The 288,358-nt window shown below is 39.3% G+C and overlaps 1 protein-coding gene across 1 annotated transcript; it reads right to left on the reverse strand.

Moving 5' to 3' along the window:
* Positions 1-14,244: 14,244 nt before the first annotated feature.
* TRHDE (thyrotropin releasing hormone degrading enzyme) lies at positions 14,245-239,300 on the reverse strand. The gene is made up of 19 exons (XM_074827229.1): positions 238,052-239,300; positions 232,305-232,578; positions 200,478-200,604; positions 152,769-152,923; positions 146,793-146,906; positions 133,299-133,436; positions 116,341-116,406; positions 97,798-97,863; positions 95,214-95,401; positions 74,981-75,069; positions 65,960-66,093; positions 65,806-65,861; positions 46,547-46,694; positions 44,221-44,318; positions 43,636-43,743; positions 29,620-29,787; positions 28,940-29,080; positions 23,883-23,964; positions 14,245-22,011 (listed from the first exon to the last, which is right to left on the reverse strand). The coding sequence occupies exons 1-19, from the start codon at positions 238,876-238,878 to the stop codon at positions 21,868-21,870; spliced, it is 3,123 nt and encodes a 1,040-aa protein (XP_074683330.1). The 5' UTR covers positions 238,879-239,300; the 3' UTR covers positions 14,245-21,867.
* Positions 239,301-288,358: the final 49,058 nt, after the last annotated feature.

Consider the following 288,358-nt stretch of genomic DNA (forward strand, 5'->3'; position numbering starts at 1 on the left):
CTCAAGAGTTTGGATATACAAGCTGTGGCATAGACATAAAAAGCATGAAGTCCATTATCATTGCATCAAGTAATGACTATATAAAACCTATTTATGATACATCAAGGTAAGATTCAATCATATCCTGTACACTTTAGATATTATGATTTATATCAACTCCCCTCACCTACCTGTATGCATCTGTTCTGCACCCTTCTGATTATCTAGATATTTTGCATAGACAAGGTATGCAATATATGACCACCTGACCTACTTTAGATATCCACGTTACAATGAGATAAGCAACACTGTGTTTATCTCCATTAATTATGAAAAAAACAGATGTCTAATCCAAATATACTTTTCTTATTGTCCTCGTTTACATAGTATTAAATTCTAAGTGTCCTAAGCAACTTCATAATGTCCAGTCATAACAAAAAATCAAAGACCTCAAAGTTTGATATTTAAGTTCCTCTTTAGATAACATTAAAATCAGTTTTAAGGTTTTTATGTCATTATCACTTTTAGAGTTTTTTTATGTGCTTACTTACCGTGTAGAGATTTAGGTCCTCATATTTAAAAAACACTTTGTTACTCTTGTTTTAGTAAGTATGAATAAGATCAGTGAAAGAATGGGTTTGTACTCCAATATAGCAGTTAATATTGTTGTACCTTTTATGGCTTTACTTCTTCAAAGTAGTTATATATACAAACAGTCTATGAGAATCTTGAAATTATTCTCATGCATAAGACAAAGATCAGGAGCATACCTTTAAAGAGAATTTCTCATCATTCCCTCAAACCTTATTGCACTTTGATTCACATCAGGGATCCATACTGGAAAGCTTGCACTGGATTCCTTCTGGGGGAAACTGAGCCAGAAGATGCACTCCAGCAGCTAAAAGGCACTTAGTCCATCGGAGCAGACCTGAGCTACTGTGAAATAAAACTTGTGGTGTTAGGTCCATTTTCTCTGTACAGAGCTGCTGCTCCTAACACACACACACACACACACACACACTACTTGCTAATGCAGTCTTAGCCAGTGACTCACTGTGTCACATTTTAATACTGTACACTAGATGTGATGTAATTCTGAACTATATGATTCTTCTCCTTTGTATATGTGCATGAGTTGAACATCTCTTTGGCAATTCCTGAAGAGATGGCACTGCAGTTTTGCTTTACCATAGGTAATTTTCTACAATGTAGAAAGGACAAAAGATGCAGACAACAGTCCTTTCATGAGCCAAGATGTCAGAATTCAAACTGCACTTTCCTTTGGTTCAAGTGCTGTTTACCACTGTATGCCAAAGTAACTCATTTCATTAGGAAAATAAGATGATAAATAATTACAATGCATTCACACTTCTATCTGAACTTCTGAAACACTCTGCATTCTCTCCTTCCATTACTCTATCAATAGTGGGATATACTGCCACTGTTGCTGTCTGCGGTTGTGCTCTCTCCATTAGGGCTCAGATCACTCAAAACATGACACACTGCAGCACGTATTCTGTCACTCTTGAAAGTATTTGATCCCTAAAATCTAATTCTGCCAGCTTAGACCTTTCTCTGTCCCGTGGTACATACGGTTGATGTGGATGGAAAAAACATGTAGTGCTGTATTTTGACAATATGTAGGTACATTTATCCTCAAAGTGTCTTCCTTTGGCACTTCAGGCTGTAATTTATCTCATTTCCTTTCTTCTGCATCATGTGATGGAGAATGTGAAATTTGATTCTTGAGTTTCAGCATGGTAGCATTTTGCTGCAGACAAGCTTGACAAAGGCTGTGTTATTACCTTTAGCTTAATTAGGCTATTAAAATGATTCATGTGCAGTATTTCAATCACTCGTTATTTTGCCTCACTGTTTTCTTCAATTGATTAAATCTCTAGTAATCAAAAATGTTGCGTTTTAGGCCTACCACTTACGTTGACTACACTTCGTTGTTAGGACTGATCATTTAATAAATATTGATTGAGCAAGCTGCTCAAAATTCACCAAATTTAATGCATAAAAATGTACTTAGATGGTAGTAGCTTTGTATAACTCTGCTCTCAGAGAATAAATAGAAATTTACAATTAACCTCATAGGAAAAGAATTAGGACAATGTCTACTGAGTTCTTTTGAAAATCATTATTGTTTTGCCCAACAAAATGCAAGCAGAGAGCAATCCCTTTGAAAATTATTCTCTTAGAGTCCCAGAGTTATATGGTCAAAGAAAGAAGAGAGAACACAGGATCCTGTGGAAAAAAACTCCACAGGCTGCACTCTTAGAGAGCCTGCAATGTATAATAAAAATGTATCCATACACTTTGTGAAATCAACTTGTTTAATTATACTAATAATAGGAAGTAAGAGTATAATGCTGAAGTGCTGCAAGGCTCAAGATCTGTTTTCATAAAAGTCCTTCTCTAGGGAAGAAAAATATAATTAAAACCTTGGTTTTTACAGAAAGTATGGCGATCTGAGGAAAAAAAGGAATTTGAAGGAAAGTCATTAGTCTTGATCAAAGTTTTTCATAGAAAATGACAAGCTTCCTTTTTTAAATATGCCTGCTTACAATGTAAGAAAAATTACTATATTAACTTTTACTTTGCCATTTTTGCTTAAAAGACAATTGTTGTGTGTGTTTCTCATGATTAAATATTCTAAAATATTATTCTTGCAGGCAGATAATATTCTTTTGGTGAATTGATTCTGTCTGGTAATGCCAATCACTAGGAACATTTTAATGACTGCAGTCACAGTATCACCATTATTTGAAGAGGCAATAAGTCATCAGCCACAATGGCATCTACTGTCCTTTGGAAAGTTTGGACTTGATCTCATGGCTTTCATCAGGTGTTAGTTGGCTTAGGCTATAAATACCCAGTGGGTTCAGTTCATCTTCCAAAAGGAAAATGTGGACTGGGGCTTTTCTGCATTTCACAAAAGGTGAGTGAATGCCCCAAGAAAAACATACCTTTGAATTTGCCCTGCAGCAGAAGCTGCATTCATTGAAATGATGACATTTGCACATGAGGCCTCAAGAAGAGTAATTTCTAGCCATGAGTCTTCCCTGGAGGCACTGGAACAAGAAAGATTCGATTAAGAACTTGAAAATGACCATAGTATGAAGGTAGACTATATTAGACTAGAAATACGAGCTAAAGACTGTAAACGTCACTTGACACCTGCTTGTGAGCAGTGTCTCAAGTTTCTCTGTTCAGAGGCAGCATGCAGAAAAGTATCTGCTTATTTGTCTTGTTATGAAAGATACATAGTTAGCTTAATGATATCTATAATAACACTTGTGTGGCTACAGTGTAAGCATATACTTTGATAGGAAGCCAGAAAGAGTTCTTAAATGAAGGAATTATAATCATTTTGATAGTGCTTTGAAGTGTTTCTATGATCAGGCAACACTGCTCTTCCCATGAGATCACTAACCACTGAAATTATTGCCGCTTTGTCAAGACACTCTGACTTGAAGCAGAGCACCAGAAGTCTGGAAGAGGTGCCGTGCTGTTGGATTCTTTGTCTCCATCTTTCTCAAGGGAAAACGTATAAAGGTTTGGTAGGGATCTTCCCAAATTACACTGGTCTCTCTCTCAGGCTGCCGTAGGGACCGAATAACTCCTGGGAATCAGCAGTACCAAAAATTGGGTGAGTAACAGATGAAAGTGTCAAAAAAATACTATTAGCTAAGTTGGACTGGAGAAAAAGTTAACTGATATTTCCACAGCAGAAATAGACCTCGGCCACCTTTTTCATAGAGGTATTTGGCAAAGTCTAGGGGTGTCTAGCCGCGAGGTTGGAAAGCCAGGGAATGGACAGAGCCGGCAGTCAGCTTACCTCACTACAGCACTCTGTGTCAATGAAAGACGTCAGCTTGGTTGTCTGCGCACCCAGCCAAGGGCTCACCAGTCACCTGCATGGCTCAACAGCAGGAGCTGCTGCGAAGAGAGAGGCATCAGAGGCCTCAGGGAGGGCAGCCCTAAAGCAGAAGCTTTTTGATTTCATCTGCAGTCACAGCCTGGTAGTTGCCCTGTGCCTCTCTGAGGACGCTGGACACGAGCTCCCCCTCCAACGCAGTCTGACTGCAAGCCGAGGCCTCTTTTTCCAGCTGTCTGCCAGCAGTCATGAATTGCAGAAGCAGCGCATTTCCCTGCCTTGACTGCTTTGACTCTTCCAGAGACATTGTTCAGGGTCCTTTCCATCTTCTTTGTAAAGTACGACGAAAATCCCTCACATTAGAAGGCACAGAGGAAGGTTGGCCATCCGAGTTAATTAAACAGTGCTGCAGTCAGCACAACCACACATAGATCTTGTATGTTCCTTTTTTTGCTAGAGTTACACTCTCCAAGGTCAGTGCTTCTGCCAGTGATCAGGCATTTGAATTCGTTTTATTTTCTCCAGTGATTTCTATTGCCCATTTTCAGAAAATATATTACTCTTGGTTCAAGCTCCGGTTAGAGTGTTATAGATCACAGCTCTTCTACAACAATATTTTGGAACATTGATGTTAAATACTGAATTATTATAAAAATAAGGATGGAGAATGTAATTGCAAACAGTTAGGATGTTGTCGAATTCACTCACCACATACCTGTCAGCCCAAACTCCATCAAGAAGAAGAAATCTCCAAGGTAGCAGCTATTCATATATCCATCAATTTTCACGTCTTCTTTTAGCTTTCAAGTTAGAAACAGCAGTATTAGCATCAACTGATAAAGACATCATGACGGTGATGGATGGAGTTCCAGAAACATATGCTGGGGATATGACTGATTTCAGAGATTTACATAAATTAAGTGAAAAGGTTGTATTCAGTCTGATGGAGCCAGTGTCTTGATCTCCCTCACCAAAGGAATCTCACTAAGCTATGCAGTCATTTATCAGATGATATGGTAATTAAAGTAGTGTCAGCAAAGCATCTTGGCAGTTTCCACTGAATATACAGTTCGTAAATTTTTGCAAAGTTACTGTTATTATAACAGAGTGGCTTGTACCTGAAGAAGAGGCAGGAGTACCAGCAGATCAGCTGCTTTTGAACAGAGCAGCCCTTCAGCTGACAAGCCAATTACAGAGGGGAGGTAGAAAGGCAGCTGCTTTGGGTCTGACTGCGAGCTGGGCTGGAGGGACCACAGTACTGCTCTGTGTCGGCAGATGTGCCTTGAAAGTCCAGGGATCCCATGCAATGCTCCGAAGACAAGTTGCGTCCCTGTTGCATTGAAAGTGTTCCTTTTGTACAACACTCTACATGAACATAAAGAGGTTGGGGAGGTGTTAACCTTCTGTTCCAGGGTCAATATAAGTGGTAGCTGGATAACAACTGCATCAGTGACAACAGTCTTGCTAACACACAAGGAAATCTGGTAGCACATATAAGCAAAAACAAGCTTTAAGAGTGGTAAGCAGCAAGTCACCATCTTTCTGCCCATTATAGCATGTAAAAACAAGACGACTTTGTATTCACAAAACAACTTCTACCAAAGGCTCTCTGAACATTTCTCCACCTTTCAACACACACACCTTCCAATATCCCTTGAGAGGAAAGTATTATTATGCAAAGGCTAGATGATTTGCATTCTGCTAAGGATAAATGATTTGCCTAAAGACAAAGAGCAAATCAGTGCCTTTGATTTATAGCTCTGATCAGGCCTGACTGCAAGGGAGGAGTTTTCTGGATTTGCATAGAGCCCCACTGAAGTCTCCAGCCCCCACTGGAGAAAGAGCCAGTTCAGGGTCAGAACCCAGCAGTCTGAGTCTCAGTACTTGATCTAGGAGAAGGCAGTCACCTTTTTTCTTGCCCAAGGTGCTGTTAGCAGAGTAATGCCTGCAATGCCTTTGCATTATGTATTTGACAGAAAAAAAAAATAGAATAAGAATACTATAATGTGATAATCTATGTTTATATGCATTGCCACTCTTCTTAAAATTGTGTTTGAACAATCCAGCTCTAATATTTCTTGTTTCTATAGAACTCTTTGCTAGCTAATTTTGTAAGTGTGTCTGATCAGGCTCATTTAATTCATCATTTTCATTTGACTCATTAATCTCTGCCTCTCCTTTGAAAGATAATCTGCATTTAATAGCTATGTTATGTAATATGCAGCAAGCCAGGAATATCGCACACACTTTCAGAGGGCAATATTGTAATGTGTCACTAGATTTATCTATGCATCAAAATCTCATTTTTAAGATGCCCAAAGTGCTTTCAATTACCAATGGGGTGAGTTTCTGAGCACTGCTATAATTTGTTTCTAGGAGAGTCTGAGGATTAAAAATCAGAGTCATATAAGAGTTTTTCAAGGTACAGCTGCAATCACACAAAAAAAGCTAAAGACAGGAATAAATTAAAATTAAATTACACACTTTATATTTTCTTATCAATAATTACTCACCCCAAAGCCATCCCTTCTGACAATCACTATGTTAAGATTGGTTATGGACTGATTCTAGGACCTGGTAGGGGGACAGTAAGCCCAAGCCCTCCTGTTTCCCTGATTCTTGCAGCTCCCAGTAAGGATAGCAAGGTCTTTGCAACATGCTATCAGCACGTAGGTACAATCCATCCACTGTGGCAGATGTCAATCTACAAACCTTTTAGCTAGGGAGTGAAGGTGTTTGTTGTTCTTCAAGCATCTTTTAAAGATACAAACTGAGAGCAACTGGAGAAATTTAAAGATGCGACACAGCAGCAAATCTGGCCCACTGTTGATTTCAATTCAGTCTTTGCAGTGTTTTCCAGACCAGAGAATTAGTGGAAGCACTGAGAGGGTACTTGCAGACCACTCACCTGGATCTGGCATTCCTTTTCTTAACTTCATGCCATTATTCTTACTGAAGGATTCACTCTGTCCATTCTAGGAAATTTGGGATAGCTAAGCTGTGGCATCTCTTCCTTCCTCTTCCTATTGACTCTAAAGCACATATTACCACAGCTGACATAAGGATCCAAAGAGTAAACACATAAATGATCCAAATAATTCAAGATGACATTGCAAATACTTCTCTTAGGACTCTTCTTGTCTTCAGATATAATCATAGAAACTTCCTCTCCTTTACTTTGCATTTACGTTACTCATAGACTTAGACACTGGTCTTTCATTTAATATTTTCTTAATTATATCTATTCAGTGTACATATAAATACATAGAAAATTTTTATTTTCATAATCTCTTTGCCAAGGACTTCATTTTATTAACAAGTTGAACCATCTAATTAGAGCAATCAAATACTATCTCCCTAAATCCTGTTATGTTTCTCATCTTGAATTCTTTCTTATTTCTTAAATTCTTTCTGAGAATGAAAACCCATAGCCAATTGCAGTCCAACCAAAATTGGTAGACAAAGATTATAACTTCTTGCTTGGTGACCTTATGCATTACAGTGTGATCTCGTAATAGTACTAGTTCATTTTGCTACTATAAGTCATGTGCCTGCTTTGCTCTGCTAACTCCTCTAGACTATTTGGTACTATTGAGGTTTCTCCATTCTACTGAGTAACTGGGTTTGTGAATGATTTTCCCCAGGAGGATTAGCCTGCATTTAGCGGTGAATCTTATTTCCTGCCCATTATTCAATTCTTTAAGTAAGGTCTCATAAATTTTCCCCATTCTTACTGTTAACAAGTCCCTCACACTGTATATTTCATTAAGAGGCTGCTTTTTCCTTCCTTTCAGAGAAGTTGTTAATGAAGATATTAAAACTTGAGCAAACCCAGGCATTCACTAGATATCTCACCTAAGTCTTACAGATTGCCACTTCTCATTATCTTTGTTAACAGTTCTTCAGCCAGCTTCCGTCCATGTGAATATGTTTGTTCCCTGGCCAATTTGAATTCATTTTGAAAGCACTGTCAAATGCTTTATTAAAATCCAAATAAATGATAGCTACTGCTCTGAATTCACCCAATAATTTTGCAATTCTATCAAAAAAGCTATCATCAAGTTTGTCTTGAAACATCTGTACTTGGTAAATTCACACTACTTAATGATGTTGCATTCATTATCTTCAAGTCCAGAAATGCCTTCTTTTCCCCAACACTTCTTCTTTAGCATCCTAATGATCAAAGCTAGTTTTACTAAAGGCGATGCGCTGGCTAAGTATACATAATCATTATGTGTTGCCACCTTCAATTTTCTGAAGCCCAGTAGTAGGTAACAATTGTTTTAATCTATTCCTCCATTTCTGTTCTGCCATTTACCTACTATGTGTCTAACAATGTTTTGAAATGTGTGTAGGGGCTGTGAAGCCTAAAGCTGCTTCTTGCTTGGTCAAAGGAAATAGTTCATCTTTATACATAATTTCCAGATTATTGATGCTGTACTATACTGTTCCACTTCCATACTTCTCTCTCAATAACTTTCTTCACTAAGTACTCAGTTGTCTGGTGCTCTTTACTTGTCCGAGATTAAAATGGTATGTTAATCCATTTGAGTCCAATGCCTTTATTCAAGGCCATAAGCACTTTTGTTATTTTTTTATATTCCTACAGCCTACTCTTTTTTTCTCTACAGCCACCTTGTTCATAACTTACTGCCAATTGCCTTCACTGTAAAGAAAATTATTGCACCACCTTACATTTGCCACTACATATGGCTTAGATACTACCTCTGTTTTTATGATGTAAGACATTACAAACTGAAAAGACACGGACAATATAAAGGATTTTTAATATCAGACAACATCTTCCTTACCATGGCATCAAAGAGTCAGGAAGAAATTATATTATTCATGAATAAAACAAACTAGAGCCTTGCTCAGAGCATGTATCTGCTCTCTGCCCTTGGAGTACTTTAGGAGCTAGCTTTAGCCAAAAGCAGTACTCCATGTCTATTCTTGAGTAATGTCATCAGGAAACAGTCAAACCCTAAATACTAATTAAGTGAACAAAAGCCAATATCCCACATGTGGTGTGGAACAAAAAATTCTGGGTTTAAATCAGGATAGAAGAAAGAATCGATTTATCAACTTTGCAGCAATTACCTGCTATCAGAGGACTGTCATCTACCAGAACAGACTGTCTATCCTCGAACATATTTTGACTAGGATATATTGCTTCCCATCTAATACAAGTGACAGAGGTCTATGGGGAAAAAAAAAAAAAAAAAAAAAGCCCTACTGAGACTCCCATGGTTACATTTTTACTTTCAGGTTCTGACCAACTCCCTGAGTTTTACTTCAGTTACTATTTTCATTTACAATAAACAGAGTCAGTTTTACCAAGTTCATCCGTTACTTCAGGTTATGCATTAAAATTTCCTATGTACATTATCCTACTACTGAAATTTTCTATCCACCTTACTGGATTAGTTGCATATTTTATGATGTGATTTATTGGGGTTTTCTCCATGTTGACTCAGGGATCCTAGATAACTAGCTCAGATGCAGACATCTAGTAGACAACTAAACTTAGCAAGTCTGACACACATTGTAGGAACCAGGCTCTTTGGAAGTAGTGCTTTGTCTCAGCAGTTCAGATCTCTCTAGCTCTGCTAAAATAGGACTGGATAGTACATTAATTGAATCATTACTACTGCACGGAAATCCCAGTTCTGCTGTGCCTTCAGATCAGTGGATACAATTCTTCTGTCACCAACTCTGATACAAATTAGAAGTTGCTAGCACAACGTAGAGAAAGTGAGTATACTTACTTATTCGGAAAACAAACTTGATCTTGCCCAGCTGAGTCAACTCTGTTTATTTGCGTTTATCCACTTGTCTATACTTGCCTGCTCTTAACTTGCTGAAGCTTGCAGAGTCAATTCTCATTACATATTTCCCTTAATCCCTTGGTTTTAGCAAATCTCATTATTCAGTTTTTTACATGTAGCACAGTAAGACTTGTACCTTTATGCACTGTCAGGTTTGTATGTGGTTAGCAGAAGGGGCAAGTTTAACATGCAGGAAGGAAGTAGTTAGACTTCTATCCTTTTATAGCCTAAACAAATCACTTAAGACCCTTAAAATGTGTAGCACCATTTTATGCCCTATTACAAAGCACACCTAATTTTAAACCTATGACCTTCATTTTTCCATTTATTATATGCATAATTTTGAGTACCTAGCCTCTATAGAAATTCCATGCAGCTATATCAATTAAATATTTGCCCATTTTAATTTAGTGTGCACACAAAAATAGTAAAATGCAAACCCCATATATGCCTTTGAAATTCTGGTATTGGGCAAGGTCACAGAAGAATGAATTATGTAAAGACAAATACAGAGACAGTTTTTATGAACCATGATCCTGATATTTTGTCCTTAGTTTTTTATTAATCTGACTACTTTTCCCAGGTTGAACTATGAGTTACTGAAAAATACCCTCAGTGATAAGGAGATTTAAACAGAACAAAAAAAATCCTGAGTCAACCATTTATCTGCTACTGAATTCTGTGAACTAATCTTAGTTCAAGCAACAGATCCCCTAAGCAGTTCATATATTTTAATACAGTACAAGCACTCTGTATACACGGTATAGCTTATGGCTTGCACTGTTTTAAAATTAAAGGGAAAAATCTGCAGTTTCATAGCACACCGAGTGAAATCCTAACCCATCAGCCTAGACCAGCCACAATATGGCACTAAGGAAGTCTACATCTTTTACTGCTTCTCAGATCCACCACATTTAGTGGTACCCACCACACAATGTTTATCTTAAGCAGAAATAATTTGTCTTACAGTTGTTGTAACTACAGAAGGAATGTTTTAACATGCATGTGTTTCATTAATGTTACAATATTGACCAGTGAAGGCTTTTTAACCTAAAAACTTGAGCTCTCTCCTATCACACTGGTTCCACTGGAGATTATTGAAACTGCTTGGCATTAAACTGGACGTGCTGATGTGAAATAACCCTCTGTATGTATTTTTTTCAGCCTTCTAATTCAGCATTTAGCCCAAAGCTCCTTCTCTGTAAGCTTTTCTCAGAGCCATAGCCTCAATTCTTGCTTGTGTCTTGGGTTTTTGTTCATTTGCTCCAGCTTCTTTGGTTGGGGTTTTCCTCTGCTTGTCCTTTATAGCTGCACAAATCTTCAGAAAACAATAAAGACCTCCTTCCCCCTTCCCAAAGTGCCTCTGCTTTCCAAGCTGATGTGTTCTCCTTTGGAGTAATTTATCTGCCTTGGGGTTACTTACCTGCTTGGGTTAACCTGCTTTTGATATTAACCACCCAAAATCTCACAGGCATTTTGAAAGGGGCAGAACTGCTCTGATTTTCACTTGTACATATGGAAATACATGCTGATCTTGTGCTAAGACTTCTACTATGACATCATTACTATAACCTCCATAGAAAAGTATTTGAAATGTGTCAATCAGCTAAGCAACTGAGTGGAATGGGAAAAAATGGGTTACATCCATGATCATAGAGCAGAAACAATATACACTTTTGGTATTAACTATAAATAGTCAATGGATCTAAAAGTGCATCTCTGAAAATAATACCATTTATTAAAATCATATTTGTGAGCTATTTCATCTTTTTAAGGGACGGATTCACATTTGTACTTATGCTTATTGCAACCTTTTGACAGTTTTATTGTTGAAAAGTTCAAGGTACATCTCATAATTGTACCAGGAACATGCATTTATCACTGGCAACAGTTCTGTGCCACATGAAATGAATTACTGTAATAGACATGTCATGTAATGGCATCTTATTATCCGCCCCCTCTTCCTCCTCTTTTTCTTAACTTTCTGCAATGAGCAGGTCAAAAATGATGGTAAGTATAACAGACAAAAGTGATTCCTAAGTTCAAGAAGCAAAAAGATGTTTGCTAAAAGTAATGCTGTAGCAGTAAAATGAGTAATTAACACCATGTTCAATAAACTGCAGAATGAAAGTGCTATACTAGGGCTTGAGCCCTAATGCTGCTGCTCAGCCCCTAGTAGCTTAGCAGATAGCAAGGCCCTTTGGTGGGGCAGGGGCAGGACGGGTAGAACCATGGAAAATCAAAGCCACTTAGGTCCTTCTGTCCTGCTTTCTTCATTTACAGCCTTCTAATTACTGATGAGAAGCAAGGTTATATGAAGGCAAAACCATACAAAACATACCTAGGCTCTACCTGCTGTTCCTACCGTTGCTGTGGCCTGAGAAGAGCAGTAGGATTGTGACAGAAAGGGGAAGAGGTGATGCATGGGAAATGTACCTGAGAATAAAGTCTCACCATGGTCCTGCTGATGCAGTTCTCATTCAGCCTTCCACCATTAGTCCAAATTCTAATGGGTTCACTTAGGACAAACTGGCACATACAGGACAGTATGGGCTAGATTGAGCACAGAGGAGTTTCTATAGCTTGACATTAGCCAATAGATGCAAACAGCAACACTCGTAGGGTGCCTCCTTAACCACTCAGCAATTTCTGTTTAATTAGATTTTGGCCACAGTAGATGTGGCTGCTAATTCAAAGACTAAGTTTCAACATAATGAGGCTTTAATTTCCCAAGCACATCCTCATTATTTCACATCATTACAGCCTTACCTTCATTACACTTTTCTGACAACTATCTTTGTGCTCATTTTCCCATCTCATCCATAATACAGCCTCAGCCATCAAAATACATCATTCTCAATACTGTTTCTCTAATATGGGGTTTATGTTCTTGATTCTCAGAAGAGCCAGAATTATCACCAGCTCACTGAATTGTTTCTCTCCACTCCTGAGGCCTTAGTCCTTGCAGTATGCAGGAGTCAGAATGCCTCTGATAGCAGTGCAACTCTGCACAGTGGCTTCTATGCTGAAGCTGTAGCTTAAAGGGAGCTAGATAATTTTTGCTAGGAATAGGAGGAAGCAGGGAATTAGTCAGCAAAAGCTGATTTTCTGTTATTACGACAGCAAATATTCCTAAGTCAATTTACAAACCAAAGGCTCTAACTTTTCTCCCTCCTACTCCCTCCAGCTCAGCTGCGGAGCTTTCAAAGCAAATGGGTGCCTTTAAAGTTCTGCTTTTACTGAAGACACTGAACCAAGAGCAAATAAACAGCTCTTCATTTGGTCTTGTATGAAAATGTTCAACTTGAAAGCAGCTCAGCCACTGACTGAAGTGCTGCTGATTGCAGTGGCCACACTGGGGTAGAAACAAGCATGTTCTTTTTGATGTTTCATTAGGAGATGTGCTGGCACTGGGATTTCATTTCTCCCTCCTCACGCTCTATCTCATCTCCCAGGGATGCTTCCAGGGTGGCTGTGCAATTCATCTCAGCTATTTCAACACTCCTGGAGAGGTATATGTCGTAAAAAGGGGAGGGACAAGGCCCCTTTTGGAAGCAGTACATCCTAGCCTTTATAGCTCATCCTACATACCAGTATCCCTTCTTAACGTGAAAGCTCTCCACCAGCCCCCAAGCCACCTCCTCAGGCCTCCTGAAATCCTGATCCAGACCTGAACTCAGGAAAAAGATATGAGGGGTATGTCTCCATACTCTGCTGATGCATATAGAATGGTCAAAACTCTAGCCCTAGCATAATACAGTGAAGTGTTTAATGGTAGGATACTATAAACATACTCATTTAGGCCCCAGCTTTGCTTACCTATGCTCAAAGCATCAATGCTGCCTGTTGTGCTTTGCAAAATCAGGACTTTAAAAATTCCCTTCAGCTTTTCAGCAGACTAAGATGTGCAGTACAGAACAAAACATCTTCATTGTTAAAGAAAAAAGACATTCTGGTATTGAAAGGTATATTTTGAAAAATACAGGGTTGGCTTTTACTCTCAGTGATGTCAATGTCAAAGCTCCAATTGACTTCAGTGGGAACATGATTGTATCCAATGGGTAAATAATTGCACATATTTCACATTTCATTGTTACTGAAAACTGTTCTTCAAAAAAGGAAAATAATAGCCTGAATTCAAGGACTCTTATTGAAAAGTCATTTGAACTGCATTCCAGTTGAAATCACGTTTACCAATGAAAATATCTTTTTGCTTATTCAAAATTTACATAATTAGAAAAGCACAAAAGACAGACTCTGCTCTCTATTCCAGCCTCAGTCCTGTTAGTCTTAGAGTGCTTAAGAGTACTTCCAAGCCCAAATTTTATATTTTCTGTGGATCTCTGCTTTCTACTAGTCCCAGCATTTTAATATTTTGAAAAATTCCTCACGTCAAAAAATACTTTTTCTTGCATGTTTTTCATTGCAAAACCTCAATGTATCTATTCAGCATTATTAAACTGTTATCTCAACTGAAATGGGAACATAATCAAAAGGCTGGGTATTATTTATCTTAGCCATGTCTCCAGGTCAGAAAATTAAGACAGTGATGAATTACACATTACTATACAAAATTTTATTATCAGAGACAAAATTCAAATTTGTTCTGCTTAAAATACAGAAGATAAAGTTTCTCATTTAAAAAAAAAAAATCCATTTAGTTAGAGTAGAATCCTTAGTTAGAGTAGAATAAAAATTTTATGTTATGTTGAACACACCGTGGTCTCATATTTATGGAGTCATTTTTAAAGGCATATCATAGAAAAACACTTTTCTGGTAAACTGTAACAGAAATTACTGTATTTTATTTGGCTAATGATTTAAACTGCTGATTAGATCTATATCCATTAACATTCTAAGAATAATTCTGCTTATAATCTCAAATCCTAGGATGTTTCAAACAATAAATGAAAAAAGTTGTTAAATTTGGCATTTTTAGATATACTGAGAATCAGTATCTCCCCTCTATATGTAAAATATATACTTTTCTATAAAAAAGAGAGAACAGTTGGCTCTATATAAAGTTGTGATTTTAAATTCAGCAAAAACACATCACCATATCCTGCACCTGAAACCTGTGCAGAAACAGGTTTCAACCTAAACCACTTTCCAGAAAGACTGTTTCAGCCTGATGCGTGATTTGATACATAATTTGAGGCACTTGATTAATGCCACAGAAGTCAGTGGGGCTGCCTCCACGCCTATGTATGTGGCTGAGTCGTGGTCAACACAGCCTCACATCCTGCCTATGTCCAACTGCTTCGCTGAGTTGAAACTTTTGAGTAAGATCTGTAAATACAAATAACCAATGAAATCTTTTTCAAAGCAAAATGGTCCAGAATTAGAAGCTATACATGCATGTATATATGGTACATAAAGAACTGTGACATTATGCAATGATCTAGACTTCCTTTAAATGCAAATAGCATTCTGATCTTGCAAATGCTTGTGTGAAACCATTGGGGAACTGTATCTAAACTGACCCAGCTCCACCTCTTATTTGACAAAGAACTGAATTCCAAAGAGTACAGATTTGAGAAGTGATGAAAAAATATGTTCCTCTAATTACAGTATTCAGAATTAATCTAAGGCTGAGACAGACTTAATAGAGGGACTCATCCATTATAATCAGCATTAATAGCTGCAGGACTTCTTTCTTCCTAAGGTGTCAAAAGATCTTACATGTGGAGTCTCTTGGGAAAATAATGTAATTTCTTACCAAGCCTTTATTTTCAATACTATGATCCATTTATGTCATTGACCTGTGTGTAGAGGAATAGATCATTAGTTTTCAGGGAACTGGTTTATGTTTATCTTCTGCAAAAATAGAGCAACTAAACACCTTTCAGTAAAACATCAGACAGGGAGCTACAATCTGTTTTTATAAGGCTATACGTCTCACCCACATCAAAACCTATTGTCCCTCAAACATAAAACCAACATAGCAAAATTACATTTAAACATATAACAAAACTGCCTTTGTACAGGGTAGTTATACAGTAATTACAATGATGTTTTCATTAGAAACTGTCAGAACATTTCTTTTCACAGCGTCTCTAAGTCCAGGGAAGTCCATCTCTGCTGAAATCTACTGTTTGCAGGAAAAAGAGAGGGTAGTAGCCACACTCTTCACAGTACAGTTTTCTGCAGTTCTCCAAACATATTATAAAGCTTTATCACATTGTAACCGATTGCAAAGTATTATTCTAACAAAAAGCAAAAGGAAAACAAAAACCATTTGTCATCAATATGTGCTACTGAAACATAGATACAAATGTGCGAAACATCCTGTACAGCAGCCCAGCCATCACCTCAGAGGGCTCTTTTGAAAGCAATGGGTTAGATCCTCAGCTGCAATTCACATCAGTCACTTCAACGGATCTACCTCACCGTGCACCAACAGAGGATTTGCAGCCACACGTGTCCTCAGTTTGGCTACAGGTTATTTTGAAATTACAGAAATGAACATATTAAGTCGACTGAAATGTATCTCAGAGAACTGAGATCTTGGCTCTTGGCCTCATCCGTTGTACCAAGGCTATCCGTATCAGGCAAATCCAAGCGATGCTGTCCAAGAAGTGCCAGGGCACTCTGGCTAAAGCCTCCCGGCTCGTTACTGCCTGCTGCAGCACAGTCCCCTCTGCTCTCACAATGCTGCTCACCTCTATGTTCTCTACCAACGCTGCTTTGATATCGTTAGGAAATGGTGCACATAAAATAAGCAAAGCATTCAGAAATACTATTTGGCCATGCTGCACTTGCTTCACTAGTTACAGATCAGCCAAATATAAATGTATTTTTTCCTGAGAAAAGACATTGGGACTGACCCACAGCACTTGCTCATGTCGGTGATTCTCCTTAAACACATCTCAATGAAACCAGTTCCACATGTCTTTTATAAAATTTGACCTCAACTGTGTTACCATGTAGGGGTATTCTGAAGTAAAGCTACCCTCCACTGTCACCATAGACACAAGATGGAGCTAAGCTTAACCAGCTTCTTCAAAATACACTTGATTTTAAAATTCTGCTCCAACTAGGGCATGTGGCCTTACTTTGATAAAAAATCCTTACACACAGCAGTCCCTTTGTCCCCTTCCCTCTCACTGAAAACTAAATTACTCATGCCAGCATGGACTCCTTGCTCAAGTCAGAGTGATTTCACTGGGTTTCCATATTTGTTTTAAGATAGACAGAAGCATCCACAGTCATATGAGAAACAAAGCGGCCAGTTCTTTACAATTTTGTATGCAAAACTGGAACCGCACAGTCACTAGTGCCATACAGGTTTGCACAGGCATCTGAATTTTTTGATGGCATTAGTACAGCAACTACTATTACTACTATTATTACCACAAATAATGTGCTGTGACACCGTTCCAAACCATTTGCTAGAAAAAGGCCCAAGAAACTCTTGGCACATTTTCAAATATTAAGAAAAATATGATAAAGGAAAAAACTGTGTTCTTATGCATACTTGAAAATTCAAAATATTTGACTGTTTGAAATGACTTCTGAAGAATGGACATTATAATATTCTAGACCTTTACAAGCATTTTGGTGAACACTTTCCAATTGGGTTGACCAGAGCTCAGGGATTTAGGTTTCTCTGGGCAATGCAGGCTGACTAGTTGGACCTTTGTTTCCTGCTAGCACAAGTCAATGACACTAATCTCTGAAGATCACCCACAACCCATAACCAGCAGAGGGGCATTCTGACCCTCCTGCCTAGCTGAGAGAAACTTGGGTGAAGCCCCTCTGCACTTCAGTGGTTCCCAACCGCCTTCCTGACCTGGGTGGGCTGATGGCAGTGGCAGGCAATACAGCCATCCAAAGCTGGGAAAACAGCCTCTATTCAGGCTGCTCAGAAGCAGGATGGTCCTTTTATTCCTCCATGCTCATACTGACACTGTGGCTATAAACCCTGCTTAGGACAGGCAGCCTGATATGGTGAGTACTCATAACAGGAGTGGTGGTAAGATGATTATATACATAAACAGGTTTCAAAGTCAGATCCCTTTTCCTCAAAGAGGAAGTTGCACATTTGACTCAAAGTCTATTTTCATTTACTTCAGTATTGGCTATAATCATGTGGAAAATCAAAACCTTATTATGCAGGTATCTAAACAGTGTCACACTCATTTGCAAATACTGGCTTCATTTAATCCAAATAATCAGACTTACTGACATTGTATGGAAAAATTATCTCTACAGAGGATTTTTCACATGAATATATAGATATATATATAATTTTATTTTTTTTTTTTTTTTTTACTACTAAGGATTTAATTGTATGGTTCAGGACCCTTGCTGTGAAAGCACCCTTCTGCATCAATGGAGATATTTCCTCTGACACTCAAAGCTCAGTGAAATATCCAGAACAACCCAAAAGCTACACAATACTCATCTTCAGTTTCCAACACAGTATTGGAATTCTTGCTATATTCACTGAAAAGATCATCAAAGGTCTCAAATTTAGATGTACTTAAGGACACACGAAGTTTTTTTCATCAAAATCAATGTCCAAGTACTCCCAGTAATAGCAGAAGTGACATTTTATTTCAGAAGAATTTTTCACATTGTTCTGCCCTAGTCACGATTAGTAGCTACTGTAATTTTAACAGCTATTAGCAGTGGATACATGAATAATTCTATCAGCTACAAAGTAATAGGCTGAGATTTTTGTAGTGGACAATGTTATAAAAATACAACAGGTATTTTTACAATGGGTATATTGTTATGCTGGCATAAAATCATGTCTATTCATATGTCTTCCTATGTGATTTAGTAAGCCATATCAATTAATAACTGCAAAGGATCCTGAGTCATACAAAGGCTGATTAGAGATAGAGGCCTCATTAAATCTCTATAAAATTACGCCCAGGGCCTGGGTGAGGTCCACATCCACGCTGGATCCACATTTTGCAGCATCTCCTCTCACTAGAAAGAACAAAATTAAATCCCAGACTTGAAAATGCTGAAAAGTTGGGGCTATTTGGCTTCCTAATCACAATCCAAATTATAAAAATGGGGCCCATCTTTAGATAAGGACAAAGGAAGAAAAGGACTGGTAAAGGAGAAAGAAAATCAATAAGATAAATAGATTTTTCTAAGCAGACTGTATTAGAGTTTTCCATGAGGTATCAACTATTCCTTAACAGACAGCTGTGTGGAACTTCTTATTAAAAGAAGTTTCTAAAGACATATAATTAAATGCAGGGGCATTGAATATTGTAGAAAACAGCTATAGTTTTGTTGGATTTAATCCATTTAAATTTAAACCTTATTCAGTGTGAAACAGCAAAATACAAAATATAAAAAATAAAATAATAGGGAATTATAATGGAAAGGCCAGCTCAACCTTAGCTATAGCAGTAATATCAACATTGCCAGAATACAACAATTATAAGCAATACATCAACAAGTATGTGTAACAGATACATTTAGTGCTTGATATCTGTAGCAGACTAGTTGCTCAAGGCCACTAAATTATCAACTTACATCCAACACCAGTTAAATGTGCAAGAACTTCAATTCAAATGAGCAACAGTGGAAATTTCTGTGCACTGTGCAGAATACATAGGCTGAAATAAACTTTTGACTTTGGAACACATTGTTAGCCTGCCCTTTATCAATGGAAAGACCAGAAACTTCTGTGCGCATCCTGGAGGTATGTGGTTTAATCTGTGGTGTTGAAAAAGAAAAGTCATCAAAGACAATCTTGAACAAAATTGCAAAGGGGCAGACCATCACACATGCTTCTTTTCTATTAAATCCTCAAAGCAATTCACATTTGAAGGCTTAGTTTTCTGCACACTCTTTGGATATCATAATTTTGGCCTTCATTACAGGGTAGAGGTTATATTAAATAATATTTGGCTTGCTTTTTTATTATAACAAATCTGCATGCGATTTTGTTCAGTAGAAATTAAAAATGTGACGCTACATACTGGTATTGAGGTTGAGTTTGGTCAACCACGTCAATAAGACTTTACACTTTTAAATGCATTTCATCAGAGGATATTCAAGTGCTTTGCTAACTTTAGTCAAGCCTCACAACACCCCTGTGAGGTAGGTAAAATACATAAGAGGAGGAGGATTTCCCTCAGCTGGGACATGATAATATCTCTGGGCATTAGGCTCACTAGCTTTGCAACACAGCACAAAGGTTTAGAGCTTTCTATAAGGCAAATAGTTAACAGTACAAGAGCACATGGTTCCCTCTTCTTATGGTTACATGTGGTCAAGCTAACATATGTTGCTACACAGCACCAAACAGTGAAGCAAGGATTTCATGCACCCAATCCACAAACAGCACCCTCTGCACAGAAAAAGACACAAATGACAAGCTCAGGATGGGTACAACAGCTTAGTTATGGGATGTGTCTACCAGTTCTTGAGGAGCAGATTACCATGGGAATGACAGTCCAAAAAACAATACTGTCTCTACACAACTCTGATAATATCTGAAGATGCTTGGGTTTGGTTCTTTTTGCACTAACATTTCAATTCACAACTTACTGAGGATAAGCAACTGCAACCATAAAGCATGTTGGTAACTTCCATGCCTTGTGAAGGAAACAACCGGATAAAATGGCTTTGGCTGGCCACATGTTCCCAATGTACATGGCCATAATGTGGTAAGATGGTTGTGATAGGCTGGGATTGGATAAAAAACCCCACTGTCGTACATCTACATTCCCTCTCTGAAGCTGCTGCAATCTGTCTCCTGAAAACTCTCTATAGTTTTCTGGTTTTTTTCTCCACGGTTTAGACATGGGAGAGTATTTGGCCCACATCAGTTTTATCCTCAACACTTAGCACCAATGGTGCAGATAGCCATTGTACAAGTAGCAGTTCCACTGTGTCACTGATCTTTCAGATTAAGGATTGAGAAAAAAGAAACAAACCTATGATCAAGAAAAGCATCTCTTATCTACAACAGTCTACGTGAAGTACAAAGAAACAGAAAGAAAAAAGTGCTCTTGGTATTAATCAGTACAGATAAACACTCCCTCCCCTTTCTCCATATTTCACTTTTCTAAGTTGGCATAAATGGTACATCCCGTATTTGCAGAAGTATTGCCCACATAGAGAATTTGACCTGTCTATCGCAATAAATATCTACAGAGGCTGGTCTACCACGTGCAAGGCAGCCCTCTTGGGTAATTTCATGTCTTGGCATGCAAGATATTCTCCCTTTTTGCTAATTTCCATTTGAATCTTATGTTTATTTATAATACTTGTGCACTATCAGCTGTATAACTTACTACTGCACAGGTTGGGTGACCTGTGGTGAGTATCACTGCCTTGTGAAATAGCTGAGAAGAGGTGATTCATGGATTCTGTGAAATCAATGTAAAGTTCCCCTTCAACACTGCATACGTTCACAGCTAAAACTACACTGTTCCACTGATCAGCAGTGAATAAATGTATATGATTATAATGCATGGGTGATGTCCTTCTCATTTTCTCTCCCCCCCCCCCCCCCCCCCCCCCGCCTCACCCCTTTCTCTTTCTCCTCTCTATATATTCCATTTATTTAAATATGGGAATATGGAGACTGAAGATATAACTGGCAACTCAAAAAATGAGCTGGCATCTTTGTAATCATTAAGAGACAATCTGAGTGGTAGACTAATTGGCAGCTAGGGAGAAAGTTGATTTTGCATCTCATACTGCCCCAAGTTGGAAGCCTTCTGCATTTCCTTTTCCTTGTTCTCCTTTTGTTCATTGCAACACTGATTGTCATAGATAGTCTTTGTGCTTTGTATAATGCCCATCTTTGATGTAACTGGAACTCACATACAAAATGTGGCTGTTATACATAAGCATGCTAGAATACAGGCAGGGACGGTACAAGCATGCACAAAACAGTCTTTGAAGGTTTTTTGTTTGTTTTTCTTCAACATTTACATGCACCACTTAATATCACGTTTGGTTGTGTACACTGAGGACCGGGATGAGAACAAGCATTCATGATCTTCTCTTCTGAAAAGCTTCTTGACAATTTCGCAAGAGCTCAGTGTAAAAAACATCCCACAATTTAAAAAAAAAGAAAAAAACCTTATCCCTGCAATCTGATCTTGTCTTCATGATTTTAATGTTGAACATTTCTAAAATGTCTCCTCTTCCTCTTGCAGAGCTTCATGTTAAATGGTTGGCTGGAAAGACAGATTAGTGTGTCAAGGATTTTCTTAGCCACTGGAATAGTTCTTCCTTATAAAGCCTTTGCCACCGCACATTGGCTTCCACTGTTTCCACGGCACGAGAGAAAGAGGCAGCAGCTCCCCCTTCGTAACTCTTTATAAAGTTCTTTAGCTGGAAATACAAGTTAACAGGTTAAATTTGCAGGAACTAAAGAAAGTAAATACTTTCAGTGCACACTAACAAGTCAGGCATTTAGGGCAAACCTCCACGATCACTGTTGAAGTAAATGTAGTATCGTGCAGAAAGATTTAATACGAAATGTAGTAAGACAGCAGACTGTCAATTAGATGTGATGCAATTGCTTCAAATTGCACTGGAAGATATTGACATGTCAGTGCCAGATCACATTAATATCATTACCTCCTTCTCTCCTGCAGCCCAGCTGCTGCACTGCAGAGACAGCTGGCTTGCTCTAAACTTTTATTTCTACCTAATATACCAAACTGGGAGCACTGGAAATGCTTCTAATTCAGGTTTATATGCAAATATTGCAGAAAGCAGCCCTGATGCCCTTTGGTTTTATCAAGCTTCAGAACAAATTTATTTCATTTTGATTTGCAGAACCCTTTTGATGATATAATACAGATCGGTTGTTTAGAAATGGAAGGGATGTTATGGTGTGAAGAGAATGGCAAAATAGCACATGGACACTCATTTGATGATCTCTGAATGCCTGAAACAGATTCCTTCCTTTATGAGAAAACTTTGATCTTTTTTCAGCAGACTGAAAAGGCCCCTGGTCCGTTCTTGTGTATACTCAAATTATAGCACAATACCTGGATTATTATAGCTGATGCCACTGGTGTACTTTGAATTACTGTTCTTTTTAAGTGAGAATTGCAAGGCTGGTCTGCACAGTAGGTTGCTGGTTATGTTGACTTGTATAAAATTAGGTGGTTTTAGCAACACTTATTCATAACTAGTTAATTTTTGTTTCCTGGTGACACCAAATTCACCTTATTTATTTAAATCTAACTTCCAACAACATCTCTTTGTGCATGGGCTCAAAACTGAAAAGTCTGACCCTGCAACTGTCTCGTTCCCATCACAGTTAAAAAGCATGGGAGGGACCTGAAAACATTCAAAATAAGACTTTACCTGATCTCTGTACTTTTTATACCAAAATGTTTACAAGACCAGTTTCTTTTAGGGGAAGCAGAAACAAGCAGCCTGCCAATACTATCATGGAGGTGGAAACTAAGAGTACTTGTGCAGGACAGATACTCAAATCTGGCCAGCACTGTCGTCCCACCTGGGTAGCTTTGAGGAAACCAGCTGCGGCTCTTCCCTAAGTTCCTGAGGCCACTAGACTTGAGTGCAGACAAATGGTTGGACACAAAATATCATAGGGCAATCAGAGTTCAATTAATGGTGATTATGATGCGTAAGAATAATTTGATCCATTTCGGGTAATGTCGAGCAGCTGCTAAGCAGAGCATAACACAACCATACAACTACCTCAGTCAGGGCAGATGTTAAGTTAAAATGAGAAATCTTTGCAATCTAAATAAGAAGTACTTAGCATTTAGAACAAATTATTGTGGTGTCATTTGGCCAGAATATCAGGTTAACAGCTTTTCTCACATGAAAATACTGTAGGCAAAAGAAAAACAGAGAAGGCACTGTCAGCTTCTACTTTCAACAACAGGGTTTTCTAGGGCTGCCCTCTGCAGCATAAACTAATGTGGATAGAAAGATCTCATCTTTTGTTTCTCAAACAATAGTCAAGAGAAAAAAAGCAAACCTACACATCCAGCCAACCACAGAGAAGTGCCTGCACTACCCACCTCATGACACCACCTCTACACACTCAGTTGCCTTTGCAATCTGCTCCTCATCCTTGCTCTGCCCAGATGCAGCATGGGCCTGCAACTCCAGCTGATCAACCAGAGTTCCTGAACAACCAACACCTTATTGCTTCTGTCCTGCTCCCTGCTTACAATGAATACAGACTCATGTGCCAAAAGTAATTTAAAAATTACCTCTCTTAGTTCTTCTTCGGTATTGAGGAATTCTGTGACACCACTGATAAGCTTTGAATTCATAAATAATGCTTCTCCATACCTGTAAGAGCAAAAAGAAAATGTACACAGTGTAAGTACAAGTGCCAGGCCAGCTGAAAACTAGAAAGTAGTCTTCTCTAAGCATGGGAGAAGACATGGGACCAATTTTGGGGATCCAAGGGAATAGCACTGGAATTGGACACTGGTATTCTAGTGTTTCATGCTAAAAACCTGGACTGAGACGTTCTTCTAGGCTGAGCTATTTGTAGTTAACTTTTCGGTCAGATGCTACTAAGCAGAATGGGCTTAACCACTGGCACAGATGAGAGCTCCAAAGGAGGAGGGGACCAAACCACAACACCTCATGCTCAGCGAAACAGCTTTCCACATAATGACACCAAGCAGCTCAAAATACAGGTGCCAAAGAAGGAGCGGAGCAGCAACTATGGAGAAGTGTTCTGAGGAACCCTTCTAGCTGTACCATTAAAACAGACTTTTTGAAGTGCTGCAGCCTTCTCTGCATTTTGTATTCATTCGTCTCATCTACATTACAAATAGCCTCTTGATAAGTGAACTGAATCAAATTTTCTTGTTCCAGTATCTGATAATTAAAATAAATAATACTGATAGAGCATAATACTGCTAAAATAATCCCCTGGGCCATGATATAGCATCTTCAAAGAACCAACCTCGAATGAAAATTTGAAAGCTTGGGCAAGGAATATTTAAAGGGTAAGATATTCAGCAGCAATCAGCAATGACCTTCTGTAGGTAGTTGCTTTGAAACTGGCCATTCAAATCCTGCTGTTCCACTTGCTTTTCCACAAGTTTTTTTCAATCCCACAAATGAAGCATCTGAATCATTTTTAACCATACTACTCATGAAGTTTTGCATTTCATGTTGGAATAGTTTATGGGTTGGTTTTTTTTCAAAGTATCTAGCATGAAGAATATAATTCTATTGGAAACCATAATCAAGTCTTTTGTTCAAGTTAGATGTCATTCAGCTAGCACAAGGCACTTGACAAATAGTTATCCTTATCTTTATCTGCACATACATCCAAAGAAATATCTAGCTAATCTGAACATGACTGTTTTTAAGATAGGGAATCCAGCTCTCCTATCACACATGTGTAAGTAATACCAATAGACTTCACTACAATTAAGTTTATCTGGGGGAACAATTCAGTTCATACCCCACTTTTACACACTGATTTAGAGAAGGAATTCTAAATTCAAAGTGAAATGAACTAGCACAATCACAATCACAGCTTTCTGTTCTGCTTGTATTAATCCTAAATGAATTACCCTCAAAACCTTAGGTACTGTAAGCCACAGTCCCTTCAAAACGGAAGAAAGAAAAAGAAAGGGAGAGGGAGAGGGATAGCCCCAGGCAGAGGGATAGAAAGAGGGAGAGGGAAGAGAACTGAGTTTTCTTTGAGAAGATTCTGCTTTAGGGAAGGTGTACACTGTGTTGTTTGCTACCTTGAGCTTGTATGAGGGGAAATACAGTTATAGGTATCAAAAATCCTACTCCCTGACCACTAATAACTGAATTATTCATGGATATTTCATCAAGTACATCTCTTTTTCCAAAACTTCAGTCACACTGACATATACAGATGTCCAGAGGCAAACACCTCCTATGGGAAGTATAGATTTCATGGTCCTTTAAGCACATTTAGGCTTTCTAACAAAGCCCTTTATTATTACAGTCTCTGCTTAGCCTCATAATTGACTGCTTGGAAAATTGGAAGTTCTTCTTGATGGGGTCTTTTGACAAGGTTACCAATCCACTTTACAGAAGTGACCTCATAAAAACAGCTGCAGGGATTTTATTTTTCTTGCAGTCTGTACTATAGTCACCGTGCAAACAAGAAGTAGCAGAATTCCTTCCACTGAAAATGATACTTTCATGAATACCTGTGCTGATTATTGCCTGTTACGCATACTTGGTGAAAAGTCAGACACTAAGAGTAATTTCTAAATTTTGCTCTGCTGGCAAAAATTCTAGGAAAGCCACCTCTCAAAATAGTATTTTCCAGGTGTGACACAAGAATAAATAGAAAAAGTGTTTGGTATTACAAGTATCAGTCTTCCCACCCTTCACAGGGAAGACAGCACCAGGGCAGAACCAGGACCTTCCATGCCTGACCTCCCTGGAAACATCCTGGAGTCATGGGCTCTCCACCTGCTCCTTTATTTCTGGGGATGTGATCCTCCAGTGCCACACATTTATACAGGCTTTGCACCCATGCAAACTCAGCTTGAAAGGCAGCATAGTCCACTTACTTTGGACAGATTTAAATGGCTTCCCACATATTGTCAAATTCCCAAATGGTGACAAATGATTCAGCACTTGAGAATGAAAGAATTCCTATAGGCAGCTGTTGGATTAAATTTTCACGCACAGACACACACGTGCACACATGATGAAAATGATTTAGGAGCCAAGGTAGTGCATGCTCAGGTAACAGGAATTCAAGCACAGTATTTTCAATTCTCTTTTTCAGAATTTTAGCAGTCTTAGTCCCACAGATTTCTTACAAAAGACTTGTTAGGCACTTCAATTTCTATGTCACCTTTGTAAATGGGATATGAGTGATTTTGAAGACTTTACATATTATCAGTATCTTCTTGACAATGCAAACACAGGTATACTGTAAAAATATAAAGGGATTACAATATTTTGTTGTCATTCTAACTCTTTGTCATGCTGTGTTTTAAAGTTAGAATATTGTTATAGCATAATTTAATCACTCTCAGTTATTTCATATTACTATCTCAAACATCAACACCTTTTATAATAAATTCAATGGAAAATACCACTGAGATATCACCTTATTAAATTAATGTTTTGTATAAGGTATTTTAATTTTTAGTAAAATTAAATAATAAATTATAATTGTAGAAAAAAGATGCCTTGGGACAGAGTGTACTTAAACTATAATTCTACAATAAAGCTTGTATTTTAAAAATGTACTAGTGTGCAAGCTTAAATCAGAAGCCCAGTTTTGCATTTTATCATGTCACTGTTTCACCGATCATTAAGAGGCAAGGTGTTAGACTAATTCCACTCTCTCAAAGTCTCTCTTAAAAGATTTTAATCTATAATTACAAAACAGAGTTCTTTTCAACATACATCATATATGTACAGCTTTCATGAACTATTTTATTCCACTGCATTGAATCTTTTGGCAATTGACAGAAACTCAACTGGACATCCCTTTTAGAAAAATGCAACTGCTACAATCCTTTTGATGGCTCTGACTTGTGTTTGGCGAATGTAGGTAACAAAGTCAGTGTTGGACAGAGAGACAGACTCTCTGTTATTTTCTCATTAAAAAAGGACAAAACCCAGGTTTTTGATGAGGCCTTGCTGATTGTTAGGAACTCAGATTACAGTGATACATTCCAAGCAAGTGAGATAAATAAAATTCAAATTTTAGGTGAAGTAAAGCTATTTAAAATTAAAACACACAAAAAATTTGGCATGTGGCATAGTTTTCTAAATCTTGCCCATTTGTCTACACTGCTTAGTCTTGTCCATGTCTAAAATCACAGGTGTTAGCTAGATTGTCAGATAAACGTACTTGCTACATATTTGTAACTTCTGCATATGTGTTTGTAACAATACAGATTTTGACAGATTTATGCCTAGATTCTGTATAAATCCCTGGAGGAACCTGAAAAATTATTTGCTATGCAGAGCATAACTAACCGCACTGGGTTGCATAAAAGTAATGGGTCTGCCATCCACTTTCTGTGTAAAAGTCCAGTCCCTGAAATAATCATACCAGAAGCAGGGGATTCTTAACTTTTAAATTCTTCAGCACTCTTAAATCTTTTTGGATATTGCTTTTGAAAAGTATGCTCCTGCAATATAAACTTCCAAACCGAATTCCAGCTCAAACCTATTTTCCCAGCTGAACTTCTAAAATATCACTATACTATAAAGTATTATCCAAAACAGCATGAACAACTTTTTGAATCTTTAGGAAAGTTGCAGTATCTGAATTTCCTTGACTCTTCTTCTGATGCTGTGAAACATATAGTAAGTTTGTACCTGTATTCATCAGGCACTAGGATCTAGTTGCTTAAATATAGCATCTTAAAAAAAACATTTCAAATATTCCTTGGTACACTAGATGGCTCCTCACAAGTCCAGAATGAAACAGATCTCCAATACTTTTCTGCCAACACCATGAGAGTGGCCTCGTGTGCAGTGTCCGAAGTTCTTGGACACCTGCCTTTAAGAACTTGAACTTCTCCAAGTTGTGGCCCCTTCTAATCTGTCAGTACCAGATGAGCTGCTGTGAAATCTTTCAGACCCTCAGGCTGTCCCTAAAGAACTAAAGAAATTTCTCAGTCATTGAATTAATATCAAAATCTTTATCAAAAAGGATTTTAAAATGTTGACTGTGCTTCTGAGTAGGAGCATGTAGCACTTGTTCAAAGAGAAAGAGAAGCAGATATAAGGAGCAACCTTGTCTCTTCCTGTTCATCTATTTTTAACTCAAAATGTTGCTCCTCTATTACTTGAAACTCACCTGAAACACAGAGTGGAAGGAAAGGGGATGACACTATATTAACATCCTTTTGAAAATGGAAATGTTTCAAAAAGGGTTTGGTGTTTTTTCCCACAGTTGAAATAATGTTCTTCAAAAGATTTTTTTTCTGTCAGACTTAAAATCAGCAAAATTCCTTTGGGAACCGCTGTTTTTTTATCTAGGTAAAAGTAGAACTGCAGCACTTGACATATAGATAGAATTCATTATCATAAGTGCAGACACAATACAGTAATATATATACAGATGATTGCTAAGAGATAAATGTTTCTATGCATGTGTGTGATAATCCACGAATAAATGCATTTATGACTCATATGTATGTATTTCATATTTAGAGACATCTCTATGGATTAAAAGAGAATGGACTAGATTCAGGAACTTACATGAATGCACACATAGACAATACTTAAAACAAATTACATCAAAATAAGAAAATTAAAATAAATTTAGGCTTTTTATCTTTACCTAGCATTTAGTATTTTCCATTTTTCTCTGAAAAACTTCCAAGCAAGATCCCTTCCATGTGGATTTCGAGCTACATGGATTATCACATCAATTGCATCTTGATCCAGGACAACTTCTGAGTTGAGAGACAAATTCAAAAGCCTAGTGGGAGAAGCAAGGAAAAAAAATCCTATTTAGTTTCACCAACACATAGTCTAACAATAGCACATCAGAAAACTCTCAGAAAAAAAATAATCACTGCCAAATGGTTTGTTTAAGTCACCAAGTGAATTCAGTGGTTTACTTCTATGATTCCAAAGACCAGGCACATTTATGAATCAGAAAAATTTTGATGTTAAAGGATTTCAGGAAAGGCTGAGTGGAACCTTACATGTGTATTTTTATGAAATCAGTAAGATCAGACTGGTCAATATATTTGAATAAAGGATATGCTAACAAAAAAATAGCATTATTTATTATAGGATTTCAAACATTTCCAATGAACACAGGAAAACTTGGAAGTGAAAAGACATAATATGTGTCAATTTTCATATGCATTAATGCAAAAACATAAAACAGTTTAACAGACAGTAAGCTTGGGCTTGAAAAGCAAAGTTCTTTCATTTAGACCAAAGCTCAAGTGATACTCCATAAATGTTGAAGTGATTATTGGTAATATTCAGATATAGATATTTTGGTACCTGTTCAGCAAGTTTCTGTCATCACTGCAAGTTAAGGCTTCTAATAATATTTTCTTCTCAGACACTGCTGTGGTAGAATGAAATTTCATCCAAATGAACTCCCATACATCTTCATCCATCAGTGAAACTCCTGTACAGTAGACAATGTCTCTCACATTGAGTGGGATTCTACAAAAGAAATCAGTAATAGCACTGTGGTAAATAAGTAGCCTCTTGATATTGGAAACAAAGAAAGAACATCACTACCTTTAAGAGACTCCAAAATTAAAGTGGAGCAGTAACTTTTTTTTTTTAAACTACATATGCATCTCTTTACTGCCACCAAAATCTTCCAATTTTCCAGGCCATCCTAATGGATTTTCTAACGGGTAACACATGTTTGCCGTTCTTTTCATAAAGCTATCACACTGTCAGGAGACTATAAATTATGGTCATACAGTTCATCAACACATAATGTGCCACATAACCTGCAGGACAGGTAACATAAGCTCTCCAAATTAGCATGGGATCTTATCACTCTGTTGCTGGGCACTAAGCCAAATCTCCTCTTCTTGTCCTTAGTACTGAGGTTTTAGAATAGGAGCTGATCAGCCAGAAACTCATCCTTGCTTGTGCTGTAATGTGCTCCATCTTCATATAGCAACATACAAGTAAGGAAGGATGTGCTGAGACAATGGTACTTAAAAATGGTGTTTTCAGGAGAGAAGAAAATAGACAGATCTGTTAATTTTTACAGCATTTTAATACCAGTGCAAAACCAGCTATGCCATAGGATGGTTGTGAACTCTGATTACTGCTCAAGTAGTACAAACTCAGACTACGGTTAAATGAAAGCTTCTTGAGGCCAAATTCAGACGTAGTATAGGATGTGCATATGTACCATTTTGTTCTAAAAAGATCTCAGCCAGGCTTTTAATTTCCTATCCTGTTTATGCTTCCTATACAAGCACAGAAGCTGAAACATTTGTGAGCTAAAGGGTATTCCTGCAGATAAAGCTAGACACTTCTCAGAGGAATAAGTTTCTGATTTGCAGAAAAGAATGCCCTCTTTTTGTTGCTAAAAATTATACCAAAACACAGTTCTCCAGGCTGAAACACATCTGGAACGTCATATGTAAGACCTCTGTAGAGAATCTAGAAGTACATACAGCTGCTGTCAGTGACTGGGCAGTAATATAGTGGGACAAAGAATGAAATTACCTCTGTAAAATCTGATATCAAATCTTACACAACACAGAAAAAAAGGTTACATCAACACTTATTATAAGACTTTCACCAAAGATTTACACCATAGACTGGGCTATCCCAGTCAAGAACAAAGAGGTTCTTTTACGCCCATCTGTTCATTCTCCAGAAAAAAACTTTCTTCCACTGAAATTTTCTATTATTGGGCTCTGTAATGAGTGCTTTTGTTAAAAAACTTCAGCTGATCTCTTTGGTCATGTCTGAGTCCCTGGAACATGAAACCAGTATGGCTTTTCAGCATTTCAAAATTTTGATTCCTCTTCAGTACTTCATAAGGAAGTAGGCAAAGTAAGAAACCATATGTTGATGACTGTGAAGGGTTACAAACTGTTGTTGCCCCTACGGGGTTAGCTGGTTCCAACAACTATTCTCAAGATGGTTTCTTGAGAAAAAGAACAAAGGAGTATGTAGCTAAATTAAGGCAAAACTGGGGAAAAAAAGTGCACTCTTGCTACTGGTGGAAGAACTTTGGGGAATTTATGCTTACTGCTTTTTTGTTACGCTTTTTCTGAGTAGTAAAAAAGTCCTGAGGTTGAGGCTTTGTTCATGTTCTCTGGCTAGTGTAGTCATGTGCTCAGAGGGTGTATCTGCAGGTTTAGATGCAGACTGTCACATGAATTTTGCTTCTGCTGAGCCGCCATGGCTCAGAACAGTGCTGCTTCATGGAGATTTTTTAGCAGAGTCCCATGCTAACAGAACCACAAAGGGTTGACTATTGCTGAGGTATTTTGTAGACAAACCCAGACATTTATTCAGGAGTGAACTCTCCAAAGCAAAACTGAAAGGGTAGGCAAGAAAAATGTAGTCCTTTTTAAAGCTGCTAGGAATATGAAACTTTTAACTGTGCATAGCACGCACCAGCAATATTGCCTTCTAAAGCAAAATCAGAGGTGTAATGTCTCATCTTTGCCATGAACTGCTTTGATCTAGCCTGAGTAGATTGGTACTAGAGTGCAGATCCTGGCATGGTTCAAGATCTTACTGTTTCTTGTCCTCCCACCACCAAATTGCTGTGTGAGAACATGCCCATCCAGAGCCAAGCCAGGCAGTCAGCATTGCTATGGTTATGACCACATAGCTCAAGCAGTTTCTACAGGTCCCCAACACACAGATGGGGCCTCCAAAAAATGCAGGTTCCACAGTTCCTCCCCCTTAATGCTTCCTATTACCTTCTTAGATTTTTCTCTAAATGTTCAGATGACCTAAAATTCTTGACACTGAAAAAAGTTAGTAATTCTCCCTAGATTTATCCAGGATCAGGATGTTTTGGCTTATGCATTGTCGATGCAACTGCTTCTGTGATCCCTACAGAACTGCTACACCAAGACCAAGGAAACCAGAAAATCCTTAAAGCTAACCAGATCCATTAAACGAAATTGTATTTAAACATACATAGCAATAAAGAAAAAAAGTTATCACTCTCTCCAGGCTTTCCATACTACTGAGTTTTGATTCTCAAAAACTGAGTTAACATTAGTAAAATGTGAGTTTGGTTGACATTTACAGAAATATCCATGTGTGCTAGGTGCTGAATTTCCATTTCACTGTAATGTAATTTGTACTTCTTAGTTGGAAGTGTATCATTAAGCCCTTGTTGCGATATTTCAAACATTAATGGATATCAACATTTTATTTTTCCCCCATTTAACCTTTCTTTCAAAAAGTGCATGCAAAGGAAACTGCATATAATTGAGTCTATTACAGAAAATTAAGATTACTTATTTAAACACAAGAAATCAAGACATACTAAAATTAATGGAGCAGATATTTAGGTGCCTCCTTTATGTTGGCTTATATTAACTCAGAATGAGGCTTAAAATTTTCTAAATAACTGCAAGGCTCTCAAAACTTCAGGTCAGCAATTACAGTAACATAAATATGCAGCCAAATGCACATACACTGCACAGAACATGAAAGTAGTATTATTGTCTTGATTTTCTGATGTACTAGGTTATTTGTCCTTAAAGCACAACTTCCTTACCAGCTTATGTCTTTTTTTGCTATTAATTTTAGAATTAATAAACTGACAGCAGCCATAAGAACATATACTAAACCAAAAGGACTAAGGGATGCTAACCTGGTCATGGGACCAAACAACCCGTTGTCCCAAATCTGTTTTATCACATGATATCTGAATACGAAGAACAGCTGAACCCAGTCAAGCCTTATTTCAATGAAGAAAGGACTTTATGTATTGACACACAAATACTAAATCATTTTTTTAGAAGCACACATAGTTCTTTCTGAGCTTTGTCAGCAGAAATATTATCTTTGGTTTACTGCAAGAGATGTGACTCAGCCAACAGATACTCTAAGGAACTGTAAGGCACCTGGGAAAGGTAATTCTTTTTGGGCTGACTGCTCCATTAATTCAGGTAGAAACTGTGTGCTGGAAGGACTGTCATTCTATGTTTGGCTAGTACAGTCAGCAGCAGAGGTACCTAGAAGTGGATGTCTAACCCCAAAAAGGTCAGCATTCCTCACTTGTGAAGTTTACATTTTGGAATTTTACAGTAAAACATGTCAGTTCAATGGGCTTTCCCAGCTACTCCATCTTCTATGTTCTAAATGCCAACATTAGCAATTTTAGCAGCAGTGCAGTCAGTAACCACAGGATCATTTGCATGCTCTGGGAAGGAAGGAAGACTTAAGACAAGTGATGGCACTGATCCCATGCCCATATCTAGATATCACCATGCTTCTTGCAAAGAAAACTCTATTGCCACCAAATCGGTAATAGCATATTTGCAGTGTAGCGGATCTACTCAATATTATCCAACCAATTACTCCAGGGAAGGTTTTAGGTCTCTATCTATAAGCTAAGTCATTAGGACAACGTGAAAAAAATCAGCCCCTACAAACCAAAACATCAGAACAAATACTGATTTTAAAAGGCTCAGCTTCAGAAACTACAAAACTCATGGCTATGAAAAGCTACAAATTACTCCTGTGAGAGGCTTGTAATCAAGACTGTAGACAGGGGGGTTCTTCTTGTGAAAATGAAAATTGTTTATGAAAATGTGAATATCCCCAAAGTTATTTCTATATTGCCTCAACAGAGACTCCTCTAATTGAATTTTCTCCATTTGTGGAGATTTTTGCTTTCTCTCTCCTCTAGTCATTATGGGCCTGTATTTCATCATTATCTAAACATGTGAAATCTCCCCAGTCTACAGATTTTTTAATTTTATAGCTTCATGGAAAATGTTGTTCTAAAATTGCAGTTCCAAGGCACCAGATCAGCATGTTGAATGTTTGCCCCCTGTATTAACTGAATCAAGTGGATAAAATTACCATTGTTTCAGTTCAGCTTAGGTAGTAACACTGCAGAACATATCCCCATGTTACATTAAACCTCATCTGGGCCTTCAAGGCTGCTCTCATTTTTAAAGAGCTAATATGATTGATGGATACTTCAGAAGAATAAAGATAAAGATTAACTTTTGAAAGCATCACTTTAAACGGCTTTTATTTGAATACTGATCCAATTTATTTAACTTTATTTTTCTTGCTTAAGAGATATGATGGTGAGAATGAAATATGTAGCTAGCACAGCTCATGCTTAAAAATTAAACACTTTGGGAGAAAAGTTAAAAATTAAACAGTTAGAAAAAAATTAATTAAAATCGTGCTATGCCTTTACAGGGATTTTTTTTCAAGAGTGAATAATAAAGCTCTACAATGAGCTAAGAATAATCTTCTAAGTTATAATTAATTGGTACATACTTGCTCCTATTTAAAGTATGTTCTAACAATTGGAGATACACTTATAAAATTGGATCATAATTATTTATCTTCTGGGCAAATTGTGTTCTAATTTTTTAAAATGTAATTGCACACAGTTTAGACCATTCTTTGATTAAGTGACAAATTTCAATACCATTTAGGGTACTATTTGGCAAAGAAAATTAATCAGAAACATTATTCTTTATTTTTGCAGCTATTTAACATTTAACTTAAGCCTATTTTTCTTGATGACTATATTTATAGACTTGTTTAATAGGTTACAAGGCTCAGATAAGAAATAACAACGAAGTATTGGTACTTTGTTGGGAGATCTGTAATACAGATTCTATTGTAAGGAACAGCACCACAAGTAGTTTATTTTTTAAGACGGCAGTTCCAAAGCTTATACTCCCATTCTCTATTACAAAGTCCAGGAGCCATGCTGCTGGCACCACTGTGCACACAGTGGAGGGAAGGATCCTCCGCCATAGCACATGCCCAGTCTGAAGAGAAAGGACAGAACTTCCCCTTGAAAATTGAGGCACAGAGCTGTGATGGGCTTGACATTCAGGTGCCTGTCACGCACTAAATTCAGGGCATATTAAGCAAGGATACGGCTACTCAGGGTGTCTGTGGCAAAGCTATGCACAGATGCTAGGTCTCCTCAGTCCCAGTCCTGTGCTTCTGAGCTTCAGGTATCGTGTGGGTCTGACTGAGGCAGGCAGAGAATACATCATCCCTCAAGTGATGGTTACTGCTATTGCTCCTTTCCCTTCCTATGCCAGATATCCCATAACTGAACACACAACTAGCACACTCAAGCTCCGCAACACTGATTTTAATGACTGAGTGGTGAGTTAAGCACTTCTTTGTGAGACTAATCTCTGAGTAGATATGCCTTGTTTTGTCCTTTCTGGACAATTTTTGCAATTAAAATATGGTCCTTTCTGTTCAATTGCTTTGCAAAGCTGTGGAGAGATCATTCCTGAATGAGAAAATTGGAGACAAATCTAACTTTTAAAGATTTAAAATTAACTACTGCTAATCCATAATCGCTACATATAGGGTCATTTTATTGTGATCACGTACAGAAGTAAGAAGGTAAAACTGCTACCTGAACCAGCTGCCCCATAAAGCCCAGTTTTGTCTTTCACAAGACGAAATCCTCTCTCTTTTCAGACATACTCCCCAGATGATCTTTCAGAGCACTAACTCCTTGATTAACTCGTGCGCTCAACAGTGTTTTCGTCCTCCTTAAACAGTTTTATTGACTTGAGTGCAAGATTCTACTCAAATGTTGTAAAAACCTATTAATTAGTTAAATCACTTCAGCAACATTGGCTGACACTAGCTGGCAAAGCTCCAGTAACAGTTCAAAATGCATGAATAGCTATGCCTGAATTTTTTCAGTAATTAAAACTTCTAGGGGTTGAGAACACAGAAAGGATCTATTTTATTGTTTTACATGTATCAGACATTCATGTGTGAAAAAAAATAAAATAACTCTCATTTTTTTATGTTTGTCGCTAATGATTCCCAAAAATAGCTGGTGGGCATCAAACCTGAGAAAAAAGCTAGTGTCTCTTCCAAGCAACTAACAAAAATAATTAACCTTTTGGCCACGTTCCCACAAATAGTGATGCAGATGGTTAAACTTAAGTATATTTATAAGTTGATGCAAGACCGTAGCACTAGTGTGTCCATGTGAAACAAAGCAACAGAATTACGTATCTCAAGTCATTAGAGAGAAATAAGGGAGGAGGAAAAAGAAAGAAAAAATACTTTGTTACGAAATTTGATTTTCTATTACCTAAGCCAGACTTCATTGAAATTATCTCAATTATTGACTGTTAAATTGTTATTTACCACTCCCTCTGATCTATGGATAGTTTCATTTATAGTCATTCATTCATTATAGACATGTTACAGTCTCCTGATAGTCTCCTGTACACTCTTGCAGTACAATTTGTTTCTCTGGTGACATTTCCATTCAGTAGTTAAAGGTCCATCCAAGTAAGTACACTGCCAATTTAGACAGGTAGATGGGCATGAATCCATTGTTCTTTGCTGAGGAAATACAAATTCTGCACCAACCAGTATGGAGATCTAATACTCTCAAATTAGGCTTGTTAGTTATTACTGTCTTTGTTCAAATTACGTGATGGAAGTCATCTTACTTCATTACTTCCACCTTTCTTAACACTGACAAAGAATTAATTAGTGTTCCTAAAAGTCACAGCAATATGACAAGTCTTTGAAATGGTAAACAGAAGTCACTGGAAAAGCCCATATCTACACTATTACATTTTAAAAGATTAACTGGGTACTAGGATGCAATCATCCAAGATCCTGATTTAATTTTTTAGTAACCAGAAGTGGTTCACCTGTAGTGCAAAATGACACACAGATGTGTTCTGTCTTGAAATCCAGAGACTCAACTGGAAAATTCATAGCATATTCTCTTTTCCGAGATCTCTGCTCTACCTCAGTGCCCCAAGACTTCTCAGAACAACCTGGACGATCAGAGACCAGAACAGATACAAAATATCTGGATTTGCATTCAGGATTGTCCACCAGTCTCTACTTCTTCTCATTCATGAAGACAGACAAATGCAAACTTCATTAACCCATGGGCCACAGAATGGATACTGACTTCAGTCTAATTCAGCGCAGCAGACTGCACTCCACTGCAAATACCATCTATTCATCTAAGCATTGCTTTCCTTAAAAACAAAAAATCAACAAAAAGAAAACTCACGCCTTCCTATCTCTTGTGCTAGAAAGTGTAGACTGAATGTACACTCAGAATTGCAAAAAAAGAAGAAAAACATATTAGAAAGAAGGTAAGTATTGAACATTAACTCTGCTTATCAAGTAGCATAGTGAGTTTAGCTCTGTTGATCAAAGATTAGCAGATTATTATCAACCATAAAGTCAGCATAACACATGCAAGGACAAGAGACACCAAATTTGCAGACATCAGAATGCAACCCTCACTTTATACAACTTTGATGTGGTAGAGTATTGGATTTTCTCATTTGGGGGGGGGGTGGGGGTGGGGATTGATGATATCTGCAAGGCAGTTTTCCAAGTAAACAAAACTGATCAGAGTGCTTGTGACAGAAGAATAATAGTAAAATTAGTAAAAACTGCATTAAACCTAAAATCACCCCAAAGTGATATGAAGCCCAGATCAATCAAATGCATTTACTGTAAGTTTTCTAGGGGTATCAAGACAATTAATTAAGGTGCTTTGTTTCCATTGAAAAGACAGCAACCAATAAATAGCAATGGTTACATTTCTAAAGAAGAAAAAACATAAGAGCAAACTGAAGTGGCTATGACTAGCTAGGGGCACTCCAACAGGTCCAGTAAAATCTTAAAGAAACATAGCAACATAATTGTGTCTGATGCTATCCTATCATCTCCCACTGCTCACTGCTACATATTAGCAAAAGAATAACATCACCACAGCTCTACTAACAGAACCAGAACACAAGCACTCCTTTTTCTGCTGAAGGCAAAATCAGCTGTCTCAGTTCAAAGCAGCTCTCTCATATACTCATGTTCACACTATCCTGTCTAACTTTGCCTCAAGCAAGCGTGCATCCACAGTCCACTCTGCCAGCAGAAATATGTATGTGGAAACCTGTAGCTGATGGATGGTAACAGTAGCTGGAAGAAAATCACGTCTGCACCCACAGAGAGGTTTGCAAAAACATGCTTGTGTCTATGTATAAGTCGGGCTTTGAGCCATCATAGTGTATATTCACATGTTACCCATTGTTATGATATATCCTGTCAGGAGTTTAGATTGCAGCTCTCCACACATTCTTTCCTGAACCTCAGAAATACACGTTCACTCAGTCTATCCAATGCAGAAAGTCTGAAAATGCTAATCCTCTTAGAAACATGTTTTTCTTTCAGAAGAGATATGCAGTGAAGGTTAAAGGGGTTAACAAGGCTGATTCTCAAGCTCAGGCAGGCATTGTATGGTAATTTTGTTAATTTTTTAGGCTGAACCACAATGCTGTTATATCTAAGGAGTGTGAATAATGTATTTCTTCACACATGAAAGAGCTTCACAGGGATGAGCTCAGTTAAATGAAGGTAGAAGCAAACATCTTAATTTTCAGCTAACAGTAGCTTCTCTTGTACAGCATTCTGCTGTTGACTGAATCCCAGTAACCTTAGCTTCTCAAACTACAGAGGGAAATTTCAATGTGCTTATATGTTTTCTACTAGGTTTATATTCCATGTATTCAACATGGAAGTTTCAAGGGTTTCCATTGCTCCAATACAGGAATAGCATATATCCCAATTTAACAGAGTGAAAATGTTTGCCTTCATATCAACTGTCAAGTCAGTAGTCAATGCAGACTTTCAAGCAAAATGTGCTGGAGCCATCAGCTGTTTACAAAGAGCAAAATTACTTAAATTCATTGATTAAAAAAACTGTAAGACATACCTTGAAGTCTAATCCTAGATTTTCAGTTGAAAAAAATAATCACTTCTTTTTAACAACTGCAAGGATTAAAATATGATATTGATTCCTAGACCAGTGCAACCAGATGTCTCCTTATAGCCTCTTCTACATGTGATGTTATGTGTTTGGCTTGCCTCTTGTAGAGCCAAACTTCTTTTTTAGAGTTATGTTCCTTGTTTTAGCATCATGTTTTGCCCTGCAAAAGTAGTAGTGAGCAATACCACCTAAAGCCCTTTGCATACTATGTAATCCTGGTATTTCAGGTACTCAAGCCTCCCTTCCTCAGATGAATGCTCTCATCTTTAGGCTGGAGAGCTGTATTATTTCTCTTGCTAATGAAGTAAATCCCAGTGGCTGAGCTTCAACGAGAGGCGTAAAGTGTGTTGCGGTGTCTTAATACTGTCCCAAACACCTCGCAGATAGGTCATCAGGGTGGTCTTCTGCATGTGGCAGATGCAGGGCTGAGGTACTAAACTGAAGCTCTACCACAATCTCAGAACTACTGTTTAAAAGGGTGTTGAGAAGCAGCTTCTCTGCCAGCTCTATTTGAAAAGAAAAGGAGCAGACCTTTTCCTGCTTTAGCGACACTTCTGAAAGGCACCTTTTGCAAGGACCCCTAACTCTATGATCGCCATTTACATATATTCATTTGATACAGGTATCTTTCTACCTGTAGTGCTGGACCCTAAGAGGGCCTACTCTCCCTTCACAGTCTGATGTTCTTCACTCAGCACAGTGGCTGCCAACAACTTCATTTAGAGGTTGCCAGATCTCCTTGTAGGAAGTGTAAGAGTCTGATTCTGCCCTGTGAGCCAGGCATCTAAAAATGAAGCACTGCAACACCTTAGAAATTCAAGCCTTCAGCTTCTTCAAGCTTCTCAGCTGACTTCCACTTTCATGCATACTTAATGTTGCAGATCACATGTATGAGGTTTTTTTACTAATTCCGTAAGAAAATCTGCAGTGCTACAGCTGGAAATCTAATGTTTTTTTTCAAATAGTGCAGAAACACAAAGAGGACCTCTGGCTTTGTGCTATGAATGACCATTATTTTCCTTAGTGAACAGTGGCAAATTATGTGCACAGTAAAGAACATGTAATTACAAAGTACAAACAGTAACTGATTATTATGATTATTTCAATCCCCTACAGTGAAGAGTAGATGGTAATTAATTTCTGGACCTACCAGACTAAATATAATTACTAAAAACTACAGCAACTGTAGGCATATGCTGGTAAAACAGTTAGATATTACTGTATTTGTTTATTACCCAACACCTTATCCATAATTAAATGCCATAAGTGAAACAGAAAAAACATTTCAAAAGAACTTCTAAAAAGCCATAGATTAAAAACGTGGTTAAAAATTATGAATTTTAGCATTTCTACAGTGTTATTAATTGCACGTTCTCTGTTACGCGTATTTGAATTTTAACTGCAGTCACTGCCAGGGAATCAAAAACCTCCTTTACATGATTTACTGCGTGTGCATTTATGTGGTATTTTAATACCACATATTAATTTAATACTACCCTAATTTTGTATTGATTAGAATCTTGGGACACAAGCCTAATTCCATAGTCTCATTTTGGGGTCTACTGCTCTAAGAATTTGTTCCTTCCAACATGTGCTGCTTGTGAATTAGCCTATTGTATGAAACATCTCATCTTCCAGAATAAGGTTTTTGGGAGGGGATGGGTGGAAAGGTTGCAAATTAGCCTTTATTTTTCCTCTCATAGTCAAACTCAAATTATACCTGTACATAAAATATCTCTGAGCTCTCTGGAACTCTATCTTCATGCTCTGACTATGCAAACCCACCAAGACCAGACTTTCTGCAATGCATCAGTCAATGTCTTTGTTCTGTTTCAGAAGAGGGAAGGGCATCTACAAGAACTTTTAGAGTAGTTTTCAGCAGATAGAACTTTCCTCATTGCTGGTAAGTGGAATAGGCAAGGATACATATGGTTTCTATACCTGTCACCAGCTTTCCTCACCAGAAGCTGTCAGAGAAGGTTGGAGAAAGATGACCAGCATGAGTTTTCCCTTCTTTGTGAGGAAACAAGCTCTGAGGGGTTCCTACAGATACTGAGGTGGCTGTTTGCAGCAAATTCACAAACAGTTGTTAAGGGCATCAAACCGAGCAAAACAAGCAATTGATGAGAAAGTATAAAATGGCACCTGTTGGATGTGCTCTCTGCATGTATCTTGTACTTATCTGCTTGCCCTTTGCACTTGAGCTAACTATTGTCTCTGAAGTGCTAAAGAGGCAGAATCATGACTCAAACACCATTTAATTAAATTCTGATTGTAGAATCACCATCATTTTCTTGGTGGAAAAGCAGGGAAAACAGCCCCTGCTTTATTATCAGGTTTCAGTCTGAGTTGATTTAAACTGAGCAAAGGCGATATGGGGTACCCCTGATGCAGTAGGGATCTGAACATTCCTGAGAGAACACTGACAGACCCCTACAAATGTTGTTACTGTGAAACACAAGCTGATTTTATGTCCACAGAGCCGCTTTTACTAGTAGCCTTTGCAATGTCATTTCAGCATAAATAGATAGGAAATGAGTCTGCTCATATGTTAGTTACATTCAGTATGTAAGTGCTCTGAGATAGCAACTGGTAAATTCTAGGGTGGGGAATTGAACAAATCCTATAATCATAAGAAATAAAAACACATCTCTGTGTCTTTGCAAGTTGTACCCCTATTTATCAGCTGACTGTCAATGTGTATTCTGTAATTACATTATTTTTTGCAGCTGTTCTTCAAAACTGCAGTTTCTTTGGAGAAATGCACTACTTTAACTTAGTAACTATTCTCTACCTCTGCCCTGCTGTGATGCTTTTATCATAATACTTGTCATCTGCTGGCAACCACAATCTTGTGCTCCCAAGAATGGCCCCATAGAAAGGCTAAGATGAATCTTCAGATGGCTCCTTAAATTTATTCCTTTCCTCTCTTGCTATTGTTAGCAAAGCATTAAGCTTCTTTTTTTTTCCTGATGCCTCCTTCTTCAATCCTGCTGGAAAGGATGAAGACACAGGGTAGGAGAAAGCTTTGCATGGTGACAGCTTTTTAACACTGAATCATCTACTGCTGTGCATGCTAATAGATGGTGCTAGGTTTGATTAACTAATTTTGCAAATTATTATCTAAGTAAATTACTTTTGAAGATTTTTTCCAATGATTCTTTCTCTTTAATCTCCTCTTTGAATAGTTTCATAGTGATTGTTGCTGCTGACGATAAGAATTCATATAAAACCCTGGGGTATATATTTCTTAGTAAATATATCTGGTATCATCTTACACAAGAAAACCCTCCCCCTCACACACATCTTATTCAAAGGTAGATAGTCATAGTTTCAAAATATTTTTTTTTCAGAAGTTTCAAAGTCATAGAGGAATGCAATTTCCATTAATGCTCAGTTATGACTGGTTTTAAAAGACACTCAGGTACATATGTAACCGGGTATGCCTGTAAAGGATTTTGAAAGATTACAGACACATCTTAATTGAAAACAAATACCTGATTGGCCCAAGACGTCTTTGAAAAATCCTACATGCCTATATGTCTATAGAGATCTGATCTTTTTGCAGAGCTAATACAAGACTAGGACTAAAAATGTAAGACTTTTTCTCTTCTCTTTTTCTTTGTTACTTGAAAGTAAAATATTTTCCTTTAAACCAAAATATCATGTGATGTACTTATGCAAATACTTCTACACCCACATTCCACATAATCAGAAAATCCATCATTAAGCCACGGTCTTAACCTATACTCTGTACTTATCTCATTGTCCACAGATCACTACATACTTAAATATTTGTATTTTCAGTAATTTAACATTTCTTAGATGCTTGCCTTTAAAAGATAAACTTCATACACCATCCATGGCCTGTGTTGCCTTGCCTCAGCTGAATAAACCTGTGCCTGGACAGCCTAACTTACATATCTGCTGTCAAACCACTACAGTGCTGTTAATGCTCAACACATCAGCTATCATATTATCCTCTCTCTGAAACCTTACATGAGCTTTTCCATGTATTCCTGAATCACATTAATTTCCAAGTCCTCACCCTTACTTCATAACGTTTCCCTCAAATACATTGTTTCATCTCCTTTCTTACTTCTCAGTCCTTCTGCCTCTAACCTCTCTCACTTCTTTAATCACCTAACATCTTCTGCTCTCTTGCCCTGACACGGGCATCGTATTTGTCTGCCAATGCAGTGTTCACTCATCTTTCTTCCTTTAAACCCCTCCTTAAAACCCATCTTCTCTTGTTCTAGCATATAATTATCTAACAGCAATTTATCAGGAGTGGGCAGCGGCTATATGGGTGTCCCCTCCACCCACTCATACATGCAAAGTCATATAATTCATTCTGAAGCCCCACAGACATTTTTAAATAACAGCCAGAGACCTCTGCTTCCTTACATACCACTCTGCAGAATGGGACACTGTGGATGGGGGCAGGCAGGAGAGGAAGAGCATGCCAGCTGCATTGCCTCTGAGTAGGAGAAATGGGAAATACACATTTCAGTTTCACTTACCGGTTTCTATTGCTAGAAATCCAATCCGAGATTAACGTTGCAGCCTGCTGGTGACAGTGTTTGTTACCAAAGCTGCAGGCCAACATGATGACTTCCCGACGCAATTCTCTGTCCAAATTAAAGAAAGCAGTAAGGCTGCATTATTGAATATGTTTGAATGTTTACAAAAACCTATTTCTTATAACAGTGGCAGCAACTGGTAGTTGGGCAACATATAATCCAGCTATTCAAATCTCAGTGTCAATTTAATGCCTACAGCTGCTGCAACAACTAAAGAAAGGTCATGGACCAAAACCAGCTCCCATTTACACTTATGTGCTCTTCCTGACCTCTGCAGTCACATGAGTCCAAGTTCTTAAATATCCAGTGCAGTCAAATATTAAATTAAGGTTTAGGAAATCATGTTCTCCAAACTCAGGAAAGGGGAATTAATCTCTTGCTGCTTTCCCTCTAACTCAGGAAGGAAAAACAGGACCACAGAGCTAGGAAAGTATGACATGCTGAAGATGACACCAAATTTTAGATAGTACATTATTACAACTATATCCCACAAACAAATAATAAAAAAAAGAAGCATAACAGTACTCATGTTGGTATGATGCTTGAACAAATGATTTGTTTAAATTATTCGTTGGCCATCCAAGCTTGAGATACATTGATGCAACTTGTCTTAAAATATACTCCTGAGGAGGAAAAAAAAATATATTTAATGTTAACACTTATTCTTTATTTGCAATTGAAGTACCACTGACTATTGAGGTTTGGTCTCTCTTTTTACCCTCAAATAATGTCCAACTTTTCAAAGATTTTGATTTTCATTCAGCAAAGTGACATGTCCACTTATAATACTTCACTGCTATAGTGAGAAGCTGTAGAACAGCTATTTGATTAGATGCCTAGTATAAGACAATTTATTGTTATAAACCCCATCAATTTAAAAAGTTTCTTACATGCTATTTTGAACTCAGAATACACAGATAAAAGGTTGCAAGAGCGTCTACAGCTTAATTTCTGCTCTATGGCCCATCTTGACTACAATGTGCATGTTCAGTTTTAAAAGAATATTGGTTTAATATCCATAGCCATAGAAAAATTGTTATGCAAGTACAGTCAAATAATTGACCTCAGAATAAAGAACAATGTGGCTGCAAGTAAGTGTAAATTTGTACATTTAATGACACTGTGCTTTAAGTTTAGTTTCCTGGTGTGCTTAAAGAACAAAACAAGTCCAAGATCTACTTTAGTTACTTTTTACACAGGAGATGTATTTACATATTCTGACCAATTCTGAAGAAAACCATCGCATTCTGAAGAATGTCATCGCATTCAGCGTAATCTTTTGCCAGTGGAACTCACCAATTTGAAAGAGAACTGAGATATAAAGAATTGCATAGGAGAGCATCTATTTTATTACTGTGGATGCACAGGCATGTATATATGATGTCAACCTAAAAGGAGATTCACAGTGCAGCTTTCTCTAGCAGATACGTTATTCTGTGACTAAAAAGACTTTTTATTTCCTCTGCTATCACCTCTGCTTTCAAAACTCTCAACAGTAATCATAAAACACAACCCCAGCCATGAATTTTACTGGTTTTATTTATTAAAACTATGTCTTCTTTACACAGCCATGTTTAGAAGTGCAATGGCAGACTTATAAGAATTTTTCTGTGCAGTTAACAGACTAAACATGTAAATTATTTCAATATCATTTTAAATTATGGCTCTGGTTTGCATGTAGGCCTACACTGTAGGTTCATAAAGAATTTCAATCTGTCTTTATTAATCTGTAGTATATGTTCTAAAAAAATAATTTTCCATGTCAGCAGGCATTTCTGTGTATGTGTGGGTGTGTATATATATGTATGTACTTCTACATATATATATACATACAGCCACCTCTAGCTTCCTACTCTCTGAGCATGTGTGTCTGTGGACACACACAAGCAACTATACGTTTAAGAAGAAAAAAACACCTTTTATCATTTCAGGCTTTAGAGAGTTCCTTCATTTGAAGGCTTTACAAAATTACATAAAATTACAGTATGTTGGCCACTGAAAATATGTAGACTACATAAAATTCATAGTGAATAAAAAAACCCAAGAGTTTCTAATTGTCACTGGCTGCAATCAAATCCTGTGTACTTCATAAAACATGCTTCAGCATAGCTATGATTTTTTTTTATTCCAGGTAAAATGTTAAAATCTTTGTCATGTCTATCTTAATTATCTACTTCTAGCTGTTACTGCTGTCCCTTCGGACCCAATTATGAATGGGTTTTTGATTCAATGGTGATCTAATCCTTGTTAATTAAGGTAACTGCATTGAATTCACCATGGCTTTTTGGATGAAATAATGACTACAAATCTTTACTTCAGCTGCGTGTGTCCTGTTCAGTTGTGCCTGTATTTGGTGTCCTTGCTGAGCTTAGGCATCAATCTAAATATCGCTGTGGGGCTCCTCAAAAGAGAAAATCTGGAATAGATTACTTCAGCTCTTTAAGTGAAATACTTTATTTGTCATAATATTTTATAGGAGCGATAATTACCTTTCCTTCTACTAATCATATATGCCTCAAACAACAGTTATCACTGTTCAAATGCAAATGAACCAAAGCTTGACAACTGCTATGCTTAAATAAAGAAGAATTAGGAAAAAAGCTAATATCCCTAGGTCATTTACAGTAGCTAACTGGGGAAAAGTTCAACTCTTGGCAGTGAAAGGAGAGAGAGTGAGAGGAAGGAAGGAGGAAGGGAGGGAAGGGAGGGAAGGGAGGGAAGGCAGGAAAGGCAGGAAAGGCAGGAAAGGCAGGAAAGGGAGGAAAGGGAGGAAAGGGAGGAAAGGGAGGAAAGGGAGGAAAGGGAGGAAAGGAAGAGGGCCGGGGAAGGGGGAGAAGACTGTCTATCTTACATTGAAGATGTTGTAGTTTTCTGTGCGGTCCAGCAATTTATCTAGAGGATAAAGAGCTCGGCTGGCAGCGTGCCAAGGCAGAAAATCCTTCTCCTCTGAAAGGTATCTGATAATCTCCAAAGGAATATTCTGAGGTAAATAACCAGCTCTGCACAATAAAAGAAGTTAATATTAAATTGGTTTTGCAGAAGATACATGATGAGGCAAAAATTACTTCTTCTTTTCCAAACGAAATTAAAAGGCAGAAAAACATAATAAACTCATTTCACTATAATGACATTAAAGTCAACCTTACAAAAAACAGCAACTCACAGTCTCTCCCCACACATGTGCAAGCATACTTACTGGATGAAGGAAGGCACGAGCACACATGAAAGAAAACTAGACAAGCTATCCCGACTTTATACAGATTCCTATAAAAGACATGAAGAATGAAGTAACTGACTTTAAGTAAAGATAAAAGGAAGGTGCTGCTTTGCTGATTTTTAAGATAGAAAGCTATCTGCATAAAATCAACAACCCAAGGCATTTTGCTTCAGAGAACATTTCTACTGGCCAGGGGCAATTGGGAAGAACTAGTGGTGAAGAAGGATCTTTAGTTTCAGTTATCCTCGCCACTCTTTTCTCTCTCCTTTAGAGCTGTCTTGTCTTCTATCCACCCTAAGCCACTTTGGAGTGACTTAGTTTATTAAACTGAAGTGGCACCCAGTGACATCACTTTGGATAAGAATGTTCCAGCACTTTCCACATAAACAATGTTTTCTTCAGGTGTTTATAAATCAATCAGCTAGAATTTTGTCCCATTCTTTTACAGTCCTAAAAGACCTGTCCCTGCAAGGGAAAGAGTTTAGGGGAATTTCAGGAAGACTTTTTAAATTAATAGCTTTACAAGTAAAGTGCAATACAGACATAAGCATTTGAAAGTTGCTTTTTAAAACTGCATACAGGAAACATGAAGCTTTAGGATTTGCTCTCATTTTCTTTTTCAGAATAGCATTTTTTCTTAACTATTCAGACTGCAAAAACAAAGTGTAACCCTGTGGGTGTGAACTTTCCAGAAACGTACAAGTCTCTTCTTCTGATGTATGTGTTTAAATCCCAAAAGAGTTCGCTACCTGCCTAGAGAGGAGATAATGATTCTGTTTTCATTAAACACTTAAAGTCAGCAAGTTGGATTCCACAAGCTTCAATTTAACATAGGCTACAGTATGATATATCTTCATAGACTATTTTTAATCCCTATTGGTTGCAAATGTTCCCCTTGATTTCCATCACTGTCTGCGGAAGAGATGCAAGCATATAGCAAACAAAGAAAATTACACAGATTATTATGGAAATGAACCAATGCATAGATGTTGATAGACATTTTTATCTCAGTTGTAACAGCATATAAAAACTATTTTGCTGAAATATTTGAAATAGATAGGTTTCTTTGGGACAGTCCAAACCCATAGTTTCCTTGCAAGGTGCATCATATTTTTGTTTTTCATTGTTTTTCACACTCTCTACCGGAAGAATTACATGCTGTTCCCTTCATGTTCTCAGGAAAGAAGTGAGTTCATGTAACAGCTTTCAAAAGTATCTATCCCATGTCCTTATGATGACTCACTCTCCAGTCTGCTTCATGTCATCTTTGCCTTTATTTTGTCAGCAAGGCTCTGTTCTCAACTCCAGTTATAGCATATACTCAAGCAAGGAAAACAAGATCACATGGGAACTCACTGTGTCACTCAGGAACTGAGCAGATATAAAATGAGAATGGTGGAGCTCTTAAGAGTGGGTGGTGGACAGAGTTCAATGCATCTGAAGACAGAGGAAGTTACTCCATTTTATAGGTCTTTCTTATTTCTGAAGCAGCAAAATATCATTAAGACGAGTTCTAGGTGTTAATACTTTGTAAAGATGTGTAACCACAATTAATGGAGCCAGAAGCAAGCTGGATTGACTGCAGTTAAAAATCTCAGAGATAATGTTAGCAAAGAGGTAAACTAGCTTGAAGTTGCATATATGTAATTAGTTCCTAATGGGATTTGTGATTATTGTTACTGATAATTTGACTGACATATGAAAGTGTGGAGTAAAGAACAAGAGGAATAGCTCTAGGAAACATGCTGCTTAAGGAATAAACAGATGAATGTTTATTATAGCTGCACTAATGGACATTTAGGATCACACTTCCAAAATTAAATCTTTCTATGCTAAGCACAAAAGGGAAATCATCACTGCAAAACAAACTGATTATTTCTTTTTAAGCTTAACTTCTCCATAAAGACACATACGAAGTGAACTCAGAGAGATCTATCTCTTATTCCTGAGCTCTTGGCCTTCCTAATCAGTTTCAAAATCGTGATTCTTATCTGATGATACTCATCCTGTTCACAACAGAAACTGTTACTCTTATCACTCACTGCTTCTAACTTGCAAATTTATCAGCCCATTCAATTCTGCCTGTCTCTCCCCCTGTCCCCCACTTTTCCTATTGTTTTCCTAAGGGTATATTTCTTCTCACAAAACCAGATTGTGGCAAAGTCTGAGTTTTTCCTGTTTACTCCTGAACTTCCTTCTCTTTCTGAGTATGACCCTTGAAGAGCTTATGCACAGTATCATCAAAACCAACCGCCACATCAACAGAATCACTCCCAGGGACAGGGACAGGGATGAGGGGAGGTCCTTGTGGATGACATTATTATATAAATGACAACAAATTCATCACTTCAGATCATGATTTTGAGGGAAAGCGGTTATGTCTGCTACAATCAATGTTAAACTCTCTGTCAGTGCATGTTGGGCAGATGTGCTTCGAGTACAGCTGTTAGGCTGGACCTCTGAGGGAACTTGAGCAGAGACATATCTAAAAATCCTCTACAGTGTCAGTTAAGACAGGAGCACTTCCCTGGAGAAAACAGAAGTGCATCAGGAACTTTGCCTTGGCAAAATGTTCTTTATATTCTACACTATTTTATTGTATGGATGCCTACAGAAAATCAAGACAGCCCTATTTTTTCACCTTTAGCCACTAAGCCATGTTTATGAATCTCTTATTCCAAATACACTGCACTCCTAGACTACTTGCCATTAAACAGTTTCTGTCAAGAGGTAGTGATAAATACATTCATTGTTTTACCTTTTTTATAAAATGTGGTATATAACATATATGTTATAAAATATTAAATGCATATTACAGCTTTAAAAGCCTGAGGAGTATTTCCAGTCACAAAAAAGGAGAGTTTGGAAGGCCAAATACTAAGGTCATTAATTTTTGGCATTCATAGTTGAGAAAATAGGATATAAGGAGAAGCTCTCACTCTAAATCATAAAAGAGATAAACCATGAACCACAAAATGGATAAAAAGTCCTAAAATCCATATCACAGATCTAGGACCTGTGTGAATTGTCCTGGGAGGTAGCATGACTATCATGACAAACAGGTCAGCAGAAGACAGAAACTAGCCAAAGTAGTGTGACTGTGTGGTGAGCTATGCTCTATTATTCTGCATCTCTGCAAAGCACAGCAGCTGGTTTCTTAAGCTTTGTATTTTAGTACAATTGTATTCTTTAACTTTACACTAAAAGCTTGCCCAGCACTAAAAGTGATTTCAAGACTCCTCTTTCCCAGAGGATACTGCATCCAGGAAGATCTACTGGCTCATCTGAACAGTGGCAAACTCAATCACCAGCCAAGGGGTGCTGGCATGCTTCTAGGATTCTCCTTCAATAGCCTGGAAGAGCTAGATTCAGAGATGGTTACACAGGATCTGGACAGCAGAAGTTTCATTTCTGCATCCAGAAAAGTAGGAAGGAATGGTCAAAGACTCACGAGTGTCACAGGACTTGTGACAAACATAGCTGACAACTGCTAATTGAAATCACTTGTGGCGGTTGGAGGCCAACTAGGGCACAGCGATCATGAAATAATAAAGTTCTCTATTCTTAGAGAGACCAGTAGAGGGGGAAGCAGAACTGACATCCTGGACTTCCAAAGGGCTGACTTTGTCTTGTTTGGGCACCTGCTTGACAGGATCCCTTGGGAGACGATCCTGAAGGGTACAGGGGTCCAGGAAGGCTGGGCGCTCTTCAAGAAGGAAGTCCTAATGGCTCGGGAGCAGGCGGTCCCCAGGTGCTGTAAGAGAAGCCGGTGACAGAGAAGACCACCCTGGCTAAACAGGGAGCTTTGGCTGCAACTCAGGGAGAAAAGGAGAGTTTACCGCTTTTGGAAGAAGGGGCTAGCCACTCACAGTGATTACAAAGATGCTGTGAGGCTATGCAAGGCGGAAATCAGGAGGCCTAAAGCCCAGCTGGAAATCAATCTGGCTTCAGCAATCAAGGATAACAAGAAATGTTTCTATAAGTATGTTAACAGCAAAAGAAAGACAGGGGAGAGCCTCCATCCCCTGCTAGACGCAGGAAGAAACATGGTAACAAGTGATGAGGAAAAGGCTGAGGTGCTTAATGCCTTCTTTGCCTCAGTCTTTAATAACAAGACTAGTTGTATTGAGGGAATCCAGCCTCCTCAGCCAGAAGACAGAGACTGGGAGAATGACCCCCCCGCATTCCAGGAGGAGACAGTCAGTGACCTACTGCATCACACAGACACACACAAGTCTATGGGACTGGGTGGGATACACCCGAGGGTGCTGAAGGAGCTGGCTGGGGTGCTCGCCAAGCCGCTTTCCATCATTTCCAGCAGTCCTGGCTGACCGGGGAGGTCCCGACAGATTGGAAACTGGCCAATGTGACGCCCATCTATAAGAAGGGTCAGAAGGATGATCCGGGAAATTACGGGCCTGTCAGCTTGACTTCAGTGCCCGGGAAGCTGATGGAGCCGCTCATCCTGAGTACCATCTTACGACACATGCGGGACAGCCAGATGATGAGGCCCAGTCAGCATGGGTTTATGAAAGGCAGGTCCTGCTTGACAAACCTGATCTCCTTCTATGACATGGCGACCTGCTTATTGGATGAGGGAAAGGCTGTGGATGTTGTCTACCTTGACTTTAGAAAGGCCTTTGACACCATTTCCCACAGCATTCTCCTGGCAAAAGTGGCTGCTCGCGGCTTGGATGGGCACACGCTTTGCTGGGTAAAACACTGGCTGGATGGCCGGGCCCAAAGAGTTGTGGTGAACAGACTTAAATCTAGTTGGTGGCCAGTCATGAGTGGTGTCCCCCAGGGCTTGGTTTTGGGGCCACTCCTGTTTAACATCTTTATTGATGATCTAGACGAGGGGATCGAGTGCACCCTCAGTAAATTTGCAGATGAAACCAGGTTGGGTGGGAGTGTTGATCTGCTCGAGGGTAGGGAGGCTCTGCAGAGAGATCTGGACAGGCTGGAGCGATGGGCTCAGGCCAACTGTAAGAGTTTCAATAAGGCCAAATGCCGGGTGCTGCACTTGGGCCACAACAACCCCCAGCAGCGCTACAGGGAGCTTGGGGAGGAGTGGCTGGAGACCTGCCAGTCAGAGAGGGACCTGGGGGTGTTGATTGACAGCCGGCTGAACATGAGCCAGCAGTGTGCCCAGGTGGCCAAGAAGGCCAATGGTATCCTGGCTTGTATCAGAAATAGCGTGGCCAGAAGGGACAGGGGAGTGATCTTATCCCTGTACTCGGCACTGGTGAGCCCACACCTCAATTACTATGTTTAGTTTTGGGCCCCTCATTACAAAAAGGACATTGAATTACTCAAGCGTGTCCAAAGAAGGGCAACGAAGCTGGTGAAGGGTCTGGAGCACAGGTCTTATGAGGAGCAGCTGAGGGAACTGGGGTTGTTTAGTCTGGAGAAGAGGAGGCTGAGGGGAGACCTCATCGCCCTCTACAACTACCTGAAAGGAGGTTGCAGAGAACTGGGGATGAGTCTCTTTAACCAAGTAATGAGCGATAGAACAAGAGGGGATGGCCTCAAGTTGCGCCAGGGAAGGTTTAGACTGGATATTAGGAAGCATTTCTTTACATAATGGGTTGTTAGGCGTTGGAATGGGCTGCCCAGGGAGGTGGTGGAGTCCCCATCCCTGGAGGTGTTTAAGAGTAGGGTCGACATAGCACTGAGGGATCTGGTGTAGTTGGGAACTGTCAGTGTTAGGGTAATGGTTGGACTGGATGATCTTCAGGGTCTTTTCCAACCTAGACAATTCTGTGATTCTGTGTCATTTATGGAGCAGGATAATAACCAAGATGAGGAAAGAAGGCAGAACCCGGAATGAGTCTCTTTGTGAACTCTGATGGAAAAACACAGACCCATAGAAATGTTAAAGAGAAATGTTTAATAATTATCATTACAATAAAAAGAAAAGAAACAGTAGCAACCTTCCCATCAAAGGGAAAAATATAAAATAATTTCCCTGTCATATAATTGTCTGGAAATATTTACTCAAAGGCACTACAGAATATAACATTAGTTAAGTACATACTCTACACATGCAGCCTGATTTATCACTCTCTCTTCCAACAATGTCACTGGAAGGTCAGTGACAGAAATCCTTATTTTTATTGTGTCTTTTTAGTCATCAATCATATTGCTATCCCTAAAGTCCAGCAAAAGTACTATCAAATATTGCCTGCCAAAGTCCAAATGCATGAGAGCCAGGGCTAAGAGACAAGGTTCTTTTCCAGCTTAGCCACCTGGGAGGAAAATTGAAATATTGTCTGTCACTCAGGGATTATATGCTACACTGAAACCAGGTAACAAACATAAACACCACAGAAATACTGTGATGTCCAATCTTATGTCTGGACTGAACCAGTCACACTGTTTCTCCAGATATGTCTCCAGTAGCCACCTGAGAATCTTAGCAAGCACATATCTAAAACCAAAAAAATTCTGCAGAGGAATCTGGAATAGTCTTGGCAAGTATCTTAACAAATAAAATAGTCAAATCAAACAGTGTTGATTCATAAACAGTGGCTGAATGCATACCAATGTTCAGGTTAAGCATTTCTCAAGTGTAGGTTAAAAAGTTTACAAAACTTCACCTATAGCATCTGGCATGAAAAGGCTGGACATCACCTTAAGAACTCATCTAGTCTCTCCCCTACCTAAAGCAGATTCATACCAATGCCATTCCCGAAAGAAATTTATCTAGTTTTGTTTATATAGGCATCTAGCAATGGATATCCTAAAAGCACTAGAATTTCAGTACTCCTCTTCTCAGAGGCATGATAATAACTCTGGTCTTTTGCCCTGTAAATATTCACAGAAGAGTACCAACAGACCTATTTCATGTCCTAAAATGAACTGCTGTCTACATAGTTTCAGTATAAACTACAAAAAGGAGGGGTCTCTCTCTATTGTATTCTAGATTTGAGGGTTTTGATTGACACCACTGGTCACATAGAAAGAAGTCCAGACTTAAAAAAGAGCCTCTACAAGCCATCTCTAAGCCAGCCTTCTCCATACTGAGTAATTTAAAAAACATGACTACAAAAGCAAAATTTAACCAGAAAGATCACATTTGAGGCGTTTTGTTATTTTATCACTTTTTATATAATTGTCCTTACCCATCAGTTTATCAGCATGTCAATCATTCTATAGTCACTGTTACACATGAGAAATTTAGCATGTGTTAGAAACACAGCAACACCTGAGGTTTGTCTTATCATCTGTGTTCCTAATTTCACAATCACCTACTGAACCAAAGTGAAGAACACGATAACAGAAACACAAACTAGCAAAGAGATCTGTTCTAGTTATTAGATAAATTACCTCTAGACAAACATCTTGGCCCAGCAGGTTTTTCATGCCTAAAGAGGCTACTGACAAACTGTGGTGAAAAGTTGATATCCCATTTTTACAACAAGGGCAGAGGTGGAAAAAGACCTTTCAAAAGTTATATATATATATTAAGTGGTTTATGACATATAATATCATAAGCACCAACCCTTAGCAAGGTATTATCCTGCTTACACTGAAGAAATTGCTAGGGTGGCCACTGCTACAGAGAAAAGAGGCAATGAACAGAAAAAGAAAGTACTGAACGTGGTAATGAAATATCCCTCACAAAGAATTCCCACTAAAAATCTCATCGCAATCAAAAATAATCTTTAAATTGCACGAGCTTTTAATGAGTCAGATAAAAGCAGGAAATCTAGATTATATTATGAAACATCAGTGTGCATTCAGCTGCATTCTGACCTTCATTTGTTCTTTACACCGAGCCGCTGAACTTACGGACAGATCCCAGCACATTCATTTTCCCCTTAGGGACAAAGTACCAAATGGTAGTGTAATTGCCAAGGGAAAATTATTACTCTGTTCTGAATTATTTCTATCATAAATCCAGCACCAGTCAAACAGACTTTGTCAGAAAAACGACAGGGTCGCTGTACAGTGATGAGAGTCCCACATACAAGTGCACCATAAATCCCTTAGTCCCACCACCCAACAAAGTCATTATAAGTCATGTGTTTAAATCAAAATTAGAAAATCCAAGCTGGCAGCAAACTGGTCTGCATTGTTGAAACAATGGAAATGAGGTGATTTACTTGCTGCTGGTTTAAAACTCACCCTGCATCGTCTGTTTCTTATGAAATATGTAAAACATGACTAGCTTTTTGTCTGGATAATTGTGAAGGGGGAAAACACGGCTCTTCAGAACATAAATGTGCAACTCAGATTAACTTCAGTTCTGTTTCTGTGCATATGCAATATATGAATAATTAGACTATACTCATTAACCCATAAAGGAACAGTTTAAAATAAGTTAGGATTCTTACTCATTGATTCCTTCTTTTACCTTTAAAGTCAAGTGTGTGGACCAGTGTAATTCACAGAGAAATTTGGTGTCAATGAACATTCACATTTAACTGTATTTGGCTTTTTCTAACCCTATTCATTTCTTCTGGATCTACCAAGGACTGATGCCCCTGCTGATGCATTCAGGGTGTTTCCTACAGTGTTTTCACAGCAGTTCTTTGGCAGCTGAGTAAAACCAGGTATGTTGAACCCTGACATGTAAAAATGCTTTGAGCAAGGCAACCCATGCAACAGGGAAACTAACTCTTGTAGCCATAGATTCCACCTTCAAATTCTGCAAAACTGGAACGTCAAAGATTAAAAACTTATGATGACTGGCATCCGTGTTCAACAAGGGAAGCTAGACAAAGAATGTTTTCTCATATAAAACTAATGGGCAACCTGTCAAAAAGGCCCTGCGATCTCCAGTATCAAAGAACGATCTATCTCATCTTCTACTCCCTGGGTTGGGCTGACTTAAGACCAGATAAGGACTCTGCTTTTCTAAGACATCCAAAGTGACTTAATGGAGGCATTATGATTTGTACCAGCTAGAGACTTCCATGTAAACAGGACAGGAATGCACATATGCTCTTTGATAAATACATCAGGAACATTTGGCTTACAAGCTCATTTTAAGTACTAAATTTAATCAGCATTCAACCTCTCCAACATCAAAGGATTCAGAGAGTATGACAATTTTAAGTGAAGCCTGCTTATTGTTTTCTTACATGCAAAATATCTGAGGACTCTTTAAGTGACTTTCAACTCCATACAAGAGCATCTGAAGCATCCTACAAAGAATAGTTCAAATTCAATGTAATTATCAGAGTATCATGTGGCTTAAATTATCTTGCACAGTTTTAGAGTTGCCACATAAGCAAAGGCTATTATTAATTTGAATTAATCACCTTTGTTGAAAACAGAAAAAAACCCCGAAGTTAAAACCCCCGTGTTTGTAAAAATGCAACAAAAATTCCTTCAAACTAGAGTTTAGTATCTCTCCTTTCCTCTTCTTCCCCATATGAAAAAAATAATAATAATAAAAAAAGAGTAGTGCAAGATGAAAAAGAATAATCATACTGCTGAAAATCAAGACTATACAATAAGTTAGGAATGCCATGTTTTTCATCATCATGAAACCCTGATTTTTGAGAAGTATGTCATTCACACACTTAAATTAACTAAAGAAATTTGAATGTATTTCAGGGGCTAATAGATGTCAATTTCAGATGACTCAATTATTAAAGCTGTTATTTATTTTCTTTCTTGATGATTTTGTTGGGAATGGAAGAATGAAACAGCCCTTCTATTCCTTAAATTGTCAACAGGCAATGGTATCTATAAAAGCATGTTTGGGCAAATTCAAAATTGAGTTTGTTTATTATTATGCACAATACTTTTTCATATCTCTCTTTTTTCTTGTTCTGTTTATAATTTGCATATCAGTCAGCCAAGTGAAATATGTGTTTAAAAGCTAGAAACTTCATATGGAAAGCACAGAAGCCTCATCTTGAAAACACACATACATTCTGAGTTTTGTTTGCCAGAATATCTACAGGATTGGATATTATTTCTGTAAAAGCAATTCCCTATAAACATATTTATAATAAAAGACTCTGAAATCCTCATAAACCCTCACCTATTCTCTTATCTCCATTTTACAGAGAGAAAACAGACACAAACGGTTTAAGTGATTTTACCAAGATCACATAGGAAGTCTATAGCAGAAACAGCACCCCAGGTTTCTCTAATTCCTGTGCACTGCCTTAGTCATAACATGGTCCTTCCTGTCATTTATTGCCTGATTTCTGGGTAGAGGAAAACACGCTTCTAGCCAAATAGGATGGAGCTAAACTAACACAACACTCATTCCCAAGACTTCTCTTAAATTTTATCAAGTGAAGAGACCTTAGTCTACAGTTTAAAAAACTGCTTTATAAAATCACCAAATGAAGACCAAAAAACTTGAAAGTATAACCTGCACTTTGAATTCAAAAATTCACCCTGGCAGTATGTTCTGCCAAGCAGATAGAGCATACACTGACAAAGACCACACCTCATCTAGACAACAATCCTGGCCAAGAGCAATCAGATGAGCCCCAAAAGTAGGATAATTTCTGAGAAGCAATGGTGCAGTCAGGTCAAGACAGCAGGAAAAACAGTCAGTAGCCTAAGGTGGCAGACTATTTTGTTTATGCTGATGAGGCATCAGCCTTGTCCTTTCTAGCTTGAAAAGTTCATTCTTGCCTTTCATTCATATATCCTTTGTTGATGTTGGGAAGGACAGGGTGTTTAGAGCAGCACCTTCTGGCTCTCAGGGTGGCTCACTGCTACCTTGACTAAGGTAGCAGCAGGGTCTTTTGCTCTCCATACGGGTCCTGCCAGACCCTCAGAAAGAAAAGTAAGGGGATTATGGGTTAAGGGTATGGAGGAAAAAAAGATGCTTATTGTGAGCGGACAGGTGAGGGAGGTGGGGAAAAGGGCTGACCAGGCAGCTGCAGGGAAGAAAAATGGGTCTGTAGATGAGAGGAAGGCACAGGGAACAGGTATGTATGCTAGGTAGGAGGATAGGGTCCCCACAGAATGGCATAGGTTGTGAGGCTGGATGAAGACTTCCTGCTGCCCCATCAACACACAGATTCCTGAAGCCATATTTGCATGTCTCAGCCCCCTTTCTAATACTCAAAGTTGCTAAGAGCCTTCACAAGCTCCATTCATGCCACTCTCCCCTTCTTACTTAACTTCAAATTCCAAGTTAAGCATTCTCCTGAAGCGTAACTCAGACCTGGTTTAATTAATGTTCCTGAAACAAATTTCACAGACCGTTCCCCTCCACTGTCATTACACAGCAGTCCCTGGGATCTGCACTGCAACATGGATACATCCATACCAAGCTGACCTCAGAGACCAGCCTGAACTATAAAAGAGGTGAAAAGACAATGGGCTAACAACAATTATCTAAAAATAATTCTTTTGAAATTTCCTTGAAACCAGAGTCATGTTGTTCTGACAGTTTATTCTGGGTTTGGCTAAGAATAGAGTTAATGTAGTTTACAGGATAAAGCAATTACTGCTATAATAACTCGGAAGTACCAGAAATAATTGAAGCACAGGCAAATTTTGTGGGGATGTGGATTAACAACATCACCCACTTCTACAGGATAGATGTAGACTAGACCCCTGCACTAAACACTCTGCAGAGGACTCAGATCTACAGTTTCTCTTTTCTACATGCTGAAGAGTCTTCCACAACTTCTTCCCCAGCTCTTAGCTGGTTCTTCTATTGTCCAAGATGCTCTCATAGCACCAATACTTCCCTGGAATGTGCTGTATAATTTGCTTTACTGCTCTTAGCTACGCAACAGGATCAGATGCACATGTGATACATACTATAAAAGCAGAATTAACTTTTAGTGTGCTTACTCTCAAAAATCACTTTGATTCTTCTTTACAAACATATGCAAATGTTAGCTGAAATGTGTATCTCCACGTAAAGCAGATATCAAGGCTGTGATATGTCATAAAACATATGGACTGACACACAGCATATGGAATGAATGACGGCTACTTTAAAATATTTGTAGCTTTCTATTTTCTCTAAAAAAGGCACAGCTTCTCTGGCCCATTGAGAGAGTTTTTATGTTAAAGGAAATCCAACAACTTTTGTAAGAAGCCATATCTAAAGCAATTACTGGTGAACCATCACCAAAATTTGCCTGACAGTGAAAGAGAGTTACTATGACATCTGTTGAAATAATTTAGATGAGTCCTCATTTATTAAAATTGTAAATCTATACCACTATTAGTCAAGCATGATGCAAACTATCAATCTAATACTTGCTCCCTTAGCTGGTACTCAGAGGCACTAATTAAGGGAGTTGCTTAACGTATCTGTTGTTTGCCTCTGTGTTGAACTATCAGCAGATGTGATCAGGAGTAACAATGAAGGCTGGAGTTACGCTGCAGTTTATTCATTTAAATGGACTCTATACGATTGTTTATGAATACCCAAGCAAAACAAGGTCAACAACCCTGGATGTGGCTGTTGAAATTCTGAAACAATCTGAAGTACATTAATTGGGCTAGATGAGAACTTCTACCTTTGTCACCTACTTATTATCCAGCCCCAAAGTTTTAAAAGGGTCCTCAAATGCTTTGACTTTTCCTGACATTACACTGAATGGGACTTCAAGTAACACAAGCAAGTGTAACATGGAACCAATTAGCCCAGATATGTTGGAAGCCTTCAAATGCTACAACAAATGAAATCCTAATCTCTGGAGAAAGAGAACAACAATGAAAATCACTTCAACTCCATAGTTTAGTTTTGTTATGTACGTATTTCCACCAGAAACTTCAAGAAAACATTATTCCAATTTAGCAGTAATAATTCTGGATTTTATATGGAAGTGTATAAACTAGAGGCTTAGTTAGAAGACAACTCTCAGTTTCCAGAAATATGATCAGCTAATCATTATGAGGGGTGGTGCTGCCTCAGATAGCTGAACGGGTAAGATAATTTTGCCTGAGTGGCAATACTCCACATCCAGGAATTAACTTAAGGAATAAGGAGAGGGCTGGGTTTGTTTTGTTGTCTTTTTTTTTTTTTAAAGAAAAAAATAAAACAAGGGGTCCTAAAAACATGATTTTCCAGATCCCAAAGGCTATACTTGGTTAACTGAGACTTACTTTTTAAATTAATTTCTCTTTTCAAGTTGGTGAGAAGGTGATCTAGAGTAAGCATTAGCTTACTTCGATATTTTATTTCTGGAATCAGTCTTGGGAGTCAAATGCACGAACTGTTAAAGATGAATTTGTGTCATGGGAGAGAATCTGGATTTATGTATTGAAAGCTGGATTGGCACTGCCTTTTCCCTCACTGTGGCAGGTGCACCCGCCCAACGAAAACAGGGCTTCTTTGCTGCTGAAGTGTAGCAGCTCCTGATTGCCTTTGTTCTTGGGACTTCACGGTAGTTGGGGCCTTCGGCCAATGGGAGCCGCTATTGACCACAGATCAGATTCGGCCTGGGTATAAATGTAGTCCCCTGGGGCAGCCCTAAGGAGTCGTTCTTTGTTCTGCGTTTTGGGTTATCCTTAAACCCTAGGAAGTTGTTCTGTTCCCCTTTTACAGACATTTGAACCTGTAATTTACAGAGGGCTAGTTAATTGTGTCGACATTAAATTTTTAATTTTTGGTGGTTCATTGTTTATTTGAGAGACTCCGTAACACTCACCCTCAGACTTTGGTTTTCTAGAGTCAGCAGAACTCACAGCTTGGAAAGAAGCAAGCCAAGAAGAACTGATTAACAGCAGGAAAACAATCATCATAACTCATCATTTATCTGCACCAGGTTCCTGGTTTTGGCCTGGTGAATGAAATTCTGAGAGGAACTCTCGTGAAGGTCATCTGCAGCAGGGAAGTCACTTAGTTCACAGAATATTCTGAACGTATATTTTTTGTCGCTGCTCATTTCTGACACAGCTGCCTGTATTTGTGAAGTCTACAGGGGTAGGCTCTTCTGGCATAAAAAAACCTTAATCTGAAGAGAGAACAGCTCACTCTCCCCCTAATCTATGAAAGGAAATGTACACCACTCCAAAAAGGCTATCCATCCCTGGAGCAGAAGAACAATTATTTAACAATGCCACTTCATGCTTTCTCATGAATCCAGTTATCTGATAAACACCAAAGAAATGCTGCTAAGAAATATGCAAAATTTACTTCCAAGTTTTATCTTTGGCCTTTTTAAATGTGTAACCAATGAGTGCAATCTTGACATGCACTGCGGTGTCACTAGGCCTATGACCCACCTTGAAGAGAACTGTCAGGAAAATCTGAGTATCCGAGGAACTCCACCACTATCACTTCGAACGCAGAACAGAAGACAAGATAGTAATCGACAGCAAGACAGACTGTCAGCATCAAAAAAGTGGTTTCCTGAGCAACTGGCATGCAAACCAAGCACCTGCCACCTTAACACCGTGAGCTGACCATAGTGCAGACAGGATCAAATGGGTTTGAGACGGACATTAGGTTTCAAGAAACAAAACAGATGGATTCTTCCAGAACTGGAAAGAACAAAAACTATTTTAGATGACAGTAAAATAGGTATCCACAGTCACATCTGATCCAACACTGATTAACACTGAACACAAACCAGACCTAATATTGGATTAAGTCAACCAGTTTAATGAGAGGAAGTGAATATGAAGACTTAGATCCCAGCACGTAAGAACTAGAGGTGACACAACACTCCTGACATTAGGAGGGCGATTTATCTTATCCTATATGGTTAAGTGGCTTTGAGAGGTCAGGTGCACATTTCCCTCCATTAACTGTCAGTGTACTGCAAGGTGACAAGCTCAGATTTACAGGTGTACCTTTGGGATGTCTGAAGTAAAATGGGAGGCATCCCACCTCACATACTAACTGACTCCTTATCCTAAGGCAAGAAAGACAGGAGAAGCTGACAACATTACCTACACTCTCAAGAAACAGTAGGATCTTTGTTATTTCCTGTGACACACACTTATGGGAGTTATCTGAACCTCCCTCTGCTCAGTTTAAGCTTAGAAGAGAGCCACAGTTCTATCTATCTTCTCTTGGCTTTCTCAGCCAACACATCCCATTTACTACAAACAATATATTTTCAAATTGTACTGAAATTTCATACAAAACATGCCCAAAGATAAAGGAACTTCAAGAAGAAGGAAAGAGAGAGTGCCAAGGTGCTATTCTTGCTCAAGAATTTGGGACATGTATTTCCATAAGCTATGTTACTGCCAAGGCTACAGCTCTCCAGATCCTCAGGGTGTGTATTACAGCTGAGCACAATTACGCTTAAAAATCTGAAAAACAAACAAGATTGCGAGAATTCAAACACACAGTGGGCAAGCTGTAGCTTTCTTTTATTGTTATTATTCAATTCAGCTCTGCTTGATTAATGTTATGGAACCAAAATACACCAAGAAGGAAGAAGAAGGAATATATTTCATACAAAATGGGCAAAACTTTATGAAATTATAGTTATGGAGCTTAAAATATTCCTTGGAGGTATCAATTCATTTATGTTATTTATTTTTGAGATATCATTATGCTGGATAGTAAAAGAATAAACATTTTGGAGGAATTAAATCAAACATACCCTCTTCTTAAAAAAAAGTGGTGCTCCAAAATAATTTATATGAGCAATTTTTTCATCTTCCTCCAGATCTAAATGTTATTAAATTTCACTAAAGATAAGACCTATACTTGTTCCACAAACAAAATCAATTAGCAGTAAAACTACATAGAAATATCGTATTAGGACACACCACATTAGAAGACAGTGGAAAAATTGAGTCAAACCCTTCTTGTGTGGAATGGATATTATTGTATCAAGTTCAACACACTAGGGAGTACTTCAGAAGTTTCTAAGAAGGATGGGGTATTTTGAAGAAATACAGCATCTTCAGTACAGTAAAAAGAACAGTTTTTGTTAGAAATTCTTTCAAAAAGGACCAGCATGAATTTAAGAAGTTATGTTTTCATTTTTGCATTATTTTATCACTGAAAATAATAGCTAGGGATTAAAATAAAAGTATGTATTCCACAGTTCTGTTCTCTCTCTCAAAATGTGTACATTTATAGTTGTAAACAAGAAGATAACACATCAGTGCAACTAGGGACCACAACTGAGGACTGAATTAAAAACAGCCAGTCGTCTCAGAAGTCAGGTCTAAACTACCAATTACTGCCTCTATGCCTGGTCAATAAGGTTACTCACCTTTTCTCATGTCACAGTCAATCATATGCATTTAATCTCCCCATCACGTAACATTATACGGGCAGAGATAAACACACACTGTGCATTGGAGATGAGACTGAATCAGCACTGCATCCACAAGGCAGGTAATATTGAAACCATGGTACTGCTCCAAAAGAAAGCTAAGCTTCTTTTAGGCTGATGGTGGCTTTCTGAACACTTGAGTTTTTGAGGAAATTGAAAGGGTCTGTGTGATTTTGACAGCCCTCATTACTTGTTTTAGGAACACTGCTGTGTCACGTCAGTGCACCCGACACAGCAGGGGCAGGGGCAGCTGCACCACACTGCAGCATCAGCGTGTGACTTCACACTGCTTGTCTCAGCAAGAGCTCTCCCATCTGCTTCTGTACTGCCAGAAGTTCAGGCAGTCTGCCATCAAGGCCTGTCCCCAATACACTCCTCTTCCAACAGTCTCTTAAGGCCTCTCTAGTCCTACTCATGGTAAAGGAAGAGAGCAAGAGTTAGACTTATTCCTGGTCTTTCTTTGGGAGAGGGGAAATGAAAACAAAAAATACCAAACTCTTCTTAAAACAGTACCTCGTAGTCAGCTAGCCAATTTTACTAACTTCAGCATCACATTTTAACAGGAAAAATGATAGATGAATAAAGTAAAAAAAGATCAACAAAAAGTATACCCTCATGGCAAGTTTAGCCAGGTCCACATATCTTGACATACAAAGCATAAACCTACTGCTTGCAAACATGCAGATCCTTCCTCCACCCAGATCAGCTTGTAAGGCACGTAGTCAGAGTAATACTAGTGACAGGAGTCTGTGCAAAGATTTTAAAGAAACAGGAATCTAGCTACGTATCCCTGTTGGAAGACTATTTCCTCATAAGTAATATCTATGTATGCGTATGTGTATACACTGTAAATATTTAACTCAACTACGTTTTTCCACAGTGCATGAGTAGCAAATGCAGCAGCATCCACTGTAGCTCATCGTTAACGAAAGTCAAGTTTTTAGAATGGGAAATCTTGTGAAAGGCTTCACAGCGCTCTAGCGTAGTTACCTCCAAAAAAGCAGCAAGATCCAGTATGACCATAAAAGTGCTTTGGAAACCAAGCGGGAAATGCATTAGTCATCTAATCTCTTTTTTTAGATGGTTTTTAGGTAGACAAAACTTGGCCAGACAATGGAGGTTGGGCTGTTAATCAAGACCTTGCCTTCATGCTTCATAAACAAGACATCCTAGTGCACTGGCTCAGTGCTGACTCAAAACAAAAACACTCACCTACAAGAATCAGCTTAAGTGACAGCTTTTTTTGGTGTCTAGATTTTCAGGGAAGTCTAGCCACATCTGACTGTGTTCAGTGCATGGAAAAAGAAGAAAGCGACACACTGATTCTGTGTAAATGCACACTACTTCTCTGAGGTGCCAAAACCACATAAAATGGGAACAGATTGTTACATTACTGAACATATAGTAGTTCTTCTAATAGTCTAGATATTTCAGAATACTCTGCAATATTCTACTAGCCAGAGAGTATGCAAATCACGGTCCACTGAAGCCTGAAGTGATGACCTATTACGAGTCCTTTACTGTTGCAAATAGAAAGATGCCACAAGGCAAGAATGAAGGGCTGTGAAAAAAGCAGATGGCTACTTATTCTCTCCCTATGATGCCTCCTTCCCTACTACATCTCTGCACTGCTAAGTAAGGGCTAATCACTGGCTTAAGTCATATATTCAGTCTAGTACTGGCAGCAGGAACAGAGTGGTAGGGCACACAACTGTGTTTTACTGCAGTGATGCTGGAACATCACAGAGCCATAATTTCTGTGTGACACTGTGCCTGAATCTCAAACATCTCCAGTGACCGTTTGTAGTGAAATGTACCTCAGTACTGCTGATTCTTGCAAGCCCCTGCTCAAATATGGCTATAAATACTCTAGCAAGCAGAAAAGCCGGTACTATCAGGAATTCTTTTCACGCTGCCTTTGACATCACAGTGTTTTACTGATGCAATGTTCCCAGGCATCTCAAGAATCAAAAAGTTTGAAACGTTCCACTACTTTCCTCTGATTTTACACTTTCACTACCAACACATTAGATGTCCTGATTTCAAAATAGGGACAATTCCATTGCCTCAATTCATAAAGAAGGCATTACCTAACCAGCTCTGTATGTGTTAATTATGAACTCTGATCATAGTAAAACACAAAATGTTGTATAAATTCCAGAAATGCTCAATGGAACTCTGATTTTTCATTCTGCATGAAAAACATCATGCAGAAAAAGTCTTTTCTATCAGATTAAAAGAAAAGAAAGATATTGGAAAAAAGATATAACAGTACGAGTCAGGGCAAAAAAAGTTACTGAAGACGGAAGGTGCCTTCCATCACAAATTAAATACAGCACAAGGGTCAGTTATAAAAAAAGGAGAGGTGGGGCATTAGGGAGAAACAGAAGGAAAAAACCTCATTCATTAGAGAAAGAGGAAATACATTATTTATCTCCAAAGCATTAAATTGAACTTGCTGCAAAATTGATCAGATCTCTCCAGACTCGGATATCCTACAGCAATTATTGATCAAAAGCAGTGAATGTGCTACAGACCATGTTTATGTGCCATACAAAAAAAAAAAAAAGGGGGGGAGGGGAAAAGAACTAAAGTGTGTTTAAAACATATTTAACCTCAAAACACACTCAACTGCCGAGGTAATGATTGCATGAGTTATTGCAGCAATGTGTATGAGGATAGATTATCTTCAGGAAAACATACCTGGCTAGATTGAATGCATCATCGATCAAGCCTGCTCGATTACTGACAGAGATAACCTGTGAGGGGCAAGCACAAAAATTGAACCATTTAGGGTGATGAAACAGTGAAGGTTCACCTATCAAAGCAGATTTTAGGGATGCAAAGAGGAGCTTACCTCATGGTTCCTTGTCAGCTGATTAATTAGCAGCCTCCAATTCTTAATATCATAATTAACTCTAAAGTAGCCAGTCTGATTGATGTTCCCCAGCAACCAACTTGCCTCTTCCAAAGCAGGAATTCTGTGGTGTTCTAGAAACAAAGAACAAGATGGGAAGGGGACTTGGTATTAAATTTAAAAATTCTAAAGACATATCTGTTAAATTCTCTCAAATTCTCTCCTTCTTTACATAGCCATGAAGGCAATAAAATTAATTCAAAGACTAACAAAAACATCGTGCTTGATTAATAATTTCCTTTACATCTTCTGATGTAGACACACACCAGCTGACATTCCTGTGAGGACCTTTTTCCCACACAGAACTCCAAGAGTGTTTTTATTCTGGCAAATAGTATATATATGAGAGATGCCTATTTTAAGCCTGGTACCCTGATTCTGGTCATGCTAAAATAGCTTTCTACAACCTTAACTTCAACATTTCAATGGATGTGTTATAGAGACAAGACTAAACCTGTGGTTTAAAAAAAAAAAAAATCGTTAAGTGTTTCTGCATCTAGTCAATGAAGCTTTTATATTGGATTTTAAATTAAAGTATTTGTACAGCTTCTAGCTACTAACCACTGAAAGTCTCCCCTTTACAGCTAGACCAATTAACATTATATCAACTAACCCGTTCTTCCTCTTTCCCCTCTTCTTAGGTAATCACTTTGGGGCTGGAAGTCTAAATTTATTCTAGTATTTGTACAGCCAGGCAGTCCACAACTATTTGCAGGACTAGGGATTTCAACAACAAAAATGCCCTGAACTCACAACACACAGTTCTTTCACTATGAAAAGAATCATCATGGAATGAAGCCTCAGGCTTCAATGTCTCTTGAAGAAGCTTTCAATCTAGCAAATTATTCTGACAAAACTGATCATGAACCAGAACTCACTAAAAATTCAGCAACTTTCTTTTCTACTATAACAAAATTAGTTTGTACACTGTTGACAAAAGGAACAGTATTCTCATGCATTTTTAAAAATAAAAAAGAAATACATAAAATTTGTTTTAAATGTAATTCCATCAGGGAATTGTTTGGTGTGCCTGAATTCCCTGAAAGTAACGAATGGGAAAAAAAGTTAACAATACCATCTTAACAATTCACACATATATCTAGCACCTAGACTCACTACAGAAATTGGTTTGTTTCAGCCTTTCTCATAAAAAAGTAATTTCTGAGGAAATAATAGATGACTAGGACTACAAATAAAAGTTATGCTTCTCCCTTGACTAAATATCTCTAGCAAACACACAACTAACTACCATTTTAAGGTGCAAAAATACAAAGAGAAGCAAGACCCCAATCCTAAGGACACCCAATTATATGTTTAACTTTAAAGTCATGGAGTTATGTTACGCACAGAAAATCAGATTAAAAGCTGCAAGATTAATAAAGTTCTCACCTAGGTAGTTCTGACATCATTAAAATCTCTTAAAAATACACTTCCTAGAAATAATAAACCCAGAATAACTCAGTTGTTGCCTATTCAATTCAATTGTTATTGATCTTTCAGGGTTCGTCTAACTTGCACCAGTTCAATTTAACTATTCTACACAAACAATTGAGAGAAAAAAATACAGACCACCAGTTTTGGTTAAAATATTGATTACATCCATTTACTTATCTGTGCTAAAGTGCCAAGCAGACACATTCTTTAGGAGCCAAAGTATCCTGCAGAATAGGACTAAGTAAGAAAACCAGAATTAAGTCCTACAACTCTGTCAGCTTCCCAGGCATTCATACTGTCAAAGCACCTAAGCTGCTTTTGCCAAGCAATCTGATTTGAAACAAGGTTTTAACACCGGGTGTCCTTCCTTCCACAGGGGTCTATAAAACACTGGGCTATAGCTCAGTCTAAGCAAACTCTATACTGACAGTGCTCCTCTGTTTAGATCCTTTTTTCACTGGACCAGAAGTCAGAATTGCCTAGTTGCTCCAGCCTACTTATGGAAGACTTGAATCCTGGTTCCTGTGTAAATGACTGAATCTTATACAAAGAAAAACATTACTGTAGAAAATACTGTAAAAGATCGTAACAATTTACAGCATAGTGATAAAGATACTTTCTTAGAACAGATTTGGATCAAGTATCTGCTGTAAAACAGGGAGAGAAGGAATTTCAATCTGGATCTACCCTGTCCTACTTAGTTTACCCAGCGTGCTGCTGTGCATACAGCCTGTCACCCCTAAATCTCAGCTATGTTCCTTATCAACCTAGTAGCTTTCTTAAAAGCAACAGCAAAAATACCCACTTCTATATCTAGGGCAAACTGCTGAGGGAAATGACAACTTTTAGAGTTCTCTGGGTCTTCAGGGGCATACTGCCATGTGGGGTCAGGAGCAGGCTGCTCAGGCCTGGCAGAAAATCCAATCACCCTAACACAGTACTGCTTTCCACCCATGCTTTTCTGTTTCAAACTAACCTTTAAATGCCACAAGCTGCAAGTAGCTACTTGTAACTGGTTAATCCCTGCACCTCTATGATACCTAAAAGCATATCAAATCGGCTATGAGCACTCATGAATCAATATCTGGGTAAATAAATACATTGAATAGAAATTTTCAAAATCAGATGTAATAAAAAAACTACATACATTTTTTCTTGTTTGAGTATTTGTAATAAATTTTGGTCTCTGAAGTGAGGAAATTACTTATCCTTTAATAAGAGTACCGAATGATACTTGCCAGTCAAATATGACAAATTCAAAATAACCTATTTCACAAGTAACAGCTGTGCAACACCTCCAACACATATTGCTTTAATGGAGAGCAGTATCTTTTCAAAGCTCAATGGCACTATTGCTGTTTGAGTCAGTTTAAATCCAACCATAACCCCTTGCTATTATTCTTCAATAAGACCACTCATGTGTTGACCTTCTCCTGAAATACAGGACAAGAATCTTTCACACCTTTCCAGCTCATACAAGCAGGTGGTTATTTTATGGGACTGACTGATGCATGTGCTTCCTATAGTTCTATATAATTTTCTGGAATTCGATGTTTGAGTCTGTTGATTCTCATGCCTTCCTATAAAAGAAATTCTTTCTTTTGGTGATTACAGCAATGAAAATTTCTATACACTTGGGCAATTTCTCCACTTACAACAAACACATTTATTAGTTTCCTGTTAGAAGTATTATAGTTAGGCAAAAGGTAGTCAACTTCAGTGTTAAACTCTCTATTAAACCATTCATGACTTTCTAAACAACAACAAAGATTTAATCTGGGAAGAAATCCATCTTTGATGGTTTTAGTTCACCTCTTAAAATTCAATCTAAAATATATATACAGTTGTAATTTGAGATTAAAGGGAAATTTTTGTAATCTTCTTCCATCAGAAAGTGTTTTTCCATGGTGATGTTTTGTCTGGATGCCTCAGAAAATAACACCATTCTGAAACTTCCAGTTTTGTCACATACATATAGGAGACATTTAGGAGGAAATGGTTAAATTTTATGACATTTGTTTTGAAGTAAAAAAATCAGTTAGGGTCTGATTCTCATTTTCTCTGCTCTGGAAGTGTGAGACAGTCCTCCAGCTGGTGCTAACTGCATGTGGCTTAAAGTTCTGAGCTCTCCCAGCTCTTGAGCAACCTCAACTCCATCAAAACCAGCAGGAATGATGGAAGCCTGCTCCTCCGCACAGCAACATGAGCTCCTTGTGAGGCAGGTCTGGGCAAAGGGCACCCCTCTGCAAGACACTACTCCAATGCTGACAAGAGCGTGGGCTAAACACAGTTCTACTACCGTTTCAAGTGTTCAGTCTCACAGTTGTTATTTTAACTCTTCATTTTATACCACCACTAGAGTACTAGGAAATTGCTTTATGCTGGTAGAATCCTACTGGGAGAACTGACTCCATTTTTCTGCAAAAATAACTTCACAAGAGTAGCACAATTTCATGCCAACAACAGCAAGTGAAATTCCTCTGACAAAAAAGCATTTAATGAGGAATTTCATCACAATTACAGTATTTTGTGGAAAGATACTGACTTTAACTAAATTCTGCAAATTTTTTTGCAAGAAATTTTCATACAGGTGGAAGGAAAATCAGAAGTTCTCTTCATCTCACTTGCAATGTTGCCGTAGCTCCATGTTGGAAAAAAATGTTTTGGTATAGTGAAGAGCACAATAAATGGAGCACATCAGTAAATATGATCATGTTCTGTCTCACATACTCTTTCCTCAGACTACCTTTCCATCCATTAACATTCCTATATAATGAAACTGCTAATGTCTAAGGTGATACACAATGCAAGCAGCAGTCTTCTGTTAGGATCTTTGCTCAGCTCTTGGGATAAGAGGAGTGATTCTGCTCAGACTGTCAAAATCATCCCAGGATTGCAGGTCTTGTATTCCTGGTCCTCAGTATGGCTGACTAAAGTTGTAAAGCAGGACCTATATATTTAGTTTACTTCACACTGCTTCCCTTCCTCTTGCTTTTTAAAGATAAAAGAGTGGAGTCTGGAAGCAACACAAGTCAAGCTCAGCAACTGAGTTTCAGAAAGGAAAAGAAAGGGTATTTTTCTAATGCTGCACTAATGCTCTATTCCCCAGTGGGCAGCCAGCAAACCCCAGCTCAGAAGCAGCTGTCTTCTACAAAACACTTTGTGGAGGAGAACCAGGCTGTCAAGAGGCTTACAGTTAAAGTAGAGATTATCTAGCAGGAGGTGGCATAATATAGTAAGTTGGAACTTGCTGTTTGGAAGGCAATTGCCCTGTTGAACTTTCTTTCCCCCATGTCATGGCAATCCTGTGGAGATGCTAAGAGGGATCTGAATGAGAGTCACTCACCAGAGACAGGGAAGTCCATCAGAGGAATATTTCCCTGGGACATAACAAATCAGTCTAGGTATAGGAGGTGGGGATGGAAAGGGCAGGAAGGCAGACTCTAAAGCTGTATCAGTCAGTTCAGAAGCACTTGCCAAGTCACATGGAGATGTTTTCTACTTGGAGCCTGAGCACCAGAACAATCATGCCCAGGGAACAAGAAGTATGTCTTTGTCCAAAACCTGGCTCACCTTTTTGGAATGCATGCTAGCTAAACATCCACACTTGAGGTTAAGGTGACTTCTCCAGGATTTGCAGAAACATGACAGGTGAGCCTGTGCTTCCACACTTAGTATGCCTTCAGCGGCAATCACCAACACCTTCCCACAAGCCCTGCTAGGCAGTCATCTTGTGGGGACAGGTTGAGTTCAAAGCTGTCCTTGACTTTTTACCCACTACTGATTTTGGGCTGATCCCAAAACACTGTGGACATTATGTTCATACATCATTACAGCAACCACAAATGGGGCAGCTTATCTAGGAAAAACAGAAACAAGCCTTGGATCTGTGACAGAGCAGAAGTTTGTAACACCAATGACTTCCACAGTGCCAGTGAAATCTATCATTCAGCAGACCTGCAAGACTGCAGCACAAAGAGCACTGCAGTCATCTTAGTGTGATGTCTCTGACCTCAGCATGGATAGGAAGGTTAAGCATGAGATGCCTCCTTTGTGACTGGTTTAGTTTTCAGATGTTTAATAGCTGTCAGTCACCTGAAGCACAACAGCCTCATCCACGGCTATGGGGAATGAACAGGGGAAAAAGGTGGTAGTGACATATCTGTGTGCAGCATCCTGAGAGCAAAAGAGAGTGCTCCATTTCAGATGCCCAGACAAACTGACCCAGTAAAAGGATCATCTGATGGCTAGTATATGAAGTGATGAGTAGAAAAATGGTTACATAAATGCTATGGCTCACTGGGTAAGGAGAAGACTGGCAGAAGCACTTGCAAAATGAAAACCTTCCAAAACTATGACTACATACTTTCCACAAACAGGTGAATATGAAACATCTTATAGATTATGTACTTTGTCAGACAAGTTGCCAAGGCCTGGCACTGTTCTCTCTACAGGATTTGTTTAAAGGACAATGAATTACATCTCCAAAAGACACTGCATAGTTCTAATTTCCAGTGTGTCTTTTCACCTTGGTGTTGTGAGGAGTGGACAGAATGAGCTCTGTTGCCAGCAGTTGGGATGATGTGCAATTATCTGAACTAATCCTGTTCAGCATATTGAACAATCACCAACTGGCATGCCTCACTATCTCTAGTATGTAACCAGACATGGCCAGGATGAGTAGAGAGCAGCAACGCAGGCATCTTAGTGGCTCTTACAAGACTGAACAGCAGCCACTTATCCCTTGCTCATGAAAATGCCAACTGGCATCCTACAATACCTTGATGAGGTCACAAACACAGCAGCAAAGAGGATGCAAAACTCAGTAATTCTCTCTTGTCCTTATGGATATACATGAAGAGACTCTTCCATCAGCAAATAAACATCCCTGGTGAACTCTAGTGTAAGGTAGGGGATGTACTCCCCTGGGAAATTGTTATTTAAACTACCACAGAAAAGGAATATTTCTTGATGGCAATATATGTAGCTATTTCAAAACTGCCATGGTTTCATTTCTTTCAGATAACACAAAGACAAGGTTAATTTTATTGAAAAATTTAAGTCATATGCCAAGAAAGCATAATGGTAGCCATTAACTTGGACCCTCTTCACTATTGTCAGCTGAAATGAGGTATGTGATCAGTATTACATGACAGACAGCTGTTCAACAGCTCCTATCCACTCTTCAGGTTACACTGGAAGCTTCTTTAGCAGAGTTTAGTCAACAAGAAGGAAACACCCGCTCCTTCCTAAAGAGGGTATGGAAACCATCCCCGTGAACAGCATTTCCTCCAAATTTGATTTGAGTATCCACATTCCATTACACTCACTTGAAGAACAATGTGACTATTCTCAATCTTCCAAATATACTCTGGAGTAGTTTGTTTCACCTCCAGACTACTCACTGGGACAACACTTGAAACCGTGTCCTCCGCACAACAGAAAGTCTTCAGGACTCTTCCTGTCCACAAGAATCAATCCCAGAAACTGTCCTTTCCAGTCTCAGAATCCCTCCCACATCTCCATGAAACAAACACACCAGCTTCAGAAAATCTCCAGGAGTATCACAAAATCATCTATACCAACCCCAATACATAACCGCACGTACAACGAATCATACTTTGAGTACATCCAGGGATGTTCTTACTGACTTTTTTATGTTGAGGAATTCTCCAGCTGATCTAGACAACAATAAACAGAAGCAAGAGGACATCCTTGTTGTAGTCATAAGTTTGCAGTCTCATTTTCAATGAGGCACAGCAAGTGAGTGAGTGAGAAAGTAATGAGGAAGGACAAGGATAATGACAATAGATCACAGTGGCATTGATTCACTACACAGGAAACTGATGACTCAGAAAGGTTCCTCTTTAATTTCTATATAGCAGCCACCCCAAAATCATTGCTCACACTGGCCATCATTAATTTGTTGATTTCTTGAAGACATTCCAATAGGAGCAGTAGATCTTAAAGGAGTGGGTAGTGGTTTTATGGACTTGTTCCTCCACAGCACTCTGCAAGTAAAAGGCAATGAGGAAGCAACTGTGCACGTAATAGTGATATACTGAACTTTCAAGGCAGGAGTGAAGGGGACGAGGCATGAATGTACAATCTAATGAGATGAGATGAGATGAGATGATCAACTCTCTCTGAAGTCAGTGGGAATCTTTCTATTAACTTCAATGAGAGTTCAGTCAAACTCTAAAGGACAAAAGTAGAGCAGGTCAATAAGGCAGACTGTGGAAGTGCAAACAGGTTTTGAAGTATTCCAGAGTTGTTAATATTAAAAAGTATGACCAATGAAATATATTTCTGCAAAGTGAGGCAGCATCTGTATGCTCTGACTAGAGTACGTTTCCCAGGTATGAAAAGTGCCCTGGTCCCAGGTACATTTCTAGATCATTATATCACTGGAACAGCATAAAACATGTTACATTCTGATAGGTTGCAAACGATCAGGGCAAAGAAACACATACTTTATACCACTAGAATGTTGGGATACTCAGATTTCCACTGATCGTGCACCATTCATTTCTATTCCTGCTGGTTACTAAGCTCTATGTGACTATTATATTTTAGTGTCTTATAAAAGAGAAAAAAAAGGAAAGAAACACAGGCTCACACTGGCTTGACTCTTTCCTCTCTTCAGTTAAATTTCTATCAGAGGGAAATCTCTATACCTTTCTAATTTTACAAGAAGGGATCAGTTCTCCCTCTACAGCCCATGTGTCGAGGGGATGCATGGATCCTTCTTTTCCCTTCCATATAATCATTCTACTCAAGTCTCCACATCTCTTCCCCCACTCTCTTCAATTTCAGTCCAAAACTGTCAGCTGATGTAGCATGAACTGCTAAGGAAATAGAAAAATATTTCAAATTTCTATGGTGGGATTCTTTTTTGGGTGATAAAAACTCTCTGGTATCTAGCCCTAGCTGTCCTCAGGACAACAACTATTATGACCATGTAGGAACTGAGGAGGAAGAAAATACGTAGTAAGCAGAATAAAGCACTTTTGAGGTCCAGCATCTGGTTATCTAATAGAGAGAAGAAATACTTTCACATAGATCAATAAGGAAACTTTTTGATGACAGTAAACATTTCTTTGCCCTGGTTCAGACTATGAATCGGAGTTAAAAATGCCAGAATTCTAAATACTTTGCATTTACTAAGTCATACTCATCAGACGCTTTGCTATAAAAATATTACATTTAACTTTCACCAATCAATACAGTGAATTGCATTCATCAATGATTTGATATGTGTTGCTAAATATAAAATACTTAGCACTTAGGTACACAGCTTTTCATTATACTGTCTAACTTCTGCGATAATTATAAATCTGGCTTGTTGCTCATCTTTCATTCCTCCTCCCTCCCTTCCCAACTCTCCTTTTTTTGTAATTCATTTCAAATAGCTAAAACTGGGTGCAGAGCAACTAAACAATTATCTAGGATCAATTCCAAAGAAACAGTCGAGGAAAACACAAGTATGCTTTATGAGATTCCACTGGGAGGAAAGTTTATTTTTACCTGATTTGTTAGACACCCATATAATTGCCTCTGATGAGATGTGGCTCGTATTTCCTACTGCAATTGTTAATGGAATCTGCCACAAGTAGCTGCAAGACAAAGGAGGGGGAATCTAAGAACAAAAATACTGAACTGATTCTTCTCACAGCAATCAGGGATCATGTCAAAGAAATCAAAACACAATTTCAGTAGCAATGTAAAGATGTGGATTCTAACAAGTTACTTTGATTTTGAAATGCATTTGCTATTAGCAATAAAACAATGAAAAAGTCATTCACCTTAAAAAAAACCCTAAATTATATTTTACATCATTCACAGACTATCATCATATGAGGACTTTTTTAGCAAGGTTTTCCTAATTTAACAAAATGATTCATAAAAAAGGAAATAGTGATTTCCCATAGAAAGAACACTTTTTTACATTTACTTATAGAACTTCCAGGTAAAACATGCTTTGATTTATAGGGACTCAAAAGTTTAAAAATAACATACTCTTCTAGCAACTACTTAAAAAGCTATGATGGGCTTTCACAGCTGCTGGCTTATAAAAACAAAATGAATGGGATGGATCTCCACTTCTTTGCACCATTTATTATCACTTATGTGTATGCAAACTGGACAAAACGTGGATTTGGAGATATGCTGGTGTAATCAGACCCCAACTTCCTTACGGGGTATCACAAATTCTTTCTCATTTGGAATAAATGTTATAATTTATCTAAAACTTTTATATAACATCTTTATCTCAATAACAGAAATTGACTGTATGACGTCAATCTTTTGGGGAAGAAGGATGAATTGCTGCGTGTCTTCCATCATCACCTCTATTCCTGAACTCTCAAAAGTATCATTTCACCAGCCAGTGAAGGAACAGGCATTCCCTGACAGGCCTGCCATGTCATTTTGTACACCAGTCAAGGGGAAGCACTCAATAATGCTACAGGTGGTACCTTTGTCTAGGGAGTGTGTGTGCATTTAATCAAGGCAGCATGGCAAGAGAATGGTCCTAACTCAGGTACACTGTACACTATCACTTTGATACTAAATAAGTATATCATTTCAGACTGACTGAATTAAAATGGTGCAAGGGTGAGTGTGGGCAAGTCTTGATGTCTGCATCAGCCTCTCTCCTGCTAGTACACAGCACTGCAAAACTAGCCTATGGTACTAAAAAAAATTAGGTCTCCTCCTTTCCACTTACCCAGAAGCCTGCTCCACTGAACTACAACCACCACCCAAAATGTCCCACAACCACAGTCAACACGTGCTGGTTTGCAAGGGTTGCCTTGCAAGGCTTGCTTTGGTGGCCTCACCTGGGGGCTGGGGGAGGGAGAGACCCTTGCACTGCTAGCCCTGCTGCCACACTCGGCTCCTGGCTCCCCACCCATTTGCAGAGAGCCCCACTCACACACGGGGGTTTGCAGCACTCAGAACTTCTAGAACCGCATGTCCTGGGAAACAGTTGTCCACAAAGCAGTGATTCAGCAGAGAGCAGGAGATATCTGGAAAACTGTAGAGCTGAAAGAGCTATGAGTGACACTAGAAAGAAAACATGGCATTATTGCCATATGTGAGAAGAAAAAATTGTCCCATGTGATTTTGTGTTCCCTGAATGTTGGTATCATGACACACTAGGAAAATTATTAGATTTATTCACGCACCGAAGACACACTCCACATGAGCACATGCTCTGGCAGACACTTTATGGATAATTAAGCTGTGGCATTTGAAGATGGTACTGCCTTTATCAGTCTGCCCACTCCCTGTGCTGGACATTATCACCTTCCATAGCACAGTCAGCAGAAAAGCATGTCCCCTGGTGCACTAGCTTCTCAGTTCTCAGTCTGAGGTCTTCACATAAAGTCACCTTCATTGTTGGCTTAACTAATATTCTGGACTGTGAACTGGAGTAATGAGGTGAAAACATGTATTGTGTCCTGCTGGTTCTGCTACAATGCCAGTAACTTCTGGGTTCGACAGGTGAGGGCAGGCAGGACATGCTGTGAAGTGAGGCACTGGAGAATATTCACTACTCTCTTAAATACATTATACCTTACTAGACACCCACCAGTGTTTCAGAGTCTGTCCAAAAAACCTTCTAGGAAATATATCATCTTTAAAAACACACCCAGTTCTAAATACTCGGCTCTCCAGAATGAAAAAGATGCTGGCAAACTGTGATCAAGAAAAATGAGCCAAAATTAAGCATAAAGCTTGTACATTATTTGAAAGAACAGGAACTTTGGTATATGAAAAAAAGAACGAACTGCATTTGCATGGTATTTTTATGACTATTGAGATCAACTCCTACTGAAGAAGTTAAACTGCAAAATAAAAGATACTGAGAGCTGCCTATGTAACTGATTTAAACACATATATACACATACACAAATATTCATGTATGAACATATACATGGGCACCTGTTATTCTGAGAAGGAACTTCATAGGAAGATACTTGGTACATTGCAGTATCTATACAGAGAAGAATTTTATATTACCTTATATTATTTTATGTTACCTCCAATAGGTAAATCCTATTGAAATAAGGACACATCCTTCTCTGAAAGGTGATCTACCTGTGGAACAGGAGTCATGCAAGCTACCCATCCTCAGAAAACACATTTCTTCAGTTAGAAAGATTAGTACTGGTAGATTTAACTTTTATCTCCCCAAGATGAGAGACCTCCTGATGTTCTCAGCACTCTTCAGAACCTCTCAATCTCATCCTCTTTGTTATTGGTTTACCAGGTGAGCCACAGATTTCCTTTTAATAGACATCTCCAGAAACACATTTTTCCTAATTTACTGCTGCTGTTCTCTGGATGTTTATCTGCTTTCTCCTTCCAGTCCTCTTCATTCTCAGTGAAACTTCTGCTGCTGTTGCAGAAGCAGCTGTGGCTAACTTTTTCATATGTATGTGAGGGAGACGTATTTGGCTCACCTTTCAAGAATTTTCGTTAGGATGACTTCTCCTACACACCATCTCTGAGTGATCTGTATGGACTGTGTTCTCCAAGCGTGACTACAAAGAAGCTAACTTTTTTTGCACTTTTCTATTGCACTCTTCTACTTTACAGAGAAAAGAGGAAAAAAAGGGGCCCATTGGCCTGTTTTCCTCCTGCTTTGTCTGGGAGTAGGGCAGATCTTTCATTTATTCTTTATATGCTGTAAGCACCACCAATGTGCTCTCTGTATGTATTTGACCAGGGAAAAAAGCATCCTGTTCCAACTGGCCATCTGCTGCCTGCTGTGATAAACCAGTTTCAGTGAAAACAAGAATCTAGCCTTGAGGACCCAGTGACTAGGGCAGCAGGACTTGAAACAAACCATTTGGTTCTCCTACCCTCAAGAATATGTCTGCAGGAATCGAATGCCTGTTCAGGTAGCACACTCAGCCCCTCGGTGAAATGGAGTTAACAAACTGTGTGTCCAATCTGCTCCAGATGTTGCTGAGCTTCAGAGGTATCCACACACAATGTCCCTCTGGATACAAACCTGATCACCTTAACAGATAGCTAAAGGCAGACCACTTAATTGTGGGGAAACTAAGGGCTATTTCAGGAATTTAAGAAACCAACTCTGAGAATGAGGAGGAGAGACATCCAGAAATGGAACAGATACGGTATATATGAACTGTGTTGAACATAACATTGTTCATCCATAAATGTCTTAAAGAGATGTAGGAAGGTGGGATCTTGCTGAAAGGTAGTATAAATAAGCCTTGTACTGTTGATTTACAAGTGAGAACCTGTTAAAGTGAAACAGTTAAATTTAGGTTGACAGGATAACATGCACAATTAAAGGGAATGCCTTGGTGTATTGGTGCTTTCTGGCGGTTTTTTTGGTAGCACCACATCAATGCATAATACTGAAGTGTGTTAGCATCTCCATTCAGCTTGAAGAATGATCAGAGGGACTTGTTTGATAAAGTAATACAATCTTGCATCTGCCAAGGTACATGCAATACTAGAAGCCACCTAATTATGCTATGCTTGGATTATATAGAATTTTTTGTCTTGACCATTATATAATGACTACATAGCCAGTATTAGTGTACTTTATCTCACTCAAAAAATGATCATATTTCATAGAATCACAGAATCATCTAAGTTGGAAAAGACCTTGAAGATCATCTAGTCCAACCATTAACCTCACACTGACCATTCTCAACTACACCATATCCCTAAGTGCTATGTCAGTCCTACTCTTAAACGCCTCCAGGGATGGGGACTCCACCACTGCCCTGGGCAGACCATTCCAACACCCAACAACCCCTTCTGGAAAGAAATACTTCCTAATATCTAATCCAAACCTTCCCTGGTGCAGCTTGAGGCCATTACTGTTTGTCTCATCACTTGTTACTTGGTTGAAGAGACTCATCCCCAGCTCTCTGCAACCTCCTTTCAGGTAGTTGTAGAGGGCGATGAGGTCTCCCCTCAGCCTCCTCTTCTCTAGACTAAACAACCCCAGTTCCCTCAGCCACTCCTCATAAGACCTGTGCTCCAGACCCTTCACCAGCTTTGTTGCCCTCCTCTGGACACGCTCAAGTAATTCAATGTCCTTTTTGTAGTGAGGGGCCCAAAACTGAACACAGTCAGTTTTGTGATGAGTACTTGCTTATGTCTTGACTTCCAACAAATAAGAACTGAGATCCCTTTGTGGGCAAATTCTGAGATCATAAATTATTAAGCAAACATGATGCCTCACATTTCTGCCTCTGATAAACAGTAATGTTGTAGTAACACTGGATTTTCAGTGGAACAATTATTTGGCTTCTTTGCAAAGAGCTATGCAAAGCCAAAAAAGGGCAGTAGTTTACTTCCTCTGCTGACAAAACAAAGATCTCAGGTCATTAAAAAAGAAAAGGCAAGGTTCCTGGAGTTTCATATTTTGCACACCGTTTCAACTACTTTTTCACATTAATGAATGTTTTTGCCAAGATGTAAATCCATATGTTTTCAAGATTCATCTTCCTCGTAACCATAACGGGCCATGCTTCCACCCACTGCCAGTAGTGAATACCACGTTCTACCAGCGGCATTTCTCTTTTCTCCCCTGGATTCAAAACTAAACAAAGAAGTTCAGCTATTCCTAGTCATTATTCACAGAACAATGAAGATATCTGCTCAATATTCAGAAGCTTATTATCCTTGGCTGCATTATAGAGAGTATACAAGTACTGTGTTGGCTTCATGTAAAGTGACAGAACCAAAAATACCACAGCAGAACTTGGCTTACTTACTTTTTGAATGGGAGAGGAAGTGAACAACCACATCCCTCTCTATATACTTCTGCTTTTACAGACCTCTGGATTAAAGACTCCTAATCTATCCTGCTGTTCTTTATACAGAAACTATACTTAATCCTTCTTATTGTCCACCTCTATATTTTTTCTATCTATTCCAGGTTAGAAAGCCAGGCCTGCCCTCAGTACTTTGAAGGTATGTCTACCATGGATTAAGAGTGGCACAATTATTTTCTCTTCTACACTCTTTATGCTATTTTTAATGCTCCTTTCCTACTAATCCCTACTGTTCTATTTACTTGTTTGACTGTGTCTGCACACTGAGTTGATGGTTACAGAAAATTACCTACTACAATTCCAAGATCTCTCTTCTGAGAGAGAACAGTTTCTTCAGAACCCACCATTGAGCATCTGAGTCAGGACCGGTTTCCCCACATGTATCACCTCACTATCAACATTAAGCTTCTCTGGTCATTTTATCACCGTATCAATCAGCACTGATGATACTTCTGTAATCTTAGTAATTAACATTTTTTTTTACTACCCTCACAAATCTCCTATTACCAGAAAACTCTGTCACCTTACTCTTCCATGCCCTTTCTCACATGACTGAATAGGAAAAACGTCAATACAGGTTTCATAAGAATTTCATGGACCTCCACTGAAAAATTCAACTATTTAATTTCTCACTTTTTGCTTGTATTTCTTCACTGAGATCTTCCCTCTTATTCAAGTACAGATTACTTTCTTTAGGAATCTTTAATGAGGAAGCTGAACCTCTAAAAATACATAAAGAACAGTTAAAATGACAAGAGGCTAGATACATCTAGATATAGAAGATGTCTATTAATAGTCTTTGATTATATACTCAGCTAGGAAACCAAAAGAGGAGAACCATGACAAGGTAGAAGAACAGAACAATGTACAGACCTTAGAAAAAAAATTACTGTTTTTTAGTACATCTAGCAACAGAAGAAGGGACAAAATTAAAATGCTATGCACGAAAGCAAATTAAGTGATCTCCCTCTTAGCAGACATAATAAGCATAATTTTTTTTAAGTGTAGTGGCAATCACGAACTTAAATCATAGAATGATTTAGGTGGGAAGAGACCTTAGGAGATACAGACCTCTGCTCAAATGTGCTAACAGCACAGGAAAAGAGTTTCATTGTAGGTAGAACATGAGATCAGAGGAGGATACACAGGCTGTACATTCAGTGGCATAACACAAATTCAATCAAGTCAAATGGGGCAAATGATTTGCCATCTGCTTTTTTTCCTAATCCCTCCCATTGCAAAGCAGCTACAGAACTATTTTCAGAAAAGCTGAACACCGGAAGCTCTATGTACCTTCAAACAGCTTACTAGGCTAAGAAATGAAATTGTGAGTTGTCTAAATTATCACAGGCTGGAAAAACAGAAATCATGTACCCATCAGCTCACACTGGTGAAATCTCAACCATCAATCTTCTGTGACTCAGTTTCTCTGGGCTAAATTCAGTTGTGCAAGGTGGTGTCAAATGAGCTGCCGTGGGGTATTTGAGACATCTGCCATGGACTGTAAGGTATGGCAGAGCACCTATGCATGCTCCCGCCCATGCAGTGGCAGCACAAGGTCAAGTGAGATACCTGAGGACACCTTCAATGGCACCAGTCACCTGTGCAAGCAACTAAATGGGCGTCTCCATCCACTCAATGTTGACAATGATACCTTTCATAATTAAATGTGAGTTTCCCAAGGAAACTTTTAATTTCTAACTGAAAAAGGCAAATTTTCAAAACAAAGTTGCCTGTAAGAAAGAAAAGGCTTCAGCACAGATTTTCAAATATTTTAGAACAGGCACCACTGAAACATTTTATAACTGCTGTTTTAAATAAAAACTTCCAGTTTGCTGATTCAAAATGAATTTCAGTTGGAAATACAAGTTAATTGAAGGGAGAAGTTAAAATGAGTGAAACTGAAATGTAAGGTACTGAAATTACAGAATTTAAATGAAAGTTCTAAACCAATTTTTCCCCAATTTTTGCTTTGATTTTTGTCCTGATTCAGTACAGGCAAATGTTTTGATATGTTGAAAATTTCTGTGGGATGGGAATCCATTTCTTGCTCATCTGTAACACTTACTAATCTTTGTAAAGTATTTTGAGAACATAAAAATCGAAGACTTCATATCACTGAATGATATGATTAAAGCTATTTAACACAGAGATAAAGTGAGGCATAAAAATAATTTAAGAGTAAAAAAGAAAAAGAAAATCCAAGAGTAAAACTGACTGGTTAAGACACCTGCCACCTTGTTTTAACCACCAGAACTTAATATCCAAAATGCCAACTCTGTCTCTTCAGTTAAAGATAAAAGTCTGGTACATCCAGAGTGGTTGAAGCTGAGAAACAGGGAGCAAGGATTCCTTGGCATTAGTTTCCCATTCTCAGCTCTCCAGAGAGAGAATGGTGAAATTTCATGTACACAGGGAGGTATGCTTGGGTGAGCAGCGCTCAGCCTGAGGAGAAGACACCTTCCGAGTGTGACCCTTGCCAACAGCGATGATTCTCTGATTAGGTTAGGATGCTAACAGGGGCATTTCCTACCAAGGGAATACCTTGTTATGAGCCATCTGCATGAACTCATGTTGTTGGGATTTTAGAGACAAAAGAACATGAAAGCAAAGTAATGAGAAATGTGACCTTTTGGAAAGCAAGTAAGTCTTACAGAATGAAATAACTAAGAATTAAAGACTTTTATTTTTACTTCAGTTGCATACTTGTCTGATCTGCAGAAACATATACAAATAGTGGTCAGTAAAAGAAGCCTTTAGCTGCACGGCTGCAAACATTTCTGGCTAATAACCTTAAAGCCTATTATAAAATAAAGGGCACAGAAAGTTGATAACATGAACTAACTAAAGGATAGTGTGAAGTTTTGACATTAAATCAGTATAGCAGGAAGAGAAATCTCTTGTTTCTTCTCCTTGCCAAGACAACTGCAATTTCTGTTAGCAAGGCAAAAGAAGGCCTTTGTTTTCACTGAATTTTGAATATTAAGATAGTGGAATGTTCAAAGATAAATTGCTAATGGAAAACCTGAAAGCGTATTCAACTTGTCTACAAAATTACTAGCCTTGCTGCTATGATACCTGGAAGCATTTACTCTGAGTCTGGGAGCACAAGTAGACATAAGGTGGTCAGTGGGAAACAAGGGGAAGTTGTTGAACAGCACAACAGTTTTAGAGCTTCCTACTACAGAAAGAGATTCTACATGAAGCAGAACTCAGCAGTACCAGGGTAAAATTTTGTAAGCCACACTTTCCAGAGAGATTGTGTTGGGAAAGGTAATTTAAAAGCATCATAGAGATTTTCCCAGGTTATTAGATAGTACAGTATCTCATTCAGTAAAGAATATTTCAGGTTCCAGGGGAAGCTCACATGAGTATCACAGGAAATCTCATACTTTTATTAAGTGTGATTCTACAAAGTGTTAGTTCTGTTTAATGGATAAGAAGATGACAATATATTCATGTTATGAATATCATTCTCGCAAGACTGAAGAACACAGAGATTTCATTAGTTTTAATATGTGCCAGTAAAGTGATTGTAGGCTGTGCCCAGAGGCACAACACAACAGAAGAAGACATTATTCCCACTCTCACAAGTATTACACCTTCTACGCTGAGCCAGGATGTCAAGGGATTCCTTGTACTCTATCAGCATAGAAGATGGCAGATAGGAAAGGAAGATTTCACTACCTTCGTAGCAAAGACAAATACAAGATGAAAAATGGATAAAGGAGAACAATTTGAAATAACTGAGATAAACTGAGCACAGCTTGCAGGTATTAATTGGTCATCTGCATATGCCCAATGTGATCTTAACTCCTATGTTCAGAGTGAGAACAAGAAGTTTAGTGCAAGCAACAATGAGAAACAGGTGAAAAACCTGGTAAAGGTAACTGATTAAGTTGGATTCCCCTACAAGTGAGATGAAAAAGCAGACAATAGCAAACTTTTTAATCAAGTAAGAAGTTGCAGATAGCAAACTTGAATTCAGAAAGGACAGCACTTAGGTTTTATTAACTAGAGAAGGCCTGCTGGTGTCTGAATTGGACAGGACTTCCACAAGTTCTGCAGACAGACAATTTCTGACTGCAGCACTGTCTGCAGTGAGGAAATGAAGAGAGCAGGACACAGTAAGTGTGCCACACCACATTAATTGTGGGATGCATAACAAGGGTTTGTTGGACTTGAGCAAAATGAGGAAAGGAAATGGTGCTAAGGTTGGGATCCTAGGGTTCCAGGTGTTCTGCCCTCACCCAAAACTAACAGACTGTCCAACAAGAAAAAAGTAAGCTAAGGCAAAAAAAGGGACAGAGAAGTTAGTAACAGTAACTACATGACCAAGTAGAAAAACATTGAAAGAAAAAGACTGTGAAAGTGTTTACTCCAAGATCATTCCGGGCTGTGCTGGGCAGAGGCATTTCCAGCCCCTTTACAAAAGCAAGGTAAGAATTTAGACTTTGGTGGACTCTGTGAATTAAACAGTGCTCCACCACAGTCCTTACGGAGCTCTATCTGACTGCAATAAAGACTGTATTTTTTTCATCCATGAGTCCAGACATAATGGAGTTAGGGTGCCATGTAATACACATGCAGTATTGTCTAAGCAGACAAAACTGCAACTGAGGCTCACGTTACTCAGAAATTAATGGTCTTCATGTTACCATCTATACCAAACAGTGTCAAAACCTAACTGAGCTTTTCGTATCAGTTTCTTCTTTCTCACTAATGACTCGCCTATAGAAGAATTCCACTTTTTAGTTAGAGCAACCTACCAACCAAAACAACCCAATGGGGTCAGCTCTTGATAGGTGCTGCTAGGAAGAGAATGGCTTGACCACCTGGCGGATCTGAATGGGCTACACACCTGAGGTGTCAGTCTTTGAAGAGTGCTGCAAGTTTTTAATCAAAGTGAACTTAATAGATGCCTCACAGATTAACAGAAATCAATTTGTAGAGCAGTCTTGCCTTTTAACCACTAAAATTTATCCACTCTGAGGTTTTCAAAGGCTCTGACTGGATGTATAGCTAACATACATTTCAGAGGGAAGCAAAACTTGGAGATTTGGAAGGTATTTGGAATTGTGGGCCTATTATAATTCTGAATACAAATTATGCTTGGCTGCACACATGGAGGGAACTACAGATAATCTTATAGTTTGGAGAAATATTTAGGATTGCATAACAGGGTGACTAGGAAGCTTATATTCTAGTCTTGAAAGATGCTAGCACTTCTGAGATGACTTGCTTCTGATGGTAAGCCTCTTTATTTGCAGTTCTGCCTCAATACAGCTGCTAATTTTATATATTTGTCTATCATGTATGTTTTCATTTAGAAACTCATCTTAAAAAAGACAATCATATTGGTATATTCTAAAATAAGGGTTGATAGTTGCTTCTAAGAACAACTATTTCTAGGATAGATCATGGGCCATTTGGGCTTTTTCTAAGTATCTAAAATACAAAGCTATGGAGGGAAAAATATTTTCAGTGCCAATACAGTATTGCTGGAATGTATTTGAGAGGCATGTATTTTAATACAATCACTGACACTATACATCATCTGTAGTCAGAACAGTGATTAACATGTTTAACAGCAATGTATTACAGATGGGGATTTTGTGGTTTTCCTTCACTCAGCCGTAGTCCTAATTCTTCCTGGATTTTACAACAATCTTTGCAATAATTTTCAGCAATAAGTAATGTAAATTTTTTTGGAATAAATTTTCAGCAATAAGCAATGTAAATTTTCAACAATTTACATTCTTCAGGAGTCTTATGCCAAATATAATGCCCTTACCAATGCAACGAAACCACAAAGTCTAGCCATAGGAAAAGGCTTCGGTACTGTAACAGCAGCAATAGCATGAAAGAGCCCATGTGTGGCTCTGCACTTTGGGACTGCCTTAAAATGACAGCACACATATTCTGTTAGAAAACAGCTGGATGTCTTCAGCCATCCCATATAAACCTCACTCTTCTTTGGTCTGATTGCTTTCTTAAGGGTGAACACAAGATAATTTAAATGCTAATTTGAATTAAATAACCCAATTTGAAAAGAAAAAAACCTGCATTATCTGATAATAATATAATATTATATGATTATAATTATCTGATTACTAAATCTTCTACAAAGTTCTGTGTAATTTTAGCTTAAAATTTCATACCAAAATAAATTATAAATCAGGTGGTTATAAATATTATGGGGCTCTCCAGAATTGATTCATTTCAGTGTCAGTGCTAGCAGAGCACCTTACTAAATTTAGAAAAATATTGTGGGCAAAGAACAAATACTACAAATTCTTTGTCAGTACATGCTTTCTTCTCCCTGCCTAACATTACTTTTTTACACTAAAACACAGAAGGCTTCATTTTCCAAAGTGACAAGCAATTTTGGGTGCTGAGTCAGAGATGGATAGAAAGACGCTGCATTTAAGCAGTGTTAAGCGCCTATTCTAACAGCTGCCTCTTTACTGTCCAACAAAGGCTCTTAATCTCTCCGGCACTCTCTGTTCTGTCTTGCACCAGTGCAAAACATTCTTGCAGAATTGCACACAGAGTGCTGGTCATGCAAACCCCATCGCTGTGTTGTTCTTTACCCATGAGCATAGTCCCTTGACTACAGAGTGCAGATCTGAGATTTCTCTGAACAGAGTGGAAGGATGTGTTATGGGCTGAGAAGGGACCCCCCCTACTAGTAGGAATAAGAGTAGCATTTTAGGTTTGCTTACAATCCTCCAATATGTTCTCAGAGACCTAGTGCCAAGCATTTTTCAGTGTATTCTAATGTTCAGTTTTGATTTTTCCTCAGAATATTGTGAATTTAAGATAGATTAAAATATAGTTCCTATGATAGTTTCTCTTTCCTCAGTAAACTTCCCTAAGAAGTCCCCCACCAAAGTATTTGTCCATAAAAGCTGAGATGCTACTATTGAGCGTGAAGGCTCACATACAGAGAGAGAAGGAAAAGAAAGTAAAAGAAAGAAAAGTCAAAAAAGGAAGCTCATCAGTAGTTTCATCCTCTGATCTAGAGTGGGGAATCAACATCTCTGATTTTTACAAAGCCGACAAAATATTACATTTATCCACCTTCATCCCTCCCATTACTCTTGTCTCTGCGAAACGCTGTTTGGGCTTTCCCCAATCTGCTCTTTACTTCACTAAAGCTCCCATCTTAACCACCACCTCCATTTCCCTGGTTCTCTGTATTTGCCTATGCCAGCTACACAACTTCAATGCTCCCCACTCCCACTCGTGTCTGCGCCCTGCCACACAGTGTTCTCTTTCCCTCCCCCTGTGTCTCAGGCAGCTCCCCACCAGCACTGCTGCCCTGATTCTCCTCTTCACCTCCCCAGCTCACTCTGAATTAAAACATAGTGCTGTTCTCAAGTACATGCTCCTTCCCTCACCATGAAACTGATTTAATTAGAGTTAATTAACTAGTTTGGGTATCTAGCAATTCCTGAGAGCTAGTATTAGCAAATAAGATGAGGAAAGTGACACAGTCTGCAGTGATAATAAAATACAGCAGCAGCTTTTTCCTGTTACCCTAACTTCTGTCAGGATACAAGTGCTGCCACCACACAGAAAGCAATGACACAATACACCGATTTTGTCTTCTTTAGCATTCTGCAAATTCTGACACTGAAAGTTGCCGATATCCTGCACGCCACAACATCCTGGAATTTTGCATAGTGAGAAGCGTTTCTCGCAAACAGAAGCTGTGGAGTGGTTTTGGAAATAAAGTATTAAATTACAATTGGCATTTCTGAAATCTTTGCTAGCAGCAGTGTCTTGCAGAAGGGACATCAGCACAGATACATGCAGCAGCAAATTTAAGAGCACTTCCTATTCTGATTTAATATTAATGCAACAATCAGAAGAGCCTTGAAAAAATAGAAAGGCAAGACAAAAGACTGGGGACTTTCTAGTGGCTTCTACAGCAAAAAAAAATCTTATTGCAGCAGGTAGTGCACGGCACAAGTATTGGGCTGGCAAACACCAGCATCCAACGGCAAAGGCACTCCTCCCGCCCGCGCCCCTCCAGGGCAGGCTGGCTTCCTCTAGGTCACTCGCAGAAGCAGCTCTTCTGCCTGCTCACTCGGAGGAGCTGCACTCTGCACAGCACCATCCTCTCTCAGGCTGCTGGGGTTAAGGACTGTCCCTATCCACAGTGAAGGACAAAATCTATTGGTGTCATAGAGCTGTCCTCTAGTAAACACCAGTGTACATGTAAAGAGAAGGAGCTCCCCACACTTTTTCAGTCTTCTGCAAGAACAAGTATTTTCAAGTACCTGCTTGGCCAGCAAAAAATCTGGTTAAATCAATATCTGGCTGTGTTCACGCACAATTCTGTGCTCCACTAAGGATTCTTGATTTTTTAATCTCATTCCTGATAATTCCATTTCCTCTGTGCCTAATACCAGTACCTTCCCCTTCCTGAGCCCATTCCCTTCATCATTACTATAGCTGATCTAGAGGCACTCAGGTCAGTCAAGATGAACCAGGGCATCATATCTACTCCTTAGGTAGCAACACAAAATTGTTTCTAGTAGAAATGCTGATATAAGCATAATCTTTCAGGTACAGTAAAGATGAAAGACATAACAAGAAAACACTCAAAGGACATAAGAAACTGGAAGATTAGTGGATATTTCCCAGAGACAGGGAAGTAAGTACTTCTTTTTCTATTTATATTTTGTTAGCCTTTTTTCCTCAGCTTATGGAACAATGTTTGTCCATATTATGGTCCTTTTTATTACATAATTAATACTACATATGCTGCATGATTCCACAATTGCCCTAAGATGATCTCAAAGATACTTAGTGTTCCCCTTGTGCTCCTAACATTTTGTTTTGGTGTTTAACCAGCTCCTCAGCTGATAAGTGGACAGAGTAAGTTCCCCATCACTGCTCAAGTGATAAAGTCTTGCAAATATGTAAGAATACACACAGCAATATCCAAACACAGCTACACTTTTACTATTCAAATAATTATCAGTAAAGGGACAGGCACAGCCCTTTTTCTGCAAAGCCTGAATAAATGAGCTTTGTGTAGGAAATTCAGAAGAGACTTGAAGAGAAATAAAATTCTGCAGTTAATCATTCATCTTGGAGCAGAGTGACTGCTGAGCAGTTCTGCTGCCCGTCGTAAAGCCCTTCAGTTGTAATTACTACATGGCGTTAGACCCATGAGTCTGTACAGCTCTAGTTTAGCTGGTCATGTCTCTGGCTTGAACCATTTGACCATTTTCCCTAGTCCAGCCCTGCGAAGAAAGGCACAGAGGATTACCACACTACAGCACGTATGAATACCCTCTCCATATCCCAATTTGTTACCTCTTCCTTTTTTTTCTTTCCTTACAGCTAGCTGTGTTCAATGCCTAGCAAGACATTTCCCTTTAGGGTATTATCATGAACAAGCAAAGATTAGCTACAGAAACTGCATGCATGATAAGAACAGTATACAAGTGAATATTACCTCAGCAACATGAACTTAATTATTTTGATAACATTGGAAAGGTTATTTCTCCACTTTTGAAGAGACAAGCTCTGTGTATTTTTAAAAGGCAAAACTTATACCCATAACCAGAAAGCTTTGGTCTGCTCTTCAATACAGTATATAAAAGGTTTATGGATTTCATCAAAACTGATCAGTTTATTGTCTAGACCACAGATTCTTTTTCATAAGATTTCTTGTCATATCTGTGAGCCATTCTTGTAATGATGGATGAGACTGGTGCCTTAAAATCATCATTTTCTCTGTCAGCAGGGAAACCCACTGAACCCTGACAGATGGAATATCACCTCCTCCCCTGTAGCCTTATAATATAAGGGCATAATCCGTTTTCACAGGGGTATACAGGAGTCCAGGATTGAACCTACACATCAGTAAAGGATTGTTATTTGGGGAAGAATATGAATTACACAGTTATTACAGGAGTTCTAAACTTTTGCTTGGATAAGCTGAAATTGCTACTGAAACATTGTACCAATCACAGGCTTCGACATTCAAATCACAGCCGGTGATTTTGGCCCTTCTGAGGAATGGCGTTCCTAGAAACGGTGTCTGTCACTGTTAGTTCTATTCTCTCATAAAATGAGAACTATGGATCATGTGAAGGCATAAGTGTCAAGTATAATCTATGTTCAGTTTGCAAAGATGTGGAAATGTATACTTCTATAATTTCAGGCCAAATGTTAGAGCTTGCATGCCATACAGTTGATTCTTTGCACACAAACAAATCACTTTATGTATGTATGGCCCTTGAAACACATTTTTCTGCAGTTAGAGGAGTCCAACTGTACATGAGATGTGAAAATCAACTCTATGTAATCATTCTCTTCTGCAGCAGAATTAAAGACACTTATAGTCATGGACTAGGGAGAACTAGGAGTAAAGCACTGCCAAAGGTATCACCAATTTTCACTTGGTAACATTTATCACTTAGAAAAATCTGCTTGCTGCTTCTATATTCCTCTATATGATTTCAGAGAGAAAAATTAAATATGCTGCTTCACAGTTCATTTTTAACAGTTAATTGCTGCATAAATACATAGCATAAAGAAAAGCACAGACATTTTATAAAACTAGAATGGTTCTGAAATATTCAGTTGCCTCTTTATTTGCATTTATTATGCAGCAGATACATCTGAAAGACCTACTCTGAAGTGCCTCTTCCTAAAGGAAGGCAAAGTTAAATTTGCCTAGAGAGGGTCTGAACCAGAAGTTTAAACTCCTCATCACTCTGAAGGCAATAGAACTGACGTTTATTGCTGTGCCATGCCAAACTACAGCCCCACCTCTGGATAACTAAAGACTATATGGCAGATGGATGCTTTAAGAGCATTCCCCGGAGCCTTCCAGTGCATATCGTGTTGTCTGTTTAGATGATAAACTCCTGGAAAGGCCTGGACCTGTACATTTTTCTGTGTTTTGTGCAGCTCTACTCTTTATGGTGTTTAAAATGATCATCACGATTAATCCATAGATAAACCACCCTAAGGAAGCCAATGTTGCCTGCCCTGCAAGAGCATGGCCTCAAATGTGGCATAAATACCATTTGCTTCCTGTTATTTACAGTGTCTATTATGGTTCCCCAGGGAGCCATGCGTCCAACGCCTAATTCATGGGTCATGCAGGGGAGATGAGCACTGACTTTATTGGATTGTGAATTAGGCCACTGATACATAACACCCCCAAAGCCTGCAGGCTGACATTATATATGTGTATATATATACCTCTGTGCCTCCCACAACATCTACCTGTGCTATCAGGCTCCACTGAACATCAGTAAACCCTTGCCTACTTCCTGACCAAAGCCAGGTCAGAATCAGCCAGAACACTGCATTTTGCAATAGTTCTGAACATCTGTCAACGTGTTGTTTCCATTCCAGTTACCACCCCGCTTTGTGTACTTGTACAAAAACTGGCCCCTTTGTATCACGTCATACAAACTTCAGCTCTTGCAATGTTAAAAACCAAGCTAATGTATCACGAATTACCAAATGATATCATATTAATGTGATTTTCCCTGTCTATGGCTTTCATAATAATTGAAGCAATAGTGACTTTTCCAATTAAAAAAACACCACAAAAAAACCTGAAAAAGATCTAGGCCATTGCTGACAGAGACATTAAATTTATTTTCAGTATGTCAGTCTTGTTTTTCTACTTAATTTAATGGTAGGAAAAGGACATTTAATGACACAGAGCCATTGTGCATACCAAGTCACGTGTGCCTGTGGGCAGTGCACCAATGAATTACATAGTCATTGTTATAACACTAAACACTATAACTAAGCCATAGAACTTTAATATAAATTGGTGGATGATTTTTGAAAGGTGAATGGCATAGGTAAGTTTCACCTTTTGCTAAATGTATACGGTTCCTGTTCTTTGGTATTTATACTTACATAACATGACTTTCAAATAACTTCAAGTGGGAAGTAGCAGTTTAGCTCCATCATCTAACTGGCTGCAGTAAACATCCTATCTGTAAAGCCTTCCTCAGGGAAGGAGCTTCCTTCTCATTTGTGGTTAAAAGGACAGGGACACACACAGAAAACCAAATCCAAAGAGGGAAGGGAACAGGTAAGAGACTTGCCAAAGGACATATATATAATAAGTATTTTATTGCCTGTTACAACAGTAAATTCCTGGCAGGGCTCATGCTGATCTCTTTCTCTGTGCTCACTATAGATGTAAATCTTATTTCCAATGTTTAAAATTATAATTTTGATAAAATCTGTAGACAGAATCTCCTAAGAAACCCAGCATAACTTGCCCTGCTGGTATAGAACACTACCCTTCCACATATCACAAGATACAGTTTGAATTCTGAATTACTGTCACATATGAAAATAAAACTAAGTCTAATTCTCACCTGTATTGGGCTTGCATGGCAAGGTTTTGGTAGTGGGAGGGCTACAGAAGTGACTTCTGTGAAAAGCTGCTAGAAGCTTCCCCTATGTCCAACAGAGCCAATACCAGCCAGCTCCAAGACGGACCCACTCACTACTGGCCAAGGCTGAGCCCATGAGCAACAGCAGTAGCGCCTCTGTGATAATGTATTTAAGAAGTGGGGAAAAAACTGCATAACAGCTATTGCAACCAGAAGAGAGGACTGAGAATATGTGAGAGCAACAACTCTGCAGAAACCAAGGTTTGGAGGAGGAAGGGGGAGAAGGAGGGGGAGGAGGTACTCCAGGCATCGGAGCAGAGATTCCCCTGCAGTCCATGGTGAAGACCCTGGTGAGGCAGGCTGTGCCCCTGCAGCCCATGGAGGTCCACAGTGGAGCAGGTGGATGCCCACAGGAGGCTGTGACCCCATGGGAAGCCCACGCTGGAGCAGGGTCCTGGCAGGACCTGTGGCTCTGTGGAGAGAAGAGCCTGCGCTGGAGCAGGTTTGCTGGCAGGACTTGTGATCCCGTGGGGGACCCATGCTGGAGAAGTCTGTGCCTGAGGGACTGTACCACGTGGAAGGGACCCACACTGGAGCAGTTCGTGAAGAACTGCAGCCCGTGGGAAGGATTCATGTTGGAGAAGTCTGTGGAGGATTGTCTCCCATGGGAGGAACCCCACACTGGAGCAGGGAAGAGTGTGAGGAGTCCTCCCCCTGAGGAGGAGGGAGTGGCAGAGACAACAGGTGATGAACTGACCGCAACCCCCATTCCCCATCCCCCTGTACCGCTTGGGGAAAGGAGGTAGAGAAAATGGGACTAAAGTTAAGCCTGGGAAGAAGGGAGCGGTGGGGGGGAAGGTGTTTTAAGATTTAGGTTTTATTTCTCATTATCCTACTCTGATTTTGATTGATAATAAAATTAAACTAATTTCCCTAAGTCGAGTCTGTTTTGCCCATGACAGTAATTGATGAGTGATCTCCCTGTCCTTATCTCCACCCACAAGCCTTTTGTTATATTTTCTCTCCCCTATTCAGCTGAGGAGGGGAAGTGATAGAGCAGCTTTGGTGGGCACCTAGTGTCCAGTTGGGGTCAACCCACCACATCAACCCTTATATTCCATCTTACAAACACTTACACACCCAGCAGCCTTTACTCAAGAATTACAGCAGCAGTTACTACAATCAATACTGAGTACCTAGCAAATCTATTTAAGAAAGTCTCTACAATACTTAAAAGCTTAACATCTCTGTTTTAATCTCTGTTCTTCTGAGTAGTAAAATCTACTCACATTACATTACATCTATATATACTTACACAAAAGAAATTTTCAAATGAATAGGGGACAATCTCTCTCATGCTGCACTGAACTGTGAGTCATGAACACTTGCAACAGTCCACATTCACTTGTTTTATCTATTTTTCACAAAGGAACTAATTTCAGCCCAGAACTTAAACAGATGCTTAATACTCTGCTACACTGTTCCAATACAGCCAGAAAAAACAACTATTTACTCTGTGTCATGATTGAGTTCTATAATATTCATGTTCTAAAAAAGGATAACAAACTTCTAAAGATTTCCCAATAAATGTAACTATAGTTTTAGGGCTTCCTCAACAGGAATATTCTATAAGCTCTAGATGTGTCTATTGAAATTTGCTATTAAATTTTACCTTGTAATGATTTAAATCTACTGGAGAAACATAGAGTACTCAAGGCTGACAGCATGCACTCTTTCCTGCTGATCATGAATAGATGAACACAGAAGCTTCTAAGGCTATCTTGTAATTCTCTAGCATCAGCCCTGTATTATTGGCCTTAAAATATGATGTCAAAACGGCTTTAAACAATGAGATGAGGATTCCCCAGCATTAGACAGGAATGTCAGCTTATTTCTGGGATGAAGGAAATGTGTGGAGTCAGCTGGGAGCAGGAACAAAACAATCTAAGAAGTGGAAAAAGAGCAGGGGCAGAGATGTGTAAGTGCCTGCTGATTTCAGCCAGTGTAACAGTCCCCACAGGACCAGTTCAGCTGGCTTCAAAAAATGGAACAGCTGGAACCCCCTGCCTTGTACAGAGGCCCAGTTCAGCTCTTGACTGCTTCCCAAGTCAAGAGAGGTATCTATCTGACACACGGTTACATCTGCCTACTCAATGTATGAGCATGGAGAAGTCCATTCCAAAGAATTACTTAAAAAGAAGTACCAGACCTTCCAGCCACATCCCAAATTACTTCATGGAGTGTGACAAAATCAAAAGAAGAGGAAAGGAAACAGATGTATGATGTAAGACATAAGATATAGTCACAGAGAGAACTGTCAGGATGCAATGGTTGTTTTATACCCTAATGACTTTCTCCAGTTCTTTTAACTAGTCTCATCTTTACTACAGTTCATATGGAAGGGTCACCACATATGACTGATACCAAGCAAAGCTCAGAGATTTCTAAAGAGTCATCTTCATAAAAATACATACTTGAAGCACTTAAACAACTACAGCATCTTAAAAGATATTCATTGAGAAATGTAAGTACCTGTTGTCTCCACGGGCAGGATCCTTGGGTTTAGCATCACTATCATAAACAAACCGCTCTTGGGAGATCACTATGACATTGTCCGTAGTTTCATTTCCCAAGATAGTGATAACAGGATAACCCATCTGCAGTGTCCACTGATCCATTACTTCTTGGATATTTACAGATTTTCCAAACCTTTTTAAAGCCTTCAAGAAATAAGAAAAGTTTCAATATGTTGAAGCAATATCATCATCCAACATATAAAACTCTTTTTTTTTTTGTCCCAGAGACCGTTAATTAGAGGTTTAAATAACCATCACACATTCTCACACACACATTTATACCCAGTACACACACATTACATAATTTAACCCACAGTCTCTGTATATCTTAGAAGTAATCATTGAGCAATCTTGCCAGAGAGGAGAGTGACAGTCAGAAAGTCTTGTTTCCCTCATCATTCATGCACTTTTGCTGTAACAGAAGAAACAACCTGGTTTACAGGGTTTTAACAAGAGCCACAGAAATACTGGGTGCTTGTCTCCAAATGATATTCTTGATCAGCTAAGGTTAAAAAAGACTCAATGTTAGTTGATCTAGGGTACCTACAATAAGGCATATTCTTAGAGCTTGTTTTCTAAAAGTAGAGAGCTTCTCTGTTCTGAAAATCAAATGACTAGTTATTTGAAAATACTGTCCCTCATGTCCAAAGTGAGGCCATGTATACAAAGATATCCCCAGCTGCTTCATAAACTGCACCTGTCATAACACATGAAGGATTAATGTGTTCATATTTCATACCATCAATAAAAATGCTGTTTTACAAGTGGATTTTCATCTGAAACAAAAAGAGATACTAAGGCATCATGGGAGATGAGAGTGGGTATGAGAGGAATGACAGGCATCATTAGTTCTTCAGCAACGGAAATATCCCTAGTTGCCAACCAGTCCTAGATCACACACTGAGCAACCTCTGATGAATACAAGCAGAACCCAGCAAGAAGTCTTCAGAACTGAAGATGCAATTGCAATGCATTAGGAACAAAGTGGCTGGCAACAAACATGCTTACAGGTGAGGCAAACAGAATTATTAGCCTTAACAATAGACTTGAACATCCAGAATAACCGTAGAGGTTATGGACCAGAATACAGTCTCGTTTTTGTTTTATTTTCTTAGCTGTGGGTTCTGCTGTTCTTTCAAGGTTATGTTCATCCCTCTGACCTCCCATCACCTAGAACTGTCCTAAAAGCTTCAACAGAGGAAGACACCAGGTGAGAAGCAAGAATGACTTTTACAGTGGCATTCAATTTCAGATTAAGACATAGATTTAAGAGCGTGACTGTATGTTACACGTCTCAACTCTCCTTAACAGTCAGTACAGACATAAGACTCAGTTCAGTTGCCCACACATAGGTGACTAACGTCATGTGACCTTGACCTGCCACTCTTAAACCCACCTGAATGTCTTGAACATCCTATTGCACCTAATCTGGCACTATCTCAAATCCCTAGTCAACAGTCAGTGATAAACTAGCCAACTGAATTGCTCTTGATGCTCGGCTATCTGTATTGACTAGACTTCTGGGACTCCAGTTGTTCCTGTTCAAAAGTGTCAAATGAGATGTCCTAAAATATTCAAGACATCCTTGTGGAACTGGTGGACCTACAGCAGACATACTTATGTGGCAGATGGAAGCCAGGTAGGCTAAAATAAATTAAGGTAAATGTTGGATGTCTATGAACAGGCAACTGAATACAGTTCACACTGACAACATTTGGAGCTTGGACACCTAGTTTATATGTATATAGCAGCTTGTCTAGATAAATGTAGATGTCATGACCTGCAGCTGAATCCCAGCTCTGGTGTCAGTAGTTAAAACTAGATTACCATGTTTACACATGGCTTGAGTTGGTACTTGTGCCCAAACTCCTTGACTGTACTCTACATTGGCTTGCACTCTGTTTTTATCCTAGAGTGCCCAGACTAGCTCTGTAGGCGAGAAATTCAGGCATGCTTGGCTCACTTTATGAAAATTATACTCTGCCCTTATAGATCCCTGGACTGGGCTCTAGAAACTCAAACTGAGCTTGGGCACAGCAACCAAAGGGAGCATGGACATAGCAACTATAAACCTCTACAGCATGCCAAATGTTACAGTAAATAGTTCTCTGTTTACACCAAACTTTAAAGGTTTAATAGTTTCGTCCTTCAAACAAATCACAACTCCAAACAAAATCACAAACACACCTGATGTAAATGCCAAAGCTCAGCACTTTCATGTGCTTTCCAGCTTATGGGCCTCAGCGTGCTGCCACTAAAGTCAATGATAACAGATTCCATTAAGCATCTTTTACTACACATCAGTGACATAGCACAAGCAAGGAAATATATTCTGACATAACAAAGAATAGAAATGCTGCAAAAAACATATTTTAAAATTGCCACTAGGTTAACTCAAATGGAATTTCTTTACATCAATTTTTATATTTGCTCTGGGGTCTGAAGATCTCAATATGCATTATTCACTCCTAACCTCACCAAGAAAAATACCACAGTAAATTCCTGCTTCTCCCTTAGTGCAATAGATTAAAGCATTTTACCTTTGACAATGTGTTCCAGAGATCATTTCTGGCTGCATTGCCATACTTGTGAATGGTTAAATAGTCCTACAGAAATAAAATAAAAATACAAATCAGTATTACTATACACAAGCCAAATAACTAGAGCTGTGAATCACCGCTATTAGAAGTTAAATCACAGCAATGTTTGCATTTGTCAGAAATCTAGAAATATACAATATGTTCATCCTAAGGGAGTAAATAAACAGTTTCTTAAGCTAGTTTACAATGCAAAAATTGTTGCTAAAAATTTCATTTACAGCATTCAGTGCTCTTCCTTTTCTGTGTAAGTCACTCTATAAGCTAAATATTTTGAATATACATTTAAAATGCTTGTCTAATCCCAGAAGGGGTTCCTAGGTAATTCTCAGCAATAAAAAAAGAAGCTGCTGAAACACAGTTCCAGTTGCTATTTTAGCAGGTCATTCTGCGTCTAGCGTCAAAAATTTGCTCGCTCGAATGACAGCTACATTTGCTACAAAAGATTTAACTAAGCAATAGGTTACCTGAACTACAAACTCTTATCTAGGGAGATCCTGACACATGTCAAAATACATCATACTGGCAACTAGAGCTGTAACAGGTTATCACAAAGGCTCTCCACGACAGGCAGCGGTGGAAGAAGGGTGACAGGAGCCCAACTCTGTGCTTGTGCACAGGTACCTACATGTGTGTTTTCACAACATACATGACTCAGAGTCTGAGGAGGTCATAAACTGAATGCTTTCACTTATTCAGCTGCAGTTTCAATGACTGAGGGTCCATTCTTCTCCCATAGCAACCAGAAAGATAATTCCTGATAAGATACCATCCTATTAAATTAACTTCCCAAATTAATAGTTTAAGCATATAACCAGGTTAGGTCTGTGCTTTTCAGGAACAAAACGCTTCCAATTTTTAATATCTGGAGAGACAACACTGTTAGTTTTCCACTCTCCTATGTCCCTAGACAACAGCTCATTCAATTACAGAAGTCAAATTCAGCAATGATTATTTGAATAACATACATTTCAAGCATTTTGATTGGAAGAATTACATGAAAAAACACATCAGAGGTTGTAAATCAATGGGTTTCCTGCATTTGAATTTCTACCACCTTCACTTTACACAATGGTAGGAGACAAACTCTAATTTACAGCACAATGCTAAAACTGGGACAAATTTGCTGACTCTGTTATCTGTGCTTTGTGTGAAGTAAGATACTTTGGGAATAATTAGTATTTGGAAAGCAAATTTTCTGATACACAAATTGTAGCACCTGTGACAGATTTAGCTTTTGTCAGCCAACTCATACTACAACAAGCAGCAACTCCCATTTAATCACAAGCTAGGAAGGCTAAATGAGAACACTGACTCTGTAAATGCAGTGCTGAGTCTTAACAATGTCATGAGACTAACTTGGAAAAAAGACAATATTATATATGCTGCACCTATAGCACACTGTGCTTCCATTTTGTCTAAAAATACAGAATCATTTAAGGCACAGTGAAATATTCAATAGCTTTCAAAGCTAAAGAAGTTAAACTGCAAATTAAAAAGCTAAAATAGGAATATACAAAAGTGGGACAAGGTAAATAAATAACAACAAATATATATGTGCATTCTAAGCTGTACTAGAAAATGCTGCATATATTGGTCCTTCTGAGAGTTGCTTTCAGAATCATTACACACCAAAATAAAACGGGTGGAACGCCTGAGGCTTTACTCCATCCAGGCAATAATCCTGTTTAACAATCTACCATTAGCCATTAAACGTGACTTTCACATTTTGTATTCAGAAAGACTGCAAAGAGACGAAATGCTTCTGCCCTTTTCTTTTGGTTTTTCTCCCAACACACAGATTAGGAGGTTTAGGTGCAGCTCGTCACTTGGTTAAAAATTTATTATCCTCCAATCTAACATGTTTATCACACAAAGGAAAACAAAAGGAATCCTAACATTCACAATGAAATAAGAAAATATAATGATAAATACAACATACAAGTACAGTCCTGATACCATACAACTTGATCATCCATTTTTTCATTACTTCATGAAGTTGCATTGAGACCATATACATAACACCAAACTAGGAGTGTTATCGAATTCATACTACACAAAAAGCAGTCCTAAGTGACAGTGTGCATCAAAATATGCTTCCAGTAAATCTACATTGCTGTCCAAAATCTGAGTGCGCTTTCTACAGGCACAAGAGCAAAAAGTTACTGAACCAGGTCCCATCAAACAGCCTCATATACTGATATCCTCTTTTCAACAATAACCAGTAACAGACACCTAGAAAGGGTATAAAACAGGACAAGCATACAGTGCTTCCCCAGTATGCTCTCCCATCATCCAGCACTCCATGGCACAAGGAATCCTGAGTAGATTAGTATCTTAGTGTTTAATAGTTACCTTCTGTGAATTTGGCCAGCTGCTTTCTGAACCCATATAAATGTTTAATATTTGCAACACCTTATGAAAACACATTACCCACTTCAGTGATCTGTTGTGTGAAGATACCTGTTTCAAACATCTGCCTGTCTGCTGGTTTTGTCTGCTGCTCCCTAGTTCTGGCACTAGAAGATCAGTGCATTACTGTTCCCTACTTCACTCTCCGCAAGCCATTCATGCTTTTACCGATCTGTATCATATGTGTCCTCATACCAGAGCTTGGTTTTATACTGCGAACACCACCAGACCCAACCACTTCCAGCTATGCTGCGAAGTTACATTTTGGTAGCACTATCCAAGCTGCTGACTTCAAAGTTAGCTAAGGGTTATCATGACCCAGCCTGAACTTTCATTACCAAATTATCAGACTCTCTGCATGGACAGGCACTCAGCTTAAAATGGAAGAGAAAATGCTTATACATATCAACATCAAATGCATCCCAGGAAGGATTAAGATAGGAGCCAAAGATCTATACATACCCTGCTTGTCTGTTCTAAGCATGGAACAAGCAGGTATATAACCCATTCTTCCTGCCGGGGACCCATATCTAAGTCTTAAGTAGCTTGCAAAGGGGCAGAAGACATGTTTTCATTCACTGTAATTCTCCAGGGCAGGAGGAGTATTAGCCACCCCTTCACCTTTACACTGAATAGAAAAGAAGCAAAGCAAACAGAAGAGAGATGCAAGCCACAGAACAGAAAAGGATAACACTGAAAACACAGCTGCTTGCATCTAAGCTGCGCTCAGCACAGCTCCAAAGGAGGTGAAGTGACTTAAAGCCACTTTCTCATAAACACATATGCCCAGAACCATCTGGCTGCAAGACTGCTTCCCATCATAAACTCGCCAGTCTGTATCACCTACAAAAGCTGTTCCATCAAACCTGGAGTATGCTGGAGCATGAAGATATGCTTCAGCCATCTTCCTAACTTTCAGCTATAACCCTACAATATGTGTGAGGAGAGAAGATGGCATGAAAACCTCTTTAACAACCCAAGACTTAAGAGTGCTCTTCTACAACTCCCCTTTCTCCTTCACTGTAATGCCGCCTCTAAAGATTTTCTTTGCCATGAGGAAAGCAGAAAGAGAGTTCATAGGCCCTAGTGCAGTGTCACTCAACATGAAAATTAATCAAACACACACATGCAAAAATGATCATTTGATTTTACATTTTCAGCAAGCATTCTCTTGTAATATTATTCTTAACATCTTGGCATTAATACATGAAACCATTCTTTGTCAAAAAGAATAACAGAATATGATTCCTTCACTTCTATCAATAAAAAAAAATTAATCAGTGTGGTTTAGTGTGTTTTAGTAATTTTTAACATGAAAAAAAAAATCCAGAATCTGTCACACCATGAAAACAAAGTCCAATTACTGCACAACCAAGACCTAAGATCTTGCAAAAAATACCAACAGATTTAGATCATAATATAATGTTTTGTTAAATAGTAATCTTAATTCCCCCCCCAAATTAAAAGGCTTAATGCTTTTGAAATTATTTTATTACTTGAAGCACATAGCTTGTAGTAGAAACAGGAGTACAGTGAAAAGTGCTAAAGGATTTTGAAAGATGTTTTTAGTAATGCTGTGTTGATCAAGCTTGCAGGCCTTTTATTGTATTAGACTTTTTTAAGAAATGAGATTATTTAAAAGGAAAAAGTCTTTTATCATTTTGCAGACTTAGTCTTCTCAGTACTGCTAGGGATTAAGTCTCTTGGTTTTGAAAAAATGAACTACCCCACCATTCAAACATGACAATGCTCACAACTAATAAAAGGTAGCAACTGATAAATGCAAAGAGGTTAAACAAGTCTAAATGGGGAGTAAGTCTCCAAACACATATCTTACTTTCAGGGGAGATTTCAGATCTATAACCAGGAACTGAAACATCAATTCTAGGACCAAACTCCTTTCACAGTTTGCCTGTATGAGGTTGGACTGGTTGTTCAAAAAACAGCTCCCAGTTTATATGAGTGGTGCTGAGATCTGAAACAGATTAACATTGAATAACTTACTTTTTCTCCTAAAGGTAACTTGGAAATTTCACTATTTAAGATGAGTGAAAAAAAAAGTAGCAAAATAATTTGGCATAAATTCTTGTGGTACGTTACTCTGAATGCCCTCATTTCTTAAGGGTCAGGAAATAGCAGTCTTGCCTCCACCTCCCTCTTTTGTATTGCGTTCCTACGCCTGGAGTTACTGACCTGTTAGTAATTTGAGCTGATTTTAATGATTTTTGGTGATTTGGATTTAAATAAGGAATGATTTAGAGTAACCATACAACCAGTTATGCTGCTACAAAGTCCTTTTTAAAGTCCCAGGCTAAGGCCATATAGACTAGCAATAATCATTAACCAGATTTCTATTCAAAGAATAAGACTCATAACAAGATGACTGTTCAGTAAGGACAATTTATTACCCTGTAGACCAGGTGTTCTAAAAATTACATTGTGAAAGGGCCTCAAAGCATGTTAAAATCGCAATGTGAGCCAAAATCCTTGGGTCAAGGGCATTGGAGGGTCGTTCTTTTAGGTCAGTAGTCCATGCTGGTCGCAAAAGCAGCCCCCCCGACTCATTTCAGGACTCAGGTGCACATGACCGGAAAGAGGTGGGAATAAGAAAATGAGTTATGGGAATTATACTGTTTATGTATGAGAAGTTGATTACTATGTATTACTGTATTCTATACAATCAGCATGCTACATGAGTTAGGTGTGCGTTGTTGGTGAGATGACTCCGTTACGCACCGGCCATTAATAAAGGAGTGTCTGCTTATCTACATCACATTGGTGTCGATAAGTTCTTTTATCCCGTTTTGGCGATACTGGGTGCACATCCTCCTTCCTTCAGCCTACAATATGGTCTTGTTGAACAGTTTTGTACATGACTGCTGTATCTCACCGAAGATTTAGAGCTACTAATAAAAACATTTAGTTCAGGTGGAAATTAGGCTCTAAGGCTCTGGCTATCAAATCCAGCATATTTCTCTTCCCAGAAATTTGTATACTTAACCTTAAGCCACCAGACACCATCTGACAGATGCTGACTCACTGACTATAACATGTCACCTTTTTTTCCCCTTTCCTTCGCGCTACTAACATCGAAGTTTCTATCAAATTTTGTCTTGACACTGTCTAACATTCAAATAAAAAAGCTTGGGCAAGGGTCAGAGGGAGGAAGGTACTGCATGTTTGCAATGGTGAGTGACAAAAAAGTGAGAATAAGAACCAGTGGTAAAGCACTACCAGCAAGCTACAAAGAAGTGAAGATTTGCATAAGAGAGGAAGACTAAATGAACAGAAAAGCTTAAACAGCCAACTAGGTTTGCAGTATTTTTCAGCTGTACAACAGACTAACCCTTGAGAAAGAGCCTTAAGGAATAGAAGTGATCACCCTCCTGGCTGGGCAGTCAGACAAGCAGTAGAGTACAAAATAAGGAAAATTCACCTTACTGGTCATGGTAAACACTGTATAAGGCAAATTAGATAGGGTTTAACTCTATTTGTGTCAGAATTCATTTGTATCAGTGAGTCAAAATGCAGAGCTATCTCCAAACTGAAGGAACAGCTGTGATCAGACACTTATGAAAGCAGTAGTGCAAAGCCAGCTAAGAAGAACCTTGGAAAGATTTTTCCAGGCCAAGTAAGCCAAGCAAGTTCTCCACCTTCTACATCAGTTTTACTAAGAGTGCCCAAAACTGCTTCCAGGCAGTTTTGTCAGAAACTGCCAACCTACAGAATACAATAGAGACATGGAAAATACTTTAATTTTCATGAGTGCATTCTACCAGAGGTTCAAAAATGTCGATATCCTTCCTATACTTTAATCTACTATTGAATTAAACCGTGTTCCTAATTAAACAAGCATTTCAACCAACAATAGGAAAAAACAGCATCAAAATGATATTGAAACAGCAAGCACATAAGGAGTGTAAGGCCATGCCTGCGGTGTAGATAGTCCCCACCCAATACTAAAATTATCACATCTGTTTTATATACAGACACAGCATCAAATGCATTTCCATATCTCCCTTGAGCTACAGTTTGATGACACTTTGGTAGTACAAAGTACCTTCCACAACCTCTGCTCCTCCTTGTCCCCATCCCCTGTTTGTGGGGCTACTTTACAAACTAGACCTCTGAAATGGCCTGTAGAGGAAGCAAATCTATTGTTCTGTACGAAGGACACCCTTCCTTCCTTGATCAAATTTACCAAAAAGGACTCCAGACTCTTCCACTGGTACAAATGAAGTGGCGCTGGGTGGCCATGCATGGATGGGTATGAGCAGCTGGAGGCAGCATTGAAGAAAACAAAGGGTGGTTTACTAAGCCAGTGTCCTGTCCAAGTATGCACCAAGTATTATGAAAGAGACCAGAAGAAAGACAGTTAAGAGAAAGATTATCAACGTATCACATTTAAGTGTAACAAAAAGTTTATTCTGAAGTGCATTTCTCTAAAAACGATGCTCAAATGTTCTTTTCAAATGTTCAGCTAACGGCTGATGGTTTCATTCCTCATCAGTAAGCTAATTTTTACAGCGAATTAGTTAACCTACATTAAACCTTATGTATGGACACTGTCATTCAGAACTGAAGTAGACTAAACTCTGTGACTTCAAGTCACAATGAAAACACTATCATGAATTAAAGTAAATGAAGTTGAAGTTACAGTTAACTTCACTTTTAGAAGAGTCCACATGGGGCTACAGTGAGGTTTAACTAATCCAATTACAATTCACACTTTCAGCTACTTTGAATGAACTTTTGTGTGTCCCTGTATAAACACAGCTTAAACCTTGTTTACTTGGCATTAAAAATAAAACTCTGAATTAGAATTTTACACCACTGAACAATCAAAGAATATAGCTAAGCATAATCTTTTTTTTCTCCTTATTTCTAATAATTCTACAAGTATCAGTGGAGCTACCTGTTGAATCTCTTCCGCACAGAAATTTATTGGCTAACATATTTTAAGTGCTTAGTAACCTGTCCTCATAAGATGTCCAGGCCTGGCAGATAGGACTGGGGGGTTTTTATTTTTTTAATCTTATTTTATCTACTCCATATACAATCACACTTTCCCAATTGCTAATTAATTCAGCCTGTATTTTTACCATGAGCTGCATTAAACAATTAAAAATTTTTAAGAGCAAGTAACACTTTCAATGTTCAAAATAATTCTACTGTGGTATCACATGAAAGCAGTGTTTAAAATGTCCACTATCAGGAACTTCTTAGCTAACTTCTAGATTCAAACTCACAAACAGGTAAAAAGAAGTTTAAAAAAGCCTGAGTGGTGTGCAACATACTTCAGAGGCACCATGCAAGTATTCACTTCAGCTGTGTTTTGCCTTCTCTTTGGACTACTATCTCAGCCAATACACAAAATCCTAGGGAAGGAAATCAGTGGAATCCCATCAACGTACACCAGCTGAAATTCCAACCCTTTGTTTTCAAAAGGTATATTTAGATTTTTTTCACACACAACAGTGATACAATGCTCGCAATCAGCAGCAACTGGAAAATATCCACTGTCAACATGTCATATCTGCAATTAAATCATTATATCCAAACAGCAAGCTATAACTACTAATCAGGAAGAGTGATACTGGAACCATATAAGGAAATTAATCTTAATTTTCTCTAGAGCAAATGATGCTGAATAGGCCACATAATGATAGCATTTTACTTTGTCCTTTTTCCTTTGTAATTCATAATACTCCCATACGCTCTAACAATAATCAGATCAGCAGAGCCAACATTTCTGGCATTATATGGGTCAATGGGATTTTTAGCATTGATTTCAGTGGAAGAATTAGGGCAATGTTGACAGTATCGCATCCACAGTGTTGGAAGTGTAACATTCACTTAGAGGATACATATAGGACCTGCGTTCTGTCCCAAACAGCACGCCATCCAGGCTGGGACACAAAAGAAATTAAGAAAGGAGGCAGCAAGAGCCATCATTAAGTCAATGGAACTGCTTTCTTCGTTCTACCTGCTTCTTGTTGATAAGAGATGAGCACTGTAAATCAGAAGTGACCCAACTGAAATCAATACCGCCATGTCATTTTCATTCCAACACGAGAAAAGAATCAAACCTCAAACCACTGTAAGAAATGCAATTTTGCAATTAATACATCTTCTGCATTGCAACTCCGTGAATCCAGTGTGAATGAGGCATCTGAAACAGATTCAAGATTTGTATTCAGGCAAATTTCCAGCTACTTTAAAATATATCCTGCTTTGCTCAGAATCTTTATTAAAAGATCAGAATTATTAAATGAAGAGGTTTATTTCCCTTGTAAAATTCAGCTTCACCTATTAGCTATTAACATGAAGAGTAAGGAGGTTCCATTTTGAAACACGGCAACAGCAATTGCAGTGCGGTGGCAAAACAGTTTGCATGTGAAGTCTAAAGGGAACACTTAGAAGCACTGCAGAGTTATTGCCTAGCAGAGTCTGATGGTATCTGCTGTGCAGTGAGACACCTGCTAGTATATTAAGCTTGGCTTTAAAGAAAAATGTATTTGATGTATTATTTGGTAGTGGTACTAAACTAGTGAGCTAAGAACAAATCTTACAGAAATAAAGTACTCTTTGAAATTGAACTGCATATATTTGACTGAATTTGTACATTCATTTTAGTTCTGCCTTGTTTGGTTGTATAATACATTTGAACCTAAAACCAGGTATTGCTCAATAAATACATTTATGATGCACACAAAAAATGATGGAATGTTTTCCAGATATTTGGATGGCACCTGCTAATTGTGACAGGCTGGCTGCTCATTCCTCTGTATTAACTTGAACTATGCCCAGGGATTCCTAACCAGGCAAAAAGCCTCTGCTGTACTTTTCTGCAATACTTTTTTCTATAGAAGCCCCAGAATTGAAAAGAAATTAATGCTACTTACTATGAAAAGGCCACCATAAATCACTTGAGAAAACTTACTGTAAGTATGATTTGCATGTCACTGTGTCTAGATGATAATGACCTGCAACATTTGTACAGTAACAATGAATAACAGATAGGAAAGTAGTAACAATGAAGCTTTGACTTTGCTTATAAGTTATTTGTTGTTTGTATCAATCAGGCAAATGCTTCTCATGGTGCAAAAGACCATGCAAAGATCATACAATACAGTCACTAGAGCTGCATTTAATTTTGCAAAATGAAGATACCTTAAAAATCATTAACATTTGCATCTGGCTATATGCTAGTGTGTCTACCTAGCTACAGTAACTGAACTTTAAATGTATGTAGAGGAAGAGAAAGAAGGAAGAAGAGGACACGGGATGAGAAGGAGAGAAGGAGAGAAGGAGAGAAGGAGAGAAGGAGAGAAGGAGAGAAGGAGAGAAGGAGAGAAGGAGAGAAGGAGAGAAGGAGAGAAGGAGAGAAGGAGAGAAGGAGAAAGTTTTGATGATGGCCTGTTAGGGATTCAGGTTTTTTCTGAATGTCCTCCACTGGGCTGAACAGAAGTAGATTTATTTCATTTCCAGCGTGTATTAAGTGTTAACTAGGAGTTCAACCTTGCAATCTTTGTGCTGGAAATACCCTGACTGTCTTCTAAAGAGCTAATGGAAATTTTGATTGCACAAGGATGGCAGAGCTGCACACAAAATGTGTGCTTCCAGCGCCCTGTGAAGTCCATTGTGCTGCCTCACAGCAACAGAGGCGAAGTTGCCACTGAGCTCCTATCAGGAAAACAGTGTCATTTTATTCCAAAAGAAAACATTTTCTTAAATAGCTGCTCAGCCTACTGATGTTATCTGAGAATTCATATCTAATGTTCTTCCTCTTAATAATTCCTATAATAATAATAAAGGAGAAAATAGTCATAACTGAATTTCACATGAGACAAACTAAAAGAAGCTCCCTGAAAGCATGCCAAGTAAATACGTACGTTGTGTCTGTAATGTGACTGACTGCAACACTGCCATAAAGGGCAATCCTATTCTGAGGAAACAATCTTAACAAGTTAAGTAAATTGTGTGTATACTAATTGTTTTTACGTTTGTAAGAAGTTTTAGCAATGGAGCAATAAAGCAACATTTTATCCTAGCTGCAGGACAGCACGACTTCCTCATAATGAAGGCAACATTGACTGTAACCTTGCTCTGAACACGCGCACTAGGGACATCGCCACCTATTGAGGTTCAGCAGCACCTGCCATTATCACTGTAACGCTCCCTACTGGGACCTCCAATTTGGCCAAAATGCAGCTGTTTGAGCTGAAATCTTATCTTCAAAAAGTCCATCTCAGACTGAATTCCTCTGCAAAATTTCAGTCAACATCAGGAAGAAAGTATGGAAAAATATCACATTTTACCTTTTCTTGTCACTCTTTCTGTTGAAAAGCTCTGCTGTCCCCATGCACTGGAGTACAGGTCTAAAGGTCAGAAGGAAAATGATCTTGTTTCAGGAACGTGCTTTTTCCTTGCACTGATCAACTTCAGGGGGACATAGCGGCTAGAGTCCCACTCTCTCCCTGTGCCGATGGCTCACAGCTGCTTAAGCTTAGAGGGAGGTTAGGACCCTGAAGCAGAAAACAAAGAGCCTGTATCTCCCTTCTCTTGGCAATCCCTGACAGCCGGGGAAGAAAACTGATCCAAATGCTCCAGGGACAAAAAGCAGAGCAGAAACGAGGAAAAGGAGTTAATATAACCAAACAGAAATATTCTGCTAATGCAACATTTTAGGAAGAAGCTCCCTCTGCACAGCATCTGTTATATCAGGCAAAAACCACCAGCAGTCATGATGGTGGCTGCTGTAGTTGTGGGTACGTTATGTTCAGCCCTGTGCTCTGATCTGTAGCAGAGCTGGACTTTGTGACTGAACACAAGGTGAAGTCTGTTCTGAATACCTGTAATAGTTTATAATGCTAAATACATTGACAGAACATCTTCCTGGGTTTCAAAACGGATATCCAAATTTCATGGATCTTTTTTATTTTAATCGCATTGGTCCAATTTCCCCCCAAATGTGCAAGCACTCCATTCTCATTGACTTATTTAAAGCAACATTAATTGTACAATCAACATTTTCTGAAGGCCCACCCTGGTGTCCCTTGACTCAGCTGCAGCCATGCTGAGTGCTCACAGCTGATGATGAAGACAGTGGAAGTTGTGCTTCAAACACATAAACTCTTCCTATCCATAAGTACTAAGACACACGGGAGGGAAAAATGCTGCACTGGACATCTCATATTGCATACTCCACACTTGCTTAAATTTTAAGTTATATTTCTGTGGGCCTAAATCTCCATTTATAACATGAGGCTAGCACCATCCCTTCCCTCCCTACTAGCTTTATATGTCTTGTCCACTAACTGTTGGTGATGCACTCTGATACCATACTGGACAGCATTTAAGAAAATTGTATGTAGCAGTCAGGAACTGGGGCTACAAAGCAAATGAAAAGTATACAAAACTATTGAATAGAAGGACAATTCAGTTAGCATGGTCCATTTTGTGAACAGAATCAGACATTGTCCTATGCAGAAAACACTGGGCAACTGCATAATTAAAAAAAAAACAGTTAAAGTGCATATAAAAAAGGAAAAGAAAGCAAAAATAAAATTAACTTTAGCATTTCTCAATAACTGTACATTTAAATTACACATCTTCAATCACATTTTTTCTTTAAACAGAAGCATTTTGCTATACACATAGTATACTAAAATCCTGTTGGAGCTAAAGGAAGTACTTCCATTTTTAGCAGTGATATCCAAGTATGGCCCTTACTACACTATATATCTTTAATACTTTCAAAGGAAAAAAATATGACACTGCAACTTACAGAAGTTTCTTATGCAAAGTTGTACTGACCAGAGTGATGTAAATTAGAAGCATGAGAAATGCTGGGTGGCCAGAAAAGGTGAAAGATGTTATCAATCTCGTATGACATGCACTGTAGAAAACAGTGATGTCAGCTCCTATGAGATTTCCTATGACCTCCTATGTCCTGCTTTTAACATGTTCAAGTTAACTTGTTGACAACGGTCAGAAGTGAGACAGTTTAAAAAAATAAAGAGATCAGTAGCAACTAAGTTAAGGACATGGTGATACTTTGATGTTCACCAAGGTCATACATTCTGTGCTCTTCTAAACCAGAGATGAGTGCAGAATTATCTGAAAAGTACTGTACTCAACATCCACTAAATGCACCAGCTGCAACAGCAGAGGTGCTCCAGCTGTAAAGATGCTCCTGCCTGGTGGCAAAATTTACATCCTCCCACTGAGCAAAGGAAGACTCCATATGCGCTGTTGATCTGGGGACAGCATTGCAGCTCATTGCTTCACTGAGCCTGATCCTAGGGTGCCTGGGGTTCTTTTTGTTTTTACAGAAAACTGTATTAAGTCTCTAATGATGTCTCATTTTAAACAGCATACAGCTAACTGTTGTGAATTGGGAATAAAGACATAATAAAGAGGTATGATAAAATGGGCACACTGAAACCTGTTTAATATACCATGTAAATAATACTGTGGAAATAGATGAATATGTTTCTTGTACTACCAGATTCTTGGAGAGAAGTGGCAAACAATATGGAAAATAGCACATTAGAGCTTTATTTTACACCTAGAAAGTTTCTGATAGGTTTTCACACTTGACTGTCACAATCCAAACAGAACACAGGCATGCACAGAGGTGTCTAAAAAGCAGGAAATACTAAGCAGTGTGGATGAAAGAAAGTCTAACTAGCCAGCTTTATGATAGGAAAAAGTTATTGAGATCTGAACCTTGCTGTATTTAACAGCCTGCATGTCACAGTTCTCCAGACAGCTCCTCTGAAAGGTTGACCAATTTGTTTCAGAAACACAGAATCATCTAGGTTGGAAAAGACCTTGAAGATCATCCAGTCCAACCATTAACCTAACACTGACCGTTCCCAACTACACCATATCCCTCGGAGCTATGTCGACCCTACTCTTAAACACCTCCAGGGGTGGGGACTCCACCACTGCCCTGGGCAGACCATTCCAACACCCAACAACCCCTTCTGGAAAGAAGTACTTCCTAATAGCCAGTCTAAACCTTCCCTGGTGCAACTTGAGGCCATTACCTCTTGTCCTATCGCTTGTTATTTGGTTAAAGAGACTCATCCCCAGCTCTCTGCAACCTCCTTTCAGGTAGTTGTAGAGGGCGATGAGGTCTCCCCTCAGCCTCCTCTTCTCCAGACTAAACAACCCCAGTTCCCTCAGCCGCTCCTCGTACGACATGTGCTCCAGACCCTTCACCAGCTTCGTTGCCCTTCTCTGGACACGCTCGAGTAATTCAATGTCCTTTTTGTAGTGAGGGGCCCAAAACCGAACACAGTCATCGAGGTGCGGCCTCACCAGTGCCAAGTACAGGGGTAAGATCACTTCCCCGTCCCTGCTGGCCACGCTATTTCTGATACAAGCCAGGATACCATTGGCCTTCTTGGCCACCTGGGCACACTGCCGGCTCATGTTCAGCCGCCTGTCAATCAACACCCCCAGGTCCCTCTCTGACTGGCAGCTCTCCAGCCACTCCTCCCCAAGCCTGTAGCGCTGCTGGGGGTTGTTGTGGCCAAAGTGCAGCACCCGGCATTTGGCCTTATTGAAACTCCTACAGTTGGCCTTAGCCCATCGCTCCAGCCTGTCCAGATCTCTCTGCAGAGCCTCCCTACACTCGAGCAGATAAACACTCCCACCCAACTTGGTGTCATCTGCAAACTTACTGAGGGTGCTCTCGATCCCCTCGTCTAGATCATCAATAAAGATGTTAAACAGGAGTGGCCCCAAAACCGAGCCCTGGGGGACACCACTTGTGACCGGCCGCCAACTGGATTTAACTCCATTCACCACAACTCTTTGGGCCCGGCCTGATTGTCAAAGACAGTGTCTATCCACAGCACTGTATGGAAATTCTTCTTCCAAATGTACAATGTGAAGCCTAAAGTACAAAAGCAGTTAATTTATCACAGAAGCAGAGTTTCCCATAGTAACTAATTCAAACTGCTGATGATGCACTAAATCAGAGTGAGTGATGAACACATACACAGCAGCAAGTGAAGTTCAAAAGGATACAGACCTATGTGATCAATGAGTTGCCGCATGGCAAATGAAATGCAGTGTTGACAAACGTACAGTAATAGAGATGAGGCTCCAAAATAATCAAACCAGATATAAGAAAAATTTAAATAAACCAGTGCAGAAATGTCTCATTACAGAGCTGGAGGTGCTTCTTTACACACATCTAATCACTGTCACTAGACCTTCAAATCACTGGGCTTTCTCTCTATACTTAATATGAAAAAAACCTCACTGATAACTTGAAGAGTGCCTTGCCATAAAGCGGTAAAACCTTCCAGGAAATGTATGTAATACAGTGACACCAGTCATTGAAGCAACTATCTATTTCAAGCACACAGATTAGGAACAACAGCCTACAGATGAGAATCTCACACAGATCTAGTATTATATTGCATGTTACTGCCCTGAATGATGACTGAATGTTAATGCCAACTTACAGCTTCTTCCTCTACCAATCTATGCAGTTCAGAAACATAATCAGAGCAAGTGGTGCTGACCAAGCCCCTTCATACTCTAATCTCTGTTCTAGCTGATTAATGGTTTTTTGATTGAAAAACAACACCACTTTGTAAGAACAGTACTGGCATTCAGCAACATGCACCTCTTGAATTTCCTTGGAACATAAGAAACTTTGCACATCATGAAGGATGTCAGGACTTTTAAAAAGAAAGGAATCATCTACTATGAGAAGGAAGAGTTTATTAGACATTTTCTACAAAAATAACAACTGTGTCTTCCTCGTACGCAAGTGTTACCAGCTGTGGCTGTTACTGTCATTACTCAGTTATTCATTACAGCCAATATAAATATGTTCTCTTTTGGTTTTGTCTGTGGAATACTATGTGAAAACAGCGAGAAAGTTCTGTCTTTGTTACTAAATCTTCTGTTTGAAAATGTCACATGATTGAAAACATCATATGTCTCTGAAGGGCTTCCAGAAATTGTACCTTCACTAGGTAGTCTCTTGGCTGCAGCTTTATTGTGGAACTTTCACACTATAATCCAATGGTCTTTCACAGTATATTTACCATGATAGGAACAGTGCAGCTATTCTTGACCGATATGAATCTCTCCAAAGCTATCTACGCTGTAAAACTGAGCATCTCTACTACAATTTTACCTCCTTGCAGACTCCTCAACAGAACAGCTTGCTGAACTATTAGGGATAGCGTGCACATTTGTACATTTCCTTCAGCTCGTATTCATTGTTAAAGAATATCCAACAAAGAGCCCCACTCTCCTTCATCATCCTTTTTTCTCCTTTTTAACACAAGTGATTGTTTTCTTTGACATATAAAGGATGTTTCTCTCCCAAGCTATCTTGATCTGTTCTTCAAAAAGTCCACCTGCCAAGTGACAGCATGCAATCAGATCAAGAAAAAAGTGGTAACAATCAAAAGGTAGCTATCCCATTTTCTTCTTGCTCCAAACCTTATATTTTCCTCTCCTTGACACAAAGGTTAGCCTATCCATTGTAGCTTCTCTTATATAAAAGCTCTAATTCTGTAGCTCTTAATTAGATGATGAATCATACCTTGATTTCAATGAAACCACAAACACTCAATGCAAACATAAATAAAGGGCTACTCATTTTGGTTTATGCTAGTGTAGTTAAGACTACAGGAATACTCTTTTTTTATCACCTATAAAACACTTAAGGACATACCTAATATACTAAAAATAACTGAAATAATATTAATACTATTAACACTGATGTGCTCCACATACTGGAGGCTAATGAAAAACAAAGCAAATAAGATAAAGTGAAGGTCCTTCAGAACTCAGTTACTCAGCCAGCCATTAGAATAACCCAGGAGGAATGAATCATCAAGTGCACTTTCAGAGTATTCATTATTTGAAGAGATTTATAAATAGTAGTAATACTTGATTTTGCAGCTATCCTTGAGAAAGGCCATTTAGTTGAACATTAGAATTCCATAATAAAACTGGATTCAAGGCAACATAATGCGAAATCCCGAGTAATGGTATCAGGGCTAAAGAGCTAAAAAGCCTAAACCAATGCATAATAGAAAGAGTAAATTAGTCCTCCAGTTCCCCTTATCATTAGCAAAACTAGCCTCCCAACTCTACGCTGCAGGAACACTATTTTGTTAGACCCACAAAACACAAAGAATTAAATGATGGACAGACATTTCCAATTGTATAATTTGTAGCTTATGAACAAGCTTATGAATTTCATGTTTTGTTTTGTTCAACTTGGAGACATACACATGGAAAATCTCTATCTGGATTTCAAACAGTTTTTATAAAAGAAGTTAGAATATCATCTTCCTACTGAACTGGTGCCAAGACTTTCACTAGTCAGATTTTCACAGTTAGATTTTTCATAGACTTTCATTAGCAAACAGAAGAGCTTCTATTTAGAGCAGAACCGGTGAAAAGCAGAAATAATAGGAAAGCACTCAAATCAAAAAACAAAGCTCCATTACAACTTTATGGTAATTATGATTATTTAATCCCTGCATAGCTCTATGCTTTGATCTGAACTTCTTTCTAAATTTATTTCAGGACAACTTGCACACTGTTATTTTTCAGGCAAACATACAAGAAAGTAGAAAAATGGGGTTTGAGATGTACGTATTAAATCCTTCCCTTTCTGAAACACTGAACAAAATTATTTTTTTGGGAAAAAGTGCTATTGAATTTCCATATGAATGGATCTTTGCAGGCAAAAGTTTCTGGCAGGAATACGGATTTTGCTGGACTAAGGACAGAAGTATTATTGGCTTAAATGAGATGAGGGTTTTACCCTTGACATATACAAGATTTTACAAAGAAAACTTTTGATTTAAAGATTTCTTATCTGGAAAAGAAGATTACCTAACTGATCCAACCTGGTGTTACAACTAAGAAAATGACCCAACTGGGTCTTGTGAATAAGTTATGCTGCAAACCCTGAATGTCCTGTAAACTCTCCAAAAAGCTGTATTTCCCCAGAAGGTCTCCTTTCATTGCCTATTGCATGGGACACACCTCTCTGACATAACCAATGAATTTATTTAACTTTTGGTTTATATTTTATATTCCAATTTATTTTGGTTAGAGGTAGAATTATTCTGTTAAAAAATGACCTGATCCTAGACGTAGTTTATTTAAATTTCAAAATGAAAAGCTTACTAAGAACAGATAAGATTGATTGCTCTTTCTATCTTAGCATAATTGTATTTCAGGTGAACATCAATTTACTTTAAAGGACACTTCTAAGTAGCAGGCTGCATCATACATAATTCATCAATCACAGCTGCCTGTAACATGATTTACTCAAGCAGATTTCAATGGAATAGAGGGATTCACATTGTTTTTATGCTTTGACTTGTTTGTTTTATATAGTTTACAAAACACTCATTTGCACTGAATTATTGCTGAAAAGAGTTCATCCTTGGTAATCAGCATGCTGAATTTCTTTCTCTTCGTACAGAAATGTTACCTCTTTAAATTTCTTGTAAAAGACAGTGAGCTTTCAAATCATTGTTAAGGCAGAGAGTACTCCATGCTTATCAAAGACAAAAATAAAGCTCAAGGATTTTGTTATGGGGAAGGGAAGGCAAAAATATTTATCTGAAAAGCATTACTAGTTTTAGGGCTGTGTATTTTTTAGCTGGCTTGACATCATTTGTTATTATTTGTTATACCAGCATGCAAATGTAACTGAAAAGAAGTAGCTCTTTCCTCAGCTAGCCCTTCACACAGTTGTCACATGGATAAAATGGCTTTTACGCGGCAATCTACACAAAACGGACACAAAACCATGTGCCTGTTCAAGTGCAATCACTTGATACACCAAGAAATATAGGTGAAACTGGGGGCACCACAATATGTGTTACACTGCTCAGCGTCTTTCATCAAATTCAGCTTCAGGGATATGTAGGTGCCTCAGATGGCCCTGAAGTAAAGAAACATTTCCACAAATAGATGAAAATATGGTTTAGAAATTAAAAAGAGAGAGGAAGAGAAAGTGCTAGAAATGCACACCTACACAAAGACAGAAATGCCTTTACTTACTTGTAAGCCCATTTGAAACACAGAGTGACCCATAAAGTTAGCCAACATTCGAATTAGAGCTGCACCCTGTAGGAAATAAGAGAGAAAAAAAGAAGTCACTGGGTTTGCGTGTCAGTATTACACAATAATAACAATCTGAATTAGGCATTTCCATCCAACACTATCATCTTGGATCCGATTAATATAACCTTTATTTGTGATGGAATGAAAAAGAGAGAGAGAAAATAATACAAATGCTTTCAAAGAAAAGTGAGGAACCAGACATACTCTTAATATCCTGCCCTGTATACCGAATAAGGCACAGGCCATAAAACACACTCTCTCTACTGCTGGAGCGTGGATGTGTCAGCTTTGCAGCTGGTTACCCCCAGCCCTTCTGTGCACTCAGCAGTACTGCACAGTTTTAAATGAGGGCAAAAAATAATGTCCATGCTGAATTCTACCACAGTGATTATTCATAATATTTTTTATCTTTCTTATACTATTGTAAATCAGGATTTAGTGATACTACTTTCCTTTGTAAAAGCCTTCAAGATCTGATGATCTGGAAGTGGATCATTTTCGTAAGAATTTTACAAGATGTGGATATACATATTTGACTTATTAATATTCTGCTTATTTCCCAGACTGTTATGCAAAGAGGTAAGTGCTTGTATAACACTCTTTCTCTACTTTACTGGTTCTTAAACATTTGCCCCTTCAGGCAAAACAGAGATCTAAATCATTTCTTTTGTTTCGCAGGTGATTCTAATTCTCAGTAGTTACATCAAGAAACAGATAGATACATGCCAGAGTAGCTTTCTTTAAGGCATCCCTTTTGTGTTTTCTCACTGTCTCTCAGAACCACAATTGCTGTGCATTTTCCCCTTGCACAAGTGCTCTATTTCAAGCAGAAATATCTATGCAGATCTGATTTGATGATTTAGCTATAATATCCCACTTTACAATCCAATTTCAAGACAACCAGCCTTCCAATCCCATTAATCAAATGTTATACTTAGTACTGATCACTGCACAAGAGAGGGGACACTTGTGATTTGAAGTCAGTGAATCAAAGGCCGTAAGAAAACATGATGCTAGAACTCAACAACCTCAGCTACAGATGTAAATTCAGGAATTAAGCTAATCCTCAATTAGAAAATTTAAAAAAAAAAAAAAAAGAGAGAGAAACATTTCACAGATTCAAAAATTCACAGGTTCTAAATCCAAAAGGACTATTACAACAATGTAATCTGACTTCCTCCATTAATAGAGGTTAAACGGTAATTTAGGCAAAACCCTTATTGCTTCTCTTTACACAATAGCATCTATTTTAGGAAGAATCAAGAACAGGAAAATGTCTCACAGTACTACATAACTTGTCACAACTAATATTTACTCTCACAATGAAAATGTGCACCTTTTTACTAATTTGAATTTCTCTAGCTTCAGCTTTCAAAACAAGATTTTATGTCTTTTCCTGCTAGATTAAAGTTCAGAATAGTTTTAGTATTTCACAGTTGTCCAAATTTTAGACTGTTTTACACACATTCCACTGATTTTTGTATAGTGACTGTTTTTGAAGTACTGAAGGAATTATTTGTAATAACCAACATTTGAAATAGTGACATAAATCAAAAAGATTTGTAAATTATTAGTAAATTTTAAGAAAACACCACAAGTTCTTCACATAGGCAGAAACAACAAATAATACATAGTTAGCAAAGTAACGAAGCAAAAAAAGAAAAATCATTAATTGAGGAGATGTTTGTAGTTGCTTATCCAAATTGAACAGTAGTTAGTAATACACTAACACTATGCTATGTTTTTATGGTGGTAAATAATCTTACTGGGAGACCAATCATGTTTGGAATACGCTGCAGCATAGAAAATAATTCCTGTCAAAACAGATTATTACCTGAACAGACAAGACCATAGGTCAGGAAGCATTATTACCCTTATTTTACTAGAGGAACAGATGAGTAAAGTTCTCAGAGATGTGTAAGCAGATAAACAGCAGATAAATCTGTCGAAGCAGATAAAACAGAAGATTAAAAAAATCTAATAAATAGATGAATCCTATTTATCCTGTAAGTAGCTTGGGCAGGGCAACTCAAAACATCTGTAACAGAACCAAAAATATATAAAATATAAAAGAGATCAGCATAAATCCTTAACAACAAAGACATTTCTCCACTTATCATACATCCGTTTTCCCACTCACTTGTTAGTATTCCAGGATCACCTTGTTTCTTTCTCACAGTTTAAATTTCACATAGTAGCAATGGACATATATTTATATAGGCTCCTTAACTCTACTGATTTCTGTGAGAAGCAAGCAAATACCTTCATATGATCTCGCCCATAGAGTCTTTTACTATCCAGAGACCAAGAACTGTCAGATACACATAAAAAAATTACAGAATTCCTCTCACAAGTAACATTTATCCACATGTTGGAGAGAAATATAGGTGGCCTCTACACAGCAAACAGAATAAAAAAGCAAGCAAAGACTGAATAGGAGATCCAAGGCACAAAGGCAGGATTGATCCCTTTTCACATCTATTTAGAAGTACTTTCTACCAATTAATTACCTTCAGGAAATCCACAAGTCCTACTTACAGCTTCCAGAACAATATGCTTGTCCCAGTTCTGCCATATTCCCCACAAAGGGAAAGCAAACACTTCTTGACTTACTTGAGGAAGGGAAGGGATTCTAAAGAAAAAGGGGAAAACAGAAAAACAGAGAACCTCGAGAGGAAAAAACTGTCTTGGGGAGAACGGAGGAGAAGCGGAAGCAAATGCAGCCCTTTGTGTGAAAGGAAAAGAAATGGAAGGAAGAAAAGGAAGGAAACTCCACCTTTCTTGCACTAGGAGAGTAGGCAGAAAAGACAACAGTGATCCTTTTGTAAGAAGAGCAGAAGCAATCCCAGCTCTGGGAATGAAAGGGAAAGGCAGCAAACACTGGCACTCTGACTGGAGATGAGGAGAAACAGGTTTGCAGGCAGAAGAATAAAAGCAAGAGGTATGCAGAGTAACTGGCATAATGTAGAGGGGCTTACTAAGAAGAGGAGATTGAAAGATGACCCTAAGCCGAGGGTACTGGGAGGTAAAGAAGGTACGTGCAGTAAGTTCAGTTACAGGAGTAATAGAATACGTGGCCTTGGGGTCATCTGAATGGCCACATGTGCCAGCATTTTCACTGCCTATCTGCCTAGCAAGCAGTGAACTAGATGAAGTCCAGAGGACCTATGCTTCCATACCTTCTGAAAGCTTCTCTAACCTAGACCTAAACCTACAAAAAAATCCTAAATCACAACAAATCTGTCCTGCTGCAGAGGATGCCCTTGGGAACCTGTCAGCATTGTTCCCTGAATGTCCTGACATGCAACCGATCCGCTCCCTGCTTCACTCTCAGGGCCTCTTCTGCTCTGCCAACATTTGTCCAACCAAGGAATGACATATGGAGTCTTGAGGAGTGAATCTGGCTCTCCTACAGGCCAGAATGTCTGCTTATTGATGATTTAAGTGCTTTCCTCCAGGCAGTGGATGACTCAATACTTTGTCAAGAGGTAAAACACATTGGTTTAACAGGTCTAGTGGAAATCAATTCTCTCCTATTCAAAAAATGTACCCATGCTCTGCCAGTGTACCCCATCTTAATGAAAGTCAAACTCAGACAAATACACTAGATGCTCAGTCAATGATTAATGGCACTATCTGGCTCCGGTGAAGCACTGTTTATTAACAGATATCATAATTGCTTCATAAGACACTGATATCAATATCCTGCAAATTAAAGGGAAACTGAGGCACATCATAGTTAAATCATTTGCCGAAGATCACCCAGCATGCTGCTCATATATGACACAGTTGAAGCTTCCTCGGCCTCAGCACTGTGACTTCACTGCTATACGAAAAGAAGGTAGAACATGTCGGCTACTCCACTGAAATTAACTGCATACACAGTCCTTTTCTGCAAAGTGTTCTTGGGAAAAGGCATCTTCATGGGCAATTAGCCAACACTGCCTGAAGTGCTGGAAGTTTATGCTCTTTCTTTCCCTGAATAAACTTGTTTGCACACTCACACCATGGTAAAGGCCATCCATTACTAAAACTAGGAGCAAAATTCCTTTATATATGAGCTGAACTTGTCTTTGAAATCTACAAAATGCAGACTCACAGTTAAGGCATTCAGTCTAACTCTCTTCATGCCAACATAAAATAACTTGATTGCAACCTTGATCTCAGATTAAATGAAACTAATTTTTAAAGACCCACTCCTACATTTATTGATCCTGCGACATCACTACAGGTCACAATTACTGAAAGTTAAATTAATTCTCTGACTTACTGAATAATCCAATTTTATTGTACCTGAATTCTTAAATTAATTATTTCACTTGCAACTTCCATCCTGTAATCATTTCTTATACAAAAGAAAGTACCAAATGGAATTTTCTTTAATACGAAAAACAAGTAAGTCTTACATATGAATCCACAAAAATATGACTACTACATATAACACAGTACTGTTATACAGCCACACAGGACAGAATACATCTGATTCAATGCAGCTATCTGTAGCATCTGTGTCTACAACTATTTTAGTTGTTTAGACTTCCTTTACAGTCAATGTACAGCACCAGTCACTTCTGGGTGCACTTTATCTCATCTTAAAGTAGACCTCCAAACAGATTGGGAGAATTGTACCCTAAAAGCACCCATCTCTTGTAATTCACTCCAAAAGTAGCCTTGAGTGACTAGCTCATATATACATATCTGCATTGCAGACATCTAAAGTGAGATGAGATGAATTCAACTGCATTGTCCAAAAAGGCCATACGGAGACTGATTTCCCACTCTGTCACGAAAGTTCTGTACTAATAAGTAGTTCCCAAGAATTTCTGAATTGTGGAAATATAAAACTGGGGTGACACCATCCTTTTCTATATATACAGTCAAATAACATATCTCAGTTTATTCTACACTGTCATACTTTCATATAAGAAAACCAGCAATGGTAGGTACTAAAGAGAGGGCCCTGAGGAGAGAGGGCAGACTGTTTGCTAGCTGGAGGTGGATGTTCTGTACTGAGCAGACAGCAAAGAAAGGCACTTAAAATAATGAACTGCTGAAGCAGTTGCAGTGAAGGGAACAATGTAAAAATCAGTAAACCAGCACACAGGATTATGCAGAAACTAGGAGGCAAGGGCAAGGGGCCATGTGTGAAGAGATACAAATGAGCTGGAAATTCATTCAGCATTATTCTTTTAAGGACCAAAAATTATTTCAGTATTCCAAAAAGTGGTCACCAGAGAAAAATGCCACCAACACAAAACAGAAACCATGAACTGCAGCTGACTCTTGTGAGGGTGAAATAATCTATTGTTTTGTAAATGAGTTGGAGTGGAGGAATGAAGAGAGCATAAAAGGCTGACCCAGAAAAAGCATCGCTCTTCCATCCTCTTTGCCACCAAAACTTGTCATTTTTTTCCTAGAACATCAATCTCTTTTTTCTTTTGGTTCTGCTTTTGTGTGTTTCATTTGTTTTTGTTTTAATGGTAGCATTGAGATTCATCTGACTGAATGCAGATGCCTAACATTCTAGCTATCTGATGCTTAGTTGCACACAGCTGAGCCAGCTGTCTAGACTGCCTTTAAAGGCAATGGAGAGAGAAGCAAGCACTTCAGCTTATCCTGATTCATCTTATCCAAAGACACACTTCTAAAATAGGACAGATTAATTTCACCCTAGAAGTGCCTGTTTTATCTTCACTAATGACACAGGGAGGTTAGAGGACTAGTCAATTGCAGGAGTCTACACAGTGAACGTCCCAAGTGAGATGACAAGAATCCCTCTGAAGATATTTTCTCCTGCAACTTACAGAGAAATGTGAAAGCATAAACAGTGCAAAAACACCTCCCTGAGTTTGCAAAGTCTGAGACAGCATCTTGAAGGCTCACCTATCCATTTATCTCACATAACACCGAATACCGGTAATAATAATTACACAGACCTCAATATAACTGTTCTTCACTGAATGTCCACCCTACCATCCTTGTTTAGGAAGGAAAGTCATTTATTTTCATTTAGTTCAGAATGATCTCTTTTTTGACATAAAAACTAAAATCAGGAAGTATCCTTCTATGAAAAACACCACTGTGGTATCCAAGGTGTAAGTGGGTGCTGAGGAGAGGAGTACTGGACTATCAACAAAAATTACATAACTGAATTTCTAAACATAAAATTTAGTATGTCAATTTTCTATAAAACCTCCACCCATCCATTCTGCTTTTTCTTCTCTCATTTAAAAAAAAAAAAAACAAAAACAAAACAAACATTGAATACAGGTGATCTATTAACATTCTATTGTACAGTAGTCAGTTCAAAATCAGTCTTGATTAATATGTAATAGCACCACTTGTTTTTCAAATACAATGGGATACAGATAGGAGGCCTACAGTTATTTTTCTGTATGCTGGCATCCCTACAATTCAAGATTAGGGTTACTTTCTCTCTACCTAAGGGAAATGTGAGTTACTCTACCCTCTACCTCAATTATACTAGATTTTATCCATATTATTGTTACAGATATTATTATCAGTAAAAACTTCTTATAATCACCTTCATCTTCACTTATTAAAACAATGCTCAAACCACATACAGGCACTCACAAAGGTACCATTCTTTCGTAAAGAGCTCCTGATTTAAGATGAGAATCAATTCACAAAGTTTGATGGCTACTAATATATACCTAATATATACTAGTAGTCTTTTTTTTAATGAATCGGTGACATTACACACACATTAAATATTCCCTCCTTAAACTATTTACCCTGAGCTATAGGGGAGGTGCCTTGTCAAAGACTTTTTTTAAATCCAGTGTCTACTTACTTCCCCGAAGAACTCCAGCTGGTTAGAGAGACAGAATTTGTCTTTGCAGCAGTTATGTCCAGGCAAGACCAACATATTTATCCATGTGCCCAGTTATCTTACCCTTTATACCCTACAGAGTCCCCACTTCATCAGAGAAGGAAGTCAAACTCACCAGCCTATAGCTCCCAGGACTTCCCCTGGAGCCCCTTCTTTACATTACCCCAGCAATTCTCTGGCACAGTGGCCATTTGTAAGGATGGTCTATGTCCCACTGCCAGAAGTTTTGCAGCTCCACATCTGGTTACGTTCAGAAGGTGCAGGTGGATGCCACCCAGTTCTGAAGACTTTTTAACTAATATAGCTCTTTTAGTTAGTGTTTCCCATATACCTACCTCGAACTGATAGTTCCTGAAGCCTGTTACAAAGAATAAACTAAGCATGGGAATCAACCCATTCTTCAGCAGCAAAGTCCAATACAAATAATTCATTGCACTTCTCTGCTATATCCTTAAAAATCTGAGTCCCCCTTTTACACTTTGGCCATGACACGGCCCCTCACTCAGTAAGCCAGAGCCATACCTTCTGTATACACTCAAGTCAGGCATGAACTACCTTAGCAGAATCACTTAAGATCACACAAAAACTTTCAAATTCTGGCTAATGTATTTTGAATAATGGTTGAAATGTATCTTCATGCAACGTGCTGAAGAAAGATTTTTTAGAACAGCAAATGTAATAAAAGCAGCATACAGGTTGGGGGGTTTTCTTAAAAATGTTGAACATATTTTTACAGTACTCTGTCAAATAGAAGCCTAAGGGTATCCACAATCAAATGGTGTAGTAAATGAGTATAATTTCATTTCAGTTCAAAGTTCCTGAATTCATACATTATTCTTTATTTCTCAAAATCTTAGGTAATTCTGTGATTTTAAGTTCACTTCAAATATTAGAAGAGCATTGTACCCAACACACAAGGAACACACATTTGCACATTATTTTTGTAATGTGAACACTAGCCAACAAGTAATATCCAAGTCACGTTTCCAAAAGCAATCATTATTTGTTGGTACTAAGCAACCACAGCTGGATGCCCCATGAAATTTAGCTTATTGGGAAAAACACAGCATGAATTAAAGTGAAAGAACAATGTACCTCAAACATGTAGCAAAAATGTGACATTTAAAAAAGAACTCTTACATAAAATTAAAAAAAAAAAAAAATCTGTCGAATCCTGGAGAAATTTAACACAAAAAGCATATTTTGACTAAGTCACATCTGCAGGCCTTGCTTGTAGATACAGAACAGTGTATGCATGTGTAAATCAATTATTTAAAAACTTGGTCAACTGAGCTGCTGTGTTACACTACATGTAGTGCACTGAATTAACTGACTTGTTACTTTCAGCATGTTAAAGAGGACCAAGAGATGGGAGAAGTCTGGCTGCAATGTCTGTTGAGTGACTGGTGTGACCTTAAGCAAATCAACAGACATCCCTTAGTTCTCCTGTAAGAACAACTGAAAACTGGGTAAGCACTTTCAAATCCAGGTGTGCATTTAAACTGGGCTTTCCTTAAGCAAACATATTCACCATACACTCTTGCTTTTTTCCCTCTTCCCCAAGAGAAGTCCTACCATTCCTCAGCTCCCACTCAGAACCATCTTTCATGGTATGCAGCCTTACCCTGATAGTTCTAGAGCAAGAGTGTCCTATTCACGCCATCAATTACAACACGGTACTGTGGCAGGCTCCTGAGAGATATCTGTTAAAGTCCTTCTATCAAGCTGTAAGAGCAGAGATAATTGCAAAGCCTTCTCTGGAATTCTTCAGCTGCCTCTATCCAAAATATCTCATCTCTGGGAACTGCAGAAGTACTCACTAAGAAATTCTTTTCAGGGAATTAATTAGACTGTATCATGAGTCACCAGCACTAAATCCCTCTTTCATTTTCAAAAACTGAGCACTGTAATACACCAGCCTGGCTACATTCTGTATTCTCCAGCGGCACCTCCAAATACTACAAGAAAAATGAAGCTTAATGCATGTGAATTTGCTTCCTTATTTGATTAGGATAACAGAACATATTTGTTCAAATGAGTAAACATGTCCCAATGATTTCTTCCCTGTGGCAGAAATGTAGAATGTTCAGATTAACTCTTAGAGGCTTTCCCTTTGGAAAACCCACATGAAAGCCATAAGAAGTAAGGAAGGAGATGAGTATATGCAGACTATGCAGCATACTTGTACAATAGGAGCCTAACCCTGAAGGTCTTAGTCCAGGACATCATTTAGTGACACAGTGAAGTACCTTACACATCTAAGCAACCCCACTTAAATTCCACAGCTTACACACATAAAATTAAGCAAGTAACTATGTGGTCGGCTGAATTTGGGTCTGACTGCTTCCCCTGCATTTGGTAATAAATTGTTAAAAAGTAAGGGACTACATTCATTAAAAGGAGCCCCAAAAAAACCTATCCCTACTTGATTTTAACAGTACAGACTAGAATAAAAAAAATCAGTCAATTATTCTCTTTATTTTTTAATGTAATACAGAATTTCCAACTGACATTTGCTTATCAAGCAGCCACACCCACAAGTTAATGTGCTACTGAAACTCAGCAATAAAACCAGGATAAATTTTAATAAACAAATTAAACTTACACTATTTTTAAAACTTTACTTACAGTGTGGATGAGCCAATATTTTTAAAATCTGCAAATATACCTATAAACCTGTAATGTACTGTACTAAATAATCAAAGATGCATAAAGGTATCTTATGTTGTTTTTATAGATTGTAAGGCCATTTATCTGATGCCAAAACATCACTGAAAAAGCAACATTATATTCAAGGAGAGCTTTTCACTGGGAAATCATAATCATTTTCTATTCTGACAAACACAGCTGTTCTAGGGCTGGATAATACCAAAATGGTCAGATGGTAAGATGAGCTTTGGTGAAATGTTTGTCTTAGACATAAATTCTATTGCAAATTTTAGGAACATGACACAAAGAACAAAATTCAGGGGTAAATGACCATAACTAATCATGTTCTTCAGGTGGATACTGTCACATCATTTTCCTTGAATAATAAAATGTATCAGTTGCCTAGACAAAATGCTATCGGGACTCCATTTACAACAGGAGTTTTATTTAGCCTTACCATGAAAATATCTCTTACACGTTCTGACACCACTGACAAGGACAAAAGCACGTTATACTTTTTCATTAGCTGCTTATATGAAGAAATTTTCAAGGATGGACAAACACAAGAGGTTGATGACATTATTTACACAGGCCATCATCAAAATTCAAGTAAGTAGCAAATAAACTGGTACATCTTAAAATCCATTGTATTAAGAATCTCTTGTAATAAAAAAAAAACCTGGCTCCACAAATCCATGTTCTCCATTAGGAGTAACGGACAAAGATTTTTGCTTTTATGATGAATACTCACACCAGTGTTTACATGGTCACAGTTACTTCACTTCAAAGAGGAAATGCATCAACATTTTACCAACCAGCTCCACAGACAATCCAAAAGCAAATTAAGTAAAATAAAACTTGGAATTTGTGATGATTCTCCATTGATGACTACCTTGGGGATCAGTATGATCTGATAGCTATCTATTAATCCAGCCAATGTGTTCTGTAGTGATATGGTATAGCACTGGGTTTTTTTCACTAGAGTACTATGCCATAATGAAACAGATTTTAAAAGTCTACGTCTCGACACAATTTATCTTTACAGACCACACATTTAATCTCATCAAAGATTGAAATCGGGTCTGTCTCACCAGGTTTGTTTCCCTGAAGCATGATAATTAATATTCCTCATTTTTTTGTTCACTAAATACCACATAAGAATCTCAATCCATTTGCCTAAGACTGATTTGCAACTAACTACAGTTAAACATGTCATTCTACTTTCTCTCTCATAATACCTCTTTTAAGCTTCAGAAATTATCCAGTAGTTAAACATACCTTTAAAAAAATCCAACAACAAAACAGTGTGGCAGAGGTTGTTCCAGAGAGTTTCTTCCTGAATAGAGGTCCTGCAGGCCTGCAGGATCATATTTTGATCAAAATATTGATTATATTTTTATGTCAAGTTTTTTTCCTTTTACTCTATTTCATTATCTCCAGTTTATTTTCTATTTCTAATTCTTACAATTTGTTCCAAGTTACTTTAACACTTATAATTGTTGCTTTTGTTTTACTGATCTGAACTAGGATGTGTGTCAGCAAAAGTCATCCCTTACTTTTACTTGGGCATTGTTGGGTTTTGGACTCTGTCAGGGAGAAAACAGAAGTTATCTGTAAAGGCTTACAAAGGTACTTTCTGCTTTGCCCTTTGCTGAAAACGACTGTTACAAAGTAGAGCCAGAGAGGCAGAAAAGGCAAGGGCATTTCAGGAACTCTGGTGCATAGGCTGATACCTCTGCGTACATCCACCTTTATCAACACTTTATTTTAAGCCATGGAAACATCTGAGACACAGATGCACTATTCTTTCCTTCTACTCCCTGTCGGGGAAAGAAGTATGAGAAATGATGGCAAGGCACAGTGTCTTGAGTCACCATTGCCACTTCTGCTTTGATCGCCTCCTCCAGCCCTTGGGAGCTGCCCTTTGCCATTGCCTCACAACAGAGAACAGGCAGGAGACAGTCTTGTACCACAACAGGTTGCATCTTCCCATGACTGAGCAATCTAGTCTAACGAGCTCTTCTTTAAAAAAAAATGCTTTTATTAGCATTTGTGCTCCATTTCTATTATTCCAATCAAACCCATATACAGTTCTCCACAGTGTGGGGAATGTAATGCTCCTGAAGCACTGTCTGTAGCTGTTTGTATACCACACACAGTGGTTTCTGTTTCTTCTTCAGAAAATACTATCTTAGCATACACTAAACAGTGTAAAAGGTTTTGAGTCAGGAAGGTGCTCAGGTGCCTTAAGAGAGGTATTTTAAGTATCCTGAAGTACCTGCCTAGTTTGAGGCACTAGCACGCACTGGATGGAGTGGGACAGCCTGCATACTTTAAGTTGGGCATTCTTGGGGCTGCTCTGACCTTGAACCTAAAGGTTTCACCGACTCTGAGTTTTGATGGCTTTCATATTGGAAGTAGTAATGACCTACAACCATTTTTATCTAAACAAAAGGAAATTATTTTCATTACAAGATACTTCCTCTGTTACACAATGCATTACAAACAAACGGATCCTGAAAGCACCTTCTGCAATATGGGCACTGACCTGCTGCACTCACAAGTCATGGAACAGAAACCAGCATCACGCAAAGGCACACCCAAGACTTAATGGCATTCACAGATGACATCACAGCTAAATTAGTCAGGGAGAACAAAAAGCTCTCTCTTTACACTGCAGTAAAGGAGTGGGTTGTAACGCCACCTGTATTGTATTATAAGATTTTTAACTAGCTGAATACCATCTTACGTTATTGATTTAGTTAAGTGAATAATTAAAAATAAAACCTATTTTACTATTTTTAAGTATTTATCTAGTATTTCTTTCACTGTTAATGAGCTGGTCTCACTTGTCAGTGGTCACTTCATAAATGCACACTGTCACAACTTCACTGTAGTCGCGAACTGAGTGGATTTCACTCTGATACTAATGCCGGTTTTACTGGGCAGAATACATGTTTGGGGGTTTTTTTTGTTTTATTTTGTTATTACAGTGCCAATATCCTTCTCAGTGCCCAAAGAACAGAAGTAAAAGGCACAAAGTTTTTAGAGAGCCTTTCCAGTGACTGCAGTTAGCCCTCCTGTTCTTCCACATTCTTACCGAAGATGTTATGCTGTAAATTTTCACAGAGAATTACACTCAAAAGGGAGAGCAAGCCACTGCTTTATTTTTAAATTCTCCTTTGCCAGAACTGTTATTACAACATAGAAGGAAGCTGAGCATTTTTCCTTGTGCAAATTTTTAGTTGAAAAGACTTCCTAATGCAGAACATTGCCTTTGAGGGGAGGCAGGGAGCATGGTCTCCTTTTACTACTGTTAGAATATATCTTCCTTCCATCACTCAACACAAAGCAGGAAAAGGCATTTTTAAAGAAGAGGCATAGAGTTAAGACGGAAAAGGAAATTATACATACAAAGGTTTATGAAATAATAAATTGTTTGCATTACAAATCCAGGGCCAGTAACTGATATCACTGCTGAGGTTAATTTTGTTTACAGGGAGAGGAAAAAAGGAATATTCTTCCCTATTCCAGTCATCCTCTTCTTTGTTTTGATTATTGTTTGTCACTTGCCAAGACATATTCTACTGGGGGTACTTTTATAGTTACACTCCATCATACTGGTCTTGCCTGCTCTGATTGCTGCCAGAATCGTCAACCACCACACTTCAAAGCATGTAGCAGGCTTACGGAAATTACTTCAGATATTATCTGGCTCTCTACAGTGTCCTTGGTGCCCTTTCATCCCTTCTCTTATCTGGCTGTGACTGCTCATCTAGGGCTATGACTCCTTTAGTTCTGTCTGGGATCTCTCTCTCTCATGCTGTTCTGGGTCTCACTGCTCCCTCTGAGATGCAGCTGTCTTGTTTCTCTGTTCTATTACAGCCGGTTGTTCCTTGCTGATTGTTGCTCCTCATGTTATTCTTGCTGCACTCTCTCCTCCTCTCTTGATGCAGCTCTCCAGGGCTATGATTCCTGCTGTCAGTTATTTCTGGTGTGGAAAGGCTGTCACGCTTTTTGCTTTGATTTAACAATTCTCAGATCCACTATTGTGTTCAACAGGCTATATTTCCTACTGCACTTGGGATATAACCACTTTTCCCATCATCGTGGGAGGACACTATCTCACTTCCAGCTGCACTAGAAAGACATATCTACTCTCTGATGTAACTTGAGAGCCTTGAATCATCTACCAGTACTGTTTATTAATGAACTATCACGACTTCTCATTCTTCTCTACATATTTGTGGCCTTAGTGGAGGATGACACACTCCTATGTGAAGAATGACTAGTAGGATGCTTTTGAAAGAGGCAAACATTACCCTCAACAGCTTAGTGGAAAAACATTGTGTGCTGCAGGGCTGTAGTGTCTGTTTCACTCTGCTTGTGTGATTACCTGAATACCATTCTTCAGGGGTTTATGTCATGAGATTTCTTAACGTGCAATCACCGAGGACAAGAAAAGTGGAAATGAAAAATATATTCCGCTCTGAGGCATTTAAATAGCACAGTTTTAGTGGTCATCTCTGAAGTGTATAGAAAGAGGCATATCTTTAAAATGACAGTTGAGTGTCTAGCAGAGATGGGCACTTTAATGGCATCTAATTGATTTATGCCATATTGATGACAGTAAAGACAACGAAATGACAATGACATTCTATGACTGTCATTTCACTGAACAAAAATTAGATGGGAGAAAGTTTCATCATTTCAGTATTGTGTAGAAAATTGTGAAGAAAGAGATCACATGGACAATCCAAGGTTCCAGGGAGCACAAGGTGGATATTTAAAAAAAAAAAAAAATTACAAGAGAATGAAAAAAATCCATACCAAAATGTAGGGAAAAGATACTGCACATAGTGCTGGACTATTTAAAAATTAATATTTTATTTAAGACAGTAGAAAAGTCCTCATTGATGGTCCTGATCCAAAGGTTACTAGAGGCAACAGAAAAAATTGACAAGAACTTAATACTTGATAGGAATTTAAGAAAATCAGTCAACAAACAACCAAAAAGTCATCACAGAAACACCAGCAACAATAACCCTTCAGCAGGGCTCATTGTGTAAGGAGAGCTTTGAGGCACTCAAAAATATTTGAGCACACACCTGACCAGGTAAAAGCCTTCAGTGTAATTTTATAGTTTGGACTTTATTGACATACCATTCATCACAGTATTTATATTGGCAGACACTAGAGAGCTAGAAGGAGAGGCAAATATTCTAGCTATCTAACAAATGAGCTTGCCTCCCTAGTAGATTTTAAGTGCAAGCTAGGCATGCATGCATACAAGGTTACATAGGAATGAAACAATGTAGAATCTAGAAAATGTTATATTTGTTCTAGTTTATCCTCAGAGGGAAACAGTGTCAGGTTCTTGGAGGAACATACAGAAACAGTGAAAAGAGCAGATAGGAAATCAGTCAGGAAAGTTTCTTCCTATTGGATTGCTTATATCTAAAACAAAAGGATGAATGGTAACAGAGATCAGCTGACAAACAACATCAGACAGGAAAACAAAGACTTCATGGGTGAAAGAGTGGGTCTTTTAACCTCCTCACCTGTGAAAGCGTGTAAGTAAATTCTTCCATTGCCATTCCTCAGGGTGGTTTGCTAGATCTGGTAACTGGGTTCAAATTTACAGGATCAGACCCTGCTATGAACACAGTCAGTGTCACCTAGGGTTTGGGAGAGTTGGCCATCAGAGAAGGTGAGTGGAGACGCTGCCGTATCCACTGGGCATGGCCACTGTTACACTGAAAGAGGAACCTTTAAATGGACAGATACAAAATAGAGATTGTACTCTAATCTGCACAGAAAACAGAGTGATTCTGTTAGCCTGCATAAAATAGCCAACAGTATACAGATGTGTCCTACTGTCCTATTTGTCATTTCAATGTAAATGAAGATTACTTAATGCTTGCAGAGTGTTTACAAGATGAAAAGATAACTGTCAAGTATTACTGTTTACTGTGTGATATTACTATTATCATATTAATTAGAAAAAATAATTAGCTTGAAATATTAAGATACTGATGTGAGATAAGTCTCTGAATCTACCGAGGTTCAACTATCACCAGCAAAATATATAATTGAAACACTTAAACAATGAGAATACTTCTGTATGTTAAAAGCTGCTGGCTTTTATAGCTTAATTGACCAAGAGTAATGTTTTCAAAGCCAGCTAAGGCATTGTTGAAAATGTTACTTGGGCTCTTGAGCAACTCCAGCATTTTAAAGTATTTTCTGAAGTATCTTGTGTTTGCATATTACATCCTATACCTATTACATGGACATAAACACACACACTCTCATTTCACTCTTAAAGGCATAAGATCCTTTCATGGAAGAAGATCAGGTTGAAGTTACTGCTGACTGGGAATAACTGATGATTATAAAAGAGGATACACCTCTTTTTTAGCCCAGGATGAGCACTGGATAAACTGAAGGCTCGGTAGGCAAATCAGTGCTGTGCTGCTGCTGTCTTGTTATAGTCTGATGTTAGGCAGCTAATGATGCAGAAGAAAAGATTATCAAATGCAAAGGTGATAGTCAAAAGACTCTTGTAACTGAATCGTCAGCAGAGAGGTCCAGTACAACCTTCATAGAGGAAGGCTGCAGTCAGCAGCCCCTGTGTCACACATCAAGCATGTTTGGTCACGATATTAAGGCACAGTATTACATATCATCCCATGTAGCAGAGGATAATCATGTGGTATGATGGAAACCACCAGCTTCTGGCCCATATGCTAACAGCAAGCCCAGTCATACGATAGAGAAGGTGGAAGTGTGCAGCCCTCTCGCTCCTGCACAGAAACTGTTCAGTCCCAAAGCTGGCAAAAGTCTTTCTATTCACTGAAATGCAATTTAAAATTGCCTGGATTTAACACATATTCCTTCGCCACCCCAGAAGGCAGTTCCTCCACTCTCACTGTTCAGCAATGACTTCAGAGTTTTCACTAGATGATAGAAAAATCCTCACGCATAGAAAAAAGCAGAAAAAACTTTACATTTAACTTTAACACTTGTGAAGTTTTCTAGAGAGTTTCAGCAGGACAAAGACTACATATTCTTCTGCTTTTTAAAACATCTAACACAATTCAGACACTGCCACAAAATAAATAGTAACAAATAACCCAAACTTTCTTGCTGAATTCTGACAACCTCCCAAGTTTATTTATAACATTTAATAACACTGGATGTGTTGAATGTAATTGGCTAAAATCACTGTAGTATATTCCAAATATACTCCACACAAATTAAAGTTTCCCAACCAGCAGCTACTGTAATGTACACATTTTTACAATGGTATTTGTTTTACAGACAGAACATGATCTTCTAATAGCTACTGACAGATCTATATATAGAGATAGATAAGTTTAATTAGTCTCACCTTTTTATAGGCAATCCAGTCAAACACCCTGTCAATGTCTGTGGCTTGCTGCACCTCCTGGGATACTGGATGTGAACTCGCCAAACCATCCAGCAACATCACTTCATGTAGGACATCTGTCAGAAATCTCTGCTTTTCCTGAAATACAGCACATGCAGTAGTATCTCAGACAAATAAACATTTACAACAATACAGAAACGATGCACAGTTATCAGAGGCAGTTGACTAAAATCAGACCTTCTAGTTTGAATGTAAGCCACCCTGACCTCCTACAATCTTGAACAGGTATAAGGAATAGACTGTGACTTAAGATCTTTCGCTGCAATGAAACCTGACTGAAATTAAATTGAAGACTATTACATGAATCAAAATGTATCTGTAGATGCAGACTGCAATTCTGATTATGACTATTCATTCACAGTTACGAGGGGTGGGGACAGAGGCAAAATGGTGTAGTCTTCAACCGCAAAAATATATGGATACTACAAGCCACTGAGCTCATTGCATATGCAGGTACAAAAATTTTTGACAGAGATAGGTAAATACTATTATTAATGATTTATTTAGTGAAGTTTAAGTCACTTGGCTCTTAGTGCCAAGTTCATACAGCAGAATGGCGTGGGACAGGACAACGAACAGAGCCCACAGCAGTGCCACAGAAGACGCCTGCATTGTCTTTTGTAATTCTGGTATAGAAATTCTTTCTCCTCAAGAACTTGCATGCTCTACAAACATTTTAACTTCCATCTGAAGGAAACCATTATTATCTCTAAGTGGGACAATAGCTGCATGTAGAAGTAAATGACATAGTCAAAGTCACGGCTACATCAGAAGCAGGTGCAAACCCAAACATCCAACATACTAATTTGTTTCTATACCTTCTATAAATATGGATTGTAGAGGTATGTCAAAACTGTTGCATATTTACTCTGGCAGCAATATTAATTAAATGTTCATGTATACTCTATGAACTGTGCTGCACTCACTTTTACAGTGCAACTAGATGGGACTTCTTCAGCTGAAAAATGACATGCCTTAAAAACTCCTCATATAGCATTCATATAGATGACTCTAATCCAAAAGACTGCATCAGGAAAGAAAAGCTTCATTTACTTGTTTTTTCAAGTCACAAATAAATGCAAAGAATGAATTAAAAATTAGGGAAGGTTTAAATAAACTTTTTTCACCCTGAAATGACATATTTCAAACTTTATCTAAATTACAACAGTTCCTGAATTAATGTCAACTTAGTATCATAATACAAAGAAACTCTAGGGAATGCTGCATTTTTTTCAAAAGCCACCTTGATGTCCACAGATAGAATAAGCATACAATTACATAATAAATTGTATGTTTAATTTCTTGGGTGGCAAGGTTTTTGGTATCAGTGTGTTAATTTAAATTATATTTATAGGACAGACAAAAGCTCTTCCAGTGCTGATCCATCTGGAAATAAACCTTTATGTTAAAATTCATTAGAGCACAAAAAATGTACCTTGAGCTGATTGTATATTCAGGCAATTAAAAACACTGGAGGCAGGAGAGCCAATTACCCGACACACTCTTACTGTTCTCAGCTGGCTGCATGAGGTAAGGTTTGTGAAGGGAAAAGTTCATATTATTGTTCATTTCCAAATTTTCTCAGGCATACGCAGTTAGTAACTGCTCTTTTTTATGGGAAAAAAAGGTGTAGGGAAACAATTATTATGACAGTCCTACTCAGGGGAAAACTGCTGAGGTGTAAAGGATTGTAGATGCTTTGGTTACACCTCACTCACATTCTCTATTGGTCAGTAACAGAGTCCCAATTTCATCAGGTGTATGATATGTAATACATACAGGTATGAACACACAGAGGTATGGACCTGTCTCCAAATTCAAGCTTGGATATCACAACTGACAAACAGTTGTGAGAGTGGATTGTTACTGTTTGGAATTAACTCATTAAAAGGACCCTTATTAACCACAAAACAATACTTAAAATAGAGAACCTGGAATCAACAAAATCAGCATGTAGGAAACATAAAGCTATAAGAAGAAGAATACCAAGACATAAAAGATATAAAAAGAACAGGCTAATTTGGTTTTCTTTTTGTTTCTCTGGTTATCTCCTGAAGGGCTGAGAAGGAGCATTTTAGATTCATGATTGCTCATCCAAGTTACCATAGCTGAGAAGTCTTCCTTGAACTTTATGGCAGACTGTCACACTGAGATACAACTGGAATAGCTAGTATGCCTCCAAACATGTAAACGTGCATTTTAGCGAGAATTAAGAAGGCTTTTGACCTATGAAGCTAAATTTATTGAACTAAAAAAATTTCCAAAACATTCCCACCTTTTCCCTTTAGTATGAAGCCTCTGAGAGCAGATTTCAAAATCAGTCTCAAATATAACTCCAGGGAGACACAGAAAGAGCAAGAGAGTGGAGTTTGATGGTTGACAGGGGGCCTGCAGCTTGAAGAGGCAACAGGAAACACAAATGCAGAAAGAAACTGAAACTGCCTTAATTATGTTGAAGAAACACTACCTCAGCTATTAAAGTCCTATCAGCACATTAAGGGGAAAAGGCCAACACATGTGACCAAACTGCTTATACTGATGGAAGAGAGGCTTTCTATTCCCTAGTTATTTTACCCTATGCAGTACGGTGGAATTGATCTGTTTTAACATGATACCTACAGGACTAAAGAAACACCTAGCACAGAAATTGTAAAGAAAATCAATCTTAGAATGTGTTTAATGAGGCCAGCAAGCTGTCAACATGGTAGAAAACAGGACTGCAGCTATACATGAAACAATGACAAAATGTTGTTCAAGATGACCCTCCTCCAAGGGAGTTCAACTGCAAGCGAGAAGCCAAAGACTGTGATCCGCCTGTAAGGAAAAGAGGGCTTCAGGTGAGTCTTGAGGCTTTGCTTGGAAACTGTCAGTAGCTGCATATAAGTGCAATGCTGTGCAGTGCTAACACAGGGCAAGGGCTCTGCGAGGGAGTTGGTCTGACAGCAGCAGAAGCCTAGTCTGAAATAAGGACAGAGGTGCTTCCACTTAAGTTTGCGCGTTTCTTTAAAGGCAAGCAGGAAACCTCTCTGCTCCTTATCTTCCTACTGCCCATCTGGAGTCCCACTTCATCTCTTCTCCTCAGAGCCGTCCTTGAACCGTGGAGGGTCAAAGTCTGGGATACCAGACCTTGTGTTGAGAAGAGAAGACATGCCAATTATTTCTGGTTGCCTTCCCTCTTACTCTTGAGAATGCTTCCAGGTGCAGGGACTGAAGTGCTATTATCAGATGAACATGCCTTTCAAAGAGTTACATTTTCAGATTATTTTCCAAACATCTGTGGTCACTAGATTCAAGCATTTGTCTCTTCATAGGAATGTCTTCTTTTAATCCTCACCAATAAGGCCTTCTCTGTTTGGTACAAGGTTGTCCTAGAAGATTTGTCCCTCTTTGCTGTGCTCTCCCCTCCTTAGCCAACATTTAATAATTGTGAAAATTCAAATTTTACTGCTTTGGGTAAAAGCAGCACAAATGCTGTGGGTAACAGGGTCAGAAACCTTCCACCTATAGCAATTCTTCCACATTATGGAAATAATCTGGAGGTTTTAAAATATGGATCTGTAGTATAAATCATTCCATAGCAAAAAGATTCAGGAGTAAGAAACTGGCTAATCACAAGAAAGCTTTCTGGTTCTGGTTTACTTTCCCCTTGTTCTAGGGAGGAAGGTTTATGGAAAGGTAGTGGTCACTCTTTGTGTATTAATCTCCAACAGGATGCCCACCATTCAACTAGTCTATCTCTAAATGGAAAGAAAGCAACTGTGAAATAACATTTTTTGGCAGAAAAGACTGTACCTTCAAGAGCCATTAAAATCTATTGTGCATAACAGGATAACAATGATGTAATGGAAAGGGGTTCTGCTGGTGATTTTACAGTATCATAATGTAAGCCAAGTTAGCATGACAATAATGTAATACTTAAAGTTAGTCACATAAAAGTAATTTCTAAAAATTAATATGAAATACCAGGGAAAAGAATTAAAATGAAAAAACTGGAAAACATCCAGCAGTGGAACAAAAGGAATAGCACAATGAAAGCCAAAACTGATAATTAGTACGCAGAAGAGATCAAAGGCCTCAATATTAAAGGCATCGCCTTTGTTCTGGGACAGCCATTCAAACAGTTTATGGACTGAGAAATCTACATGAATAAAGCTTAATATTGGTGTGCAAATCTGCAAATTATTTTCCTGACAAATTTGCTGGAACTATCTTCTCCAAAATATAGAGCTTTACTAGCCATCAGGAATACAAAGGAGATAAGTGATCTCTCATGCCTGACAAAACAAGCACTTCCAAGACACAATACTTCGGTTTACAGGGAAAGTGCACCCCAGGGAAAAAGAAATAGGGGCAAATTTTGAAAGCAATCAAAGAACACCAACATATATGCTACCAGCAGTACAGTTCTAATACAATATATTTCAGGGTGAAGCTTAACAAACTACAGAGGAATATTATCTATGAGAAAACCTAAGGTTCAATAAAATGCCTTAAGGCCAGAAAAGATCCACTGGGGGCCAAAAGCAAGCTCTTTCTGACTACATGCTTAAAAATTCTATGTTGTCATAGCACAGGAGTCTCCTGAGTACTTGCAAATTAAAGCAACATTTCTTTCTATCTTTCCAACAGTAATTTTTGTAAATAGCTTGAGCACCTTACAGATTGCTTTTTTTAAAATTTATATCTCTGCATGTGCTTCAGTGATGTGCATAGTCTGTTGAAGGAGGCCTGCAACACATTCTACATTTATCAGATATGAATATATCACGGTTCTGTGTAACCCTTCATAACCCTTTTTCTGAATTTTCAGTCGAAGTTCTTGCAAAATTTCTGTCCCTGTGCTTGAGAGATGTTCACACTGATTGACAATTTTTGTTGTTATAAAGCAACGTAGATGTTCTAGGAATTCATAGTTAAGGAAGACCAATAGCTTTGAGTATCAGGAAGGAGAACTGGATATGTATTTTCTTTTCAATGAAGTGCCAAACCAGATATTCATGACCACCTGCTTAAGTTGCCAAGCAGACGGGTTTGGAGTTTTTAAGCAATTTCACCAGCTACTTCAGCTGCTGTTTCCTCTCACCACTGTTTTTCAGGTGTAGCTTTGATTTGGTTGTACACCAGATCCATTATGCCAAATGTACACCTACACAATGGGAGGATGCAGTACAAAAGAGGAAGCACTAGAAAAGGAAACAACATATACCCACCACCAGCACTTCAAAAAAAAGGTCAGTTTCACTCTCCAAGATCACATTTTGTTGCTTTGTATGTAGTTGCCTTCACAGAAATAGAGTCATTAAGCAAACAGATGAACACAGATCCACTATCTCCTCATGCATTTATCTCCAGAGCATTTTAAAACATTAGGTAACAAAGTATAAAGTTTATCCTCTAATTCAAACTCCACAGGGGGAATCTGTAGAGGAAATTCACTTCAATTCAAGAAACAGTAAATAATATTTAAATGAAAAGTGGCTTTGAGATGTGGTTGGTATACTGAGTCAACTTCCAGCAACAACTGCCATCAATAAGAGTACTTTTCAGGTGCTCTAACATTTGCTGGATGGATTTTGCATACCCAGACTCTGTTTCAACCTGAAAGTGGTAAGAGTGAGCTAAATCCTGAAGGAACCAAAGATGTTTTGTAGGCACACCAAAAACTGCCCACCAGCTTGTGCTCCAAGTAACTGCACTCTGTCACAATTCCAAAATAAAAAGTGGCAGCACATTCAGGACAACTGAATATTTGAGAAGCAGAGTCTTTCAGTAAGGATGTCCTCAAATATACAGCTACAGATTTGCCACTGAACTTCCCATATCAACTATACTTCCTGATGAAGTGCATATTCTTGTTTCAGTAGAGCTACCCTGCAGCAAGTCCTTGCCTTGAGGCAAAAGTTGCCATAAAGTCTCGTTCTCATTTTTACTGAAGACAAAGTGGTTACTAATTCAAAATTATGTGAAATTCAGACAGTTGACTGAAGTTTCTTTCTGAAACCAAAGCTTCATCTAAACCCTGAACTCAGGAGATTTGAACCCACATGACCCAAAAGCTCTCATCATAATGTCATTTTAACTGATCTCTCAAGATGAGCAGATAATGACATGAAGAAAGAAGAGGCACTGACATTCTCCAAACCTGTACCTAATCTCTCAAATAAATGTTTCATCTAAATGTTTATATTCATTTATGTCTGATCTCTAAATGTTAAGTGTTAACTACTTAAAGTGAAGAATTCCATATATTAATCCACCTTGCCAGAGCACAAAAAAAGAAACTGTGATAAGGAAGACCATGTGGAGATGGAAATTTATTTTCTTAGTTATAAGCTAAGGATTTCTAAACTGGCGTACTTGAAAAGGACTAGTAATTAGCAACCAGAAGATCTTGCAGCTTACCTTTACATATCTCTTTTTTCTTGCCAAAGTCAATTATACATGAGATTCTAGTTAATTTTACATTGAAAGCTTCCCCCATAGTTGAGTTAAAACAGCGAATCATACAAGGACCGACTTCACTGAGCAGCTACTGGGGAAAAAAACACTCCATGTGGTATTAATTAAAGGCTTACTTTATACTGGCATGGGGAGCCTTTAACCAAAAAAGAAGAGATGAAAGTAGCTTTAAAAAACGAGAGGCTGAATCTCTCTCAGTGCTGAGTCAGTGTGATATTTATGTTGGGTTAGAAGGATCAAGTAGGCTACAGCTCAGGTCTGAAATGCCAAAATAGTAATGAAATAAATCAAAAAGGCCCACATCTTAAGTCCACTTCAAAACTTATAATGATTTTCTGGGTTTTCTATGAGTCAAACAATGCCTAAAAAAACTTTACAGATGGAGACAAACACTTTAGGAGGCAATCTGAGTCAAAGCACATTAAAGATATTCATGTGTCTAAATGGTCGTATTTACTTTTATCATTTCAACCAAGTCAGTGAGAAAGATAGACAATTAAGATCATTTATCAAGAATTTCAGCAGCATATTACATGATATTCAAAGTACTTAATGTAATGAAGTTAAATGGTTTTCTATTAACATTTTTAGGCACAGGTAATTTCTTGCAGCATGTATTCTTAAAACAGAAATGTTGATATGCAAACTCATTATTATTTTCAGTTGACTGTAGTAACGGCAGGATTGTTTAGACTATGGAATCTAATAGTCTGAAGGAAGCATGGTTCACCTTAATTAAGACGAAAGATGCCCTTCCATGTAGACATAAAGCTTCAATCCAATCACAATTGTTTAACACTAAGAAAATTTCTGGAAAATATGACCATCCTTAAATATAAAAGTAGTAAGCACACAAGAAAGTGGGAGATCTTATCTCAGAGCTTCAATGGATAGAGAAGGCAGAGGATTCAAAGCTATCATGTACTACACCTTGACTCAGCCAATAGAGTTGTCAGTAAAGCTAACTCTTAAGTAATAAAGAAAAGGCAGACGGCAGCTGGCCTTTGTGGAATGCTTTCTCAGCATCAAGCCAGGTACTGACTGGTAAAGTATTTGACGCTCATCTGATGGATGAAAGGGAAAATTACATGCCAGTAATTCCTGCTGTCATAGTCCTCAAAACCTACCCCAATACCACAGACATTCACGGACAAATACGATGGTTCCTTCTACCAGAAAATAAGGAAGCAAAACAACAGTCAATAAATTCCTGGATCTGTAAACCTCAGTTGAATTCCTTCCTTTACAAAGCCACACATAAAGGACTTCATGAAAATGAAAGAAACAAGCAGAGAGGAAGATGGAATATATAGTTGCAAATGGCCCTCTGAAAGGAGGAAGGTGAGCAGGGTAGATGAGAAAAGACAGGACTGTGAAGTGGAAATTATCTGCATGTAGTTTTCTGATGTAATTTTTTCTTTTCTCTGATCCTAAAACTAGCAGAGGTATCTTCCACAGAGGCAAGATTACCTTGTAACAGTCGTAAGATCTTACAACTCAAGAACTCACATTTAGTTGCTGTTGCTTTTCAATGGAATTGACAGACAACCAAACTGTTACACGGTAAGCCTCTAATACAGAAACTTCATTTCTAAGTAATGAAATAGCAACAAACAGGGAATTTACATGCAGATCACAGAATCATCTAGGTTGGAAAAGACCTTGAAGATCATCTAGTCCAACCATTAACCTCACACTGACCATTCTCAACTACACTGTATCCCTAACCTCTATGTCAGCCCTACTCTTAAACACCTCCAGGGGTGGGGACTCCACCACTACCCTGGGCAGACCATTCCACCGCCTAACAATCCATTCTGGAAAGAAACACTTCCTAATATCTAGTCTAAACCTTCCCTGGTGCAACTTGAGGCCATTACCTCTTGTCCTATTGCTTGTTACATGGTTAAAGAGACTCATCCCCAGCTCTCTGCAACCTCCTTTCAAGTAGTTGTAGAGGGCGATGAGGTCTCCCCTCAGCCTCCTCTTCTCCAGACTAAACAACCCCAGTTCCCTCAGCCGCTCCTCGTACGACATGTGCTCCAGACCCTTCACCAGCTTCGTTGCCCTTCTCTGGACACGCTCGAGTAATTCAATGTCCTTTTTGTAGTGAGGGGCCCAAAACTGAACACAGTCATCGAGGTGCGGCCTCACCAGTGCCGAGTACAGGGGTAAGATCACTTCCCTGTCCCTGCTGGCCACGCTATTTCTGATACAAGCCACGATACCACTGGCCTTCTTGGCCACCTGGGCACACTGCTGGCTCATGTTCAGCCGACTGTCAATCAACACCCCCAGGTCCATCTCTGACTGGCAGCTCTCCAGCCACTCCTCCTCACGCCTGTAGCACTGCTGGGGGTTGTTGTGGCCAAAGTGCAGCACCCGGCATTTGGCCTTATTGAAACTCCTACAGTTGGCCTGAGCCCATCGCTCCAGCCTGTCCAGATCTCTCTGCAGAGCCTCCCTACCCTCGAGCAGATCAACACTCCCACCCAACTTGGTGTCATCTGCAAATTTACTGAGGGTGCACTCGATCCCCTCATCTAGATCATCAATAAACATGTTAAACAGGAGTGGCCCCAAAACCGAGCCCTGGGGGACACCACTCGTGACCGGCCGCCAACTGGATTTAACTCCATTCACCACAACTCTTTGGGCCCGGCCATCCAGCCAGTGTTTTACCCAGCAAAGCGTGTGCCCATCCAAGCCGCGAGCAGCCACTTTTGCCAGGAGAATGCTGTGGGAAATGGTGTCAAAGGCCTTTCTAAAGTCAAGGTAGACAACATCCACAGCCTTTCCCTCATCCAATAAGCAGGTCGCCCTGTCGTAGAAGGAGATTAGGTTTGTCAAGCAGGACCTGCCTTTCATAAACCCATGCTGACTGGGCCTGATCATCTGGTTGTCCCGCATGTGTTGTATGATGGTACTCAGGATGAGCTGCTCCATCAGCTTCCCGGGCACCGAAGTCAAGCTGACAGGCCTGTAACTTCCTGGATCATCCTTCCGACCCTTCTTATAGATGGGCATCACATTGGCCAGTTTCCAATCTGTCGGGACCTCCCTGGTCAGCCAGGACTGCTGGTAAATGATGGAAAGCGGCTTGGCGAGCACCCCAGCCAGCTCCTTCAGCACCCTCGGGTGTATCTCATCTGGTCCCATAGACTTGTGTATGTCTATGTGATACAGTAGGTCACTATCTCCTCTACTACACTGAGCACACATGATCAAGTAAAATTCTCTGATCTCTGGGTGGAGGAGTTTGCAGAGCCAGCTTTCTTTTTAAAACCATCCTGACAACACAGAAACAATTGTTTAAACTTCCAAGACCTTGAAGAATGAGATTTTAAAATAAGAATTTGAGACATTTCAGAATAAGAATTTCAATAAACACTTAATTTGGGGGTTAGGCCATGAAAGAGGCTGAAATGGGAAGAATAGTGAATTCATTTCCATAGCAAATGTCTAATGATTGTATAGTAGGGACATATTTCCTGCAAAATCAAAGGTAGCTTCACCTTCAAGAGGTAAAAAAGCAACATGCAGGGACTTATTTTTTAGCTGAGGGAAGGAAATGAGAATTTCTAGCTTTGCTCTGAAGTAACTTAGAATTTTGAAAAGGATATTAAGACCAGTGGTGGAACCATGAAGGATCTCAGCACAGAAATCTCACATTCCTTTCTTAAAACCAGCAAAACTTCGTCCATTTCCTCAGGAGAGTTCTGATGCATCTTGTATTAACTGCAATGGATAATGGATGCCTCCATCAGAATGACTCTTCATTCTGTTCTTCACCCAAAATTTTAATAGGAGGATCCAGGGCATAAGGATGGCAAGGGTTTAATAAGGAATAGATTTATTTTCTCATTAGGATTATGCAAGCCTGGTGAAGTATGTAAACACCTAGACAAGACAACAAATTCTAGACCTGGTGGAATGCTCAATAAAGTGTTACAGCTCCACGGCAGTTCAGTCAATATTGTTATCTATCCATCTGTCCTGCGGTAAAAGAAGAGCCTATAAAACAATTGAAGAAAATCTGATAAAATCAAGAACCTCAGCAGAGGAAGAAATGCTTAAGCAAGATAAAGAACCTAGAGAAGAAACAAAAGCCAGAAAACAGGTTTCAGACAAAACCCATGGCTCTCTGTTTTGTGCAGAACTCAGTGCTGTTGGTTTAAGTTATAATGGTGTGAACATGCCTAATGGATAGCCCTCCTCGAGAGTCTCAGGTTCAGGCTTAACAAGTCTGTGAATGTCAAATAAGATGGACACTGAAAAATGCTCAGCTCTGCTAAAAGAGAAGCATCTTTAGACAAGTAGTAGCAAAGCTTTAGGGGTTTACGGAACTTTAATGGTGAAAGGTCATGCACCTGTAGCCTACAAGCATCCAACAAGTTAGGTAGAAAGCTGTGGATAGATACATTTGATTCAGATGTATCCATGTTGCCCAAGATGCATTTCCAGACAAAAGGCCTTTTTCTGGAATTGACTACCAGCCTTCTGTTTCTACACTTATCCAAAAGAAAATGTGACAAAAAAGTCTTTAATAAGCTGAAAATAAGATGAATTTGACATTTTAGTCCACAGGCTTCTTAAGGAAACTTTCAAGTGTAACATATCTTGGAACTACAAGAGAAAGAATTTAACTGTCTAACTTTCCCAATTCTTTAGAAAGAAAGAGGATTTTGGCATATTACTCTGTTTTCCTGATGCAAAGAGCTGTGGTATTATACACTACCACATCTTTTATTTTTATTTCATAGGTATGAATTACTGCTGGCAAAACACCACACAAAATGCTGTAATATTGCTCTGTTTAACCATCATTACAGAGAATAAGGTTTGTAGTTCTTTTTTTTTGTATCCGATTCATGAAGCTTGTACTGTATCCTTCACTTTTTTTAAAAAAATAAGTTTGGAACAGTTTTTCTTGTTATAAATGCTCACTTTTTATTTTTTTCAAGTTTACAAATGTCAGTATGATCTAAACAGTAAATGCACTTTATACTGGTAACAAAAATATCCAGCAAGCCAAATTCCACTACCTGTAACTTTGCTGCTTCTTTCGACAATCTCTGTAATAAGGCTGAAACATCATAGTATTGATTCCTACTCTAGTCTGCAAAAGAATGCAGCATGTTTAAATGTTTAACTCATCAAGTGTTTCATTTTGCTACCAATTTTCTAATTACTTAAATATGTCAGTATCGTATTTTTATATCAGAGGCCAATGATATCCAAAGCCTTATGAAAAGTTTATGTTTACCTTCTTTTTAATTTAAGGAAAAACTTGACAGATTAGTATTTTTTCAGGCACAGCAATATTACTGTAGTTAATACTAATTTATGCAGCACGTGTCTGATTTTCCAGTTTAACTGTCATACCTTATTCAACCCATTCGTTTTGCCTGTATTCTGCTAAAATGCCAGGATTTCACGTGATGGGCATGTCATTTGCATAACAGTGAACACTATATTCATTCCACAGAAACTTCAAGCAAATATTCTATATTCCAAATGACTTCTAAAGCAAAGTTATTCTGGATTTGTTAAACTGATTATGCAAAGAACAAATGACTGATGATTTGAAGATAAAATTCAGTGTATAAACGTTGTCATCTCTGACATTTCACTATGCTAAAATCATAAAGGCCTGCCAGATTTCATTGCATTCATAATTAGAATCATTACATTGTAATTCAGGATGTGTTTTTCATAAAGATGAAGAGAATGAGTTTTAATACAGCCAAAGCCAGGTAAACCCAACAAGCCTACCTATGCAAGACAGATGTCAGTTCAGATAAAGATTTATTTTCCTTTTCATAATGCAATTATAAACCAAAATTGACACCTGAAAGAAAAAATTAAAATACTGCAAAGAATTCAAATTTCACAAGAAGCATACTAAAGCAAGAGTACCTGTATACAACTATTTTTAAAAATTAACTTTACCTCATAATTATGGCATCTTCATTTCATGGCACACAAAAGTTAAGGGGATAAGAATACTCAATAAATCACCCAGAAATGGGAACAAACATTTCAGAAGTTAGTATGCAAGAGTTTAAGCAGAACATTCAAGCTACAGCAAATCTCTATCAGGCAATCTGCATTTATAACAAATATTTTGCCACATAATTAAACATATGTAAACACAAAGGGATAGTAAATAGAAAGATTTCTCCAAAGGACAATAAAATCTATATAGTAACCTTCAACATGGTCTCACACACAATTTCCTTGTCATAAGGTCTTGTATCTCTTATTTTTCTTATAAGCATCATATTTCCAGACTACAGCTGTTGATATAAACTAGGACCTGACTAGGTATGATACGATATAACACAAGGACTCCAAAACAATGTCCCAGCATGACCTTCCCAGTTTGCCCTCAGACAGCTTCAGTATTTGCACACCAGTTTGCAAAACATGTCCTACTGTGTACAGCTGGAAATCATACTGAAACCTAGATTCTCAATTCATTTACCCCATGTTACTTTAGTATGTACATCTAGATGGCCAAATAATAGCAGGAAGATAAAAAGAGTAAAACTTAGAGAGAGGAGAACAGAATACTGTAAGAAAAAAATATGTTCAGTTTTACAGTATGTTTATCCAAACATTTCTTTCCAATTTATCTTGTGTTTCTGGATAAAATTCAATATTCTGAATATTTTCAAAAATGGTCCATGTTAAATCATAACTGCTTTAATCCAAAATGTTTCTGAGCAGAGAGACAGTGGTTAGTTTAATGTTGGGTTATGATAGACATGACCTTATTTCTTTTGTAATAAATTGCAGATTACACTTTTGGAATGCTGTCAAATTATTTCACACCTAGTGATTTTGCTTCATTGGACATCTGATATTTGCATGCATCATTTGATATTTTTCAGCAATCCCTGCCTATAACAAAAGCAAGAGTACAACAGCAAATAACAAAATAAACAAAGTAACAAAATAAAACTGACTTACCATATTCCACCCTGGATAGAGGTAGTCTGTCCCAACAAATTCAAAATAGTGAGCAAAACCTTCTTTCAACCACACATCCTCCCACCAAACTGGAGTCACAAGGTCACCAAACCACTGCAAAGAAAGTTCAAATAAACAACATTTAGGAAACCATGTTTGCATACATCTCATTTATACAGGATAAATTCTTCACAAGTTTTAATAAAAACAGTAGTATATACACCACCCACTGAAACTCATTAACTACTTTTTTCATGTACTAATGAATTAAGCCTTCACAGGATGCGCAAGTTACTGAAGCAAAACATTAGAAAAGCACAAGCAGGGGAAAAGAAGTGTTGAAGAGAGTATTTGCAGTGTCTACTTTAGTTATCTAAAGTAGATGCTCACCTAGGTTTACGGGAGTAGCATACACGATGGACAGAATAAGTCTTCTAACTTGAGTAATCTGATTCATTACCTGGAAACCTCACTATGTATAGTGCTACTCTTTAAAAACTGGGAACACAATCTCCATATCCCAGGCCTACATTTTATCATATCTTCCTCCACAATGTCTGCCCACTAAGATTTACAATACTACTGATGCTCCATTCATTGGCTGGTTTCCTAAGGAAAGCAGTTTTATACAATTACGCCATCTCTCTCTGTGAGAAGGACTCAGATGCCTAAAAGCAAGTAGTTAATGCCACTTAAAGAACATCCTAGGGTATCTGAGCTACGCACACAGGCCTCAGGAATTTCATACAGGGGTAACAGGAGCCTTCCCGAACATCACCCAGAGGCAGAGGGTAACTAAAATGGCACAGGTCACCCATGTTTATGCAAAGGAGCCCTACCTGAGCTGACTGTCTTTCCCATTCCCTCCAGGTCACTCTTGAATTTCCCCACTGACTTCAGTCTAATTTAGAAAGAATGGCAGAGATCTCAAAGATAATCAAACTCTTACAAAAGTACATGAAGATCAGTAGCTGAAAAGAGGAGAAGAACCTAAACTGAGGGCAAGGCAAGAATGTGCCCATTAGATACTCTGCTCAGTGGCCATCAACAGCCTCAAACCTGTGACAGTACAGGACATGTGGGTATCATAGGGATTTTAGACAGAACTGGGATAATCATTGAAGAGGAATGAGGACAAAAATTCAAAGGAAATCAGGCATCATCAATTCTTCTGCTGATGGATGACCCTGTTTAAATTATTGTAATGGCCCTGTGCAACTTGGATCATCATAACACCGGTGGTAAGAGCAGAAACACATACACCATCATGAAAACATATTTTGTATTCTCTGTAACATCTTTTTTCGCAAACAGATACCAAAACTTTGTTTCAGGAAAATTCTCTGCCAGTTTTTTTCTTAATGTGACTAGAAATTAGACTAGTTCATAATCCATAGAGATAATTTTTAGCTTTCATGGAGTCATAAACTCTGAAAATGCACAGAAACAGAGCACAAAATAAATATTACAGAGGGGGAGACTCATGTCAGAGCAGAGGAGCTGCTGCTGACACTGCAATGAGAGCAGGGAATGAATGAATGTGGAGTTGGCCAGTAAGAGGTTTGCTTTCATGAAGGCTGGCTTATTTGAAGGCTTTGTCTGGGACTTGAATGAAAGGTCTCATTTCTGTGCATGTCTTTGTGGAGTGAGAATAGCACCAAGAAAGTATCAATGCTGCAGTGAGGATCCATAGTGAAGTGAACACAGGAGCTCCAAAGAACAGACTACAGAAACAGATTACCAGATTGCCACACAATGATCAGTAAATAGGATTGGAACGAAAAAATGAAGCAAAATGCCACAATGAATGGCACTGACAACCAACTTAAGAATTCAGGGAGAAAAGATGAGGTTGACAAAAGTCGTATTCACACACTAAGTGAAACTAAATTTAATGGACACTCAGTGATCACAATCTAGTTGAAGGCTATCAGTAAATTAACTCTCTACCAATAGAGATAGATCCTGATTTTAAGAACATTTAACTGAAAAGACAAAGAAACACTGGAACTGCATTCATGTAGATAATGCACGTTTCCCAATTTCAAATGTTAAGAGTAGCATATCACCAGAGGAGTATGAAAGCTATATTTATACTAGAATAGGTTGATTAAATGATTTCTAATGACAAACAGACTAAACACAACAGCACAGAGTTTATTTCTTGAATTACAAGAGGACTGCTGAACAAATATGAAACCAGTAACAGTCATGGTATGCTACGACTATTCAGAGAGAGATTTAAAAAAATAAAGGTTGTAAAGTTCATAATACATCCTCCTGTAACTCAAAAGAATTAATAACATTAATTTATGATGTCACAAAAGATGATTTCTTATACTCCTTTGTGAGTTTTCTGGGTTTATTTATTAACGATACAATTAAAAGTATTCATGTAATTATCCACCTTAAGGAAGAAGTGTTTTACAGGCATTAAAACAGAATGTGATACCAATATCAAAATATAGGGAAATTTGCTTAACTGGTCTTGAATAGTATCAGAGATAGTTATGAATGTCAGAGACAGAGCAGTCCCAGAGACTGCGATTAATGAAGCCAAATTTTCCAGCAGAAAGGTACTATTATCTTCCTTGGTGTTACATGCCTGAAAGAAAAACATTAAGTATAGCACTTCATTTATTTAAGTAATTGTTTATTTATTTATTTGTGTATTTGAATACAGACACTATTTGCCTGGAGTGAAGATCATTACTTCTTTTCATTTTGGAAATGAAAAATTAATTGAAATGTATTGATTACATAAATTTATCATCTCCCTCGGGTATTATGTTCAGCCTGATATGCAGAAGGCACTTATTTTACAGACACACTGAAAGGACACTCTTTCCTTATGCTTTCTTTATAGATTATTAAAAAAACATTGATTCAGAAGTTTTTTTATTTTCTTTCTGCTTTCATGCCTCTTTAACTCAATCTGTCACACCAAGTTTTGTGCTCAGATGGGAAAACCACCACAAGAAATCATGGTGCATAAATTCAGATTACTCCTTCTTCAAAGGCTGTAGGTGGGACTGATCTGTGATACACAAATAAATTGATTATTCCCTTAATAGAATTATTTTAATAGATTATGGTAATTATTTCAAGCTATCAATTTAAGCTGCTAGAAATATGTGTGTTTTGACCAATATCTCATTTGTGTTTTGGGGCTTGGAGAAGAAGCTTTTATGTCAAATCACTCCTTCTAATTATTAATTTTTTTAATTAAATACATAAGACATTCTAAAAGAACACTCAAGCTGAAATATCAAACATTAGCAACCTACAAAATGACTAAATTAAAGCCACCCTTGTAACTTTAATGTGTCCCTCCTATAACATATACCTAAAATAAATACCTGGACAAGCATTACAAAATCAACTGTGAAGAAACTGGGCAGAAAATTCTTCCTTACACACTTTTTACCCGTATTTTCACAACCACAGAATTTCTTAGTCATTCTGCAATGCTGTCTCCCATTTTCAATCTGTCCTGAACACTGTGCTCAAGCATTAATACCCACCAGATTTGGGAATTCCAATTTTAAACAGTCATATCTAAAGGTAACAATCCCAATTCTTAATATTCATTTGATTTTTCTAATCTTGGGAACAACGTTAGCAAAGCAATTGCTATGTTACTCTAAGTAACAAGAGTTTCATACAGATCAGTTTGCTACATGCTCAGATATGTTCTGCAAGTCTTAAAATCATGGGTTTAAAATCAGGGAAAATAGGGCAATGATACAATTCTTCAAAGCAAAAATGTATTTCAGGAAACCATATTTTAGCACAGTTCCTTTTCCTCTTACCTGAAATTTTAAAAAAATCAATAAATAAAAAGTAGAACTGGAGATGTGGATTCTACTTCTGGCTACACCAAAAGTGATTTTGGTTATCTCAGTTATTCTATGTGTATCATGTGCCACCCCAGGTTAGCAGGCGAGATGATGCACAGCAAAAAAGGATGAAAAATGCAGTGAGTAATTAACAATTAAATAGCAGAGGCAAGAGATCCTGGACCCAACCTGGTCTCAGTTCAATACATCTTCAGCTAAACTAGTATTGTTTACAGTTCCTGCTCTGTGCTATCCACAGACAGTTTCCTTGAGGGGCTTCCAAATACAGTAAGATAAAAGCAGAAAAAACTGGCTAAAGACAATACTGTGATGGAGGTGCTAGACAGTGCTTTGTGGCTTGTATTTTCTGGAGGGTTTCTCCCTTTAAACTTTATTTGCAGATGAACAATCCATATTCTCTGTGACTCAATTCTGCATCTAAAAAGTAGAAACAGTATTTCTTCCACCTGAATATTTTCTATATTGTCTAGTTTTCCAGTGAAGCAGCTGAGCAAGGACCTCATCTGCATGGTACTAAAACAGAAACAGCAGCAATATGGATGGAAGAAGATACTTTTCATTAAGCAAACAGCAAGTAAACCTTCTCATTTTCAATTTTAAGGTCAAAAGCACTCTATGACTGCATGGCTACACTAAAATAAATTCAAATATAGTTTTCACCCACTTCATGATCCTCTGATATTCACGGAACAATGTAAAAAGGCTTTGGTTTCAATGAGTATCAAATAAACAAACTTAGCAAGTTACTGACATGATAATTGCCCACACCTGAGGTATAAATTGCTTTGGAGGCAGAGGAAATTATTAAAGTGGTGCAAAGAGTAACTGGAAATAATGGAATAACTTCAGAAAAAGGAAGACTTAAGCTGAACACTAGGAAAAAGTTATTGACCATCAGATTTAATCAAAAGGTTTTAAGGAAAGTGGCATAACCCTGTAATCAGAAGCACTGAACCCAGCACTACAAAACACACCACACGAAAGAATCTAATACTAACAGAAGCCAGGATTTGATGACCTAATATGTGTTTTCCAGACCTGATTCCTAAGGCACTGTAATTTTTCTAGTTGAACAGTGTGCTACTCCATTGTACTGCACAACAAAGAGCATATAACAAAATCAGATGATCGTATTGAGAACAAACCAGCAATAACTTTCAATAAAAATTTCATGTTGCAGTTGAGGACTTCACATTCTTCAACAGATTTAATGTGAAACATGAATATGAACCAAACATTATTATTACCAGGTTCATCTACCAGAACTCCATTACAAAGCCTCCCTTTTATATGCTCCTTTTTATTTGCAGAAAGTGTTAAGAATTTGCATTGCCTTTTAAAGAACACTGTGTAAAGTCACAGATGTAAGCCATGCTGATTACACAGTAGGATTTCATTCATTTTAACCTGAAGGCTATGATTATGCCTCTTATGAGTGCAAGAAAGGGTTTCCTGCCCCTGTAGCAAATTTCTTCAATAACATTTGCATTCAACTCAGTTTTACTAAACACTTGTAATGTGTTTAGTTTGAGATAAGAAGATGGAAGAAATGTAAAATAAATTGTAATATGGGTTTCTTACAAAGTTTTCTTATTGATACAAAAGTTTCTGTACACATAATGACTCAATTATCCATCAATAGTGAACAGTGTCAATACCAAATTAAAAAAAAAAAGAAAGAAAAAGAAAACAGAAGTATGTGCATATGTGACGGAAGAAGATTATGACTACCAAATTGATTTCAGCCAAAATATTTTTTGACATGAACATGAAACTCAGAATGAATTTGCTATAGTTCTGCAATAAATCATTTTCTATAGTTATCAACATGTTTAGTCTACACGCCAACAGCACACTCACACAGAAACATACAGAATATAATCACACAGAAGATAGGGAAGTAGTTCATTGCTACTAATTTTCTCTTCTATCCGCATTTCGAGTCTTCCCAGTTTCTGCACTGTAGAGATGTGTCTTACAGACCTCTGTATTATTTGGACTCCAGTTACAATAAAACTTGCAACTGTCTATGTAAACAACACAAATTCATTTTGAGTTTTGAAAAGGAACAGATGGTTTCTGACATTAATATCAAACATCTGAACACCTTTAATACCTGATGACATAGCTCATGTACAATGACCATGGTGACATCCAGTAGGTATGATATAGAAGAAATGCTTGGATCTAGCAGTATCCTTTGCTCCACAAAAACACTCAGTCCCCAGTTCTCCATAGCAGCATATGGATGCTTAGGCACAGCTAACAGATCTAGAAATAGAAAAAATATATGTTAACTCCTTGTGGGAGCTACTATGCTGAACAGCTATTGCAAGTAAGGCCATAGATGATCACTAAAAGCATTTTAAATAACACACATGTAAAACAAAACTTAATTCCAGCTCTCAGTAATGTTATTTAGAAAACATTAATAAAATATTCATTTTTTATCTTATGTCACTATCTGTTCACACATAATTACCATGTTACTGCTGTAACACAGTACTTCATATTTCTAATTGAAGTTTTCTATACAGAATCCACCTTATTTACAATACCTTGTTGATTTATTCCTGGGTTTGATACTGCTTCTCATGTTTACTGTGCCATATCAATGTAGTAACACAGACTTTTACCACAAGTATTTTTTACCTTTTCATTAAAATGACTCCTTTATGAACATCCTGCACATCAAACTGTATGTAAGGACTAACATTAAGGGGAACACTGAAGAAATACTGTTTCATAACAACCAGAAAGATGGCAAACTGTTCAGAAACACCAGTTCTTACAAAAAAGGCATCTTGCAGCATGCACTATTGGTAGCATGCATCCTCTGAGAACAGGAGTGCTGACAGCCACCTCTCAGCCCAACAGGCTGGAACAATGCTGCTATACACACCTTCAGGAGTATTATATCAGTTTTGTATTCAGTAAGTGACAAAATATTGGGAAGAAGTTGGGAAGGTCCTTCACCAGGTAAAAAAAAAAGCAGTGAAGAATTTCTCTCAGTGGTATGAGGTTGGACATGACAATATTACAATGTCTATCCATGCATTAGAAATATCTTTTTTTTTTAGAATGGTTTGGGTTGGAAGGGACTTTAAAGGTCATCTAGTTCCAACTCCCCTGCAACAAGCAGGGACACTTTCCACTAGGTCAGGTTGCTCAAAGCCCCGTCCAACCTGGCCTTGAACACTGCCAGGGAGGGGGCAGCCACAACCTCTCTGGACAACCTGTTCCAGTGTCTCATCACCCTCACAGGAAAGAATTTCTTCCTCAAAGCTAATCTAAATCTACCCTTTTTCAGTTGAAAACCATTACCCATTATCCTACCACTACACTCCCTGATAAAGAGTCCCTCCCCATCTTTCCTGTAGCCCCTTTAAGTACTGGAAGGCCGCTATAAAGTCTCCCTGCAGCCTTCTCTTCTCCAGGCTGAACAACCCCAATTCTCTCAGCCTGTCTTCATAAGGGAGGTTCTTCAGCCCCCCAGTCATCTTTGTGGCCCTCCTATGGACTTGTCTATGTCCTTCTTATGTTGAAGGCCCTAGAGCTGAACACAGTACTCCAGATGGGGTCTGACAAGAGCGGAGTAGAGGGGGAGAATCACCTCCTTCGACCTGCTAACCGCACTTTTGATGCAGCCCAGGATACGGTTGTCTTTCTGGGCTGCAAGTGCCCATTGCTGGCTCATAGCCAGTTTTTCATCCACTAGTACCACCACGTCCTTCTCCATGAGGCTGCTCTCAATCTACTCATCACCCAGCCTGTATTTGTGCTTGGGATTGCCCCGACCCATGGGCAGGACCTTGCACTTGGCCTTGTTGAACTTCCTGAGGTTTGCACAGGCCCACCTCTGAAGCCTGTCCAGGTCCCTCTGGATGGCATCCCTTCTCTCCAGCTTGTCGACTGCACCACACAGCTTGGTGTTGTCAGCAAACTTGCTGAGGATGCACTCAATCCCACTGCAATCTTACTGCAGAAGATTAAGAAGGAACTAAAATTGACTATCAGTCTGGAAGTAAATCTGAAATTACAGTAAATTGAAATAGGGAATAAACCAATATACAATGCTGCTTCATGGCAAAAACATCTGAAAGAACCCAGAAATAACTTGTATGTCTGCAAGAAGCCCAGTGCAATCTGTGTACAAATCAGCCAAAATTTTGGAAGCTACACTGCCACATCAGCATGGTGCTCCCTCCAGTCAAACTAATTAGCCTGGCTTCTTAATTAATTACCCTGGCTGCCACACTCCTCTCATTTGGCTGTATTACTTCTGGTTCCAAAGCTAGTTCATTTGCAGTTAACACAAGTATACCTAGGTAGTACTTCACTGGGTGGATAAAAGGTCTCTGGGTTGACTTCCTAACCTGAAGAATTAAAATTCTGACATGCTTATTCTAAATAATACTCTGAATTATATCAAAGCACTGACACATCTTCCAAGTTTGTCTATTCTGGCTTGCTGATACGTGTGGTAGAATTGGCTTGGAGAACAACCTGACAGCAGGAGCTCTACTTCAGGATTCACAGGAAGTTGCCACTGAAATATCAGGAATGGAGAACTTGGACATATTTCAGCACATCCAAAAAGGGCCTGCTGCAAGAAGCATAAAAATACCAGCCTTCTAGTGGAAGCACAGAGAGAGTCTAGCAACTACTTCCAAATACAAGCAAACTGAAAACATCCAAATTGCAAACAGAGATATACTACAAATGGTAAAGAATAAACATTTTATATAAAGGCAGACACTAGAACAAGAGCCTAATTAAATAAAGCAAAAATCCAAAACATGGTGTTCAAGATTCAACATATGAATAAATTCAAAATTACATGCTTTCCCTTTCTTCAATCGACACTCTAACTGTACTAATTTTTTTTAAATAACTACAATTTGTTATAGATGACATGCAAAATGAAGAACTCCTGTCTGCTATATGAAGAAGGGTTAAGGATGAAAAAAAAGGACGCAAAGGCTACTGGGTGAAATCACTGAATTCAATGGCAAATCTTCATTAACATTAAATAGAGATCTCTCCCATTCTCAATTCTGTAAAGAGAGCCACAACTCCTCCTACAGCAATTAAACTTTCCTCCAAAAGGCATCTTCAGAAGAAGAATACAGGGAGACTGTTCTTATTTACACCAATTATATTTTCAGCAATACCCCTCAAATAAGCAAAGTGACCTAAATAGAACTAGCATGAAAGGAAAAACAGTTTCCTAATTGTAACTGATCCTTTTGTTTCCTTTCTCTCCTTTGGATTCATTTGTAGTTTTTGCTCTTTCTTGCCAGTCATAACAGACAGATTTTGTAAGTGTCAGCCAATAATAAACAGGAATAACTGTGGAACTGGAAAACTAGGGTGAGGTCTCATACTAAATACCTATACAGGCTAATTATAGACTGTCTTTCACTACTTATGTCATTGGTATTGGTCTGCTGGTTTAGACTGATACTTTATAGCACTGACATACCAATAAAACCTTCCAGTCTGATGGACGGCTAACTGCCTTGCAGGTAGACAATCGCAGAGGGATATTCTAAATTACTTTTATCCAACACAGCCCCGTTGCTCTGCAAGCCTGGAAACTCCTCTCATGCATCGGCTAATGCTTAAAGGGCTTTTCTGAACAGTCAAAACATAATAGATAACTCTGTTGGTTTCCAGAATACTAATCTTTGCAGGTGACATGAGCATACCAATAATGCTGAATGAATTAAGAAATATACTACAACATATGAACACACTCCTACCTTTTCCTAGTGCAGGGTCTGATGCACTGCATTTTAATGCCAAAGAAGAGAATTTTTTAATCTCCGGTGAGAGACAGAATGGACTCTGAACGTACTCATCATAACAAAATGAAAGATATTTTGCTTGTCATTGTCCATGTCTAAACTCTGAATGTGCAAGTCTCGGTGCTAATTTAGAAATTAAATTCTGCAGTGGCTGGTCTTGATTACTCTACAAATTTCTACTACCTTTAAATAAAATTCCAAACAAGCCTAGTTTTGTGGTAAAAGATACAATAATGTATATCTTTCTCTGGGGAGTCATAAATGTTTGATTTCAGAGGAACAATGTTCAAATCTCACCATGAGAATTTGTACTTCCCTCTGTTTATCACACCATTAGAGCACAGAGGAAGGTATTCTGTGCTCCTGGAGGTGATATGTGTTAAGGTTTTAGTGTAATTTTTAAGGAGCAAGGTACAAAAGGAGGGATGATGATGCACATTTTGATAGAAATATCATTCACACATATTACTGCTCAGAAGTGTTCTGCACTAACTGTAAAATGTGAACTACTGAATATACAACAGTTTGTCTGCGTGCTGCATCCAGTTACTCTGCACACTATTTAATTAAATTCTTTGTAAAGCACTTGTGAATGTTTGATTATGTGGGTATTGCTGGGGAAATAGAAATGCGTGTTATTGCTTGCAGAGAATAATATCCTCATACATCATAAAACTGTTACTTGAGATTTCCTGATACAGCAGTGCAGAAAGTCCTGTGTGCTGCTGGAATAATAGAGGGTTTCCACCTCTTGGCCTTCACAGAAACTAAATTCATGATCAAGAAGTAAAAACTATACAGCTAAAATAAAATCACCAGAAAAGCCATCAGGACAAAAATGTGTTGGAACTTCACACTAACATACTATACTAGCACAATTATTCAAATACAAGGATAGCATTTGGATGTTTTTTAAATATATTTCTGTATGAATCTCATGAAAAACATTTCAAGTTACAAAAACTGTACATAGCTCAATAGCTTCTTTTATTTCCAAACTTTTAATTAAGGCATCATAACTATGTCAGCTTACATCAAAATATAACTGTGACATTATTAGCACGTATCATCATAGTGCAAACCAGAAAACAGCAATTTAACACCTAAGTTGGTCACAAAGCAAATCAACATTAGAATTTTTTTTTGTGTATGAACTTAGCATCTGTGCAATTTGAACAAATTATACAATTTTTCCTTTTCCCCCATTCAGTTATAGTATTTTCTAGGGACCCTCAAAAACCATTAAATTCCCCAAACGACACAACTGGGAACATCACTCTTGTTTGAAAAGAGAGCAGCGTTAGAACCAAATAGGATTAAACGCGAAACAACATCCAACTCTGTCATGCAGAGTACCCTGAATCTGGGGTCCTTCCCCGCTCCTTTATCATCCTATTCTTTTAGAAACATCGAAGGACCTTTTCCACCACTGTGACTCCACTATGTTTAACCACCTCGGTTTGATGTCTGGTATAACTGACACACATCCTTACTATACCTGAGTGCCGTATAAACACAGAAAGACAGACAGGCATCCACAGGCATGAACACATTTACTAATATTATGTACTGCAATTTTATTTGGTTTAGCTGCTGGTTGAAATGTAACAAAGGCTAGATCCTGCAGAACATATGACAGTATTCAATTTCTAATACTCAAGGTGGAAGATAAAAAGCACCTACTAGGGGAAAAAAAAATAGCTAAACGTGTGAACAATTTCTGCAAATTTTCTGCTAACATACATAAGTCTCCCAAATAAATCTGAGAGCCCTGAAACACTGCAACTTGTAAATGAGAACACAGAGTGAGAAACAAGAATTTTCTGTCAAGCATCTTTATATACATATTTTCCTTAATAAAACCAGCAGGCACAGAGAGATAAACTGTTCATTCCATGAATTCCACGTTTTTCCCTTATAATCCCTATTTTTATTACAAAAATGACACTATTAAAATAATTTGAATTTATCTATGTGCCTCTCGCATTATTTTCATTCATTTCTTCAGAGGGGCTTTCTTCAAGATTTCAGGTGTAGATTTCTTGATACCAGGTATTTCACTTGACAACAATTTCAACAAATTAAGAGAAAGCATGGACTGATATCAGTTTATTTTAGTCTTGACAAATGAAAACTGAAGTACGGTTTTGCCCTTTCCTAATGCTTCATAATGCAATCAATAGCTGTGTTAAATTTCTCTAGAGGTCTTGTGCAATTTCCTAAATGAAAGTTGTTGTTCAAAAAACTAACTATTTACTAAAAGGGTTTATATGCTGCCACTCGGATTCCTTAATCAAAGCCATTTCTTCTATTAAGAATAAGTAGAAGATGCTTTCCTGTAATGCAATACCATTTAATGATTTATGCATATTTTAAAGAACAAGCCAACTACAAAAAGTGACAGCTTTGGTTAAAAACCATTAAGTCAAACTAGTTATTGTAAGAAATATCCAAATTTTCTACTGATAAAGAATTACTGATAACAGTACTTACAAGAATTATCTAAATTGGCTACCGAAAAACTTTCTTTTCTGCAGAAAAATGACAGAGAAGTTTGTGCTGGAAAATCAAGTTTTCCTTGCATATATTTTCATCCCCTTAAAAAGTTATTGGAGGGGGGGGGGGTGTGAACAAAAAAAGAAAACATCCCAGGGCTTGGCAAAAGCTCTCTGAAGCCAACAGGATGGTCTCCAACTGACTGCTACAGCAGAATGAAACACAACTAATGGATTTGAATGTTCACCTTGAGACATTTTGAGACAGTTGATTTTCAGAAAATATTAAGTGCATGTTTCCTGAAAACTAAGCCATTTCAGTATCTCACTTCTGGCATTTAGCACCGAGGTACCCCAAATTAGCTGTCTTTTAACTATTACTTTTATTTAAGATACAACTTAATAGTTTTCTTCTATCTTCTCTCACTACACGCAAAGTATTCAAACACACAAAAGTCGCAAGCAACCTGGATGACAGCCCCACGGGAAATCTTTGACTTAACGTTTCCGTTTACCCAAATGCTTATTCTGGCACCCATCGGTTTTTATCTCTGGGACTACAACACCAATATCCTTCTGTAAGCATGACACTTACCAACCCACACGGACGTTAGCCTGCAGAGTTAATGCAAAGGTCTAAAACTGTTTGCCATTATTTCAGTCAAATCAAATGGCTTGTTGCAGACCCTGAGGAGAAATCACTGACACACAGCAGTTTATTGCTGGGGTTTTTATTGCTTCGTATTGCTGTACAAAGTATTATTTAACATTAACTGACATAAACAATGGATGGATTTCCAGAGTGTTTGATAGGAATAGCAGATGTTTAACGCAGTGTGAATACTAGACGATCCAAGAGGGAAAAAAAAAAAAAAACGTGAGACAGAAAGCTGGGGAGGGTAAGGGGGGAGAATAAGTAGTAATATAGAAAGAAAAACTTTGTTATTTTTTCAAGCAACTGAGCCTTAACACTGGGTGATGGCTAGTTTACAGTTTAAAAAAATAAAATAGAAAACTGTTGATTTTATTTGACATGCATATTATTAAATTACTTTCAATTTTCATAACCCAAATCTATAGATCATTCCTTTGTTATTTCAAAGTATATCAAATGATTCAATGTTAACATGAAAAATGACTGCAATCGCCCATTGAGGCTGAATTATATATCATCTTGGTTGTATCGATCTCTACATGAGCTCCCTTTCTTTTAAATAATGCCTGAACAGACCATTATGAATGGCTGCACAGTAAAAAACAAGGAAAAAAACAATCTTTCACAAAGTTTCTTTATAAATATAAACCTTTTTTTCCCAGCCTTCAGTCTAATGTAGGTATTCTAAACTCTCAGACATATATTAGAACAAAGAGTTACACTGAACAAACCGAGACACAGACTGAAATCAACTCAAGTTTCTGTTACTCCAAGTTACAAGGCTAGTATTGTATGTGCATCCCTTACAGTATATACACAACAGACAAACAGAGAAAATACATTCCAGCTCTCAACACCGAAAGATCTGGAGAGAGGAAAAAACAAGACAGACTTTTGTTGCCTTCATAAATACTGGTTCTAATGTAAATACAAAGAGCATTGACACGATGGAAAATTGCCAACAGTCATTTTCCTACCACCACAGTTAATAGAGCATGAGGATTCTATGGCTGAAAACACACGCCACTGATTACCGAGCACTTCCAGTATGAATACTGCCTCAAAGAAAATGATCAAGTGACATAGCCATATTCCTTCTCTTTGCTGCAAAACCAAGGTGCATGAACACAGAAAACTCCAGAAATCCATACCACTTAAGAATTATAACAATGAGGTAAAATAAATCTTTTCATCCAGCATACATAAAACTGATTTGCATCACAGTAATAAAGACATGAATGTTTCCATTAGTACAACACTCTATATACCCAGATTTACATCTTTTATGTTTGCTTTATAGTGAGATCGTATTCACAGGTGATGGGCACAGTTTAGCAGTGAAAGTAGAAACAGGAATTGTGGGAAGACAGGCAGGTATTTCGCATTTCCAGTATCTCAAAAATATATATCACAATATTCCACCTGGAGATAAAATTACAATATAGCTAATCATATGCACTACATCTGAAGGTAATGTTTTTATGGGGACTGTATCTACTTATCTTCTCTCCTCCAGAGTAAGCTGAAGAAATACAAATGGCCTGTCCTGGATAGCTCCTGAGATAGTGTTTTTAGGTCTTGCTGTTTATACGAAGTCCTAAAATACAGTTTATCTTACATTCTTATGAAAATGCTTTAGATAATATTGACCAGGATAAATTTTTACTATCTTAATAGTAAAAATATTAAACTATTCATCAGTTTATTTAATACACCAAGAATCAATAACTTTCTGTGACACATCACAAAAAAACCCATCATCCTGATTTCTAGAGAACCACAAATAACAGAGGACTCATTCTGTTCTTATGCAAGCCCACACTCCCTCCTCCCCACTCATGCCTGAGGGTGTAACCACTTAAACTAAGTCTTGTCATAGAATTCATATTCACCCTTACAAGAGGCTCACCAGAACACCCTGATGACCCAGTGGGACCAAAATGTGAAAGCCAAAGCTTAAGTTCTTGGTGCATTTAGATATCCTGAAGAGATTTAACTAAGTGAATTTACTCCCTTCATTCTGTTCCAGATCAGCATGGGCACAGGCTGACAGCAACGTGCTGTTCAGTTACCCATGACAGGTGAAAAATCACAGTTAAAAATCATGCATGCAAGACTGTGACAAAAAAACCCTCCTTCTCTACACAGTTACTCCAGATTTCCCACAGTAAAATGCAGCACCAGGACCAAACCTCTAAGAAGCTTCACTTCCCTGGTGCAGGAAGGGTGAGCAACAGGCTCCACTCAGCTCACATCCTAGTATGCTGAGGCAGGCAGTACTATATCTCCAAATAAAGAGGTTCTTTTTTAAGCATTTTGGGCCCAGAGTTATTACTGAACCCCACATCCTTATCACCAGGGGAAAAAAATAAGAAAAGGAATTAAAAGAAATAAGCAGGATAGAAAAGCAGAGTAGCTGAAACCTCCACCAGAGCTGAAAATCTCTCTGAGCATGGAAAACAATGGGAAGAGATGGAAATGGTGCTTTGTTCTGCACCTGGAAGCAACAGGTACTAGTGAAGAGAAAGACAATAACTAGAAAGTAGCCTTATTTCTGACAGTTGTGGCCTCAATTAACTCAGAGAGTAGAACCCAAACATGCATGTGTTACAAAAATGGAATACTGAAAACCATGTAAAAATAAAACTCTAGAAAGCAATGTTTTTAATCTGAAGTTACAAAAAAAAGTGACACACTAAAGAGAGGCTGGTGACTGATACGAACTAAACTGTACGACTGAAGTTTGTCAAGGAGCTAACAAGACCTGAGAACAGAGGAGGTTGTGACAGACCTGCAACAGACCACTCCGAGACTCAGAAACATGAAAAAGCAGAGCCTGCAAACAACAGGAGTCATCCAGTCTGGAACAAAGTTTACAGAGATCAGACAGATCTCTGACACAGTGAGTAAGATTGATAATCCAATATCCCACCAGAAAAGAAACCAGAGACAGAAAATCATGCATAGCTCAGAGAACATGCGGAGCGGCACACACAATGACAGCCTGGACAAGCGACAGTTCTCTTCAGTGTGCAGGAAGAAATACTGGAAAGGTGATGGATTAAATCTCTTTCCTCCAAAAATGGAGTGACTATATTGACAAGGGGGATGATGACAGCAACACCAACTCCTATTAGTATTTCCTGGGTACTTTTATGATACACAAATACCCTAGGGTATGGTATTGCTACACTTTTGTATAAAATATGCCTTGTTAGTTCCTTTAAATCACATTTAAGCCAAATTAAGGTCAAAAATCAGTAACAAATTTTATGAATAACTTTCAAAACAGACAACACTAATGAATGCTTACAAAAGTTACCACCAAATAGACAGAATCTATGCTTAATGTATTTATACTGATCCATACTTACATCTATATTGAGCTGGCACTGACAAGCAGGCAGTTATGGCTCCAGTCCTTGTGTACACCTTATGTTTCATGTATCATCAAAAAATTATTCAGATGTTCTGGTCTGAGAATTCATCTGTAAGAGATGAACTTCTCACTGAGCACTTTCAGGTCCACTCCTCTCCATCTCAGATCTTCATACTGCTGCAGATCTCTTGGTTAAACCACAACAGGATTTTACCAGTCTCACCTTTGAAATGTTGCTGGGATCTAAACAGACTTAATCTTTCATCCTGACTCATTCTGTTTCCCCCATTTTCAAGACACAGTCTGTCCATTTTTCTTAATAAGGAAGTGAACAAACTTCCTTAGATATGCAAATATCTGTTTGTTAGACTAGAAATTATCTTCCATACTAAACTGGCTGGTAAGCAGCTTCTTACTTCAGTGACTTCAATGAGGGGATAAAAACATTTCCCCCTCCCTTTGATAATTCATTTGCATTTTTCAGTGTGTAATGTGACCTCCACTGGAGTTTACATTCTGTGCCAATCTTTACCTGCATTATAAAAAGATCTAAATAGAATAAAATGTATGCAGCTCATTACTGACTGCTAACCAAGACCAGTAATGCTAACACACCGGTAATGAACCACCTTGGGATAGCAGTGGGCATGCAGCGACTGATCCCGGTTGCAGCCTCACTGCTCTCGGAAGTCAGACAACTGCAGGATAGAACAAGACAACATAAAGAAGCTACATTTTCCCTTGCTTTTGCACAGAGAAGAACCCATGTAAAATTGGAACTTTTTATTATTGCCTACAAAGGGAGATATTTTAAGAGACCATTCTATGTTAGCTGAATGTACAAAATTCTGGCAGATGCCATTTGGAAAGGTTATGCATTCATCTTGTGATGACACAGACAGGGTATCAAGTTTTACACACTAACACTTTGTACAGGAAAAACCAAGAAGAGAGAGTGGTGAGAGGCTTTGGACAACTTTAGAAAGATTTTAAAAATGCCAAGCTAAAACTAAATACACAAAAAAAAGCATAAAGGGTAAACAATGGAAGTATGGAGAGCTGTTACTGCACAAAGATACACAGGCAAACCATGAGGACAGCATTATCATCATGTCTAGCCACTAGAAAAAAACACTGAGATTCCTCTGAGTAATGGATTAGGCAACCAGATTTGTGTCAAATGTAGTTTTTTTAATCAGCAGCTACTGTAAGCACTACTGAGAAATTCCATTTACAGACAATGGAAAAGTCCATGAAAAGGCAACAAGAATTGAAAGGGTTAGATAAAGAGATCTGCCTGTAATCCCACAGCCAATTCAGAAACAGTACGACAGGAAACATAAACTGAATTCTTCAAGTACCTTTAAGGTGGTATGAGTGCAGTGCTCTAACAGAATCACAGAATGGTTGAGACTGAAAGGGACCCCTGCAGGTCATCCTATCCAACTCCTCTGCTCAAGCAGGGCCACCAAGAGCCAGTTGCCAGGACTGTGTCCAGATGGCCTTTGAATATCTCCAAGGATTGAGACTCCACAATCTCAGTCATGTTCCCTGGAAAAAAGTGTTTCCTGATGATCAGGAGGAATGTCCTGTATTCCAGTTTGTGCCCACTGCCTCTTGTTCTCTCACTGAGCACCACTGAAAAGAGCCTGGCACCATCTTCCTTGCACCCTTCCTTCAGGTATTTATATACATGGATGAGATTCCCCCTGAGCCTTATATTATCCAAGCTGAACAGTCGTGCCTCTACCAGCCTCTCCTCACAGGAGAGATGCTCTAGTCCCTTTATCACCCTTGTGGCCTTTCACTGGACTTTCTCCAGTATGTCCACATGTTTCTCATACTGTAGAGCCCAGAACTGCACACAGCACTCCAGGTGTGGCCTCAACAGTGCTGAGTAGAGGAGAAGAATCACCTCCCTTGACCTACTAGCAACCGTCCTAATGTAGCCCAGGACACCATTCACCTTCTTTGCTGTGAGGGCACAGTGCTGGTTCATGGGCAACTTCATGTCCGTGAGCTCCTTTCTGAAAAGCTGCTTTCCACTTGGTCAGCCCCCAGCATGTACTGTTGCATGGGGTTGTTTCTCCCCAGGGGCAGGACTTTCCACCTTCCTTTGTTGGGCTTCATGAGGTTCTTGTCAGCCCATCTCTCTAGTCTGTCAAGGTCCCACTGGATGGCAGCACAACGCTTCATTGTATAGGCTACTCAGAATCACAGAATCGTCTAGGTTGGAAAAGACCTTGAAGATCATCCAGTCCAACCATTAACCTAAAATTGACAGTTCCCAACTACACCATATCCCTCAGCGCTATGTCAAACCAACTCTTAAATACCTCCAGGGATGGGGACTCCACCACTGCCCTGGGCAGACCATTCCAACACCCAACAACCTGTTCTGTAAAAAAATGTATCTGAATATCTAGTCCAAACCTTCCCTGGCGCAATTTGAGGCCATTACCTCTTGTTCTATCGTTTGTTACATGGTTAAAGAGACTCATCCCCAGTTCTCTGCAACCTCCTTTCAGGTAGTTGTAGAGGGCGATGAGGTCTCCCCTCAGCCTCCTCTTCTCCAGACTAAACAACCCCAGTTCCCTCAGCCGCTCCTCGTACGACATGTGCTCCAGACCCTTCACCAGCTTCGTTGCCCTTCTCTGGACACACTCGAGTAATTCAATGTCCTTTTTGTAGTGAGGGGCCCAAAACTGAACACAGTCATCGAGGTGTGGCCTCACCAGTGCCGAGTACAGGGGTAAGATCACTTCCCTTTGGCCTTCTTGGCCACCTGGGCACACTGCTGGCTCATGTTCAGCCGCCTGTCAATCAACACCCCCAGGTCCCTCTCTGACTGGCAGCTCTCCAGCCACTCCTCCCCAAGCCTGTAGCACTGCTGGGGGTTGTTGTGGCACAAGTGCAGCACCCGGCATTTGGCCTTATTGAAACTCATCCAGCTGGCCTGAGCCCATCGCTCCAGCCTGTCCAGGTCTCTCTGCAGAGCCTCCCTACACTCGAGCCGATCAACACTCCCACCCAACTTGCTGAGGGTGCACTCGATCCCCTCATCTAGATCATCAATAAACATGTTAAACAGGAGTGGCCCCAAAACCGAGCCCTGGGGGACACCACTCATGACCGGCTGCCAACTGGATTTAACTCCATTCACCACAACTCTTTGGGCCCGGCCATCCAGCCAGTTTTTTACCCAACGAAGCGTGTGCCCATCCAAGCCACGAGCAGCCAGTTTCGTCAGGAGAATGCTGTGGGAAACGGTGTCAAAGGCCTTACTGAAATCAAGGTAAACAACATCCACAGCCTTTCCCTCATCCAATAAGCGGGTCGCCCTGTCATAGAAGGAGATCAGCAAACTTGCTGAGCGTACACCCTGCCCCACCATTTGGATTATTAATGAAGATGTTAAACAGAACTGGACCCTGACCCCTCGGGTACACTGCTAGTGACTGGCCTCCAACCAGACTTAGTACCATTAATCACCACCATGTGGGCCCAGCTGTTCATCCAGTTTTCGATCCACCTTACTGTCTGGTCATCTAGCTCATACTTCATCAGCTTCTCTATGAGGATCTTACAGGAGACAGCATCAAAGACCTTACTAAACTCCAAGCAGACAATATCCACTGCTCTCCCTTTGTCTACCAAGCCACTCATTTCATCATAGAAGGTTATCAGGTTGGTCAAGCATGACTTCCCCCTGGTGAATCCACACTGATTGCTCCCAGTCACCTTGTCCTTCACACATGTGGAAATGGTTTCCAAGATTAGTTGTTCCATCACCTTCCCAGAGATTGCAGTGAGGCTGACTAGCCTATAGTTCTCTGGGTCCTCCTCCTTGTCCTTCCTTAAAATGGGGGTGACATTTGCTTTCCTCCAGTCCTCAGGTGCCTCTCCCAATCACCCTAGCCTTTCAACAATTGAAAGTGGCCTCACAATGACATCAGCCAGCTCCCTCAGCATTCATGAGTGCATACAGTTAGGGTCCGTATGGTTAAAACTAGAGAGCACTGTCACTGGCACTAAACAAAAATTTGGAACTCAATATTCAAGCTGAGCAGAGACCTCCACAATATAACACAACTAACATGCTTCAAAGATATCTTATTTTTTGTTTAAAACAGGTGAGAAAAATCTCCCCTTTTTTCCAGAAGATACAACTGAGAATTTTGTGTGTGTGTGTTACAAATGTATGAATCCTAGTTCAAATCTTTATAGTTTCAGCAAATCAGCCAAGTACTCTGGATTAACTGACAGACAGGCAGGGAACACAATCCATAGATATTTTCTATACCAACAACAAAAAGGTTATTATCAGCAAAAATATGGCCTGTGACTGCCACAGAACTGAAGCCCTTCAGAAAGTAATCAATGCTCTTAGGATAGAATAGCCAAGGCAGCATATTGCTGTCACTCCAGACAAGTATTTACTGAGGATAAAGAGATACATTTTCTTCATTTCCCTAAAAGAATGAAGAAATAAGGAAAGTAATTAGTAAACCAAAAAAACCTAAGCAATCATTTCTGAGACACCACATTGAATTAACCATCTCCTCAGAGGCAAAATATCAGTATTTCATGGTAAACTCATGGATTTGAGCAGATCAGAGATTACTTCTACACTTTTCCTAAGTTTGTTTGTGAGTATGGTTTAAAAATTGGTTAAATGATTGGTGGATTTATTTCATCTGAATGTCCCCGTTATGTCATTTATTACATTTTAGCTGAAGAAGAAAAAACAGACCATGGGAATTTTAGCTGTAAGTGGTTCTGCTTACCAGATAAAATTATTATAGGTAGGACTCAGACTAAGTCTGTGTTCCGGTCAGAAGAGGAAGTTCTAGACACATCTGTGCAGACAGGCCATCCTGAATTTTATGTGATGCTCACAACAGATACCTCCACATTTAAACCTATAAGCAAGATGCTGCTTGAGACGTTTTTAGTGAATGAATGCTGGTGGCTATGTGCCTCACAGTTGATGGCTACAGGTAGAGCCAGGGTCTCTCTTCTTCACTCTTCTCTATACTCTTTACTAACCTCATTTTCGTACTGCTGAGACTTGATCCACATGCCAGAGACTTCAGTGCAAGCTGTCACTGTAGTTTGTGAGCATGGTCCTCCTCTCACAACCTCCATCTTCTAGCACAGTGCCCCAACCCAGCATTTCCATTTCAGGAACAGACTCCATGCACACGAAGACAGTATTGGTCAGTTCTTGACACAGAAACAGGCTTGGAGGGAGGTCATGCCAGGTAGGATAACAAAGATCCAGGTACAAGACTAATATACCAAATAAAGCAACAGCATCAACATCTAATACTCTGTAATGTAGTACTACCTGCATTTCGAGTTGCAATACAACTATTCTGTTGATGTATCGCTCATCGCTGCTATCTATAGGGTATGAATTAAACCAATTTATTCAGTCAGTGTGTCCTTTTTGACTTCTGAACTAATAAATCTCACCCCCTCAAATTTAGTTCTTCAACATAAATTGAAAAAACAGAGTCAGTTTTCCTGGTTATTCAACTCCAGAACAAGTTGAACAAGTCATGGAACTAAACAGAATAAATCAACATAAATAAAACTTTATTGTTCCAATAACACAAGAAGCTATAACTACCCAAAACTGATACAACACTTCCACATTCTTTTTTACAGGGTTTATAAATTACCTTTCCAAATTTAGTAGTCTGTCATTCTTTAAGACTTCAGCAGAACAGTAAAATTTGAATGTTACCTCAAATTTAAATTAGCACAAAAGAACACAGGTCAGGCCCCCAAAGAACTGCTACAATTCATAATCTGAGTACCAAAGAGAATATTTTATGCTTAAAATCCGATTAAACTTTGAAAAATCTGATATAAATTAGGTTTTAAGAAACAGCATTTTGTACATTTTTACCAATATATTTGCTGTAAAATATCTTTCTGTTAGCATGCACGTTCTATTTAGAATGTTATTCTGGAGTAAACACTGAACTCTTGTCATGCCCAAACGAAATAATTTTTTTTTGTAATCAACAACCATAAGAACTGCAGACAAACAAAGAGGCTATTCCTACTTCTTCTCCAGATATTTTGTGTTTCACAAATTTCAGCGTGTTGATCAAAGAACTACGAAGGTGGCTTGGAACACCAGGAAAGCACTAGCTGGAGCTAAAAAAAAAGACTGGATTACTTCTGAAGAAACGAAGATTCAGTGCTGATAGAACTGAAAGATCCTGCCTCAGAGTACCAAGAAATGCAGTGGGAAAAGCTGAAAAGTATTGCCAGAAGGTTTCAGAGACACAGTTGAAATAGATGAGAAACACAGACAAACTGAGAAGCAAATCAAAGAAACGAAAAATTTGTCTGAGACAGCCAGTAAGGGCCTAGAAGTTGAGGAAATGTTGCCGAAGGGACTATGAATACAAACAGGATAAATGTTTTGAGGGGATGAAGAAAAGAGGGAGCAAACGAATGCAGAAAGAGAATACAGGCTTAGTCCTGAGTACATTATTTAATTACACTTATTTGAACACACCTTGCTAGGACACGTTTGCAATTTCTCAGACTCATTCCAGTAAGGTTTTGCATATCTTAAATGAATAGAACAAGAGGAAACAATCTGTGGGAAAGCCCATCTTTTCCTCTGCTCAAGTATAAAGAGTTGAAGGAGCTGAAGGTTCATCAGGTATGGAAATAACTCACTTCAGCAACTGTTCGGTTATTAACTAGAGATGTCAACACTTCAGACATTCATGCACTCTACCTTTCTGAAGAACTTTACATAGCCAGAAGGGCTGCAGAGAAGTTCTCAGGAACTCTACAAGTTAATAAAACTTCAGCAGAACTATAGCTTGAGGATTACCGAAGGAACAGCTTTACATAGTGAAGCTGTATTTGAGAGCGAACTATATACACAAATGGCAGTGACAAAGAGAATTCAATGATCACATGAGCATTGAAGATGTTGAAGGAAAAAAACAGCAGTTAAATAAGCTGAACTAGCAAAAGAAGCCATGAAAAAGAAAATTGAATAAAGCGAACGCAAAGCAGACAGAAATTCAGTACGACCAATTGCACCTACCAGATAACAGAAGCTGAGAACCTCTCTGAGCAGCCCTTTTACTGGCAACAAGAAAGAAACCAAAACAGATGTAGCACATTCTTCTCCTAAAAGAGCACTACTTGTCCAAGTAGAATCTTGTCTATGTCCCATGTTTTACTGTGGCATTACAAAGTCATGTTCTGCTCTCAGTACTACTAGCCCACTGAATACACAAACTTTTCCAATTATACAGAGATCAGAATGGTTTCCCTGAGTAGAATTTCATTCCCTGCATCATAGATTTAAACATTAAAGTTATATTAAAGAACCATAACAACGTTAGGTTCACAAACCTCAGCTAAACTTGATAACCTATGAATAATTTACATTAAAATAATATAGTTTTCATTTTAAAGTGTTTCTATTATGACAATTTTTCTCTTTTTGTATCATAATTTTTCCATACCATCTTGCTTCATTATTATTTACAGAAAAAACAATTTCTGATCATTCCACTTAAAAGAAAAAGAGTCCAATTAAAGATTTTGCTGCATCAGTAATGTTTGATGAAGACCAGGAAGGAGCATACAGGCTTTTGTTTTCAGAAAATGTACAAATAACTTGCACAAAGTAAGTATTGCAAAGTCTATTAGAAGAAAGAGAATAACCTGCTAGATCCTCAGTATAATGAGAAAAAGAACTGGTATGGAATCAGGATTTAATAGTCCTTGAATCTAGAAAGTCTTCTTGTTTTGGCTCCTATCAACACAGTTCAGACTACACAGATAATTCAATGCGCACCACAGAAGTATTCTTAAAAATCTTAATAATACCACGTAAAGGACCATCACAGTCCTGTAGTGAACTTAGTAAGCCAGCACCCCAAGTCATCAAATCATCTGCACTGAAAGTACGCAAGGTTCCCACTGAAGTCTTTAAACCAAGTTCTCTTTTACACTGAAGACATTATCTTCTCCAAGACAGACTATAAAACAGCCTGAATGAAACAGTGTTTTCATGTGGTTCCTGGTCCTTTTTCAGTGCTGGAACAATGTATAACAGTGTTGGATCAAATGTAAGTCAGATCCAAAAGGACTAAGGACTTGCTTAAAGCAAATTATTAAGTATGTGAAAGAACAAAGCCTAGCACTTCACTGACATCTGAGAATGCAAATGAGAGATGCAGAAGAGGATGAAGAAAAACAAAGGAGAACTGGAGGATTCTTTCTTGGTGCAAGTATTAAAAGTCTACTAGTTTAAATTAAACAATGACAATTGTACCAGTGGAGGAACCCTCTCCCTATCTCATGGCTGTACTTGATGAAAGTGTGCCTTTCATCAAGTATTTCTATAAGAGGACAGTTTGTTTTGTTTTTTCATGCTATTATTTTGATACTCCTCAAGAAGATACTTTACTCTTAAAGGCAATTTTGTTCATTCTCATTTAAGCAAACACTGATTTTTTTCCCCCAGTCTGCATTTCAAATAGAGCTAAAACAAGCAAGGCTGGTTTTGTTTAATACTTTCAAAGGTGCTGAACCTCCTCTGGCTATCCGGAATAAAAATTCACAGCTGTGACTAGTTCTTTATGGATATTCCAATCCTACTTTCTTCTTCAAAGCTTCAATAGCTGTTTAAAAGAAGTACAATGCATCCCTCTTCAAAGATTACAGGAAAGGTACTGCACTTTGCATTACCATACATGATCTCAGTACATTCCTTGCTGTCTGCTCTACCTGGGAGTTCAGCTTGATGTCAGCTTGCAGGTATTTACAGTGATGGCCAAAGATAGTCATCCACAGAGACAAATTACTAGGGGCTTCATGAATATCAGCTACCCTTCCAACAAGAAAAAATGAAACATGTATTTATCAAAAGACACTTTTGCCTCTTGCCACAGCTATATGCCTCACAAGGAACTGCTATTTCATTTACAAGTAAATATTCAGTGTCGCAGTGACAACGCACATTTCAGTGAATGGAGTAATATGCTTGACAGAGTAAGGAATAACAAGATTATAACCTGTCCTTTCAAAATTCAGCGCTTGAAGTAACCAATGGAAAACTTTAGAAACATCAGACAAAAAAATTTATAATCCCAACCATTACTTTAAGATCCAGCAAAGCACATTCATCCATTTGGTATTCATGTCCTAAATACCTTTTTCCACAGACATTCTCATATTTCTCATAATTTCATGTTCATTATTTTATGTAACAAATGTATGAGTTAGCTTCATTTGAAAACAAATGTCCAAACACAATGAATTAATTGTATGCAAGCTATAATACACAGAAATGAATTGATTACAGAAATATATTCTAGCAACTAATGAAGAAAGGCAAGGAACCCTCATGATAACAAAGGTTATCACAGAATTTTACTACTTAGTCTATACATTAGAAGTCCCTCTGACAGTGGCAAATGCTGTCATTCCTAGAGATTCTACCTCTTGAAGTGTTTTTTCGGAGTCAAAGACATGTCTTGACTTGTATAGTACTGCTGAAATCACAGTTAAGGAAACATGTCTCCAGGCACATGAATCCCTGTTATGACTTCTTCACTTGGTCTGCAGAAAATCCAAGCTTCTCCAGCTGTTCTGTCCTCCCCATAACTCATTGTCAATTCAGTGTATCTCTTCCAGCTCATATCACTGTTAACTCCTCTCCTCTTCTAGTATTTTAATGATGCTTCCCTCTTGATCAAAAACTCCTTTACTTCCTTTTTGCCTTTTGTATCAGACTACTGTTTTTCACATCCTTAGGTGTATTTGCAATTTACTGTGTTTGGATGCTGGAACGGACTAAAGAGAAAACTGAAGAGAGAACTGAATCTTGTGTGACTTCATGAGAAAGATAGTTAGTGGTGTCATCAATCCTTGAAACTCCTTTGGATGTATGTATACACAGACCCAAAGGAATCGCCCACGTAACAGCTTTATTATCCTTTGTTATGCAGTATCAGCAATTGCATCTTTTTGCCACCCCGTTAATGTATCACATTGACATGCCAGAACTGTCCCCTAGGTCCCACTGGCACAGGTCAATAGTCTTTTTTCTGATCTGATCTATTCAATGAGCTATAACCAGCTTAGCAGGCTCATATGGGAAGTTACGTTTAACACATTTCCAGGTGCAATGAAGATCTAGACCTCTTGGTCTCTGCTTTCTTTGCAACTTTTGAGATTTTAACTCTTGTACTAAAGGTTTTAAGTATGCTGCAAGCAGTTTGAAAGTATTTTGTGGTTTCTTTTGAACTAAAGGACTATTAAGTAGTCATCTGCAACTGAAGGTGACTAAATTCATTTATTCAGTTGGTTTCTTGCAGTTCTGATGATTTTCTGTCCCTCTCTCTTCCTCCAGTACAGGATATCAGAAAACCACAGATACATATGTGATCATGTTTGAGGTTGAAGGTTACATACTGATGTTGACATAAAACTATAATTACATACCACTTCCTAGACTTCATACTCCGTTGAGGTCTACTTTTGTTCAGTGGGCTACTGAATTTGCAGGAGTCTGTCTGTTAGTTTGGTTGAAGCAGGACCACTGATCTTTCTTCTTCCTTGCAGTATAATGTGTCTAGCAGAGCGGTCCTGTTGCAATGTGTTTTTTCTTGGCTCTTTATGTCAAGGTTCTGTATAGGTACATGAACAAAACTAGTACAGATGAAGTAGCACATACTTGAAGCAGCACTTGCCTGCACAGCTCAAGGCTACATCTATCTTCCCTTGGCAGCAAAGCCACCTGATGCAGAGCTGTGTCTGCTGGCCCACACAGGAAATATGTTGGAAGTGATTGAATGGTTCACCCAAATATGCTGAACTGGCAGGCATTGCCATCTCATTGTGATTTTGCATCAATAAATCAACAGTTAAAAGGCATATAATATGAGGTGACTTGAAGTGGCTGTCATCAATTATGTTCTATCTTTTGCTTAGTAACCACCACAACATAGTCTTCAATAAAACTAATCCTAATTACAGTTTGACAAGTTTCCCAAATTATGCTTCTGATTTATTTTAGCATGACAGTTTTGGAAACTACAAGAGCTGTTCATTTCCTTTTTATTTCACAAGTATATCAAGCAGAGGTACAGTAAAAGATAAACACATAAAAAGTGGCATTTGAACCTCCAGGAACCAGCAAAGCCATTATTAGAAGACACTGGTGTACCACGAAAATATTAAAAATTAAATTTTAGGTAACTACAGCATCAGTTTTATCAAAAACTGATAAAAAGGTGGCAACTCCCTTCTGATCTCTTATTGGAGCAAATTAATCAAAAATTCTCTTCTGTATATCACTAGAGACTCTGTAAAAAAGTATTTTCTTTTATCTGTTTTAAACCAATCTCCTACCACCTTCAATGAGTGTCACATGTAGTAGTGTCCCTTGGCAGGATTTGATGAACTGTAGTTCTGCATTAATTCATTTACAGTTTTATTTTTCCCTTTAATAAACTCTCTGTGAAGAACTCCCTTAGTAATATATTTTGTACTCTCAAAGTCAAACAAGTTTTGGATAAAAATAGGGGAGACTAGAAAGAAGTGAGAGTTACAAGTAATTTTTAATTTTAAATTCCATCTCAGAATAATTCTTATCTGAATCATTTCAGTATTGTGAAATACACTTCTCTTTGTTGCTAGCCTCCTTTTCTCCTGAAAACAAGGGAATAAAAAGGGATGTTACTGTTTTTGTCCAGTTTACCAAAAATATTCAAGATGAAATGTTACAACAGGGGAGGAAAAAAAAAAACCAGTCTTCATTGCTGAAAGGTACAGCCAAATTTGGAGAGCTGTATTTACATAACATATCTTTATAAACTCTTAATAGTTAGCATCAACTAGCTTTCTAAACTATAAGCAGGACAGGAACCTTAATTTCTGAAAAAATAGCAGTCAGAATGAAATAAAACCTTTAAATTCATGTGTTACAAGAACAATTTCATAATCACACTTCAAAATTATGAATATGCAGCTAAAAAGGAAGTGTCATATCTCACATATTTTCTGGGCAACCATACCTGCCACTGTTCGTAGGAAAGGCAGAATCCTTGAATTGGCTCACACCTGGCTGCTGTTCTACTCTCAGCTTTGGTAGATAATGGGTTAATAATTAAAAAAAAGAAAGATAAAATATCCTCTCTGCCTTCAGCTTGAAGTGTACACACACCAGCCTTTTCTAAACATTTCTGGCTTTAGCTGACATTAGTCCTAGTGTGACGTGTGCTAGAAAATTATATGGTGCTGACTGCATCACCTTAACCCTGTCCTGAGAGGTACCAGCCTCAAAGAACACTAATGCTCTTCCTGCCTTACAAGGAGATTGCAAGAAACTTGCAGGACCAGGCTTCTTTTCTCAGCAACCCACTCACAACAGTGCAAAGGCTCTGAGTGTCGCACCCTGCTCTGTTTGCATTGATCCTCAGCTGCTACCTGGGACACTGCAGATAATACCAACTACAGGGGCCTCAGACTCCAGCATCATTTGCTGAGGAGCCTCCACTTGATCTCGCTCCCAACACAAGGAGGCTGGCACACCTCATGATCCAGAGTGAAGCAACAGATGGGAAGGAGGGGAGAAGAAACAGAATCAAAGCTGTTCCACGCTGTTTGCTCAGAGGTTGCCAAAACAGGTGCTGACAGCGAGTAGCCACAGGGAACTGAGGATAGTTTAAATCCTAATTTCTCAGCAGGTGCAAAGCATGGAGATAGCATTTTAAAACAATGCCCTAGGAAACCTTCAATTTTTTCCCCCTCTCCCTTCCTTTCTTCTTTCTTTTTTGTTTAACAGTTTCATCCCCTAACAAACAAAATTGCCAGTGGCTTTCAGCTTGCAGCAACAACCTGGAGGCAACTCATGAGTACTTTGTCAACAATGCTAATCTGTAAACCAAAGAAAAAAGACTTCCATTTATAGTTTAAAAAAAAAAAAAATAGTTGTTTTCTCTGCAAAACAGGCCTCGGAAATGTAAACTGATGCAATTGGGTCCCTAGGGCCTGCAACAATGTAAGAGTTCTGCTTCTGTTCCAGCACTGCAGATCTTTGTCTTGCTCTGTCCCCCTATCCTACATGTATACAGCTGTATTATATTTCACTCATGCTTGGCCTGTAGCCCACAGAAATCACAGAGAATGACCCTGTATGCTCTGGTGTGCAGACATTCCCCTAACACACACATTTACCAACCACATGCCAAAGACTTTCCCTCGTTATCACTTGGTCATGGGGGGACACTTCTCCCAAATCAATGAATCAAAAACTACTCAATGCCATTTAAGGGGAGAAGCAGCTTTTTATGCCCTTGAATTTGGGAGCTGCGTACTTTATTGAAAGGGTACTCCAGTACCCCATTTTTAAGGACCATTACAAGCAATAGGGAGTATATTGATATAAGGTAGTTATTTTTAAATCAGCCTTAAACCAAGTATAAGTGAAACAACATACTCTAAATCTAAACACCAGTTTGCACCATTAAAAAAATGTAATGACTTAAAGAAGCAGACATACATCTACTTTGCACTTTAACCAGCTTTAGAAGTTTCTCCCACACTGTTCGGCTTGCTTAGTAAGACAGTAGTTTTTCTGACTGAAGACTGTGATTTTCACATGTGCTCTATCTGCTAGGGTAGCCTTCACCCTTCATCAGAAAAGAGCCCAAATAACAAGATGCATTCTTTCTCCTGTAACCCAGATCTATCGTTGAAATCCTTCATGTTCCAGTCTCCTCTCATTTCCCCATCTTCTGTCAAAAAACCTCTTATTTGTATATTTCAACCCAGGCAAGAAGAAATCTAGTATCTCTGCACATCATCCTGTCATGTCCTGCTTTGGAAGCCCTAATGTGTGAGGTGAAATCCAAACAGTGTTAGTTGCCTGGACTGACAATGAGTGAACCGTCAACAAGTTATTTCCTACGAGGCATAAAACTCCTTTCACCAGAGCAGGAACCATTCCATACTCACAGCCTGACACTGATTGAAACGTGTTAATCTCCCTTATTTTATAGAGAGGTACACAGGGGATGTATGTGTGTGATCCACACAAAAGGCAACACTGTCTTTTTACTGACACCAGCTATGGTGGTAACAAGTCTCTTTGGGATGATAATGAGATTGGGATGATCTGATCTTAATCCTGTCTGGAAGGGTACATTGATACCCTAATAAATATCTTAAACTGCCTTTGCACCCAGAATTAAAAAATGCAATCCCTCACACCCTCCAGTGACTGTGTAACTCTTGCATCTTGCTTTACCCAAATGCTTCAGTGAGCAGCACCACTGAGAATGAACAGTTGTAAAAAACTCACAGCACAAGATTCTCTTTTTTTTTAATTTGTTAGCCTCTCTCTCTGTCTCTTCTGCCCTTCCTTCCCTGTCAATCAGTAGCTCTATTATGTGCTGAAGCAAGAGGGTTTACATCTCTTACAAAGTCTCAGATTATCTACTGTAAATGAATGCTTTTATTCACCCGACTCTCTTTTTCTTTACAATACCTGCAAGGTTCTGGCCTTGATGAGAACTGGAGCACCAGGTTTTACAAACGAATCTGCCTCCCCAGCCACAGTGTGGATTTTCTAAGACCCAGCTCTGGCAAAGAACTGCCTGTGGTAAAGCTAGCCGTGTCCCTTATCAATACACAAAGAAGAAAGAAACTGAATTGATTTGGGAAAAATGTGGAACTGACATAGTCTGAAAAGGAGAAATAATACAGTACCTAGAGAATATACTCTTAAATCAGTATTCTAGCATCCCACAAAATAGAAACAACATGACTGATAGAGTCACTGTTACTTCCAGACCTGAATTGCAACATCTAATTTAAGTGACAAAAATAGGACAACTGGATTTTGTCTTAAATGATTTTTAAGTAGTTAGTGGTCCTAAGAGGAAATAGGTTACCATGTCATGCCTCAATTGTCAGACTTTCCCTTGATTACCAAACGTCCTTTTTCTCCAACTTTCTCCTTTCTGCTCCAGGCCCCAGGTATAGCACTAAGTCAAAAGGTTTTGCTTCAAACCAATGAATTACCACAAAAGGTGTAGGTTCAGTCTTTCCTACTTGCACATCTTCCTTCCTGCCCACTCCTTACAGATCAATGATAGCTATTGAGTCCAAGTAGTAAACAGCTATTTGTTCACAGACAGCTCATTCCTTTACCAAGTCAGGATACATTTACTGTGGAAGAAAAACCAAAATTTTATACGCAATATTTTATATGGTATGCTTTAAAAGTAATGTTTTAATTTCCTTCCAAAAAGTAGTGTAAAATTAAACATGCAAGGCCACAATGAACTTCCAGAATCTAGACATAAAGAATCCTATTGGTTACTGCAACAGAATTCAGACTCAAAAAGATTCATTTTTGTCAAGAAATTCTGAATCCACAATATTTTCTGGTAGGAATATCAGAAGCAGAAGACTCTAGACATATTTATACTGCAGTCTGATGAGTTGCTGATATAACTTGCAGTCAAACACAAAAATAGGACTGGATGCAATGACCTAGAAGCTCCCTTTCCAGGCTGTGTTCCCAACTACATTATACATTCTGTCAACCTGGCCCTAACAAACCCTGCATTTTCTCCTATTTAGGGTGGTCCCACAGCAAGTCAATTTCTACCACTGTAAAAATAAGTTTATTTATTTATAGCAGGTGTACAAGGTACCTTTCTGGGGCAGTTGCCCAACAGCATTTTAGAAGGAACACCAATTTTGGGAAAGAAAAAAAAATAATGGTACTCAAGAGATATACTGCTATTTCTGTTCACTTGTGCTTGTTTCTTGGTCACTCATTCAAAGCATGCCTAGATCACATGTGTGCCAAGAAGAGTCCACTGAAGACATTCTTAGCCGTTTCAGAAACCTGACACCAAAAGGACAGCTCTGAACGTTTCCTTTAACACACAGTGCAAAAAGTAACAGCTTTGAATCTCAGGAGTCTGACCCATAAATCAACCAGCATACACAAGCCACACATATGCTGTGGAAGCACACATGGAAAGCAGACAGAAATATTACTAAAAAAATGTTTCCATCACTTGACATTTCCCACAATTAACATGGAGAAAAAACAGTCCCCCATCCTTGAGAGAGAGTTTGGGATGCTTATGCAAGCACTGCAGAAGTGAGATATTAATAGCTAAAGTAAACTCTACTTCTGCCTTTATCAATTCCTTTCTTTGGTGTCTTCTGAAAGGACACCACACTGAATGGAACATGGTTCTTTGTGTTCAGAGTGAAGTGATAGCTGGGAGGAAGCACTCGCTTGCTCAGCATTTCCCCAGATAACACAACCTTCAACTGAAGAAATTACTTCTAGAAATGCCAATTCACTACTGAGTGGGATAATTTAGCAACAGCAGCAATGTACACATGACATTGGCTTTGTCTCCCACAGTTCAAGGGACACAAAAGGCTACCCAGCAATCATGCTGCTGTAATGTCATTCTTGTTCTTATTTTCTCGTATTAATCTACAGACAAAACATGAAGGTGCTGCTGTGAAAGAAAAGGTAGTGATGCTGATCTATCTGAAACCAAGGGAAGCCTTGCTGACAGCCTCCTACAGAAATCCAGGTGCAAAATTCAGCTCCCTTGACTTGAAGCAGTGAGAAGACTCTTGCCTGTTTGGCGCACAACTTGACAGTGGCACATGATCAGCAAAAGGTCTGTCATGCAGACAGATTTCTGTGTATGTACTCCATAGTCCATGCAGAAATCCTTAAGTTGCTTCTCCAGTCCAGAATGGAATTCAAATTCACGACTCTGTCTACAAACTTAAACCTAGAGTCTGATTTGCAGTGACCTGGTATTCAGTGAAGTCTGAAGAGGCTTTTTGCCATGTGCCACATGGTCTCCCCACGTTCCACAGTTCTGCCTCTAACAATACTTAGTAGCACAATTTCTGACTCTCACTCAGTAGCCCACCATGCTCCTCTCATTTTTGCAATGTCCAGTGGCCCATCTAAACCACAAAAGCACAGCAGACCTACTTCAGATGAACAACATGACCAGTTTAGGAGGGCCATTTACCAGAGCCTCCTACCAGAGGGTGGATCTACTCTCACAGAAAGACATATATTCAGCTATTTCACAGAGACACTGCTGTCTTGAGAATCTTGTTCCCTGGTCTGACACAGGAAGAAACAGTAATTATATATAAAGAGAGCTTTTTTCTAGGGATTTGTGTAGTGTTTCCCTGCAATAAAGAGTGTTTCTAGCCATGGAAGAAAGCAGCAAAGGTCAGACAACATTCTTTGGTCCTGAGCCCGGCATTAAGAGAGGGATTAGAGCTTGTGAAGAAATTCTGAATTTATAAAATTGCCTGATGGAAGCAGGGTATAGCTTCTTCCACACAGAACAGTTGCAAGAAACTGGCTTGCTGCTTCTGCCAGCTCAAAGCTTTGAATCAATGTCTGCGGAAACCATTTCAGGTTTTCCCATTGACTCCGCTGGGCATGGAATCACACTTCAAACAGCCTGTATAGCTAAAGCTCTAATTATCTTGCTGTACCTGAAGATTATCCCTTGGGCTTTCCTCTGCGATTATTTCCTCCAGATGCTTTCATTCTATCCTAGAAATCGTTTAACAAAATAACGTAAATTCTCCAAAACACGATAGAAAAGACAATTTGCTTTCTCAGCCAGTAAAAAGTCAATGGCAAATGATTCTCTCTTTTTACATAATTTACTTGGCATCTTTTGATGTCAGTGTACAGGGGACTATACTAGTTCTTCAAGAGACTACAGCCATACCCTTCTCAACAACCTTTTTCACTGCTATCTTGTCAACATGAGGTTGAAGAAAGATCTTACAGAAAGAGAGGAAAAACACAGAGGAAGAACATTTCTCAGCTGATTAACAACTTTCTAGCAACAATAACAATCTGTCCCTTTACTTCTCCAGCTACCTTAACATTATCCAAGACACACTGAAAAGTGGTGACTCATTCCAGGCTCATTTGTAAAGGGAAACAGAATTTTCAACTGCTTATGCTTTTGCCCAGAAATGGCAAGTGTGCACAGAAAACCATCTGAAAGCTAATAAAATATCAGTTTGTTGGTAGAAAAAAAAAAGGAAAAAAATCACAGGAAAAATCTGACACTTAGAAAAGAGGCTGACAACAAACCACACAACGTTTATAAATCTGGTTTAGAGAAATGCTGGCTTCAGTTCATTGCTCTTGTCTTTTGAGTAAGTGATTCTGGACACTCTTTCATGAGATTTTGCCTCATATTAATATGCAATGCATTGGGGGAGGTTAATTATTTGCTGAAAGGTGGGGTTTTTTTCACATATCTTTAAAAAAGTGAACATTTAAAAGTTTATCTTTTAAAAAATGCAGATGTCCAGGGGAATCTTTTCTAGCAACTTATTTTAACGTGTCATTTCAACAAGCTGATTTACAGCGCTACCCAATGAACAGTTTCAATGATCTATGTGTGGGGGAAGCAGGAACAAGAAGTAATGGGCAGAACAGCTTCATAAACCACATTTCTCCTGAAGCCAGTGTATGGTATAATCACACCCCAAAATAAAGTCTGAGAGGACCGAACACGGAAGTTTTCCTAGACTTGCAGACTCAAACCACGGATTCAAAAGTTTAACAGAAGAGTTCTTCTCAGTCTGGAAAGCAAACTGATTTTTTATTTAACTTGAATCTATGTTTGAGTAACTTAAGATTTGGTCCTTAAACCAGTAATTTCAAGGAAATCCAAGTGGTGATGGAAAGTCTTGCTGGTCTGTTACTCTTGCTACTAATATTTGTATTTCCAGGATGGGAAAATCCTGATAGAGAAAGTGTTGTACAGCACCATGCTACACTGAAGTGCTGTCCAAAAGAGCCAGAGATTTCTCAGGCTGGTGTTAGTTGAGGTGACCCCAACCAGTTGTATCATGCACCAGCAAGAACATTGCTACTCACAGATCTCTAACAGTATGATACATCAATTAGCAGATCACCTTTTTTCATGAATTGTACTTGGCACTTTAATATAATTTACAGTTTATTTGTGACGTGTGTGACAACACACAAACCAGGAGTCAACTAACAATTTGAGAGGAAATGATTCTTTAGAACTGAAAACCTAGGACTGAAAATCCATTTCAAAAATTGCATCAAACACAGCTGAAAGTAAACTCTGTCTGAAGCACCTTCCATTAACTGAAATATTCTACAAAATTCTTCTTTCCTAAAGGCTATTGAAGGAAATTTGAAAAATGGTTTCTTTTGCAATCAGATATCAGGAAGAAGCTGTTTGAAAATCTGTCATAAATACTGGTCATATTTTTACAATAAAAGCTAACTATAGCCAATCGCAAACCATTACTTATCACCTATGTTTCTTCCATTCTTATGAATTATAAACTTCAGTACAGTCAGAGCCAAAAAAGTAAGCATACCCATTTGTTCAAAAATGAAGTATCTTGCAAGTAAATAAATGTGTTCCAGCTATTTAAACTTCTTCTTCATTTATATTTTATTACATGAATTTTCAACATTTCTTCTGTAAGCACATTGATATTGACATCTGTTAGCTATCAAACATTCTGTACATTTAATACCACTGCAGATAGAAATCACCCATTGGCATTTCCCAGCTATGTATTTAAAAGTTCAGGGCAATGAGGTACTTAAACGTGTTAGGTTTGAGTCAGTAAAAATAATCATGTACTTAGATTCAAACACAGGACATGTTGAAATAGCTCCTGAATCAAAATCTCCATTAGTAAATTACCAGGGCTGCACAAGTCTTTCTCTTCCATTATAGTCTTACTGAAAAAAACAGCTATTTTCTATGTTCATTCAGGGCATCTCAGTTAACAGGCCTAAAAAAAGCACTGGATACATTTTAAAACTTTCTTCCAAAAATGTCTGCTGTTTGAAAAACAAAAATTAATGGTATTATTCTTAACCATAAAATACAAGAATTTTTTCCAATTGTATTCAACAGGAATGCTTTTAACATATTTAGATATCACTCTACACTCTAATGTTACCCATTCCAGAAAATCACTTTAGGAACACTGTTAATCTTTTTAGAAATCAAATTTGCAAGCTGTAAAAACTTATAAAACCTACAACCTCATAGTCATCATGCTTCAGAACATCAAATATTTCTGGTCACAAAGATATTCTTCCAGCCTTACCCATTGCCATATGAAAATATATCAGGGATGTAATTTATACTGACATTTTTAGTACAACGTAAGACTTTCATTTCATATTCTGTACTATATATATTCAATAGACAATATACAGAATAAATTCTGTGCATCCAAGAATACAATTTCATTGAAGAAAAAATAAGAGTACAAACTATATTCTATGTGAAGTGTACAATTTAGGTTGGGTAACAGTGAATGATGACAGATTTTACAGCACTTCAATGCTGACTTAATCACTTATTATTTTGAAGTGATTTTCGATTAGTGGGGTTTTAGATGTTGAAGATTCATTTACATTGTGTGAATAAACACAATTTACACTGCGCTGGAATTTCACCATATGTAAGTATCCATATTTATACCTCCCAAAAAGTACAATTATTTTAAGGCATGATGTGGTGAAGGATTTCTTTGGTTTTATTTCATCCTACTGCAAAAGAAGAATTGAGTTGGTCAGAGGCAGAACATCATCACCTGAATTAAAAGACCACTTTACCAACAAGACAGCCTCCATGCAAATTCTGATCATGCCTAGACATGTTTGATTTATGATAGCTGATGGGATTACAGCCTAGTTGAGGCAACCCACAATACACAAATGTGCTATTAGTAGCCATGGTACATTAATCAGTGGTGATGAGTAAAAAAATCTAAAATACCCTGATCTCAATATGTTATGGTTTTGCTCAGTTTTAGTGCACAGTAATGGGAAAGTTAAGCACAAACCCATGTGCACTGATCATATGCTATACCTTAACTGTACATTCAGCAGTACAGTTGTTCGGAACTCTGTTTTAAAAAGCTCTGTGTCTACATAAATACAGAATATGAATGCTCCCCTATCTCATCTTCTAAAATTGTACAACATTTTAACTTTGGATAGCAAATAAAAGAAGAAAAGAAATTAACTTTTGTTAATCACATCAAGATTTAAAAGAAACATGAAGTAAATAAAGTCTGATCCAATTGAATAAAATCTCTTAACTGAAAACATTCTAAATCAGATTTATGATAATTCCAAGGCTTAAATGGGACATCACCTTTTTAAGATCAAGCAGACAGAACATCATCTTCATACAGAAAGCGAAACCATCTTTTTAAAGTGTATGTTTTGGTGCAATCCCATTTAAAACATAAATCAAGTATGCATACCGAGGACCAAGGACAACCAGCTGGTAGTCCACAAGTAAAGTCAAGCGGTTCATATTGATTCTCAAATCTTTAACTCATCCCAGCTGCTGGCAGCTCTCCAACCACGTGCTGAATTTCTAGTCTAACAACACCTGGGATTCCTAATCTCACTACTCATCACAATGCATAAAAACATGAAGGGAAGATGTCAAGCAAAGACTGCTGTAATAGAAAAGAGCTGCACATTCAGGTTTAAAGAGGGAGAGCTGGGTTCAGTGTTAGAACAGCTCCAGTGGACATAAAAATAACATTGAGAGTAGAAAAGGTAAACAAAACGTTATTTATATGCTGTTGAGTTCTACAACTATACTGCCTTCACAATCATGTTGGCAGGGATGCAGAACTTAACACTGTGACACAGAGAAGCTAGTATTATCCACAGAGCCAACTGTTCAGTCTACCTGGCAAACCAAACACTCAAGGTAAGATCCAAGTAAGTCCATCATCCCAAATGTCATAAGGTGGGACTTCAGGTGAGATAAATAAAGGAAGAAAAAAAAAAAAATCATTTTTCTTCTCTATGTTAACTACTGAAGAAAAATTTTTTTAAAGTATACAAATCTCAGTATGCTGCTAAAACCCATCAAAACTTTATTATATTTTGAGTACATATAAATTTTAAATCGCAAGTAAATCTCAGATGATAGTTTTAAACAATCATCTATAGGAGTTAGCTTCAGTTTCCTGTTAACCATGTCTGAAAATCATAGCACACCATAGAAAAGTATCATGTACAACTTAGAAAACAGCTTGACTCAGAGCTGATTACCACCCTGAAACTGCACACCCAGAAAGACCAGAAAAGGATGACAGAGGCAATTAGCCCTCTAATTATGACACTTGGCAACCAGTCTATATGGTCAATCCTCCCCAAGAAAGCAAAGAGGAGAAAATATAAAGATTAGATTTTGAAGTAAAACTCAGTGATCTGTATAAAGAAAAACGTAAGCTGAGGTTGTAATATTTCTTTATTATAAAACCCAATGCGTGCATCTGCCATTTGATTTTCACTACCTTTGCTAAGAAAAGAAAGAAAGAATCTTTACAGATGCAACTCTGTAATATAGATGATACGAAAGATAAAGCCAATTCACGCTGAAAGAAATGCAGCATACTCTATTATTTGATAATGTATCCCCTGTAACAGATTTGTGAGAGGATGAAGACGATAGCCTTCCTTTATTGGGGCACTCCACACAAACCTCTAGAAAAGTGTCAGACACAAGACAAAAACAAAATGCATCTGAGATGAATGCACAATGCAACATCTCCATTAGAGTTGGGAGATACAGAGCTACCGACAAAACAATTAGAAACTTGCATATGAGCGAACACCACAAACAAATCAAAACTCTCTACCTTTCTATGGCACATACATTTCACTAGCCTGCTTAGTTTAAGGAAGAACTGTCTTACTGAAGAGATCCATCCACATGTGAGTGTTTACCTAAATCCAGTTTTATAAAGGCCTACATCTGAGATAAGGTTTTAGCAACTTGAAGACAAGAAAAGCATTATCCTATATAAGTGATGACAGAAGGATAAAGACATCCAAGAAAGCTTTTAAACATACCTACATGAGCAGTTCTATATTTTAATACCATGAACCAATACCAACATTATCAGGAATTTTCCATCTTCACACAAAGAAAGAGTAACACTGTGTTGGCTGGACTTGTTCATAATTCTTAGGTCAAAATGCCTTGATCCTGGATGTGCAGTGAAGGCAAATTCCTAGCTAGGAGTGTTAAAACGAGTTTCAGTGAAGCTCACCAGTCTTACAGATTAAAGAACATGCTGTCACAAGACTGGTTCTGCATGGAATTACCTTCCAAAATATAAAATAGTTTCTTTGTCAAGCCAGAAGTTTTGCTATGAAGACATTTATATTATCTCTAGTCCTATTATCTCTCTTAGGAGGCCTCTTCCTAAATATGATTATTGAAGTGAAACAATTTCACAGCTTCTGTGTCTGTTGACTTACTTATAGGCTACTTAACAATGGAAACGAGCTGCTGGTGGTAATGAGACAGTTCTTTCTCTCTAGGTTAGTTGACTCTGACACCTTTATTTTGCTAACAGACAGCAACCAGGGACTTTCCAATACTGAGGTCCCTGATTTTGATAGCACAGATACAACACACATAAGAACCTTTACATATGAATCTTAAAATTTACTCTGGAATTACACTTAACTTTACCTTGCTGTACCATCTGTGACTATTATCGTCCCGGGGTTATAGTTTCATGCATACTAGCAGCAGAGTTGTCTTAAGAAGCTCTGGATTTCACCGATAGCCCAGCCACCAGTCCACATCTCCACATTACAGTTCACTGCTTCTCAGCAGTGCAGTTAAACTGTGGGACCAGCCTGAAAAACAGATCTCTGGAAGGAGGTGGTTAAAAACAACCTCCCAAACACCAAAGGGAGGAAGACGACTTTGCATCACTGAAGTTAATGTCTTATGAAACTGCAGGTAGGACAGAGTCTGCTGGCTTCTCCTTTCTAGGGTCTGATGAGGTAGTACTGCAGGGAGGATCTGTAAGTGGAGTGGGCAGCTAGAAAAAGATAGAAGACTTATGAAATAAGGGACATCTAGCCCACAACCAGCAAACAGGACCCATCTTCCCCATGGGACCCTCAGGTAAGGGCCTGAATGCAAGAGCACGGCCGCAATTCTCTAATTATCCACAGACCCAAACTCATCTCATGTGTGGAAGTCAGACTCCCTGTTCCCAGACTCCCTTATCCCGTGGTGCAAAACACTTCTTGATTCCAGGTCAGACTTGGCCCCATTACATGTCACAGCAGAAAGGTGGGAACTATGGCCTGGTAGAGCCTCCATAAGTCTGTGGCACCTGCTGAATGGAATTTTATCTATAAATAAGTCTTTGTATAACCTTAATTAATAGGATTACAGTCATATGCACATAAAATACAGCCAGGATAATACATATAAATGTTTGCATGTGTCTCTGTGTACGTACATATGGTTGGAATGTTAAAGTAACATTCACAGACAAATGTACGTAAAGTTTTGAGAGGCCAGAACTACTTGTAGGAAGATTTGCTTTTATTGTTTAAAATTGCATTATATTCACTTGTACTGTTTTATTTCTCCACTTCACTATTGCAACATTAAATCATCCTTCAGCTGAGTACTTGGATTTGACCATAATATACTCCATATCCACAAATATCAGAGTTGCTACACAGCAATGGTACTTTGATTGCAAAGAGAAAGCATTTTCCTTTTTTTTTTTTTTTTTTTTTTAAGAAATAGACTGGCAAAGATAAAACACAGTGAATTCTTCTGGGGCTGGACTTTCATCCAGCTGTCCCCAAACACAATATAAGCATTACAGAAAGCTGTCTGTTCATTGGTACTCTGAATGACTTACAGCAATTCCTGAATATCCTTTCGTATCATCTGACAACATTCTTATCTTTGGAAGGTTTTATGAAGAGCTACATTATATCATTCTGTTATCAATCATAGCTTGTACAATTCAGATCCTTTTAATCACTTGCAAACTGTTGTATGGTTTCTACAGAAATACCTGGAGAGATGGCATGCAGCATATAACTGCATTTCTAATGAATCTGTTTGTTACTGAGTAACAGCCATGCTTCTTTATAAAATTCAATTGTCTGTTATTACCTTAAGACAGAACCAAAACTTAAAACATTGCAGGAATATGGAGAAAAGATGCCTAGGAAATAATTTTACATTAGCAGTGAAAAGACATATAATGCATTTTTCTATGTATCTAAGTTATGCTTGACAGTCTTATGAAGCTTTAGGTATTTCCACACCTGAGAATTAGCATTCAAGGAAGAATAACTCTCAGACCAATTTTAAAGAAGGAAATATTGGAGTCACTTGTACGTCCCTCACATGAAACTGAATCATCAATACTTAATTATGAAAGGATGCAAGTTCCAACTGCCTTCTTTTTCAATATATACTCAAATTTTATCTGACAAGTGAATATTTTATACAGGTCTGATCAGGAAAACATCTGCCTGCCTTCACCTTTCAGCACTCTGGCTTTCAGGAGTGTCTCCAAATAGAAGAACAGAACCATGGTGCTTCTCCATTTGCAAAATGTGTAAACAGCCAGTAGTGATTACAGAATGTTTAGATGCTATAACAACTATAGAAATATCTAACATAACTTCATATGAAGAATTCAACCACTGACTTTTGTTAGTGTTTCAGGAGTCACATCATGAACATAGCCATGTGTAATTACAGTTCTGTCAAAATACCTGTGCTTTTACGTCTTGACTTTCAAAGGAAATCTATAGGTAGCTAATGTCATAGTGTTGGTGATAGATCAAACACCCTGCTGAATAAAATACATATAGGAGCTCTCTTGCCATGGTCAGCTCCACTGACAAGTCCCCTATCATTGCAGAGCTGAGGGATCAGTTACAAAGCCACACACTCAGGGACTATTCTGAAACAGTTTCTAAAGGTTTATTTAAGCCACCCAGAGAGACAGCAATAGCTGCAGAAACTTGCGACAAGGGTCTCCAGAATACATTTCTAAGTTCTTCTGTGCATCTTTCCCCTTGCCTCCCCCTCCCACACACTCTGGGATTCAACTGCCCAGTAATGTACAACAGCAGAACTACACTCAGCCATACCAAAGCTGAATGCACCAGGAGAAAAATTGACTTGATTTCTCTAGACTAAAATATTGCCTGAGTTTAATTTCAGTGAGGAGTAGCATATGACAAGGAACATATTTTTGAGTTGAACAGTGGGAGTTGGTTTAGCTTAATACACTTTCTGAAGTGTGCTATCACTATGACAAATATATATCTTCATGAGGACAGCTTTGTTAGAAGTGTTACTGATAAGAATCAGAAAGAGCGAAGGAAAATGCAGTCTTCACAGAACTGATCCTGAATCTGGAAATGTTACGTTTTAAATACACAAGCAGATGGCATTTAAATAAATTAGAACCAAAGAAAAGGAGAATTCTTACACAGCGAGGGAGAACAGTGAAAGCAAGTTTAGCAGTATCTGCCAGAGATCTCCACAGCATTTTTATTAAGTGATTCTTTTAATGTCCATATACGATTTTAAGAAGCTTGCCAGCATGTGGGGGTGGGAGGGGAATGTACAGTGACAATTCACTTGTTTTAATGAAAGTTGTTCTGCCATCTTAATATTTTCACCTTTACACTGAAAATCATTATTTTCTTACTGCAAAAATGAAGTTGCTTCAGGCATGGTGCTGCAAACGTAGCATAATTCATTGTGTTAGGATATCTTTTCAGTTACAATATCCTTAGCAAAAGCAATAAAAGGTGAGCACATACATCCCTTTGAATTTCAGTAGCTTACAGAAACTAGCTAGTACAGGTGGAAGGTTTATAACTAAGCCAGCAGAATCTAGGCAGCAGCAATAGGCTTATTCAGCTCTGTAGTTATACACTTCTTCACATCTTTTGTATAAACAGAAATCTCTGGCCTATTTAAGTCCCACTTTAATGTGCTATAATCTTTTTCAAGACACTGTCATAATCTCTTGAAAGAAACTCCTCATGCTCTTTGATGATATATGAAAATTTATCTTCTTTACATCTATATCTATGGGTTTTTTACAGTACAAAAGATGTGAAAGCTCATTTTATACATCTACATACAGTCTTTTAACTATTTCTAATATTCAGGACAGTATCTGTAAGGGGTTACTTTTTTGTAACTTTCACTGCACCAGCAATACTTAACTCTAAGTTTTAGATTTACTAGGAAATAATATTAATTGCATAGATATTTTTTGTGGGTGTACTTTCCTCATCTATTTTCTTTCTCACACAAAAGATCCGCAGTGAAGAAGAACGTCCTTGATAGAGACATTTAAGGAGTTGTCCTGATCCTGGTGTTACAGTAACTGTGAATAAAGTCAATAGTTTTAAATACATATGCATATTTCAAGATGAACATATGAAAATAAACAAAAGCAAATGAAAGTCAGTTTAAGTGAGTCAGCGGACCAAGTGCTTTCTCATCAGTTTTGCCTAGTGAAACTTCTGTTTCTCAAAGTAATGTATTTGGTGCCCTCAAATCAGCATCTAATGGAAAACAAACTTTGTCACAATACCATCTGGAGAGCATAACAAACTACCCCAAAGAAGGACAATCCTTCCAAAACGAAAACATAGAGTTAACAGGAACACTTCTCCAGTGCTGCAGGAATAAAAAAAAAAAAAAAAAACACCAAAAAAAAACCCCACACAAACCACCAAAACCAACTCATTTTCCATTCTCATTTAAGTTTAGCAATAATGCCGATATGAAAAATAATTTAAATGACACATTCTTAAAAGTCCTAATCAGCATGAAAATTATGGCAGTGTTTTCAAAATTGATGTGAAAACAATTGCTATCTCTGAAAAAGGAAGAATACAATGAAAGTATTGTTGAAATCTCTTCTTGGTCTTATCTTTTAGTCTTTTTGCATGAAAGTTGTCATTCCAGCCACTCAGTCTAAACAAGTGGTAGAAGTTACAGATTAGCTCTGAAACTGTAGTCAAGCACCCTAAAATACCTAGCTAACAACTTTTCAAACATCAGGCCTACCCTAAGAGAAGGAAGGCAGGTTGCTAGGCAAACCGTAACAGCTCTAAGTGCCTGGAATGAGGGGAAGATGCAAGAGAAGTCTTTTAAGCCTTTCTAGCCTGCCTTGACCAAGGAAATAGACTATACTGGTGTTGCTCTGTGATTTTCAAGCTAAATAAAATTGTGCTTCTGAAATAAGAGTCTGAACAGGCTTTGTCATGATACTGGCTCTTCCAGGGTTGGAGAGTCAACACAGCAACTACAGGGTTCATCAAGCATAACACTACACAAAGCTAAAACTAGTATAGAACACCTATTTATAGACAGGACTGGAAGAAAGAGTCAATTGTAATCATTTATAGCTCCTGTTAGACTCATTTGAACTTGTTTCTGAGTCTAGCATGAAACTGAGTCTTCTTCACTTTTCAAATGAAATGCAGGAGGCCAAAAACCTTTACCACAGTGTTGGATGAGAAGAAAATACTACTGAAACATACTGCTGCTGCTCCAGTATGTAAAACTACCTGTTTCAATCAATTCCCAACAAAAATTCTTAGAAAATAATAAAACTGTCCTGTACTCAAACTGCACATATTTAAAAAGTCTGAGTGAACTACACTGGTGTTTGATATGGACAATACTCTAATCTGCCACTTTTTTTTTCCTCATGAGCACAATACCTTGATAGTACTGAGCTTCACTCTTCAGGCAGGAAAGCCTCCGCTTCACACATATGACAGAAAAAACAGAAGTCACCATAGTATCCTCGTTTCTTCCCACACTTGAAACTGCACGGTTAAACGAAAACTGGAACCTTCATGAATTGAATTTGAAACTATCTTTATTTAAAATTTGTCATATGATTATGAACCAGATACACCCAAAATTACAAAAACTCAAGTCCTCACTAAACTTTCATAATTACTCAAATGATGCCTTTATGAACATGTTACTGTTATTCTGTTAGCTCTGTCTGTGGATCTTGAAGGTGCTGTTTAAACTCTGCTCACTGTAGAAGACTGCATAGGTGGACTACATGTTTCATTAGGTCAACAACAGTCATTTCCCTTTTCCATCAAAAGACAATACACTTGAGCAGATTGTGTAACGCTTCTGTACTGTTTCACATGCAGAGTATGTTTACTACCTCAACTCTGAGAGAAAAGGCCATTTCCTTCCCCTTAGTATTCGAGTTAATTGATATAGATCCACTGTATTACCTACTTTCATTCAAACTAAACATTATAGGTGCAATTTTTAAAAGGAAAAATCTCTTAGTTTAGCAGATTCCACTGCAATCCAATCTTCCTACACACTGTCCAACAATTCAGACACACTCCTCTTCATGAACACCATCTAAATCTATCACGGTATCCTCAGTAATATCTTCCAAACCCTTCTATATTTTTTTTCCCGCCATGCAGCTCTGATCTCCACATGTTAACTTTCATAGTGCCATATCATGCACAGAAAGTAACTCTTCCAATATCCTAATGACATATAGCCTATCCCATAATAAAAACCACAATTCCCTATCCCTATACAAACACAAAGTTCACTGTTGGGGCAGGACCTCAGCTTTTTTTCTACATATACTCTTTAAGACAAAGCTACAGTCGCTGGTGTAAAACGTTTCAGCTGCTGGTCGAAGTCTCTGATGAACCCTCTCAACTGTCAGATCTAACAGGTTATTAAAGATCTTCAGTAGCCTCTCTTAAAAAAAAGAGTAAGTTCAAAAGCTGAACATAGTCAAGAGGACACTAGTTCCAACAATACTATTTTGCAGCAGAAATCAGTACTACCCTTCCAAAATATGATATTCATAACTAAACATTTCTGGTCAAGAACAGTATGATTAAGCTAACAAAAAGACAATCACTAGCAGCCTTGGAGAAGACAATCAGGGACGAGAGCTCTGTTCAAGCAGAGTGAAAGGAGCTATAATGAAAACTACTTTAGCCACAGCTATCTTAAAAGTATTCTGGATTCATGCGCTTTTAGGCATTTAACCATCTCATACCAGGTAAAAATTCACAGTTTCCTGGCAATTCCCATAATTTCTGTGGAGTTTCTGTGTCTGTCAAAGGTCTTAACCCATTTTTGAAATCCTACAGAAAGATTCACCTCATCTTTTAGCCATCTAAAAATCAGAGATAGGATTTAAACTAGTCAGGTTAGTTTCCTCTCTCTGTAGTCAGCAGGGACACCTCCACCGGTACTTCTGCAGGAAGATTTCTTTCTCCTAACCTATGATAAAATACATCATTTTCTGAAGCCATCCATGTTTCTCACAAGGTAGAGAACTTAAGAGTAGACACTGCTAAAATTCAGTGCACCCACTTTGACATTGGTACTAATTGCTGAATTGACTTACTGAAGAGCAGCTTAGAAAAAAATCTATTTACATTCAGATGAAGGATTCTCATGGCTCAAAAAATGCCCTGACATTTCCATGAAGTCTCCTACAATCCCACATCCTGTTACAATCTCATAACAGCAGCATCAACCTCTTTTTTTTTTTTTTTAATTACTCATTTTAAAGTGAAGCTAATTTAGCTGAGTAGCCAGGAAGGATGCTGTCAGATTTGTTCACCTTCCTTTTACTATGAGCTGACTGAACTACTAATGACAATAGCGCTACTACCTGAACACTTTCCTTATTTGAGAGGTTTGGATTCTGTTCATGTCACAACTACGAGGGAAATCACTACATAATGAAAAGAAAACTTTTCACTCAGAACAGGATTATTTCCACCAGGGCCCATTCATCTTTATTCTATATAAAGCTGCTTTATCCCTATATGTAACTTTTCCTGTCTCCTGCAAACAGTGTCAGACTTGTCACTCCAAGTCAACAGACAGAGATCAGGTTCCTCTTAACAAACTTCCAAAAGTAGTTACAATGCCCATTATGAGCTGTACTATACTGATTACTGAAATTAATTGGCTTACCATTTAAAATAATATAGAGCAACTCTGTAAGTCCTAAGTGAAGATTATTTTTTCTCTTCTTTCTTAACATCATACTATGGACTGATTTCCTACATAGTTTGTTTCAGTTTAGTAACTCACAGTTCCTTTTCATATTTCAAAGCATTGTTCTGAGAAAAAACATTGCTTTCTCCTATGGTTAGAGCTGGAATCTCTCCCTCTGGAGCCCTGCCCAGTTGCTGTTTTGAAGTGCTCACAGCTTAGAAATTTAAAAAAAAAAAAACAAAAAAACAAAAAAAAAAAAAACTCAAAACAGAGGTTTCAAAGGTCAGGGTGAAAGTGAGATAGTTCATTCTGTGTACAAATGCTCTGTATCAACAAATAGTCCTCTGTGTCCAGAGGCATTATGCTTGTTTCAAGTACCTGGTCAAAGAAAATAGTAGGTTTCAATTCTGCTGCCTCAACATGGGTGATACCCCCAACTGAGATGCTCAAAGTTACTAAAAAAATCTATGTGGAGCTGTCAGGTATGGACCAGCCATAGTGCAACAGGATCTCATCTGCAGGCCAGCAGGAGCAGCAGCTAGGGGTCTTCAGGATACCCCCAGGTATTTTAAATAGTACCAGGTAATTATGTTTAGGCACATGAATCAAGTCCTTAGTGCCTCCTCTCCCACGCTTCCTCATTCCAGAAGTCGTATGTCCCACTCCCAGGGCATCTCCCTTACTACTCTTCTTTCTTCTCAATTCAGAAAACTGTACACCCAACAACCTATTCAGACTTAAAAGAGTCTAACATTCCTTTCCCTCTCTCCCACAGGGTTGTCATGGTTTCTCTCTCATTGGAAGAGACTGGACATCTTTCAGAAAGACTGTGTACAGATCAGACAGACACTACAGGTATGATGTCATAAGAACGCTACAAAACTCCACAAGCCTTGTCATGCGGAAGGTCAGATCAGATCAGCATTTCTTAAATTTTCAGGTTGGAAACCTGAAACCTCTTAATCAAGAGGCAACCAAACTGACTTTTTTGTCATTAATTATTGTTTTAATTTTATAGATGGAGAAGGAAAATTGAGCTATCTTGCTTGGTGTAATACAGGAATTCCAGGTCAGAGTTGGACAGGTGGCAGGAAGAGGTCACCTTGCTAGGCAGAAAGACAAAGTATGAGAATCAGGAACTGTGAAACTTTTAGGACAACTAAAGCAGAGAAGGCAGGCAACAACATGGAGGTTCATCCTAGAACGAGCAGCAGAAACAAGAGGAAGGACAAATGAAGGGGAAGTAAGAAAGCAGTAGCAGTAGAAAGAGTGCTGATGAAGATGATGGAAGATCAATCAGGGCAGAAGGCAGTAATGCAATGAACAGGTTAGGAACATGTCAAAGAGTCAAGCTAATAGTAAAGCAATTAAATCAAAATGAACAGTTAATCACTAGTGCTCACAGCAAGTCACTTGATCCTACAAGAGGATACCAACACTTTTATTCTGGGCCTGCAATGCCTCACACAGCAACAAGAGGCAGCAGTCTCTCTCTACAGAAATATTCACTGTCAACAATCAGGGAACAGAGCAGAGGTACACGAGTTTTCTTTAAAAATCAGAACAGTTCCCTAGTGAACTTTTTCTTTACATGGTTGAGCTATTTTTCACATCATAAGAGTTTAAATTCTTCTGTGACACACTTTAAAAACTGAGTCCTGTTCTCCAAAAATACTCAAAGAACAAATGTTAATGGTCCAATCTTGCCTTCCACTGTGTAGAACATCCACTAAATCCCTTGAAAAATCATTTTCTTAGACTTTGCATTCACAACTTTAAAGTGTTTTATGCTGCATAATGAAAAGAAGACCATATCATTTTTCACATGAACCAGCTAATTAGTACCTTGAACACAGCTGAAGGAAAAAAAACCCACCACAAAACATAGACTATATCAGATGTAACTCCAAAGTTTGCTGTACAGCAAATCTACAGAAAAACAGACTTCCTAAAGTCTGGGGGAAAAAAAAAATAAAGATGTATTTTAACACTATAGTGTTCACAGAAATTGCAATATTTATAAATTAAATATTGATTCACATCCACTGACCTCAAGACAAAACAGCATGAGGATTTACTTTCACCCAGCCTTTCTCTAACATATGCAGCCATGTCCCAAAGTGGATTCTTCAACTGTTCATATTTCCACTTTTTAGGACACTTTCAATGGGGAATTAAAAGCTTTCTGAGAAGCCCAAGTTCTTCCCAACTCCATTCACAGCTCTCCATCACTAAACATCTCCTTCTCACGTCTGCACATTGTGAAAGTTTAATGGTACAGATGACATTCAAATAAAGCTCAGCAGTTAATAAAACAATTTTTCTCTTACCTAGGCAGCTCCAGTAGGAGACACTGCCCATGTAAGAGTCAAACCACCTAGGGCAATCAGCTTGCAAATTTAGACAAGCCAGTTGAGTGCCTAAAGTTGAATGAATCCAAGTAAAGTGCCTTTGAGTTAGGCACTGTGTGTCTAACCCTTGAGACACCCAAGTTCCTTTACACAACCCACAGTGGTTACGGTAATTACATGGGTGTCTAAATACAGTACTCAGAATAAAACAAATTAAGTTGTAAAATGAGCTTTCAGAGAAGCAGTAAATGCATTCTGCTAACACTGATCCTGCAATGCTGTTAAGGGAAGGAAAACCCAGGCCCAGAAACCCAAAAAGTCATCACACAAGTGGCTTGTTTATTCATCACACATGAGGTTTTGTAAATCCTTCATAACTGGAGCCTTATAAAGTTTCCCAGTTTCAGTACATGAAGTATTCTGGAAAAGAGATTCTGTGGCCCTTCAGTAGAAACACTTGGGAAACTAGAAGATTATGAACATAGGGATAACCTTGCCAGCTCAGACAGAAAGACTGCCTAGCTCAGTATTCTCCTCTCCAGCAGCAGCCACAAGCAGATGTTCAGGAAAGAGTTAGATCAAAGAAGTATAAAACACTCTTCCGAGTTATTTCCTACCTTCTGTTTTCAAACCATGAGATTTCCTTCCATGGACCACCTCTGCAAGTACTTGTCCATGTCTCTCTTGGACCTCTATAATCTTTTTGCATCTACAATCTTTTTTGACAAGCGATTTCACAATCTACCACCTGCTGCAGTAACAGTGATCTTTTTGTGTTCTCTGTACCTGTCTTCTGCTAACCTCACTAGTGGCTCTTGAGCCTTGGTTGGGAAAGGCAGTCAGCCCCTCCACCTCAAATAATTCAGAACTTAAGAGTCACAACCTAATAATTCCCCATAGGGAAACTATTCCATTCTCAAAGATCCTCATAAGAAAAAGCTCTATAGATACAAAGATTTTTTTTTTTCTACATTGCAAACTGCATTAAAAATAAGTATGTGATACAAATACAGAAACATATTTTACATCCACCAGCCATAGAAACACAATTAAAAATCCTACTGCATATCTTCTTAGAATTAAATAAAACCCAATGTTTTATCCACCCCTAATTTTAACTAGTGTTTATAATGATATTACAGTCTTGGAAAAATCTGGGTTCTCTTAAAGACCTGACTTACTTTTCAGAAATGAAATTCATACAAAAATTATTAGTTTAAAACCCTACAGAAGCACCTTCCAGTTCAAAGGATGATGTGGGAAAAGAGAAAATATCTACAAGCTAAGTAGAACTTTTAGCTGTGGAAATTGGTTATTCAAATGAGATAAATCCTCAATTCACATTCATTACCAGAATTTGCATCAATTGGCAAACAAATCTACTGTTCCAGTACATTCAGAAGTCAGTACAGGTCATATAAGACCTAAAAAATCATAGTCATTGGGTGACAAAAAGGTTCCCCCAGATTCTTCACAGTTCCCAATAGTAACAGAGGCTGCCAAGAAGTCAGAGGAACCCACAACTGGCAACAGCAACTACAGACATCTGACTGCATATAAGTACAGTAAAAAAGCCTGGTCAAAAACAGTCAAGAGTGTCATGAGAAAGTGGTTCCTATAGAGAACACTAGATGATTTATTACAAACTCACATGAGGAGCACTACCTTCAAACGCCAAGGATCCTTGGAAATGGACCTCAGTGACATAAGAAATGAACAAAGGAACACAGGTCACATAGCAACACATCCAAAGAGCCTAAAAGTCCTCAGATACTCCTACTATACAGAGAGCTCAAATAGATGAACACATAGATCATGGAAGTGCTTCACCAAGGGTTGCAGGTCCCTTGTGCCCACACCCCAGTATACCGCTCAGTAGCTCTTACAGCACCTGCACAGGAAACCGGTCAGTATTTCCAACAACAGAATTATTTTGAAAACATAAATTATGTTTACAACTATAATAATTAAAGTTCGCTCTTGTTAGACCTGGACAATACATGACAAATTTTTTTATTTTTTAAAACATCTACATTTGAAGTAGAACATTTTCTCAAAACTGATGCTGTCATTAAAAAGCTTTTTAAACTACATTCTTCAATTTTCACTCCCACCTGAAGACATTTAACATTTCATTTATAAATCAAATGAAAAACTCCTAAAATGTCCCTCAAAAAACATTCTGATTTTTCTTAAAACCTTAATGAAGTACACAAGTCTTTGCAGGGGTGACAGCAATGTATCAGGTGACAGTTCCAAGGCTTCAGAGAGCACAGGCTCGTTTTCTATATCAACACATTCTTCTGATGCAGACATCTTCCACTGCTGTAGCTAATGCTGGTTTGTCTCCTTCAGAAAATTATTTGATACTGCTGCAAAATCACTATCATAGAAAGACTACAGTGTTTTCATTTTTAGTCCTTTTATTCACCCATCAGACTATTGTCCCTAACCTTCCATATTCCAGTAAAGAAAAATTCATCAGTCCTTTGGGTTAAAGACACTAGCACATTCCTAAACATAGTGATCTTAGTGTTCAGCTGAACTGGTAACAAATATAACTATGTTCATATGCAAATCAAGTTTTCAAAAATATTTACGTCACTTAGAGCGCTTTGAAATTTTCCTTACTATATTTACATTAAATAAATTTAACCTTACTATAGTATACAAAGGTTTACACACTATTTTTTATGGTATCACTGTAGAATAACTAAAGTTTTCAAGAAGTATTTCACATTAACTCAACAATTTTACTACAAATACTTGATGAAACAATGTTACCTGTGACTATTCCTCCTGTTCTGTTCCAAAGAGATCCAAACTGCAACATACTCATTTCCAATGAGATATTTTTAAAAGATATGCCACTGCATGATAATGCATACAGCACATTGCGTTGAAAGACCGTATGTTGCAATTGTGAAGGATATTCTGAAGCAGATAACAGTCACTAGCACCTGATGCTACCTGGCATCCTCAGTAAACTACCTGAAGTAATGATGTTCATTCTTTATAATCAACGGAAAGTTTTCGAATATTTTTTTCCTTCTAAATTTTTGGCACCTCTAAGTCTATAATTTCGTCTATGAAATCATCATTACATACCTGAACCAGGTATGAAAAGACACACAGAAAGCCTTATGCATGTACCATGTTTAACCCATCTGCATATTTATCCAGGAGAACACTGCCTGTAACCTATCATTTAAAGACAACAGCAAACAAATGCCACAACATTCTTACAAGAAATTCATGCAACACCCTCATCTAGTAACATCAGTTACTTTATCTATCTCCTGCACCATTAGCTGTAAGACTAATAAGGCTACTCAGCAGGCAAGGGATTTAATGAAATAGACCCTGAGTTCCTGGGAAGATCACCTGTAGTTCCAACTATAACACTTCTGATCAAATACAAGCTCTCTTCCTGCTGCTGAGCAATAGGCTTTTCTGGATCTTGATCAAACATGCTCTAAAGGAGGGAGGGTGTAATAATATGGTATAAAGTATTCAAGTGTGTAGGAGAACAATTGATTGTGGTGAAAGGGTGGAGGAGAGGAAACTATTTAAAAAATAATAGAAATTTACAGCTTTTACATTTAGGCCACTTGAGCAGCAAAACAAGTTCACAGCAAATCTTTCAATAAGCAACAATACAATTAAGCACATGTACTAATCATCATTAATAAACCACATTAAGTCAGTGTTAAAAAAAAAAAAATACAGCCTTGCACTGTTACAGGTTCCCAGTTTCCACAAATATTTTCAATTCTGTTCCCCATCTAAGGCTCAGGCATCAAGATACAAATATTACAGAACACCTCCCAGTGGCTATCTAATGAAAGAAAGGACCAAAATAAACAGCATCAAAAAAAAATCCAACCCACTTATCAGTGAAAGGTCTCAAGTTCTCTTCCCATTCCCTAACAAATATAAGTACTGTATACTTCCTGCTCCTTTCAGTGCGAGGCTGGAGAGGGGACAATTTGGCTTCCCTTCCTCTTCAAGGAAGAGCTGAAAAATTCCTTACTTATTGATCCTTCTAAATTAAAACAAACATTCCCTACCTTGAAATCTAGTACATTCCAGTCTTAAATTTCCTTTAAAAAAGCTGACCTAATCTCCCATCTCTGAGTGAACTTCATGTTCTAGGGGAAATCTTACCTAATTTCGGCAGGGAATAGGGCACTTTAAAATAATCTTCATAAAATTCAATGAGTCTCCTTGTAATATTTAGAGCATAGTCCCCCGATCCTCTTCGGATTGCATCAGGCCTTGCATATAGCCGTACCTGTTAAAAAACAAAACAGTGATCATTTCAGCATCTACATTTTAAAGCTATCCTACCTCCAGAGATGAACTATTCTAAGGCTGTTGTGAGGTGGCAGGATTACTTTCTTAAAGCTAAATGTGACTGTTTAACGTCTGTTAAAACATGTCATAGATGAAAACCAGAACTTCCACAATTAAGGTTACAAAGTTGAGAAGTCACAATCTCCTACTTGTTTGTGTTGCTAAATAAAAGAGTTAACACTCCTTGCATCAAAATAAATATTCAGACGAAACACTTACATGTGTTTGGTAGAGATATGATGGGAGAGTGGATTAGTATAATGGTTCTCTGCCTACACTGAATGTAGGCAGGATGCAGTGGCTCAGTAGGAGAGAAGTTCACGGTTTGTTAAAGGCACATTATATCGAGCCCTGAAAGTATTAGCAGACTGTGTAGAAAAAAAAAAAAAATGTTCTCTTTTATTTTCTCTGGCATTGACACAGTTACCCACGATGAGCTATGGAAGACTGCAAAACCAACCATTTATAAGCCCATTCATGTACATAAACAATTAACATTCCTGAAATCTCCATGACTGCTTCAGGCCTCTGTATTCAGAAAGCAGTAAATCAAAGCTGTTTATACAAGACACAGACTGCTGTGTTCAGTATAAAACAGCTCACACATCTGACTACACAGAGCACCCAAGTGAACAGAACTCACCTTCATAATTCAGCACTCAAGTGTGACCCTGACTAAGGAGGTAGCAGAAAGCACCGCCAGGTTATTCAGTATTCCCTGTCCTTGCAGTCTTTAAAGCTTCCTTAGTGCAAAGATGACATGCAGCTGAGAACTTTAACCAAGAAAGGGATAGAAAGGAGAGACGCTTTTCGTTCTCCCTCCTCATACTCTGTCTGATGGAAGCAGTACTTTGTCTCTAGTGGCTGTGGCAGAAGGTCTCTCCCTACAGTACATAATGACCTGATACAAACGAGACTCTACTAAATGTCAGTCCTAATAATAATATCTGACTCGTTAATACTTTCTCTGTTAGGATTAAATCCCAGCCAGGGTTGTGAGGAAAGCAGCAAGGCAGAAATCAGAAAATATCAATGAAAACATGAAGGAGAAATACCAGTTTTGAAATATTTCTAAATGCTCTATTCTGGACCAAGAAAAGCCAATGGGATTTTCGGCTTTTCAGCGAAAGAATTACCAGGTATTGCTTTACTGCTCTCTTCCTGAACCAGTTCAATTATCCAAGTGGAAACCAGGTATCAAATCTCAATACACTATACCTGCCAATTCTGTTTTAACCCACTACCTCTTTGTTTTAATTTGCAGGCACATTATTCTACTTTTTTACTATGGCCATCTTTAAATTTTTATCTTTGTGTTGTATTAGACTCTGTGCACAATCGACCATACATAGTTATCATTTGTAATGTAAAACAGATAGCAATGTAACCTAATGAGACAAGTAATAAAGCAGACTTCTCATAATCACCACCTGAAAGCATATAAACCATTACCTGAACACCTCCAAGTCACTATTTTTGTTTATTGCTTCCTTCCAAAGTTAACAGTGACATGTACATTAAATGTTCCCTTATCTGCTAAACTAAATATATTTTTTAACAAAATAGATATTAACCACCGATATCCTAATTCAAACATCTCAAAACCTTTCGTTTATGGAAGGATGGGGAGAATCACAATTAGATTTGTGATGAACACTGTTTTGTATCATTAAACCTTTATACACAATTTTGCATAATTGCTTTACTGGCACAGTTGACTGTATCAGCAAATTAGGAAAAAAAGACTCAGTCAACCAAGTATGCAAAAAATCATTCAATTTGACAGTGTCCAAATGTGTCCATAATAAGGACAACAGAAGGGAAGAAAAAAAATAAGTACATACAAGAAAAATCGAGGTTCAACTTACTGCACTACAACGTGTGTCTTTTGGCAAATGCAGAAAAGGCATTTAATGGTTTCTGAGATGGAGCCCAGGTATCAAAGCTCAAAAACCACAGTACTGCAAACTTTCGTTTGCCATCTGCCTAACGCTGAATATAGTTCTATTTTGCCTATAAAGTTTCCCTGGATGCCTCTCAGCCTGCCCAGAACAGCTTTGGACTGCCAGGGCTCCATGGCTCACACCAAGGTCACCCCTAAGCTGGAACACACTTCAGAAATTACCTGCACCTTTGCCCAGGTCTCTCAGGGGCTCTGAGGCAACAGGCGTTGCCAAAGCATGCCAGACATCTTCAAATGCTGGGTCTGCTTCTGCCCTTCACCCAACAATCACTGAACATGAAATGTATGGAGGAATTTTAGAGGCACCATCACAGACCTACGCCTGGCCTCAGAAAATTCCCTTTTAGTTCACAGGGGACAGTTTGTGACACTCTACCTACCTGGCTGGCTGTTCTGGATGATGCCTTCTCAGGTGTCATTCATGATATAAGGAGCTTGAAACTGAAGCCCCTAACTTTCACACACCGGTGTCCTTTAATGTGTATGGGCTTATCTTGGCCATGTTTTACCTCCAAATCCATAAAATGGGATTATATTATTTCCTTAGCTTATACTAAGATTCTGAGTGTTAAATAATAAAGACTGTAAAGTTTTCAGATACTGTCCCAAAAAGCTTAAGTAAATGAAACGGAATGAAGATTAAGACATGAGATTTGATTAGCATAATTGTTTTGTTTGTTTAATGCTTTAATTTCAAAAGGTAGATGGGTTGTGTTCCTTTATAACTATGTTGGACTGAACAATAATGCGTAATTATTATATACTTTCCCACAGACTGTTCGATCACTATACTAAGAATTCAATTTTACATTCATTTAAGTAAGAGAAAGAACAGAAAATCTTCTGCACAGTCAGACCTAAATATAAATAAAAGTAGTACATGTTCTCCCACAAAAGATAAATAGGTTTCTAGCCTAGGTGCATAATTCATCACTCACTGCAATGGCACCTACTGCCCTGCAAATATTAGTGAAGCTCTTTTTCACAGTCTTTGCAAGATTAAGTTATACTATTATTTTCATGTAAGAAAGTGGAGAACAAAGAGCGACTGAGACTAATTCTGGGTGCTTATCTTGACACCTCTCAATGTCAAGTATACTTAACAGTTTTATTGCACACACTTGAAGCACTGTTCCCATTATATCTTCTTGCAGTAGTGAATACTTTATACAGCTTGAGTCTGGTCACAGGTGCCTTAGTTTGGGTATTAAGAAAATTAGTAACACACAATTAGTGACTAAATGAGACTATGTCAGTTTATGTGATTTGCTCAGCATCTCACAGCAACTCTGGTGGCAGAGGCAGGGAGGGAATTCAAAATTGGCATTTAGCCTCAACCGCCACCTGACAGTCTGCACCAAGCACCTTCCACATTTGGGAATTAATAAAGTAGGGACTGTTCAGACAACAGGCATATTCACAGCACACTGGTATGCTGATGCAGTGTAGTTCCCCGTGTGTCTAAGTGACAAAAATACCAGAAAAAGATTGTAAATTTATCATATTAGTAATGACACTGTCATAATACCTATGAATATAACAAAGTTCACACAGATTTTAAACTCCTTTGCACCTACATTTACAACCATTAGCAACCTTTCAACAGACGTTCTAAGAAAAGAAAAAAGTCCAAACCTCTCATTTCTGTCTCAAATGGAACCAGACTGACCATCTCCTTCCTACCACAAGTTTGAGTAACCAGGTTTGCACCTGCAGCCCTATAACCCAGACTTCCCCTTTGACATTTGTAAGATGCCGTTCTTAGACTGCACAGCCACTGATGGACGAGACTAGACACACTTTGCTAGAAATAATTTTCAATTGTTAACAGCAGAGCAAGAAGATATTTGAGATCCTATATTAAATTGCTGTAACGTAGATTTTCTCATTCTTTTCTAAAGTCAGCAAAAATACGAGTTGTTTCCCCTTGTTTCTTTTCCAGAAGCCCTGGGCTATTTTAATTAGAACTTTAAATAAAGACAATGCAATAGCCACACTCAGATACCACCACAGAAAAATCATCCTGAACAATTAATTTAAAAATATTATTAACCTAACTCAAGTTCTTAGAATGACTTTGGCAGCATTATCAGAAAAAATACCAAAATATTCCTGAAACCTGTATGGTAAATTCTGTATCTTCTTTAGTAGACTATTGAACACTTCAAAGTGTTCAATAGTCTACTTCTCTATAGTTAGTCAAAAGTATTTGCTGTACGAAAAGAATACTTTCACAAATAATTTGTACATATTGCAACATTTTCTGTAGTCTCTCTTAATATTTCAGCATTTTTTATATAAAATAAGTCAAAGTAATTTAAAAATATTTGTAATACCAGGTCGCCAGAACACATGAATGTGATTGTAAAGTGAGAGTTGTTTCCCATAGCGAGGGACAGTTGTGATATATGGTAAGAAATGTGCAACAGATTTAGAACAAATCACATCTACCTAAAATCAGATTAACTACTGTGCATGAGAAAAATCTTCATGTCTACAGCAAGTAAAAATTATTCATCAAAAAGAAAGTTAGCACTTAAAAAGAAAAAAAAAAGGTTTTTTTATTACTTCAGTGTTACAAAAAATGTGAATTAATAACTATATACAAGGTATAATGGGTAAATTCTGACAAGTACAAACTGTAAATAGCAATGAACGTCTTAATTTCTGGTGAATAGTACGTTCACTAAAAATGTTTCCACTGTACCAAAGACTAGTGACAATTTCAGCACGTAATAAACAGAGGAATGGGTTCAGAAAAAACAGAACTGTTCTATTTTGACATTTTAAAATCACGACTTTTTTTTTTTTTGCATTAAAATTGAAGTACTTGAAAACAATAAAAGGATGAAGGGGATGAAGAACAGTAAGGAAAAACCTGCAGTCATTTTTCCACATTCTGTGAAATATTTCAGGTCAAACTGAAAGCTTTGTTCAGTTCTGCTTTGCAGGTAGGAGGAACATGGAATACAATCAGCATTTTGACCACGGAAATAAAAAGTAAAAATCCATTATTTACACCTGTCTAATTGCAAAAAGACTGTTGTCCAACCTTCTCCCTCTACAGGAATTCACCAAAGATGAAGTAAGACCAGAGAGAACCACAGTATGTTCTCCCTCTGGCACTAGAGGAAGACCACTAATAACCTTTGTTAGAGGTGCCATAAGCCTGCCAACCCGCATCCTCAGGGAATGAAGGAAGCTGACAACCTGGCAGAAATTAGGATGTTACAGTAAGAGGCTTGCAAGCCTGAAGCATGACATACACTGGAGCCCACCTCTTACTTGAGAATTAAATATGCCCTTCTACATTTGAACCCTGCTCTTGAAGACATTATTCTCTATGCCGCCTTCTATTTCATGTGTGTATACCCTTTGAAACCTTCATTCTCCAAGTGGTGTATCTTTCTAGGGGAGCATCATCCTTGCTTGATATCAAGACATGTTTTTATTCTTTTATTTATTGTAACAGTAAAGTTCGCTGATCACAATAATCCCATATAATAGTCTGCATTTATTCTGCAAGACATCTTTTCTTTAAATGTTTAGTCATCTTTTTCATGTTTTAAGACCACTCCAATTGCCATCACTGCCTTCCCTGACGCCCTGGAGGAATCACAGCTCACTAGATGAGAAATACTGCTCCAAGGGAATAAAGTGCACCTCTGTTTTAGAAAGGGAAGGCTTGTGAAAGCAGATGGCTCATTGGGCTCTAACTGCCTAACAACACCCGCTGACTTCAACTGAATGACTCCTGTTAATTACAGGGGCTTTAAATCAGACCTTCAGAAGAGATCTGACCAATCCAGCCCTTGGGCTAGGGACACTTCTGCCAAGGCAACCTTCACCAACAGCATCTGCCATGTCTACAGTCCATGTTTTTAGATCACAACTCGAGTAGTCCTTGTTAGGCAGTGCACAGAAAAAAGAAAAAACATACACAGTCTTTTAAATGGTGGTACTCTGGTCATGACTACTGACAGTTCAGATCATAAGAAGCAGGACCACTGACTGGATCTTACGTTTACAACCCATGTGCTATAAGGAAAATAGCTCTCTGCATCTTGAAAACATCCTGACACAAAATCCACACAGCAGTAACCATTGTTGTATCTGCCACAGCACCAGGTACAACAAGGCCAGCTTTGTTGCTGACAAACGGAGAAGATGCATCTATAATCCCAGCCCTTCACAACACCTGACACGATAGACATTGTCACACACCTGCCTACACAAAACCACTTCCAAAGGTACCCCCATCCACAGAGAGCCTTTGCCCAGCCCTGAATGTTATTATATCACATACGCCTGTGGGACCACAGGAGACCTGAACCTCTCTCCCCTTTAGCTTGGCACTATGACAGCATCTTTCCAAGCAAACATGGCTAACGTTCCAAGGACAGCATCTACCTATTTTGCTATTGTCTAGATTTCCCCTTTTTTCTATCTTTGGTCCATTTTGCTACACGTACTCAAGTTTGAACAGACTGGGAGCAAATGGGAGTATGGAAATTGAGCAAATGTCTGATGACCACCTTAAATCTTGTTGTTTGTGCAGGCAAACATGGATTAGGTAACCTTGTATCAACACAGGAATCCACTTCACAATTAAGGATAGTTTTCCCTCCCACCTACTTCAAGCAGAATTAAAAGTAACTTTGACAGGTGTTTTAAAGCAGCTCAGAGTGCTTTGCCATTATGAAACAGATGTTTCTGCACATCAACTGGTGTCAGCAATGCCACCCTGGGAATAGCGCTTGGTTTTTAATCCCTTCCTCAAAACCAGCAGGCTCCACGTGAAGTACTGTTCTTGGGAGGCCCCTCCAAACTAGCTCCAGCCCTCTGTGTGACTATACCCACAGGCTCAGCCCAGCGCTGCTACATCTGGGCTCTCTCACAATGATTTAAAAAAATCTCAGTTCAGGAAAGCATTTATGCATATGTTTAATTTTAAATATGCATTTAAACTCAAACATACATTTACATGTTTCAGAAGGCCCTAACATTTCAATAGAGCAGTCACAAATTTCATAAAGGGGGAGAACATAGTCTTATGCTCTTTATTTCAAGATTCATAATACTTCTGCAGCAAGTGACACTCAGCTGAAAAACACATGCTTTGCCTCTGTACTTAAAAGCTTCCAATTTACTTGATAATCTGAGATCTCTTTTATCATTATTTTGCTCACTATTTTAGGCACAGGTATTGCTCTTATTATTCTTACAGTGATAAATATATGTTCACATTACACATTTAATGTAGTAGACAGATGTCCGGATGCAACAGTCTCGGCTGCAACCTCCCTGGGTCAGTGCTGCAAACAAGGCATTGCAAGTCAAATGAGTTTTTAAATGTGATAAATTCAAAAGTAATAACACTTCACTACATATGCAAACAAGCTACAAGGCAAGTTCCACTAAGAATGTGTATCAGTTGCTTCACATGCATGCATAACTCCACAAGTTTTGTGTGTTCAAATGCAATAAATTTTACAACATTGATGAGTGAAGGAAAGATAGAAGTAGCTGTACTGAAATATCAATTCTGCTGTAGTGAACATAGTTAAACTTGATAATGGGAAGAAATGACAGAAAAATGCCTTGTTTCAGTCTCCTATTCATTATTCATTATGGACAATACCCAAAAGACTGTATGGCAATGAAATGTGCTTACTGAATACCGAAGGGACAGCTCCTCTTTATAATCAGATGACTTTTCGCCAAACTGAGCGGTCACACACAGCATTGCACTGAGCCTTTTTTGATATAACCAAAAATGTTTTAATAAATTTTGGAAAAAAATTTTCAAAGCTAGCTGGAAACATTGAGAGTTCAATGACCTGATACTTTCTGAGGAAATGCTGTTTTGGTGGAGTTTGGGGGGAACTTTTCTTAAAGTAACCAAACATCATCTTTGCATCCTCATTCAAACCAACTTTAGCTGGTTTTAAAAAAAGTTAAGAAAAGAGAAGCTGCCACCAAAAATAAAGTTTATATGAAAGAAATGGTCACAGAGGAGTTATGCTGGTAGAGAGGTGTCTCAGGAAACTAAATGCAAGCACAGGGGCACCTGAACATTATTGCAGGGCAAGGGGAAAGAGGCTTTGAACAGACATAGCAGATGTTCCTGGATAAAGACTCACAGCATGAACTTGAAGGAGAAAGAAGTGAAAGAAACTTCTGGGGTTCCAGCTGACAGTGGGGAAATGAGGAACATTAAGCACAGAGATTGCCATGTATTTTCAGGGCAGGGGTGGCAGTTTTTAGCATCTGCTTTTGAAGTAAACATGATTGCACATGAGAAGCAGAGAAGCATCTAGTTGCCTCATCAATTTCTCATCTGAATAAAACCAAATACAAGTGTTTGCTTACTGCTCCAGCCAAAGGTGCAACAATCTATTCCATCAGGAGGCAAAACTGTCACACAGACATGTTACAACTTCTAACTTGAGAAGAGATCATAAAATACTTTGGAAAGTTAATGAGCTGCTCTCGCATATAAATCCAACCAATGCTCAGCTGGCATAAAATAAAATATTGGCTATGTCACTGACCACAGTGCCATTAAGATTAATTTAGAACACTCAGAATCTGTATCACCTTGTTGAAATGGCTCAGGGACAGAAAGTGAACATGTTAACAACTAATGTATAGCAAATGTAATTACGGACACCATTTCATAGCCATTTCAGCCAACTAATACTGCCACGATCCAACCACCACCTACTAAGTCATTCAGCCTCAACTCTTCCTTTACATCAGCAGCAGAGTTCATCTCATCTCACAGCCAGCTGTCAACCAGATGAGTTGGCTAACTACATTGGTAACCAGGTGGGTAGTGTCCAGGCAGCCCAGGTTCCTCACCCGGCCACCCATCAGGTCGGTGTTAGAGCCAGCATGAGAAAGCATTTGTGGAGAGAAGAGAGGATCATGACAGACTGGATACAGATAATTTTGCATTATTACAGAACTTCAACCTAGGAAGAAAAACTTCGCTATTGTGGGGAATTCACTGTCTAAATTGTTGAGATTCCCAGTGGGTAAAGCTCCTTACAGTTCTTTGCAGAAGGTTAAAAATCAGCATAGCTTTAAGAAACAAAGCAGAAAAATTTACACTACATATTACACATAAAAACTCCATATCGCAATACCAGTGATAAGATGATGCGAGAACGGCTTTTTCCTCCAGGAAAAATCTACAGTAAAAGTATCCCAAGGATTAATGCCTATTTCCATTTCCTTTGGTTGGACTGGGATTGGATTGACATTTAAAAGAACTCTCTTATTCAGCATATTTTTCATTGGCTATTTTATAGTCAAACATTCACCTCACACATAATTCATAAATAATATTTCACCTATTCTTGGATAAAAAACAGAGTTACAGAAGTACACAAGTTTAAAGGAAGTGCTAGCAAGTGACCTACAACATTCAGCAGCCCTATGGCATGACCCATTTCACCTGGCTAGAGACTGCTCTGTCACAAGCACACAGATGTTACCTTAGAATGATTCCATTTGAAATTATAATCTGCAACCATTATAACTGCTGATTTATATTTTGGCATTGTCTAGAGGCTGTCAATATGACAACACAGTTCCCCTGTGCTCAGCTGATTACATAAATAGGAGCAAGAGTTGACTGTTACCCTTAGATCTTTCTGTCTAAAGAAAGACTGGCAAAACATGGGGGAAAAGAACTGTTATTATCTCTGTTTTATAAATTAAGGATGCAGAAAGATGGGCTTAATATCAGCAAGAAAATCTGAAGAAGAGCTGGAAATAGAACTTGAATTTCCTCACTGCCCCAAACTGACAAATAATCTTTCCATCATAAATCATCAAATTACTATGCCTAAAACATTTTCTGGAAAACAGCACCTTTTCCATTACAAATTTTTAAAAAATAAATTTTAAAAACCCCTGTTTTCAGGTTTCTCAGTCACAACACGTTTTTCAAAAAACAGACCTACACTATATCCCAGACTGCATACTTGCATCCCGGAAATTGCTCAACTTCAGAAGACATTCTGAAAACTGAAGTTCACTCCTGTCTAAGAGTAACCATCCCATTCCCATAACATCTTTTGTCATGTGGCTACTATTCGGAGGCTATTAGCTTTGTTTAAAGGGAAAGGCTATTTTATTATTCACTTGACAGCAATTACTTTAAGAGATTTCAACAAAGTGGTCCCCTACAAAATAGCTACTAAGTAAAGTGATGCACTTGTCTAGAGCATAACAAAAAAACTGGGAGGAGATAGAGACAGACTGTACATGACAATCTAGCAAAGATGATTGCAGGGGCATGTCAGTACTTTCGTGTTTCACTAATTCAGTAAAACAATAGTGAAACCATAGTCTGGTAGCTATATATTTCACCTTACTCATCATATGTCTGCAGTAATCTTGATTGGTATTACAAAATAAAAAAATCTGTGGTAAATAAAGAGAACCAATGACAAAATATAGTCCCAAGAAAAGCAAAGCAAAAGCACAGCTCATCTGTGAGCTCAAATGCATTTACTCAATGCATAGCTTATAATAGCAGTGATAAGCAAAAGCAACACAGGAAAGTGAGCTACATGTAAACTTAATAGAAAAACTGTTTGCAAGGTAAACAGATTAGTACTGTAAGGTGCTGAGTTTTAAAGTACCCTTTAATATTTGTTGGCACTGAGGAAACAGCACTTTGTAGGCAAGTCTGCATTGTGCTGGATTAAGCCCACAATACTTTTTGAAAAACTGTACCTAGCCCTTAGAAGGGAGAAAAATATGCACGTGGGAAATTTTATGCTCTGACTGGTATAAAATCCATAACAAAAACGGGTTACATCAATAAGAGCAGCAACCATATTAACAGTGAGAGTTCCTTCAGGCTAAAAACTTGTCGGAGCAAAGAGACAAACAATTTGGCCAGTAAAAGCAAAATCCATAAACCATGAAACAGGGAAACAAGAAATCAAATTTTTTGTATGGACATACACTAAAATCCACCAAAAAAAAAAAAAAAGTCATTAAAAGCTCTGTTTCTGACTCTCAACTAATATTTTAAATGTTTTTTAAAACCCTCCAAATCCATAGAACAACACAAAAATAAAACAAAAAAGCTAAATGTGTTAATAGTATCCAAACACGATTGCACAACTAGCCTCTGACAAAACCATGGGTAGAATGAGCACTTCAGCCAGAGAAGATAAATTAGGGAAGAGGCAGTTATCTATCAATAACGCCTCCAACTCATGGCTGGAAGGATTCCAGCTCCCTTCTGAGCATACCAATGTCAGTGTAAAACATGAGAATTAGAAGAGAAAAAAAAATTACAAAGACAAATTACAATTATAAGTAGAGAAAGCAAAATAGAAGGGCTGAATCAATTAGAACATTATTCCTATCTCAGGACTCCCATCTGAGAAAGATCAAGGCCACAACCAGGGATCAAAGTGATTAACTGCCTAACTAGCAGCCAGCAGAGACACAGATGAGAAGTGGCAGATCATATATACACGAAGAATCTGAACTGGCAAACAGAGGCTTTTTGCACCTTAAGACAAAAGAAGCTGCAAAATTCAAGTACTCTGACATATACAAATTTATACAAATATGATGAACAAGACTCTGAGGTATGCTGATTTTAATCTACAGAATACACGTTAATATAACATGAGAATTGTTTAAATTAAAATACTGAAAAATGCTTAACTGCAGGGTTATTAATCAAATCCCTTCCAATGTATTAAATGCTCAGATGTTTATGATTATAAAAAATATTTTTGCACATTTTATCATTCAAATTACATTCCTCATCTTAAAACTTCCACTACTCAGGACGTATTTCCTATAAGGAAAGTGTGAGTTAAACAGCAATGCCCTCTACATGCCTATGGAAAAGGCCAATTTGATAAGACTTTCTGATCAGCCACAGCTCAAACACCACATCTGGTTTACATCTGGACAGCTAGCCAGTCAGCTAACTAGCTGAGATTAAACTAGGTCTGGATGACTATTACATGGGTTTCCCAAAATAAAACAATTCAGTGAGAGCTGACCTCTTCATTCATACCGATGTGCTGGTTAGCATTAGATTAAAATAGTTTCTTTAGAACAGGATCACATCTAAAAAGAAACTGGATTAAAACCTTTTCTTATAAAAAAGTCTAGGCAATTCCTTCCCTGGGAAGCTAACCAGCACAGAGCAACAATGGGGTCCAACTGATTATGGGAAGATGGAAAGAAGAGAAATATTTCTGAAACTTGGTTTCCAAACTTTTAGATGCTGCAAGCATGGTGGTCATACTGCAGGCAAAACTAAACTCGCACTGAAGGTTTAAGTCTTAAATAGCCTGTCAGTTATGGAAATAGGAAGACAAAAGCATTTTTGCCACAATCGTTTCTTCAAGTTCCTAGCACAATAAAAGAGACTACACAGATATGTTCCTTTGCTGACAGTGGAGCAGATCGCTGTTTGAACAGTCCTTCCTTCTCTTTTCCTAGCTGAAAAAAGCTATTCCCCTGCTTAGCTTCCAGCTGACATTCATGTCAATATAACAGCTTCATTAGTCTCTCTCTTTTTAATACTTTCTTGGAGTCTAAGATAGCATTCCCTTTCATGAGACATACCCCAAATGCACAGTGCAAGGTAAACCTTTGAAATGGCAAGCTTTATTTGCTCTCCTCGTATCTGTACCCACAGCATAACGTCTGTCTACAACCAGAGGAGCTGCAGATTAACAAACATTAAGAACAATTACAAGGGACAACATCAACAGTGTATAGACAGCAAGAGCATTTGTGCACTTCAGCAAGTGCTGACATGAACAAACACAAAATCTTTTGGAAGCTTCCATAGGATAGAAACACCAGAAAGAATCAAGCAGGGACTTTGTAAGGAAGCTTTCTAGGTTTAACATATCAGAACAGGACCTCAACTTTTTCCTCAAGTTGCTGGTGCTTGACTCTATGGCTGGCAGGACAGTGAAAGAGAAGGACAAAAGTATCTGATCCTGTCCCGCAGTTTGTGTACTCTAATTATTTACAACCAAGTATCAGTGAGGAGTGGGATCCCTGTGCTTGAAAATTTGACTTCTGTAAGAGGCAAACTGTCACTAATGCCATGGGGATACAGGAAGGTTATTAAACACAGAAGGGGACTGTTGAGTTAGGCTGAGAAAGTATAAACTAAAAAGTTGAGAGTCTTCAGATCCACCTATGAAGCGAAGAAAACGGCTACCAGAAGCTTCTAAGAACACCATTTGTATAAATATCATTAATATTCTGACTCCAGTTCCACCTAAAACTCTCAAGTACCTTGTTGCTACCACCTCTAAAATATCTACTCCACTTTTCCCATGAGGGTCTTCAAAGCTGCCATTTCCTACTAGGCAAAGCAAAGGGAAGGACAAAAAAAAAAAAACCCCAACAAATTATGAGGGAACAAGAAAGAAATCCCAGGGATAAGCATTGCTGCTGGATTGCATGCTCACAGTGCTGACTGACTCAAACAAAAGGCCAAAGCTTAAAAAGTTCCCTGTTTCAAGGACCAGTCAGTCTCATCATCAACATCCCAAAGGATTAAGCCTACGAGAGACAGTCAGCTTCCAGCTGCTGTATTTCAGGGACTCCCAAACACTACCCGGCCAGCTGCTGTTCCCAAGTGCCTCAATGTATTATGCTTACAAATCCAAACAGGCCTTGTGACTTTTACAGTTGCATTTGATCATTGCCCAGCTTGCTCATGGAAAAAAAAAAAAATAAAAAAGCTGTGTAATCACAGATTATGTTAAACAATTCTTGAAGTATCTCACCACTGCCTTTCTTCCTAGTAAAAATGAAAGGGCCTCATCACTTGCAAAAAACCCCCAAACTAACCACAAGATCAGTGCAGGCCTGTAGGTGGTGAGCTCAATCTCAGGAAACAGTAAGCTTTTGGAGGAGAGGGCACATGGAGACAACCTCAGCAGCAGCCTGAAACGTGCTTGTGAAGAGAGAGCTCCCCTAGGCAGCAGAGCATGGTGCAGAGGAGCTAGCAGGAGCACTGGCATCACGTGTTACAATCCAGCATTGCTCAGAGACACGTGTACGGCAGAGGCAAAGCCATGTCTGAGCTAATAAACCTTGACTTGCAGCACAGTAAATGACCTGGGACACAACGCTCTGTTGACATTGCTATGTCACACTCTGTTCCAGAGGCAGCTAAATCAGCCCCCATTAAGGGATCACCATGCTGTACTTACGCTGTACTCCCATGAGGATTACTCATCTCTCCTAAAAAGAACAGATGTGCTTCATTCATTTTATGCCAACTCAGGAATAAGGTCAAATATGACCTGCGCGATAGCTGAAGTCAGCTAACAGCCATCGTTCTCCACGTTTTTCTCCATCTTTTTTTGTATCTGAACACCATACCACAGACCCTTAAGCATCAGCAAAGGCTGCTCCATTGGTCTTCTCAAACCCAAGTTTCACTGACACACTCGCACGCTCTGCAAAGCACACTCACGTAAGACTCTGAGAAATTACTCTTCCTTGAATGCTGATTTTTACTTTGTCATTACTGCTGAGATCGCTAAGGGTTTTTCAGACTCTCAAGCAAGAGGTGTTCTGAAAGCTCTAGAATAGTACTGAATGGAAAAAAAGCAGTTTAATAGGTGGTGGCCTTTGAGCTCATAAAAACTGAAGCATCTTCATCACATGCTAGAAAGAGTAAGTATTTTGGAACAAACTCCAAATTCTAGGTCACTGAGAGCTCAGGAATTATGGAAATAGATCGAATTACTAGGTCGCTCACATAAGCAAGCCAATAAGCACAGCAAGGAAAAGATCTGATAGCACTTCGCTCCCTTTTGGTCCTGCAGCTTAAAAATAAAACTGAACCAAGAAAGTAAATACAACATTAAAGGTTTGTCTACACTGAATGCAGCAATGTTTGAAGAGTTGATCTGCGATGCATTTACTCACACATTACACAGCATGATCGCAACTATATAGTCTCTCCATTTAAATTAGTGGTGTCTCTACACCTGACCTTACTGGATATGTTACCTATCCCTGTTAGTTTACATACCGGTAGTTCTCCTAGCTGTATATTGCACTGCATTCACATGGATGTATTCAAGGACTTAAAATCTACAACGATCAATATCACAATCAACACAAATATTTAGAAAGTACAAGAATGGATGGAACAATATGACCCTGTGAACAATTCAGTCTCATTTAACTCCCATGATGACAGAGTTAGCAGCAACCTGAGTTCATTCTGTGGACACAGACAGGGCTCCCAACAGGTTTGTACATTGTAATCTAATCTGAAAAAAGAGCTCTGGTTCAGAAGTTTCCTGTATACTTGTGGGTTCTAGGATTCACTTACTAAAATGAAGAAGCTGGAGAGGAACAACCCAGAAAACGAGTGTGTTTTCACCCTGTACAAGGTGTTTGGAGGCCATTTGCAGTCATCTCTGAGCCATGATAAACAGCCAGTAGTATGTTATACTAATATGAAATGCTACCCAGAACACTGATTTTTAACTGGGAGGGAACGGATTTCATTATTGCTATTATTATGATTATTATATTATTATATTGCAAATAGGTACTGTGGAGACACAGCATCCATGATTACAGAGCCTGTGATTCCAGAGTCAGCTATTCGAAAAGAAAATTCCAGCTTGCAAACAGTTTGCAGATGTTCAAGACTACATTCATTAAAAATACATTGTCAGATCCAATCAGGAACAAAATGCAAGTTTGCAAAAGTCTTTCAAAGTTGTTGCGGATTCCTTTTTGTGTTTTGATTCCAGTATAGGCACATTCTAAAATGAATTATGTTTCCACTGTGCATTTCACACAAACAGTGCAGCACTGTGCCAACGCATAATAATTTGAAACATTGATATTATTTGAAAATAACACAGAAAAGGTACTTTTATTATTTCTTTTGATAAAATGAAATTGACAAGTTTGCTATAATTATTTTTTATACTGCTTTCAATTACAGTGTAACTCAGTCATGTAAATACTACCACTGTAGTCTATAACCTTCTCTGGTAACTCTGCTTTCACCATCCAGGGGTTCAGCTTCAGCATGCCAAGGTCCAGCTTTGCTATTGCCTAGCTGTGTAACTACTGAAGAGGAGCTACGAGAAAGCCTGGAGGCAGATAAAAACATGAAAGTTACAGATGTTAAGATTATTGAGACATCATCATCACTAGTGCAGGAATTCAAAAAGAAAATACCAGCGGAAAGGTATAAAACCATAGAGAGAGGTTAGCTGGGCCCACTGGGAATCATCACCTCCAGTCATCACTACCACCAGTGTCACCAGAGCTGGCTGAAGATGGCAGCTCAGCAACACTGAGAGTCTCTTGAAAGGAGCCATACAGGACAATCCTTCCTCCCTAGCCAAAGCTTGCCATGGTAGCAAAGATTGTGAGCAATGGTGAGCACACTAACACTGACTCTAGTAGCTAATTAACTCCTAGGTATCTTTTGTACATGCTATCAAACAAATAGTTGTTTTACACTTTTAAGGTGAGTGTATCCTCCTTGCAAAATCTTTTTATACCCAGCCCAAACACACCAAAGAGGGGTTTTAACTGGCCTTACCTTGGCAACAACAGAATTCCATTATTGGCAAAGCCTGTAGCCAAACAGACACTAAACATGTAAGTCACACTCATTCTTACGACTTTACAGAATCAGGGCGTCTATTTCCCCTGCAATCAACTAATAACTAAGTCATTTATTTTTATATGAATACAAGAATAAAATACAAAAGGCATGTATTTTACTTAAAACACTGTCTGGGGTTAGCCATACTGGGCAATTGTGCGTTGCCAAGCACTGATTTGATTTTCATTATACTGCACTGACGGCAAAGTCATTTATCTTTTTTCAGCTCCCAGTCTCCTTTTATCTTTTTCTTATGCTTCTGTATTTTTCCGTTATCCTGCAGTGTTGCTGAATGCTGATGAGCAGAAAATGGTACAAAACCACAGACAGTCTCTTTCAGATTAAAAGTTCAGGTATGGAAAGTGCAACTTTTTTCCATTTTGGAGTTCCCAAAGAAGCCGTCGTTGGCATTGTCCAGCTACATAAAGATCGGTTAAATACTTCACTAGCTGTCCTTCTCTAGAACAGATAGACTTTCAAACAATGACATGGTGTTTCTTTCATGGTTCTAACGTGCTCTCCATTAAGAGAAATTATCTTCCTATCACTGCAGCCTTGGATGTTTTAACAAAAAATAAAGTGACCAATGAAAAAAGAGTTTTTTGCATATCAGAACCACACTTTTTACAATGTTTTTTGCATTCAACTTGTTAAATTTGTAGATTACTATCATTCCATAAAAATCAGGAAAACTGGAAATATAAAGAAGAAAAAAATTTTCCCAGTGTTCTAGGACTTAGCCTTTTAGTGTGTTAGCATCTCACCAAGGGTGTGCAATCAACTTTTTCAATTCACCAGCTGAACTTGACAGTCTTATTTTGTTAGTATCAAATCAAGATTGCCTTAACCCTGTTTCCCACCAAAAGAAAACCAAAGTATTTAAGGTCATTACAGACAATATAGTCCTCTTGAGATAACGCAGAATGTTTAATTTCCGAAGATTTGTTCAAAAAACAAATGTAACAGAATTACAGTCAAAACACTACTGCTTATGGTTGAGTGATGCTTCACAAAGCAGACACATCAAATGTCTTTCAGGTCCTAAAGGTCTCTATGATGTACCTATCTGCATACAAGACGGTACCTGTACATCCACTGTCAGTCAACAGAGGTCTGTTCAATATTCTATTAATAGAACCTAAAGAGTGATTCAGAATATTCCAGAACAGATACACCTACATCAGGTCAGTTGACACTGACTAAAACACACTCAAAGTGTTGAAGATGTTGGTCAACTTCAGTGTAGCAATTGCAATTGCTAATGTTACTATATTTCTCACACAGCAGTGACCTGAACCATAATTACCTGACTTCTAGCAACAACCTTTATAGTCTCTATTCACTTATTTAGGCATGTATATTATCACATTGTCAGAATCTTTTTCATCAAGACTTTTCAGTAAAGTTCCTTCAAAGTTTCCTGCCACAAAACAGAACACGCAACTGCCCTTTCCTTGCTAGTCATTAACTCTTCTGCCACAGTAGCAGAGACAAGCAATAAGGAATGTGTCCAGAACTGACATGGACATATAAAGCAGAAAAGTGTGCAGTCTGTACAAAATTATTCAGAATAGTCATATGTACAAAATGCTGCAGGTGAATCTCATGACACCGAGTGGCTGGTTGGCAAAACAGCAGATGCAATTCAACATCGGTAAGTGCAAAGAATCGCAAATAGGGAAAAATAACCGTAACTATATATACATGATAATAGAGCCTAAATTAGCTACAGCTCAGGGAAGAATTCTTGGAGTCACTGTGGACAGTTCTCAGAAAACATCGGCTCAGTGCTCAGCAGATATTCAGAAGGCAAACAATGTTACAACTGATTAAGGAAAGAATAAAAACCAAAACATTATTATGTCACAGAACAAACTCAAGCATATAAACTTCAAGCACTGCAGGCAGTTATGGCACCACCCCTCTCTTTCACTCAGTGTTTCAAAACAGGCACTGTAGAACTTAAAAGGCACAGAGAAAGGTGATAAGAATAAGAAGAGATGGGAAGTGAATCCCATACAAGGGGAGATTAAGTACTTTTCAGTTCTGAAAAAGGACAGCTAAACCATCTATAAAATCAGGACTGGTACACAAGAAGCAAATTAAAAACAACCAGTCGCTGATTATCACAGCAAAAGAAGAGGGCAGCCAATGAAAATGTGGAATAAATGCATTTAAGTAAACGAGACACATAAGCAAAATACAGATCTTGTTGCCACCAATTGTCACGGAGAGCAAAGTGCAACAGCTTCCAACATGGATAATGTACATTCACAGAGAGAAGGTCCTTCGGTGGCTATTAAACCAGTGGCCCATGTATAACTCCAGGTCAGGGTCACCAATAGCTCGAATCTAGGAGTAATACTCCACTGGTTGTTATCTCTAAACTGGTCTCCATATAGGATACAATAAAATACATCCTCTGCGGCTGTTCTTACAATAAGCATGGGGTTTTTTTAAAAGACTGAAAAAAAAAAAATATTTCAGCGTAATCTAACATATGACTTGAAGGCCAGCTCTGGCTGCGGGTCCCTTGCACAGTGCCTCTTTCTCATGGATAATACTGGGTTATTTTCTCCAACTATAGTGACCAACCCAGCTAGACTCCAGTGAATAACTGATAATAGGTTCTTAATAATCGGGAAGGTGAGGTACAGATACAGAAACAGTAAAAACATCTCACCCCTCTGAAGGGTCTCACATGTAATTCACACATACCAAGCACCTGGTGTTAACTTTTTCACTTGAGTAACAATGAGAGCAGCTTGGGTGTGAAAGAGCGACACCTCCACAAGTCAAAGTGGCAAAATCATTTCCTAGACAGCTTTATATTGTTCTTACTCCACAGTTATGATGGCATATGACTAAAAAGAACAGTCATGCATTTCCTCCTCCCAAGTTAGATCCATGGTCTATCCACACACTGGGTGAGATGGTTCAGTTAAAAGGTTATTAAATTTTCCATTAGTTTCCCTTTGGATTATTGCAGTGAACAAGCTCACTGTTTAGCCACAGATCACTACATCTGACAGAAATGATACAGCAAAAGCATGCAGGCGAGGGTGGGGGGGGGAACAACTCTGTTCAGTAGCAGCTCTCAGTGTTACATACAACGCTGAACTGCAACGTATGGTTCAGCAACATTACTTGTACTTGGTCCACTGAATGAAAACCACAGAAGTCACGGACCTGAAAGACAAAAAGTCTGAAGTGACAAAATGCCACAAAGCAGCCACTAAAGAAGAAAAGGATATGAAAAATCTGTGGTTAAGGCTTGGTAATACAAGTTCAGGTGGCAGAGCTCAATAACTATGGAAAAGCACTTCAACTTGTAAATGTTTATCATAAACTGTTACAGTAGTTCAACTTCATGAAAACACTCCAAAAATCATTAAATCTCCTCTGCATCTGAGAGGAAGCATCTTTCAGAGCAGACAGATGCTGTAGGGATATTTTGTTCTTTTCTGGACTTTTCATGTAGGTACTGCAAGGTATCATTGTACTGGTGAGTTCAATTAGGGAATAGACTGTATAATCAAATGTATTTAAATACTTTAAATGCTGATAATGCACATACATGTGTACAAAACAGTACTCAAGATATTTCTTCTTAGCCATCAACCCCTGAATAATGGAACTATGAAAACAGGCAACTCTATACTACCAGCTGCACTATGATTCACTGATCCTTTTTATCCTCACAATACTTCACGGTAGTATAATCATTCCTAGTCATGTGTGACTCATCAAAGTATTTTGTAGTAAAGACAAATGTTATAATATGCCCTATTGTAACCATGCAAATTACAAATCTTCATTTCCATACCTAAATTATGCTTTCACTGAACTTTTTCTGCTGCTCAAGCAGCTCTCATATATGAGCTAGTTAGGCATTTCAAAGTTGTTTCGTAGCAAGGAGTCCCAAACTTTCTGAGAGGAGGCTTTCTTCATCCCCTTTCACTTTCTCAAGCCTCTTCATGCTTTCCACATCACTGTTTTGAAAAGGTTTGCACTAGATTCCTAACTCTAAACTGCCATCGTATCTCCTCTGTATGCCTCGCATTTACTATGGCCAGAGCTAATGTAACTTGACTTGGCAGACGAGCCATACAATGCTTCCCACAGCAACTCTGAAGGACTGGTCCTCTGTGGATCATCACAAGCCATGCGATACAGAGACATAAGGAAAAGTTTCAAACTTCCTTTTCCTACACCAAGATATCATACTCCCAGTGAATTCATCTTTCTACTGTCTTGGGGCCTACTAACTTTAATATACTCATTGCTATCCCTGTCCACAACAGAAATAATATTTTTAAGTAGAACAATTAATAGAGTCTACTCTATTTCTTAATTCTTCACATATTAAAACTTTAAGTGTGATCAATCAGGGTCAACAGGTGACTGCAATGTAATTTTAGAACTGCTCATATTAACTGCCTAAATTTCCAGTTCATACCAAATGGGCTTGGCTCAAGAATAAACACTAAACAGTTCCAAGGAGAGTAAAGTATAACCTTGTGGTGTTTTTTTTAAGCCAAGCACATAAAGGAAACACCACTCCACATTTTATGGGTAGAACAGTAGATCACAGAATCACAGATTTGTCTAGGTTGGAAAAGACCTTGAAGATCATCCAGTTCAACCATCAACCCAATAAAGCATACTAAGAATCACAGCTCCGTGGAGAATCCTAACTAAACCTCAAACTGAGGAAGGTCTCAGATTCCAGAAGAAACCCCTGCTATGTACTCCTTCAAATGAAACAAAGGGAATGGAGAAGAAATAATATACATTCCTTTCCCATTAGGAACTAGAATAGCAAGAGTTTTGCATTCAAGCACAAAGGCTAACATACGCTATATGTATCACAGATGCATACTCTGTGTGCAAGTAGATGGACAAATATTTGCATGAAAACAACTCAAGCACAGGATGATGGGAGGCTTCCAAATAAGGGCAGAATGCTACTACTACCTTTGTTGGTGCTTAGCACAGAAACATGATACAGTAAAAGTATTGTGGACTGAAATATATCAGATATTCCCTGTCATCACTGTTCTCTTGCTCTAGAACTGCGTATCTGACACATTTTAAACATATGGAGTTGCTAAGGAATAAAAAACAAAGGTTCATGAAGAGAGGAAAACAAAGTTTGGGCATCACTCCCTTTCCATCACCTGAATCCAGTTAGCAGAACTTCAGTAAGATGAAAAGAATTATTCCTTTAGTCTGGGGGGAAAAAAAAAAAGCTTATGTTTTCTCTGATGCAGAGAAGTATTTATTTTATGAATGCATATGCAGTCATACATATGACTTTAAATGAAGCAGTACATGTTATCACTCACTGACATTCCCACATACAGATTTGGGCTTCTATCAATATTACTCAATTCAGAAAAAAAACTTCAAGCTTTCTCACCACGTATAAATCAGTCTCCCTTTTTTCCCCATGGTATTTAAAGGGTAACAATGAACTTGCTCCAAAACAACATTATCAAATTTTCAAGATATAGGAACACTTTTCAGTAAAACAAAACACAGCATGATGTACTGTTGTTGAACCACAGACTGTGATTTAATTAGCCAGAGGACTGGAGAACTACAGGAAACACATATGTGGTATGCGAATGATTCAGTAGGTATACTTCTTTCTTTGAAATTAATCCATAGGAATCCACTTCCCTTCCTCCTCCTCCACCTTTTATTCTCTTCTTTCATCTCCTCCACCTTTTATTCCCTTCTTTTATCAGCTAAGGTACTGCTTGCTGTCCTGAGGATATGAACTCTTAACTGAGGTTCCAAGCTGCTGTGACTACCAAACTATCCACTGCTCTCAGGAAAGGGAAGGTGAGAGGGAAGAAAGTGTGAGTACCCTCTGAGGCGCCCCCAGTGAATGCTAATAACCACCTTTTGCTTCTTATCCCCTCCTCCACTGTAGTCATTTCAAATAAAGTATTAGTCTTCTCGTTCTGTCCCACACTGCCATACAGCTCCACTGCATGCTGTGAAACAAAACGCATCACTAAATATTTTTCAGGATAATCCACTGTGGGATAACTTTTTTTAATACACTTTAGGTCATTTACCCTGCAAAGAGAAACATAATCTGCTTTCAAATTATGCTGTTCCAAATAAGAAGATAACAGGCTCAGTTCTCATCTCTGGCTGCTCTTGCTACGTCTCAACAGCATGCAGCAGCCAGAAAGCTGCCAGATAGGAGCAGGAGAGGATCTCCTAGGGGTACTGTTCAGTGGAACCAGGCCAACGTGGCTGGTTCTCTGCTGCCCATCCCCACCCCATTGCATGGGAGGGTAGCCAGGGGACAGGGCCGCAGCTTGAGCAGTCACATCAGCCACTACAAGATGGAATAAACTCGAGAATGAGACCACCATCCACAAGACAGTCAAAAGTCACCCTGGCTATTCCCACAGATGTAGCGTTTGCCCTGTGCAAACGACACCCTTGGAGAGTAGCAGGGAGGGACATGTGAAGCCAGGCTGTGCCAGACTGGACACTGGAAAAGCACACTTATACTATGAAGCTGTCCCATTCTGGCATCTGATAAAAAAAGATCTTCAGAAGAAGTACCTGAAGTGTGAAAGCACCCCACTGGAAGAATGAAAGAGTTTTGTTAACCCTACAGACACCTTCATAGAAAAATCAAACAGATTAGGTTCTCTACTAGTACAAATGGGGGTAACAGGACAAACCATAAAACCCTTCCTCTACTCCAAGCAGCAAAAAATACTAGGGCAAAGGCAAAAACAAGATGGCATTTGTACTGGTTTTCCAACACACAAAAAAAAAAAAAAAAATCAGGTAAAGGCAAGCCTAAAACAGGGCTTCTGACACTTAACTGTCTGAAAAGGAGTGGTTGGACTGGCAACAGTTATGAATCTCAGAAATGAGTGGTTACTTTCCTACCACTGGCTATAAAAACTGGAAACCAATAGGCTAAATTTCTTGTTCCTGTATGAAAAATATGATTAAAACTTACCTAAACCCTGGAGGAGAGACTGGTCCATAAATAAATAAAAGTACACATCACTCTCCTGCCTCACAAATACTGTATCTGTCACTCAACTAGATGTCAACTAAGCCACCTGCCTCAGTAATCCATTTTCACTGCACAGAGCACAGTTACTATGGTAGGTATATGGGATAACACTGTTTTGACTGACAGATGTTCAGGCTGGTGCAGGAATGTGTTCACCTTTACGTTGTCCTGGGGTGAGATGCCTCCTACAGATTATTTGGCACTTCATTTTTGCTTTTATAGCAAAAGCATGACTCTATGGAACCATGTTAATAGACTCTTGCTACTTCCTTGCATGTCAGAAAGCAGAAATCATGTTGATGCCAGGGGCAGTGACCTTAACGAATAAGTTAATGAAGTCAAATATGACAGCAGAACATAAGAGGCATAAGGAGACATGAAAGAATGTAGTACAGAAAGCAGAGCACAGCTGAAGTGTTCAGCCTTCACTATGAGCTATATTGTCACGTACATACTACTAAGCATATGCTCATTAGCACATGAAAGGAAAAGGAAAGAGAACCTTTCCTCTTCCACCTCCCTCCTTCCCCTGCTTGTAACCTGGGAAATGGGAGGAACTGCAAGAACTTCACACTACTCTCCTGTGAGCAAATGGCAGGGAAGGAATGGAAAGCGCTAAAAGTCTCAGACCTTTCTTTCTTTCCATTAGCCAGAAGAGACCCCAGATGAAGCAGCTACAGGCTGAACTGCTCTTGAAGGTACAGAATTGCAATCAAGATGCTGTTCTGACAACCATCAGGCCAAGAATCACATGTGCTGCCTCTCTCTCTGCTCCCTGTTATTGCAGGCAAGCCATACACCTACAAAGTCACCACAAATCAAGCAACTGAACTGTGCTTTTAGACGGTCACCTTGCCACTACATACAAAGTTAAGTACACACCACTGTCACCAGATACTTACAGGTGATCTGCCTAGCCAAAACCAAAACAAAACAATGTTCCCAAACTCAGATCTTTCAACTCAATAATATTATTTGCAGAGTGCATTTGGGAGCTTATGTTAATAAAACAAATATCACATTTAAATACTGCATGTACTACAAGTGCTGACGGAGAGCATTTTTTAAAGGAGTAAGCACAATACATGTACAGTGTTTTCCTAGGGCATTCGACTTGCAAATTCAACCAGAAATCAATAATAACGGATTGCAAGTTTGTAATTTATGTTCTTAACAGATTCCCTGGCATATCCAGTTTAGCATGGATGCTGATCACATAGGTTTTCATTTGTTTCTAGCATATTTTGTAGCTATAGCATTTAAAAACTAATAAACTAGAAGTCATTATACAAACCTGAAACAGAATGGGTAAACAAATATTGATGTGGTGAATCTGAAAAAGCTATGATTTCTTCGGATTACTAATGTATTATGTTACAGTTTCCCACTTAACTAAAACAATTCACAGTAGTAAGCACCAAACTGAGTAAAAGGTACTTGTAGAGCCAGCCCTTCTGTTGTTACTACAGAGAAAATTTCATACAAGCAAAAGAAAGCACGAACACACCTATCTATGTTCATATGCGTGTGCTTTTCTAGCTCAGTATAACTGCGTACCTCCCAACACATTCTTTGCAACAGACATTTTATTTTTAACTGTCTGATGAAAGTTAACTTGGGGAAGGCAAGAGCGGGACATTTGTAATGAAGACTGAAAATGAATGGGCATCGCTGTATCACTATCAGAGCAGCATTCCAGGACATACAAAGATTAAACGTTACAAGTCTGCATCACACCAGGCTTCAGAAATACACCTGGTGTTTCCTCCGTTAGCTGCTGTTTATCAGATACACATGCGGCCTTCCAGTGGGAAGTGATGGGCTAACAAAAGTTACTTTTCAGGGATAGGTGGGTTTAGAAAGTAGAGCTCAACTCTGGAGCCAGACTAAATTCCAGTTGCAGAGGAAGAAAACAATTTTAATTGAGGACTAATTCTACTTTTGATAGCTAAATCATTCTGCAGTAACCAATTGGCTCACCCACAAAGAATTATCTGGTGTATAATTGCTTCAATACTGATTAATAAATAATAACTGATGGAGAGACTTTGCTGGCAGCTAATAACCAGCTGCAGAAAAGAAGGCCTAAGGAAGAGCCTCAGGCCTTTAACCCAGGTAGTCATTAACTGACAGAAAATGCCTGGTCTTGAGGTCATTACTGCTATCATATAAAAATATTAATATATTTTTCAAATACAGAATAATTTTCTAAAAGCTACAGGCTGAACTGCACAATAAGTGCAGAGTTAGTTTAGCGAGAACTGATGGTTTTGGTTTTTTCTAGCAACTAACAAATGACAGAGCCCAATGGGGAAAAAGTTATTCTGAATAGCTGTTCAACTTGATTTATATTTTTTTAGACTATTAATGAAAGTCAGCTCTTCAGTCTCCTCAAACTGATCACTGCACTGTAGACAAGGGAACGCCCAGCCCAGCTCTTCAGCATCTCATGGATCGCTAGAAGCACTACACTACCTCCAGTCATCTTGTCTTAAGGACAAATATAAAACCATGATCTCATCATGCTGGACCTAAACTAACATGAGCTGTTGGACATGCACTGATTCTGACCTAAGTCTACTTATGTGACTGTTCACTAGCCCTTCGCGGGCAAAAATGATTTTCCACTTGTGCAGAATCAAACAACTATTACTGCATAGATCCCATTTTCGAGACCACTCTATCTTTGTGATATCTAATTACATCTTAGATAAAGTAATAATAAAACAAAAGTACAGCAATAAAGGTTGGCCTTACTGTGGTATGACTCTTCTCATAAGAACTTTCTTAACCTCAAGATCTTTCTCTATATCATGACAAATTACTCGGCACTGATGACTCTACAGCAATGTTTAATATAACTGAAGCCACATGTACCCAGTTGTAAAGGTCTCTTCAAAATGTAACGCACATGGATTCAGCCAGCCAGCCAGCGGAGGTCCTACCCTAAGCAGCTGACCAAGCTGTGGTCAGGCCCACACACTGCCAGTCCTGCAATACATGCTGCAACCATTTTGGAATTGGAGCAGGAGTAGCAAAAGTGAAAATTCCTTTCAGCACTGCCTTCCATCCACATTCCTCCTCCCACTCACCACCACCCAGACAGATAGCCACTTCCTTTCACTGTTGCTCACTCCCATCTGCTCTGGTGCTGCCTGCACTTGCTCTTCTAACCCCTGCACCCACAATTCCTCCTGACTCCACTCCTTTCCACACACTTTATTTTTTCTTTTTAGCAGATACTCCCTCTGACAAGAACCAAACACTTTAAGTCTGCCAGTTGTCACTTCATTTCCATACCTATCTCCACACCCCATCCACAGCAAAAGAGAATAGTAGAAGATGAATCTCCCTGAAACATCTCTCTCAAGCAATTCATTCATCTCCACTGATACACTGTGCTTTGCCCCTGAGCATTCACTCCTTCCACTAACTGAAAAGAGAAAGAATTAGCAGGACAAAAAAAGGAATTAAAATGACTTATGAGACAGTGAGAAGGAATGCAGGATAGTGAGGTTCCATGTCCACCTGACAAAGGAATGAGAAACAGAGGGTTTGGAGAACAGAAGTACAGCTAAACATGAAGTACAGTAAATATAAACCCAGACAGGGCAAAAATAAAAAACAGTAGGAAAAGGCCTACTGGATTGAAAGCACAGATAAAAGACAACAATGAAGAGACAGAGATGATATGACAGGCATTACAATCCAGCCAGCAATATTATGCTTTTAAGAATTACTGACAAAGAATATATGTAAGAGGTATGATTAGGAAACACAACATATGAGTAGAAGCAAGCAAGCATGTGAACGTAAATGAAGTTTTCTGGATTGTTGCACAGCGCAAAGATGACAGTACACAGATCCCATAATTTTCAACAGATACACCTGGCACAACTGCTAGAGCCATACAAAGATCAGCTAAACCAGCTCATAAGGGTATCCCTCCTCCCTCAACACAGCATTACCTCAGGCAGCAACCTGATAGAACTATACTGCTCCCTAGTCCACAGCAGCATAGATGATGGCACCATAGTCCTTTCCATAGGAATCAAGCCCCTGCCCGAAGGCAAAGGCAGTTGCAGTGATTTCCTGTAATCCCAGACAAATCTGAACAACATATTATATATCTGTAATGCATATAAGTCAACTCTGCTTTTAAATTACCTGCTCTGGAAGGGATTCTGATCAGACTCACATGGACTAAAAAGTTATGCTAATGATTCACATCCACTGAGCTGTGCTCCTAGAAAAGCATTGCTTAATTCCCCTTTCCAAATTAATTTTAGTATATGAAATATAGAACATCTTCATGTCTGCAAGAATTATATAGGATTGGCTATTTTGATTAGCTACCTAAGCTTTCCAAAAGTCAGTTTCTGTTTATAACTGGATTTGTACTGAATCTCACGCTTAGGTTAAAATTAATTTTGAGGTCAATGTCATTCTTTGAGAAAAACTAAACGAATAACACTTAACCATTTTTGAGGAACAAAGCTGCTTTTAATCTGTTTCTTCTATTCCTCGGGGAGTTTATCTACCCCTGACCTTTAATAAGACTGGTCAGCAGGAAGAGAGGTGAGATGTTAATCATTAACATGCTGTCAAAATTTGAAAGGACAGCCCTCCCCTCCCCAAATGTTTTGTGTACCAAAACCAGGTTCATGAAAGTGCCAAAATAAAAGTATATGCAAGCTGAAGTCTTTTAGGTGTCCACTATATGTCTACAAAATAAATACAATACACATTACATCAACTGAAGAAAGATTCCCCAATGCAAGAAATGGTCTATCAAGATGGTTCAATATGGAGGTTCAGTTAATCTTCCTAAACATTCATTTATGTTTATATATGTATTATACATTTACGTTCATTGCCATGGATATGGGAGTAACTAAATTTTAGTAAAAAAGTGGCTTCAGAGGAAACCATGAAGTTTAGAATTGCATGTGCCAAGATTCAGGTAATTTCAAATTCACCCAGTACTGTCCATGAACTCCTGGGACTGCAATACAAAAGCCTCAAAAAGATGGATTATCTCAGCAATTCATCTGAATAAACACAGCTCTGAAGTCTTTGCCATGAGCTCACACTTTAAAAGATACTCCTTCAACAAAACCGAACAACAATTAAAAGATGATCAGATCACAAATGGACTGAAAAACAGCAAGATATATTTAACCAATAATTCTGTGTAAACTATTTAGGTGTTCCTGAGCATTAATATACCTCTCTGTGTTAAGGGCATTATAAAAAATGAGAGCTAAAACTCTAGATCAACTGAACAATTTTATGGGATAAGAGACTATCACAACCTGTGTAGGCTTTTGGTCTTCAAGTCTTTGTGAAGATTACCCCCTGATTTGCATAATTGATGGCAAAGTTCTGTATAGTGGTACAGTCAAGGGGATGGAGTATTTGTATTTATGTCCAGACTCAAGCATAACTATCAGGCTCTAGTAGCCACAAATTCCTAACAAATTAATACCTGGATTTTCTCTTCGGATTCCTGTTAAACCTAAAGTCTTGAGAACAGTTTTGCCAAACACGAGAACAGCAGAAAGTTATCAATTATTGTCTGTAAGACATGAGTATGCCTCTGTCTTCAGGGTATAAAACCTACTCAAGCAGCAAAAGTCTATAGCATTCAAGCAGAAAAAAAAAAAATCTACAGCATATGAGCTCTGAATAACACTACAAGAAAATAAGATTCTCCTCGAGTTAAAGAGGAAGTAGGCTGTATCTTTCAAATCTATGGTTCTGAGGTCCATCCCCCATGTTGCACGTATCTGCTTACATGAATGTTGGAAGCTACTGCTTGCAGCTGTTTCTCAGATGAGTCTAGGACATTTCAAAGTGAGACAACAAGGTAGTATTATGTATGACAAACTTGCAAGTGTTACACTGTATTAGAGCACAAGGAACACGAGACTATACACCAAATAACTTCCATCTTATTAGAGCTAAAGGAGAATCTCAAGTAACCAGTGTTTTCTAAAGCTGAAAAATACCAGACCATTCTTAGTTTAAGACCAAATCCTTCAGCAGGTGGAGTACATTACAATGGAACCCATCAACTCCTACCTGGACAGAAGTCTGTTTCAATACTGGCTGAGTAAGAAATGGCCTGATATCTCAGCCTGTTCTATCAGGGCAGTGAACACTCCTCTGACTACTGCAACAGCCAGAGGCACCCAATTCCTCATCCCAAGAGCAATGCCTCTTGTCCAGATAATTAATCTGCTGGTACCAACATTAAAACCAGGCATCCACCTCTCCCTCCTTACTTCTTCGCCCTGGCACTTGTGAGGTCTTTTCTAAACTAATTCAACTCACTAAACTGATAAAGAAACAACCTGGCCAAAAAAAAAAACCAAAGGAAACAACCCAAACCAAAGCCCCCTCCCCCCCAAAAAAAAAACCAACAAATCCAACAGCTTTCAGTCATTGTAGGTAATCACCGGGACTGCAAGCATTGCCACAGTAGTTCCCACATCCTTACACTCACAAGTTAAAGTACCTCAGAGAACCACTTCCTAGCCATGCATCCTCTTCCTCTTTCATGGGGCCAGAGGGTAGTGTCATAGTCTGCTGGCCATGGTATAAAAGGGCTGGAGAGGAGTGAAAGGCTCCCCACTGTCCTACCCCGTTGTCCCAGCAACAAAAAATAATACTCATTTCCTGATCACTTCAGTATGGCCTCCATGAGGGATGCCAATGCAGAGGATTATCCTGGGTCCACCCTCCCACATCTACAGCACAGAACTGAATCTGTACTAGGGCTTTGGCAGTCACACAAAAAGCTGGATCAGAGAACTGATCTGGATGAAAACTCGCCACATTTTCATTTATTTTTTCAGGTCAGTTTTCAGATATATCATACAGCTCTACAGAGCTGAGGGCTGGCACACGAAAGCGAAAGAAAACCCTTGGCTCAGAGAAGGTGGGATCAGCTCCCTCCACAGCAGCTCAATGGTTAGGCTAGCTAAAAGTGGTTACAAAGGTGTTCCTTGACCTCTATCAGCCACAGAAGGGAGGCCTGCAGTCTCTCCTCGTGCCCCCTGGCCACAGTACAGTTATAGAGCATTTGCAAAAGCAGAAGGTAAACACCCCCTTTGCTCAAACACACAGCTTAAACTGCAGTCTAGCCCTCTGCTTCCAAAACTAGCTCTGTTTTGTTATTCACAGTAACTAAGAAGGAAGGGCTTCTCTGTACGTTCACCTGAAAAATCAAGATGACAGCACTGTGAAATATTCTATTAAGTTGACAGCATTTCTCATGTATGTTTTGGCTTGTTATACAGTTCTGAGCTTGATATTTGTAAACAAAAACAAAACTGACATAAATAAAGGATTTTCTCTCTTTTTTTCATGGCATAACTCCTGGAATCGTGCCATATTTGGAAACAACAGCTCCAGAAAGTTAGTGCTTCCATCAACCTGGACCTCCATAGGGAGCTGATAGGTTGTAAAGTCCTGCTCCTGAGCAAGAGATCTAAGATAGGAATTACTTATCAGCCACCTGAGCTAGCACACAGCACACCAAGGGACATGTCAGTAGTGAAGGAAGGAGACTGGAAACCCTGCCAGTATTGCTGCTTTCTTTTAATAAAGTCCCACAAACACTGATATTGAAAAGGCTACAGGAAAAACAAAAGAAAACTTCCCAAGAAAAATCAAAGTGAAACAGCATATTTAAAAGTTTAAAATGTCATCAGACAATCACACCTACTAAGCTAATCAGTTACAAAAAGTATCAAACCAAAAACGTTTGACAAACCTTCAGAAAATGTCCCAAACAACACACACTATCATTAAATAAACTGGCAAATTTTAGGAATGTTAATCAAGAAAATACTTTAAGTACCTGATGTTATGATCCTTTACAAAAAGGGAGCATTTTCAAAATAACAGTGTATTTGATACAACATTAGAAATACTTACAACTACTCCACTCTTGGTGACAGTTTCTCGGTATGTAAAATTGCACACTGCCCACGCTAGGTAATACGTGGACATGAGTGGGGTCTGTGAAAAGTGATCTGTAACCCATCCATCTTCTTCAAAGACAGAAGTTTCAACTGGCATGTTGGACAAAGATAAGTAAGTTGCTTGATGCCTGATGCTGATTTTGAAAGTGGCCTTGTAGATGGGCTCATCAAAGCAAGGAAAGGCTTTTCTGGCATGAGTAGGAGAAAACTGTGTAACACCAAGAAACCTAGAAAAGAAGCAAGAAAAAAAAAAGCCATTACTAACTGTGCACAGCACTTGATTCATGGATGTACCATATAAGATATATTGCTTGACTATTGTGGCTTAAGGGTGGAAAAAAAAAAAAAAAAAAAACAAACTGTACAAAGTATACAGTGTTTGAACACTGCTTTATCACTTCCTCACTACCTGTACTGCAACACAACTGATATAAAGTCTACTAATTTCCTACAAATTTGCAGACAACACACTGATGTTAAATAAATAATCCCTTGCCTGAGGGAGGGAGTCCTCAATTCAAACTAGGATTTAACAGACTTCAGGGAGTTCAGTCTGCCCTCCAACACTGACAGGGCACTCCACGTTTCTTTGGACATGAGAACTTACGGTCACATAGTGCACTCAAGAGGGTCATTGTTTTCCACTGCTGATTACTTCTGTACCGTTTGCATGTAGGTCTGAGACACACTACTATACAGCACTGCTGTGACTGTGTAAGACCAAAAACCCACTCTGTGAGCTTTGCAGAATTACAAATATAAGCAAACGATTAAACAAGCAGAGAGTAGTTCACCATTCTTCTACATGTGCTTTTCTTTTCTGGTGTATTTTATAGAGAACAAATTGACATTCTCAGCTAATGGGTCAAATTATGAAAAAAATCTGTGAAGGAGGAAAAGATATTTACTATGACATTGTACAGAATGGAAAGGCTTTAGTTTGAGAGTAAAATCTGTACCTCTTTGCTTTGGAACAAAAGAGATTTTAATCCAGATAGAGGATAGGAACCTTTCTGGATAGAGACTTGTATTTACACATTTGGAGAAAACCCATGTACAATGATCCCTTTGCAGAAACAAGAAGCTACAATTCAAAGGCTGAATTATGGGGTTCGATAAGAATATTTACTGGCAGCATGCAGGATGAGAAAATGACTATGAGCCAACTATGCAACTGTAAAGGTAGCACATATGTAGGCTTTTTGAGTGGTATTGATTCACGTCTCCCTTTCCAAGGTTCCATCAGTGGAAATAACCACGCAATTTTAGATACCAGGTAAACATTTACCAGAATTTTAGAGGTTGACTAATCATCTGTTATTTCTCTGGGGGAAAGAGGATGGGTGGATAGATTTGATATAATGAAAACAGTGGCACCTGTTATTAATCAGTCTAGAAGCATTATTCTGCAGTATGATACTCTCTAACACCAAAGGGAAAAGAATCTGTAGCCTATAAGGAAAACAAGTTATCTAATTAACTTTTTCTCAAACTTCCTGCATTTTATACATATTTTGGAGCATTGTTTTAAAACAAAAATGATGAAATAAACTTCTTGAAATGTTACACTTTTATCTTGCTCTAGTGCATCCATGCGTGATAGAGAACCAGATACATGTTTTCTAGTGAAATTATCACCTCTTTCAAATAAGGCTAATTTTTTTAAAACTTAAAAAAAAATTCACCACTGAAGCAGTTACTATTGGTCTTTTGTCTAAAATAAAAACCCTTATCTGGCTAGAAATTATTGACGGAATTAATCATATCACATTTTTCTTGTCTCATCATAAAACATGGATTACTAAAATCATAATTCTGCATAAAGCTGCTAAATATAAGGTAAAAAGTTGGTGCCAGGTATTCCAGTCTTAATCCAACAAAATTCCATATTCTCAGTGGAGTTGCACTACTGCAACAAAGCCAAATGAGCCAGTTAAATGAATCAAAGTAATTTAACTTATATGCAAACTATTTCAAGTGGACCTGATTCTGCATTCTAGGCTTACTCTAAACAGCTACAAACATCGACAGAAGTTTCAAATGAGCACGAAAAACTGTACTGGCCTGTTACTAATAAAGCAAGAATAATGAACTTTCCTCTGCAATTAACAATTTTAATGAGCTCAGACACACATGTAAATGCATACTTAGGGAATACTGCATATATCCAACACCCTCTAAATAAGGAAGTGGGTTTTTCACTCCACTTCTTGCAGATCCTATCAGTAGTCTTCTAATACTTATGTTTTAGGCCATTGAAACAATCCCTTCACCAGGCTAATAGAACTTCATAAACTCCGCATCTTCTGTACTCTCACAGATAGATATATCCACATACACATAACTGGACAAACACTGGGCAGTCAATATTTCATACTACCAATAACAGTGATATTTATAACGTGCATTACTATCAAACATCGACTTGCTTGTTGTGCCATAAAGTGAAACAAAAAACACTGCTTCCTAAAGACTAAACTCTTACACGTTTAAAAAACAAAACCACCCAAAACATTGTCTGTATCTATTTCTCTCTGTGTTAGGAGGCAAAATCAAGCAAAACTTCTATAGCATGCGAAAAGTGAAGAGCAGGCTGAAGGATTTCATCCATCTCTCTACACACCTCTCTGGGCACTGACATTTTTATCTCCAATTCCCCAAAATATCACCATAAAAAGTTGTACTCCTGGGAATGACAGCCTTGCAGCCTGTCTTCTCAGCATACCCACGGCAGTAATTTGCAGGTGTTTTAATTCCACCTCATCTATTAAAGGAAGACATGTGTTTCCTCAACAACCTATCTATTTTGACATCTTAGTTGTTATAAGATGGAAGAATATGTCTGTTTGTTTTGTCTGCACGATGTAAGATTTTTTTTTCCTTTTCATTTATGCCAAACTTTGATGTTCATTTAAATTATGCGTGCATATTCTTATGGTACTCTACAGTAGCTCTGTATTAAATGTCTGTTGATTACTGCCAGTAAATTCTGGCACATAATGCAAAGTAAATTTGTAGCATATCACTTGTATTTTACATTTCAATTAAAGTAGCAAAGATTGCAGTAAGAAAATAAATACTTTTATGCAGCTATCAACATTTCAGGCTGATTTATGACTTTCACCTGTGAAGACCACAGAAAATGAACTAACTTTAGGAAAAAAAATTATAAAGTGAAGGCATTACTGTGTTTGTGAAGCCTCACAGTTCACCAGAGTTATTCACTCCTCATGTACAACAAATATGAAAAATGATGGTTTAGACCCTTTTATAGCAACTGCTACTCCAACAAGGTTGCTGTATTTTAATCGAATATAAAGATGTCAAAAAGCTAAACCCCTGTTGGAACATCAAGGTCTCTCAGAGCATGAGAAGCCTGTCTGTCTACCATAGTAGAAGCCATCCATGTTTAAGGACTACAAATGGTTATATGTATTACATTAAAAATGGGTTATTAATCAAAATGCAAATTGCTACACTGCAAGAGCATGCTCTGAACAAAGAAGTGCCCTGGTTTAGAATGTGTATTATTTACTTTAAACTATAAGTGAGTCGTTAAGCCTATGACAGTCGAAAAAACAGTACTTCTATTAAACACCTTAAACTATAACCAGGCATTGATTACAGTTTTAAAAACGTTTTACTGAAAGAAATATAAATGAGCCTGTGTAAAGAAAAAAATGCCACCGATTTCAATATAACAATGCTACCTTATACAAGGTAAGGATCTTGCCCACTATGATGATATTCAAGTACATTAAAAACAAAGCGACTTGTATCTGAAAGGTTTCACAAACGAGTACTGGGAAACACATTTTACCATCGCTTTCCACACTGTGTCTTAAGCTATCTTGATGATTCAAAGAGCAAACAGGCTTTTTTTTGTTGGTTTTTAAATCATAACTGGGGCATCAGTACTGAAGTGTGGTACAGTAACTTTGGAGAAATGTCACTGCCACACCTGTTTGACACTTCAATTATTCCTACACAAAGCCTAAATACGCAAGAAAAATACTTAAATACTTTCATGGGTTTATAAAGTGAATTATACCCCCTGCTGCTAACAGTATTTTGTTTTCTGATTTGCCCAATTCCATGCAAGTCCATAAGAACTCCCGATTACCCCAGTATTTCACCCCTCCATTTACCCACATCTTTTCCTACAATCATTCTTTTTCAGATTTCCATTTTATTTCACTGTGATGATAAATCGCACAAACTTAATTTCAATCCTGCTTGCAGTTCTAACATCGGGCTGTTTAAAATTGTCAGTAATCACAGTAATGAAAATGTTTTAATACAAGGGCGGTTGATTTAATTGAGTTGGTAAGCACTCTTTTTCTGACTTGTATTTTTGCCCAGTTCATCCAACTATAAACTCTTTGCTTCACTTTGCCACACAGAACAGTAAGAGAAAACCTGACACTTCACAGATGTTTCAAGAAAGGACAGCTTAAAAAAACCCTAATTCTACAATGATAAACCATGCCAAAACTATCCAGAAGCCCGTCCCATCTTTCCTCTCTATTACAAATCCTGATTGTGGTTGAAGAAAACTACTTAAAAAAAAGCTCTGTAACTGCCTCAACGGGGGCCTCCACAGTGACCGTGCCTACCGTAACAAGGGCCTCAAAAGGGACCCAAGAGCTACAATAACAAGAGTAAATAGAGAACTGCATTGAGCACAGTGAAAACTGCCCAGGTTTGTCCTGTCACGGGGTGTAAATGTGCAGCGATCCGGCTGCACCAGGTGGAGTAAACGTATTCGCGTTACGTGAAACAACATCCCACCACCTTTTTCTTCAAATAATGAAATAAAAACAAAACAGCAGAGAAGTTCTGCTCCCCTACACGCTGCTATCTGTAAGCTGGCGAGGCCGTCACACGAGGACACGCGGTAGCCGGGCACAGAGGCAGCGTTCATCAAGCAGACCCGCAGTCTCCGTGCCGGGCTGCCGCGGCAGGGACAGAGCCGCCGGGGTGTTTCACTCGTGCCACCCCTGGAAGTTCACTCGCTCCCACCGTCCATTTCCAAGCCGCGCTGGGGCACCCCCTGACCCGCCGCCGTCCCCTCCCGAGGCGGGGGGCGCAGGCGGAGCGCTCCGCTCACCCGCCGCCCGCCCCAGCTCACCCCGGCCCGCCCCGGCCTCCCGCACGGCCCCGGACCGCAGCCGCCCCGCAGCCCTGCCCGACCCAGGCGGCTCCCCCCGCCCCGGCGGCGCCCGGCCTGCCCCCCCGCCCCCCGCGCCCCCACACACCCCCACACACCCCCTCAGCTTCGCCGCCGCCTCCCACCGCCGCCCGGCCGGCGGGGCGGAGCGGGCAGGGGAGGAAGGGCTCGCGGGCCCCGAGAGCCTCCGCAGCTCCGCCTTCCCAGCGCCAGCCCTCAGGAGCGGCCGGACAGCGCGGGGGGGCGTTGGGGGGGACCCCGCCGAGAGAGGCGGCGGCGGCGGGAGGCGAGGCCCGGCCTGCGCTCGCCGAGCGCCCTGGCCACCCCCCGCCCCGCGGCAGCCGGCCGAGCCCCGCGCCCCTCGGAACCGCCGGCGCCAGGCGGCGCGGATCCCGCGGCCTCCCCCGCCTGGCGGCGCCGCGGCCCGCCGGGTCCTAGCGCCGCCCCGCCCGCCCGAAGTTCGGCGCCGAGGGGCGGGGGCCGCCAACTTCGGCCCGAGTTGAGTTGGGGCGACGCGGGCGCTACGCTACCTTCTCTCGCCGTGGAGGACGTAGGAGCTGCGGAAGAAGCCCAGCAGCTCGTTCTCGATGAGGGCGTTGTAGATGATCTTGAGGTTGTAACTTCTCTGCACCTCCAGGCTGCGGTTGAGGACGACGACGAAGACCTGGGTCGGGGGGTAGAGGAAGGAGCGGGCCACCCGCACGCCGCCGGCCAGCTTGTCCTCGGCCACGCGGACCGCCTCGATGTGCATGCGGTGGGCGTGCAGCACGATGTAGCGGCTGGCGTTGCGCACCTCCAGCTGCAAGTTCACCTCCCCGCTGAAGGTGAAGTTCTCCATGAAGGCGCTCAGCATCAGGTTGTAGTGCAGCGGCCGCAGGTGCCGCGGCAGCCGCGGTCGGGCCCAGGGCGGCAGCTGCCGCCGCCGCTGCCACTCCTCCTCCTCCTCTTCCTCCGCCGCCACCGCAGCTTCCCCGCCCCGCGCCTCTTCCTCCTCCTCCTCAGCCGGCCGGCCGGGGGGCTGCCCCGCGCCGGGCGGCTGCAGGGCTGCCCCGGAGAGGCTCCCGTTGCCGCCGGCCCGCGGCGGGCCGTCGGCGGCGGCGCCGCACTCCTCGAAGCGGACGCTGAGCAGCACGGCGATCATGGTCACCGCCAGCAGCGCCAGGATGGAGACGGCGAAGCCCAGCACCAGCCGCTTGTGCACGGCGATGTGCCGCTCCGTGGTGCGGGGTCTCGGCCCCGCCGCCTCGGCCCAGGGGCCCGGCGGCAGCCCCCGGCTGCCGTTCCGCAGGGCGGCCTCCTCCTCGATCATCATGGGGGTGACGGGCGGGCGCTTCTCCCGCTTCTCCTCCAGGGCCATCACGGCAGCGCCGCCCCCGCCTCCCGCGGGGCCGCCGCCCCCCGAGGGGGCCCCGAAAGCATGGGAGGTTCCGAAGCGGGGGGGGGCTCTCGGCCCGGGGCGGTGGGGGGGGAGGTGGGGCACGCGCCGCCGCGCCGCCTCTCACTTCCCGGCGCTCCGCATCCCCCTGGCTGCCGGCAGCCCCGCCGAGGGACGGCCCCCGGGCGGGGGGACGGGACGGGACGGGATGGGGCAGAAGCCGGCGGCGGGCGCTCCTCGCCGTCCGTCCGCCCGCCCGCCGGGGCCGCGCCGCGCAGACAACTTGTGCGGCTTCCGCGGGGCACTTCAGCACATGCCGCCGAGCGCACCTCGGCGCCCAGGGGCAGGGCTCCGCCGCCCCGGCCCCCCCCGCTAGCGCCGCCGCCCGCAGGGAGCTCGCCTCTCCCCGCGCCCCCAGCCGCCGGGGTCGGGCTCCGCGCCCGGCCCCGGCAGCGCCCGAGCCATGCGCGCCCCGCGCCGCCGCGCAGGGGGGGGTCGCCCCCGCGGGGCTCGCCCGGCACCGGACAGCGGCGGCACCGGACAGCGGCGCCGGGCCTGGCCCGTCCTTCTCCTCCCGCTCCTCCTCTTTCTCCCGGCGGGGCTGGCTCCGGAGAGTCACTCCGCGCAGCTCCTCTCTGATTTTCTGTCTCCTGCAGGTACGGAGCGGTCTCCCGGCTGGCTCGGGCAGCGGCGGCTATATATAGGCACCGGGGAGAGCGAGGGAAGGGATGGGAAGGGAGGAGAGGCGGGCAAGCCCCGCCGCCCCTCGGCTTCAGCGGCTGCTCCGGCTGCCGGCGGTGACGGCGGCGCCCCGGGGGAGCGGGCGGGGGCGGGGGGCGGGGGCGACGCGGGGACGAGGGAGGCTTTTCTCCGGTGTGTCACACGCGGCGGCTCCGGGGGAGGTCGCTGAGGCGGCGGCGGCGGGATCCCCGGCCGGGGCGAGCGGAGGGCGAGAGCCGAGCTGCGCCGGGAACGGGGCGGCTGCCCGGCTGCCAGGGCTCCGCGCCGCGGGACTGCCCACGGTGATACGCGTGTGAGTGCGCTCGCGACATAAACATTGAACCCGTGTCATATTTATATAGACTTAATAAAGAGCCGCCGACTACGGCTTGGACAACAATAGCGCTGTCATACTAACGCGGTGATGGAGCCGAAAAAAAGAATAAATACTCCTACTTAAATCGATAGGATTAATATGCCGAGAAAAAACACTCTCCAAGTGTTGGCGGGGACTTTCAGAAACCCCCTTGCCCTTACTCCGCGGCCCCAGGACAGCCTCCTCACTCCTGCTCTCCCACTTGCCCGCGCCGGCTGGACCCCACTTCTCCGTTGGAGGGATTTAAGGATGTGTTAAATGCTGCCCGGGGTGATACACCGACACGTGGCTTGAGCAGTCCTAGGAGAGAAGCCCGGTCTGGAAAACTGAATTACTGAACCTGAGCCCGCTTCTTCCACCTGCCCCCAAACTTTTGCACATAGGGACTGCAGAAACACAGAATTAATATACACAGCGAGGATCTAGATCAATGTCTGAAAGCATCCCCGTTCCCCGTATTTTGCTTGCGTACTTCAAAAACTATCTCCATTCATTTTCTTTTTTGAAGCTCTTTAGCTCCAGTCTTGTAAGCAGTTACAGATGTGTTTATCCACGGCTTTCAGTCCTGTGGAATCTATGGGAATATATGCTGTACGTCAAGTTAAATGCGTACATAACAATTTGCAGAATAAGGGCCTTATTTTCCATGGTGAAGAAAAAAGGGAAAAAAAAATCAAGTCCTACACTTCTTCCGTAAGCAAAGCAAATCTTCAGAGTTTCATGAAATGTGATATATTAGCCATTTTACTTCCCAAAGGGATGCCTGATCTCTGTTTTCCCTGAATCTACTACGTCTTCTAGAAATGTTATCTGACTCCGTGTGCCGTTGCAGAATACGAATGATCATTTACTGACACTCAAACCAGTTTAAGTCTAAGGAATACCAGTCTAAGGAATTTACCAGTTTCCTTACATATTCCTTAATTTTCCTGGTATATTTCTACATAAAGATTACATATAGGTCTACTCTCCCTGGAAGGAATCGAGCCTTTGTTTTTATCTTGCAGCACAGTCTGATAAAGGCTTGTAATCTTAACTATTCTTCATTATAAGTATGTTGATAGACTTGCTAATTGTCTTTGTATGTCCTAGGAGGACTAAGATTTTGCTCCATAACTAGCCTTCCCGCACATTTACTGCAGCATTACTTGGCTGCCCACCTGTTACAACAGGCCAAAGAACAGAAACATTTTATTATCTGAAAATAGCCTTCCTTATTTGTTGACTGAAGTTTGAGGCAGAAAGGTAGAAAACTATTGCTATGTGATTTGGGAAAAAAAAAAAAAAAAAAAAGAAACGAACTGACACTGCAAAATAACATCCAAAGCTACAGGTTTAAAATGTCAGTTTCTATATGTTTCATTAAACCCTTTAAAAGTGGGCACAAAAGAAGTGCCTGAGTGCTTGTAAGATTTTGTATGCAGGCTGTCAGTATCAGGCATTAGTAAAACAGGCAGTGTTTCCCTCTATCGCTTTCTGCAATGGTTTTTAAGTTATGTTTGTTCCCATCAGCAGCGCAGGGAGACATTCAGGCAAAGATGTGCTTCAAGAGTAGAAGTAGCCCAGAATACAGTGGAACAGTTTGCATTTATAAATATTTTTAATTTTTAATCATATTTTTCATTAAATACAAGTTTCCCAGGTTGAAGTTTTTGTGAAGACTTCTCAAAAAAGTGGTGAGTGCCAGGCAGTTAGGCTAACCAGCTCTGCCACTTTTAAAGAGGGATGTACAGCTGCATGTGACAGCACAGGAGCATCATTCTGGCCTTCTCAATATACAAATAACAAATACATCACTCTCCAGGCTGAGATCTTCCAAAACCAGCTGAGGGAGTTAGTCACACACACAACTCAGCTTTGACAATATTAGTCTATAAATTGAAGGGCCAGTACTGGAGAGGGTATGTAAAGATTTAAGGTGCATGCTAGTAAGAAGCCATGAGGCTAATTCCTTTTAAGACAAGTTGAAATAGCACAGAGCAAGGTATGAGTGACAGGAGTTAAGGCTGTTTATATTCACCTTCAACTTTGGTCCCATTACTCAAAGGATCGAGAGGTTTGCAGCCCCCCTCCATCCCTCCTTGGGCTTCTTGTCAGTCTGGAGACTTACGATAAGAAGGTGGTGCTAGGTACTGTGTTAAATAGCTCTCGCGCCTCGACTCATCCATCATTCTAAAACTGCACATTACTAGATTAACCTCTTCTTCATATTAGTAATGATGGGTTTCTAAAATGTAGCTTGACCAGATACAGGTCAAGGGAAGTATTAACTTATTAATTTGTTCTCAAATGCTACTCTCTACAAGAAGTTCTGTGTACAGATTGTTATTTATAGACGTTTTCATGAGAAATTATCAAAGGCATGGGTCTCCCAAGAAACAATTTGTGTACATCTGGGAAAAATTCCTGTTTTTTCATTTGTCCACAGTTACAAGCATAGACATGGATTTCATGGGTATTGCTTCTGAAGCTTGCAACTCCTTTGGTCTTTCTGCAAAGACTGTTGGAAAATACATCCCATCATGGATCATTTTTTCAGCAAAATCCTGATAATGACTTCCAGTTGTTCAAGACTTCCCCTAGGCCATCAACATCTTGTATGCAATCTCATTTTATGAGCTTATAGGATAGGGCTTCAGTTACTCATACAAAATAAAAGAGCATGTCTCACCTTAACTGAATTGCTGTGAAGATGGCCCTCCCTAGACAAGTGTCAGAAGAAACATGGATAAACTTCAGACAGCACAGTTTCCAATTCTATACCGGCTTATACTGTGGCCAGCGAAGAGCTGATGAGGGACCCCCATAAAGCTGTGGTTTACATTATGTTAAGATTGTGCACAGACACCTCTCAGTATTCACACTGGTGCTTTACAGGCTTGGAAGAAAAGCTCCATAAATGAGCAACCTTATTGCATATCATGCATCTGGGTACAGTTCATCCAAACAGGGGATCGGCACATTACAGTTTTCCAAGGCTGCCTAACTTCCTGCTTTTTAACCTGAGTGATCCATCCTTCATTCATCTGGGTATATCAAAAGTTTACAGACAGACTTTATCATACTGACTCCACTCACACAAAAAAAAAAAAAACATGGTAAAGGGCTCAGAAAATGTCCATGCAAAGCCCAGAAACAACTGGAATTTATACAGGGAAGAATTACAGGGGGAAAAGACAGTGGCAGCCCACATCAGTCAGTGCTCCACTGACCCTTTCAGCCTCAGTCAGGCATTTCTGTGGTCATAGTTGGATTCTCCTTGAGTACCCATAGCTCTTAAACCCTTCTGTTTAAGTGCTAAAACAGACTACACTCAGCCTACTAACATGCTGGTCAAAACACATCAATAAGGGGACCTCTCAAAGTTAAGAACTATTCACTTCCCACAGATCCAGCTCCCAAGTGGCTGTTACTTACAAGACCAAGTGGGGGTTGACTGAGAGATGACTGTTTCCAAACCACAACAGGTTGCCAGAGAAGCAAAGAGGAAATCAGTAGCCTATCATCCGCTGGCTTTGCAAGTTATGACTAATTCCCCAAAGTGCCACTGCCTAACAGGGCACCATTGTGTCCTCTTACAGTGGGCCAAAGGGAGTGGATTAGGACAGTGGTCCTACCTTTAGTGGTTTTGGGATTGGTTTTGGTTTGGGTTTTTTTCTTCCAGAAGATGTTTTCAGTAACATGTCAGGTTTAACATATGGCACTGGGGAATACACCTTCTGTTTAGTTTAAAATTTGATGCTAAGAAAAATGCTAAAGGAAAGACTTTCTAATTAAAAGCCGAAACAGCCAAAACACTGGATTGTAAAACAACCTGACACACAGTGATTTGTGCTGGTTTAAACATACCAAGAAAAGGAACTTTCCTTCCATTGTTCTCTGCTCCTTCACCCTCAAGTCACCTCTATAAATTACCTTTTTTCTTACTTGAGACCAGTGGCATTAAGCACTATTTATATTTAGCTTATAATTAGAGATGGCCAGATCACTAGATACGGCTTCATCTTGGACAAGTTTTGTATTTCCTTTTATAAAGGAACAGACATAAGAGGAAGGGGCGTGGTGCTGCACTATGCTGTGGGTAATACCCTATCTAATGGGAAGCTGGAAGTTTGCCACAGGACAGACAGGCTCCCTCATAATCTGGATCCTTCCTCCCTCCTCTCTTATCATCACCTCTTGCTTTTCAGTCATCTCTGGAAGTCATCTCTGGAGTTGGAAGGAACATCAGGGGAGACATCAATGGAGTGTTGCCTGTGTACCACCAGGCCCCAGTGACCACCCGCTGCTTCCCATTCACCCTGTGCTTTGAAATTGTACCATCGCCATTCTTTGCTGTGGAATTTTCTTCCTTTTTATTTCAGTCCTCTTAAAACTACTCCATACTACCCTACTAAATCATATCACATTTTTTACCCAAAAGCCAACATTTTCTATCTCAAGTTTTAGGATAAAAATATCTACTTTCTTATGAGAATTAAATATTTTAAATTTCCAAATTAGGTGGCTAAGAAGTATTATTTTCCCCAGATGTTCTGTTTTCATATTTATCCACATCTATTCAGCGACTGATTTTTCTTTTTCTTCCTTTCATTTCTTTTTCCTCATTTCAGCAGCAATTTAAGGAAGAAAACAAGTGTCCTCATTCTCCACTAGCAAGTTTTAGTTAAAGTATATTGCAATTTCTTTACAGGTTTTTTTTTTCTCGGTGTTTTTAAACACAGCTTCTTGAAGGTGTTTTTTTCCAAGCATGAGCCATTTCGATTCCACAAGTTCAATAATGCCATGTTGTTAGTAGTGGGATGCAGAGCATAGATATAATACTGTTTGTTTCTTTCACTGAATAATTACACTTAAAACTGTCTAATTGGAATCAATTAGTGGTAAGAAGTTAGTCTCAGGGGGAGAAGAAGAATTTGTGTAAACTCCAGATTGTGTTAGGAACCAACATTTCCACACCTAGATCATGTTTTACCTGCGAGTTCGGCACCTTTTTCACTGAAAAATACAAGGAACATGGTAGTAGGCAATGCAAAGGTTTATTTCCATTAAAAACACATTTTTTAAAACATCTGTGGATAATCTCTTCATTCATTTAACACTACAATACATGTTCAGATTTCTGGTACTGGATGTCAACGCAGACAGTATAGTGTGTTTTGTTGAGCATTATAAACATCCTGTGCTCTTTTATTTCTTTCAATATCCAATTTCCCATTTTATGAGGGAAAAAAATAGATGTTCCCTCGTGGGTCTCCTCATCCAGCTAAGCTAGACAGTCCCTCCTTATGCAAGAGCACTTATTGTTTGCCATCACCTGCTTCAGGCCCACTTTTGTGTCTGGTAGACACTACATGAGTATGTGAATGTATTTAGTCAGCTCCACCATAACCAGTAGTAGCTATGGACTCCCTGAGCAGGGAAACTCACCTTCCCAGTGAAAATATCTTAGGGATCTGTGACTTGCCAAATGTCCTAGATAAGCGTAAAATAGACAATTTTTGCAGAAATATGGCCAAAACTTAACACCTGCATCAAGAAGATTGATCTGTAAAAACAATAACAAACATCTACAAACAGAATCACTGTGAAATTCCTCAGTCCAAATTTTGATTGATCCCAAACTTTCTCCAAATAAGGACTGAAATGAAGAAGGTCAGCATGTATTTACGGTTGCTGTGTTTTTACGATTCCAACAAAGCACTTTGGTACGTGCTGAAACATGGCTTTATTTGGGCTAGCCTTTAAAACAGAGCAAGTGCCGAAGGGGAGTCATAAACAGGAGGGGATAACCCACGAAAAGGAAGACAAGCTCAGCTGAATGGGCAGGATCGTTTGCCTCAGTGCTCATCTTGGCCAGAATTTGCCTGGGTTTGCTTTTACTGGGATCCTGAGGAACAGACACTTTTATTTCCTCACACAGTGAATAATGCGAACCAACTGAACGAGGTCTTTGGATGTAGAATACCAGCTATTTATTTTTTTAAAAAAACTGTTTGCAGTGGTAAAACTATTCTGAATACATCACTTTAACCAGTGTTTAAAATACATGAAAATATCCTCCCTAGTAATTTTAGAGTCCAGTCTTTCTAGTTACACATGGATCACTCTTGATTTCCAGGGTGGCTGCAAAATTGCAACTTCATTAAGCATCAAAATACATTACCAATACACCTGATCATTTGGTGGGTCCCAGAGCACACTACCATGTATTCTGTAATACTGCTCACCTCACAGAAAAGTATTTTACAATCACTTTAAGGATTATTTTTTCTTAGTGTATTGGTACTATTTTGTTTGTCTCTGCAAGTAAACTCCTGCCCCCTATCGCCCTTAATAGTACTGATCCATAAGCACACACATCAGAAGAAATAAAAATATTATAGTTGGTCTGATTATAAAGGTCTAGAAATTACTCTGATGCAATTTATTTCATTATGTTGTAGGCTTCAGGTCAGCAGTCTACAGAACAGTCATGGCTGCTACTTTCTTGTCTGAAAAGTGTTAATCTGACCACTCACTTGTAACTTGAATCTCAAAAGTAGTTTCATGATTAAGATGTTTTTGGTGAGAATTCATACTCATTATCAAAGGGGCAAGATTTAACCCCTGTTGGTATTAAATTCTTGATCACAGAACCATATTATTTCAAATAATATGTTTATGGAATAAGAGCAGAGCACTCAACAGGAAAGGTGTAAAAATTAAGCAATCAAAACATTTCAGTAGAAAACTCATTCACATTGCAGACGATAAATAATTCCTTGTGTCGTATCTCTTACCATCATGACTAATAACTGAAAAGAAGATTTCAGCTTTTAGTTCATTTAAATTCTTTTATTTCTTGGAGAAGAAAATTAATTAACTACATTCTGATCACAGTTATCCTCCTTGAGATTCTAGAACTGTGATAAGTAGATGACCTAAGTCTTGTTCATTCTCTTTAAAACTTAACTTTTGATGTGGGACGGGGGCAATGAACCATCTTTGCTGCTATATAGCTTTAAGGCTTTTCACAAAATAAAATTTAACTGACAATAAAGGAAGCATGCTCCTAATTAAAATAATATTGATTCAGCATATGGTATTTTGCCTTTGGTTTTCACTTTTTATTAGCCAAGTTGTCACTTTTCTCTTTAGTGCCACCTTGTGGGTCAGACAGTTATAAAAGCACACAAATCTCTCTGGCTGCACTAAAAATAGTCACGATCTGGCATTGAGAGCATCATGTGGAAGGGGGGAGATTGTGTCTTTCGGGTTTTAGGACATCTTTTTTTAAGAAAAAACAATAATGTACAGAGAAAAATTTTGCTATACATTTATAATAGGTATGCAAGAAGACAGAACGATCTCTTTAGGATTGAAAGTAATACGATCTACAGAAAAAAAATCAATGCTCATTTACAGGATAATCATCAAACTTATCTTGGAAAATGTAAGTGGCAAGCTCTGACTTGTGTGATTTTTAGCACAAGAAAAATGCTCCTGTACTTAGTGCCATTAGTTCTGCAGCAGCTCCCCATGAGAAGTAAAGCTAGATAATTGTAAACTCCCACTAATCCCACTTTCAGAAAAGATGAATGATCAGATGCAACATCACAGCATACTTGCCTATGAAATTCAGGGTGGATGCACGGCAGCCTCAGATTCTGCTGATGATAAAGCACAGACATTCAAAAACTTATATAAAAAATGAAAAGTGTCAGGGGGCATACGTACTGCAAAGGACGTTCAGATTGAGACTTGGCTAGAGTGTGGTCACAATATGTGTTCTCTAATACAGCACTAATAACTCAGCTGTCCCCTAACCTTACAGAACTGCACAAATACATCCTCATACATTACCGGGAGGAACTGTGGACAGTGGAATTATGTTCAGTTTGTCTTCTTGAAAGGAGCAGAGAGAATCTTTCCGATGTTTCTAATTTTTAAAGAGCCCTTTCTGTTACTTTTATTAACCCTTTTTGTTGCTTAATGCCAATAACATTGGAAGCTATGAGAAGTTTTTGTATGTTATAAGCCCCCAAACAAAGCATCTTCTTAATTTTGTTCTCCATACACATTAAAAGCAACAAACCACTTTAAGCTTACAAATTCTTCTAGCTAGCCAGGTCCTTTGCATTCTAATCTCTTACTAAAAACAGACCTATAAAGGAAAATAAGTCATCCCTGAAAGTCTCTTAAATTAAATCAAGTAGTCCTGTATCAGGTAATCTTGCTGGTAAGGAGAGGGGTCATTTTAGATGGTAGCTCTTGGGTTTTACGGAAATTAGATTTCATCCTTAAGACATATGATCAGAACTAGTGACACAGAATATAAGACAGTAGAAAATGCAGTTTTCCATGATCAGATATAGCTACTATTTAGCCAGAAAGAGACTAGGGAGTTGCACAGGAGCACATGCCACAGCAGGCATTAAAATTCCGTGAGTTCAGTGAAATTTCCCAAGGATGAAAAGCCCGGTAAACTCCCCTGCATATACACCCTACCAACAAGAAGGTAGGTGTCCAGCAGTTTCTCCGAGTCTTAGTTAAGTTCAAACATGGTAAATTCAGCTCAAGCAAACAGATTAAAGTAGGAAGACAGCTCACTAGCCCAGACTGCAAAAAAACTCAGCAACTGACTTCCCAGTACAGACACAGCCTTCTTCCATAACCCCTGTATTCCTGTACTCCTTTGCTAGTTTTATACCTCCAAACAGTGGAAAAGCCTTTGAGAAAAGATCTATTAATGACTGCATGGTGTTCAGATGCTACACCCCATGGAAATACTGAGACAGCAATGGCTGGCTTAGCCAATCACATTCCAAAATTTGCTGCGAGCTGAACAGCCACCCACTGCAAAACACTGGTGGGCAAATGCTTCTCTACTGAGAAGACAGGACAGCAGAAAAGTAGTTGCAATAAGGTTGAGTGAAGAATGACACAGAAGTGAGAGAGCTTTCACCCTGTGCTCACATCTCAGCAGTTGCTCAGGATACAGCTATAGAGACAGCTGTCTCTGCAGGACTCCACCATGCATCAGTTATCCTCATCACTCTTTCTCCACCTTTTCTCACACAAACCTTCACATAGACCAGACTATGATCAGTTACCAGGTACCTCTATGTATTTACCAGCACCAGAACACATGCACTGGCAATCTGCCTCTCTGAAAGCTGCACTTACTGGACTGAGGAATGGCCACATGCTTAAAATGGGCTTTGGATATTTGGTTGTTTGGGTTGTTTGGGGTTTTTTTACACTCTTGAAATCCTGAAATGCTGCAAAAACATCAGATGTAGTTTTAAGTGGGGAGAGTGAGTGTAATGGTATAAAACAAATACTCTAAAGAAAAAAGTAATGGGATACCCAGGACTGCAACCATTGTTCATTCAGAAAGTCCTTGTGTTATTTTTTGGGAAGTACTTGACAGAACTTCGTTCCATTTTGTATGAGGGGTTTTTAGCCTCTGCTGCATCAGAAAGAACATACATGCACCACAAGCTATGCTTCTGCCAGGCCTAGCCTCCTGCCCCTCAGCCCGAGCTGGTCAGCAGTCCAACCATCTCACTGGCAACTACACTCACGACTAGCGAGGTCCAATGAGTCAGACAGTCAGTGACAGAGTCCAGACACCAGTTCTGCAGGGATGTGACCAATTTGCCTGCCCCACTCTTCAGACATTCACCCACATACTTCGCTTCCCAAAGAAGCTGCTCAATTTGCTTTTGAAAAGTTGCATACATAAATAATTTCACATGGTTTTATTTGAAATACAAGTTCTCCAGATCCCAGGAAATTCCAATTTTAACACTATATGCATATGCAGATGGCAAACATAGTTTTCCTAGACTGCAGTACAGAGAAGACTAGCAATGTCACCCTGCTTCAGTAAACACCAGAGCCTTGCCTTTGCAGTATTTCTAGTTACACTGAATTGTAAGTATCTGTATATCTATGTAGCATAGCATCACCTGGAAGAGCTGTGATCCAGCTGGGTTGGAGAGGTTTAGCTGCTTTAAACACCGTGCTGTTCAGACTGCTCCAACATGTTTTTCAGCAAGATCATCTGTGCAAGACCAAGTGCCACACAGGTGGCACTGCACAGAGTCTCTGCACAGCACCAAGCTGTACTGCACAGCTGAATCCCACCAAAGCAGCAGAAGCCTGCTCTGACCAGCAAAGCCTGTTGCACATGCTTGCAATAAAGTCAAGCATCTTCATCCCATCTGCCCTCTCCAATCATAAGACAGTCCCAATAGATAATAAACAGCTCGAAGTCACACCCTGTAGATGCAAGAGGTTGCAAACTCAGCTACAAGCCCCTACCCTAACTTGAGACACTCTAGCCCAGCCCATTCAGGTGGAAGCAGGGATGTCCAGAGATGCTCTGTCCTGCTCACTCTAGAACAAGCAATAGCAAATCATCCTTCCCTATCTCTCCCTCTTCCTTTGCAGCTTCCTAGCTCGCCGTTTGAGAGTTTTCCTCTCCACATTGCTTTTTCCACCACTCCTGTCATCCTGTACCTCTGACGCCTCTCTCCGGGGAAGCCTGCAGCCTCACCACTTGCTGCCCTGTAATGCCCAGACAGCTGTCTCTTACAGCAAGTGGTTCAGATCCACAGCTTGATCTTAGCAAGGGCAGTTAATTAAGCCATTCATTAACCTTTCCCTGAAATGTGGGCAGGCATGGCATACTCACCCCATCCCAGTAACTGAGGGCAGTAGTAGCATCCGTAGGTTATCATTCTGCATATGGACCAGCAATATAGAGCGCAGGTGCCAATGGGCTTTACAGACACATCTTTATCAACAGCAGAAGGAAGGTTAAATCTGGGTGAGATTTTAAAAGGTGTGTGCTCTTTTTATGAATATTCTTTTGTCCTCCCCTCCCCCTCCAAAGCTGATGTTCTTTGCGTCAACCACTTCATCCTGCTTTAACTCCCCTGTCAATCCTCAGACATCTCACCTCGGCTTTAGTCTCCATTTGTCAGGCTCCTCACCACAGCATCAATCTCCTGCAACACCTCAGTGCTGAAAATCATGATGTGACTTATACAAATGAGATTTTTATGTGAGATTTCCAATAAGGTCTCAGATCTCACCATGAGGGCCTAACAGACTTCGTACAGCTAAAATATAGCAAAGCAAATTTTTTTTCTGTAGTTTTGATTCTGAAATGCATCACAGCAGAGAACAGTTTAAATATAAACAGAAAACACTGCTCGGTTGTAAAGCCTCTCAGAATTAACTTTCTCAAAAAATATTCTTAAGGCTGACAAATCATGTGCAAGGTCTTTTCCCAAAGGAGAATTTTTCTTGGATTCATTTAGCAGTTGAAGGTTGTGTCATATGTCACTGGAAAGGTAATTTTTCCTAGTTTATGAAAAATGCCTTGAATTTGACTTTGCTGTCACAGGGGAATAATGATATCTATACAGGTAATAAACTGGCACACAGAGATTGTTGTTGGTAGCTTTGCAAGAAGTATACAATTTTATAGAGGATGATAGCAAGTAACAGGGTGAATTAATATCAAATATGCAATTATTTATATAGTGTCTACCTGATTCAGGTTTCCAGCAGTTTTAATATTCTTTTAAATATTAATAGTTAAAGCATAACAAACACAAGATCATTTTAGAGGAGCTAACGTACAGCTCTGTAAATTCAGTAAGCAATGGCTATTAATGTTGTCTTTTGTCTTCCAGACAGAAAATCAAAGCTATTTAAATTAAAGGATGCGTATAAAATCAATGTATGTTGATAAGGTGTGCACATTAAAGATAATGTTTTCAAACATTCTTTGTAAATTGTATATATAATCTTCTCTTTCTGGATAGATGGCCACATTAGCTGGCATCATCAAGAGCTCCTTAAATTATTTTTTTCCTTTGTTTTCTTTAAATTATTAATTTTTAAGCCTATATAGTAGTAGCCTAGGGTAGGCTTTAGTGGCACAGGTGTTATGACGGCACAACAGCATGTGCATTCAGATGAGTGGGATACACCCATACAGCCTGTTTGGCCCAGGCTGAGGCTGGTAGCCAAGGAAGTCTCCTGGTTTGTGGTGCTGAGCCCAGATTTGGACACAGGCAGGCCCCGCAGCTGGGATGGGCCAGCCTTGGCCCCACTGCCAGGCAGCAACCACTGCCAGCTCCTGCCTTCCAGCTGAGACCCCCACCCCCCAGGGGATGCTTCCCAATGCGTTGCCCCAAGGGGGCCAGTCACAAGCACAACCACAGCATCAACCACCAAATGGTTGGAGCACAGGGAGGTAAGCAAGGCCCTCACGGCTTTGCTGGAGGCAGCCGGTCGCCATTCATGTGGCATGCAAGTCCCATGGCAAAAGCACCAGCGATCTCACTTCCCAAGCTGGTTTGAGTCCAGGCAGAGGGGAGCCAAGCTTGAGTTGCTGGCTGTGGGAAAACAGACAAGCAAGAGCACAAATGTAGGCTGAGACTATGATCAAATGTGAAAAGTAAGCTTACCTTTAGCTTAGGAAGTGATTACTGAAACCCTGTGTGATATACGGAATGCGCAAGTTTGGCTCATCACAGCTGCAGTAGAGATACAACAATCTAAAAAGCAAGAATAAACTGGGGTGTGTGTGTGTGTGTGTGTGTGTATTAGTTATCCATTCAGCATGTCCACACTTGCACCCACATTGTCTAATTAAAACCAATGAGAGAATTATCCATGTACCTGCTATTCATTTCACATGGACTGGTCTAACTAAACCTTGCAGCTACCTTTGTAAACCTCAGCCTTAACATTTATCATATTTAGCTGTGGTCTATCCAGGTGTAAAATTCCCCTCACACCAAGTTACAACCTGTTCAGAGGCCAGAGGCTTCCAACACAGAACATTTGTCCCTAGGCCCCCTGCTATCAAAAATATCCTGGAAGAGATAAAAATAGAGTGAGATGACCTTTTGCCCACTAGTAAGTCACTGAATCAGAAGGAATCTTAAATACCTTGGGAAACCACCTTGACAGAATCAAAACAGAGGACTTACAAGGCGTCATCACTCAAGAAAAGGAGCTTTGTTGAGCTGCGGGGAATGGCACTGCAGGATGTAATTACTGGGGGCGTACACAGAAGGGCACTGGGACTGCAGTAGCTCCCCAGAGCAGGAACATACCAGAAGGTTTTGGGGAGGGCTCCAGGCCAAATATGTAGAAGTTAAATACATCAGATATAACCTCATTTACGTGAAGAACCTGTTTTTTCAGCTTCTGCATGGGCTGAAGCCCCTTTTACTCCAAAGGAAATGTTTCCTGAGTAAAAATTGTAAGAATGGATCTCCTGAAAAGCCTTTTTCGTATGAATAATTCCACCTTCAGAAAACCACGAAGGGTCTATTTATCTATGGTCATATGTTGGCACTGTTACTGAAAATATCTGAAACACAACATATATTTTTGGGTGAGATATGCCAGAACAAAGACCTGTGTTCCAATGTCATCACTCAAGCTTAAGAATTTTATTTCAGGGATAACCAGGAATGCTCCATTGTCTCTGTCCTGGGTTTGGGCTGGGGTAAAGTTAATTAATAATAAAGTTAATAATTAATAATAAAGAATCTGGGAGGGTCACAGCTAGGATAGCTGACCTGAACTAGCCAAGTGGGTATTCAATACCATATGACATCATGCTCAGGATATAAACTGGGGAAGCTGGCCGGGGAGCAGGAGGGATTGCGGCTCCGGAATGTGCTGGGCGTCAGGTTCTGGGTGGTGACCAATTGCATTGTGCATCACTCACTTCATATACTCTTTTGTTAGTATTATTGTTATTATTTCTATCCTTGTGTTGTCCTATTAAACTGTCCTTGTCTCAACCCACGAGTTTTTACCTTTTTCTTCCGATTCTCCTTCCCATGCCCTCAGCGGAGGGGAAGAGTGAGCGAGTGGCCATGTGGTGCTTAGTTGCTGGCTGGGCCTAAACCACATGTCCCAAACTTGAGCCCAGACACAACAGCAAAATACCGGATCTCAGTTTCAAAGGTGCCACTTTAAAAGAGACCGTTTGACAGGAAAGTTGAATCAGCCTTTCTCTCCTTGGCAAGGTGCCTAATGAGGAACAGAAAAAAGGGATACACCTGTTTAGAAGCCAGCTGAGACAAAAGGCTTTTTACAGAAATAGAAGGGGATGCTCAGTAAGAATGAGAACCTGAATCATTGTTGTCAGGAGCTTGACCAGGTGCCAGGAACAGGGGCACAATGGAAAAGTCGCAGCCACATAATCAATACCACATCTAAGGCATACCACAGAATGCAGTTTACTTTATTGCTATCTGCTTGTACTACCTCCCCAAACTAAAGGTAAATAAATAATCATCATCTAAAAGAGTATTTTACCCAGTGCCAAATATTGAAAATAATTTCTTGCAAATGACTTCTTGCTCGATAAAAATCAATTAAGGAAATTATGTAAAAAATATCTTCTCAGGCAGAATATGCTCAAAACAATGAAAAACAAAGCATTCTTTTGGACAGATTCTGTTGATAATAATCCTGAACACCAGCTTTTCCAGCCAGATGTATGACTTGTCTCTTACACAGTAGCCACTATATTAAGTTGCAGATTTGCCCGCCATGTGTTAATATGTTAATATTTCTATGGCAGATGAAAAGTTCAAAATCAATTTGAGCTTTGCCAGTGGCTCCAAAATTAACAGTCATGCACAGAACTTCATATAATGACATTTAAAGTGTGCACAGACGCACCCATCTCACATACACTTTAAATTTGTATTTAAAAGGAATTGAGCAAAAGTATGAACCATTTCATACATTTGCCCAAGACTGCTGCAGGAAATAACGGACAGTTTAAAGTGAAAACAAAATTATTATATGTCTTTCTTCACAAACCAGGAAATGATTCACATTACGTGACACGACGAAGTTCTCTATGGGCAAAGCAAAATTGTTGTAATGGTAATTGTATTTAGCATTCAGTTACAATTTGTGTGCTTCTCACTCTGAGTAGAAAGTATAAATGGATATTTTCAGGGAGGAGGGAGAAGAAGGGAGAATCAGACTGTGTCAGATTTAGTATATATAAAGGATTTAATATAGAATAGTTCCAGTCTTGGTTAGGAATTCTTGAAGCTACTCTATGCATGTTTGTAAGCTAATAATACTAAGGAAAAAGAAAGCAAACTGATAGTACCATTCATTTTTCTCTTCATCAATTGAAGTATTTCCTCTCCTGTGCCTATGTATTTGGTCTTTCATACACTTTTTCTGAATATCTGAGTGGATTATCCATTTCCATTAATTTTCTAATTTTATCTGTCAAATATACTCTCCAATTTCCTTTACTTTTTAATAAGACTATGCATGAAAATACAGCTCCCTGGAAATTGCTTCTGGAGGATGCTATAATAGATGCTTGTCAGGTATACTATATGAAAAAGGCTTTGTTTATTTCTCTATGTAAACTGACACAATTAGGATACTATAAATTAGAATATAATTGGTGTCCTGTGTCTCCTGAGGTCCTCTGACGGAGCTGAACACTGTGTAACTCTTTACTTTCCCCTAAACATGGCATCTGCCATTTTTTCTGAAGCAAGTTATTATATTTTGTCTATCAAAAAATATCTTAACAGGACAAGTATTTTCCCCACAACAGGATTAAACTTTATTAGCCTTTGGTAATGGTCTTTTCTAAAGGGTTATGTGTGATCATTAAATTAATGTGTGATCAGCAACTGCTCCAAGGAAACTGGACAGTGTTTTTAATGTATAACCAAATTCCGTAAAATACCCTTTATTTCTGTGAGTGGGTTTCTCATCAGTGCGTGTTTCATTAGCTGTCAGAAGCCCAGACATGTCACCTGGCCATCAATCATCCTCTGGCATGGCTATCTGAAGTCCTTAAGATGGATAACTTCTCAGCTGAGCTGGTTTTGAAATCCAAGATAGTGATTATGCAATGTTACGGAGGCTCTCAAATAAACTACCAACGACCAAAAATTAAAAATTTATTATTAACACAATTAACTAGCTCTCCATAAATTACAGGTTCGAATGTCTGTGAGAGGAGAACAGAACAACTTTCTAAGGTTTAACGGCCACCCAAAACGCAGAACAAAGCCCCACTCCCTAGGGTTTAACGACAACCCAAAACGCTCTATCACTCACCTGACAAGTGAGGGCTCTCAACCTCGAGGACCTGCTCAGGGCAGCGTCCCGACCCAAGGCCCCTCAAGGAGTTTCCTTGGGCAGCATCCTGACCCAAGGGGAGAGTCCTCGACCCCAGCATGCTGCTCCAGGGGACAAGCTCAAAACGGCTCCCCCAGGGGACTCCATTTATACCCAGGCCGAATCTGACCTGTAGCCAATTGCGGCTGCCATTGGCCGAAGGCCCCAATTACTGCGAAGCCCTGAGAACAAAGGCGGTCAGGAGCTGCTGCACTTCAGCAGCCAAGAAGCTCTGCTTTCATTGGGCGGGTGCACCTGCCACATGCAATTCTTACAGATTTCAGTAGTAATGAGGCACAAAGTGCCAGAAACTAGGCTGAACCACCCTTAAGTGGTGGAAGGGGCAAGTGACACTAATTAAGAAGTCTTTCTGCATAGCTACTTGGTCCAAAACTTTGTTGGGGTTGGAGGAGACATTGTAAACCAATTGTTGTCACATCGCCGTGGTAGTTAGTTTTGTCGGCTTGGTGTGGTTACAGGAGGGCAAGCGTGAATCATGCAGCTTGAACCCATCAAACTACACAGGGAGTTCACCCGGCAGCTCAGTGCTTAGCCTGGTCAATGACGAGTGAAGATCAAAACTGTCAGCACAACTGGTTCCCAGGTCAGGTATTTGGAAAAGGGACATCTTCCTCTGGAGCACAACTTGTTCATCTTGCTTGTTCATCTGGGTTACCAAAGCTTCACGTGCCTCTGAATACACTGACAAAGTATGGGGACTTACTGTTTGCTTTGCTTTTGTGATTCCAATCCACCAAGCTGGAATAAAATTGATAGTAAGGTTTTTTTACTTTTCAGAAGAAAAGTCTACATAATTATGTTGGTACCCTTGAAAAATAATACTTTGGTGTTATAAAGTATTCCAGAAATCTGAGGTTTTGAGCCAATTCCAATATTGGACTTTTACAACACCCACATCCACCTACCCTTTTATCTGCTTGATACAGTGGCTGCAAAGCAGTGGAGGAAGATAGAAACAACCACTATTTACTTTGCTTATTCTTAATTGATTTTTTCCTTCTTCTTTATTCTCTCTCTCTTTCAAATGAGTCTTTTATGATTCTGGGATATGATAAGTCACTTTTACAACTTTAAACCGTCTCGCTACTTCATTCTTTTTTTTTCCCCTCTGTAATATATATTACACAAGTAATGCGCATCACAGAATATTAGGCAATTCTCTGTTTCTTTGCTAGGTTAAAGAATTACATACTTTTTTCAATTTATTTTCAATGAAAGTTAGAAAATGACAGCTATATTTGGTTTTTACTATGTAAAGTGAATGATAATGGTTCACCAGCTGATTTATTTATTTCTGTTCTTTCCACACTGTGCTACATTGGTTGTAAAATATTAGTCTGGTTTAGCTTGGAAGAACTATACTTGACTATAACAAGTCCTTTGCTTTTGAAATTTTAAAATATATAAATAAATAATTGTAATACCTGGGGAAAATAAACTTTTACAAAACGTTTAAATGTACACAGGGTTATCCTAACTATTCCTTACAGATTTTGAAGAGTAAGGATGCAGAGAAAGGGATGTTTTACAGGGTTTCCAGGATTACAGGGAGGTTGTTCATCTTTCTTCAAATAAGTAGACATGATTAAAAGGAGCTAAGCTGTTTCTTTTATATTTAAGAAATGGTTTAGAATTTTCTATGTAATTGTCTTAATTTCAATAAAAATTATCTAAAAGTTATGAAAGGAAAAATGTATAAAATCTATAAAACAACTCTATTAATAGTGTATGGATTGACAGAAGAGGATGTGAGGAGGCTGAGGAGGGACTTTACAATTGCTTGTCAAAAAACCTTCCTGCACAGTTATGTTTCTTCTTCTCATATGACAAGACCAAAAGTTACTTCTCTTCAACAGCTCTTTCAGAAGAGGTGTTGATGTCAAAGGAGGTAAAACAACTATACGGTCAAAACCATAGATTTGCTGTGATACTGCTACTGTTAGCTTAGCAATGTTGTCATTTCTGTGCTCATGGGACTCTGACCTGGGTCCCCAAAAGGGAATTTAAGTGCAGCCTACATGCTTATACTCGAAACTGTGATGCCAAAAGCTTCACTGAAGCAGGTGTTTTCCCGAAGAAGATTCAGATCCATATTTCCCAAAATAAATGGTAGCATAACACTCTCTTTTTGCATGTGGAGTTGTGGCTTTCAATACCTCCAGAAGAGAGGAGGGTTGACCCTCTGTTTCCCATATCTTGGCTGGAAGCTCTACCTGCTGGACTGTAAAATGCAGAGGAGTCCTTCTGGTTTTAAGAGAAATAATGATTGAAAGAGCCATGTGATGTAAGACACGTGCCATTGGGACTCCCCTGTCCTCCACAGTTCCTTACTAGCTAACTCCACATTCTGACCTATTTCTCATGAGATCTTCTGTAGAATCTGAGATTTTATCCTTTTTATAGTAGAGTGGCCTGAGCACCTATCGAGAGCATTTGTGTACATAGATATTTGCAAAGAGGGAGGTATTAACTGTTACATACTAGTTTCATGTCAATTTTAAGTCATATAATAATACCTTTTTCCTTGCCTGTTTTCTACTTATCACTAAGTGGTCGCACATACATTTATGTCAATTCCTTAGCACTTACATGAATTAAAAGCTGGTGAACAGTGCTGATCCCTGTTTACCAGCAAATTTTTCATTAGTCTTCCCTTCACGTAGCTGACAATGTGGTTCAGTTTAAAAATGTGAAGAGGGCTCTCTGCTCAGTACTGAATGTAAAGAATAGTCTGAACAACAAACTCATGCTTGGATATCTCAATCATTTATTTTCAGGCTTAGGTGGAAATTATAGCTAAACACAATCAGTCTCAAATGTGTAAATAAAGCACAGGGAATACTCTGTAAGTATGAGGTCATGTCTCAGTGATGATATAAACATCGTTCATGTGATGTGATAACATACTGTCGTAGTTTGAGCTCAGAGGGCGACTGAGCACTACACAGCCGCTCAGCTGGGAAGGGGAAAATGAAGCAAAGACACTACTCATTCCCTTCTTCCCCCCCAGCTCTGAGAAGGAGGGAAGAAAAAGACCCAGGAACATGAGATAAGGACAAGGAGGGATGACATCATCCTTTAACGCACAGGCAAAAAACAGACTCATTAGGGGAAGAAAATATAGAACATAAGTTTAATACAGACTCAGACAAAAACAAGACTTAACAGACAGAGTAGGGCCATAAGAAGCATTACCACATCTTGAAAACATCTTCCCCCATCCCTCCCTTCTTCCAGGGCTCAGCTTTGCTCCCAATATCTCTGCCTCCTCTTCCCAGTGGTGCAAGGGGCAGGGAGTGGGGGATGCAGTCAGTCCTGCCACTTCTTCCACCTTGTGGGGGGGAACTTCTGGCATCCCTTCCCTGTTCCAGCGCGGTTCCCCTCTCACAGGAGACAGTCCTCCACAAACCAACTCTGACATGACTCACTCCCACAGGTGTGTGTGTCACCCCTGCGTGTTACAATCCTCCCAGCGCCAAACTACAACAATGGGGCCTTCTTCCCATGGGGTCCCAGATTTCTTCGGGTGCAGCCACCTGGGTCAGCGTGGGGCCTCCCACAGGCCACAAATCTGTATCTCCTCCACCGTGGACCTCCATGGGTGGCAGCGGGGGGCGGCCCTGCTGTCTCACCATGGGGTACAGGGGAGTCTCTGCTCCAGCGCACCTCCCACCCTTCTTCTCCTTTCTTCCATTGACCTTGATGTTCACACAGATGTTCTACTTGCAACTCGTCCTCACAGCTCCCACAACTCCTCCCAGGTTCCCCTTCTTAAATATGTTATCACAGAGGCACAGCTAATCAGCCCAGCCTTGGTGCAAAGGCAGGTCTGACGGAGCTGGGAGAGCTTCAAGAAGCTCCTCACAGGGGGCCACCGCTGTAGTCCCCTTCTCTGCTACCAAAAAAAAAAAACCCTGCCAGTCACTCAAACCAGAACACATACAAAAAAGTATTTTATTAGAAGCAAGGTATGACGTGAAAAACATACCTGTCACTGCAGCATCATGTGTCACTGCTTAACATATGGTTTCTAGCCTAAAAAGTAACTTTGAACTTCTACCATAAAGGCTCCACATTCACATCTCACATGTTGACAACCATCAGCTCAAATCTACTGAAGTCCCAAACAAAAGTTATCTTCTGCTAATGGGCAATCCTGCAAAGTGAATCTGGGAGCAGAAAGCTGGCTCCATGCATCCGACTTCACGTAACACCAGCAACAAGCATGCTGCAGCCTGACCTCAGGCAGTTTCCCTGCTGACAAAACACAAACCGGAGAGAACCTGGATCATGCTTCCTTCATGGTGACTCTTCAGCGGCAACAGAAGGAAAAAGTAGCAAACATATATTTTAGTCAAGAGCCATCATTTATGACTGAATACATAACGGGAGAAGGTCAGTTAGTTACATTATCCCCCTTAGTTCAAAGTGACCTTTCACAGTTGAGGCAAAGCATATCAAGACTAGCTAGAGCATTCAAATACCTCTAAACCTGCTTATTCAGAGAAGAGCTTCTGCTAGAAAACCCAGAGCTATGCCATGGGAGGCAGGACTGTTGAGAACAGAGATGGATGAAAGGAGCAGGCTAGGGATACATGACAGCAGCTGACAGTTGTGGCTGGATGCCTCCAGGTCCTTCCTCCCCAGCACTGACTTACAGGGACTTTCCTCACTGCAGGTGGCTTCTCCTCTCCTGAAGTCTCAGCAAGTCACTTATGGCAGTCGAGGCTTTGGATCCAGACCTGCCACAGGATCTGCGATGTCCTGGGCCTGGCAGGACTGAGTGGCTCAGCTGGTGTGCAGAAAGAGGCATAATGGTAGTTGCTGAAAAAATTTTATTATAATTTTTATTATTTATTCTATCATAGAATGGTTTGGGTTGGAAGGGCCCTTAAAGGTCATCTAGTTCCAACCCCCCTGCCACAGGCAGGGACACCTTCCACTAGACCAGGTTGCTCAAAGCCCCATCCCCCCATCCAACCTGGCCTTGAACACTTCCAGGGAGGGGGCATCCACAACATCTCTGGGCAACCTCTTCCAGTGTCTCACCACCCTCACAGTAAAGAATTTCTTCCTAATATCTAATCTAAATCTATCCTCTTTCAGTTGAAAACCATTACCTCTCATCCTGTCACTACGCTCCCTGATAAAGCATCCCTGCCCATCGTCTCTTTTGTTGTCATGCAAAAAAGACCTGCCTGTGAGAGGACAGCAAACTCCACAGGTTTCAGTTTCCTCTGCTGTCATTCTCTTCAGTCAACAAACTGATTTAAACCAAGCATGGATCTGAGCTAAATAAGAGCCCCAACAGTCTAATTCTCATAAATGTTTAAGGACATTTTGTACCAGTCTGTCAGCTTAGAGGGGCCTTGTAGACTTAGTAAACTACTTTTGCATTCACTGTAATGCTTCTGATATTACTTATATGAAATAAAGCAGCATTCATATAAATAGTCAAGACCTAAAATGCAGTCTTTCAAAATTTCTACAGAGAGAAAGAAAAAGTATTTAACAATGATCCCATCCCACAAAATAATCCCACAACTATGCAATTACCTTACCGCTTACTATAAAAAATGCTACCATAGTTGTAGCAGCAATTAGTAAATCAAAGGAAAAGTAAAGTATATTAGCATGAAGAGTCATTAATATATGTGTCTGGTGCAAAGGTTGGCTTGAGTTTGGCTTCATTTTTAGTCAATTTAAAGATTATGGGATTTTCGCCTACATTCATTTTTGAGTAAGAAGCAGTAAACAATGGTGAAAGCTGTAAAGTTACCTGACCTTTTTGAATAAAGGTACTGCACATGCTGGGAGAAGCAAATCCCTAGTTACAACGCTATTTTGTGCTTCTAGTTTTTGAGGACATGTCCTCTGCATTCAGGACACAGAGATTCTTTTGCTGTGGAATGACAGGAAAACCTTGATCAGCCATCGACAGTAAGTCAATGGTATGGTTTGACTGGTAAGATTCTCACAAAAATATTGACTGTCTATGGTGGTTTGATCCTGACTGCACACCATGTGCCCACCAAAGCTGCTCTATCACTCCCCTTCCTCAGCTAGATGGGGAGAGAAAATATAGCGAAAGGTTCGTGGGTCGAGATAAGGACAGGGAGAGGTCAAAGCAGTTACTGTTATGGGAAAACAGACTCCACTTGGGGAAATTAGATTAATTTATTAGCAATCAAATCAGAGTAGGATAGTGAGAAAATAAAAACAAATCTTCACCCCCTTCACCCCATCCCTCCCTTCTTCCCAGGCTTAACTTTACTCCTGATTTCTCTACCTCCTCCCCCTGAACAGCACAGGGGGATGGGGAATGGGGGTTGTGGTCAGTTCATCACCCGTTGTCTCTGCCACTCCCTCCTCCTCAGGGGGGAGGACTCCTCACATTCTTCCCTGCTCCAGCATTGGGTCCCTCCCACAGGGGACAGTCTTCCATGAACTTCTCCAATGTGAGTGCTTCCCACAGGCTGCAGTTCTTCACAGACTGCTCCAGCGTGGGTCCCTTCCCCAAGGTGCAGTCCTTCAGGTACAGACTGCTCCAGCGTGGGTCCCTCACCGGGGCACAAGTCCTGCCAGCAAATCTGCTCCAGCGTGGGCTCCTCTCTCCACAGGGCCACAAGTCCTGCCAGGAGCCTGCTCCAGCACAGGCTTCCCACGGGGTCACAGCCTCCTTCGGGCATCCACCTGCTCCAGCCTGGGGTCCTCCACAGGCTGCAGGTGGATCTCTGCTCCACCGTGGATCTTTGTGGGCTGCAGGGGCACAGCCTGTCCCACCATGGTCTGCACCACAGGCTGCAGGGGAATCTCTGCTCTGGCGCCTGGAGCACCTCCTGCCTCTCCTTCACTGACTTTGGTGTCTGCAGAGTTGTTGCTCTCACATGTTCTCAGTCCACTCTCCAGCTGCAGTTGCTGTTGCACAGCAACTTTTTCCTCTTCTTAAATATGTTACCACAGAGATGCTACCACCGTTACTCATGGGCTCAGCCTTGGCCAGTAGTGGGTCCATCTTGGAGCTGGCCTGTATTGGCTCTATCAGACACAGGGGAAGCTTCTAGCAACTTCTCATGGAAGCCACCCTGTAGCCCCACCCACTAACAAAACCTTGCCGTGCAAACTCAATACACTGTCAGTCAAGAAATATGTGCTAGAAACTGTGTTAGCAAAAACCACTTTCACCACCACAGACTTGATTCATGTTCCTTCAGGGACAAGGTATGAGATGGAATGTACAAGGAGGGGCATACAAGAGGAGTGCAAATTTGGCACGTACCTCTTTCAGGTCTCCCTTACGTTCCCAAAACGGAGTAAGAAGGACTTCAAGGAGTATTTACAAGAGTTGCCAATGCTGTTCTCCCTCCACATCCTCTGCAGACCTTGCAGAGAGGGAGGTAACACCTCTGCTGCCCACCCCGCCTGCCCCCAGACTGGTGCCCACTCTGACCTGCCCCCCTGGAGCAGCCCATTTCGCCCATGGACCTTGAGCAGGAGCTGAGGACCATTAGCGAGCTGACGATGACTGCCATGAGTCCACCAAAATGTGAACAAATCCCAGAGCACAGAATGAGGAGACCAGAGAATCAGACTGGAGATCCAAATTCCAGTCATGCTCCCAGCCCAAATTAACCATAGCGGCCACTGCACAGATGTAATAATTGAAGAATAGGCTGCATAAATATAAAGGTGTGTGATTTTTATATTTGCCATTTTAAAAGCCAGTGATAGTCACACAGCGAGGAAACTGCTGCATTTCATGAGTCATCAGCCCCCTTTATGAGGTACATTTTGGACTGTATATCACTGTGTTGCAAGGGAAAGTATTTCAATAAGATTAATTAGCTGATGTTTGTAAAACATTTTGAATCTGGGAAGCACCATATAAATGTGAGCTATTATTATTGTTACTTATTATAAGGGAGATGCAAATCCTCTCTAAATGTTGACTAAAGCCTTGCAATTTTTATGGTCACAACTTTGTCAAAAAGATTTTTATCTTCCTAGCAGCAATGTGCTCCCAAAGATGTTGAGCCTTAAATCAACATCTGTTATACCTCAAGCAAGTTATGAATTTTCCTTGATTTACTGTAGTTGGGCTTTTTTTATTTTTCTTTTTAGGGATGGGGGGGAGAAGTGTGTGCTTTTGCAAACATGTACCATAAGGCCAAGAGTTCCTCAGAGGAAAACCACATCCACCCCCAGTGAGGCTGTTAAATCCATGTTCAGGCACTCAGCGAATGACCTGGTTTTCATCACACAGAGGAGGTAGCAATTCCCACCGAACACACCAGGAGCTGCTCTGGGAGCACACACCCTTAACAACATCACTTATTTTCTTGTCTTGGTCTGGCTACAGAATCCTCAATTTAGACACCAACTAGGTAGCTTTTTGTTTGGTTTTGTCTGCTTGTAAAGACCTGTTTGTTTACTTTAAATGCTGGTCCATCATACAGTGAGAGCTGTGCAAATACCAAGGGAGCCTGAGTTATTCAACTGAGTCCATGAAGGGGAAAGGGAGCTCCCTCCCAGCTTCCCTCAAACCCTGCTAATTATCCCTCATGATAAGAATTCCTAAGGGAATCCCTAAGGGGACTTGTCAGAAGCATTTTTATACCCTCTTAATCTGATACAGACAGTGACACATGTGCAAGCCAAGGACTTGGGCTTGAATAGAAAGAGAGTTAGGACCCTCCTTCTTTAAGATTCCCCTTCAGAGTGTCAGCATTAGCAATACATTGACTGGAAACTGAGGCCACTTATATGAACGAAACCTATTCTCTACAGCAGTGCTATTGAAAAAGCACATGGAAGAAGCAGAGCATGAAATTTGTGGTATTCATCTGTTAAGATCACTTGGAGAAGAGTTCTGGGAAGTCCTTACTCTCCTGTAGCTGATGGGAGTGTTGCACATTTTCCATATGCATTCATACATCCTACCCTTGCAATTATGCTCTTTGATCAGGAAAGTTTGAAAACAGTTTTTTTATGCACCTCCAGTATGGCATTGTTTTCAAGGGAAGAAGGAGTGTATCACACATCTTCTCTTCTATCCTGGCTGTGTGGTGGTGCAACCCCCTTCTTCTTGGGCTACTCAGTGCTTAGTGCGATTTTCCCCACACAGGTCACATGCCAACCCAAGAGGAATAGGGAAAAGTAATGGACCAGGGCATAAAGGCACTCCCTTAACGCTCCTGATTCCTACCTCCCCTAGCGCTTAGAAATGGACCACATGTCAACTCAAATGGATTGGGAAAGGCAGTAGACCAGAGCGTTGAGACACCCCTTTAGCCCGCTTGGTTTCTGCCCCCTCCCTCCTACCGCTTAAAAGCAGTAGGAACAATCAATACCTCCTGGCAGTCTAGTACATCTGTACTGGGGTTGTGGTCCAAAGGGCGTGATACCAGAACTCCAAGATCTAGCAAGTTCTGGGCTTGCACACCTGCTAGGAAGTACCAGAATATTCCATCATCTGAGTTGGGCTGAAATGGGAAAGTACCTGATGAGAGTCAGTTATCTCGGACCCTATAAATACTGACCCTAAGAGAGACCCTCTGAGCTCTCCTGGATTGCAGCGGGCTGGGACCAGCACCTTCCCTCAGTTGGGATGCCTCTCAGGCACAGGCTCCTCGAGGTTTGAAGATCACCTGCCCACAAAGCCGACAAAAAGCCAGGGTGAAATCAGATCTCTTCTTGAATCTCAATTATCACCTGTCGAGAAATATCAATGCATTGTGAGTAGTTGCTCCAAACTTGGGAAGTGGGAAATTTTAACTATAGGCTAGTCTCATCCATCCACCTCTTTACCTGTCTATGTGCTTGAATACAAACATTGGCCTTCATGACTGTGTCTACATATTTCCCTGGATATCCAAATACTTCCACGCTTCTGTGTGTGTATGGTTTGTGTTTTTACATATATCCTTTTTTTTTTATTATTTAGAATACCTTGTAGTAAGTTAGTATGAATCTTGTCATTCTTGAGTCTGTAATTAAGTCGCTATTTTAATCACAACATATTCTACCAAATCACCTTGTTAATCTTTAAATCAGTCAATCATTCAGTGCTGCTAAAATTCAACCTTTGATCTACCTCACATCATTAATAAATCTTAAATTACTATTAAATCATAGCCACGTGCAATAGTTTCATCTGTGACAAATTGGTGTAGTCAGCAGGATGACAAGCAAAATCACCAAATACTTACAAAAATATAGTATCCAACCAAATCCCACCTTCCCAGAGAACTGATCTTGTTAGAATTGGCATAACTGGAAGGAAGTAGAAAAACAGTGAACTGCTGCTAGAGGTTCAGCTAAAGATGGAAGAGATAAAGGTATAATCTGTAAAATGCTGGGAGTGTGCCTAGAAGTTGCTTAGGATGAAGCATTTGCAGGATGAAATTGAGGGGTGCAAATTCACTGAGCTGCTGTTATCAATTAAAATAGAACAACTGCAAAAACAACTTAATGAGTCTCAATCAAAACAACAAAAACTAGGAGAACGCATTGAAATTATAATAATGCAATGTCCAAAGCCCTCTGACACAGTTCAAATTAGAAAATTAATTATTCCTCATGAAGTCTGGGAGGGTAATATTTGGGGTGATTCAAATAACAAGAGTTCAGACAAAGGTAATTCTTTCCATCAGCCTGAGCTGTCCCCACTCACAATCAGACCGGTTATTAAAACAGAAGAAACTGTGAGACCTCAGGGTGGTGCAGGAGATCACACTAGTAAAACAACCGCATTTGATCTGATTCAGAAGGCCAATTTATAAGATCATTATGGCTGTAAGCTTGAAGAAACTGAAACTGAGTACGTATGGGGGAGATGATAGAATTTTGCTAAACAGCAATGAAGCCAAAGGCTATTGTGGTCCTGGTGTCTTCTTAAATGCTGGCCCCAATCCCCCGGATGAATCCCACTCACTAGCAAGCAGACTGGCATATTGGGCTGATGGCATTGATATCTTAGAGAGAGGAGAACCTTTATTAATACCTATTAAATCTATAAATGAGCTCTCCATAGCTTTTACAAAGGCTGCCTATATTCAAGCCACGCATGAAAGCGACCCCACTGATGTTCCTGTCTCAGCACCTGTAGCTCCTACTATACTTAAACCATTGATAAAAGGAGCCCCTGCTGCACTCAGACCTTTTCTTATCGCAGAGCTAGATGAAATCCAGAGGGATTTAAATCATAATGAATTAATAAACAACACAAGTCTTTAAAGATAAAGAGGAAAAAGAACTAGCACAAAGGGAGGTCCCCACCTGAGCAGCGTTAATGCATGCAGTTATAAATCATGTGCAAGAAATGGGATGGAGCAAAATTCCCAGCGAAATGAAAAATACCAGTTTTGCTGCTAGGCAAATTAAACAATCAAATCAGAACAACTCCCAGAAACCAAAATCCTCTGACCAGCAATTAAAGGGACAGGAATAGAGGAATGAGCTACAGAAACGAGCATTGGCACTAGAAATTCCTGAAGTCGCAATTCAGAGATAGCCTACCAGCTTTATTCTCAGTCTGATTCAAGCATTTCAGAAATGCAACACTCCAAATACTTCAACTCCTCCATCACTAACTCCTACAGAGAAAGATAACCCTTTCCTTCCTCATAGGGACTAATTACAAGACACAAAACTAAAAAAATAATAGTGTCTGGATGGCAATTGGGCCTGCCTGTCTGGCAAGTAGAAGCTTGTCAATGGCTAAATGAACGTGTCCCTTACATTTTAATTCCAGTTGGTCCCCGACAATTAACAAAATTTCTAATTGATACTGAAGCACAAATTTCAATAATTACACAACAGGATGCCGACAAGCTAGGTATACAACCTGGATGGCAAAAGGTTAAAATTACTGGAGTTATGGGAACTAGTGCTGTGTGCCAACTGCAAAAGTTAATTTATGACTCCCTGGGGAAAAGCACACAGTGACTAAAGATCATTATGAAAATATCCTAGGTTTCGATGTTTTAAACAGCCAAACTTGGTGTCTTCCAGATGAGTTTATGGTCTTTTGGTTCAACCCTAAGCCTAATAGAAATGGACAAACTGCCACAGTACATGTGGTCCGTGCAGCCCCAGTACTTCCCAAATCAAAAATCACTAAGGTCCCGCAATAACCAATCTCTGCTGCGGTACAGACTGGAATCTCTGAAGTAATTACAGATTATAAAAAACAAGAAATTCTTTCCAGAACTCACTCCCCATATAATTCTCCAGTTTGGCCAGCCCGTAAACTGGACAGAAGATGCTGTTTAACAATTGATTATTGTCACTTAAACACCAATACAGCCCCATTGACAGCTGCAGTCCCCAATATTGCAACTTTAACAGCTATATTACAAGCTGCTGCACACACTTGGATGGCAGTGCTAGATGTGAAGGATATGTTCTGGTCCCCTTGCAGGAGGAAGATAAAGAGAAATTTGATTTTACATGGGAAGGTATCCAATATACTTTTAATAGACTCCCACAGGGTTATAAACACCCATAATTGCTCATGCTATGCTTCCTGAACTCTTACAAACAATTTCACTCCCTGAAGAGGTAAAACTATATCAGTATATAGATAATATTCTAATTGGAGGAACCTCCCCTGACAAGATGGGAGAAGCAGCAGCAACAATTTGGCAAATATTACATGAAACAAAAAAACTTAAGTTCTACCTGAGAAATGTCAGGGACCAAGCAAAGAAGTGAAATTTCTGGGCTCTTGGTGGATTGCTGGAAGCACAGCAATACCACCGGACACTTCAGATAAAATAGAACAATCACAGATGCCCCAATCAATAAAGGAATTACAACTAATGGGTACTTTAAGATACTGGAGAAAACATGTACCTGGATTCTCCATCACTGCCTGTCCACTGTACTCACTTGTATGAAAAAGAAAACCGTGGAAATGGGATTCAGAACATGAAGAGGCAGTCAAAACCTTAACACAGGAATTAAAAACATATCAATCCCTAGGACTTGTCCATCATCCGTGCAACCCTATTATAGTACAGTGGGGTTTCGCAGAACATCATACTTACTGTAATCTATTTCAATTTGGTGCTGACAGTCCAAAAAGACGTTTACTATTCAGCTTGACTGCATTTAAAGAAACAAAACAGAAGTATTCTAAGTGAGAAAAAGGTCTCTTGTCTTTAGTCCATGCAATTAAACAAGTTGAAAAAATATGCCAAGAACAAGCCGTTCAGACTAGAGGTCCATTTAATTTATTAAACTCAATTCCAAAAGGGACAGCTCCTCCAGAAGGAATTGCACAAAAATCTACAATCAGGAAATGGTATGCCTTTCTAGTGAGTGTAGCAGATGAAATGCAATTGACTGAAGGACACACAAAAGTTTCTAAATTACAAATGCCTATTACTACTGACTCACTAACATTACAACAACATTTAAAACTTCACCAATTCTAAAAGCACCTCCTTTCACAGAAGATACTCTGATTGAAGGCATTTGGTTTACCAATGCCTCAGCAAAGAGAGCAGACAGTAAATGGCAATATAAAGCTGTGGCATTAGAAATCCAAACTGGTAAACAAGTTATCAAAGAGGAAAAAGGCAGCACCCAAGTAGAATTAAGAGTGGTTGTTTTAGCAGCACAAAATTAAGCAAAAATCATATATGTGGACTCTTATGCTGTTTGGGCAGGTGCCACACACTGGCTTTGTCAATGGGAAGCCCTAAACTGGGAAATAAATAAATCCCAAATCTGGAGAACCAAAGACTCTCAATTACTATTAAATATATACAGAAAAACACCATTCCAAATAGGATGGGTGAAAACTCATGCCAATGACAATAGACCAGCCAGAAATAGGGGAAAAAAAAAAAAAAAGTAGATGAATTAACAAAAATTAGAAAAATAAGAGTGGAAAATTCTTTAAACCCCACATGGTATTGATTGGGATATCAGTTACATCAAAAATCAGGCCACACAGGCCAAGAAGCATTTTATTTTGCAGCTCAAAGCCGAGGCTGGCCTCTCAATAGAAAAGCATGTGAAACCATTCTTACTGAATGCCCCCAGCATAAATTAAAATTACAAACAGGTCACCCTGCTAAAGCTCCACCTTTGCACATTAGCGAAGGAAAAACTCTATGCTCTACTTGCCAAATTTATTATATTAGTCCTTTAAAATCTTCTGCCAGGTACAAATATATACTAACAGGTATAGCAAAATTATCTGGATTCCTTACAGCTACCAAACGCTGAAAGGCTGATGGACAAAATACCATCCAAGGCCTCTCCTCATGGTTCTCAATTTTACCTATTCCTGACTCCATCCAAAGTGATAATGGCTCCCATTTTACTAGCAAAGAAGTACAAGAATGGGCAAAACAAGAAAGAATAAAATAGGTATTTCACACACTTTATTATCCACAATCTAATGGTATGGTCAAATGAGCCAATGGACTGCTGAAAAAAAATCTTAAAACACATGAAGAGCAATGCAACAATCATCTTTCTGAAATTTTACAGCAAATAATTGGTACGGTCCCTGTGGATGTCCTATTGCTTGAGCCTTTCTAACACCTCCTCTAGAGAAGCCCCTAAACAATGGGCATACCTGGTCTTCAATGAAACTGGAACAGCCAGTGATGGCAAAAATACCATCTGTGGAAACAATACCAGTTACCCTAATTAAACCACAAGGATTTCTAGCATGGGATGCTATTGACAATGATGGAATAGAACACAAAATAAGTACCAGATGGATTTATTCTGTATCATAAAGGGGTAACCTGTTTGTCCTTCCCCACCGAGACTGTTCTTCCTTTCTTTTAACAGAAATAATGAACTCCACCAATGACATTGTCAAAACAAACAGTCCTAATAGCACTGTGGAAACAATCCTCATCTTGGACATCACCATATTCACAGCATTGTTCCTACTCCTCCTCTCCCTCACTGCATTGATTTGCTAGGATATATATCAATGGCAATGACAACGACAGCTATGCACCCCTTCCCCACTCTCTCTTTTCTTGCTACTGGAATAAGTATATTCACAATAGCCCAAGAACAAGATCCTTGGGACCATGCACTACTAAGATACACTGGAAGTATTGGAACACCACACAACAAGGCAGGCCTAATTCTTTCTACTTTAGCTTTACATGGAAATGAAGTATACTCGAAAGATGAATGGGGCTGGGATGACTCTCAATGGATGGCCCAACTCCAAGTCATGCCCAGAGAGAAAATACAAGTTAGGTGCCAGACAATCAATGGATCTACTTACCATAGTCCAACCAAAAGTAAAATATCTTATACTGATTTTTCCAGACCAAAAAACAACAATAATGACTGCTATAAAAGAACAGACCCAAATTTTGATTGTTGGTAGAATTTCACCTTTACCAAACCTATAACTGCATTTTGTATTTGGAGCTATAAAAACACCGACCTATTATTTGATTTTACAATTGACACACGAAATATATGGAATTTGTGCACACAGGATGGCCATGGATCCATTCTCATATAGGCTATAATGAATTGACAAACCTGCTTGACAAACCTGATCTCCTTCTATGACAGGGCGACCTGCTTATTGGATGAGGGAAAGGCTGTGGATGTTGTCTACCTTGACTTCAGTAAGGCCTTTGACACCGTTTCCCACAGCATTCTCCTGGCGAAACTGGCTGCTCGTGGCTTGGATGATCGCACGCTTTGCTGGGTAAAAAACTGGCTGGATGGCCGGGCCCAAAGAGTTGTGGTGAACGGAGTTAAATCCAGTTGGCAGCCGGTCACAAGTGGTGTCCCCCAGGGCTCGGTTTTGGGGCCACTCCTGTTTAACATGTTTATTGATGATCTAGACGAGGGGATAGAGTGCACCATCAGTAAATTTGCAGATGACACCAAGTTGGGTGGGAGTGTTGATCTGCTCGAGGGTAGGGAGGCTCTGCAGAGAGATCTGGACAGGCTTCATTGATGGGCTCAGGCCAACTGGATGAGTTTCAGTAAGGCCAAATGCCGGGTGCTGCACTTGTGCCACAACAACCCCCAGCAGCGCTACAGGCTTGGGGAGGAGTGGCTGGAGAGCTGCCAGTCAGAGAGGGACCTGGGGGTGTTGATTGACAGTCACCTGAACATGAGCCAGCAGTGTGCCCAGGTGGCCAAGAAGGCCAATGGTATCCTGGCTTGTATCAGAAATAGCGTGGCCAGCAGGGACAGGGGAGTGATCTTACCCCTGTACTTGGCACTGGTGAGGCCGCACCTCGATTACTATGTTCAGTTTTGGGCCCCTCACTACAAAAAGGACATTGAATTACTTGAGCGTGTCCAAAGAAGGGCAACGAAGCTGGTGAAGGGTCTGGAGCACAGGTCTTATGAGGAGTGGCTGAGGGAACTGGGGTTGTTTAGTCTGGAGAAGAGGAGGCTGAGGGGAGACCTCATCGCCCTCTACAACTACGTGGAAAGAGGTTGCAGAGAACTGGGGATGAGTCTCTTTAACCAAGTAACAAGCAATAGGACAAGAGGGAATGGCCTCAAGTTGTGCCAGGGAACGTTTAGACTGGATATTAGGAAGTATTTCTTTCCAGAACGGGTTGGTAGGCATTGGAATGAGCTGCCCAGGGCAGTGGTGGAGTCCCCACCCCCTGGAGGCATTTAAGAGTTGGTTTGAAATAGCGCTTAGGGATATGGTGTAGTTGAGAACAGTCAGTGTTAGATTAATGGTTGGACTGGATGATCTTCAGGGTCTTTTCCAACCTTGATGATTCTGTGATTCTGTGAATATGCACCCAGTATTTACCCTGTCAAATCTCTAAATTTGCCTAATAGTGTTATATGATTGCCTTCCATAAGCAAAAATGGATTATAAAAGATAAAGATTGGCAAATTCCATCTCTAAAAGGGATGAGTGGAGACACTTTCAATAGGATGTTGAATTGAAAACTAACGGAGTTTGCAACAGCTTTACATATTACTGTGGAATACACTGGAAGTGAACCCAAACATGATTTTGATCATACATACGCTTGTCTTTATGGACACAAATATTGGTATACTTTTACCATATTCCACTCAGCACCCATAATGTGCTTTTGGGCTGGCTTCAAATTCCATTCCAGCTTGGCTCTCCAGTTCAAAATTGAAATTCAACAGCTATTTTTACCAACTAGACCTCCTATTGCACTGTCTCCTCACATTTATAACACAGGCCCTTACATAAAAATACAGAACAGCAAGTTCTCTTTAGCCTTTGTTGGTCTCTAAAAAGGATAGAGCTAACGCTGCACATTAGTGTGTCAGCAATTAAATCAGACTGTTCTACCTTTTTGGGAGTCACTTACACCAGTTAGTTAGCATGGTTATGATCTTTAAAACAATCCCGATATATACAGTGGGACACCACCGGGTTATTGGGAACAGGATTAGGAGTACTAAATAGCATGGACATTGAAATCCTAATGAACAAACTAACTGCTACTATCAACAATCTAACCAAATTGGAATGCCCATTAAAATCATCTCTATTAGCCTCAGGAGCAAGTCAATGGCTCCTATCAGACATTTTACCTCACTGGGAACAAATTGAAGAAAATTATCATCAATTAATTGTAAAAGCTCTCGGAACCATCCAAAGTAACACCTCTTTTGCCTTGAGTTGTATCCAAGCACAATTGTGGACACAGTCTATAGTAGCATCCATTATTAGAGAAGGACAAGGAGGAACTTACCCACTGAAATTCATAAATTAATTTAGAACAACGCCTCAGAATTTGGACGTTGGGTGATATTGGGGGCAATTAGTCAATTTCACATATCACACAGAAAGTGATGATTGTTGCATTTGTTCTCACCATATGCAATGCTTCATATACAATATGTATCTAACCATTGTGTTAGGACTGAATCGCAATGGAACCATACTCTATCCCCCGGAGCACAGAGTGTGGGCCCATCAAAAGGAGGGAAAGTAGCAAACAATTGATGTAAATGCATGCATTGTGTGCAAACAAGGTTTCATTTGTGAAAGTAATACCCTTGAGGCTCAAGACATCTATCTGTCTGGACACAGAACATAACATTTGCTGCTTTTAAATCCACCAAACAAGGTTCCTGAAACTGTCGTCATATACGTTGGAAAAAGATGTGTCTGCACGCGAACATCGTGGGAATCTTTATGAATAGAACATAACCAATCAATTCAATCTATGTGTATGTAATTTCTCTTTGATTTTTTGTTGTGATTTTAATTTCTCTGTACCAACAACTACTCACGATGATTCATCTTTTGATTACATGCTATATCACAAGCTACAACCTACACCTATCAGGATGAATCTAACTATAATCAAACAGCTCCTCCGTCACCCTGATTTAATCAACTTCCTACAACAAGCATGAGAAACTGGACAAAAGACTCTTATCACAGTCCACCATGAGATCAAAGAAAACAAGTGTTAACAAAGGTCAAAAAGGATAGAAAACACCAGTGGTAAGAAGTACTGTTTGGATGGTTTCCAACAGCAACTGGAACACTGAACCTGATGTTACATCCCGTCGTAATTCTAGTAACTGCTGTTATACTATGCTTGTTGTTAATCATTGCTTTATATGTTAGAGTTTGAAGGATGGCTAAACAAGTTACAATAATGCAGAAATTTCCCTGCATATATATTCCTTCACATGCATACTGTCGCTTTAAAATTACATTTAACAAAAATTTGATTCATTAAAAGAAGCTAACCAAATACAAAATTTCCCTCAAATTGTAGTTGGATCATGGAATCATCTTTTTGTAGGCATAGAGGCAACCACACTGCCACTCCATGGACGATATAAATTGACTTTAGTCACAGGATGGATTGTGGTGGTGCGACGCCCCTGCCTCTCTTGGGCCACTTGGTGCTTAGTGCGATTTTCCCCACGCAGGTCACATGCCAACCCAAGAGGAATAGGGAAAAGTAATGGACCAGGGCATAAAGGCACTCCCTTAACGCTCCTGATTCCTACCTCCCCTAGCGCTTAGAAATGGACCACATGTCAACTCAAATGGATTGGGAAAGGCAGTAGACCAGAGCGTTGAGACACCCCTTTAGCCCGCTTGGTTTCTGCCCCCTCCCTCCTACCGCTTAAAAGCAGTAGGAACAATCAATACCTCCTGGCAGTCTAGTACATCTGTACTGGGGTTGTGGTCCAAAGGGCGTGATACCAGAACTCCAAGATCTAGCAAGTTCTGGGCTTGCACACCTGCTAGGAAGTACCAGAATATTCCATCATCTGAGTTGGGCTGAAATGGGCAAGTACCTGACGAGAGTCAGTTATCTTGGACCCTATAAATACTGACCCTAAGAGAGACCCTCTGAGCTCTCCTGGATTGCAGCGGGCTGGGACCAGCACCTTCCCTCAGTTGGGATGCCTCTCAGGCACAGGCTCCTCGAGGTTTGAAGATCACCTGCCCACAAAGCCGACAAAAAGCCAGGGTGAAATCAGATCTCTTCTTGAATCTCAATTATCACCTGTCGAGAAATATCAATGCATTGTGAGTAGTTGCTCCAAACTTGGGAAGTGGGAAATTTTAACTATAGGCTAGTCTCATCCATCCACCTCTTTACCTGTCTATGTGCTTGAATACAAACATTGGCCTTCATGACTGTGTCTACATATTTCCCTGGATATCCAAATACTTCCACGCTTCTGTGTGTGTATGGTTTGTGTTTTTAAATATATCCTTTTTTTTATTATTATTTAGAATACCTTGTAGTAAGTTAGTATGAATCTTGTCATTCTTGAGTCTGTAATTAAGTCGCTATTTTAATCACAACATATTCTACCAAATCACCTTGTTAATGTTTAAATCAGTCAATCATTCAGTGCTGCTAAAATTCAACCTTTGATCTACCTCACATCATTAATAAATCTTAAATTACTATTAAATCATAGCCATGTGAAATACTTTCATTTGCAACAGGCTGGTATTCTGTACAACAAACATTTCTGGCCAACAGTTCATTTTAAGGACATTAGTGGAGAATTTGTCCAGATTATTGCTGTAACAGGTTTGCTCACTGAGAGGGCCACATCTGTTCCAAATGCCAGCCAATTCCACCAACTTACCAGTGAAATATGTATTTTCTCCTTTTAGGACATCCAATGTTGGCAGTATGTGTACAGCACTCTCTTCCTCTGCCTGCTTTCACAACACATGGGTCCACAAGGAAGTCCAGCTCCCACTAACAGAATCCTCTGCAGACCCATGGACACCTCAATCCAGACCCAGAGTTCCGTGAACCCTAGTAAGTGCCCTGCCTACAAGTGAGTGCAAGTTTCAGTTACTTACTTACATATTGGCAGGTTATTGCAACAATTAGTTTGGGCCAAACCCTGCCAATTTCTTCATATGGATGACTCCAGCTCAGCAGACAGTGAATTGCAGTTTTAGGGTAGGACAGAAGAGGAAAACTTGCTGAGTTTTAAACAAAACTTTATGACTATGTGGAGCAACCAGCCATCATCCCCCATGGGAGAAAAGAAGGTGGCAATAAGAGATACAGGAGTCTCATGTGGATCCTACTTGCTTCTCCCACCCCACAGTACAAACTCCTCATCCACAGAGATCTCTACAGGTTCTTGAATTTGGCCTATAAATAGGACTTCAATGCATACATACAATAAATGTGGACTTCAAAATTTTGTTTCCTTACTTATTTTGCCTGTGTACTGTAGCACTGGTATTTCAGGACAGGTTTGGGGTTTTTTTAACAAAAATAGGCATCTTTTAATTAAATCCTACAGTAAATAATCATATTTGTACTCCAGAGACATCAAATATTTCATTAAAAAATCAACCTAAGATAAATATTTATATTAAAAATGTATTTTTTCTTAGCTCCAGTTTGCATCTAGAGCCATACTGAAAGACATTAATATTTCTCTCTGACGCATATTTGGCTGAGAGGGTAATATTTTGCTCTAAGTGTTTCCCACTAAACATTGTGACAAAGTTATGTTAATGTTGCATGACAATTTGATGTTTAAACTGAAATTTAAAAACTGCTTGTACATGCATATCTTTATGATTCACTAGATCACGCCATGAAAGCCCCCGTATCTCAGTTAGTATTCTGTTGAATCCACAGCTACCTTAAATTTGTAGACATTGCTATCCTTGCATGAGAATCACCCATTAAACTGGGATGATTGGAGAACTATTTCTGGGCTTTACAGAGATTAACCAGACTTTACTTCCTACTATTGAAAATGCTTCTGCGACATGCTGTGCACTGGCAACGGAATAACAGATTGACAGGCACAAGACATTGCCATGTCCCCTCAGGTGCTCATTGGATTTTTACAAGTAGATGAGCCCCCAGAAAGTTGCTTGGGTACTGCTGTATTAGAGCAGTTATTGTGAGTACCAGGAAAGAGTGTTAACCAAGCAATCTGTGTATACTCAGCTGTGGGAGCTCCAAGGGAACGGAGCCACTCCAGCTATCTTAAGGGACAGAGTGCACAGTTCCCATCCTGCAAACCCAGCTGTGCAGGATAGAAGAGGCAGGGAAGAACTGAGCCACTGCTTCATTTCCTCTCTGTCCCCCCTACCCTCTTCAAGCTCATGGTAATTTAAGGAATGGGAATGAGTTTTGTAGAGTCAAAACCTCACCTCTGAAGCTAAACTCATCTTACACACTCAGATACTCTGTATTTAAGAACATAGTCATGCAGTGACTGGAAGAAATGTTTGCTGTGCTGGATGGGCATGCATGGCGAATTTATCTGTGAAGACAGTCTGCCTCACTGAATCTAGCCTTGTCAGCAGTGCACTGAATGACTCCCTGTACCTTGCAACAGTGCACCTCGCTTCTCTTTGCTTGGTGCACACTTCATACCTCTCAGTATGGACATTCAGGTGGATGAATACAAGTAAGTATTCTTCCACAATAATATCTTTTAAAACTGTCTTTAAATTATTCTAAAAATACCTGTGCTGAACATAAACAACATCTGCACGTGATGTGTCACATGGTCAAAATTTTTATTGGTATCTGCTGTGCTGCAGAGAAGTCTTACAGTGAAGGAACTAGCTCTTTTCTCAAAAAGCTTGTGTGACTCTGAGATGAGGCTCTGGCCCAAATCAGGATGACCCTTGAATGTAATCCTCCGTAATTGGTTGCCTCCCATTAAGCTTGGGCTTGCAATTTGATTTCTTGCATTCACAGATAAGGGCCCCAGCACCCTGCTTAGATCACACATGCCTGAGTAGTCCCTCTCTTCCTGGTTATCCCTGACCTCCAGCATCAGCACCAATACCTGATTTGAGCACTGAGGAACAGAAGACGGAAGGAAAAGCAGGGGAGAGTCATTCCCCTCCTTTTCCTGGACCTTAGCAGGGGTCGGGAGCACACGGCGTACAAGGAATGGCTGACAACTGGGTTTATGTAATCTTAAGAAGAAGCTGGTTAAGAAGAGATGAATCTTCTTGCTGTCTTCAGCTACTTAAGTGTACAGATTTGTTGGGTTTGTGTGTGTGTGGTGGGGTTTTGGTGGCAGGGGAGGGCACTACAGAGGTGACTCCTGTGAGAAGCTTCTCCAAGCTCCCTAGTTCCAAGTTGGACCTGTCTCTGGCCAAGGCCCAGACAATTAGCAATGGTGCTGTTCCTCTGTGATAACATATTTAAGAAGGGAAACCTGAGAGGAGGAGTGGGAGCTGTGAGGAGTTGCAACAAGGACACCTATGCAAACACCAAGGCCAGTGGAAGAAAGGAGGAGGGCAGGAGGTGTGCTGGAGCAGAGACTCCCCTGCAGTCCGTGGTGAGAGGGCAGGCTGTCCCCCTGAGCCCATGGAGGTCACCATTGGAGCAGATGCCCACCTGCAGCCCTTGGAGGGCCCCCTGCCATAGCAGGTGGCTGTACCCAAAGAAGGCCAGGACTCTGAGGGAAGCCCCTGCTGGAGAAGTTTGTTGTTGGGAGGACTGCAACACACAGGAGGGACCCACGTCAAAGCAGTTCATGAAGAGCTGCAGCCCTGTGGGAAGGACTCACATGGGAGAAGTTCATGGAGGACTGTCTCCTGTGAGAGAGACCCCACACTGGAGTAAGGGAAGAGTGTGAGAAGTGCTTGCCCTGAGATGGAAGGAACAGCAGAGACAACAGGTGATGAACTGACTGCAACTACCATCCCCAGCCCTCCTGTGCTGCTGGCAGGGAGGTAGGTAGAGAAATCGGGAGCAAAGCTGAGCCCAGAAAGAAAAGGGGGGGGGGGGGGGGGGGGGGGGGGCGGGGTGTGTGCAGGTGGTGCTTTTAAGATGTGGTTGTATTTCTCACTGTCCTACTCTGCTTGATTGGTAAACTAAGTGGCGGTGGTGGTCAAATTAAATTAATGTTCTTTTTTCTTCCCCAATTGAGTCTGCCTTTTGCCCGTGACCATAACTGGTGAGTCATCCCTCCCTGTCCTTGTCTCGATCCCTGAGTCTTTTGTTATATTTTCTCTTCCACAAACCTGAGGGAGAAGGAGTGAGCTAGCAGCTGAATGGTGCTCAGTTGCCCTCTGGGCTTAAACCACAACAACAGACAAGGCAGAGCCAAACTCTTCCCAAATACAGGGTGAGAGACAAGGGGCACAAGTTGCAACACAGAAAATTCCAATTAGAAATTAGGAGGAAAAAAATCACCCTGAGAGCAGTCAAACATTGGACCAGATTAACCAGAGAGGATATAGCATCTTCATCAACAGAGATACTCAAAATTTGACTGGACAAGATCCTAAGCAATCTGATGTTAATGGACCTGCTTCAAGCCAGGGCTTGGGCCAGATGACCTCCAGAAGTCCTTTCCTCACTCTGTCATTCTGCAATTCCAGAGTTAGCAGTGATTTAGCTGCAGCGAACTGCAGCTTCTTACTGTCTTTCTCTTCTTTCGTTTCAGAAATGAACCTAACCATCCCATTGCACTCTGACTTCCAAGGGCATTGAGGTAAGGAGTGATGTCAAACATGTTGGGGAGCTTTAATGATTTATACAAATTTCAAGCCTCGGAGCTGAGTTCTCACCAATGGATTCAACATCTGATGAGGATGCGCATCAGCAAGCACCCCAAGCTCATGTTGATAAAGGTTTGCCTGCATTTGTTCTTTAGCTATCTACCTATCAAAAGACAATGTAGCAATTTAATGCTTTATGGCAAGTGGCTAATAGTAAATGAAGCAATCAAATCCTGATAAATATTCTGTGAGGCAGTAACAGGGAAGAGTTACCAGGGTCTTACATGTCATTATCTCCCTCACTGATCCTTTGGCAGTTCTTTCTACATTTCTGTCTCCATAGCACAAACGTTGTCCTCTTCCTACAATTCACTCCATTAGATACCACTGCACTGTCACAGCACTTGACTATAATACAATTAGAAAAGCAACCTTGTTTCCGTGAATGTTGTGATACTAGTACAGCCTCCTTCTGCAAGAAGACTGATCTTGCTTCTTATTCTTGTGATCTTAAAGCCAGCAAAGCATGCAGAGACAACTGTTTCCTTTCAGTGATATATCACTGGAACAAAAGACCAAGCATTTGTTTGTCATAGGAAATGCACCTACCCATGATGAAATAAATAGCAATTTACTCAATAATTTACATGGATTAATGGGAAACCTCAAAACAAATGTATGTGGTCTTGGTAGGGAAACAAAAATCTAGAAATCACATTGCCTTTGGCTAATTCAAATCAATCACCATTGGTTGAAAAACATATGCAAATATCACTTAAGTAAATTCATTCTTCTCCACTAAAATCTGTCAATCACAAGAACAGTGAATATCACTGGACAACTAAATTTTGAATGCTGAGTATATTTTGTACTAATGGTAGTATTTTATTATGTCATCAAGTGAAGGAAAACTGTCGGTGTTCTCAATAACTATGTATACAATAAATGCCTGACAGATTGTTGCCATGAGTATTATCTGTCAAGCAAATATCAGTGCCTCAGTTATTGCTTTCTTTCATCAAATCTAGAATCAACCCACAAAGAGTGACAGTGGAATAGCACTGGCACTTTTAAAAATCTGTAACTCTGCCAAGGAATGATTTAGCCCAGATGGTGTGAATCAACACAGCTCCATTGACTTCTTCAGAATTAACCTACTTTAGACCATCTGAAGACCTGCCCATGGTCTTCCAGTCACACACCAGTACAGGAGTGTCTGCTGCAGTGTTAGTGTTCCAGCCTCTCTCAAGCTTAGACCAGGTCTCCCTCCATCTGATGCTTCCCAGGCAGTGCCAGCACTGATAGGGAAACTCAGCATCCATGTGGAAAAAATGATATTTAGTTTCTAGCCTAACTGCTTGAAGAGAAAATCTTGGTATCAGAAATCTAAAAAAAAACCACCAGAAACCCGAAGGTGAATAAAATGATCCTGCTATCTGTGTTTTTTTAACTAAAAATATTATCTCTTAATTTCTAAACCACCTCTCCTGATATTTTGGACATGACACAGTCCTCAGTCCTGCTATGTTTTGATTGGTTAAGATTTAAAGACAAAAAAAATAGTGCAGCTTTCCCATTTCCTGAAAGAAGTTAATATACACTTTGAACCACTTAATTCTTCAGGATGTTTTTTCTGACACTCTGTCCCAGTTTTCTTCTTCAGAATTTCTCTTGTCTAAGCAGTTGGGAGTGACATTTCAGGTTTCAGGCACTTGATATTACTTATTGTTTGGGATTCTTGTTCAGAATTTGATTGCTGTCCATTTATTGGAACGAATGGACCAAGAAAGGAACTACATTCAAGAAAAAAAACACAGCATCCTGAGTTCTACAGATCTAAAATGCATCATCCATACAGACATATAACTTAATCCTCATTTGTGAGGACTGCAGTAGCTGGTAGCACTGATGTGGCTTTAAATTGTATCCATTTTCAGAATCTTTTTGGCTTTCTTTTACGTGCAATATCTCCTTTCACTAAGTCTTCAATTTCGGTCAAATTGTGTTTATGAAAAGAGAGATGACTCCTAAAATCAGGATCCACTTTTTGCAGTAAATTCCTCTGTCTTTTGTGTACATAGACTACAGTAGAATAATCCAGCCTTATCAGGGTGACTCCTACTGAAATATGTAGGAGCATATGTAAAGCACTGAGACACTTTATGAACCCCTGGTGAATCTGTTGCCCACACATTGGATAAATTTGCAAGATGGCTTTCAAATAGTCTGTCTGAGTAATTATCTGTTTGTTAAAGTACCATTGTTGACTATTTCAGTGGCTTTCTGCCATGTTATAATTAATGAATTTTTGTGCTGATTAATTTTTTCGGTATTCATTAAAATGATACAATCAAGTCATTTGGGCCAAATTCTTAATAAAGGTTTTCGATAGGGAGCATAATCTTTAATTTTCTTGCTACTAAATAATTACGGAGAAAAATCAAATAAGAGCTTGCTCACATGAAAAATTAGAATAGCTATTTCACTTTAAATTCATGTCCTCCCTTAATCCTAAATAACTCTCAAAAAAGCCTAATTTAGGTAGTGGGTAGAACAATGACGTTATACCCATGTAACTTTGTTTATACTCAGGTCCTAAAGTAAGTGCCTCCATTGGTTTTGCTTGATTTTAATAATTGCTAGGCATATGATCTCACCCATGTGCAGGCCTGTCCCATCAACATTTTGTCAGTCCTTATTCTAACATGCTGTGTATATGTACGAGGGCATACACAGCACCTCCTGTCACCTCAGATGCCTAATGTTCACTTTATGTAGCTGACTGCTGCTAGATATGGGGCTCCACACTATGACAACTTATGAATTCTTTCCTGGTCAGGTGGTTGTGGGCTCTGCTTCTACAGCAGCAGGTTTTACACTACACTTAACACCATACACAGTTTGATGAAAGACTCTGTATTTCAAGGTATTTCAAGGATTCATTGAAATACTTTTGCACATTCCTCCTCCCTTTAATGTATTTAAATTTCTGTCCTGAATGATTCAAGAGCAACCTCTCAATTCAATTGTATCCTTTCAATTGTTTCCCACTATATTTCCAGACCTGCCTGAGGTCAAGTTTCAATAATGGGCCAACAGGAGCCTTATGAAATTCAACAAGGACAAATGCCTGGGCTATGTCATCAGGAGCACAGCCAGCAGATCCAGGAAAGTGATTATTCCCTGAACTCAGCAACTTTTAGACCACACCCAGAGCACTGCATCCAGTTTGGGCCTCCCTAGTATGGGAAAGACACTGATAAACTGGAGCAAGTCCAGGGGAGGGCCACCACGATGGTTGGGGCTGGAGCATGTGACCTGTGAGAACAGGCAGAGAGACTGGGGCTTCTTCACCTGGAAAGGGGATGTCTTTGGGGGAACCACACAGAAATCCCAGCACCTATGAGGAGCTTATCAAGGAGATGGAGCCAGGATTTTCCCAGCAGTGCTTGTCTGGAGGCTGAGAGGCAACAGACATAAAGTGAAAGCACGGACGTTCAGACTGGACAGAAGAAATGTTTCCCCATGAGGACAACCAAGCAGTGAAGCAAACTGCCCAGAGAGGCTGTGCAGTCTCTGTCCCTGGAGGTTTAGAAGCCCACACTCTGGGTACAGCCCAGAGCAACTGGACTGACCTTGTAGCGACGCTGCTGTTAGCATGGGGTTGGGCTAGAGGCCTCCTGAGGGCCCTTCCAGCCTGAATTACCCTGTAATCCTATATGTGTCAGAGAGGAATTAAGATATGCAATATATTCCCTTTGTGATTGGGGCAATATGAAATGTCACTGATGTCCTTCTACCCCTCAGGACATGTATTGTTTCAAATCTTGCAGGCATGTCATAAAACTTACCTAAGCAAATCTTGGAAATAAGCTGAAAAAATTCTTCCTTTTTTTGATTCTGAAAGTTATGAAACATGAGCCAAATATGAAATAATGCTCAGCTAAAAGCAGAATAATTTACAGCAGCATTCAATCAAATAGTTTAGGAGGAAATAAAGCCCCAGTATTAGGTTATGCTAAATGTAAAGAGCCAAACCAAGCCTGGGTGTAACTCTTTAGGGTTTTGATTAAATTACTTGAGATCTGAATGGAATACAAAAATACTTTTGAGTTTTCCTACCACATACCTAATGCACTGCTGGCCTGAAAAGGGGATTAGAAATTGAAGGACATATGGAGAATTGTGCCAGAGCAAGAGTTTGGCTATGAAGGAACCTCACAGTATTTCATAGATGTTTTTATTTAGTGATCTCTCTATGACTAAATGTCTCCTCCAAACATACAGAATACAGAGGACATTGAATTAACTATAAATGTCTTATCTGGCTGCCTTGGACATTTAGGCCATAAATTTCAGGTACAGAACTTAGCACAATGGAGCCAGTGCTTGTTGATTAGATTTCTGAAGAATTATCACCAGACAAAAAGTTAATTATAGTTATTGGTATTATTAGCATCCTACAATACTACTACTAATTCTTATCAGCTGATCTTTAGCTGTCTCTTAGCAGAATTTAGCAAGAAATCTGAATCTCAACACCACCAGCTATTGAGAAGGTACAGAATCAGAGCTATGTAACTGTAGTATAAAATCATCTCGTTACTCTCCCAGCAAAATAATCATTCAGTATAAGCTATTGGAAGCAGACATCCTTTCCTGTTAACTGCTACTGTCATTCTCACTACTTAGCAGAAATATTAAAACAAATATAAAAGTACCTTAGCCTGAAGTGAGAAAAAACAATATGTAACAAAAACCAGTCTTCTCAGGTTCTGGACATGTCAAAAATAGTTAACTGCTCAGCAGTCCCAGCCCTAACCGCTAATGGGATAATCTAAAACCTCTTTGTCCGTTAATTAAGTTATCCCTGATTCTCAAATTAAGAAATCAAATAAAGATAAATATGTAATTTTCTTTCCTTTCATGCTTCAATTCCCAAAAGTGCTGCACATATGTTTTCTATGATCAGCCTCAGATGATGCAAATGATGCAAAAGGTACAGTATATAAATACAGCCAGAAAGAAACCTTTGAAATACCATTCTCTATTTGTTTAAAAGAAGAAAAAAGCAAGTGTTGAAGTGCAGAGGTGTACAAGAGTAGATGAATAAGACTCTGTCCCTGACAACTGTGACCTCAAAATTTCCACTGGAAGTTGTTTCTTCACAGAGAAGGAGCGAAGTACAGAGGGCACTCTCCAGCGCCCACTTAATGAAATGTCAAACAGTGCTTCTACCATTCATTTCTAACATAAAGATAAAAAGCCACTTGTTATCCCCCTCCTTCAAATCCTTAGGACCTCCTCACCCAGAAGGGACTTGAGTCCACATCTGCTGCAAGAGTCCAAACCAACAGTTTTGCAGGAAGGTTGACAAAGAAATAGTGAAACTGGGCCACTTTCACTCAAAAAGGAGGAGAATAACTGTTGCTATCAGTGGATGTTCTGCTGCTCATCCTACACAGGTGTGTCTTGGAGCCTCTGGGAAGAACAGCAGGACATGGCAGTCACAGGGGTCTTCATGATGGTGCAGCCCTACCAGGGCTGTAGCCCTGTGCTCGAGACCTTCAGCACAGAGGCAAACCCATAAATTTGACTTCTGCTTCTGGGACTGTTTATTTTTTACATAAATCTCTCTCATGAACTCCAAATTTCAATGAAAGAGGAAGCTGTCAGACCCATTTGTTGATCAAATGGGGTCAGGGACTATCCAAGAGAGACAAATTTAGCCTGAGAACGGTGGTGCCTTTCTAATACCTCGAGTTCAGCATCGGAGCTCCAGGCTGATGTTGAAAAAGCAGCTTTGAATGGGTTCCTCTTGAGTAACTCTGAACTGGGTCATGTGAATAACTCTGCTTGATTTTCCACTTCACAGAGTGGGGCTCTTCAGTTACCACTGTGGGACACAGTGCATGGGAGAGTTAAACGTTTCACTTCAGGAGCTGAGAACCAGATACTCAAAAAGTTGCAGTGTGGCACCTGACTCTACCAGTCATGTCCACTACTGGCAAGTAATGTATATCCTCCCAGTTAATTCTGTACCTAAAACACAAGGATCCTAATATGCCACAGGGGAGTTCAAATACTGTGATTTTTTTTTTTCTGAGAAGCCAGAAAGGAAGATTATGGAAAGGAAAGGACTTATGGGGAAAAAAGTATTTGGTTATGAATTAATAGGTAATCAAACAGAATGGGTTGAAATGTGAAAATCCAGCTGAAGAAAATAAATTCTTAATCTAATTTTGAAAATATGTTGATAGGTGTTGTAGATTTTTTCTCTTCAGGGAGCCCATTTGCCATTTCTTCTGCACACCAGAAGCCTCCATCAACCAGTGGCTGTTCTTGAGATATTGCCCTCTCTTAGGGAGATCCCCTGTTGCCATTTAAGCCATCTTCTTGTCTAACATGCAGAGGACAAATCTGAAGCTGAAACTCCTCTATTTTTCATTGTAGGATAAAGATATAATTAATTCACATCAGCAGTCACTATATGGAACAGAAATTATTTCAGATTCCTTTAGGAATTCTCTAAGCCTAAGCTTATCAGCCCAGCAAGGTATTTGGACATCCAAGCTTAAAGCATATGAGCTGCCCTAGGATTTCATGTGATTTAGGTAACTTGAGTTCACTTAGAATTAGGCTGGCATAAAACACTAATCTTTCTCTTGCCTCCCTCCGACATGTACTACTGTGGATGGTAAGTATTTCGTTTCATAACTGGGCACAGAATTGCAACAGTAGTTGTGGTTTTCAAAGAAATAGCATTAAAAATTATGTTCAGGAACAGTTTTACCTGTTGCTACATTTAAAAAGGTGACATACAATTATATGATTACTACCTAGTGTAAAATTGTACATGCATTACATGTTTGTAGAAGAGATCATATTCTCTAGGTAATCAACTATGAGTCACATCAAAAAACCTGCTACCCAGTGCGAACTGAATCCCTCAAGTTACCCATGGAGATAGCTTCAATTTATGGCTGAAGCAACTCCTAAGGCCCCACTGTTTTGACAAATCCCTTAGACTACAGCCTTGCTACCATTTTTCTTTGCCTTGTTTTTGGTAGCAATTATGCACCAAGACTTCACTGTACTGATACCCACAGAAAGAAGCTGATGATGGGCACAGGCTGGGTGTGCCATGGTTTCTGCAGGCATAGCATGCCTGGGGAACTTGGCTGATATCTAAAAGGTGAATGATGCTGCCACCTGGGAGACTGCTGCCTCCCCACCTGGACTGGGTGTCAGACAGGCTCTTCTGGGTGCTCAGGCTGGGACAGGCCAGCTACACAAAGGTGCAGTTAAGCAGAGATATGTTTTTTTGCAGGGGTGGGTGGCACTTGCTTATCACCATATTTAGACACCTGTTTCTACACAAATTGTTTTTTGGCTGTAACCTCTGCCAGCCTAAAGGTGTGATTCTTGATGTCATTAACAATTAGATTTGCTTGTGCCCACTTACACCCACTTACCAGCCCCTGGGTACTGCCATGTTATTAGAAATCTGGAAGACATGCAAAATAACATTCTCCATGTGTGATGTTTTTATACTATGTTTATTGCAATATCAGCATAATAGCTGAAATAATACTAATAAAAATGAGGAAGAATCATAGTACACTTGCTCAATCTCTGTTTTTGCATTAAAGTATTAGAACGATATCCCTGAAAAGGCAAATTGCCACTGACAGGTACCTCACTGTGCATTGGAAGTAGCAACCTCCAGTCCCTATGAATGGTCTGTTCTACTGTGACAACTGAATCTGGCCCAAGACCTGATCCTGTCCCCTCTCTTGGGATATTGCATTGTTTTGCCAGCCCTGCTGCCTTCTTTCCCCATAGCCCCACACCATATCTTCACATGACCAGAAGGAAGCACCTTCACCATATAACCAAAACACCGAGGCTGGCTGGCAGGTGCCAGCTGTATGCTGCACTCTACAACCAGGACTGCTTGGTGTCCTCTCATCTGGCTGGAAACACAACACTTATGTAAGGAGAGTACATGAGTAAGGTTCAGGAACCTTCCTGTCACATGGAGAGATCACCACCAATCTGCCCACATGATGGAAACACATCCTGGTCTGTGATGACAAGGGGCTGGAGTATCCCCCCAGAAAACCTTATCTGACCTCCTCCAGTGGAAAGATTCCTGCCAGTGATACATATCCTGATGGTTTTTTTATTCT

This window comes from Strix aluco, chromosome 5, assembly GCF_031877795.1.
Source record: "Strix aluco isolate bStrAlu1 chromosome 5, bStrAlu1.hap1, whole genome shotgun sequence".
Taxonomy (NCBI): Eukaryota; Metazoa; Chordata; class Aves; order Strigiformes; family Strigidae; genus Strix; species Strix aluco.

What these genes read in the sequence shown, in the direction of transcription:
- TRHDE (XM_074827229.1), bottom strand. Translation starts at nt 238,878, where the DNA reads ATGGCCCTGGAGGAGAAGCGGGAGAAGCGCCCGCCCGTCACCCCCATG. An exon ending in ACTGGATTGCCTATAAAAAG is followed by an intron (nt 116,407 to 133,298) that starts GTGAGACTAATT and finishes TATTTCCTACAG; the next exon opens with GGTGCAGCTCTAATTCGAAT. An exon ending in CCGAAGAAGAACTAAGAGAG is followed by an intron (nt 22,012 to 23,882) that starts GTAATTTTTAAA and finishes TTGTATTTCCAG; the next exon opens with CTAAAGAACTTTATAAAGAG.